At 41.1% G+C, this 288,358-nt stretch overlaps 6 protein-coding genes, 1 long non-coding RNA gene and 4 pseudogenes across 28 annotated transcripts in view; 6 read left to right on the forward strand and 5 right to left on the reverse strand.

Moving 5' to 3' along the window:
* Positions 1 to 10,694: 10,694 nt before the first annotated feature.
* LOC109439600 (programmed cell death protein 2) lies at positions 10,695 to 11,531 on the reverse strand (annotated as a pseudogene).
* Positions 11,532 to 11,666: 135 nt separating this feature from the next.
* LOC141572163 (uncharacterized) lies at positions 11,667 to 29,987 on the forward strand. Its single transcript, XR_012497356.1, has 3 exons — positions 11,667 to 11,768; positions 23,263 to 23,371; positions 23,718 to 29,987. It is a non-coding gene; the product is annotated as an uncharacterized LOC141572163 (long non-coding RNA).
* On the forward strand, positions 20,203 to 23,247 carry LOC141572162 (large ribosomal subunit protein uL23 pseudogene; annotated as a pseudogene).
* Positions 29,988 to 34,577: 4,590 nt separating the features above from the next.
* LOC141572164 (tubulin beta-2B chain-like) lies at positions 34,578 to 38,549 on the forward strand. Its single transcript, XM_074335290.1, has 4 exons — positions 34,578 to 34,735; positions 36,012 to 36,120; positions 36,466 to 36,576; positions 37,290 to 38,549. The coding sequence occupies exons 1-4, from the start codon at positions 34,679 to 34,681 to the stop codon at positions 38,348 to 38,350; spliced, it is 1,338 nt and encodes a 445-aa protein (XP_074191391.1). The 5' UTR covers positions 34,578 to 34,678; the 3' UTR covers positions 38,351 to 38,549.
* Positions 38,550 to 38,947: 398 nt separating this feature from the next.
* Positions 38,948 to 76,952, reverse strand: BPHL (biphenyl hydrolase like). Of its 3 annotated transcripts, XM_019752369.2 has the most exons (9): positions 76,590 to 76,952; positions 74,824 to 74,941; positions 73,408 to 73,444; positions 68,960 to 69,063; positions 65,091 to 65,257; positions 63,677 to 63,830; positions 52,652 to 52,783; positions 49,135 to 49,258; positions 38,948 to 39,345 (listed from the first exon to the last, which is right to left on the reverse strand). In XM_019752369.2, the coding sequence occupies exons 1-9, from the start codon at positions 76,935 to 76,937 to the stop codon at positions 39,258 to 39,260; spliced, it is 1,272 nt and encodes a 423-aa protein (XP_019607928.2). In that variant the 5' UTR covers positions 76,938 to 76,952; the 3' UTR covers positions 38,948 to 39,257. The 3 variants fall into 3 exon arrangements, with proteins under 3 accessions (XP_019607928.2, XP_019607929.1, XP_074191392.1); XM_019752370.2 differs by lacking the exons at positions 73,408 to 73,444; positions 74,824 to 74,941 and having other exon boundaries at positions 76,590 to 76,843; XM_074335291.1 differs by lacking the exons at positions 73,408 to 73,444; positions 74,824 to 74,941; positions 76,590 to 76,952 and adding an exon at positions 72,480 to 72,565.
* Positions 76,953 to 78,269: 1,317 nt separating this feature from the next.
* RIPK1 (receptor interacting serine/threonine kinase 1) lies at positions 78,270 to 122,612 on the reverse strand. Of its 6 annotated transcripts, XM_074335288.1 has the most exons (12): positions 122,032 to 122,608; positions 112,819 to 112,938; positions 109,594 to 109,803; positions 108,625 to 108,781; positions 106,156 to 106,293; positions 104,606 to 104,834; positions 102,723 to 102,872; positions 90,991 to 91,067; positions 85,633 to 85,723; positions 84,190 to 84,759; positions 82,838 to 82,990; positions 78,270 to 81,775 (listed from the first exon to the last, which is right to left on the reverse strand). In XM_074335288.1, exons 3-12 carry the CDS (start codon positions 109,743 to 109,745, stop codon positions 81,489 to 81,491), a joined length of 2,004 nt encoding a protein of 667 aa, XP_074191389.1. In that variant the 5' UTR covers positions 109,746 to 109,803; positions 112,819 to 112,938; positions 122,032 to 122,608; the 3' UTR covers positions 78,270 to 81,488. The 6 variants fall into 6 exon arrangements, with proteins under 6 accessions (XP_074191389.1, XP_019607944.2, XP_019607943.2 ...); XM_019752385.2 differs by lacking the exon at positions 112,819 to 112,938 and having other exon boundaries at positions 122,245 to 122,608; XM_019752384.2 differs by lacking the exon at positions 112,819 to 112,938 and having other exon boundaries at positions 122,043 to 122,607.
* An 81,144-nt stretch (positions 122,613 to 203,756) lies between these two features.
* LOC141572414 (protein FAM162A pseudogene) lies at positions 203,757 to 207,142 on the reverse strand (annotated as a pseudogene).
* A 2,134-nt stretch (positions 207,143 to 209,276) lies between these two features.
* On the forward strand, positions 209,277 to 211,328 carry LOC109458575 (17S U2 SnRNP complex component HTATSF1; annotated as a pseudogene).
* A 10,666-nt stretch (positions 211,329 to 221,994) lies between these two features.
* NQO2 (N-ribosyldihydronicotinamide:quinone dehydrogenase 2) lies at positions 221,995 to 241,058 on the reverse strand. Of its 3 annotated transcripts, none has more exons than XM_019752379.2 (7): positions 240,916 to 241,056; positions 237,470 to 237,608; positions 235,599 to 235,763; positions 227,526 to 227,656; positions 224,901 to 225,014; positions 223,884 to 223,985; positions 221,995 to 222,246 (listed from the first exon to the last, which is right to left on the reverse strand). In XM_019752379.2, the coding sequence occupies exons 2-7, from the start codon at positions 237,474 to 237,476 to the stop codon at positions 222,070 to 222,072; spliced, it is 696 nt and encodes a 231-aa protein (XP_019607938.2). In that variant the 5' UTR covers positions 237,477 to 237,608; positions 240,916 to 241,056; the 3' UTR covers positions 221,995 to 222,069. The 3 variants fall into 3 exon arrangements, with proteins under 3 accessions (XP_019607938.2, XP_019607939.2, XP_019607941.2); XM_019752380.2 differs by having other exon boundaries at positions 240,895 to 241,009; XM_019752382.2 differs by lacking the exon at positions 223,884 to 223,985 and having other exon boundaries at positions 240,916 to 241,058.
* A 148-nt stretch (positions 241,059 to 241,206) lies between these two features.
* Positions 241,207 to 261,293, forward strand: LOC109458595 (serpin B9). Of its 12 annotated transcripts, none has more exons than XM_074335293.1 (8): positions 241,207 to 241,370; positions 247,857 to 247,977; positions 254,595 to 254,772; positions 255,603 to 255,740; positions 256,100 to 256,217; positions 257,715 to 257,857; positions 259,163 to 259,318; positions 260,480 to 261,293. In XM_074335293.1, exons 1-8 carry the CDS (start codon positions 241,340 to 241,342, stop codon positions 260,882 to 260,884), a joined length of 1,290 nt encoding a protein of 429 aa, XP_074191394.1. In that variant the 5' UTR covers positions 241,207 to 241,339; the 3' UTR covers positions 260,885 to 261,293. The 12 variants fall into 12 exon arrangements, with proteins under 12 accessions (XP_074191394.1, XP_074191396.1, XP_074191398.1 ...); XM_074335297.1 differs by lacking the exon at positions 247,857 to 247,977 and adding an exon at positions 252,074 to 253,013 and having other exon boundaries at positions 241,232 to 241,370; XM_074335296.1 differs by lacking the exon at positions 241,207 to 241,370 and adding an exon at positions 252,074 to 253,013 and having other exon boundaries at positions 247,852 to 247,977.
* Positions 261,294 to 282,741: 21,448 nt separating this feature from the next.
* The window catches only part of SERPINB6 (serpin family B member 6), a 23,822-nt gene continuing 18,205 nt past the window's right edge, over positions 282,742 to 288,358 (forward strand). The window contains exon 1 of one of the 2 annotated variants that reach the window (XM_019752389.2): positions 282,742 to 283,157. Coding sequence is in view for 1 of the 2 variants with exons in the window: in XM_019752388.2 (XP_019607947.2) it covers positions 283,415 to 283,467 (53 nt within the window). In the remaining variant the exon portion in view is untranslated. Of the gene's footprint in view, positions 283,158 to 283,233; positions 283,468 to 288,358 lie in introns of those variants that run through there. The other variant, XM_019752388.2, reaches the window with a different exon arrangement.

Below are 288,358 nucleotides of genomic sequence, written 5' to 3' on the forward strand. Positions count from 1 at the left end.
AGGAGAGAAGGGATTAGAGCCTTCCCAGCTGCCCCTAACCCCTGCCCTTCTCAGTGCCTCGTCATCCCTATTTCAGCTTCCTTCACTCACACTCAGGCTCTGAGGCAAGTCACTGCAGGAGGCCACTGCTTCTGGCCTCTAGGGGTTCACTGACATGCCCCCCACCAATTCTTCATCCAGGTGAGGAAATCCCTTTCGCAAGATAGTTCTGTAAGATGAGGTTAGAAACTCTCTTGAAGAAAATAGAAATTCTAAAGCTTGGAAGCAAAGGACATCCAACCTACAAGATTTTTGTCCTGACTCAAGTGTCTTACAGATTGGCTCTGCGGGCACAGCTCATAGGTCTCCCTCCCACTTCCTCTTCCTTAGATCACCTCTGAGTTGGGCACCAAACAGACAGACTCAGTCATTCAGACCACAGTGGACCTGGGACAGAGCCCTCAGTCCCCCTAGGCACCAGTTTTCTTTCTTTCACTCCTGGGCATTGCCCAAGTTTGGACCTCTGGCATCAGGCTGCCCCAAAGGTTCTGTTTTGTTCTCTCAGTTATCCCTGGACCACTGGTGATGAAGACACTGCCCCTTTGGACAGTCAGCACTAATCTTTGGGGCTTCAAGCCTTCTGGAACAAATCCTTCAGCTGCCTCTATCCAGGAGGTCCCTATGGCCATGGTCTGGCATTCCTACCTCACTTCTGTCCCGCTTCTCTTGGTCTTGTCCGGCCTTCTTCATAGGCAGCTAATTGTGATAGTGGCATCCTTCAGTGAGGTCCCTCTATTTGTCACAGTGGCACAGGCTAGAGTTTGGGCCTGATTATGCTAGAGGTTATGGGGACTCAGTAGGAGGAACTTGGTTCCTGGAAAGTCATCTGCCTTACAGTGGCATTGCCAGAATAAGATTCTTTTCACATTCTTGTTTTCTTAACTCATTTGAAAACCATTCACTATGTCTCTAGTTCCTTCTCAGTGGTTTCTCTGGCTCATCTGTCCAGCAATAAGTGATAAAAGCTCTTCTGCTAGAGGTTTGGTACAGTATTCAGAACATCAAGCAGCTCTGCCATTGCAGCACAAGTGATAAGCAGGCATCACTCCATTTACAAGCTGTTAGTCTGGGCTTTAGTTTCTGCATCTATAAAATAGGAATGATCATTATGCCTGCTCCATAAGGTTAAATACAAATGCAGCACCTGGTACATAGCAGTACTTGCTGATACATTAAAGGTGGTGCAGAATTGTCACCTCTGAAACAGAGTGCCCTTCTAGGCAAGCATCCTGCCCATCTTTCCTCAGGAGGCATGGCTGATACCCAGGCCAGAGAGCCGGAAGATGGTGACATTACATGGTAACTGAGTGAATGGGATAGGGGGTCCCTAGTTACAAGAGTCTCACTCTTGGCACTCCCGAAATATGAGTTTGAATCATAAAAAATTGTTGGAGTTTGGAGAGAAAACTATAGATTTCTGTTAGTGTATCCCTACTTTTAGTCAGGCAAAGGAGAACTGGGGAAACGTGGGTTTTTCAGGTCTCCTAGCTCTTATCACTTCTCCCAGGTACTCCTGATGACTCATCACATAGCCAGAGTGTCTGTGTCTAGGCCTGCTCCTTAAACTTTAAACCTCCTGCTCCTCACCTGAGGATCTTGTTAAATGGAGATTCTGAGTTGGGGGTACCAGCAGGAAGCTGGAAATTTTACTTTTCTAACAAGCTCCCAGCCGCCCTGCCAGACCATCCTGTGAGTAGCTGGGCTCTAGGAAGTTGTCAGTAGAGTCTTAGCTCTGGAGATCCCAGAATCAATCTTTCTCTTGCAATATTAGCATATTAAAAACAAAATAAAACAAAGCTGCATTGGGCCTGTGATATCTGTGTCACCCCCCCCCCCACACACACACACACACCTGTCTGGAGTTTCATTATCTCCATATTTTGCTGCAAGTCCACTAAACCTATTGTGGGGACAGAGTCCCAGAGAGCAGTTTCTAGGCTCTCAATCTCACGTGGAAAGGTGCTGGCTCAGGTAGTAGATGGCCATCAGCCGTAACTAGTTCACCATCAGCTGTAACTAGTTAGCCATTGGCCACTGATATAACGGCTGCTAGCAAGCTCAGATTGCGGCTAGCAAGTGTGGTTAGCAAGCAGATTGTGGATCGTGTTGATCCTACTTCCTGTGTCTTGCCCGGCCGCCAGCGAGACTGGGGTGCAGGAAGACCCCTCGTTGGGGTACTGATGAATGTTTGCTTTTTTTGTCTCGACCAACCACTATCAAGAATATAAAGGTATGACTCCCCTATCTATGGCTCCATTGTTGTTCCTTTTTGGCCTCACCCTATCCTGCATTCTTGTGCGGGGAGCGGGAGCTGAGTCCCTGCATTACACCTGTTTTTGTCTTTCCTTTCTTCACTGACCATTCATTCAACAGATATTGTGGGGACAGAGCCCCAGAAAGTAGTTTACAGGCTCTCGGCCTCACGTGGAGGAGTGCTGGCTCGGGTGGTGAATGGCCGTCGGCTGTGGCCGGTTGGCGGATTGGCAGCTGGTATAACTGCTGCGGCTACGAAGGAGAGCCGAGGAGCCGAGCAGAGCCGAGCAGAGCCGAAGAGAGGAACAGAGTCGAGAGAGTGGAGGAGAGTCGTCGGTCTGTCGGTTGGCGGAAAGGCGGACGGCAGGTCACGCGTCCAGTGGGCCCAGCCTTCAGTGAGACCGTGGTGGTATGGCTCCCCTACCTATGGCTCCGTGGGTGTTCCTTTTCGGCCTCACCATATCCTGCGTTCTTGTGTGGGGAGCGGGAGCAGAGACCCCGCAGGCCGCCCCGCCTGAAAGATGGTGCGGCGAGAAGGCCTCCGCGCACGACAGATATTTACTGAGCACCTACCATGTGAAAGACATGGTGTACGAAGACAAATGCCTTTGTATTGCAGCTGAAGTATCAGAAATGAAAACCTGATTCTTACAATTCTCCTGTTTCCCCATGATATGAAGTGCAAGTGCCCATAAATGGCATTTCTAATACCTGCTAAAAGTAGACTTATTCTCTCATCCACAGCTCACCAGACCTCAAGCCCTACCTGGTACTTGTAATTGCCTGCTGACCTGCCTAGGAGCTTGGCTCCTGCTCCCTCCTTCCTCTTCCTGTGAGCACTCTTCCCACCACTGTCATTGATCATGCATTGCTCACTCACCCCCTTCAAGATGTAGTTCACCACCACACCTTTCAGGGAGCCTTCTGAACTCTCAGGTGGAGTTCCTGTACCCGCTTCATTCTGACAATTTTACATTGAAACTCTGGTTCTCTCCATGCTTAATTTTTTAAGTTTCTCAAGTATAGAGAAATGTCTCAGTCATTTCCCCAACACCAAATTTCTGCTGAATTGCAGTTTGGTTTAATTACTACACCACCTGGCAGGAACTCCTGCCTGCAGGTTTTCCCATTTGTGATGCCCACAGGCTGTGACCTGTTTCCAAGTCATTAGTTTTCACCTCCCAGCAGCTGGCAAAAGGCTAGATTAGATACTGGTGGGGAGTGAGAAATGTTCCAGGGTGAATGTGCGTCATCCGTGGTATGTAATATTTTACAGCCCAGCTGTCGAGACAGAATCAATAAAAACTCTGTCAGGCTGGTCTACCACAACCATGTTACACTTAGAAATAGAGCAGGACAGGAATTTTAGATCTGCTCCCACCCTGGCAATCTCTCATCTTTTGATATAATGAGATGCTTCATCTAATATTTGGGATGGCTAATCTTTCCTAATTTGGCAGCTTTTGTAACCATTTCATTTTTATGTCATTGAATTTCTATAAATCCATTCTCCTTTTATGACAAGAGGGTTTTGCAAAATTTTTGATTTTCATTCTCTACTCTTGAAATCACAAGCCCCATTCAAAAATCACACATACCCACCACCACCACCATCACAAACCAGATTTTAAAAATTTAATTAAGCACATAACCCATTTTTATTGTAGGAAGAAATATACATGTAAGTAAAAAAATCATTTCACTTAGTCCCACCATACACATGTGGGACACCTGTACTGTGTATATTTCCAGATCTATTTCTGTGCACATACACATGTGTAAATGTTATTTGAAAAATATGATCACCCTAGGATTCCAGGAGAGGACGGGGAAGACCTGCCAGCCAGACTCAGGCCCACCCACACAGCTGAGACCCCTAGAGGTGTGCAGACACCAGGGACAACACAGTCACGGGCCCAACTTAAGAGGCACATGATTCAACACACCCAGAGGCCAACTCCAGACCAAACCAGAGTACTACCAGGTTTGACCTACAAGTGACACACCCAGAGGAAATTCTCTACAGGCTCAAGAGCCCATAGAGGCCAAACCACATTTAAGCAGTCAACTCTCACGCAGCAGAACACCCTGTAGTGGGCAGAGCCAAGTCTCACAACTAGTCAGCCTAGGAGTTAACCCCACCTACTCACAACTGAAAAGCAATGAAAGATCTTCTTTAACATGACAATATACACAACACAAGAGTCACCTTTGGAGCACACGCAGAGAAGAACAAAGTAATTCAAGTCAAATATAAAGGACACATACTACATAAGATAACCCAGCAAGAACTAAGAACTCTAGGGAATCTACCTAACACATCGAAGCAAACACAGAGAGTCAGCCAGAATGGGGAAACAAAGAAACATATCCCAAATAAAAGAACAGAAGAAACCTCCAGAAATGGAACCAAATGAAACAGAGGTAACCAACCTTTCAGAGACAGAGTTCAGAACACTGATGATAAGAATGTTTAAGGAGCTTAGAGAGGATACAAAGAAGGATGTAGAAATCATAATGAACAACCAGTTAGAACTAAAGAACACAATTACCGAAATAAAGAACTCACTTGAAGGAATTAACAGCAGGCTAGATGAAGCAGAGGATCGAATCAGCGACTTAGAAGATAAGTTAGCAGAGATCACCCAAACAGAAAAACAGAAAGAAAAAAGAATAAAAAACAATGAAGATGGTTTAAGAGACCTATGGGATAACATCAAGTGCAACAACATGTGCATCATAGGAGTACCAGAAGGTGAAGAGAGGAAGCAAGGGATCGAAAACATATTTGAAGTAATAATGTCTGAAAACTTCCCTAACCTGATGAAGGAAACCAACATACAAGCCCAGGAAGTGCAGAGAGTTCCAAGCAGGATAAACCCAAACAGGCCAACACCAAGACACATTATAGTTAAAATGGCAAAGGTTAAAGACAAAGAGAGAATCCTAAAAGCAGCAAGAGAAAGACAGAGGGTTACACACAAGGGAACTCCCATAAGACTATCAAATGACTTTTCTACAGAAACATTGAAGGCCAGGAGGGAGTGGCAGGAGATACTCAAAGTGATGGAAAACAAAGGCCTACAACCTAGATTGCTTTATCCAGCAAGGCTGTCATTTAAGGTTGATGGAGAGATAAAGAGCTTCACAGAAAAGAATAAGTTAAAGGAATTTATTACCACCAAGCCAGCATTGCAAGAAATACTAAAAGGACTTCTGTAAATAGAAGAAAGATGAAAACAATCTAACTACAAATTTAAAGATGGCAATAATTATGTACCTATCAATAATCACTTTAAATGTAAATGGATTAAATGCTCCAATCAAGAGACATAGGGTGGCTGAGTGGATAAGAAAGCAAGACCCTTGTATATGCTGTATACAAGAGACTCACCTCAGATCAAAAGACACACACAGGCTGAAAGTGAAGGGTTGGAGTAAGATATTTCATGCAAATGGAAATGAGAAGAAAGCTGGAGTTGCAATACTTATATCTGACAAAATAGACTTTAAAATGAAGAACATATTAAAAGACAAAGATGGGCACTATATAATAATAAAGGGATCGATCCAACAAGAGGACATAACCCTAGTAAACATCTATGCACCCAACATAGGAGCACCTAAATATATAAAACAGATATTGACTGACATAAAGACAGAGATCAACAGTAACACTATCATAGTAGGGGACTTCAACACACCTCTGACAACAAGGGACAGGTCTTCCAGACAGAAAATCAATATGGAAACAACAGCCTTAAATGACACATTGGACCACTTGGAGGTAATCTATATTTTCAGAGCATTTCACCCCAATGCTGCAGAATACACGTTCTTCTCAAGCGCACATGGAACATTTTCCAAGATAGACCATATGTTAGGCCACAAAACAAGTCTTGATAAATTTAAGAAAATTGAAATCATATCAAGTGTCTTCTCTGACCACAGTGCTATGAAATTAGAAATGAAATACAGGAAAAAAACTGGAAGACACACCAATTCATGGAGGCTGAACAACATGTTACTAAATAATGAATGGGTCAACCTGGAGATCAAGGAAGAGATCAAAAGATATCTCGAGACAAACAAAAATGAAAACAGGACGACCCAAAATCTATGGGATGCCGCAAAAGCAGTCCTAAGAGGGAAATTTATAGCATTGCAGGCCTACCTAAAGAAACAAGAAACATCACTAATCAACAGTTTATCTTCACACTTAAGAGATCTGGAAAAAGAACAGCAAAATAAGCCCAAAGGGAGTACCAGGAAGGGGATAATAAAGATCAGAGTGGAAATAAATGAAATAGAAACCAGAAAAACAACAACAAAAGATCAATGAATCCAAGAGTTGGTTCTTAGAGAAGATAAACAAAATTGACAAACCTTTAGCCAGACTCATTAAAAACAAGAGAGAGAGGACCCAAATTAATAAAATCAGAAATGAAAGAGGAGAAGACAACAGATAACGCAGAAATACAAAAAAAATTAAGAAATTACTATGAGCAACTATATGCCAACAAATTTGACAATCTGGAAGAAATGGACAATTTTCTAGAGGCGTGCAACCTTCCAAGGCTAACTCAAGAAGAAACAGAAAACCTGAATAGACTGATTACCAACAGGAAAATTGAATCAGTAATCAACCATCTCCCAACAAACGAAAGCCCTGGACCAGATGGCTTTACAGGTGAATTTTACAAAACGTTAAAAAAAAAATTACCACCTATTCTCCTCAAGCTCTTCCAAAAAATCCAGAAGGAGGGAAGACTCCCAAACACTTTTTACAAAGCCACTATCACCCTGATCCCAAAATCAGACAAAGACACCACAAAAAAAGAAAACTACAGGCCGATATCTCTAATGAATATAAGATGCAAAAATCCTCAACAAAATATTAGCGAACAGAATTCAGCAATACATTAAAAAGATCATACACCATGATCAAGTGGGATTCATCCCTGGTATGCAACGGTAGTTCAACATCCACAAATCAATTAATGTAACACACCACATTAACAAAATGAAAAATAAAAATCACATGATCATATCAATAGATGTAGAAAAAGCATTTGATAAAATCCAGCAGCCATTTATGATAAAAACCCTTAAGAAAGTGGGAATAGAGGGATCATATCTCAACATAATAAAGGCCATATATGATAAACCCACAGCTAACATCATACTCAATGGGGAAAAGCTAAAACCATTCCCCTTAAGATCAGGAACAAGGCAAGGTTGCCCACTTTCTCCACTTCTATTCAACATAGTGCTGGAAGTTCTAGCCACAGCAATCAGACAAGAAAAAGAAATAAAAGGCATCCAAATCGGTAAGGAGGAAGTAAAATTGTCATTATATGCAGATGACATGATACTATATATAGAGAACCCTAAAGACTCCACCAAGAAACTATTAGAGCTGATAGATGAATTTAGTAAAGTAGCAGGATACAAAATTAATATTCAGAAATCAGTTGCATTTGTATATGTCAATAATAAAACATCAGAAGGAGAAATTAAAAAGCAATCCCATTTACAATTGCTCCAAAGACTATAAATACCTGGGAATAAATTTAACCAAAGAAGTAAAAGATCTGTACTCAGAAAATTATAAGACACTGAAGAAAGAAATGAAAGAAGATACAAATAGATGGAAACACATACCATGTTCATGGATAGGAAGAATTAATATAGTTAAAATGTCCATATTGCCTAAGGCAATATACATATTCAATGCAATTCCTATCAAACTACCAAAGACGTTTTTCACAGAAATAGAACATATAATCCTAAAATGTATATGGGACCATAAAAGACCCTGGATAGCCTCAGCAATCTTGAGAAATAAGAACAAAGTGGGAGGTATAAAGATACCTGACATCAAATTATACTACAAGGCTACAGTAATCAAAACAGTATGGCATAAAAACAGACACATAGATCAATGGAACAGAATAGAGAGTCCAGAAATAAATTCATGCCTATATGGCCATTTAATCTATGACAGTGGAAGCAAGAATGTACGGTGGGGTAAAGACAGTCTATTCAATAAATGGGGCTGGGAAACCTGGACAGACACATGCAAAAAAATGAAGCTGGACCACCTCCTTACACCATATACAAAAATAAATTCAAAATGGCTTAAAGACTTAAATGTAAGATCTGAAACCATAAAATTCCTAGAAGAAAATATAGGAAGAAACTTCACAGACATTACCCAGAGTAAGATTTTTACTGATGTATCCCCTTGCGTGAGGGAAGTAAGAGAAAAAATAAACATGTGGGATTACATCAAACTAAAAAGGTTTTTTCACAGCAAAGGAAACCATCAATAAAACAAAAAGGGATCCTACTGAATGGGAAACTATATTTGCCAATGATATATCTGATAAGGGGTTAATATCACAAGTTTATAAAAAACTCACTCAACTCAACTCCAAAAAAACAAACAACCCAATTAAAAAATGGGCAGAGGACATGAAGAGACATTTTTCTAAAAAGGACATACAGATGGCAAACAGACATATGAAGAAATGCTCAACGGCACTAATCATCAGAGAAATGCAAATAAAAACCACAATGAGATACCACCTCACCCATCAAAATGGCTATCATCAATAAATCAACAAACAACAAGTGCTGGCGCGGATGTGGAGAAAAGGGAACGCTTGTGCACTGTTGGTGGGATTGCAGATTGGTGCAGCCACTATGGAAAACAGTACGGAGGTATCTCAAAAATTTGAAAATGGAACTACCTTATGATCCAGCAATTCCACTCCTAGGTGTCTATCCAGAGAAATCCAAAACTCTAATTCAAAAAACTTCATGCACTCCTATGTTTATTGCAGCACTATACACAATAGCCAAGACATGGAAACAACCGAAATGCCCATCGGTAGATGACTGGATTAAGAAACTGTGGTACATTTATACAATGGAGTATTACGCAGCCATAAAGAAGAAATAAATCTTACCATTTGCAACAACATGGATGGACCTAGAGAACATTATGTTAAGTGAAATAAGTCAGACAGAGAAAGACAAATACCATATGATCTCATTTATATGTGGAATCTAAAGCAAAGAATAAGTGAATGAACTAATCAGAAACAGTTTTGGAGACCTAGAGGAAAAACTGAGGGTTGCTAGATGGACGGGGGGTGGGGGGGGTTGGATAAGGGGGAAGGTGAGGGGATTAGAAAACAGTCGGTAGGATGGGCCTGGTGGCTCAGGCAGTTGGAGCTCCATGCGCCTAACTCCGAAGGCTGCCGGTTCGATTCCCACATGGGCCAGTGGGCTCTTAACCACAAGGTTGCCAGTTCAACAACTTGAGTCCTGCAAGGGATGGTGGGCAGCGCCCCCTGCAACTAAGATTGAACACGGCACCTTGAGCAGAGCTGCCGCTGAGCTCCCAGATGGCTCAGTTGGTTGGAGCGCATCCTCTCAACCACAAGGTTGCTGGTTTCGACTCCCGCAAGGGATGGTGGGCTGTGCCCCCTGCAACTAGCCACGGCAACTGGACCTGGAGCTGAGCTGCACCCTCCACAACTAAGACTGAAAGGCCAACAACTTGAAGCTGAACAGAACCCTCCACAACTAAGATTGAAAGGACAACAACTTGACTTGGAAAAATGGCCTGGAAGTACACACTGTTCCCCAATAAAGTCTTGTTCCCCTTCCCCAATAAAATCTTAAAAAAAGAAAAAAAAGAAAAAAGAAAACAGTTGGTAACCACAAGATGGCCACGGGGTTTTGAAAATTAATTTGGGGAATGTAATCAATAATGTTGTAAAGATTTTGTAGGGTATCCGATTGACACTTGTCCTATTTGGGAGACAACCTCAGAGATGATGTAGATGCCTGATTACTGCACTGTACACCTGAAGCTGAACAATAATGAATGCCAACTATAATTATATATGTATGTATATATATGTATGTACTTACTTACAAGAAGTGGAGTACAGCATTAGGAATAGAGACAGTGGAAATGTAATGGCTCTGTGCGATGTCAGAGATAGTGGATGGGGGGGGGAGGTTCACACTGTATGAGGGATATAAATGATAAACGTCTAAGTATTACTTTGTCTTGTGCACCTGAAACTAATAAAAAAAGAAAAATATGATCACACTATGAATACCATCTATAACGGAATCTTGTTGTCAATTGAGATCTATATCTTATTGGGTGTCAATATAGATCTGTAACATTAAGACTGCATAACCTTCTGCTGTATAATGTACCAAAATGTATTTAATTCTATCAATTAAGACATTGTAAACAATGGCCAAACAACATCTTTGTACCTTTATCTCTGGTATAATTAATTCCTTAGGATAAAGTCCTAGATGTGAAATTCCATGATCTGAGAGATTATTAGCATTCTTAAGGCTTTATGTCTTTAAACTGTATGTGTTACATCTTGCTTCCATACAAATTCCTCTGTGTAGCCAGTGCCCAGACTACAGCATTCAGCACAGGTGAAGACGGCCAGGATGACCCAGACAACACTCCGGCCCACTCTGTCCACCTTTAGGTAGTTAAGCAGCTGAGAAATGACCTGGAATTTGAATATTCTCTAGGTACCACAGGAGCAATCTGGAATATCATTTTCCAGAAAAGGATATTTCACCAGAAATCCAGATGGGGACAAACCTTCTGCCATATGCGATAATCTGTTCTGGTTCAAGGACTATTTTAGTTTTAAACTTCCGGAAAATTTTATCTTCCCTGGTTTCATGTTTTGATGTGGAATTCAATTCTTCCTCTGCTGCTTCACCCATGCTCCCTATAACGTCTAACTCATTTTCCTTTTCCACAACTTCAGGTATTATTTCACCTTCTGTTTCTATTATCATTTCAAATTCTGGAAAAAGGAAGCTGTGGTGTGGAACTGTATTGTCCCAGTTATCTGATTATGTACAAGCCTGCTTCTGCCCCATCACCAACGTGGAGTCCGAGGTTCCTTGCTGCAGTAACGTGCCTGTGGCATCTGGAGAGTGGTAGGAGCCTAAGCAGCCACAAACCCTGCAGGACTGAGCACCAGACTTGAGCTGTAGGCACAGGGATTCTCCTGTCTGTGGGGGAGGAGACTCAGAAGGTTGCTCATATGAGTTAAAGTCATTTTTCCTGAGTAGCTGATTTCTAAAAAATCGCAGGCCAACGCAGGGCTGCGGCTGTGGCAGCGGCAGCAGAAGAGACCCGGTGATCCAGCATCGTGCAGCCAGGCAGCCGAATGTACAGCCGAAGTACCTACAGCGCGCAGGCTCAGCCTCTCAGACACAGACAGCACAGCCCAGCAGTGGGCGATGTCCAGCCACCCCGCCCCTGACCACGCCCACACGCCGGGGAACTGCTGTCTCCCCTGGGAAGGCTGGTTCCTGCTCTATGCAGCCCATCTCTGCGGACCTATGGGGAAGTCTCTGCTGTGGTCTTCTGTGGGTTCATCTTGTTTGGGACTCTGCTTCCTGAGCTTGTAAGTCTAGTGCCGTCACCACATTAGGGAAGTTTTTCCATCATTGTTTCTTCAATAGGTTCTCAATTCCTTGCTCCCTCTCTTTTCCTTCTGGTATGCCTATGATGCAAATGTTGGTATGCTTGATATTGTCCCGGAGGTCCCTTAAACTACCCTCATTTTTTAAGATTCTTTTTGCTGTTCTGTTTGGGTGTTCCCTGCTACCTTGTCTTCCAAATTGCTTATTTGAACCTCCGCTTCATGTAATCTACTGTTGATTCCCTCGAATGTATTCTTCATTTCAGTTATTATATTCTTTATCTCAGACTGGTTCTTTTTTATGCTTTCTATCTCTATTTTTATGTTTCCTGTCTCTTTCTTGAAGTTCTTACTGAGGTAAGTAAGCATCCTTATAACCAGTGTTTTGAACTCTGTATCTGGTAGATTGCTTGTTTCCATTTTGTTTATTTCTTTTTCTGGAGCTTTCTGCTGTTCTTTCATAGGACATATTTCTTTGTTTCCTCATTTAAGTTGCCTCCCTGTGTCTGTTTTTATGCATTAGGCATAGAGCTACTATGTTTCCCAGTCTTAGGAGAGTGGCCTTATGTAATAGATGTCCTGTGGGGCCCAGTGGGCCAGTAATGCTGGTCACCTGAGTCAAGTGCTCCAGGTGTGTCCCTTATGAGGGCTGTGTGTGCCCTCCTATTGTAGTTGAGCCTCGGTTGCTGTTTGCACATCAGTTTGACCCTCAGGCTGATTGGTTGTGAGGACCGCCCAGGACTATAGTGGAGGAGCTGTCATGCAGGGGCTGACGTGACAGAGCAGGATTTGCTTTAGCAGGGCTCTGGTACCTGCCCAGTCTGCCTTTTAGGTGTGTGGTCTGTGGAGTGGCCTGGTGGTGCTCTGGTGCAGTCCAAAGCTGGCCACAGGGCGTGCTGGCCCCTGGGGCCTTCTGGGAGGGGCTCTGCCACAAGCCAAGTTCACTGCATTCTGTACACTGCTGGGCCACCTGGCATGGGCCACAAAGCAATCCACAAATATCTTCCACCTTCCCCGGGTGTGAAGGTGCCTTGGAGAGGCTAAGCTACAAACCGAGGCCAGCTGCCACTAGTCCTGGGCCTGGGGCTGCTTAGCAAGAGGTACAGGGCACACTGAGGCCAGAGGCTGCTTGTTTATGGTTTGTGAAATTTTGAGAGATCTTAACAAAGTCCACAGATGAGCCAAGACAGGCTGTTTGTATGGAAAGGCCACTGGAAGCAGCTTGGGTGGGCCCACAAATTGGATGGGGCAGGGTCTCAGGGAATCACCAAGGCAGGGCAAACAGTGTTAACCAGGTTGCTGGAGACTCAGATATGGTGACTACCTGAGTCTGCATGCTGGGAGGGGAAAGGGCTCAACAAAGAAACAGTAGCTTCTTCTAGCACTTCTGTCTAGGAGAAAGCTGCCCTTCCAGTCCTCCCCCTGTAGCCAGACAATTCAGTTCCTCCCTGTATGTCCTTGGCATCTTTCAAGCTGCTGCCCCAAGCTGGAACTCAGAGAAAGTGAGTCCATCAGCAAATAAGTCATGCTTCGGCCCTTTAAGAGGAACGCCTGGGACTGCAGCAGCCCTCCATCTCACTTAGCCATAATCTCCACTGGTTTTCACAGCCAAAATTTAAAGGGACTTCTCTTCCTGGCATTGGAACACTGAGCTGGGGAGCCTGGTGTGGGGCTGGGACCCCTCATTCCTCAGGGGGGACCTATGTAGCCAAGATATGCCTCCCAATTTTTAACCACCACATATGAGTATGGGGACTAGCCCATTCCATGTCTCCATCCTTCCTACCAGTCTCAACGTGGCTTCTTCTCTATATCCTTAGTTATAAGACTTCGGTTCAGCTGACCTCAAGTGATTCTCAGTGATGCTTGTTTTGTAGTTTAGTTGTAATTTTGATGTGGTTGTGAGAGGATGTAAGCACAGCATTTACCTACTCTGCCATCTTGACCAGAAATATCCATGACAGCTCTTTTAAAATCATTGTCTGATACATTATTTTTATGTGTCATTTCTGGGTCTCTTTCTATTGCCTTAATTTTTATCCTGATTATGTGTCACATTTTCCTACTTCTTTGCATGTCTAGTATCTTTGAATGAAGGATATTGCAAATATGTCTAGTATCTTTGAATGAAGGATATTGCAAATATCAATTGAATGAAGGATATTGCAAATATTTCATTTTTTAAGCACTTGAATTTTGTTATTGTATTTTAAAAACAAGATATTTGAGCTGTGCTCTTACAGGTAGTTCATTTACTTGTAGATCAGCATGGTCCTTTCTGAGGCTTATTTTTAAGCTCTGTTGGGTGGATCTACAGTAGCTTTTACCCTGGTGCTACTTAAGTTCTGTTCCTAAGGTATGACTTTTCTAGGATTTCTACTGAATGTCCTGGGTGCTCACTGAAATATCTCCATGTGGCTAGTCAGAACTCAAATGTCTCCAGTCCTGTGCAACCTATAATTACCCAGTGAGTTACTCTTTTCCCTGGTAGTTGTTCTTTGTATGGACTTGTGGAATCTCACCTGAACATCACAACATAGCATTCAGCCGAAATCTCCCAGATACCATGCAGATTTATGATTTTTTTTCTTATCTTTGAAAATTCAACTTCCCTCAGCATTCCAAACATCTATCTCTGTCTTCTCACCTCTCAGCTTCTCAGCACAGCAAGACTGCTGCGCTCTGCTTGGATTCCTTCTCTTTGTACCATAGTTTAGAAAGTGCTTCAGGCAAAAAGCAGAGTATTGTGGGACTCATTTGTTTCCCTTCTTTCAGAAGTTATAGTCCTTGTGTGTCTATTTTCCAAAGACTGAAAAGAGTTGTTTCATTTATTTTGTCCAGTGCTCTGGTTGTTAATGGCAGAAGGGTTGATCTGGTATCAATTATGGGAATACACTCTTTTTAAATGAGGCTTTTTTGTTGTTGTTATGTGGTAATTAACCAATAGTACACCAGTTCTGGGGAAGGGCTTTTTTTTTATTCTTGTCTTAAACATTGTTGGGGAAAAAATAAATAGTGACTTTTTTGCTTCTGAAGACACATGATGCCAGGAACTGTTGCAGCAGCAACGATGAGGGAAGCCTATTTACGAAGACAGGCCAATGTGCTGAAAATGTCAGACTATAAAGAATGAAAACACCTGGGTCTGTGAAAACATCAGTGAGATGATATATCATAACCAACTCTGAAACTGTCTTAGCTCTAAACTAGCAGTTCTCAAAACTTTTGGTCTCAGGGCCCACTCTTAAAAATTATTGAGGACCCAACCAGATTTTGAATGTGCATAGTATAGATATCAGTATTTACCATATTATTAATTGAAATTGAGAACAAAATGGTACACAGAATAAAGAAGGCTACCTTAAATCCCACTGATCGAACACAAAAGGTAGCTTCATTTTTCGTATTACCATATAATCTTTGCTTAACTACACAGATAGTTTAGGTACTTATAATGATCTATCATTAACCAAGCACTTCCCCCGTGAGCATTAGACATCAGTCTGCTATATTTAGTCTGCAAACATATATCATAAAAACAATGGTATTATGGATCAGCATGACCCTTAGCTATTGTAGAATTCAAATATTGTCACATCTCTTTATTTCACTTTTTTCCATTCATTCATTCATTCACTCAACAAACATTTATGGTGCTAGGCAATGGGGGTACAAATATAAATAAGACAGACACTGTCCCTGCCTTAAAGGATCTTACCATCTAGGAGGGGAGATGGACATCATCATGTGATATCATGCATTTATCCATATGAGCTATGCATTCATGTTATGTTTGCACAAGTGTCAAAATATAGAATGTCTAATTTCTTAATGCTCTTGCGAATTATGTACAAGTGACCAGATGTGGCAGCTCTGTGTGTTTTGGTTGACCAAGTTAGTTCCTCAAGGCTATAAAAGCAGAACCATGAAGTGTCTTCCACTTTTGTGGTTTAATCTCCAGACAGCACTCCATTCTACTTCCTGCCACAGGATGGGTAGTCAGATAAAATGTTCTTTTGAATGAGGAGAACAATTAAGTATTCAAAATGTGAGAACAAGAAAACACAATATAAAAATAGAACTCACCAGCCTGCTTTATGAAACGTATTTGAAACTGGTGGATTTAATCGTAGCATTTTTACCATATTCCATCCTCTCTAGAGTAGACCACATTTATAAGGAGGAAGTCAGCAAAACATTAACCGTACCACTTACTCTATTTTTTAACTCTAGGCCAGTTATGAAGAAATCTGTTTTCTGTTTCAGTCATAGAACTAATCATAAATTATAAAAAAAATACCAAAAAACTTATTTAGAAAATAAAACTTCCAAGTTGATAGAATAGCACAATCAACCCTTGTGTACCCTTCCTCTAATTTCAACAGTTATTAATGTTTTGCCCATTTTTGCCACATTTGCTTGTATATGTATACTTTTTGGTCTGAATTATTTGAAAGTAGATTATAGACACCACAGCACCTCACCCCTAAAAGTTTCAGTACATACCTCATAAGGACAAAGACATTCTCATATAGAGCCACAATGTCATTACCACACCCAAGAAACGTTATCATTAATTTAATAGTAATAATTCAATAGTAGCCCTGGGATTGTATGTCAACTCAGCCCATCTTCCTGCTGGAACTAGCTGCCTGCCCCCCTACATGGGCACTGAGCCCTGTCCCAGCCCTGTCCACTGCCTGTCCAGAACTAAAAGCCCAACTTGGGATGCTGTTACTGTCCAGAGACTGCCAGGCACCTTCATTCACCAGTTCAGACCTTGGATGCTGATGCCTTCTACACCCCTAAACCAGTCCACCATTCTCCATCCCTGGGGGCCAGCCCCACAGTTAGGCTAATACCTCTTGACCTTTTGACCTTAATCTGTGGCCGTTTGTAGCTTCCCATTGATATTTAAAATGGCAAGATGTTAACTATACATAATAGGATCAGCCATAGACATTTCCAATGTGTTCCTTGTACATAATGCTGCCAAGAAAAATGCTTTTAGCAGCAACACCCATGAGCTTAAATGTCATTAATATTTGGGTTATAAAAGCGAAGTGCATTCCAGCTTTGTAGTAAGGGAAAATGCTTTGGAATGATGAAGATCAAATTGTTGAAGGTGGTGAGGGAGTGGACAGCTTTGACTCTTACTCTCCTCACTTATTTATTCTCTCAGCCTAAGCCTGTCTCTTGTAGCAGGGCAGGGAGAGCAAATTCTTTAGGTCCCAGTGGGCATCTGCAGTGACCATCACAGCACAGCATGCAATAAGCAAAGACTCAGTACCAAGATGAACAGGCATGTGACAGGCATTTGCCAGCCTTGGTCCCTGTGAGGTCATTTGCAGATCCAGGGAATGGCAAGGACTCTGCAGAGCACTTTGACCATGTTGACGTTCAAGGGCACAGGCTCATTTGAATAGGAGTACTCACTCCTATTGTCTGCCAGTAAAAGGAACTTGCTGCAGGAACAAAAAGCCTGAGAGAAAAGGAAAAAGCAGGGGAGTGAATCAAAATAGAAACAGGCTCAGTGCTCTGACAGGCAAGGTTCTCAATGAATCTGGTCCTTTAGTGAGTAGAAATATCTCATTTGAAATAGAGCCTCATCGGCAAGTTTTGGGCTTTCTATTTTGCCACGTTAATGCTCTGACAAAGGGCTGCAGCACTGCTGATGTAGGAAATGAGGGGGAAAAGTAGACATTAAATGGGTCTTCCATTCTTCCCTTTTATGCAGGAGGCTGTGTGCTGGTTACCTAGGAAACAGCTTGGATGTGAAACTCCAGAAAATGTGCTGTCAGGCAGCAGGAGATGCAATTGTTGATTTTTTTTGCTGGCATTGCGTGACACCAGGCCAGTTTCTTAACCCCTCAGAATCCGTTTCCTCCTGTGCAAGGAGAGAATATCTGCTTCGCAAGTGTGTGAGTGTATGTGAGTATGCATGTGTGTTTGTGTGTGTGAAGCACCTTAGCTGGTTGTAGAATACAGAAAGAGCTCAGTGTGGATTTCCTCCCTTCTTTCCTACTTGCCTCACAAGCATGCCACACTTAATGGGCGCCATTGATTAAATGGGATATAGATCTGATATAGAAACAATATGGGTAATGAATGAGAAGTTAATTCAAGTTTTTGTAACAGGAATGATATTTAGCACTTAATAGGAAAATTCATTATGTGGTATTAGATGATAAATCTTTTGTAAATCAAAAAATCATTTAAAATGCAAATACTTCTAATTTATCACCTTTGTGAATTTCAAATTTTTTAAATTTAATGTTGTAGATGTTCTCTGAATGAGTGCAGCTGCATAGCAGTGGTATGATGGGCCTCAGAAATCTCTTTTGTTCTGCTCGAGTTCAGACCAAATGAGATATGAGTGTGAGAGCTGGACATATCAATGGCAAAATGGCAGCATTATTACTGATAAAATATATGTTACTGGCCTGTGCAGCAACAATGGGCCTTTTAATGTTGCTCCCCAGAATTGGAAAGATTTCCCACTCCCCTCCCCATAGCACTGGACAGTTGTGGCCACTGCCTGCGGCAGCACCCCAGTGCAGCTTGCTGCTCAGCAGAGGCAGCCCACAGCACACTCTCAGTAAGCAGACCCCTAACTATCCCAGTAATGCCATAGAATTAGAGGTTGATGACCATGCATGCATTAAAGACTTCAAAGACGTTAAGGCTACAAGTTTCCAATTTCATTAAGGAAGTGAATTCCCCCTTCAGGACTATGAGGCTCTCATCTCCCCAGCTGCTGGAGTTTGGGCCACTGATGGCCCTCAGCTGAGCCCCTCTCTTAGCATTACCTTCAGCTAAAGAGAGCTGCCTCATCCAAAGTTGTGGTCCCTTCCTCGGGGACACCTTATATGCAAGAGCTTGTCCATGGCAGGAAGGTACAAAGGTTTACCCCCCTTGCTTCAATTTGGGACATCTCTGAAGGCTCATCTGAACTCCAGTGCATCCCATGGGATTGGCTGAGCCCTTTATGGGGACTGCACATTTCAACTCCTCACTTCTCCCAATCCTGCTTCCTTCATACTCCAATATGCTTCTTCTGCAAATCTCTCTCTGTTTCCCAAGAAACTGATCTGACATAATTATTTTCAAAGTACTTAAATCATGCATTTAGATTGTACGGAGGCGACGGACTTCACCAGACAGAATTACATCTGGAAACTCACATTCTTCTGTCATTTTCTTGATATATTTATGTGATCATATTTGTTGTGCGGTAGACCCTGCTCGCCGCGCCATGTGTCACGCGGGGTGGCCTGTGGGGTCTCTGCTCCCGCTCCCCACATAAGAACGCAGGATATGGTGAGGCCAAAAAGGAACACCCACGGAGCCATAAGTAGGGGAGTCATACCACTATATTCTCGCTGGCGGCATCCGCCTCTCTGCAATCCACTCTTGCTAGCTCAGCCGCCATCTTCTTGCTAGCCCCCATTTTTTTCTGCTAGCGTAGCCACAGCAGTTATATTAGTGGCCAGTGGCTCACTGGTTACAGCTGTCGGCCAACTAGCCACAGCTGATGGCCATGCAATCACAGTTGATGGCCATTTACTACCTGAGCCAGCACCTGTCTATGTGAGGCCGAGAGCCTGGAAACTGCTTTCTGGGGCTCTGTCCCACAATATTTCTTCTTTTTTTTTGTTTTTTTATTTCTAATTCTTTCTCTGTGGTTCCTAGTTATTGGATGTTGGACTTCTGGCTGGTCTTCTAATTTTCTTATCAAATTCTTTCCTATTTTCCATCCCCCTCTCTTACTGTACTTTCTAGATTTTCTTGACTTGATCTTCCAGTGGCATCAATTAAGTTTTCATTTTCGCTCTTGTATTTTTTAATTTCTAAGAACTTTGTCTTAATTCTTTAAATTTTATATTTTTATAGCATTCTATTCTTATTAATCTATCATCACTTATCAGAGGAGATTCATGAGATTTTTCAAAGACATTTTTCTCTCCCTACATAATTTCCTCCATATGTCTTTTTTCTTTTTTAATCTTTGTTTGCTTGTTTGAGCCTCTGTCTTTCACGATAGAGGTTTTCTTTAGGTATCTGGCAATCTTTTGTGTGCTCCTTTTAAAGAGAGACAGGAAGAAGCTAACTGGGATCTCTGAGCCCATGGGCAGAGCTTTTGGACTTGAGGATTCATTAGATAAATTATGGGTGATCTGTCCAGTTGTTTGCTTGGGGAACCATCAGAGACAGTGTACAGATTGAATGATAGCTGAATATTTGCTCTGTGATAGTGCAATTTTATGTCTCAACTTGGCTAAGCTATGGAGCCCAGCTGTTTGGTCAAACAGCAGCCTAGATGTTGCTGTGAAGGTACTTTGTAGACCTGATTCACATTTACAAGCAATTTACTTTAAATAAAACAGATGACCCTTCAAAACATGGATGAGTCTCATCCAATTGGGTGAAGGCCTTTAGAACAAAAACTGGTTTCCCAGAGAAGAATCCCTTCAAGACTACAGAAACCCTGTTTGAGTTTCCAGCCTGCTGGTTTACCCTGCAGATTTTAGGCTCTATTGGTCCTGTTTCTAGAGAACCCTGACTGATACACTCTTCTTTGCAATATCACTTTTCTCCTCTACCAATCAAGAGGTGGAGTCTATTTCTTTACCTCTTAAATCTGGGTTTAGCTATATGATTTGCTTTTGCCAATGAGACATTAGCAAATGTGATGCAAGCAAAGATAGGAAAAGTCCTTGTGAACTGGAGCTTGCCCTCTCCTGCCACTGGGGACCCTTTTGCCACCAAAGGAATAAGCATGATTAACCTGATGGACAATGAAAGACACAGGGCTGTGGTTCCAGCTGACATCACGCCAACTGCCAGACATAACATTGAGTCTCTCACTAGACCAACAAGCCTGTCAACCACCAGATGTGAATGAAGCCACCCTAGAATATTAAGCCCCAATGGAACTGGCCCATAAAAAGAAATTACTCAGCCAACTCTCAAACTTGTGATTTATAATAACTATTCTGGCTTTTCACGAAAATGGCGCCGAAAGCAAAGAAGGACGCTGCTGACCCTCCCGAAGCTGAAGCCAAAGCAAAGGCTTTAAAGAAAGCAGAGCTGAAAGGCATCCACAGCCACACAAAAAAGAAGATCCGGACATCACCCACCTTCCGAGGGCCCAAGACACTGCGGCCCCGAAAGCAGCCTAACTATCCTCAAAAGAGCCCCGGGGAGAAATAAACCTGACCACTACGCCATCAGCAAATTCCCCCTAACTACCGAGTCAGCCATGAAGAAGATAGAAGACAACAGTACACGTGTGTTCATTGTGGACGGCAAGGCCAACAAGCACCGGCTCAAACAGGCTGGGAAGACTGCTCTGTGACACTGACGTGGCCAAGGTCAATTCCCTGATCAGGCCTGATGGACAGAAGACCGTGTATACGCTCAGCTGGCTCCCCACTAGGATGTTGCCAACAAACTTGGGGTCATCCAACCTGAGTCCAGCTGGCTGATTCTAACTACACAATTTTTTCACTGTAAAAAAACAAAATAACTGTTTTGTCTTAATCCACAAAATTTTGGGTTAGTTTGTTACACAGCAAAAAATAGCAGATATGATCATTATTATTATTACATCTTTCTCCTTGAAATGATCATATCCCCCAGAACATCCCTGCCGATATCCCACGTCTTATGCCTGCTGCCAGCATTCTAAGAGCTGCGTAGAAGCCTGGAGGTTTCAGCATTTAGCGTGTAAATATTTACTTAATCCCCTGAATAAATTAGGGCCAACTACAAACTTCTAAAGGGCACAAAGTATCCACATAGAAGCCTACCCTCACTTCTGACAAGTGCAGATTTGAGAGGTTCCCAAAACTACCCTCAGTTTTCATAATTTGCGAGAGGACTCACAGAACAGAGTGAGTCACAGAACTCACTGACAGCTGTTTTGATTATGGTTTATTATGGGGAAAGGATACAGATTAAAATCAGCCAAGGGAGGAGACACAGGGCAGGAGTCCAGAGGGCTCCAAATGTAGAGGTTCCAGTCGTTCTCTACTCATGGAGTAATGGACAATGTGAACTCCCATAATCAATGTGTCACAACAAGCACTGAGGCCTGCCTACCACGGAAGTCCTCCTGAGCCTGTGCTGTCCAGAGTTTTATTGGGCTTTGGCCACATACTGCCCACACAGCCAATCTTTAGTCTCCAGCCCCTCCTGGAGGTTGGGCTGATACCTTTAGTCTCTAGTTCCTGGGAGATCTGAATTGGTACCATGTGGCCCACAGTCCCTGTCACAAATCACACTGATAGACTGTCAGGTGCACAAAGCCCCCAAGCAAACAAAGATCCTCCTATTAGGCAGGACATTTCAGGAGCTTAGAAATCACCTCCCAGGAGCCAAGGGCAAGGGCCAGATATGTCTTAGGGTAAGAAGAATTATTCACTACACATGCCATCCTCTGACCTTTGGCTGAGACAGGACCTTGTGGTTCGGCTCATGCCTCCCTAGAAAGAAAAGCCTATTCTGTGTGATTTTGGATGCTTGCAGATGTCTGAGATTAGCACATTCTTGTATTGCAATAGCCTTTTTGGTTAAAGTTGCTCCATATCTATGACTGGATATGTGTTTATTTGACAGTAGGGTCCCGGAGACGAAGATGTTAGATAAATTCCCTAAATGAGCACCATCTAGATATGGTGACATGTAATGCCACTCTGGCTTCCTGTCTGCCAGGCAGCAGGTGACAGCATTGGGGCTGCAGTTACCCACCACAGTGGGCAAAGCAGGAGCAGGCATGGTACATGGGTGTGGGCCGGCATCCGAACAAGGACATGGTCTCTGTCAGAACAGCCATATTGCCCACCCCAACCTCCCCACCCCCTTCTCTGCTGCAAATTCATAATAGAGTCTGCGCCCTCACCAAGGCTAGCTCCATTCACTGCCCCAGTCGTACTCCCAGGCTTCTGCCTGCCCTTATCCCTCGCCATCCCCTGCTGTGCTCAGTGGCCAGAGGCAAGTGTGGATGTCAGTGGTATAAAACTGCACTGTGTGGAGGGCTAGCTGGGGTTTGTGCCAGAAGACACTGATTCCTAAGGCAGCCACAGGGGGAGATCCACCTGGTCCTCAGTCCTGCCAGGACCCATCTGTCAGCTGGGATGCTGCAGCATCAGCCCTGCCTGGGGGTGACAGCCTCCCTGGCAACCATGGCTTCCCCAGAAGGAGATGTGCTGTGGCCACCCTTCTCCTCTGTCAGTGCCCCTCCCAGCTTTTCAATTGTTGCCATAATATGGCCGCTGCTCTGCGGATTTCCAAGCCCCTCAGCAGCAGCTGCTGGAGGAAGAGAGGCGCACAGCTATCTGGTCTGTCTAGCACTCTTTAACTGTCTGACCACGATGGCCACTCTTCCAAGGACACGAGAAGAAGTGGGCCATCCTTTCTGATATTTAGGATGCTAGGCCATCACGTGGTTTTGTTTCTTTTTTTCAATTTCCAGTTTTGGGAGGTCATCAGTGATGAGCATGGGATCGACCCCACTGGCAGTTACCATGGAGACAGTGATTTGCAGCTGGAGAGAATCAATGTGTACTACAATGAAGCTGCTGGTGATTATTTGCATATGGTTTGCTTTTCAATCAGTCTTGCTTTCCATACTGTGGCAGTTGCAATGTACTAGAGACATGCAAATGACAAATAAATGCTTCTTGCATACATTTTAAATGTCAACTGCTAAAAAATACACTCTATGGTTCCTTAGGACTGCTGCATGTTCGCCATGACTAAGCATGCCCATCAGTTCCTTTTTAAAGCAGAGAAGCTCCCCTATTCTCGTACTCTTGTCTCACGTGCTGGAACTTTCTCTAATGAATTCTGCTGTGAAAGGCGCATAGAGTACTATCTAGTCTGCTTCCTTTGCCAACCGCAGGTCTAAGTCCAGCTCTGTTCCCGCAGGAAACAAATACGTACCTCGGGCCATCCTTGTGGATCTGGAACCAGGCACGATGGACTCAGTCAGGTCTGGACCATTCGGCCAGATCTTCAGGCCCGACAACTTCGTGTTCGGTACGTAGTCATGGTCAGTGGCGACTGGCTCAAAGAGTCTTCCTCCTAAACACCGTGGAAACCAGAGTTCTTAGGGCCGAATGCCAAGGTGGACACTGCGTGACCACAGACAGCCCTGAGTCCTGACCTAACTCCACCTTGTCCACGGGCGGTAACTCTAGACAGCTCTAAGAACAGTGTCAGCCTGCAGAGGGCTGCTGTAGCCCTCCTACTACAGAGCCGTCTGTGAAGGGGAAAGAATAAAGAGAAGAAAAAAGCTTCAAATGAGTTCATAGGCAACTGGTAATTTGAGAGGACTGGTGACAACAGGTAACCACTTCAAGAAGCAAAGGCCAAAGGCACAGTTTATGACCAGAAGTGAGACAACTGCTTAGAGCCCGTGTTCTCTTCTGATCTCGCTGTGACTTTGCCCTTACCTGTCAGTTGGACCTGCTTTAAGTTTATAAATACTGAACGCAGACCTGTGCACACTGGCTGTGAGCATGATGCCCTTTTCCCAGTATAGGCCCTGACGGTGTCTGAGCTCACTCTGAAGATAAAGTGTCCTTGCCCACAATCCACATGCTAACAGCAGAGGGAAAGGATGGGTGAGATGGTTCTTAGCAGCTCCACAAAGAACCAGGACAGCTTTATAGGATTCACCAGTATGATGAGGCTGCCCAGAGCCTCAGAACTGCATTCATTATAGTTCTCAATTAAGAACAACCCTACTGTGAGTGAAAAGGGGAAGGGATTGAAATATGCAAATTGCCAGTTATACAGTCACACAGATGTGCAGTCAACGGGGAATATAGTCAATAATACTGTAATGATGATGTATGGCGTCAGATAGGTACTAGACTTATAGGGGTGCTCATTTCGTTAGTTTATAAGTTTCTAGTCACTATGACCACTATGTTGTACACTTGAAACTAATATAATATTGGATGTCAACTGTAACTGAAAAAAAGTTTCTTTAAAGAAAAAGGAAAAAAAAAGTATAACTTGATAAGTTCTGAATCCTGTGCTTCCCCAGATTACGAAGGACTCAAATCCTGTGTCACAGGGGGATGTGGGGGCCCAGGAAGGGACTGAAAATGTTTAGCTGGTATAGATATCTGAAAAGTGTGGAGAAGACAGTCATCAGCTAAGGGGCCAAACCAGGACCGATAGCTGAATGGCAGGTGTAAGGAGATGTGGAGAAACTTTCTAACAAACATGTTTGTGGCCCGCACTGTTGGTACCCGCCTATATTCCTTTGACCCTCATTCTTCCCAGACTCCCTACTGCATGTCCTACCTGTAACACCCCTTTGGAAGGAGAACCCATTCAAGGACAGTCTGGAGGTGGATAGTCCAGCTTCCTGACTTTCAGGGGGACTCTGAGTGATGGTCCACCTCGTCTCTTACAGACCCCCCAGTGTGAAGCCCTGTGCCCACAGCAGTAATCTGCTCACAGGTGCAGCCTGATGGCTTCCTTCCCTCTCTCAGCTCAGTTCCCCAACCCCCTCCTGCTGCTTCCTGCGATCAGCTCCCTAAAAAACTTCCACTCAATCCTTGTCTCAGATTTGCTTCTGGGGTCTGACCTAGACACTCACCAAAGAGGAGATGGTATAGTAGTTTTCTATTGTTGTGTAACAAGTTACCACAAACTCAGGGGCTTAAAACATCATAATCGTCTAACAGTTTCCATGGTCAAGAGTCTGGCATGGTGGGTCCTCTGCTCAGGGCCTCACAAGGCTGACCACCCTGAGCTGCTCCATCTGGAGTACAGGGCCGTCTTCCATGCCCCTCAGGCAGTTGGCAGAATCCAGCTCCCTGCAGACGCAGGTCTGCGGTCCGTTTGGTTGCTGGCTGTTGACCAGAGGCTGTCCTCTGCTCCTAGAGACTGCCTGCCATTACCTGCCACATGGCCCTCTCCACAAATGGCAGCTGCCCCTTCAAAGCCAGCAGGAGGGTATCTCTACTGCTTCAAAATGCTGACCTTCTCTTCTGCTACCAGCTGAAGAAAATTCTCTGCTTTAAAAGGGCTCATGTAATTTGGCAAAGTCCACCTGAATTATCTCCCTATTTTAAGGTCAACTGATTTGAGACCTTAGTTACATTGGTAAAATCCCTTCACAGCACCTCAATTAGTGTTTGATTGAACAACTGGGAAAAGGTGTGTGCACTCCAGAGCCGGATGACTCTTGGGGCTGTCTTAGAATTCTGACAACCACCAGTGGGCAGTTTGGAGAACAGAAGGATGTTCTTTGGAACATCTTGTTCATAGAGTAACTGACTTTTCTACTTCCTATCTGTGGGGACAGAATCCCAAAAAGCAGTTTCCAGGCTCTCGGCCTCACATAGACAGGTGCTGGCTCAGGTAGTAAATGGCCAACTGTGATTGCATGGCCATCAGCTGTGGCTAGTTGGCCGACAGCTGTAACCAGTGAGCCATTGGCCACTAATATAACTGCTGTGGCTGTGCTAGCGAAGAAAGAGGAAAGAGAAAATGGGGGCTAGCAAGAAGATGGCGGCTGGGCTGGAAAGCGTGGATGGTGGTTTGCGGACAGTGTGGACCCAGCCTCCAGTGAGAATATAGTGCCGCCAGAGAGAATATAGTGGTATGACTCCCCTACCTATGGCTCCGTGGGTGTTCCTTTTTGGCCTCACCATGTCCTGCGTTCTTGTATGGGGAGCGGGAGCAGAGACCCAGCAGGGTCTCCTGCACGACACTAGCAGTATGGCCTTGGGCAAGCATTTTAATCTCTCTGAGCCTTAGCTTCTTTTTCCAGAAAATGGTGGTCCTTGTACTTACTTCAGAAGGTTATTATGAGGATTAAATGGAATAATTTATGTAAACTACTTGTCACATGATGTAAACATTATGTAAACTACTTGGTGCTGCCATGAGCATTCTAGTAAGGAAGGTATTCAAAGAAGGGCTACATGACTTCTTGTCAGGAACTCTACAAGGGGAAATCAAGACAGATTAATTTAGGAGTATCTGTTAATTTTTAGAATATATGATTTTCAGGTCCCTTTTGATCACAGATGGCTGTATGTGAATATTCTTGGAAGAGTTAATATACTTACTTATCAGAATAAGGCCTTAATTGATTAGTATTAAATTATTTCCTTGGTACAGATTTTCATAAGGGATGGAATCTGTGTGCTCAAATTGGGGGAAGAGTAGCAAGAGGTGGGAAACAGAATCAAAAAGGAAACTTAACCACCCTTACAATTTCACTTAGGTTAAGTTCCAATTTAGTGAGTTCAATTTGCAACTGTAGCTACAATGAAAATTTCTGTCTTAGTCTGGCTCATAGTAGCAACCTAAGATTTCCTGAGGCAGTCCTGCAGGGCAGAGACTCTTCTAACTTACTGCTGACATGTGCTTCCTAGTTTTCTTGTCTTGCTCTTTCATCACTTCCTTTTAGCCCAGATCTAAGATTGGACAGCAGCTTCTGATCCTGGCATTAATTTCTGGTCAGACTTGATAGCTCATTTGCTGACTCAGCAGCTCCAGATCTTGTTGGGCCTCCGTCCTCCCTTACTCTTCCCGCACCCAACCTATTGACAGCCTCAGCCTCTGCATGATGTTCAGCTTCATTTCCCCAGTGTCAGTATTGGCATCTGTGGGGGCAGAGCCCCAGAAAGTAATTTCCAGACTCTCGGCCTCACGTGGAAGGGTGCTGGCTCAGGTAGTGGATGGCCGTCGGCTGTGGCTGATTGGCCGTCAGCTGTAGCCATTGAGCCATTGGCCACTAATATAACTGCTGCAGCTACGAAGGAGAGTGGAGGAGAGTGGAGGAGAGTGGAGGAGAGTGGTCGGTCAGTTGCAGAGAAAACGGACAGCAGGTCGCACGTCCAGTGAACCCAGCCTCCAGTGAGACCGTAGTGGTATGACTCCCCTACCTATGGCTCCGTGGGTGTTCCTTTTTGACCTCACCAAATCCTGAGTTCTTGTATGGGGAGCGGGAGCAGAGACCCCGGTGCAGGCCGCCCCGCACGACAGCATCTCATCCAGATCTATTTACCTCATTAATTACAAAATTATCCAACCTTAGAAGTCATCTGTGAATTAGCACAATATACAAGTATTCCATGAAAACAAAAATTTGACTTTGAAACACCCAGTACAAAGAAATGTCTGATTGAACATTGCTTCTCTATCCTATAATTTACCCAAAGGCCGACCTCCCCGCTCTTCCCCCAACAAACGAACAGCAACAAAGCTGCCCTTGGCCAGTGCGCCCCCTGCTGGCCAGTGAGGGGAGATGACTGACCCAAGACCTCACCACCTCCTTGATTTTCGTCAAGGTAACTGTCCACACACCTGTTCCTCCCTTTCCTTTTCAAACATTCACAGCTCTGTTAAACCTCTTTCAGATGATGCCTTTCTAACTTATTTGTCTCCATAGTCTTTAATCTCTTTCTTCTAGTCATCAAAAAATTCTAATTATTTCTTTATGTCCACAAAAATGATACTAATAGTGAGTGATGGATGAAGCAAGTTTAAGAGCTTTGTAGGTCCAAGGTACTCTTATTTTTGGAGGCACCATGCCACATCATATCAAAAATATTTTCATTTCTATTTTGTAAAATGTTTACATTAATTATAATTTATGTTATGATGTAAAAGTTAAGTTGCATTTGACTAGTTGATGTGAGGTGCTCTATAGATATGTAACCAAACATTTATTAATTTTACTATTGCAGTTTTCTTTTCATATTTTGGAATTGTCACCCCACCCCCCTACTCCAGCACCCCATCTAAATATCTTAGGTCTCGAAAACTAGATGCTTATTAGTGCCTAATGGTAAAATTGACCTTTCTGATAAGATTAAAACAGTGGAAGTAACAAGTATTCCTTCTAATTAAGAGAAACAAAAGACTACTGGCAGTGTGTTACACAAGTATCAGACATATGAGTGTTCAACAACATTTGGTATAACCATATAATAAATTTTACAAAATCAATCCGCCACATATTTGAAATGATGCCTATTACTATGTTTGTACTACAGGAAAATAAGGCATAAATAATAATTGATAACAAATAAGAGTATTTGTACACAAATTGAGTATTTCTGGGATTTAGTCAGAAACAAAAGAAAAAACCATGAATAAGAAACAATTTGGGGGTTTCTCTGAGGACTCCTGGCTGCACAACTGAGGAGGCCTTGGGAGATTGGATTTTTCCCGAGTTTAAAATAAAAGGCACTTCATATTTTGAGCACATTTTCCCCCTAGGTATTTTATGAGTTTGGTGGTGGTTGGTTGTTGCTCCCACTGCGAAGACTATTCTTGAGAAAGCTGTATAGACCATGTTGTTGGTGGGGTGGGGGAAGGGGGAGAGATTTCTATATTACAGGCTAAAACATTGGCAGTTTTGGAATGGGCACAGATTAAGGCATGGAACGCCTTCCAGGAGAGCAGAGCTGGGAGAGGGGCAGTGACAGAAGAGAGGAGGGCTGCAACAGCAGGACCAGGACACCCCGGGTGGCAGCTTCCCCTGACCCCCCAACCCCCACCGCACCAACTTGCTGTAAGCCCCTCCCAGCACATGATCAGCAGAAGACAGAATTATTAGGCTCTGCACAACCTAACTAGCTTTCTCACTATGGGGAGGAAAATGTTGACGTCAACCTTTCCGTAATTGCTCTTTGCCTTGAAACTGAAACAGAACAAAACTTGAGCTTTGGAGCTACTCAGAAAATGACAAGCATCTTTTCTGCACCAGGCTTGGCCCCATGAAAGTCAGCATGGTTAGCCCCACCAAAATTCTTTGGCAACTCAGATTTTGTCATGAAAAAGCCTGTTTTCAGAAAATAGGTGGCGAGGGAGTCAGAACATTGGAAAGTGACAGGAAAAGGTTCTCTTGGGTTCCAGTCCTCCTCCAGGAGCTGGTCCAGTCTTGGGGGTGCTCGGGCTCAGAATCATCCTCAAGGCATGGGGACTCCATTGACCCACAGACCCTAGAGGGTTTGGGTGAGACAAAGAGCATGGTGCCTCAGCCCACTGCTTGAGTTGTGCTGCTTGTTTGTTTCTACAATAGCACCTTTCCTTGCTGTGGACAACCTCAAGGACTAGGGGTCAGGATTATAATACAGAGGTGTGTACACAATGTTATGGGCACAAAGGAGGGAGCATCACAGAGAAAGTGACATTAGAGTTGAGCCTTGATTTATGGAGAAGATGTCCTGGGGGGAGGGAGGGAGGGAAGGAAGGGAGGAAGGAAGGGGGAAATTGTAATACCAATTATAATAACTAAAATTTATATCACACTTACTGTGAGTCAGGCGGTATTCTAAGTGCTTTCACATATTCATTTATTCAATTTTTGTAATAACCCTAGGAGGTAGGTACTATTATTATTCCCACTTTACACATGAGACAATTGAAGCACAGAGAGGTTAAGTAACTTGCCCTAAGTCACACAGCTAATAAGTGGCAGAGTCAGGATTTGCATCTATTCTGCACAGGGCCTGCGCTCTGAACCACTCAGGGAATGTGGGGGTGGGCTGAATCAGGGTGGTGGGGGGGAATTCATTCCAGTCATGTGAACAGCCTTGGCCATGTGAAGCAGAGAGTTTGCGCGGAATTCAGCATGGCCCAGACACTCTAGGTCAGGAGTGTCCAAACTGTGGTCTATGGGCCAACTGCGGCCTATGATCCGTTGTTAATTGTCCCGCAGCAAATTCCAAAAATATATTTAGTTTACTTAAATAAACCAGGTTAAGCAATACATACTTCACGTCAAGTTAGTGGCCCGGCTGTTTGTGTATTTTACCGCATATGGCCCTTGGTGAAAAACGTTGAAAAAAGTTTGGACACCCCTGCTCTAGATTATGGGGACAATGGTAGCAGTTCAGAAAAGTTTAAATATATTTGAAAATTTGTGAGATTATGTCTGATTTAAATCATGGCATAAGAAAATGTAGTATTTTTCCATTCTTAATATCAAAGACAAAAATAATTGAACTTATGTTAAAAAGAAACAAAAACACCTAAAAATAAAACCCATGAAAAGAAAACAAGGAAGATAGTGCATCAAACATGAATAGTGAAAAAAAATACATTTAGAGAAGAATGGAAAGATATATTTTTATGTTCTTTAGTATTTTCTAAATTTGTAATCAGAAAATATGTACATATAAAATAAATGTTCTTAGCACAATAAAATATACATGTATACAAGTGTATGTGTATATTATACTCACACACATATATTTTCAATTTTTCAAGGTCCAGATTGACAGTTCTAGTAAAAATAACACAAACTAGACATGAAACATTCCAGAAGGTGGCTGAAAAACATTACTATATATTTACTCCAAATTATTATTGTCTGGTGCAAAAATGTATAAACTTTGGTAGAGCTGACATTTTCAAAGTAAATTAAATTGGGGTTGAGACTGTTTATAGTTTAGGCAGCACTATAAACTGCCTAAAGGAAGTACCTTAAATGCTTTAGCAAAATTCCTCCATCTTCACAAAGTATTTTTATTAAAAGCCTGAAAATGTGTGCTCACAGTCAAAGGAGTGCAGGGCTGTTTTAGATGAGATTCATGTGAAAGAGAAACTGGGGTTCTTCATCCCCTCAGCCTTTTCTGAGAGCACAGTCATGTCGGATGTGAGACTATTCTAGAATAATTGAGACAATTTTATTGCTGGGATGGTTCTTGGGTTTTCATTATTCTGCAGGGGATCCTCAAAATTTCAGGACCCCCAACCAGATCTATTTCAACTAGCTCACATCTGTCATTTTAGAGATGGCATCAATTAACAGCGATTATCACCATAATGCCACATGCTCACAGGGCACTTTCACTAGAACCCTCTCACTGAAGGAAGGAGAGGAGGAAGGGCAGGCAGAGAAAAGGGTAAGATCCTGAGACCTTTTGTAAAAGGCACTGCTGAGACTCCTACGAGAGTCATACCTTCCCTCTCCAGTCTGAATTCTGTCATCATCACCCCAAAGTGCCTTCTGGGTAAGGGTGGCTCAACCATTGTTGGTGACATCAGTTCCAAATCAGGACATGACGTGGCAGGAGAATGTTGGCTCCCTTCCCCATCACTCTGCCCAACAGCGCCACAAGAGAAATGGAGAAAGGGAGAGTAGGGGGACCACCTTTCCCCCAAAGCTCATCAGAAGCCCATCCCAGGGAAGGAGAGATCAGCTGGCCCCATTTCCTCCTGCTATTAGCTGCCTGGATGCAGACAATAGCACTGCTGTGTGACAGCCTGGTGGCTGGAATGCCCACGTGGCGGAGGGAGCAGGAGCTCACAGTCTTGGATGAGTCACTCTAGGTTGGGCAGGCATTATTTAAAAATCTGCTTGTGTGCTTCTCTGATTATATACTAACAGACACCAGGGGCAGGTGTTGGGGGAGGAGCGGGCAAACAAGTAAACAGGCTGGGGTGTGTATTGGGTGGCAGGAGGAGGCAGGCTTGGGAAGAACATTGTTGCCAGTAGTCCACAGAGCAGGGAGTCCTCAGGTGGCTGGGCCGGCTGTAATAAATGCTGTCACTTATTGACGGCATGTACACTAAAGATCCAGTTCACAGACACTGCCTCTTCATGATGTAATAAAAACAGATTTCCATATTTCAGAGATGGTAATAGAAGCTCTGAGAAGTTAGTGACTTAGTTAACAACCCAACCAGGATGCAGCAGAGTGGGCATACTCCATGAGAGTATGTGTATATTATACTCTCGCCCTCCAAAGGTAGGGAAATGCCCACCTGTTAGAGTCCCCATGTCCCCAACAATCCCTTCCAGGTCTCATCCTCTGCTCCTCTTTGGCCCAAAACTCCCACCATGAATGAAACATCAAAGGCTAACAGGCAATTATCTCCAGAATATCTTTGTGGAACTGTGTAATCAGTGAACTTACTTGGAGCAGGGCCATTCTATGGAGAGGTTCCGAAAGAATCCAGCTGACTATGAAGAGCCCAAGATGTGGGAGTTGGTGATAAAGGTGAGGAGCAGGTGGAGGCCCAGGCCTAGGAACCTGGGAACAACACCAGTGGGATGGGCTGTACAGGGGGCCCCAGCTGTGTGGGGAGGTGAGAGAGGAGGAGAAAGTGTAGGAAAACTATCCCATCCTGAGAGGAGGCCCCAGGTGCCTGCTTGTGTGCTGGGGGATCCTAAAGGACCAGCTTCCTAAAGCAGGAGTGATAAAGCCATGATTTTGCCCTTCCACCTCTGATACATGCCCACTATTAACATGACAAATAGGCTTAGTATTTATGATAGCATCACCTTGGGTTTTATGGGGTCTTTTTGCTCCATAAACTTGACCCACTTTCATATAGAGCTTGTCATTTCCTACTCACAAAGCTGGCTGCGGGGTACCTATAATTATCATCATTTTATAGCTGGAGAAACTGGCCCCAGAGAGGAAAAGGAGGATGTGTTGGGAAACAGAGCAGTCCCAGGTGCCTGCTCACCGAGCCCACTGTTAAGATCATCTTGGAGAAGAATTAAGTTTGAGTCGTACCTCACCCCGACTAAGCCTTCAAAACTCACCTGGGCTTGCTCTTTGTACAAGATCTAGGTGCCCGCACTTATTAGCTTTGTGGCCAGTCAACTCTTTCCGCCTCCTTTCCCAGCTGTGAATTGGGACAGTAATAACGTTTGCTCTAGAACAGTGCTGTTCAATAGGTAATTAAAAATTTTGTAGCAGTCTAGAAGACATTAAAAAAGTTAAAACAAGTGAAATTAATTTCAAAAATATATCCAAGATATTATTCTGCTATGTAATCAATTTACAAAATCAGTAATGGAATAATTCACATTTCTTAGTCATCCATGGAATCCTCTGAGTATTTTACACTTAAAGCACATCTCAATTCAGACTACACACATTTCAACTGTTCCATAGTCACACGCGACTGACTGGTGCTGACAGACCTGCACTGCCCAGCTCTATAAGGATGCTGTGAGAATGAGTTGATATAATGTGTGTAAGGCACACTTATTTTGGCTGACGCGTGGCTGTTATATTCACATTCATCCCCCCTCCCTGACACACACGCACGCGGAATTTTCCACATTTAAGTGGCTTTTACGTGGACCCAAGACACAAAACAGATATGAGACAAATCCAGCGCCGAGTCCCTTTTCCTAGCCGCTCCCAAACCGACCATCTTCCTCACATATAGAAGCGAAAAGCCGCCCACCCTGCCATCCTAGCTTTCCCTGAAGACAGCTGCCTGCCCATCAGTTCTCACCGGGGAACCCCCACTCCTCCCCATCTGCCGCCCCACCCGGTGCTCGTACTCGTCTCGAATTCCCATCCGGAATAGAAGGAGAAGGAAGCTGGGAATCCAGGACCCTAACCAGGATGCAGGAAACCTTAGCGAACAGCTGTAGTAGACCCCACTGAAAATTCTGGGCTCCCTACTCCAAAAGGGTGCTCCATGTCTCTCGCCCTCCTCGGGGAGGCGAGGACCCTGTTTGGAAGCAGCGTCTCCCCTGGTCCCTGGACCCAGGTCTCCAGCCCCTTTAAAGGGATCCAGAGTGGACGCGGTAGGGTGGGATGCCACATTCCTGTGCATGGTCGGGCGGCTGGCTTGGGTCGGAGGCCGCGGGATGCCGGGGCTGGACGCCCTCCGCGGTCCCAGCGGGCGCGGCGACCGGCCGGAGCGCCCCCGCACCTCGCACCGCGCCCCGGCTCCCTCTCGCGGTGCCGCAGTCCCGGGCGCACCGCCCCCCTGAGCTCCGCCCACCATTACGTCACCGTGGGCCGGGAGGGTCAGTCAGTATAAAAAGAGGAGCTGATGGGCGGTGACAAGTCTCAGAGCTCCGAAGTGTGCCGGTCCGCGCCGCGCGCACAGTTCCGAGGGCCAGCGCCTCCACCCGCTCTGCAGCCGGCACCATGCGCGAGATCGTGCACATCCAGGCGGGGCAATGCGGCAACCAGATCGGCGCCAAGGTGGGCGCGCCTGGGAAAGGGGCCGGGAGGGGGCGGCGGGCCCCGAGATTGCGGGCCAGGACCGGGGGTAAGGGGTGGCGGCGGTGGCCAGCCCGCTTGGGTGGCGCATTCTTCGCGCGGCAGCCGGGCGGGGCCCAGAAACCCACACAACCTGCCACGATGAGCTCAGCGACGCAGCTGTATATGCCTTTAATCAAGGCCCTTTTAAAGTTCGTAGTGTACCAACCCTTCTGCAGTATGTAGTGGGCATATCTCTGGGTATATTAGCCCATGAAATTTGGATAGAGACTGCGGTCATATTAATACACTGGCCTCACGTGGAAATTAATTTGGATATTTTTGTCTATAGTTTGAATGAAAAAATGCAGTGTCACTGAGGTGACAGATGTTACAGAGACTACTCCTTCCTTGGACTACAAAACAAAGATGTTAGATAATTTCTCGAATAAGAGCACCACCCAGATGTGGTATATAATATAATGCCAGTCTGGCTTCCTGTCTGCCAGGCAGCAGGTGAAAGCTGCAATTGTAACTGGGGCTGCAATTACCGACAGCAGTATGCGAAGCAGGAGCAGGCATGGTACATGGGTGTGGGCCGGCATCCGAACAAGGACATGGTCTCTGTCAGAACAGCCATATTGCCCACCCCAACCTCCCCACCCCCTTCTCTGCTGCAAATTCATAATAGAGTCTGTGCCCTCACCAAGGCTAGCTCCATTCACTGCCCCAGTCGTACTCCCAGGCTTCTGCCTGCCCTTATCCCTCGCCATCCCCTGCTGTGCTCAGTGGCCAGAGGCAAGTGTGGATGTCAGTGGTATAAAACTGCACTGTGTGGAGGGCTAGCTGGGGTTTGTGCCAGAAGACACTGATTCCTAAGGCAGCCACAGGGGGAGATCCACCTGGTCCTCAGTCCCGCCAGGACTCATCCGTCAGCTGGGATGCTGCAGCATCAGCCCTGCCTGGGGGTGACAGCCTCCCTGGCAACCATGGCTTCCCCAGAAGGAGATGTGCTGTGGCCACCCTTCTCTGTCAGTGCCCCTCCCAGCTTTTCAATTGTTGCCATAATATGGCCGCTGCTCTGCAGATTTCCAAGCCCCTCAGCAGCAGCTGCTGGAGGAAGAGAGGCGCACAGCTATCTGGTCTGTCTAGCATTCTTTAACTGTCTGACCACGATGGCCACTCTTCCAAGGACACGAGAAGAAGAAGTGGGCCATCCTTTCTGATATTTAGGATGCTAGGCCATCACGTGGTTTTGTTTCTTTTTTTTAATTTCCAGTTTTGGGAGGTCATCAGTGATGAGCATGGGATCGACCCCACTGGCAGTTACCATGGAGACAGTGATTTGCAGCTGGAGAGAATCAATGTGTACTACAATGAAGCTGCTGGTGATTATTTGCATATGGTTTGCTTTTCAATCAGTCTTGCTTTCCATACTGTGGCAGTTGCAATGTACTAGAGACATGCAAATGACAAATAAATGCTTCTTGCATACATTTTAAATGTCAACTGCTAAAAAATACACTCTATGGTTCCTTAGGACTGCTGCATGTTCGCCATGACTAAGCATGCCCATCAGTTCCTTTTTAAAGCAGAGAAGCTCCCCTATTCTCGTACTCTTGTCTCACGTGCTGGAACTTTCTCTAAAAATTCTGCTGTGAAAGGCACATAGAGTACTATCTAGTCTGCTTCCTTTGCCAACCGCAGGTCTAAGTCCAGCTCTGTTCCCGCAGGAAACAAATACGTACCTCGGGCCATCCTTGTGGATCTGGAACCAGGCACGATGGACTCAGTCAGGTCTGGACCATTCGGCCAGATCTTCAGGCCCGACAACTTCGTGTTCGGTACGTAGTCATGGTCAGTGGCGACTGGCTCAAAGAGTCTTCCTCCTAAACACCGTGGAAACCAGAGTTCTTAGGGCCGAATGCCAAGGTGGACACTGCGTGACCACAGACAGCCCTGAGTCCTGACCTAACTCCACCTTGTCCACGGGCGGTAACTCTAGACAGCTCTAAGAACAGTGTCAGCCTGCAGAGGGCTGCTGTAGCCCTCCTACTACAGAGCCGTCTGTGAAGGGGAAAGAATAAAGAGAAGAAAAAAGCTTCAAATGAGTTCATAGGCAACTGGTAATTTGAGAGGACTGGTGACAACAGGTAACCACTTCAAGAAGCAAAGGCCAAAGGCACAGTTTATGACCAGAAGTGAGACAACTGCTTAGAGCCCGTGTTCTCTTCTGATCTCGCTGTGCCTTTGCCCTTGCCTGTCAGTTGGACCTAATTTAAGTATTTATAGAATGTCTTTGTTCTTAACTAAAAAGCAGTTGGGATTTGTTAAGCCATCTTCTTGTTCAATTAATAATTTCATTTGAACTCAACTTGCTTATTTTATCATGATCGCTTGTGTTTTTGAGGTCACTGATACAGAATATTTATCTGTAGGTGAAAAAAGGTATCTAAAAGAGTAGAAGCTCCAATTCCAAGATTGGTCCAGAGTGAAAATGGCAGAATTTGGAATTCCTTATGCTTTGGTGTATAATATTCTCCTTTCCCTCTGGCAGGCCAGAGCGGGGCGGGGAACAACTGGGCAAAGGGCCACTACACGGAGGGAGCTGAACTGGTAGACTCAGTCCTGGACGTGGTGAGGAAGGAGTCAGAGAGCTGTGACTGTCTGCAGGGCTTCCAGCTGACCCACTCGCTGGGGGGCGGCACGGGGTCAGGGATGGGCACGCTGCTCATCAGCAAGATCCGGGAAGAGTATCCCGACCGCATCATGAACACCTTCAGCGTGATGCCCTCGCCCAAGGTGTCCGACACGGTGGTGGAGCCCTACAACGCCACGCTCTCCGTCCACCAGCTGGTAGAAAACACAGATGAAACGTACTGCATTGACAACGAGGCGCTGTACGACATCTGCTTCCGCACCCTGAAACTGACCACCCCCACGTACGGAGACCTCAACCACCTGGTGTCGGCCACCATGAGCGGGGTCACCACCTGCCTGCGCTTCCCGGGCCAGCTGAACGCCGACCTGCGCAAGCTGGCCGTGAACATGGTGCCCTTCCCGCGCCTGCACTTCTTCATGCCCGGCTTCGCCCCGCTGACCAGCCGGGGCAGCCAGCAGTACCGCGCCCTGACGGTGCCCGAGCTCACCCAGCAGATGTTCGACTCCAAGAACATGATGGCCGCCTGCGACCCCCGCCACGGCCGCTACCTGACGGTGGCCGCCATCTTCCGGGGCCGCATGTCCATGAAGGAGGTGGACGAGCAGATGCTCAACGTGCAGAACAAGAACAGCAGCTACTTCGTGGAGTGGATCCCCAACAACGTGAAGACGGCCGTGTGCGACATCCCGCCGCGCGGCCTGAAGATGTCGGCCACCTTCATCGGCAACAGCACGGCCATCCAGGAGCTGTTCAAACGCATCTCGGAGCAGTTCACGGCCATGTTCCGGCGCAAGGCCTTCCTGCACTGGTACACGGGCGAGGGCATGGACGAGATGGAGTTCACCGAGGCCGAGAGCAACATGAACGACCTGGTGTCCGAGTACCAGCAGTACCAGGACGCCACTGCCGACGAACAGGGGGAGTTCGAGGAGGAGGAGGGCGAGGATGAGGCTTAAGGACTTTTCAAATACATCGTGCATCTGCAGTAAACTTCTGTTGTCCTGAGTCAAGCATGGTCTATTTGTACACTATGGTGCTCAGTGTTGGCCTCTGTCAGAAATTCACACCATTCATGTAATAGTGTGGAACTAACTCCTTTAAACATTACAGTATTGTCTAAGGTATCTATACTAATTAAAAAGCATGTGTTCAAAACCTCTTGTCTCTTTATTCTTCCACTAAATACTTATGGACTCTCTTTCTGGGTTTAGAAATTTTTAATAGAATTTCTAAATGTTTTAATTAATACGCTTTCTGCTGTTTTTGTAAAGAGAGATAAAAAGACATTTTTTTCATCTTCACTGCCCCAAAGTATTAAAGTAAAGGAATCCAGTAAACGTAAGGGAGTAGAGATTTAAGGATAAAGCAAACCTTCCTTTTGCTGTAGTTAGAGCAACCCTGTGAAAATGTAGAATTGAGGACCTTCTACATCTTTAGATCCCTTTAACCAATGTGATAAATACAAATAAAAAGAACAGTGAATGCCTGTGCCTCTCAGATAAAAGTTGTATTATCAATTCAAGGTACCCTGAAACAGTCATGAACACTACAAATGCTTCATCTAAGATTTATTTGCAAATAAAGGAAATCACGATAGGAATTTACTTTTTAAGATAATGGCAGAAATTCACAACTTAATGTTAAAAAATAAGATTTAATTTTCTTAGCTATTAAAGGTTGAGAATGTTTTTAGTATGTCATCGTTCATATTGGATTAGCAGCAGTTATAGGGAGGAGTGGAAAGCCTAGAAGGCAGGTGACCGGAGGTGACACGGGGGTGAATTTCAAAGGCAACAACAAGCCCTACGCTAAAGAATCGCCAGGTCATATAAATCACCAGGTCATATGTTCTCGGAGACATTTTCATTGTAAAAAATCTTCTGCTAATTTGTTGAATTCATTTGCAAAACGTAAATGCAGGTTGTGCTTGCCTTCTGGCATCAGATGCAACCTACAAAGAAAAAACTTATGATTAGCATGCCATTTAAAACCTCTTACCCGCCCTGACATTTCATGAAAATCTAAAGTGAAAACCTGCCACATTTCTTTTCCTGACTATAATTGGGGAGAAAATATAAGGTACATAGTATAGACTTTCCGTGAATATAGACTTGACCGAAAGCCTCCTGGAGTTTACTTGTATGAGTACCCTGGAGGTTGACTTGACAGTAACAGAACACACACACAAATGGTTGTTTAACTGTAAACCTGATTGACAGTGGGGGATATGATTTGATGGTTACCTAAAAAAAAAAAATCCATTTTAACAAGGTTAATTTTAAGAGGTTGGAAAGATGATAAAATACAAACAGTCCAGAATCCATTGATAGGAACAGGTGAGTTTCTTGGGTCATCTATGTCATGGGAAAACCCAAATCAGTTCAGCTACCATCAGCCTGTTCAAGTTGCTAAATCACGGTTATTTTTGGAGGATTGAATAACTAAATACAAGCCACTACACCAGGGCGAATAAGTGTTCCTTAGGACTGTGAGAATGGCAGAAGCCTGCATCAGCAACCCTTTGTTCTGTAGCGATCACTACGTCTTGTGTGGCAAACTTCAGTGTCCTCATAAGGCTTCTTCCTTTCAATAGGGTTTTGGTCAAACATGACTAGTTTGCAATTTCTTTAATAAAGGCAGCCTTCTCTGAATTCTGCATTTTATTTACTGGCTATAAAACTGCAGAAATAAAAGTTTTAAATAAAGCTTCTAGGACATAAGTGCAAGTTTGAGCTGTTTTGTCCACAATGACATTTGGACATTAAAAGGACTATATCGGGGCAAAATGCCAGTTACGGCATTGCCTAATTCTCTGATCTTTCACCACCTGGGGGCGGAGAGCTCTGAGGACCTCAGTGAGCAGTAAGGAGGACTTGTGGGGAAAGGGCACTGGGGGACAGAGCTGTCCTTGGATGGTGTCAGACCTCTTGCAACTCAAGCACATGGGGGTGGGTACTGAGGTAATCAAGATAATCTACTTGAAAGGAGGATATATTATTGGCATCTTTCTGAGGCTCTTGGGAAAGTTAATAATGCCATTTATAGTAACTAGAATATTCCAAATTCAATTTTAATGCTGTTCAGAAAAGAAGGGCATGCTGTACCATCCCCAAAGATGGGATCCCAGTTGCCCTACACAAGGAACAGGGCGGAACAGGGCTTGTGGGATGCTCAAGGCCTGTTTTTTTGTTTGTTTGTTTTTTTAAAGATTTTATTGGGGAAGGGGAACAGGACTTTACTGGGGAACAGTGTGTACTTCCAGGACTTTTTTCCAAGTCAAGTTGTCCTTTCAGTCTTAGTTGTGGAGGGCACAGCTCAGCTCCAGGTCCAGTTGCCTTGCTAGTTGCAGGGGGCACAGCCCACCGTCCCTTGCAGGAGTTGAACCGGCAACCTTGTGGTTGAAAGGACACGCTCCAACCAACTGTGCCATCTGGGAGCTCAGCGGCAGCTCAGCTCAAGGTGCCATATTCAATTTTAGCTGCAGGGGGCGCTGCCCACCATCCCTTGCAGGACTCAAGGAATTGAACTGGCAGCCTTGTGGTTGAGAGCCCACTGGCGCATATGGGAATGGAACCGGCAGCCTTCGGAGCTAGGAGCATGGAGCTCTAACCCCCTGAGCCACCAGGCTGGCCCCAAGGCCTGTTTTTAACACATTGCTTACGGATCACGAGAATCTTCGTTTTTTTCTGAGCCATGAGTTAAGGACGGATAACGAGAATTTCAAAAGATTGGGCAGAGAGCAGTGAGAGGCCAAGACAGGGAGGTGAGAGTGGCGATAGGGCACCAGCTGTGAAAGTGCCTACACAGCGGGCCCCCAAGGAAGACAATCCGGCCAGGCTCTCAGGAGATTTGGCTACACATTATCTGGAGCCCATAGTGGGAAGAGGAAAGAAAAAATATCACACACGGGTGTGTAAAGTGTGCGCATCAAAAAAAGTGAGAAGTGAAACTCGGTACATATGCAATTTTTGCCGTGTCCCACTGCACAAAGGAAGCTGTTTTCTGCAGTATCACACCAGGAGGGATTACTAACATCATAGGTGAGTAAATCCTAAAAAATTCCATAGAAAAATAATAAATGACATAGAAGCATTTACGCTTTAAAGAGAAGAGTGCATTTTAAAGCAGTTTCTTTTAAAAACCTGCCGGAACAGAGGGGTATGAGGGATTTAAACCCCGCTGTACGCAACGTGTTAAGAGACAGAAAGAACAAACTGCCAAGGATGCTGAAAGGTCACAGAAGGGCACATCTAGGCTAAACCGCATGCTCTAATATGCGCTAAGCTGGATTTGGAAGCAGGGACCCCAATCTGTCCATCTTGCAAGGCCTCCTTTGTGGATAGCCACGCTGGATATCACGTGCCCCACCCCATTTCTATGATTGGTTCAGATTCCCAATAAGGAGGGAGAAACACCAGCTGACAATCCCTCGTTTTTAGCCTCAGTGTTGACTGCACTCTTCCTATAGTAATCTCTAGGTCTGAAATAAAAACTAGGCCTCCTTCATTAAAAATATGGGAAACCTGTTCTGAGGCATCTACATTCAGAACTGCACTGAATTATGATGGATGGACAGAAGGATGAGGGTACGAAGAAAATTGCTCTTCTCCTTGATACCTTTTGGGGGTCATTTGAAGGTCACTATACTTAAAGCCTATTGTGTGTTCATCTTTTGGAACAGTACCACACTAGACTATATAGCTGTCAAAGTAATGTAGCAACTCCACAGCTGACCTAGACTCTCAGCCAAGTAACAAGGATCTAATCGCATGCCCCATGGAGAGTGGTTTTCAAACAATCACATTTCCCAGGAACATTAGTAGGAACCGCCCCCCAATGCCAAACACATGGTTCAACTGGAAGTGAAGGCGCCTCCGAGAGGGTAAACGAAAGTTCCTATTTGCCAGGGCAGGCTCCTCTTTGCATCTGGCACCTTTAGAAAAAGGGATGTGATTCTAGATCTTTTGAGAAATTAAAAAGTCTGACCTCACAGTATAAATTCAGTGGTCACTTAACTTGTGTTTGATAGAGTCCTTCTGGGATCTCACTGTCTATGGGCAAGGTAGCGAAGGAGAAATTATGTTATGTTCCTTTCCTCAGTCTAACCTCCAGCTTTTCAAATAAGCTCTGAGAGCCACAGAAAGGAGCAAGGCCCTAAGCAATGTGCTGTAGCATTTTTCCTCCTCTTTGGATGTGACAGAACTCTAAATTATTTTATTTACAAACCCATGAAGTTGCTGGTAAATCTGTGAGCATTTCTGTTTTAATTGAAAACCAAAGTAGGCTGCTGGTTCTTTGTACCAGCATCTCTTCCATTATGCAAAATGGACAGCAATGTGGCTAATAGGGACATTGTCACTTTCAGGCAGTCCTTTCAAGGCCATCCAAACCTGGTTGCCAATAATAGCCCCTTTTAATTTTTTTAATTCTTTATCCTCTGCGCCTTCTAGAAAGCCCCATCTAAGAGAAAGGTAATGATGGGTGGGTCACAATCTCCTTCCAGTAGTGGTGATGTTGGGGGGCGGGCAGGACACAATGGACAGGCTCCCGTCAATCAGCCCAAGAGCTGATGAGGCATTTGGAAACCAGGGCGGGGCAGACCTCTTATGGAGAAGTTCCTTTTCTCAAGTAGAAGCTTGTCTTAAGCATTAGGAAGAAACAAAACTGCCTCAGAGGCTGCTTTTTCCATAATGCTACAGCTTGGAGTGTACTCCTTGGCTGTCAGGATCTGCTGGATCCTTGCTTCCAAGTGGGGTGTGGAGAAGAGAATCTTGCCAAATCTGCTGGGACCTAGTGGAGGCCTTTGGACTGGACTGGAAGCTTTCTTCTGGTCACAGCAGAATATAATTGCAAGTGATATCACAGGGTTAAGGCATGGGCTTCACGGAATCAAGCATGTCCAATGTAACCAGTGTGGGATCTGTCTGTTATACCACCTCCCTAAGCTACAGTTGCTCATCTGGAAAATGGGGACAGTGATAGTATGTACCCCACAGGATGGTTCTGGAGATGAAATGAGATAATGCATGTTAAGGCACATAGCACAGGGTCACTGGGAACACAGTTAACAGTTAATAAACATTTGCTATTATTTTATTATTCTATTTATATTGCACTTTACAATGTACAAAGTCCTACGAAGGTTCTAATTATGTACAGCATATTAATGAAATTCTGATTGAGAGCACAATTTATTTACATTTAGTGGCTAACTCAATCAACTCCAATTGGAAGATTCTTACCTCAAGAGAGATTTTACAGAAGGTCATGGATAAGATTTGTCTAAAAAAGGATGCACCGCCACTCTCTCTGAAATACAAAGGACTCAGCTTTGTGAGGACTAGGTTAATCCTGTAACCCGGCCAGAGTGAGTCTTGAACTGACTGCTCTCCCTGTAGCTGCAGCAGCAAGCCGGTAGAGGGGAGGAATTAGCAGCAGTACCTGGGCAGACGAGGAGGTGGAGAGGCAGGGTATACCCCCAAGGCTGGAGGTGGTCTAGAAGTGGAAACTGAGGCAGCCATCCAATTTTCAGTGTCTACCTACCCCCAGAAACCTGGCTCACTTTACTACAGAGCTGGAAACGAACCTTTGCTCACAGCATGAAATCTATCTTACCTAGGCCACTTCACTTCAGTCCTGCTCGTGGTGTGGCTCCTGCTGGCCTGCCTTGGAGGCTGGGGCTCTTACCACAGGTGGCTAGACCCGAAGAGCCCAGAAGCTACAGAGACCTTTCCTCCCTTCTGTGATTCAGACAGAGGACCCATCTAGTCCACTACCTGGGTAGCCCAGGCCGCCTGCTGGCACACCTTCCCATGAGGCCACGACCTCTGTGCAGAGTAGCACATGCCTGTCACCCCCCATTATGACGGTTGGTTTAATGTGTCAACTTGACTAGGCCACAGGTGCCCAGATATTTGGTCAAACATTACTCTGGGTATTTCTGTGAGGGTGATTTGGGTTGAGATTGACATTTGAATCAGTAGGCTTGAGTAAAGCAGATTGCCCTCTCCAGTGTGGGTGGGCTGCATCCAATCAGTTGAGGGCCTGAACAGAACTAAAAAGCTGACCCTCCCCTGAGGGAATCAGTAAGACAGAACTCCTCCTGCCTGACTGCCTTTGAACTGGGATATCAGCTGTTTGATGCCCTCAGACTCAAACTGAAACATCAGCTCCTCCTGGTTCTCAGGAAGACGCAGGAACTACACTGTCATCTCTCCTGGTCCTCCAGCTTCCTGACTCGGCTCCAGCTTGCTGACTGAGAACTTGGACTTCTCAGCCTCTACAACCACACGAGCCAATTCCTTACTCCTTATAGAAAGCAACCCCTGCCCTCCCTCCACCACCAGCCGTGTGTGTGTGTGTGTGTGTGTGTGTCCTATTGGTTGCTCTTCTGGAGAACCCTGACTAATACACCCATACGCCTATACTAATATTGGTGCTGAACACTGGGACCCAGGGCAGCTTGCCTCCAATCTACTATAGCTGTACCCTGGCTATGTCCTGGGAGCCCTCATCACCTGCACCCAGTCTGGCATTCCATCCACAAAAGTGGCAGCTACTGTGTACTGAGCTCTTACTAAGTCTTAAATATACAAATACTCATTTCTCAAAAATTACTTTGAGATAATAACTATTATTACTCCCACTTTACACACAAGAAAGCAGAGGTACAGAAATATATGGACACTGCTGCAGGACATAGTGAGGGACAGAGCCAGCAGTCAAACTTCTGTCCAAGTCCCGCCGGTGCCCACCACATTACGAGTGCCGCCAGCATCCCAAAATACCAACTCTGCCCTCCAGACAAAAGTCCCCTGTAGTTGACACTGGTCCCAGGTGCCACTCTGCACCCATGGAATTTGCCCCTTGTTCTTTCCTGCCTGGTCTGGCTCTTTGGCCTCAGCCCCAGAACATGCACTTGGACTCCACACTGTACTTTCTGAGCCTGAGTCACCAGTCAGTGACCCCTGGCCACCCACAGATGCTACGCCCTGTGTGCTTCCCTTCCTCTCACATTCTGTCTTCTAACACATACTAGGCTGCATCTTGGGGTAGGTGTTGACATGATCGATGGAAGGAAAATTAATCACATTCTAACAGCTATAAAAAGGTATAAATAAGGAGCCATGTGGCCTCAGATAGATGAGTAACTGGAGGAGGAGAAGGCAGAGACATTTGACTTGCAACCTGGAGGATGAGTACACTTGGCCAGGCAATGAAGTGGGTGACCGGTAGAAAAGAATTCCAGGCAAGGTGCTGGTCATTTGCAGCTGGGTCTGAAATCCACATCTTGACCTCTGCTGGGCCTCTAATTCCTGAGATCTGAGCATCTCCTCAGAGACATACCATTATGGGCTGAACTGCACCCCCCAAAAAAAAAAAATTTATATGTTTAAGTCCTAACCCCCAGTACCTCAGAGGGTGACCTTATTTGTATATAAGTTTTCAAAGGGGTGATTAAGTTAAAATGAGGCCCTTAGGGTGGGCCCTAATGCAATATGACTGGTGTCCTTATGAGAAGAGGAGGTTAGGACACACACACACACTAAGAGGAAAGACCATGTGAGGACTCAGGGAGAAGGTGGCCCTCCACAAGCCAAGGAGAGAGGCCTCAGAAGAAACCAACCCTGCTGACACCTTGATCTCTGACTTCTAGCCTCCAGAACTGTGAGAAAATAAAGTTCTATTATTTAAGCCGCCCAGTCTGTGGTGTTTGTTATAGCAGCCCTAGCAGACTAACACACATAGTTAAGGACACATATGGCCCAACAAGCTGTGTCGTCATATCCTCTTCTGAGATGGCTGAGCCCCACTGCCTCCCAGGGCTCATCCACCCCAACCCCAAAAAGTCTGCTGGGTGCCAACCTCTGCTCAATGCAGATTCTCTGAAAATGAGCTGGAGATGGCCTCATGGGTGATGCATGTCTGGTAACAGGAGACACCCAACCAGAGGCTGGCTGGCTAGATAGGTGTTGAGTGACATCAGTGCTTTTCAGTCTAAGAGGGAGGGCTGGACCCGCAAGAGACGCACAGGGGCTGGGTCAGGACAAGGAGAAGCAAAGGGGCAGGATATGCTCCCCATCACTGTTATAATCAGAGCAGCTCTTATTTTGTTTTATAGATATGTTTTATAGACTTCTGCATAAGAGTTTGTTAGGAGGAAGGGTTCAACTGCTTAAAAACAAATTGTAAAACCAGTGAACTTGAATGATCTCTAAAGCCTCTTTGCTTCTAAGAGATTCTGTCATTCTTCTCCCACAAAGAAAGAAAAGAGAGAGACAAATTTGCAAGAGCAGGAAGCATGCCTGCTACACAACCCCACCTTTCAATAATCTCCTTCTGAGCAGAGAAAGGCATTGGTTTCATACACGAGATCTATTTGTTGGTAAAATCTTTGAAGGGATAGGCTATGTCTTTAGTTATAAATGTACTTGGCAAGGTAATGAAACACCAAGTTCATTGGCGCTTGCTTCCCTGTTGTCAAGTGGTGTGGTGTACAGAATCACAGTATGACTTTGATGCTCAAGGAATCCACCTTCCTTTTGTGGGGTCCAAAATAAACCATCCCATTCCAGGTAAGTTCATGCCCAACATAAAGGGCTGTTTTAGCAAAGGAACGTAGTAGGTGTAAAGTGCAAGCCACTTTAGACAATCATTGCTAGCAACACTTTACCTTCAACTGATTTGTTCCAAAGAATACTTCTCTAAGAAAATGACCTTCCGCAAAATATTCTACTGAAACAATTAACATCAGAACAGTAAGGGAATATTTTTCTCCCATATTGACGTATTCTGTTGCTAGGAGATGGGTTTGGAAAAGAAGTCCTACATTCAACTTTCTTGCAGACTGACTTTTATTGAACCTGGCTCTCCAAGCGAACCCATGCATTTACTACGAGAGTCAATGTGCAAACACCTGTCATTTCTGAAGCTAGGAAACAATTAACCAGATCAGCAAGTATATAATCCAGGTATCTTACCATCATGTTAAAATAAGAGTATGTTTGTCAGAGGCAGCTGTGCTGTGGGGGAAAGCATGCTATTAGGAGAAAAATAATCTAGAAAAAACAATCTAGGATTTGTCATTTATTAGCTACGCAACCTTGGATGATTACTTAGTGTCTTTCATCCTTGATTTTCTCATCTGTAAAATGAGGACAATATATTTTTCATAAGTTAGTTGTGAAGTATAATTAGATACTGTATGTAAAATGTATTTTAAAATATAAAATTCTATATGGATATAGAAATTATACAGGTTTACAGTAATTATAGTTCATTGTCGAATAAGAAGCAGGGCCCCTACATTTAAAACTTCTCTGAAAAATGTGTTTGTTAAAATATATTATGGAATAGTAATAGCATGATTAGAGAGTAGTGGAACTGTTTTGGAGTCTGCTGTTTTCACTGCTGCATGAGGGAGCCCTCAGGACAGGGACAAGCACTCGCCACCTGGGCAGTGCTGGCCCACAGCAAGCATCAGAAACTGAGTCATGGAGGGAAAGGAGGAAAGAATAAGGGTGGGAGGGAGCAAGGAAGAAGGGAGAGAGCAGGTGAAGGAGGAAGGGTTTTCTTAGGCCACTAATAAAGCCAATTTCAGAAGAATTCCACAGAATTTCTGAGATGCCCTGGGTAATGACAGTAGCTCTGGAATTAATATATAGTCTCTGAACATGTCAAGGCTCACTTGGATGTTTATTTTCCAGTATGTTCGTTTAAAAAAAATAAATTAGGTCACTATCTGCTGGTCACACCTCATTTTCTCCTTCAGGATATGCATCCATTAATGGCATATGAAAGAAATACTGAATTTATTTAACTTTGAATTTTCATTTTGATATATAGCTGGCTACATATTTTGGCTGGCAAAAGCTGGCTCCTGTGTTAGCCAAAGAATTTAAAATATCAATTTCTATTCACTCCATACAAAAATGCACGGGACTGAAGAACAACATTTCTGCTGACATGTCTTACAATGTTCTCTGACATCCAAAGCTGCTTAGCAGAAACAAAAACACAGAGAACAAGAAACATGTATCTATTTAATCAAGTGAGCCACCAACACGGCTTGATGCATGTTGGTATTTTGTGATTCTGAATAGCAGGTTTCTCATCTGGTGTGTACATATTTAAGGCTGAAATAACACAAAAAGTTTACAATGTAATTTTAAGTGGGAAAAAGGCAGGAGTCAGAGTTGAATATAGAACATGATTATTTCTACGTTTAAAAATACTGGAAAAAGAAACACAAAAATGCTAATAGCGAGAGAATTTAAATGGGTGGCAAGCAAAAGGCGATTTGTTTTCGTCTTTTGATTTTACAAATTTCCTTTATTGGTAGGTAGTGCTTTTATAATGATAAACTAATCAGAAAATTCCCAAATTACATAAAATTGTTTTAGTTAACAATTGTTTAAGTCCTATCAATAGATCTAAACTGGCAGGAATGTTACAGAACAGAGAACACTCGTATTACCACACTGCCTCCACAGCAACAAGTCACTTATCTGAGAATTCCTTTCCTTTTCATTACTGGTTACCCACAAATTAGGGCTACTTGTGCTCCGTATTGCCATGGCACCCTAAATACAGTGGTACTACTACTTATTGACATTGGCAAAAGGGAGGCGGGGGTATACCCTAAAAACCCCAACCTTCATGTTTCTTTTCCTTACTATAGCTTCTCCCATTTCCTTCCGAAGCCTCGGAAACATAGCACTGAGGCGGAGACTGGACTTACCGGGACCCTTTCACGTGCTTATGGATGAAGTCGGCATGAAAACGGGGGACCATAGGATCCTTTGCACCATGTACAATTAAGGTGGGGCACTGAACCAAGGGCAGCAAGTGCCGACAGATATTACCTGAAAGACAAGTGCAGGGAGAGTCGCCTTTAATGCCAGCATTCCACAAGGAAAGAGAGCTCAGGTAAGTTCTGCTTCTCTTTGGACTCAGTGTCCCCATCTGGAAAGTGGTTTGGATTAGATGGGGTCTGAGGTGCCTTCCCGCTCTAACATTCTTTGGGTTGCCTTTTCTGTGTCTTCCCTGTTTTGTTTTGTTTTGTTTTTGTTGTTGTTTGTTTGTTCTTTTAAAGATCTACTAGTGAACAAGCAATTTTGCCTGATTTAAATTCATAATTCGTGTAAAACATTAAGAAAAACACTGCCCCACCCCCAATTCTTTATAGTACATAGATGAAAAATGATGTTTGCAAAATGATGGTAGATGCTTGGCATCTGCCAAGTTTTTCCTGTGAAATAATGTCTTAAGCGGTCCTTGGGGTCCCAGCTAGCCCTCACAGCGCATATACCTCACAATGAAATTACAATTTACACGTGGTAAACAAGCTTCTCTTCGTCCCTCCTGCCTCCATGACACTCCTGACTGATACTTCTGAGAGATTCTAAGATCCTCACCCCCATCTGTAGCAACATTTCTAAGGCAAATAAGGTACAGCCTGGGTTCCAGTCCTGTCCTGCATCTCCTGCCTGTGAAGTCTTGGCGGTTCCTTAGGCATTTGGAGCTTCATTCAAACAGGGATTAACCATAGTCCACTGGGGTGGTCACAGGCTAAAAAGAGATGCCATAAGTCAGGTTCCTGGCACCCAGCAGGTTCTCCATAAAGCCAGCTCCTTCTTCCTCCTCCCTTCCTCTGCCTGTGTCAAGAAGAAAACCTGTAGTTCTGAGAAAGCTGGGAGCCACCAGGGGGTGGGTTTAGGCACCTGGCCTCTCCCCTCCTCTTCAGTTGCAGGCTAAATGAGAAGGTGACAGGCTGACCAGGGAAATACTTCTCTAGGTCTCTGGAACTTCCCTCTCCTACCCCGGGGATGAGCTGTACCTGCCAATTGTACACTCAGGTGATTGAAGCTAGTATTACTGAGCACTCACTGATGCAAACTGTTGAATACTCGTGGGACACTTATAGTAGTTACATGTTTTAAGTCATTTAGTATGCACCATTATTTGTAAATCAAGTACTTTTATGAAGCACTTACTCTGTTCTTGGTGTTGTAGAAAAGCTGGACATGTATAACCTCATTTAATTCTCATAACACCTTTATGAGGTACTTATTATATCTCCAGTTCTCAGACAGGAAATTGCACCTTAGAGAAGCTAAATCTGCCTGAATCCATTCTAACAACAAGCCAAGTAGCAAAGCCAGAACTGACACCCAGGCCTGTCTGACTAATTGCAAATCTGTGCAATTAATCCCTATGCTAATCTGAATATCCATAAGCTTGAGTGCACGACCATGGAAAGGGCTCCTGTCAACTCAATTAGCACAGAAGGGAGATTAGTAGGTTACTAACAATCGTGCTTTAAGATGATTCATACATTGTTAGATCCTCTATATTATGACTTTTTTTCACTCCCTTTCTTTTTTTAAAAAAATAGATTTTATTTTTTAGAGTTTTAGGTTTTCAGAAAAATTCAGTGGAAGGTACAGAGATTTCCCATATGTGGCCTCCCCCACTACCAATACCCCCCACCACAGTGGGACATTTTTACAATGGCTGAACCTCCACTGACACGTTATCATCCAAAGTCCACAATTTATCTGGAAGATGTTTAAACTGTTTCATGGTCTTGTACATTCTATGGGTTTGGACAAATGTATAACGGCATGTATCCAGCATGGTATCACACAGAACATTTTCACTGCCCTAAAATTCCTCGGTGTGGCTGTTCTGATATGGTGTTTCCCCGAAAATAAGACCCAGCCAGACCATCAACTCTAATGCATCTTTCGGAGCAAAAATTAATATAAAATATATTAAAATTAATAATTATATATAATATATAAATATATAATTATATAATATAAAAATATAAAAATTAATATAAAATATATTAAAATAAGACAGGGTCTATAATATAATATAATATAATATAATATAATATAATATAATATAATATAATATAATACCATGTCTTATATTAATTTTTGCTCCAAAAGATGCATTAGAGCTAATGGTCCAGCTAGGTCTTATTTTCGGGGAAACACGGTAGGTGAATAGTGGGATCTTGTTTGGCCCATTTTTCAATCCGGTTGTTTGTTTTCTTATTGTCAATATTAAGACTTCTTTGTATATTTGGATAACAGTCCTTTATAAAATAGGTCTTTTGCAAATATTTTCTCCCAGTCTATGGCTTGTCTTTTCATTCTCTCGTCAGTGTCTTTTGCAGAGCAGAAGTTTTAAATTTATCAAACACAGGACATCTTTTTGAACTGCTGATTCAATTCTGCTTCTACTTCTCACTCCTCTCTTCAAGAAAACAAAAGTTTACATTTGACAAAGTTGCCTTCTTTAATAGAGAACTGTCTCAGACATTGTTTTATAACATTTTGTTTTGGTTTAAGAGCTGAAAGAAACATTTCAAGGACCTGTTTCTATGAGTGGATACTGCATTTGAATAGGATATATTTGCTGTTTTACATTTAAACCAAGAAAGTAACATTTCCAAATGTCCTTTTCATTGTGAAAGTTTTGACAGATGACTCATGCTGGAAATAATTACTTAAGAGATCAGACTGGTCCTTCAATCACAATGGTTTTGTAACTGAATGTGCTCCAAGATTAGACTCTAGCTACTCTCTATTCTTTCAGCAATTAAAGAAAAATGAGAGCTTACAAATATAAATATCTATATAAAATAGACTTCAATTCAGAAGTTTTCTTACCAATGTCAACTATTACTCAAATTGGAAATCATGTTAATTTTTTTCAGATAAAGACAGAGAGCTATCTTTCAGGGCTAAAGTCATATAACTTAGTTCTAAAGATGGGAAAAGAACTGAACATTCTCTTCTTTATATTGATTCATGACAGAAAGCCCTTCCTTCTTTGTCGTAGGGTAACGCATCTAAACGTGCAAAAGGAAAAAATATGGTATATGTTGCAGCTTGTTTGCTTCCTTATTATTCATTCTGGGATTAGAAAATAAAGACTATTTGAGACTTATGGAGAATTATTTTGTCATCATACATAAAGGCTTAGAAGGAAAAAATAACAGTCTGCTATTAAAGACTCAACAATATAAACCTTTGTACATACAATCTGTCTCTATTTTAAGGCGGATTTAATATACAAGAGCTTGTATTGTATACATTCACTAGCATCCTCTGTTCATACATCAGTGTGTAAGGATAGTGGGCGAATACATTAATCCCTGAGGAATTCTGGAACATCAGAGGAGGAACTCAAGCAGCCTCTATAATCAGCAAAGGAACCATTAAGTAGTTCATGTAACCTACCATCTGGAAGATGTTTAAACTGTTTCATGCCATCCACCCATTTTTCACAGGTTTTTGCAAAGTAGTCATACCCGTATAGGGTTTCTAGAGGCTTTCTTATTTTCTCACTCCATTTAGAAACATCTCGGATACCTAGAAAATAGAAGTGTGGGCAAGTATAGGTTTAGTTTCATACTAAAGTTTATCTTTAAATATTCCAAGCACAGTCCAGCTCAGAGCCACTGTGTTTGCTATTCAATCTACCTAGAATGCATCCCCAGGTTTCCATGTGGCTCAGTCCTCCCTCACTTTATCCAGGTCAGTGAGGCCTTCCCTTCCTGACCACCCTCCCTATACCTACTCTGCTCAGCACTCTGCAGTGTTTTCTGTATCCATGGCTGAGTATCTGTCTCCCCACTAGGATGTAAGCCCCAGTGTAAGAGACTTTGCTTTGTTTTGTTCCCGATTGCACCCCCAGGGCCTAGATCAGTGCCTGGTACAACATAGGCACACAATAAATTCTTACCAAGTGAAGAAAATTATGTCTGCCTTTAATGCTTTCTGTTAAAGGTATAAGATAAAAGAAGATATTCCTCTAATTAGGGTCATCTGAATGAGAGTGACATTATTTACAAAAGAGTTTTTTCTGAATTGCATTTATGTACATTGAGAAAGACACAAATTATTTACTCTAATTTCTGCTACTGAAGAAATATGAGTGTAAAAGGCTAACTACTAACTTCAAAATATACTACAGATGATTCACTATTAGGAAAGGAAGTAATAGCTAAAAACTGTCTTTAAAATAAATAAACACATTCAATTAGCCTTCTTTAAACACACTGCGATAAAGATTCTAATCTTCCTGAGCATATTAAATATTGCTTATCTAGAGCTTTTAATACAATGCTCCTGCTACATGATGCTCCTTAAAGAAAACATGACACTAATGATATGAATTTACATCAAACACTAAGCTATACAGAGCTCCAGACAGTACCAGGCACCCATATATACTTAGTGAATGGAGATAATGAAATGGAAAAAAGCTGCTATTTACAACTACAACTGCCTTCTACAGAGGGCAGATCCTGTCAGAGTGCTAGCCTTTCTTCTGCTGATTGGTTTACATCTGCAAAGGAATGCCCAGAGTGGCCTACAGAGACTGAGGAGAGCTGAACAGCTCTGCACAAAAGTGAAAAGACTTTAGAGAGGGGTGTAGAGAGGAACTTGAAAATTAAGAGGTGGGAGGAGACTTGGGAAGAATAAAAAGGAGAGCTGGAAAAGGGGAAGTGGAGAGGGTGCTAGTAAGATGGTGTGAAGCTGGCCAGTAAAAAATTCCCTATAGATATTTCTACTTTTGGCTGTGTAGCAGACTAAACGCTCAGAAGGGGCCTCTTACAGTGGAACAACTAGGTCTTTCATAATATATAATTTTTGTTGCATTGTTTAATTGTACTAATTAATAGACTGCATGAATGTGTATGAGTGTGTGTGTGTGTGTGTGTGTGTGTGTGTGTGTAAGAGAAAGAGAACCCTGAAAACAGAACAAAGAGTGAATGGTAAGACTACTAAAAGACAGGGTTGTTTTTGAGGAAACTATAACTGCTAGCTGGGGGTGGATGGTTAGAGGTAAACTTGAAATTCCTGGATTAAGCTGAGATAAAAATGGCCCTAACCTTGTCAACTGTAATTGAAAAATAAAAAATTACAATGTCCAAATATGACTTATAAGTAATCCTCTTAGAAACTAGGAATTTGAGACAACTTTCTTAAACTAATAAAGATTTTCCGCAAAAACAAAACTATCAGAAACGTGTGTACTTAATAGCAAAATGTTGAAAGCTTTCCTCTGTGACAAAGAAGAAAAGGATGTATTCTACAATCACTACTATTCATCACTGACTGTGAGGCCCCAATAACACAAAAGTGCACGAAAAATGAATAAAAGAATATGGATCCTTAAGCAAGAAATAAAACTGTCATTCTTATGTGAAAACAAAAAAGGTCCCAAAATCCTATGATCCTGCAGTTCCCAAGAGTAGCAAATGCAAATTCTCTGAGAAGGAAAGCATTCTCAGTTTATGCTCACTGGGACTTTGTTATTTGTTGCCAGATTAAAAGTAAGCAAATATTCCCACCTAATCGAAGGCCACAAAACAATCAGAATCTTTACAAAGCTAATTGAAAACTAGAAAAGTTGACAAGAAAGCTTAAGAAATTATGCAGAACACCACATCAAGAGATAAGATGAACAAGAGATAGGGAAGATGGAAAGACAAGGTCTACAAAGTCCAATAAATCCCAGAAGTGGGAAAGAAGGAAAATGGAGGAGATCCAATATTTGAAAGCAACAGGTGAAACCGTTTTTCAGAAATAATAAAAGATAAGAATCCACAAAAATCAAATGTAATTCAAATAGGAGAAATAAAAAGAACCTACACTTAGACACAGCTTAGTAAAACAGCACTATATCAAAGAAAAAGAAAATCTGAAAAACAAGCAGAGATAAGACATCACTCCAAAGGAAGGAAAATTAGACAAAACATCTCAGCAGCAATTAAGGAAAGCAGAAGACAGTGAAATATGTGAGAAAATAATTTTCCATTTATAGTTCTGTTCTCAGTCAAACAATCTTTCAAGAATAAGGGTGAAATAGTGACATTCTTAAGTAAAAACTGAGTTCATTATTAATAGACCTGCCCTTTAAAAACTTCTAAAGAATAATTTCAGGAAAGAGAGAAAAGATCTTAGAAGGAATGTCTGAGATGAAAGAAGGGGAGTAAATTGACAAATATGTTGATAACTGTAAAGACTCACCAAGCTAATGAGAAAATAAAACATTGTAACATTTCCTTACATTAAATAGTGCTGTTCATAAAGAAAGCAAAAGACAAGCCACAAGCTGTGCAGCAGAATTACTAATACAATTCCTAACCGGCAAGAGGTTAGTAGTTACGTTACCAAGGAACAAAAAATAACACCCACCCTCTCCCCGACCCCCCACAAACCAATAACATTGAAATAATATTGGAAGTGTTCTAGTCTTGAGTTGGGTAGAGTCCTTGGGGGTTTGTTCTGTCGTTATGTTGCGGAAAAGCGGGGAGGACCGAGAAACTCAAGCGGCTCCCAGAGGTCAGGGAGAACACAGCTTTACACTAGTGGGCCCCGTGGGATTGTTCCCAAAGAACTGGGCACTGACTGGGGTCAGGCGCTTTGTTCTATATGTTTAGGCCCCCGGGTTGGGGCGGAAATCTGGCCGGGGTGCCAGGGAGATCCATCCCTGCAGCTGTGATCCCTCAACTTTGTTTTAACAGGGAGGCCTCTAATTATGGTGCCTGCAGGGGTCATCTCTGATAAGGTATGGGAGGAGGAGGGGGACAGAGCTCTTAGGGGGAGCTTGCCGAAACAGCTCCAATAAGGGGGAGCTTGAGCTCTTAGGGGGGCCTGCAGGAAAAACCGTCCCAACAGTTACACCTATTGTATTACATGTATCAACTATTACATAATAAAAATTTTAAAATGAATGAAAAGACATGAATAGCACAGAAGAAACCCCAATGGTACATAAACACTTAAAAAGTTCTCAACCTTGTTAGTAACAGAAAAATGCAAATTTAGACTCCCAATAAGATATTTTACATGTACTTCACTGGCTAGAATTAAGAAGTCTGATGCTTCCAAGTTTTTGTTGAGAATGTAAGTTAAGGAACCTCATATGTTGCTGGTCAAAGTGTAAATTTATTTAATTGCAAAACAATTTGTCACTTATAACAGAGTATATTTACATTCCACAATACTCAGCAATTTCATAGAGCCTTGAGAGACAGTGCCATTCATATGCCCCACAGGACATGTACAAGCATGTTCATAAGGCCACTGGAAATAGATCAACTGTCCATTGACAAAAGAAAGGGAAAATAAAATGCAATGTTTGCCCAATGGAATAGGATACTGAAACATCCTGAATCTTACACACATAATGTTTGTGAAAAGTGAGTCACAGAAGATGATCTATAGTATGAAATCACTTTGTATAGCTCAAAAACAAATTATATAATAAAATATGTAACAATATATAATAAAAATATAAATATATGTTGATTTATAAGATTTATAGGTCTAATATATCATGTAACATTAATATATAGTATTTTATATATTTTAAATTTATATATTTTATAAATTTATATGCATTTGTACAAAACAAAGAAAGTCCCTTGTGATGGGAAGGCCAAGACCTTTTAAGAGTCAAATTGGCTAATGGTCAATATGAAGATATTTTTCTTGCTAACATGTAAAGTCCTCCTATTGCAAGATAGCAAGATATCATTAAAATGAATTAACTTGGTCAAAGCAGGGATTTGGAACAAGAGATATCTATGGGAATGTAAAATTGGGGGCAAGACCTTAGACTCCCACAGCAAATATTATCTAAACCTCAAAAGGCAGAGAAATCCAGCTGTAGCTGGGGCAAATCAGATGTTCATGTCAAACACCATGGTTAAGAACACAGGCTTGGAAGTCATACTACCTACATTTGAATCCCAGCTCTTGCACTTACTAGCTCTGTGACCCCGAACAAGTTCCTTAACCTCTCTGTGCTAGTTTCCTCATGTGAAAAATGAGAATTAAAATAACACTCTGGGATACAAAATAAACAAGTTAGAAATGAAATGTGCTAACAACAGTGCCTAGCATATAGCAAGCACTCAAAAATATTCTGTGCATTTATATATTTACTTCTGTCATTTTTTTCAAGAGTAAGTCAGTTTTACTCCAAAGCATAATTTCCACCAAAAAAATGAAAAATAATTATGATTCATAGTTAAGTCCCTAAAATAACCATTTCAATCAAAGTGTTTGCTGATCCAAAACACCTCATTTCTATCTGAAAAGAAACTGAAATATATCTTTTATTGAGCGCATAATTTGTGCTAAGCACTGGAATCATAATAAAGAAAGCATTTGTTCATCATTAATGAGTGAGTTAATCCAGTAAGCATTATTTGAAGCCTGCTATGTGTTAGTCACAGAACATACAAACTGAAATGGGATATGGTCTTTGTCCTTAAGGGCCATATCGTCTAATCAAGAACTTGTACACAAGCATGGCAGAATATGCTAAGTGTGGGAGAGGCTGGGGAGGACAGAGGAGGGTCAGTGAGCTCAAATGGGCAATGGGGGAAGTGGGAGTGGTGGGGGCTTCCTAGAGGATACACAGCTGCTCTAAGTCTGTGAGAACAGAAGCCAGCAAGCAAATACAGGAGCAGGAACAGAATGTGCAGTGCCACAGAGGCAGAGTCATGCCGCCAATGACAGAACTTCAGGGGTTTCCAGGTTGCTGAAGAAAAGGAGGGGAGTGTGGGGGTGGGGGAGACAAAAGTGCTGGGAAATGGACCTAGAAAGACAGAGTGTCCTGGGTCACTCAAACTCCGTGAGCAAAGCTGAGAAGTTCGAACTTTACTTACCCAGAAAGCCATGGGGTACCTTAAGGATTTTTAAGTAATGAGATTTACACCTTACCAAACTCCTCTCAGAGCAGTGTGGAAAGTAGATTAAAAGGAGGTGAAGGTAGGGGACTGGTTAGAAAGGTGCTGAATCAATCTAAGTGGAGACTGCTGAGTGTCTGGACTTGGAGCCTTGCAGGAGGAGTGGGAGGGGTAGGATGGATCCCAGACAGAGCAAAGGAAGAATGCAGAGGGCGGATGACCACACTGTAGAGATTAAACATTTGGCTTTCAGTGTCAGACATGAATCGCTCCGCCCAGTGGGCCATCATGGCTGGTTTCTTTCCTCCTTTGTGCCCGGATTTCCTCATCTAAAGAACAGGCTGATTAATAGATAATTTACAGGTACGTTGTGTGGGTAAAAATGTTAGCTCATAGCAGGCATTCAATAAATAGTAATTTAAAATATTATTTTGTGGGGGAAATAGTATATTACGTTAGGTATCATTTACCAAAATAAGAAATTTAGCAGGAAGAACAGGTCTGAGGGAAAGATTATGAGTTCAGTTTTAGACAACCGAATGTAAGGTTCATGTGGGGCAATCAGATAAGAAAATTGAATAAAAAGTTGACTACCAGGATTTGGGAGTTTGGTGAAGCCAAGGGATGAGTGAAGCTACTTGGGTATAAAAATGAGAAGAGGGGCAGAGTGCCAAAGATGGTGTTTGGGGACCCCAATGGGACAGGGCCAGCAGAAAAGAGTGGGCACTGTTGAAGCCAGAGAAAACCCAAGCTAGGAGGGGGAAGTTGAGAGAACATGGTGGCAGGAACTTCAACACACAAAGCTTTAAGAAGAGGGGTGTGATCAATATTATACACATCACATGTGTGTTCTCAAATGCTGCAGAATGACCAAGGAACCAGAGGGCAGGACGTGTCTGCTGGGCTAGCTAGCAGAGGCACTGTTTTCTCTGGACTGCAGTGGGCAGCCATCTTAGACCAATTGAAAAGAAACAGGGGCTTGAGGAAGGTGATGAGGGCTGGGAAGGGAAAGAGAGGTATATCAGACAGAAACTAAAGCAGGGTGTGAGGTTGAGAAAGAGTTTTTTGTTTGTTTGCATAAAGAACGGAAATCAGGTCTGCACATGGTACGTTCACAATTTAGTGTGAACTTTACTGACGTGGAGGCATGAAAGGATGGCACTGCCAGGGACGAAGGGCTGCAGTGAAAGGGTGTGCAGAGAGTTACAAAGCCCCAGAGGGAGAAGCACCCTCCAGGTCATGGGTTCAGGGACACCCCTACGAAGGTGGTGCTACAGGAGCTGGGAATGGGATGAAAGCATGTTTGCTGAGGAGAATGGCGCTGGAGGGGAAGACAAGGCAAGCTAGTACATCAGCAGATGCCACGGCAAAGAAACAAGGAAAAACAAAGCTGTTTTCAGAAATGAGGGAGATGCACAGGAAGGCTGAGAGGAAAGGAGATGAGGCCACATGGGCTGGCGCGGGCCAGGGGCTTGAATGTTACTGAAGTTACTGAAGGACTGACAATAGTAGAATTAAATGATCAGATTTTTGCCTCAGTGAGGAAAGTCTCCTATGGAAAACAAACTACCACAGCAGGCCAAGGGACTGCATCAGGAAAATGGTGAGTAGGAAGCAAGGAGCGGGTCCCTTTGGAGGTCCTGTGTCTGTGGTCTCATTAGAAGCCACTTGTAGCTAGATGAAGAGGACAGAGTCTCACAGTGACGAGCCAGGGCTTCTAGCTGAGATCCTAGGGAGACTGTGGGCCACTGACCGAGACAGAGATTATGGGCTATGTGTGGAATGGGTCAGGAAGTAACGAGTTCAGTTTTAGACATGATTGGTTTTCACAAATTTACAGACTATCCAGAGGAAGGTGCTCAGCAGGTCGACAGAAACATGGCTGTGGGGCTCAGGAGAGGGGTCTGGCTGAACACAGTAGTTTGGAAATCATTCACCCCCAAGTCATAGCACCAGCTGTGAGAATTAATGATTTCCTTCTGAGAACAGAGCTTGAGAGGTGAGCCAATACCCCAAAAGAGGAAGAGAAAAGAATCAGAGAGCCACGCTAGAGGCCCTAAAGGACAGAATTTAAAGAAGAGAGTGGTCAACAGAACAAAATCTATAAAAGATGTCTGCTCAAGTGAGCACTTAGTATCTCTTGGGTTTCTGGTGCTGGCTAAGGTGGAGTGAGTCCACTCCAGCCTGTCTCTCTCCAATTACAATAAAACTCCAGACAGGATACAAGAAGCAACTACCTGAAGACTCTGCAAAGTTATAAGCGCACGAGATGAAACAGAGTCAGAACTTGAATAATGACCCAGAATGGGGATGAGTTTCTTATTTTAACTCCGAAAGCTGAAACATTGGGAGAAGCCCCTACAGTGAGTCAGAGAACCAGGACCAGGTGCCCCTGGGTAAGGGAGCTTCTTTCATTTTGTTCCTCTCTCTTTCTGCTCCAGCCCTGCCCAAGTTTTGAAACTGCACTGCGATGGGGCTACATAGCACAGAGGCAGGTCAGGCACCTAAAACCCAAGAGAAGACCAGCTCTCTGACCAAAAGGCACCAGGAAAAGGGGCCCCTGGTATCTGAAGATTGTAGGCAAAATGTCTGTTATTTTTTTTCTCGCCACTTTGTTCTAGTTGCAAAAAACTGTACAACACCAAGGTGAGGGGGAGCACAGAGGATCCCCAAATTCTGTGTATGAACTGATACAAGTCCTGGGATCACCCACTAGCTCTGCCTGCATGGGCAAGACACAAAGAGGCATACAGCATAAGCTTTAAGAACTAAATCACAATATAAACCATCATCCAGGTCCCAAAATAGCTCCTGAATAGGGCATGAGTAGGGCAGACACAAAGAAGCTTTGATAACTGACCTGATACTGGAACTACTGCTCACAGAAGGCTAAACAAAATTTGCAATCTGAACCTAACCAGACTGACTGCATGCCAAGGAAAAAAAAATCAATATTCTTTACAGTACTTTAATAGGATACAGTTTTAATCATAATTAAAATAAAAACACTCTAAAATTAACCAATATACAAAACACACAAACAAATAAAGGAAAAAACCCAATAACCAAAACCCAGGAATATCTGAGCAATTCTCAAGAGAAAAGACAATTAACAAGTCCCAGAAGAGAAAGATATTGACAAAGAAAACATATCTGATGGAATAATAACTATAAACTCACCAAATTTGGTGCTCCAAAATACACAAAGCAAAAACTGAAAGGAGAGGGGTGGCTGGATGGTTCAGCTGTTTAGAGCACAAGCTCTTAACAACAAGGTTGCCCGTTCAATTTCTGCATGGGATGGTGGGCTGCGCCCCCTGTAACTAAAGATTGAAAACAGCGACTGGACTTGGAGCTGAGCTGTGCCCTCCACAACCAGATTGAAGGACAACCATTTGGAGCTGATGTGCCCTGGAGAAACACACTGTTCCCCAATATTCCCCAATAAAAATTTAAAATAAATAAATAAATAAACTGAAAAGAGAAAGAGACAATAACAGAAAGGCACCTGAGAAACCCCTAATATTTGTAAATTAAATAATATTTCTAAATAATAATGGGTCAAAAAGGAAGTCTAAAGGGATATTAGAAAATATTTTAAACTGAATGAAAATACAACAGATCAAAATTTGTAGGATGCATCCAAAGCAATACTTAGAAGGATATTTATAGCATTAAATGTTTATATTAAAAAGGAGCAAGTTCAACATCAATAATCTAAGCTTCTACTTTAAGAGATTGGGGAAAAAAGCAAATTAAAATGCAAGCAGAAGAAAATAAAAGCAAAAGCAATGAAATTGAAAACAATAGAAATCAATAAAACCAAAAGCTAGTTCTTTGAAAAAAAAATCAACGAAATTGATATTCCTCTAGTGAAGCTGGTGTGGATAAAAAGAGAGATGACACAAATGACCAGTTTCAGGGAAAAATGAGGGGATATCACTATAACTCTTACAAACTTTTAAAGAGTAATAAGGGGATACTACAGACAACTCAAAAAGAATCCACTGGCTTTGACAACAAGGAGATTATACTTACCTCAGTGAGAATAGTTTTAGTAGAGCAGACCAGAATGGGAGATGGGCCAGCATGAACTGAACAAGGAATGAAAGGAGACTGTGTAGAAGCAGAGAGTGCAGACAACTCTTTCAATAAGTTTGTGGGAAAGCACAAAAAATGGTAAGGTAGTAACTATAGGTAAGAAGGGCAACCTTTCAGAGAAGGAACAATGCTCACCTTTATAGGCTGAGAGGAAAGATCCAAGGAGAGAAGTCAATGATACAGGAGAGGGAGAAAGGACCAAAGGCACGTCCTAGAGGCAACAGGAGGTAATGGACCAGCAACAAGGAGGAATGGCCTACGTTGCACATGAGTGGGGATCCAATAAGGACAGGCAGGCATACTGACCAGAACTGGTAACTAAATCAGATTTATCCTTTAAGACTTTCATAGTTCTTTACCAAACAGAAAGACTGTCAAGAACTAAGATTCTACAGCAGAACACTGCTATTAAATAGCTCACCTAAGTCATGCGAAATTTCAGAATAGCTGAAAAAGACTAGTCTTGTGATATTCTAGTGCATGAGTCTGCAAACTTTCTGTAAAGGACCAGAGAGTAAATATTTTAGGCTCTGCAGGCCAAGAGGCAAAATCAAAGGTATTCTGTAGATAAAGGAGAGAAACTTCTGATCTGCCTAGCCCTAATTGTCTGGGGTGGGCCAGGCCAGCATGGGGTGATGGTGGGGTATCCCAGGGAAATTTTGCTTTTTGTTCCAGGGAACCCCCGACCCTAATGTGTCTTCCTCTTCTCCCAAGGGTCCAGTGGTCTCAATCTGGGCAGCTTGCTGGAGGCTAAGCAACTCCTGAACGGCCAACTGAAATTCCATGACTGAGTGCCTGGTAATGGCCAGCAGTCACCAACGTGGAGGTGGCCACCAGAACAGGCCCTGGGCAGCAACACTGGGAGTGGAGGAGGAAACAGGGATGGTAAGGGACACCCCATCTTAGCCTCCAAGACTCAAGGGGCGAGCCTCCTTGATTGGTACCTTACAAAAACAGGTGGCAAGCTGGGTTTGGCCCATAGGCTGCAGTTTGCTGGCTCCTGTTCTCCTATCTCTAAAAACCTCAAAGATACGCCTGAAAAGATAACCTCAAAAAATGTGAATAGCACAGAAATTCTTTATCAAAATACAAGTTTTCATATTTGAATACAATGTTCCCTTTTGCGCTCACATTATTTTAAATACAAAGGTTATGAGTAACACTTCATACCAAGCCTCTCCTTCCTCGAAGTTCACTATCAGTAGAAAATGTAAATACTGACTTCGCCTTTTCCTGAGTCATTAAAGCATCACTTCTTGAAAGAGAAAGCTTTAAAACACAGGCTGATTAAATTGCATTACTTTTCTGAGAACACACTTTTCTTCCTACCTTAGAACTGAGAACTAGAAGCAGATGCGATACGACTTGTCAGCACATAGCAACATAAGACATGACAGGGGAGAGGGAAGCGGAGGGTGCTACTGTCATGACATCTCCAGTTCATGGAACCTACCTTGATAAATCATTTCATCCTCCTCAGACACATAGGCGTTGGCTCCCCAAATCACCATCCTGTGGATGTAAGATGGATACTTTGCAGCTGCAATGAGTGCTGTTATACCACCATCACTCCACCCCAGCAAAGAGACCTTTTTAAACTTCAGTGTCTGTGATAAATACAACAAAAAGCAAAGCATGGCTTACTGTTCCTCTCTGTTAAAAGAATGTGATAATCAATAATTAACAGAATCAATACAATTGTGGGGGTTTGGAGTATCAATTGGTAATTAAAGAAAAATCCTAGAGTTCACCATTTAATGACACATTTTCTCTCAATTAGTTTGGTGTAAACACAATTATCGTAAAAACTTAAGTACGTAGTATTGTTTCCAATTATGAAGGAGCCACATCTTCTGGTTGGGTAAAATCTCAACAAACTGGAAACAATGGCAATCAACTGTACCTGGACAAGACAAGTAACGTGTGCACACACATACCTGAGTAAAGACTTTGAGAACAGTTAGAGAGGGAAACTGGATGAAATGAAGTCATTGCATCTGGTAAAGCCACTGATTGAAACCTTGTAAAGAACTGGCTAGAGGAAGATTGGAAGAGAATGGTGTCATGGGGAGGTTATGTTAGTTCTAGGGTGAATCAATCAGGCACTGAAAATGTGTTTCACAGGTTCACAAAGATTAAGCCTGAGAGATGCTGTCTAGAAGTAAAAATTGAAAAACTGGAAAAATTAAGTTAAAGAATTAACAAATATCAGTCCAAGATATTTCCCGATAAACTGGAATAACTACTATGGGTAACAATTTGGCACCTTCTTGTAAAAACTCTGGCACATGGGCACAAGGAGGTAGGGCCAGGGTGTCCACACCAGTGTTGTGGATAATAGCAAAAAAAATGAGAACTAAAATGTCCATGGACAACAGATGTTCACTGCACTTCTGTTTTTAATCACAAAAAAGGCAACTTAAAAATTAAGTTATTTATCCACCATTAGAAGAGAAGTGAAATAAGACATCCCTACAACGGAATACTATGTGTCTATTATAATACTGATGGAAACTTTTATTTATTGACATGGAAGTATCTCCTTGACAAATTGTTCAATGAAATAATAAGTTGGAGACACATTAGGAACAGTATGATGACATCAATATAAAACTGTGTATTTATATATGTAATAAGATTGGCCAGAAGGGCAGAGCCTCAAAGTCTTAGTAGCGGTATCTCTAAATATTAACAGTTGGATTATGGGATATCTCTACTTTCTTCTTTACGCCTACTTGAACTCTTTAAGTTTTCTATAGAAATCACATGGTATTACCCTTGTAGAAATAAAAAACAAAAACAAAATAAATGAAGTCAGGCCCAGCCATTCTCCCTTGCTTGGGCTCTTTTTTCCCTAAGAGACCCACCTTCATCAAATCAACAGCATCTTTTGCATCCCTTTCAAAAAAATCCACGGGGTAATCTCGATCTGGGGGTCTGGAATGTCCATATCCTCGAGGATCCCAGGCAACCACTGTGAAGAGCTGCTTATTCAGGTTCTTAATCTGAGGTCCAAAATCAGTCTCTCCACATCCTAAAAACAGCCACTTGGTTAATTCAGGTGAATGCGTTCATTATTTCAAACATATTATTGTAAAAGCAGAAATAATTACAAAATTAAAACAAAGTAACTAGTTTACTCCAAGTTAGACATCAGAATGTAATCAGCAAAGGGGCCTTGCAAAGAAAGACTTCGTTTCCTGGAGTTCAGAGCTGCCTCTTATCTCCCCCTGGTGGCTACTTTGAAAAGACGGACGCCCTCATTCTTCATTTGGTCCTTTATTATTATTAGAATCCTGAACTTTTGGTACCTTTTCAGCTTAATCTTCCTTAAATAAAAAAAAAATTAAAAAGAATTCATTATACTTCACAAGAATAGATATGTTTCTGGTTCGTTTTTTCTTTCTTTTTTTTAAAAAATGACTGTTATAAGCGAGAGATCCCAATATCTGAACAAATTTATGGTATTTGGTCCAAGTTATTCAAAGCAGGATTCTAAAATGCCAGATTTTTTTTTTACTAAGTTAATGTGAATAGCCCTTTAGATTTTGGGGGGTGGGGGTTATAACTAGAAATCATAAAACTAAACACAGAAATGAGGGGGGAGGGCAGGGTGTAGAAAAAGAAATCCAATTAGTTTATTTCAGTAAAACATTACAAAACGGCGTATATTAAGAAGCCGGGAGTGGACTCGACTGGCAGTGCCCAGCCTGCCCACGGGCTCACATCCACTGCACGCAGTGTGCAAGGCCAGACTCTCAAGGAATCCAGTCCAGGGGCAAGTCAGCACTTTATTTTCAAGGTCTCCTTGGTTTCTGAACACTCCTAGCTCAGGCCACACATGGGTACTAAACATCTTGCTTAATAAGCTAGCTATTATTAGAAAATGTCTCTCAAAATGGTGTACCATCTTTAACCATTATCAAGGACCATCACTGTTCCTGACAAGATATACCTATCTCAACATCAGGTAAATAATTCAGAAAACCCAAACCAAAAACATAAATGGATTTCAAACTCATGTCTACTGCTCTGACATTTGAAGGTTCTCTTATGGTCCCTGAACTGGAGGGGCAGGTAAGAAGGCAGGAAAAGGGAACAGTCTATCTCAAGACCAACTTCAGAAATAATAACACTTGCTTTCTGGTACACACATATACATTTGAAGACCAGTGCAAAGAATACTGGAACCTTAAAAAATTATTTTCACTAATCACCAGAGAAATGTAAATAAAAACCACAATGAGATATCACCTCACCCCAGTCAGAATGGCTATCATCAACAAGACAAATAGTAACAAGTGTTGGGAGAGGCTGTGGAGAAAAAGGAACCCTCATACACTGTTGGTGGGAATGCAGACTGGTACAGCCGTTATGGAAGGCAGTGTGGAGGTTCCTCAAAAAATTCAGAATAGAATTACCATATGACCCAGCAATCCCTCTCCTGGGTATCTACCCAAAAAATCTGAAAACATTTATCCATAAAGACATGTGTGTTCCAATGTTCACTGCAGCTTTATTTATGGTGGCCAAGACATGGAAACAATCAAAATGTCCTTCGATAGATGAATGGATAAAGAAGTTGTGGTATATATACACAATGGAATACTATTCGATGGTAAGAAAAGATGAAATAGGACCATTTGTGACAACATGGATGGATCTTGAGATTATAATGCTAAACGAAAGTCAGATAGAAAACATAGAGAGCCATATGATTTCACTGACATGTGGTATACAAAACTGAAAACAAAAGAACAAGACAAACAAATGAAGGAACAAAAATTCATAGACATAGACAATAGTTTAGGGGTTACCAGAGGGTAAAGGGGGATGGGGGCTCTAGAAGAGGGTAAACAGGGTCTAATATATGGTGATGGAAAGAGAACCGACTCTGGGTAGTGAACACACAATGTGAGATATAGATGATGTATTACAGAATTGTACACCTGAAATCTATGTAATTTTACTAACAATTGTCACCCCAATAAACTTTAATTTAAAAAAAAGAAAATCAAAATTAAATTGGTATGAGTGGAGCATCATAAAGCTAGCTGGATCTCGATCTCATTTTACAGATAAGTAGTGTAGATGCAGAAAGCCCAGGGGAAATTTTTCCAGTGATCCCAGGACTTCTCAAATTCAGTGTTAAGGGTTTTAGTATTGTTTTGTTTAAATAACCCCAATATGTACTTATTTCCTTATGATTTGCTTCTTTCTCCTGAAATTTTTCAATTACTTGATGTTCCACTTGACTGAGCCTCCGCTGATTGGTACCATCATAGCTATTGAGGTATCCTTGTGCAGATAGTAATTAGTACCTTTTTACCTTTAAGCTATTGTGATGGAGGACATTTACCCCCATGGCTGATGTACAGCCAGTTATCTATAAAAGCAATGAACAGTTTACCAGCTTGGATTTCCATTATTTCAGCATTGCAATCATTATCCAGGTATAAAAAAATTTTTTTGACACTTTTTTTGTTGATGTAAAACCTTATTCAAAAATCAAGAAGTCAAACAGTGAGATTCTCTCTCCCAAACCCTTGTCCCCAGCACCCAGTCCCCCTCTCCACAGGCAACCAGTGTTGATGTGTTTCTGTCTCAAGTATCATACACTCGTAACTGTTCCTTAAAGTAATTCTTTTTAATTAAAGTTTATTGGGGTGACAATTGTTAGTAAAGTTACATAGATTTCAGGTGTACAATTCTGTAATACAATATCTCACATTGTGTGTTCACCACCCATTGTGTGTCCATCACCATATATTAGACCCATTTTACCCTCTTCTAGAGACCCCTGCCCCCTCTGGTAATCCCTATTGTCTATGTGTATGAGTTTTTGTTCCTTCATTTGTTTGTCTTGTTCTTTTGTTTTCAGTTTTATATACCACATATCAATGAAATCATATGGTTCTCTACTTTTTCTGACTTATTTTGCTTAGCATTATAATCTCAAGATCCATCCATGTTGTCACAAATGGTCCTATATCATCTTTTCTTACAGCCCAATAGTATTCCATTGTGTATATATACCACAACTTCCTTATCCATTCATCTATCGAAGGACATTTTGGTTGTTTCCTTGTCCTGGACACTGTAAATAAAGCTGCAATGAACATTGGAGCACACATGTCTTTATGGATAAATGTTTTCAGATTTTTTGGGTAGATACCCAGGAGAGGGATTGCTGGGTCATATGGTAATTCTATGCTTCATTTTTTGAGGAACCTCCACACTGCCTTCCATAGCGGCTGTACCAGTCTGCAGTCCCACTTCAAAAAGCCTTTAAACTCATCAGTTTTGTTCTTAGCTCTTGTTTTTATTGGACACACAGTCAACCACAACAGGGCGATCAATCCGTCTTTCAGCACTGAGCTCGCATCCTGGTACCCCTTGATTGCAGGCAAACTGGAATGGATGGTCACCCACTCATCTTCTTCCTTCACCCATCCCTTCTACCCACACCGCTTTCCTTGACCCCTGTCATCTTCCCAAAGTACAGACTACTAACTACCCAGTGTACTTGCATGAGAAAATCAAGGTATTTAAAGGAATACAAAAATACATATAGCAGAAAGTTATCTATCTATATCACCTAAAGTGGACTGTAGCAAATATTACTTAAAGCATTTCAGCAAAGCACTACAATTAACAATCGGTATTTAGCAACTACTATGTGAAAGCATCGTGGGCTACACAGTAGGCAAGAGCATTCCATTAAAATCTTCCAGACCCAACATTCCAGGAAGCAGCAGGACTGCGTGGTCGCCCTCTCCCGTCTGCTGATAATGTAAGTGGATGCCATTCACAGCAACTTTGGCAGAGGTTACCGAGGTGCTAGAAGAGAAACACCAAAGGAAAATTATTGTTTAGGTCTGCCAATGTAATACGACCAAACTGCCCTTTTATACACGAGTCAGCTCCAGTACCCTTCTCAGGTTTCTTGGATTATTTTGATTTATGCATCAGTTTTCCAAACCTAAAAAGGACATGGGTTTGTATGTTCCTTACTAGCCTGCAGATGTGGATTGCCTTCATGTTTGAATATCCTACAGCACCAGCTCAGGGCTTACCCTGCAGAAGTACTGAGAGGCTTCCGCAAATCCATGGCCATTCAGGCCCATGGGCACATGGCTGGGGAGCGGGAAGCCAATGGCGCCAAAGCGCAGGCCGACACAGGAGCTCCATACAATGGAATGTGAGGGTGAGCATCAGCATCACAGACCCTGGGACGTCACCTGGACCTTAGTAGGTCTAGAGGAGCCACCTTACCTTGACCTGCACCTGCCTTAGCAGCATTCCCAAGGATGAGCCTGGTCTCAGGGGTCCACAGGGAAGGCCTTGATCTCCAGGCTGTCTAGGCATATGGCTTCTCACATTCTCTAGCCACCTACAGAGGGGCTCTACTTAGGAATGTCTGTCCACACGGATATGGTCAGACTGGTTTTTAGGAAGTTGAAATATTTGTGTTGATTGCTAAACACTGTGTTTCCCCGAAAATAAGACCTAGCCAGACCATCAGCTCTAATGCATGTTTTGGAGCAAAAATTAATATAAGACCCAGTCTTCTATTATATTATATAAGATCTGGTATTGTATTATATTATAATCTAAGACCTGGTCTTATATTAAAATAAGACTGGGTCTTCTATTATATCATCTAAGACCCAGTCTTATATTACATTAAAACCAGGTTTTATATTAATTTTTGTTCCAAAAGATGCATTAGAGCTGATTGTCTGGCTAGGTCTTATTTTGGGGGAAACATGGTATAGCCAGGTCAATAAGCTCTCTCATCTCATGAGCCTTCTCCCTGCTACCGACCCTCCTTGGCCCAAGACCTCCCATGATGCAGCATCTAACTGCACATGTTTGGCACAAAAAGGGACTCAGGCCAAGATTACTGTCAGGGTCTGTTCTGACAGACTGACACGTGTACTATTCCAGGTGTTCTGTTCTGATGAACCTACTCAGCTGCTGTCCCAGAAGCTCTGGGATAACTATGCCAGGATATACAGCAAAAGAGCATACACAAGGCCCTGCATCAAGCTCTAACGGCATCCCCACCAATTTCCCAGATGGCTGGGTGACAGGAGGGAGACATTATGGCATGCCAGGACAGATGCTGGAACAAATGTGTTGAACACAGGTACATCAAGTCTTAAACAACACACAATTTCTAGGAATATATGACAGAATTGGGCAGTAATAAGGCTTGACATAACTATAAGCTCATTATCTGCAGAAATATTATGGGAGGAGCAATAAAGCCACTGAGCAATGCTAATGTCATAATGACACTGCCAAGTTACTTATTACTGTTCTATTCCTCTGAGTAATTCATTTTTATTGTTAAGATGGCTCTAGGAACAAGATAACAGCGAATAATACTCTAATAATAACAGTTCATTTCAGCAAACATTTGTTTAGTGACATGTTTGGTTTGCTCAAAGTAAAAGAAAAGATGAAGACAGAGATTCACCTGCAAAGCCTCAGGGAGGGGTAGGTTAACTGAAGAAGGAAGAGCTTGAGGCGCAGGGTTGGAGCAAGTTACCAGTATGTCCTGTTCACCAGGAAGGACGCAGCTCCCCAGTAGACTAGTGTTTGCACAGCTCATGTCAGAGATGATGCGTACCCTTAGTACTCCTCGGGCCCTAAAGGTTTCTGAGGGGCTCCCCTTCTGGCAGCATCAAGGGCATGTTCATAGAAATCATTTTGTACAGTGAGAATATTATGTACAGTAAGAGGAACCTCACCGCCACCCTACCCACTTTCTCAAGGTCCAAGCCAGTGGGTTTTCATGACTGACTGGGTGTTGCCGTCCGCATCTCTCCAGGGGCCCAGGAGCCAGCCTAGGGCACTGGTTTACACAGGCTTCCTTTCCTTCAGCTTTCATGATAATTCTCCAGTCTCTTCCACAAAAAAATTTAATTTCCCTCTGCACTTTCCTGTATCTGTGTTTTGATTTCCCATTTCAAATTTCTTTTTTATTATCCCCAACCCATATTCTTTTGGTTGCCTGATAAGAACGTAGAAATAAAACCAGATGGTCTAGAAGTGGGCATAATGGCAACCTTCTAAGGCAGAAGGTTCTGAAGGTGGCTTTAGAGAGACAGAGAGATCACATCAGGGTTGGAGAAGAGTGAGAAAGTAACATTTGAGGTGAACTTCCAAGATTGTAGGAAGGGTGCTTCTAGAAGAAATAGTGTGATCAGAGGCCCAGGAGCAAGGGACAAGGCCTGGAAGGAGCGTGGGGGCAAAGAGGGAGCATATTTTTTTGAGCCTAAATAGTGAAGGGGTTTGCAGGTAGGCTAAAGGGAATGAAAATGTCCCTAGTGCTTTGTCATCAACATCCTGCATGTCATCACAGCAGAAGCACCTGCCATTATCACATCAGCCAATCCCTTAGGGTTTCTGGAGGCTGCCCAAACCTTTCATCAGTCTCCAGTTTGGGAAAACAGAAAAGAAGACTGTGTATGAACAAAAGTAAATCAAGTGTGGTTCGGGCAGCCAGATGGGTAGAGCGTGAGCTCTGAACAACAGTGTTGTCGGTTAGATTTCTACATGGGCCAGTGAGCTGCGCCCTCCACAACTAGACTGAAGACAACGAGCTGCTGCTGAGCTTCCAGACAGGCAGCCAGATGGCTCGGTTGGTTAGAGTGTGAGGTCTCAACAAAAAGGTTGCCGGGATGGTGAGCTGCACCCCCTGCAACTAGATTGAAAACGGCGACTGGACTTGGAGCTGATGGGCCCTGAAAAAGCACACTGTTCCCCAATATTCCCCAATTAAAAAAAAAAAAAAAAGCAAACTAAGTGCAAATCAATTTCAAACATAAGAAAAAAAGTTTTATTTTAAAAAGTTACTAAATGATTTATTTTCACATAAATATAATGGAAATGGGTATAGCATTTTTTTCTCCAGGTAATGAAGGGGCCCCTCAGACAGCAGGCAGGCCTCAGATAAACTGCTATATGCACGGGGAAAGAAAATCACCTGCAGAGACCAGGACTTGAACGGCCCTGACGTACTTATTACCTGGACTACGTTCAAGGTACCAAAATTTCCCAACTCTCATGTAGGAAGAAAGATAGAAAACTTCAGAACATTTAAAGAAGAAAATGAATCCCTTTCCCTTGGGCTGTCAATTTGTCTTTTCCACCTTCTCCCTCCTAATAATGCCTTCTCTAACCCAGGTGTTCTTAAGCAGGTGTGTTCATTAGAATTACCCTTCGAGAGTTAAAAATGTACCTGCCTAGGACAATCCTGGCAGGCCATCATTCAGTAACGGGTGGAGCCCTGGCATGTACTTTCCAAAATGCCAAGACCCTACTGTTTGTCTGGGTGTTCCATGTTGCTTGGAGGCTGGCAGGGAAGACAGATAATTAAACCTGCAACCAGCAGGTACGATGCAGCTTGTCAAGTACTATGACAGAGAAGCACGGGGTAAGGAGACCCTGGGGGTGTAGGCAGCAAACCCCAAGTTCACCATGTGTCATGCAGGGTGTCATGCGGGGTCTCTGGTCCCGCTCCCCACATAAGAACGTGGGACATGGTGAGGCCAAAAAGGAACACCCACGGAGCCATAGACAGGGGAGTCATACCACTACATTTTCGCTGGCGGCTGGGTTGGAGACACAGGAAGCAGGAGCCACATGATCTGCAACCTGCCGTCCACTTCTCTGCCAACCAACCAATCCTGCGCAGCCACGGCAGGTATATCAGGGGCTAATGGCTAACCGGTTACAGCTGATGGCCATCTACTACTCGAGCCAGCACCTTTCCACATAAGACTGGCTCAGGACTCTGTCCCCACAGCTGCCCACTGACCTCCTTTTCACGAGAGCATTTCCTGCCCCTCACTGTATCAGTGGGGTTCAAACTTAGATTTGAATCATCTGGCAAACTTTTTATTTAAGTGCCTAATAAATTTTAATTATTATTATAATTAATTTGTTTCTTCTTCTCTGGCAAACTTAAACTTCTGGATATCCAGGCTATACTAAATCAACATTTCTGGGATGGGATCCAGGTATCTGTATTTTTTAAAATCCTCGAGATTCCAATAGGTAACCCAGGTTAAGAATGACTGTACTGAATTAATTTCTTAGAGAAAAAATTCCGTATCCCTTTAGAAAACAGCCTATAGGAAGGCACGCTCAGTAGAAGAGCCTATGTCTCACCTCATATTTTTCCTTGACTCCATTTTTTTCTGGGAGACTAGACAGGCAATTTTGAGAAAGGGAAGGAGTTCATTGAGAGGGATAAACTGCTCCCCTCAAAGGAGAGTTTACTGTAGGGGAAGGCATGACTGTAACAGTTTGGGACAAATAGTTAAACTAAAACTAACATTTAGTTTAATTATTAAACTAAATAATGCACTCTGCTAAGAGTTTATCTCATCTCACTCAGTTTGCTATGTGATGCACATTATACTTAATCTCATTTTACCACTGAGGAACCTGAGAATTGGAGAGTTTAGGTAATCTGCCCCGTCACTCTACTACCGTGTTTCCCCGAAAATAAGACCTAACCAGATAATCAGCTCTAATGCGTCTTTTGGAGCAAAAATTAATATAAGACCTAGTCTTACTTTATTATCATACAAGACCGGGTCTTACATAATATAAGACTGGGTCTTTGTCATGCAGGGTGTCATGCCGGGTCTCAGCTCCCGCTCCCCACATAAGAACACAGGACATGGTGAGGCCAAAAAGGAACACCCACGGAGCCATAGATAGGGTGTTCATACCACTATATTCTCGCTGGAGGCTGGGTGAGACACATGACATAGGATCCACACGATCCACACGATCCACAATCTGCCATCCACTTTTCTGCCTGCCAACCAGCCAACCAACCAACGCAGTCACGGCAGTTACATCAGCAGCCAATTGGCCAACCGGCTACAGCCAACGGCCAATCACCACCAGAGCCAGCACCCCCACACGCAAGGCTAATAGCCTGGAAACTGCTCTCTGGGACTCTGTCCCCACAGTCTTATATTAATTTTTTTTCCAAAAGACACATTAGAGCTGATTGTCCGGCTAGGTCTTATTTTCGGGCAAACACAGTAGGAAGTGCAAAATCAAGATGAGCATCTGACTTTGCAGCAGAACTTTTGGCACTTTCACACATTACTTGAAAATAAAAATGGGGGCTATTAATAAGATACATCTTCACTTTGAAAGTCCTACACAGTCGCTTTACCTTATGTTTAACTATTTCTTTTGTATATGTTTTCCAAAGTAACCACTAGCTACAATAAATCTATCCCCAACTTACGTGAATTTTGATGACATATTTTTACAACTTTTCTACATTGTATTATTATTTATTCATATTTGTGTCACTACTAATTTTACCTACTAATTACTTAATTCTTATTATGTCCCAGGCCTATTACATTCATTGTCTCAAATTCTCAGAACAATTCTGCAAGGCATGCGGCGTGGAGAACAATTCTGCAAGGCACGTTCATACTCATGCAGCTAGGAAGTAGCAATGTGGTCATCTGAATGCCAGAGGCCACGCTTAGTCTGTAACCTCATAGCTGAAGAGAGTCCCCTACAGGGCTCCTGCACTGGGGCCACACTCACCCTGACTGCCAGACAGAAGTGGAGATGGGCGCCAGGGGGAGGAGAGTCTGGATTCACTGGCAGAGCATCCCAAGATTGAACTTGGAAAATATTTTTCTTTTAGGCAGGTTGTTAGGCTCTGTAAATTAATATAGAAACTGTACGTAACATACAATTCCAGGTAGAAAAGGCTTTTTTGACCTCGCCCTGGAACAAACCATTTTACAGACAATGAAATAAGAAGAGTTAGTGTTCCAAACAAGATTCACAAACAAATTTTTGGAATACAACTTCAGGGTAGGTTGGGCACTGGCTGTTCTGAAGCAAAGGTTTTACAGGAGTGCCTGTACCTACTTCATTGGACTGCAGCCTTCTTTAAGGATTAACCAATACTACTGTTTGTTTTCCGAGTACATGTCCTACCTATTTGCAACTGCGTTTATAAAATGGCAGTTCAAAATCTAGACAAACCTGTTTTCCAAAGATATTTTAGGAAGAAGGATTTGCACTGCTAATGATGGGGACTTCCTGCAATCATTAAATAATCTATTGTAATTTTGATATTGGTACAATCACAGTAACTATTTCAAACCCTTTCTACGAATAGGAAACTGGAAAAATTGCAATTTTTCAGTGTTGATTTACATTGCTACAGACATTGACATATTTTTCCATCTGTATCAAAATAGTCCTGAAAATCTGAAAAGATCTAATAAAAAAAGAACCTAAATCAAATATAAAACTTAAGAACTAGCCAATCACAATATAAAAATGTCAGACTTTTCCTCCTTTCTCCTTCTAAATTAAGTTTTCAAATGGGAAGTTTCCACATTAGATAAAGTGAAGCTATAAATGCCAGGTACCAATCTAGCATTTGACTTTTCTTCCCAGTCATGAATGGAATTTACCAATCAACGGTTAATTGCATACATGCTTTGAGTATGTCTGTGTGTATGTAGGTGTGCAGGGAATAAGGCAGAACAAGCTTCATGATGCTCTATCCACATTTTCTGCCTACTATCTCTTGGAACCAAGGGCCCCATTTTTAAGACAGTGGGTCTAAGATTAGTGTTTGTTGTTGTTGGTTTATCTCAAAGTGTGTGTGCGCCAGGGGATGTCAGAAGAGGAAAAGGCAGATTTTTGGGCATCTCCACAGACCTACTACATCAGAACCTCTGGGAATCAGGCCCAGGAATTTGAATTTTGCCAGTTCCCAAGATGATCTTCTACACATTAAAGTTCGAGATCAGCAAAGAGAAGACTCCGGGGCTTGGGAACCGTGGCTATAAGAGCTAATACGTCACAGACATTCTCAGGCTGGTTTTTTATAGGACACACAAGAGATTATTGCCCTGAAGGTATGAGGAGACGGGGCAGGGCAACGGACTAACAGTAAGGGGTTTGAGGTTTTAGTCTGTCATGAGTGTGTCTGTGACAAAGCAAATTACATTTCCTCCCTGGGTTTCTTTCGTCTGCATGATGAAGGGATTGGATTCCACGGCCCAAATCCTTCAAGGCTCCAGCGTCACAGAACCGAAGTCCATGATGGCTGAATTGCTAAGCATCAGAGCAGCAGAGGCAGAGGTCAGCGCCACCGCCGCCCGCGCAACCACCTCGCGGGGTTCGAGGTCTCGACTTAAACGGCCAGAGGTGGGCGAGGCTGCGCCCACGGCTCCTCTCCAGGCCGCCCCGCCAGCGCCCGCCTCTCCCGGGATTTCCTCTCCCCTCCCAAGTGAGCGCGCGTATGTGGACGCGGGGGCTCCCGGAGGGGAGCGGGGAGCCATTACCCGAAAGTGGCCGCGGGTCGGGCGAAGGGACCGTAGATCTCCGACTTCAGCGCGGAAAGGAGAAACCGAAGCCGCAGCGCGCCGCGGTTGCCCAGCGCCCCCATCGTAGACCCAGGCGGCGCCAGCGCGCAGCACGCAGGCAGTGAGCCCTCCAGGTCGCGCTGGGCCCTCGCGGCCCTCGCCGCGTGGGAGCGCGCATGCGCCGGTTGTCCCGCGGAAGCTCGCGGTTCTGGCAGCCGTTCGCTCGCCGCCCTCCGCCGGAGTACTTGGCCCAGTGGCCCGCCGGGTTCTTGCTGATCCCTGACGAAGGCTCGACTCGTGATCCCACGGACCCCGGGCACAGCTCATCTTCTCTTGGGGTTCCAGGTCTAGCTCCGGAGGAGCACCTCCCCGTTGGCTCTGCCTCGCCTCCACCCATGCGGGGTAACCTGGTGGTTCAGGGAGGCGAGGACACCTCCCCGCCCCCAACACACACACACACACACACACACACACACACACACACACACACACCTTATCGCCCTGGAGTGGGGGGCAGGCGGGGCTCAAGTGGGGTAGGTGGAAAAGGGGGCTTTCTTGTCTGGCTCTAAGGTGGGACGTGCATTTGTTTCAACAGATGGGATTTAATTTTTTTTTCTTCCTACTACCTGACACCCATTGGAATGGCTATTATAAAAAAATTTTTTTTAATGTGTTGGTTAGGATGTGGAGAAATTGCAGTTAATAGGAATATAAAGTGGTGTAGTGGCTGTGGAAGATAGTATAGCAGTTACTAAAAAAATTAAACAGAAGTACCTTATGATTCAGCAATACCACTTCTGGGTATATACCCAAAAGAATTGAAAACGGTTTCAAACTAATATTTATACACACTCATGTTCATAGAAGCATTAATTCCTAATAGCCAAAACGTGGAAGCAACCCAACAGTCTACCAATGGATTCAAGTATAAATAAAATGTGTCTGCATGTAATGGAATATCACTGTGTGTTAAAAAAGGAAATTGACATGCTACAATACGGGTGAACGTTGAGGATATTCTCAGTGGAATAAGCCTGTCACAAAAGGACAAATACTGGATGATTCCGCTTATACGAATATGAGGTACCTAGAGTAGTGAAATTCATAGAGATAGAAAGTAGAATGGTGGTTGTCAGGGACTGTGGTTAGTGTTTAATGGGTACAGTTTCAGTTTTGCAAAATGAGAAAGTCTGAAGAAGGATGATGTGATGGTAGCACCGCAGTGGGAATGTACTTACTGCTACTGACCTGTACACTTAAAAATGATTATGATGACAAATTATTATGTGTATTTTACAATTAAATTTTTTCTTCTTCAACCATATAATTCAAGCTTTAAAAAGGTTGTAAACATCTGCAATTGATTCAGTGCACACACAAAAAACTACCCCTTTAATTCTGACTACCATTCTGCTTTACCTTAACTGGAAATAATGAGCAGATTCATGGCTACTGTTTAGCCTTGACTTGAATTATTTGAGATGATAACAGTTTCCTTGCATATTTCATTATTTCTCCTTCAAGAGACTCTTCCATTGTAATAGTCCTGTATGCACAGTGCTTTTAAGTGTTACAGCCATAGGAAGTTCTGTTAACCTGCAGTGTCCTCAATGGCCCATTGGAGTTTCTTGAGTAGTAAAGGCAGGTTTGGCTTAAATATGGAATATGCAAAAATTATTTTTATTCTACTTTCAACATAAATCTATCACATCAAATTTCCTGCATAGAAGGAAAGAGAAATATATATTTCAGCTGACTACTATCATTTGACTTTCACAAATCTTAGGTGGAGTCAAGATTTCCTTATTTTTCTCTGAAATATTGAGTGGGATTTCTTGTCAGAGATGATGAGGGTTAAAAATAATTGTCTGTACAATTTTAACATTAGTTATCCTACTGGTAAGCAAAATGGTAGCACGGTGAGGTTTTAGGTTACCTATGTCAATCACAATTTATTTTTAAGTACACACTTAAGAACTAGTTCTTTATGTGTAACACAAATGTGCAGTTTAAAAAATAACTACTGGAGTGGATTCCTCATACACTGTCTGTAGAAAAGAAATTACTGTTCTTGTTTCAGAAGATAATCTGGCAGGTTCTTTCAAATTTAAAGTATATATCCTGTGCCCCTCCCCCGCCATTCCTACTCCTGGGAATTGATGCCATAGAAATAAAAGTACCAGTGAGTGGTGTGTAAGGATATTTACAAGTAAAAATAACTACTACTTTTATGCCAGCACCTTATGATGCATTATCTTACTTAAATCCTCACACCAATCTTAGGTACTACTGCCCTCTCTACAGATGAGGAAGTGGAGGCTGAGGCGGTTAGGAAGCAGGCCCCAGATGTACAGGTGAAGGGCGGTAGAGGAGAATTGAAGCCTGCTTCATTGCAAAGCCCTGTACGTGGATTACTACACGTTACAGAATTCACCGTTGGAGCACTAGCCCTGCAGTGCTTTCTTTGTGATCAGAGGCCTCTGAAATCTTGATCATATGAACACCTATTTTATTTACATTATTATAATTAGGAAAACTGTTCTCTATAAATAACACACATTAAAATGTTCAGTAAAATACTATTTAAAACATTTTGTGAGAAAGAACTCCTTTTCTTGTTCCTGAAGTCCTAACTTCATATTATGAAGCAAATTATTACGACCCAAAGATGATGACCATAGCAACAAGGGAGAAACCTGCCAAGCAAGACAGAGCAGGAAGTGGGTCTTACCAGTAGTAAGCTGAGGGTCTGAGTATCTTTTTTGGAACCAAGTATGGACACTTTTCTTTCTCATTTTGTAGTCTGTGTCATCTCACTTAATTAGTTTCTGCCCAAGATTAGTTTCTGTGGTGCTTGGGCCTTGTACTGAAACTCCTCAGATATAAATTTAGCTCTTTTCAGCCATGTTTTTAGAGTGGAGTCTAAAGGCAAGGCCTCTGAGCCATGTTTAAAGGACAGCAGTGCTACAGGTTCAGGACAGTGAGCTTTTGCCCTGAGAGACAAAATTGCTCCCCAAACTTCTCTTTTTACCATCAGCTTCCTCTCTCCTGCCAGTAATAGCAGGTGGGTGGGAGGGGAGTATGTACAGGAACTGCCAACCTAAGTGGTCAAGTCGCAGTAGAGAATCCCAAACTGTCTCATTTATACAAACACCCATCATTTCAATGGCTTATATTTAAAGTACAAAATTTTACTTTCAAAAAGTCGATTAAAATACTTTCCATTTTTGCCTCTTAAAATTGATCATTCAATATCTTCAGAATTTAGATATTTTAGAACACTGTTAGGACAGAGGTACAGGGATACATTTAAGAAAGAAATCATCCAACCCCTGGCTAGCAAAGCCTGGGACCTTTCCCCCTCCAGTTTTCCTTTTTGTATATTCATATGTGGTGCAATGCTATGTGGCAGCTAAGTATTGAGCCTGAATATGCGTGGGTAAGAGAACTGAGATTCTTACTTTATAGTAGTGCCCTTCTCAACTGGGGCAATCTTCCCCTTCCAGGAAACATCTAGCAATATCTAGAGACATTTTTGTTTGTCCCACTGGGAATGGGAGGAGGGGGAGAAGAGCGCTACTGGCATCTAGCGGGTAGAGGCCAGGATTGCTTCCAAACATCCTACAATGCACAGGACAGTCCCCACAACAAAGAATTATCCAGCCCAAGATGTTAATAGTGCTGAGGCTGAGAAATTCTGCCTTACAGTCCCACTACAGGGCTGTATGTGTGTATCTGCTGGGGCCGGAGGACATTTAGAATCAGAACCAACAATACTGTTATCAACACCCCAGACACTAGAATCTTTTCTGACCGCCAGATTGACCACACTGCACCCTTCTTTCCTTCCCTCTGGGGAGGGCTAAGCACCATGACATGCCCTCTCTGTTAAGTGCCGGCAGTGATGCTGGGTGACTCGGTTAGCTTTAGTCTTCCAGTTTCTTCAGTCATTCCTGAGTTTCACATGGGCTTTGAAAGGTTGAGTGCACAATTACCAGATTCCGAAGCTGTCCTTTTTTTATATCACAGCTCGCAGAAAACAAATGAAAATATTTCTGCAGCACCCTGGGAAGTTGTTCAGCAGTGATCAGTCCTGAGGCTCCCATCATAGGGGTGGGGGTCGTACTCCCTGCATACCTGCTCTCTGTTCAAGGCACACAGGTCGGGAAAGTGCATAAAGTATCAGAATGCTAGGGAAGAACCTATAATTTCATCAAGAATTTTTGTAGTTGTCACAGTTAGTAGCAATTTCTTGCAACAACTGCTTGGAAAATTCTGATATTTTTGTTATCTATTTTTGTTTTCCCTTTCTTAATATTCCTTAAAATCCCTTCAGTTAATTTATGGAGTAGAGAGTGCATGCAATTCTTGAAGCCCATAGTGATTGACACAGCATTTTGATGCTGAAGTTAACGGACCCTATAATGAACTGTGCTTGTGATACAAAAAAACATATTTAAACAGAACTTGGAATTTTTATGTACTTCGGTTATAACAGGAGCTTATGTGGAGAAGAGAGCACCAGATAAGAAAGTTGATTTAGTTTATATTCTCTGAGTTGTTGTTTTTTTTCCACCACTCAAATAAAATTCCAGGAAACTGAATGAACAGCGTAATTGAAGGTTATGGGATGAACAAAAAGAAAATGATCTTCCTTAAATATCTCTTCTTTCCCTTTCAAAACCCAATTAGGCTTCTTTTTTGATTGGGGCTGGCCATTAATAAATCTTCCTGTTTAGTCGGTTGTCTGCCGTAGATTTCTTTCCCATTCCCCATATCAGTGAGGAAAGAATTCTGGATAATCTGAGGCAGCATACTTCCAGTGGATGACTCACCAAGTGAGGACTTCACTTTATGCTGCCAAAGCCCCTTCCAGACTTAGTTTTGGCTCACATGTATCAAAGAGTTCAGAAGGTCTATTCTTGAACATTGGTAGAGAGAATAGGCCAGCTTTCCCACTGTGGCCCCCTTACTGCCTTCCCTCATCAGCCACTTTTGGAGCATCTGGTAAACCTTTTCTTTTAATCCATCTCGCTCATAGTCATGGTCAATTTCATCAATCTGAGATTCAGTGAAGCCCAGTTTACGGGCGCATCTTTTCCAGCTCTTTCCCAGATTGTCCCTGACTGGGTCCAGGTGTTTATCAGTCAGACTAGTGGTGTTATCTGCCAGAAAGAGAAGAAAAGGAGACATCATGCTGTAACCCATTTGAATATTCTAGCTTCAAAAACCTGTATACAGTGAATAACCTTGAGTACAGTGAAAAAGATAACTTCTTATATAGTTGTTGATTCATTGGATGACACTTTACATGCCTACTAGCCCACTGGAGTCTTTGTGAAATTGGGAACCTCTTCCTCCTAGCAGATACATCTCTGAGCCACAGCTGATGGCTTCGGGAACAAAACCCCTGCCTGACTACTAGGCTATTTTATACAACCTTAGCCAGCAGCCCTGTTCACATTAGATCTTTCTGATGTAAAGAGGGAAAACACCATTTTTGTTCCTTTTGTGCATTTTCCACTTATATCTGTCCAGAGTTAAGGTCACTCAACTCCTGGTCCCCATTCACCCAACAGTTCACTTTCCTCTTATAAGGAAACTTATAAGACCATCAGGTATGAACCTATCAATTACAATGCCTTCCCTCATCTTTTAAGGGACGAGGCATCTATATATGCTTCAAGGTCTATTTTCAGACTCATCCCTTCCCTGCCCCAACTGCTGTCCTCTCTTCTCCAAAACCTCTTTTTTCCTACTGCTTTCTTCCACTTCGGCCTTTGTAAAAATAGTAAAAGGAAACAAAAGTATAAACTAACCACCAGAAACAAACCATATTCTTTGATCCTCACCCTACCTCAATAAGCTGAATATAAGGAAAAAGATCCCTCATTTTTGCCCCCTCAACTCGCCTTCTTTCCTCAGCTCCCTACAATGCAGCTTTTATCATCACCATTAGACGTTAGCAATCCAAAAACCTCCCAAGATTATTTGCCAAATTTCATACCTCTCTGGGAGAATTATCTATGAATTAGATATTGTAATTATCCCCATATTAAACATAAATTACAAGGGAATTATATGGAAGTTACAGACATATTTTACAGAGGAACCATGAGACTTTCAGGGAGAATAATCAGAGGGATTTTAGGATTCCACTACATCCCTCTCAACAAATAAGAAAAGTTCAAGGTTGCTAGACAATGGGTCCTTAAAGGGCATATTACCAAAAATATCTAGATACTTAGAAGCTGGCTCTTCTTTCAAGTTCATGTATGTGCTGTCCAGTAATGGCAAACTCATTCCACCAACATCCATAAAATTATTGTCTCCAATCTGAACGCCGGTACTGTTGTATATGGAACATTTTACAGACTCATCTGAGTAGAGAGAAATACACAAGTAAGTACATCTAAAATGAAAGCAAGATAAAAAATACAACATGGTAATGGGCAAGGGCTTTAATCCAAATGTTTAAGTTAAATTATTTATCCTACGCCACCCTGTAAAATTTTATTTTTTAAAATATGGCTGAACAACCTCACATTCATTAGGATGACTACTATCAAAAAAACAGAAAATAATAAATGTTGACAAGGATGTAGAGAAATTGGAACCCTTGTGCGCTATTGGTTGGAATACAAAGTGGTATAGCCACTGTGGAAAACAGTATGGTGCTCCTCCAAAAATTAAAAATAGAATTACCATATGATCCAGTAATTCCACATCTGAGTATATACCCCAAAGTAGTGAAAGCAGGGTCTCAGACAGGTATTTATATAGCCATGCTCATAGCAGCATTATTCACAATAGCCAAAAAGTAGAAGCCACTCAAATGTCCATCAACAGATGAATGGATAAACAAAATATGACATATACATATAATGGAATATTATTCAGCCTTAAGAAGGAAGGAAATTCTGACACATGCTGCAACATGGATGAACCTTTAGGACATTGTGCTAAGAGAAGTAAGCCAGACACAAAAGGACAAAAATACTATGTGATTCCACTTATATGAAGTACCTATAGTAATTAAATTCATGGTCACAGAAAGTAGAACATCAATTGCCAGGGGCTGGGAAGAGAAAGGAGAATGGGGAGTTATTGTCTAATGAGTACAGTTTCATTTTGGGAAGATAAAAAGAGTTCTAGAGATGGATGATGGTGGACAATGTGGTTTTCATCACAAATGGTAGTCTTTGGCCTATATAATAAAAATATTCAGGTCATTTCTTACCATCAGAAAACTGCAAGCAAGTAAAAGAATACAAGTAAATACTTTCACTTGCCTCAGAGATTGGGTATAATGGGATGTTGTGATCCAACTAGAGTGGAAGATGCCTACCAGTTACAAGAACCTGTAAACCAACATTTTCGGCAACAGCAAATACCCAAACTGAAATATGCCCAGGCCAAGTGGTCTGATGGACTATTCCATGGTGGCAAGTTGCATCTGGCCGCTGAAGACTCTGAACAACTTACCCTTTGTTACCTATAGACAACAAAAGAGCTAATGGCTGTTTTATTTTCAGAAAAAATAAAAAAAGATAAGATTGTGACTGAAAGGCCTGTTTACCTCTTGATGGAAAGGAGACGAATGGAATGGTGGGTGTGTTTCCTAGTACGGTGGTCTCAGGCACTGGAGCTTTATGCAGGCTTGGCATTTGGCTTGGATTTGGCCCACACCAAACTCTGGAACCTACTGTTTGTACATCTAATGGTCTTGTTCCAAAACCATGTGTACCAAATGATGCATTGTTCCAGTACAGTACATGGGGTTGGCTGGTCAGCCCCGTTGGTTGGTGTACTGCATTACTTTGACTGGTTGTACTGGTAGGAGCATGGCCTTTTATTCCTGGCTTCTGAACATTCTCATAAGGTCTCGGCTGTGCAAAAGGGTCATGGGAGACCCTTCGTCTCCTTTCCTCATCTCTATTGTAAGCCACATTCTGTCTGGGTTGCTCTTTTGTCTGCCTGTCCATGCGGCTGCCAAAAAGATGGTAGTTGGCTTCTTCCTGGAGTTTATTCTGCAGGCTGAGCTCATTTTCCTCCTGCTGGTGCTCTGGGAAAGAAGCAAACCAGGACTCCTCCACAGGACCCATCCTGAGTCCCTGTGAACTGTGTAGAGAACTGGGCTGTTCGGTGGCTGAGAAGAAATGATTGACATTGGAGAAAGCTTCATAAAATATTAAAAAGTAAAATGAAACCTGAGCCCCATAATGAATCTGTATCTCAGAGTAACATACTGAAAACTTTGAAAACAAGTAAAAAGTATTTACTAGATGGCCCTTTTCTTTAATATGTAGTAAGTAGGAGCCCCTGACTGGCAGTGAGAGAGCACTAGGGAAATTATAATAAGCAACGGAAAAGTGGTGTCGTAGGAATGACCATGGAAGAAAGGGACTTATGTTGCAGCAGAGAAGGTGGCTGTCTCCTTGGTGTGATGCAGGGTTGGAAAATAAGAGCAGTAGGTTTGTGCTAATCACATTTCATGGGTTTTCTTTCATTCTTTAGAAGCCCTATAAGAATAGGAGTAATTATGATTTGATGGATGAGGTTTAAGAGGTTAAGTGATTTGCCCCAGAACAGATAGCTAATAAGTGGCTTCCACATCCTACGTTCTGCCTTCCCTTTTGTTCTAAGGAGAAAAAGTATCCCTGCTTGAATCTGAGACCAACCTCTCTACTTGTATTCTGGATCTAGTCATTCCTGACCTTGTCAAGGACTCTGCTCCCTTGTATGCCCTCTTCTTTTTCCTGAACCATCACTTTCTCCCTATTAGATATATGAGCACTCTTATATTCAGGATACTGTATGATTTTGGTGAACTCAATGTTACTTAATACTTCAAATATATGAATCTTGACTCCAAAATATATCATAAATTCCTTTAAGGTAGGTGTTAAATTTTATAGTTTCTTGTTTCTCATATGGTTGTGAATAGTATTTTAGAATAGAGTGAATGAATAAGCAAACAAATAAGTGAACAAATATATTTTTCGATCACAGTAGAAGCTACCTGAATTTGACCTGCTTGGAGGTATTGCTACACAATCCATTTGGAGAGACTGCATTCTCTTCACCATTTCCTTTTGGTCAGGATTCTCTTTCTATAATAAAGAGCATAGATACACACTTTAGTAAACAGCAGAAACAGCTCCAGAAAATTATTACAAGAAGAATGAATCTTTTCAGAAGGTAGACATTTCATATAGCTCTTACAAGCCCTAACTATTTTGTTAAAGTAAAACATTTTTCCCAAATAGCCAAACAATCTTTAAAAAGAAGAACAAGTTGGAGGGCCCACACTTCTGATTTCAAAACTCACTACAAAGCTACAGTAATCAAAACAGTATGGTGTGGCCTAAGGATACACATATAGACCAATGAAACATAACAGAGAACCTAGAAATGAACCTTTGCATAAATGGTCAATTGTTTTTCGACAAGAGTGCCAAGACCATTCAATGGTGGTACACTGAATTTCCACATGTAAAAGAATGAAGTTAGAGCCATACCTTTCAACATATACAAAAATTAACTCAAAGCAGATCAAAGACTTAAACTTAAGAGGTAAAACTATATAACTATTAGAAGAAAACATTGGGGGAAGCTTCAAGACATTGGATTTGGACATTGGCACCAAAAGCATAGGCAACAAAATAAAAGTAAACTGGCCTACATCAAAATTAAAACCTTCGGTGCATCAAAGGACACTATCAAGAGAGTGAAAAGACAACCCATTGACAAAAGGGAAAAAAATATTAACAAATCATATATATCTAATAAGGGATGAATACCCTGATTATATAAAGAATTTTTACAATTCAACAACAAAAACAACCCAATTCAAAAATGGGCAAAGGACTTAAACAGACACTTCTCCAAAGAAGATATACAAATGGCCAATAAATACATGAAAAGATGCTTAACTTCATTAGCCATTAGGAAATGCAAATCAAACCCACCATAAGATATATATACCACTTCACACTCATTAGAATGGCTATTATTAGAAAAAAAAAAAAAAAACAGAAAATGAAGTGTTGGTGAGAACAGAAAAACTGGAACCCTTGAGCATTGATGGTGGGAATATAAAATGGTGTAGCCATTATGGAAAACAGTTTGATGGTTCCTCAAAAAGTTAAACATAGAATTATCATACAATCCAACAATCCCACTGCTGGGTATATACCTAAAAGAACTGAAAACAGGGACTCAAAAAGGTAACTTCTATACCAATGTTCATTGGTATACAGAATTATTAGTTATAGATAAAAGGTGGAAGCAAGCCAAGTATCCACCAACAGCTGAATGAATAATCAAAGTGTGATATATACATACAATGGAATATTATTTATCCTTAAAGAGGGATAAAGTTCTGATACATGCTACAAAATGGATGAACCTTGAAAACATGCTAAATGAAATATGCTAAATGCAAAATGACAAATGATGTACGATCCCACGTCTATGATGTACCTAGAATAGGCAAATTCATAGAGACAGAAAGTAGAATAGAGGTTGCCATGGGCTGGGGAGAGAAAGGAAAGGATAGTTGTTGTTTAATGGGTACAAAGTTTCTGTTTTGGATTAAAAAAGATGGAAATAGATACTGGCAATGGTTGCACAAAAATGTAAATGTACTTAATGCCACTGAATTTTACACTTAAAAATGGTTGAGATGGTAAATTTTATATTATGTATCTTTTACCACAATAATAATAATAAAAAGTTTTTCACCTATAAAAGTAATACTACTCATTATAAAAAATATAGAAAATGTAGGGAATTTATTTTAAAAGAAACATACACATAGTGCCTTTATTCAAAGGAAAAAAATTAACATTTTGGTATTTTCTTTAAGTTTTTTTTCCTAGTCATATTTGCATTTTGCTCCCAACAGATTGCCTGCTACATAGGTGGTCAAAAATATTCACTGAATGAACATATGAGTGATTTGGGGGAGAGTGACAGGGTATTAATTATGTACATAGTTTGTAGCATTTTGTATATTGCTTTTTATTTAACATGATAAGCATTTTTAAGCTATTTTAATTTTATAAAAGCAATTGTTTTCTTTTCATAGTTATTTTTTATTACACAAAATATATAAGTACAAATTCCTTTTAAAAGACTCAAACTGTGCAGAATCATACAGGGGAATACTGTAAAGTTGTTCCTTCCAACTCGCACTCTTTCATTCCTTAGAGGTAATCTTTATCCAGAGGATGTTGTGCATCCTTTTAGTCTCTCTAGGTATTTGCATATATATTCTGGAAGTATACAAATGTGCATATATTTTAAGATCAAAAGGATCACAGTCTAAGTATTGTTTTGACTTAATTTCTCACTAATAGGTTTTGAAAATCTTTCCATATCATTGTATGTTAGTTTCTACCTCTTTTAAATGGCTATACAGCATTCTGTAGTTTCGATGATTCATTGTTTAGTGTATCTAAATAATGGGTCATAAATAAATTGGGTCATTTCCAATCTTTTATACTCAAAAACTAAGATGCAAAGAACTTCTGAAGCTAAATCTTTGAGGATATATGTGAGTAGGATCGATTACTAAAGAGTAGAATTGCTGCAAACGTTACGCTTCTAAAACTTTGATAGATGCATCATCTTTCAATAAACTTCAAAAATTCACACTCTTAACCAATACTGCATTAGACTCCCTGTTACTCTGCATTTTCACCAAAACTTGATATTACCAATCTTTCAAAACATTGTGAATCTAACAGATGAAAAATTATAATCAATTCACTTTGCTTTTCTGTGTTAATGCGGCCAAATATCTTTTCCAACCTTCACTGTCTACTGATTGATTCATTGTGTTTATATTTTATTCAGTATTTTCAAACCTATATTAAGTGAGACTGGTCTATAATTTTCCTTTCTTTTATCTTCTTTTTCAGGTTTGGGAATCGAGGTTATGCTAGTTTCATAAAATGACTGGGAGAGTTACCTATTCTCCATTATCTGGACAAATTTTTATAAGATTGGGATAATTTATTCCCTGAATATTTAGTAGAAATAACTGATGAAGCTATCTGTGAAATTTTCTTTGTGGGAAGAATTTTCATCGCTAATCCAATCTCTTTTAATGGTTATAGGAATATTCAGGTTTTTAAACTCTGAGTCAGTTTTGCTAAGTTATATTTTCTAGAAATTTGCCATTTTATCCAAATTTTAAAAATTAGCAAATACTTGTTCACAATATCCTCTTAATACCATTTTGATGTCTATAGGAGCTGTAGTGATGCCTCTTAATTATTTCAGTCTCTGTTTTTCTTGATCAGTCTTAGTTGATTTTATTAGCCTTTCCAAAGAACCAACATTTAACTTTTTGATCCTCTATTAACTGTTTTCTATGTCACTAATTTATGCTCTTCTCTTATTATTTACTGCTTTCTATTTGCTCTAGATTTATTTTGCTATCTTCTCCAGATGAATGCTTGGCTAATTCATTTTCAGCTTTGTGTGTGTGTGTGTGTGTGTGTGTGTGTGTGTGTGTGTGTGTGTAGGTACCTACACACACACACACACACACACACACACACGAATGACTATACTTTACTAGTATTTCTTTGCAAAGGGCATTCTATACATTTTAATATGTGGTGTTTTTGTTAGCCTTCAGTTCCAAATATTTTCTAAATTCCATTATTATTAGTTTTTTTACCTAAAGGATATTGAAAAGTATATTTCTTAACTTCTAACCACATGGGATTTTCTAATTATCTGTTAAGATTAATTTCTAGCATAACTGAAATGTAGTCAGGGAACGTTCTTTATATGATTATAATCCTTCAAATTGATTGAGACTTGTTTTATTTCCCAGTACATCGTCAACTTTTGAAAATGTTCTATATGTTCTTGAAAAGCCTTTAAAGGTAAGTATTCTGCAGTTATTAGGTGCAGTGTTTTATATATTTCCATTAGGTCAAATGTGTTAATTATGTTCTTGAAATTTTCTATATCCTTACTGGTTTTATCAATTAAAAACAAATTTGTATTAAAATCTCCAACTATGATTGTGGATTTGTCTGTATTTTTTCTTTGAGTTCTGTCAATTTTTGCTTTGTACATTCTGAGGCCATGTTGTTATCGGCATATACATATTTAAAGCTATTATTATCATCCTTATGAATTGAACCTTTTGTCATTATGAAATATTACTGATTATTATGGTAATGCTTTTTTGTCTTAGTGACTATCTTTAATGATGTCCTTTTGATTGCTTTCTTCGTTTGTATTAGAGATCTTTTTTTTTAAGATTTTATTGGGGAAGGGGAACAGGACTTTATTGGGGAACAGTGTGTACTCCCAGTGCTTTTTCCAAGTCAAGTTGTTGTCCTTTCAATCTTAGTTGTGGAAGGCGCAGCTCAGCTCCAGGTCTAGTTGCCACTGTTAGTTGCAGGGGGCGCAGCCCACCATCCCTTGTAGGAGTCGAGGAATCGAACTGGCAACTTTGTGATTGAGAGCCCACTGACCCATGTGGGAATCAAACCAGCATTAGGAGCACAGAGCTCCAACTGCCTGAGCCACCGGGCCGGATTGATATCTTTTATAGTGTAAAAGTCTGGCAATTCTTGACTGTCTAATTTCTTTTCCTTTTTTTTGTACTTTAAAATTTCTGTTTGCCTGATTGTTTTATTTACTATAGTTTCACTTTCATAATTCTAGCAGTATGTTGCTGTAAGACTTATGACAGTAGCTTGTTTCCTGAGTGTATATGTAGGGAAAGTCTGTTTCTCTTTCTTGGTTAGTAACAGTCTTTGACATAACTCTCTGACCCCAAATAGCACTCACTGCTTCAGCCCATGGCATATGCTGCTCCCATTTGTTGCTTAGGGAATTAGGGGGAGGAGCTAACTTTTATAACTGGCACAACTGTGGATTCCAAATGACTCTCCCTGTCAATATCCTACGTGACCATGCTGTTTCTTTTGTACATTGAGTCAAAACTTGCTTCTCCAGTACTCCTTCTTCAGCATTATGTTTTGGGTTAGCTTTTCTTTTTCTGTTATATGGCTCAGAAAATATAATTCTGTCGGCTTTCTATCTTTTAAGAATTCCTCAAAATGACTGATTCACCTAGAATACTTTCCATTCTATTCCAGAAAAGTTGTGCTTTTGTTTTCATATTGCTATGTATATTTTCTCTCATTTCATTAGTTTTGAAGGAGGAATAGGTCCAGTATGGCAAGTTGATGATATCTGCATAAACTTGCTAATTTTGTTTTATGTGATTACCAAGGTCGCTTACCTCAAATCTCCGTAACAAATTATATTGCTATGGTTTTCATAATTGAAATTATATATGCTTTGATATGTTAACACTTTTAGCATCTGCTATATTACTTACCTTTAAACTCTTCACATCCTCTTCTACATTTGCTTCTAAATGACTTAAATAAAAAGGCCTAAATTTGTCTTCAATACCTATATAAGAAAAATAGTGCTTTAAATTTCTTAGATATTTTCTAAAATAACATTAAAATATGAATACTCTATTACCTTTAAATTACTTACCTTTATCTGTGGACAAAGCAGTAAAATAAAAATTTGATTGCTAATTCATTGACTTTCATGAAAAAACTAACAAGATTATTAACTAGGTAGCCAGAACATGGAAGAGGACAACACTGTAAACTACGGGCTCCTGCCTAATAGCATGTAGTTTTCCTGGCTGCATCACAAAGCCTTTCTAATGTGAGTTAATCTCCAAGTGAACAAGAATGGCTGGACTCTTTGTTTCTCTCCCTCTGACATCAGGTTTATTATAGGATGGAATACTTAGAATAAGGATTTGGTATACAGAGTTAGAACTGCTGGCCTTAAAAGGACAAGGCAACTTCCACTTTCGGGAAGATAGAATAGATGTATTTTTCTGTATTTCTCTCACTATGTACAACAAGAACCCCTAGATATTACATATAAAATAAATATAATGAGACTCTGAAAGGAGGCAAGACAAAGGCAGACCAGCTCGGGACGTTGGGATCTGAGGAAAGACATGGCAGTGAGTTCACTGGGTTTTCTTTTTGTCTCATAGATCCCAGACTTAGACCCAAAGAAGCTGGCAACCCAACAACAACAACAACAACAACAACAAAAAACTACAACCTGCTCTTTCTAGCCAAAGAACTAAGCAAGGAGCAGGCTAGCACAACAAAAACCCTTTAGTCAATAACCACTCTCCAGCCAAATGACAGAAAAAACTGTTGCTCCACCCCCAGCACTACCAAAAGGCTGAGTATAAGCATAGACTTCCAATCTCACCAGACAGTAACAGGGTGCCCCACACCCCACAGGGTAATGTCAGAGAGGGCCAGATAGGAAGCCAGGACTTCCCTTCCTCCCAGATGGCAATGAGTACATCCACTCCTGTGGTGTCAGTGGACTACAAGGGCAGACTGGACTTGCAACCTCACTTTGCAGTAACAAAATGTCCCTTTGTCATCCCAATGGGGATGTGTCAGAAGAGGCCTACCTAGTGCAGTGTCAGGATTTTCACCTCCAATGCAGTGTCCATGGAGACCATATGGACTCCACTGGAACTTCTCCTTCCGAGCAGTAGTAACAAGGAACCCCCTGCACCTCAGGCATCAACAGGGACAAGAGGGAAACCTGGACTTCCTTCAACCTGGCACTAACAAGGTGTCAAAACCATTCCACTGCCAAAACCATATCAGATAGAGCCACCTATAAGAGGAGGTTTAAAGAAGATCTAGAATCTCATAACTTGGTTAAAAAAGGTACAAGTTTCAATAGAAAAATCACTCATCATACTAAGAACCAGGAAGATCTCAAACAATGAAGAAATGACAATCAATACATGCCAACACTGAGATGACAGAGATGTTAGAATTACCTGACAAAGATATTTAAACAACCATGATAAAAATGCTTCAATAATCAATTATGAATAAGGTTGAAACAAATGGGGAAAAAATAGAAAGACTCAACAAAGAAACAGAAGATATAAAAGAGATTTCAATGAAATTTTAAAACTGAAAAATACAATAAACTAAAATAAAAAGTTGAGTGGATGAGCTCAACAGTAGAATGGAGGGGACAGAGGAATGTTGGTGAACTATAGAAATTACCTATTCTGATCCAGAGACAGAAATAAATTGAGAAAAAAATGACATGTGAGACTATAACAAAATATCTAGCATTTCTGTCATCAGAATTTCAGAAGGAAAGGAAAAAGAGAGTAAGGCTGAAAAAGTACTCTAAGAAATAATGGCTGAAAGCTTCCCAAATTTGACAAGGGACACAAACTTACAGATTCAAAAAGCTGAGCAAAACTCAAACAGAACAAACCCAAAGAAATCCATAACAAGGCAAATAATAATTAAACCTCTGAAAAATAAAGACAAAGAAAAAAACCTTGAAAGCAGCCAGGGAAAACTAATGCCTATCAGGAAAAAAAAAAAAAATTAGAATGACAGAGGATTTCTCACCTGAAACGACAGATGTCAAAGGAAGTGGCATAATATTTTTTTAAGAGCTGAAAGAAAAGAATATCAACTCAGAATCCTACACCCAGCAAAATTATACTTCAGGAATGAAGGGGAGATCAAGAGATTCTCAAATGAAGACATACTTAGAGAATTTGTCCCCAGCAGACATATAATAAGAGAACAGCTAAAGGAAGTTCTCTAAACAACAACAAAAAAATGATCATAGAAGACACCTTTGAATGTCTGGGAGAAAGAAAGAAAACGTGGTATGATAAAAAAATAAATGTTTGGTCTTTTCCCCAGGTTTGGATGGCTCTGGGCAGAGAGCTCCCCAAATCCCTGGAATCTCCTAAATGATAAGAATGTCTTTTGTATGCTAATGATATGGCTTCTGGCTGGAGGAGTTGGAGGTGAGGGAGGCTAGATAGCTTCAAACTGGAAGCTAGTTACTAGAATGCTTAGCCAGGATTACAGGGTTGGATCTTTCAGTAACACCCCTAACTGCCAGGGAGGGGAAAGGGACTGGGGAGGGCTCTGTGGCATCCCCCTCCACCAATACATTGCTTTATGCATCTCTTCCATTTGACTGTGCCTGCGTTGTATCCTTTATAATACACCAGTAAATGCAAGTAAAATGTTTTCCTCAGTTCTGTGAGATGTTCCGGTGAATTATCAAAACTAAAGTGGTGTTGTGAGATTCCCTGAATTTGTGTTCAGCTGTGCAGAAGTGTGGGTTGCCAGGGGACCATATTTGCATCTGATGTCTGAAATGGGGATAATCTTGCAGCAGGACTAAGCCCTTAAACCTGTGGAGTCTGACAATAACTCTGGGTAGTTAGTGTCAAAATTCAACTGAATTCTAGGACACCCAGTTAGTTAAACATTTAGTATCAGAAGTAGTATTAGAAAAAAGACACCACAATACAGCAATCAAAAATATAGGTAAATACAATAGGCTTTCTTAAGCAAAAGTGTAACATTGTCTGACGTATTCTAAGTGTACGTAGAGGAAATATTTAAGGCAATTATATAAAAAAGAAGTTAAAGAGAAGTAATGAGAGTAGACTTTTTATACTTCACTCAAACTGGTAAAATAATGACATCAGTAGACTGTGATTAATTATATATAGATTATGTAACACCTACAGCATCCATTAGAAACACTATATTTAAAAATACTATAGATAAGTCAAAATGTAATTTTAAAAAGTATCCAAGAACCCACAGGAAGGCAGGAAAAAGAAAACAGAAACGAAAAACAGAAAGAACAAACAAAAAAATTAAATGGCAGACATGAGCCCTAACATATCAATAATTGCATTAAATATAAATGATCTAAAAACACTAATCTAAAGACAGAGATTGGAAGAATAGATTTAAAAAAAAAAATGACCCAACAATATGCTGTTAAAAGAAACTCACATCACATATGATTATAGGCAGCTTAATATAAAAAGATGAGAATAGATGTATCACATAAACATTAATAAAAGGAAAGCAGGGTGGCTCTATTAACATCCAATAAATAGACTTCAGAGCAAAAAAGATTACTAGAGACAGAAAAGGATATTTATGTATGATAAAAGGATCAATCCATCAAGACATAGCAATCCAAATGTATATGTACCCAACAACAGAGATACAAAATATATAAAACTAAAGATGATAGATTTAAAAGCAGAAACAGATAAATTCACAATTAGAGTTGGATATTTGATCACCCCTCTCAAACAATTGAAAAAACACAGAAAATCAGTGAAGATATAGAAGAACTCAACAACACTATCAACTAACAGGAGCTAATTGAGATGTATAAAATATTCTACAAACAACAGCTGAATACCCATTCTTTTCAAGTGCCCACAGAGCATATACCGAGATACACCATATCCAAGGCCATAAAATAAACCTCAACAACTTTTTTATTAGTTTCAGGTGTACAGACCAATGTAATAGTTAGACATTTACACCCCTCACACAGTGATAACCGCCCCCAATCTCTATTACCCTCTAACAGTGTATATAGCTGTTACTATATCACTGACTATAACCTCAACAATTTTTAAAGAACTGAAACATACAGAATGTGTTTTCTAACTACAATGAAATCAATAATGGAAAGATAACAGGAAAATCTCCAAATTCTTGGAAACTAAACAACACACTTTAAAATAATGTATAGATCAAAGAGAAAGTCTCAAGGAAAATTAAAAAATTGCATTGAAGTGATTGAAAAGACAATATATCAAAATTAATGGGACACAACTAAAGCAGGGCTGAGAAGGGAATTGATGGCATCAAACCCACCATTAGAAAAGAGAAAAGGTCTCAAATCAAAATCAGTAATCTAAGTTCCCACTTCAAGAACCTAGAAAAACACAAACAAAAATCAAGTAGAAGAAAGGAAATAAAACAGGAATCAATGAAATAAAAAACATTTTTAAAAAACCCAGAAAATTAAAGCTGGTTCTCTGAAAAGATCAATAAAATTGATAAAGCTCTAAGAGGACTGACAAAGAAAAACAGAAGACACAGATTACTAGTATCAGAAATGAAACAGGGGCTATCACTACAGACACTGCAGATATCTAAAGCATAATAAAGGACACTACAAACAACTTTACACACATAAATTTGATAACTTAGATGAAATACACCATTTCCTCAAAAACTACATACTACCACAACTTCTCTGATATAAAAAAAATCATCTGAATGGACTTATAATCATTAAGGAAATTGACTTCATAATTTAAAAACACCTCCCAAAAAATTTCCAGGCCCATATGATTTCATGGTAGAATTCTACCAAACTTATAAAGAATAAATATCAGTTATATACATTTTTTCCAGAAACAGAAAAAACACTTCTCGATTTATTTTATGAAGCCAATATTGACCCTGACATCAAAACCAAACAAAGATAATTCAAAAAACAGAAAGCTATGGACCAATACCCTCATGATTATACATGCAAAAAGTCTTAAAAATATTACCAAATGCAATTCAGCAATAAATAAAAAGGATTATACACCATGACCAAATAAGTTTTCTTTCTGGGGTTTGGAATTCAAAAATCAGCTTCTGGTCAAGATGGCAGAGTAGACAAATGCTGTGCTTGCCTCCTCTTCTAACCACATCAAAATTACAACTAACCTATGTAACAACCACCATTGAGAACAGCCTGAAGTCTAGCAGAACAGAAGTCCTATATCTAAGGATATACAGAAGAGCCACATCGAGACTGGCAAGAGGGCAGACTCGGACTGGGCTGGTCCCACATCCACATGTAGCAGTTAAAAATTGGGAAGGCTATCTTAGCTGTGGAGGTTCCCCCCAGAGCAGTGAGAGGTCCCAGCCCTATACCAGGTTCCCCAGCCTAGGGTTCCAGTGCTGGGACAAGAAGTCCCCATAACTTCTGGCCATGAGAACCAGTGGAGGTTGTGCCTGAGTGACACAGAGGGCTGCTGGTGTTCTAGGCATTCGCCTTAAAGGGCCCAAGTATGGACTTACTCACTGATGGACTCCCTTGCTCTGAGCTCCAGCACGGGGGCAGTAGCTCAAAAGGTATCAGGGACATATGGGGAGGAATTGAATTGTCTGGCTTCAGAAAGAGGGCTGGAGGGGCAGCTTTCTCCCAGACAGTGTTGGCAAAAGCTACTGCCCCTTTGTTGAGCCCTCCCACTACCCACCCTGCATGCATAGGTGGCTGCCATACCTGAGTCTCCATCAACCTGGCTAACACCATTTTCCCTGCCCTGGTGATTTCCTGACATTTCACCCTACCCAACTTGCGGGCCCACCCAAGACGCTTCCAGTAGCTTTTCCATACAAATGGCCTGCCTTGGCTCATGCTGTAGACTTTTCCTAAAATCTCTCAAACATTCACAATTCCTAAACAAGCAGCATCTGGCCCCATACCTCTTGCTAAGCACAGCACAAGCAGTAGCCGGCCTTGGTTCACAGCTTAGCCTCTCCCAGGTACCTCCAAGCCCAGTATAGGTGGCAACCATCTGCAGGCCGCTTTGTAGCTCATACTAAGTGGCCCCTGGCAGGATACAGGCAGCAACTGAACATGGCCTGCAATAGAGCCCATCCCAAGAGGCCCCAGAACCAACATGTCTGGTGGCCAGCTTCAGACTACACCAGAGCACCACCCAACCAACTCCACAAACAACATACCCAAAGGGCAGACTGAGTACCACCAGAGACCTGCTAAAGTGAGTCCTGCTCCGAGGGCCAGCCCCTGTACAACACCTCCTCCACTGTAGTCACGGCCAGTCCTTACAACCAATTAGCCCAAGGGTCAGTCCCTCCTACTGACGTGCAAACAGCAACCAAGGCTCAACTACAACAGGAAGGCACATACAACCCACACAATGGACATACTGGAGCACCCTGCTCAGGTGACCAGAGAGACTGTGCCACTGGGCTCCACAGCACATCTTGTACATAAGTCCACTCTACTAAGATCAGGAGACACAGTAGCTCTACTTAATATATCGAAACAAACACAGGAAGGCAGCTAAAATGAGGAGGCAAAGAAATATGTCCCAAATAAAAGAATAGAACAAAGCTCTAGAAAAAGAACTAAACAAAATAGAGACAAACAATCAACCAGACACAGAGTTCAACACACTGCTTATAAGGATGCTCAATGATCTCAGGGAGAACTTCAACAAAGAGATAGGAAACATAAAAATGAAGAGAGAAAACATTAAAAAGAACCAGTCAGAAATAAAGAATACAATAACTGAAATGAAGAATGCATTAGAGGGAATCAACAGATTAGATAAAGCAGAGGATCGAATCAGCGATTTAGAAGATAAGGTAACAGAAAACATCCAAACAAAGGAGCAAAAACTAAACAGAATCCAAAAAAGTGAGGATAGTTTAAGAGGCCTCTGGGACAACATCAAGCATAACAACATTTGCAGCATAGGGGTACCAGAAGGAGAAGAGAGAGAGAAAGGAATTGAAAACCTAGTTGAAGAAATAACGACTGAAAACTTCCCTAACTTGATAAAGGAAATAAGACATACAAGCACAGAAAGTGCAGAGATTCCCAAACAAGATGAACCCAAAAAGGCCCACACCAAGATACTTCATAATAAAAACGCCAAAGTTTAAAGCCAAAGAGAGAATCTTAAACACAGCAAGATAAATTCAGCTGATTTCTCAACAGAAACTTTGCAGGCCAGAAGGGACTGGCAGGAAATAGTCAAAGTGATAAAAAGCCAGGACCTACGACCAAGATTACTCAACCCAGCAAAGATCATTTGATTCTAAATGATAGAATCAAAGGACAGATAAAGAGATGCCCAGACAAGAATAAAACCAAAGGAGTCCATAAATACCAAACCAGAATTACAAGGACTCTCAGAGGGACTTCTTTAAGATGGAAAAAAAAAAAAAAAAGATAAAAAAATATGAATAATAAAATATCAGTTTTATATATATATATATCAACAATTACTTTAAATGTAAATGGATTAAATGCTCCAATCAAAAGACAGGGTGGCTGAATGGATAAGAAAACAAGACCTTTAAATATACTGCCTACAAGAAACTCACTTCAGATCGAAAGACACACATAAAACTGCAAGCAAAGGGACGGGAAAAAGATATCTCATGATAATGGAAATGAGGAAAAAACAAATCTGGAATAGCAATACTTATGCCAGATAAAACAGACTTTAAAACAAAGGCTATAACAAGAGACAAAGAAGGACCCAGTAATCCCACTTCAGGATATTTATCCAAAGAAACCCAAAATGCTACTTCAAGGGGACGTGTGCATCCATATATTCGTTGCAGCATTATTTACAGTAGCCAAGATGTGGAGGCAGCCTGGGTGTCCACTGAGGGATGAATAGATAAAGAGGAGGTGGTATATCTATACAATGGAATATTACTCAGCCATGGATGGAAATGGGTTCTTGCCATCTGTGGCAGCATAAATAGACCTGGAGGATATTGTGTTGAGTGGAGTATGTCAGACTAAGAAAGACAGATGCAATGTGATTTCACTTATGTGTGGAATCTAAAGAACAAAATAAACAAACAAACAAAACAAAAACAAACTCATAGATTCAGAGAACATTTTGATGGTTGCCAGAGGGGATGGGAGTTGTGAGTATAGGTGAAAAAAGGGGAAGGAATTAAGAAGTACAAATTGGTTATTACACAGTAGTCGTGGGGATGTAGGGTATAGCATAAGGAATATAATCAATAATATTGGAGCAACTATGATTGGTGTCAGATGGGTATGAGATTTATTGGGGTGATCACTTAGTAAGTTACATAAATGTGTAATCATTATGTTACACACCTGAAACTAATATAATATTGTATGTCAATTATAATTGAAAAATAAAAAATATTAAAAAAAGAATTCAAAAATCAATTGATATAATCCACCATATTAACAGGTTAAAGAATGAAAATCAGATGACCATATCAATCAACGCTGAAAATGCATTTGACAAAATTCAAAACCCACTTATGATAACTCAGAAAAACAGGAATAGATATGGTGAACCTGCTCAAGTGATAAATATCTACAAAATACCTACAGCTAACATCAAACTTCATGGTGAAAGTCTGAATGCTTCCCCCTAAGATTAACAGCAAGGTAAGTATGTCTGCTCTTCTTGCTCTTATTCAAGATAGTGCTGGAAACTCTAGGCAGTACAATAAAGCAAGAAAAGGAAATAAAAGTCATTCAGATCAGAAAGGAACAAATAAAACTGTCCCTATTTGGAGAGGATGTGAAAATCTAAAAAAATCTCCAAAGAAGATTCGAGAAATCTCCAAGAACTTATATATGAGCTCAACAAGGTCACAGGATACAAGACTAACATACAAAAAAAAAATCAACTATATTTCTATATTCTAGATATTAACAAATAGACCTCTAAATTAAAAATACAAACTACTTAGAATTGCTTAAAAAAAGAAATAAATATATAGGACTACTATGATGAAAACTACACAACACTGATAAAAAAAATCAAAGATCAAATAAATGGACAGACATACCGTGTTCATGGATTCAACAAAGTAATAGTGTCAGTTCTCTCCAAACGGGTATACAGATTCAACACAATTCCTATCAAAATCCTTTAAGATTTTTTTTGTAGAATAGATAAGATTTTTCTAAATTTTATATAGAAAGACAAAGGAACTAGAGTAGCTAACAGAATTTTTTAAATGAAGCAAAAAGTGGGAGGAATCAGTTGACTTAATTTTAAGATTTATTGTATCACTACAGTTATTAAGACTGAATATTGGTAGTAGGATATCTGAATACATAGATCAATGGACCAAAACAGAGAACCCAGAAATAGACTCACACAAATATTCCAACTGATTTCTGACAAAGGAGAAAAACCAATTCAATTGAACTAGACTTTATCAAAATAAAAAACTTTTACTTTGTGAAAGACCCTATTAAAAGAATGAAAAAAACGAAAAACAAAAAACTACAGATTGGGAGAAAATACTAGCAAACCACAAATCGAAAAAATAATGATATATAGAACATATAAAGACCACTCACAATTCAATAGTAAAAAAACAAGCAATCCAATTAGAAAATGGGCAAAAGACATAAAGCAACATTTCACCCAAGAAGATATACAGATGGCAAATAAGCACATGAAAAGATATTCAACATCAATAGTGATTAGAGAAATGCAAATTAAAACCACAATGAGCAATCACTACATGCCTATCAAAATAGCTAAAATAAAAATATGATAACACCAAATGTTAACAAGAATGCAGAGAAACAGGCACTCCTACATTGCTGATGGGAATATATAAAATGATAGAGCCACTCTGGAAAACAGTTTGGCAATTTCTAAAAATAAAAACGAAAATAACCTAAACATGAAACTACCATACCATCTAGCTATTTCACTCCTGGGTCTTTATTCCAGAGAAATCAAGACTTCTATTCACACACACTAAAAAAACAGTAACATGAATATTTACAGCAGCTTTTCCTAATAATAGCCAAAAACTTAGAACAAACCAGATGTCTTTCAAGGAGTGAGTAAACGAACTGTGGTACATCCACACCATAAAGTGCTTCTCAACAATAAAAAGGAACAAGCCACTGATAGACACAACAACCTGGATGAATCTCCAGAGAATTAGCTGAGTAGGAAAAAGCCAATGCCAAAAGTTTCCCAAAAGGTATTTTATGATTCCATTTATGCAACATTCATGAAATGACAGAATGATAGAAATGAAGAACAGATTAGTGGTATCCAGAGGTGAGGGAGGGGTGAGGTTAGGGAGGCAGGTGGGTGTGGCTATAATAGGGCAACATGAGAGACTCTTGTGGTGACAGAAATGTTCTGTGTTCAAAGGTCTCAATGTCAATATTCTGGTTGTTAGCACTGTACTGTAGTTTGGCCAGATGTATCATTGGGGGAAAAACTAGGTAAAGGGTACCTCTTGTCTCTGGGTTATTTCTCACAGCTGCATGTAAACCCACAATTATCCCAAAATAAGAACTTCAAAAAAAAGTGAAAAAGGCATGAGAAAAGAAGAAACCAAGCCAGAAGATTCAGACTGACTGAGAGAATAAGGAAACAGGCAACGACCTCTAAGTACCCTTCTAAACCTTTGGTTGTAGTGGTAGGTGGGGCTTCATTTGTTTTCTCATAGCAGGATGCCCCAAAGTGCTTTCCTACTGTTTATTTTTTCCTCACCCGATTGTCTTCTTTCCTCTGCCCCTTTCCTCTGATTTTCTTCTTTCCTCTGCCTAGGATCTTAGCAAGATCCTTGGTAACATAGAGGAATGGGAAGAGGTGCAAGCATGTAAATCCATATCCCTTTCCTTCTTCCTCTACTACAAGCCCAATCTGACAAAAATACATTTCCAAAGATGCCAGCTACACAAAGGGAGAGAAAAGAGATAAAAGAAGCTAAGAATCAAGGTCAGTGGAAGCAACCCAAGTTGTATCCATCAACAGATGAGTGGATAAACAAAATGTGGCGTATACATACAGTGAAATACCAGTCAGCAATAAAAAGGAAGGAAATTCTGATACCTGCTACAACATGGATGAACCTTGAGGACATTACACTCAATGAAATAAGCCACGAACAAAAAGACAAATACTGTATGATTCCTCTTATAATGAGGTACCAGAGTAGTCAAATTCAGAGAGACAGAAAGTAGAAAGGAGGTCACCAAGGGCTGGGGGAGAGAAACATGGGGGTGGTGTTGTTTAATGGTAGAGTTTCAGCTGGGAAAGATAAAAATGTTTTGGAGATGGATTGTAGTGCTGGATGCACAACACTATGAATGTACGTAATGCCACTGAATTATACACTAAAAAATGGTTCAAATGGTAACCTATGTGTTATGTATATTTTAACACAATTTTTAAAAAGTTAATTATGAAAAAAGCACACAGAAGAGGGCCTTCAGTGCCTTCATGCTTTGAGGAGGGATGGCATCTTTCATTGAACTAAACATTTAAAGGCTAAAACATGAGTTTGAACTCACAAGTGGAACTCAGTTTTCTTAAGATTCAAAGCCACTTCCTGACATCTTACTAGGAAAATCACCACACAAGTGATTGTACACAGTCACAAAAAACACCCTTACCAGTGAATGTCGGCCGGACTTCTGGATTCGCCTCCCAGCATTCCTTCATGATGCTGATAATCTCCTTAGGGCAGAACTCAATGATGTCCTCCACGTTTGGCCTATTCCCTGATTTAATGCACACTATCAACTGCTGCTCACAGATAGCATCTATAAAGCAAGGGAGCTTAAGTTGAGATTTTCTTTCAGGTCCTGCTCCTCCCAGTGCTCCTCCCTCCTTGGGCAATACCACCAATCTGTCTTTGCCTAGGGTATGCTTTTAGTGTAGCCGCCTCATCCAGCAGGGGCAGAATGGCCCTGTGGCAAGGAGCTGACATCTTCCATTGTAGTAATAATGAAACAAAATTTTAATTTCGGTAGATGAAAAACAGCATTCACAAGAAAGCTGCCTCCTGGTAGAACAAACGGAGTATTAATGAGAGTGACTTAAAATATAGCATAATTGCCACTCACGAAGTAAGTTCGAGGGGTTCTGGTAACACAGCCTTTACTAGAAGGCCAGAGAATGCTTTGTTGGGTCCAGAAAAATAAGCAGGAGTTACCTAGGTAAAAAATGGGGAAGGAGGACTCAGACAGGATGATTCTGGGCTAGGGAAGCAGAATATAAATAGACTGGAAGTTTCAGAAATCATGACGTATCCCAGAAATTAGTAGTTCAATATAACTGGGCACATTAACTAAGGAAAGAGAGGCAAGGAATAAGGCTAGAGAAAGAAGCAACAGTCATCAGAAAGGGCCTTGTATGCTGAGGAATCTGAACTTTATCCTTAGGCCACAGGGAGCCTTGGAAGGATTTTAAACAGATGAGTGAGATGGTCCTACTACCTTTTGGGATTACCATCTGGGCGGCAGCGTGAATGGTAGATGTGCATGAAGAGCTTGCAACAGAAATACGAAGTGTTTGAACTAAACAGAGTCTGGGGGTGCCAAACAGAAGTGGGTGGATTCAGGATGTACCCTGAATCATATATATACCTTAAATCCATAGGTTTTAATGACTGATTGGAAGTAGGAGAAGAGGGACAAGGTTGAGTCTGAGATGACTAAGGTTTCTGGTCAGGCAACTCAGTAGGTGGATGGTGATGCCATCTGCTGTCAGGAGCAAAGCTGAGTGGATGACGGGGAGAGCAACTGGAAGATGAATTTGTTTGGGGGGATATTGCTTTGGGGTTCCTCTGGTACATGTAATGGATCTGACTAACAGAGAAGTGGGTGTCCAGGCCAGGACTACAGATAAGACATTTGAGAGGCATGGGCAAAGAAGTGACCACTAAACCACGGGAGCTAATAATCACCTGATGAAGAACAGATAGGAAAATGGCCATTAACTTAAGCACTTAACAAACTGAGGAATGACTACTTATGTATCTGTTCCCCTGCATGAACTATGTCTTTCTCATCTCTGTATTTCCAATTCTAATTAATGTGCCCACATAAATTCTGAAATAAGTCCTCAATGAAGGAGTAAGTGAATGGATGAAAGTGTGAAGTGTATGACTTGTAATATGAAAGGTTAGTCCTGAGACGCAAGCCTTCATGTCCCAGAAGAAGCTGGGAATTTTACAGTACCTCCCAAACTTAGATGTATTATCAAGGCTCCTACTTGTTCCATGATTCCTGATTCCTAAACTGAGATTACTCATTCAGTCAACAAAAATGTATTGAGTACCTACTACGTCCTAGGCACTATGTGTATAGATACTCAGGGAATAGCACTGAATAAATCAGATATGGTCCCAGCCTTTGTGGAGCTTACAGTCTAGTGGGATCAGACAGACACTAAATGAACAACAATTATAAATCTTAACTGACCACTGAAAGCCATTATTTCATTTCACAATTTTGATTAATACCCAAATCCCACTCCTTTATAAATGTCTTACTTTCATACGGCTCCTTATTTGCAAATATTGCCCAAAGCACTATGGCAAAGCTGTACACATCTGACTTCTCCGAGGGCCTTGCATTAATGTCGTTCAGGTGCTCAGGGGCCATGTAGCAGAGGGTGCCACCATTTTTCTTAGAAGGACTATTCACTTTCCTCTGCTCATTATGTTCTTCTTTAGTTAGTTTACTCCACGTCTTAAATGAAGCGGCGCCAAGATCAGCTATCTGCAAGAGATCAAACCAACGGGATTGTTCTGTGAAGGCTACAAGCACATCCGATTTGTCTTTAAATTGGGGGCTTACATGAGTTACAGGGAATTTTCCAGAAATGGTGGCACTGGATAGGTTTAAAACAGCTACTTCTGAACAGACTAATAGAAACTTTGTTTCCTCAGCCTTTTGGAAAATCTCCCGTAAGAAATGTCCACATGAAGTTTTAGTTATCTCAATTCTTATGCAATTAAAAACACAGGAAATTTGCTGGCAGAGTTGAGGGGAGAAAGGAGGAGGTAAAACAAGACATTTCTGACATGAACAACAACAAAATATATTTGTTCTAATCCCTCATTAACTCTACAGATGCTTTTCAACTATTTCTGGTGCTAGGGGAAAAAAAGTATTTTCTTTTCAGCAGACTCATATAGCAGACAGTGACTACATACTGCACCTTCTATTTTCCCAAATGGTGTCCAGAAGCCCATGGATGCAAGTTTCTAGGGATTCGAGACACTCGGAGCCTAAGGACTGTGTTGCTGCTTGTTTTCAGTCGGTAGCCTGAACCTAAGAGGAGATGGGATGGGAAGGAGGAGAAAAACAGACATAAAAGCAGAGAGAAAAATACCAAGGTCAGACACAAAACAAAGAGGGAAGTGGCAGGGCAAAATGACAGGACAATACAGTTAAGAAGAAATCAGAGGTGACAGTTTCAGTTTTGTCTCTAGGAATCCAAGCACTTGGGGACGAATTTTGGTATGTGATTACATAAAATCCATAGATTCTAACCCAGAACGTAAGAGATAACGTTATTAATGTAAAGAAGGAAACTTCCTTTACAGACAGGAATAAAATCCATCCAAGACTAGGACGAAGTACTAGCAGCAGAATGTTCTAGCAGAGAGTGACGCCCGTGAAAGCAGTTCCTCAGTCCTCCCCCAAGGCCGCTTCCCCTTTCAGATTCTTACACTTTTGAGTCCTGCCGCCAGAGCCAATTAACTATGATGACCTGCCTAGTTAAATCTTGCTCTTGAGCTAACAACAACAGCAAAATCCCTCTCTATTGTTTCCTTCCATGTGATGTAACAGTTGGAGGTTGCAAAAGGAAACAGATGAAAAATACAGATGAAAGTAAATGAATACGTACAAAATATAAACTCCATCAAGTCTGTATCTTTCTTTTCAATCCTTGGTAGAGCCTTTAGGCACCACCATCACCAATTAAAATAAGCGAGGTCTTCCTTAGAGTCTACCATGCACAGAAATGTATTTACAGTGAAGAATTAAAAGTAAATTACCCCAATCTTCTGGAAGCCTTTAGATTATGGTTTACCTTAATGTGAAAGTCATCATCAACGAGGATATTTTCAGGCTTTAGGTCCTTGTGTATTACACCTTCTGCATGTAAATACCGCATTCCTTCAATGGTCTCCATAATTATCCTTCCTTTTACAGAAAGGGGGATACTGATCTGAAACAAATAATATTAAGTCATGAAATGGAAAGGTAATCAAACAGGCCAAAGCAACTATTTCACTCAAGAGTAGTGGGGTCTGCACCTGAGGATCCAGTTACCAGGCTGCCTTCGCTCATGCTCTGCAGTACTACTGACATTGTAAAACAAGCCCCCTTTTGAAGAAAGATCTCATCCTGGTGGTAAGGTATCAGTGGTGTGTTTTGTCAGTGTAAGAATAAAACTTCCATGACAATACAGCAATATATAAAAATGCTATATAACTAAACTTCTGGAAGACAAAATATTATTATTATAACTATAATAATAATAATAATTATTATATTACTTAGGATGTATGCTTACTACCTAGCATGGTACATGGAATGTTTGGTGAATGAATGGATAAATACATATACAAAAAAAAAACACAAACAAATATTCTGTATGGTATACTAATATGACGTTCTATTATATTTTAAATATGTGAAAAATGTCATGGAAATGCATGTATGAATAACGTTAACAGAAAAAAGAATACAAGAGAACGTGTTCACACTGATTACAAACACGTAAAGATTAATCTATTAGATAACACAATCTTAATCCTTAAATGAATGTAGTATCTATTTTGTGACTTATTATTACGTACTTTCAGGTCTTTGTAGAACCTCAGGTAACTCTCACAATTGTATTCTAGTTATATGAATATCTATGTTAATATAGACAATTCCAGTTTCTATTTATAGAAATTAGATTCACTTAACACTGAAAAACACAAACTCACTCTGTGTGTGTGCACACATGCACCTGCAGTCACTAGTTTACAAATAGTCTGTTTCCTAAAAGTTCACGTGTATGTTGGTTGTTGGTAAACAGGAGAAAATTTTAAATGATGGAAGTTGGATTCCCAAGTCAACCCCCAAAAAAACCATATTTAACTCATAATGTAGCTGAACTACAGTATTCATAATCTGATCAGTACCCTACAAAAAACTGCCAGTTTCCCTTCTTCCACGGTACACCTTTGGATTTAGGGGAAAATTCTGAGCAAGCAAAGTAGATCCCCTTCTCATCCCTCTGCCTGCTTCTCTACCTATGTCCTCCTTATCTTCTTCTTGAGCCCCAATTAGTGTATGTCATCATTGCCCGACCCCCCAGAATGCTTCTTGTCCCAAATGATTTCTCTCCCAATCAAAATGCCTACTTACTTCATACAACTGATCTTACCCAGTTTGGGGTAGAAGAGCAATTGGATCAAATTATAATGCAACGTGCATAAGTGATTGTCTTTTATCTTTTCCACAGGTATTTGTGAGAGATGTCTGTGACTTAAAAGAATTGGCATAGCTTCGGCAGTTGTGGAGACAGGGGAGAAGACGGGAAAAGGGGGAATATGTGTCATAAAGACAGTCATATCCCACCACTCCCCAGGCAATCTATGCTCTGGCAAAACCCAGTTTTTTGCAGTTTCCAAATCTGGATGACTCTCATTCCGTTGCACATGTCATTCTCTCTGCCTGGAACACTTAGTCCCTAATTCTCTGCTCCAAAACCTCTATTTGTCCTTGACTCAAGCATCCTCCTTCTGGAATCCCTCCTTATCCATTTCATGCTGGAGTGTTCGCCTCTCCTCGTGTTCCCACAGCACACAATGAGGTTATCTAACAAAACACCATACACTATACCGTTCCCTTACCTATCTGTCCCCTTTTACTTGTCTGTGTCATATTTGCTACTGGTTCATATTTGCTACTGGCTCCTGAGCAACTAGCACAAGGCCTTGCTCTTAATAAGTACATAAACTCTTAAAAATGCTTTAGAGTTATTTGATTTTGGTACACAATTTTTATTTTCCTGTTTTAAGTCTTACTTATCCATTATCATTGCCTCTGATGTTCTATATCTGAGCTGTAAGTTTTTAAAATAGTATCCAAGCACAATTCCATGTATTCCGTCTTCTCATACAGTCCTTTACAGAGTACATCCTTTAATGAATCAATCAATATTTGTTATCCGTTATGCATATTGCTCACATCGGACCGTGTGCTCCTTGGAGACAGGGCCCGTCTCTGAATTGTAGACCTTACAGTAGCTGACAAAAGGGACATGGACAACTAAACTATCTGCAGGGACTGAGAGGAGGGCAAGACCACCCTCTGGGCAGGGAAAGTCAAGGAAGATTTAATGAGGGATTGACTTCAGAAAATCCAAAATATCCCACAAAACAAAAGGATTGTTTTACACCAACAAGCTAAAAACACCACCAAGCGATAACCGCAACAGACAAGCAGCACCCAAGTCGCTGCGCCTGCACGGAGCGCCACAGAGCCTCCCTGCACACAGTACCTCAGCTGTCAGCACGCGCATTAGGTTGCCCCTTTCCATGTACTCCATCACCAGAGAGTAGTTTCCCTCTTCTATGATGACGCCTAGGAGCTTCACCACCCGCTGATGCCTCAGCCTGTGCATCATCTTGCCCTCCTCAAGGAGGGATTCATTGTACCTGTAGGAGGGAAAAGTGCTGTTAGGATGGGCAGAGTTCACCCCTTCTCCCTTTGTGCCCCAAGAAACGCAGTATCCACTTTCAATGCATCCCATTGCACATGCTCTTGTCATGAGCTGTTCATGTGCTGATCTCTGCCAGGCACAGACTATTACTAGCTTCAGAAGGCAGAGCAGCTTCTCATTCATCGTTATATTCCTCCTTCCGAGTGACCGGCAGTGAGCGCTCAAGGAATGTAAATGAACAGCAGCAATGAAGCCGCCTGAAAAAAGGACGGTGCTGGACAGTATAATAAAAAATGCAGCCTCTCTCATAATCACTCTGGCAAGAAGAGAAGAAAAACTACTTCATCAATTGCTTTAAAGAGAGGGTTTCTGGAACAGCTAATTAATGAACCAATGTTTTTTTTCTTTTCCATACTTAGTCCTCATAAAAATGTAAAGCAAGTAAATAAGTCTGTCTTCACTGATCCCTCCCATTTCCTTTCCATTCCTTTCCTCACCACCCTTGATCTCCTCCCCTTTCTCTATTCCCTACCCTTCATTTCTCTTCCATTATTTACTAGCTGTAAACTTTTCATTAAACAGCCTCAGAATCCTTATCAGCAGCAACACAGGAATAATAACCACCTTACAGGGTTGAGGGTTGACTTGACGCCCGTGTGCTGACACACTACGGTCTGTCCCATTCTAAAGCCTGTACCGCATTTATCCACTGCTGGCTCTTGCATCTGCACAATGACTGCTTCCTGCCGTCAGCCTGCAATAGGATTACCCCCTTCCCGCACCCCCGCACCCCTGCTCCCCACTCACTCGGTGCACTTGGGCCCCGTGTACACCTTTTTCAGGATTACGAGTCCATGCGATCTGTGTAAACACAAAGACACCTTTCCGAAGCCTCCACTGTCTAGATGCTTGTGCTCCAGGAAGTCACTAGACTTCATCATAATGTCATCCAATGACATGTCTGGTTTCCTTCCAAATGCTCAAAAATACACCTTTTTCCCCCCTCAGAGCTGTGCCCTGTAAAGGAAACAAGAGGACATCTCAGTACAAAAAAGTCATTATTTAAAAAACTTACGTAAAGTTCCACCATATGCTTGGTGTGCCTTTATTTTTTAACAGACTTATAGTCTCTATGATGAACTTTTTTTTTTCACATTTCTAAGAATCACGGAAAACTACAATTTTTATTCCTTAGACTTTCATTCCTGGCAACATGGAGGACTAGAAAATTTAAAAGCCCTCCTGCTACAAAGGACCTAGTATATATGTTGGGTAACATAATACAAGCATCCACTCCTGTGTACAGCTAAGCTCAGTGGAAAGGAAAGACGTTCAGGGACTGAAAACAGACAGGGCGCTGGTCATGAGTCTGTGGCCCATTCGGTAGCTGCTGTGGCATTAATTGTTTGTGTCCACTCCCAAATTCATATGTTGAAGTCTTAACCCCAATGTGGCAGTATTAGGAGGAGGGGCCTTTGGAGGGTGATTAGGTCATGAGGGTAGAGACCTCTTGAATGAGATCAATGTCCTTATAAAAGACATGAGAGTTTTCTCTCTCCCTCCACCTTGTGAGGATATAATGAGAGGACCGCCATCTGCACAACAGGAAGTGAGCTCTCACCACACCTTGACTGTGGACTTCTTAGCCTCTAGCACTGTAAGAAATAAATGTTGATTGTTTAAGATACCCCGTCTGTGGGAATTTGTTACAGTAGCTGAACTGACTAAGACAGTGGCCCTCTGGGGCACTACTAACCTCGACATCCAGAGGTCAGGGACTAAAGCCCAGACAGGGACAGGAGCTGAGGTCAGAGAATGCAAGAAAAGAGGGTTGAAACAAAGACCCCCACCCCCCTTAACATGGCACTCCTCAATGTGCTACCCTACCCCTCAGTGAAAGGATGGACTAGAAAAAAAGCAGCCCACTAGCAAAGGAACTTGTTTGTCTTAGACTGGGCATGAGGTATAAAAAATGTCTCTGTGTGAATTCATAACCTTGGGTTTGTTCTCAAATAGATTTAAGCTTTTAATTTATATTCCTCTTATAGCCAGGATCCCCCAAACTAAGAACTTTTATATAGAAAGTGGTCACAGACTGATTGCTTTCCTGCATTATAAGGCTAAAGCAAACAAAACACCCTCAAGCCAGGCCAGACAGGATTCCCAGAAATAAAGCCTAAATTAACGTGAGCTCCCTTTCCAAAATTATAAAACACAAAAATTCATCATGAGCCAGACCAGTAGATAAAACAAACAGCAGTATTAGGCACCAAAGAACTTCAGGTAATTAAACTACTGAATAGCCTTAGAAAATAAAAAGGTTTAAAGCGATTATGTACAAAGGAAGGAATCTGAAGACTATAGAAAGAACAATGCATTCTCTGAAAAGACTAGGAAGATGTGAAAAGGATGATGCTGTGGAGAATTCGCACATCAGTGCTATGAAGTATCCAATCTCTAAACACACTGTTTGCTTCATCCTTCTCCTTTGCTTCCATTCATTCATATTCATTAATTTCCTCCAAACTGAAATGAAAAATAAAAATCCATGGGGGACCATAACAGGATACTACACACCTACTAGACTATCCAAAATTAAAAGGCTAATATCACCAAATACTGGCAAAGATATGAAGCAACCAGAATTCTCATACATTGTTGGTGGAAATATAAAATTGTACAACCACTTTAGGAAAAAGTCTGACAGTTTCTTATAAAACTACACACACACCTACACTATGACACATCAATTCCAATCCCAAGAGATATTAAAACATATGTCCCAAAAGACTTGTACAATGTTCATTGCAGCTTTATTCATAATATCCCCAAACTGGAAACAGTTATTCATCAATAGAATGGGTAAAAAAACAAACAAAAACCGTGGTATACCTACCAATAAAAAGGAATGAACTACTCATACACACAACAATGTGAGTGAGTCACAAAAACATTATGCTGAGTAAAAGAAACCTTATACAAAAGCATACTATATAACTCCATTTATATGAAGTTCTAGAACAAACTAATCTGTGTTGGGAGAAGAAACACAGGTTTCCTGAGGGAAAGGTGTGGACTGAGTAAGATAAGGCATGAGGGAGCTCTCTGGGGTGAGGCAAATGTTCTAGCCTCTCAGTGGGGGTTAGGGTTATACCGGCATAAGCACTTGTTAATACTCAACAAATGTACTCTTGAGAATTTTACACCAGAAGAAAATTCTGTAAACATACTGAACTCTAGTTAGTGCTAAGCATGCTGAAACATTCAGGCAGAGGCGTACTGTTATCCTCAATTTAATTTGCAGATAGACTGGTGGATAGAGAGGGATAAGTGATGGACAGTTATATGATAAAGTAAATACAGTGAAATGATATAGATGGTGGGTATATGAGAGTTCACTGTAAAAACTTTTTAACTTTGCACTTTGAAATTTTTCATAATAAAATACTGAGGGGCAGGGAGTTTAAAAAAATAAAAGTCCCCGGAGGGGTTTCTGAAAACGCCTAGGCTGGCGGCAGTCTTGTACAGTGAGTGGCCTGCTGTAGCCGGGTGAAGGTAGCCAAACTTCTATACTTTGTACAAAGGCTGGGGGTGGGTCCAGCCACCCCAATCACGTGTACATATCAAAACAGTGGAGCACAATAGGGTCCATCTTTCTGTAACATGAGGTATTGCCAAGCAAGAGTTAGTACCCTCAGGAAAGTAGCACATCTGTGGTGCAGAGGGGGCAGGGGCTGCCCAGATAAAGGACATGAAGACTGAGGGGCCACAAGCATGGGGCAGGAATTGAAGGTCAAGTAGTGGAAGCCATAATGATGGCGGAAGGAGCACAGGCCTTTCTCTTGTATGAAATCTAGCTTTGTAATTTATTAGCCCTATGACTTGGGTAACTTACATAAACCTCAATTTTCTCATTTGCAAAAGGAAATAATGACTGTCTCTCAGGACTGGTAAGTTATATGAGAACTAATACGTGAAAACACATCTGTTGCCTGCTTTATGGCTCTGGCTGTGGTTGACCGAGGCACTCACATTCATCCACATTTATCCCGTTTTACTCAGTTTGGAGAATGCCAAGTGCAGCTGGAATCACTCTGCTCAGCAGCTCTCTACTGACCAATCCTTGCGAGAAGGGGCAGGGAGATGGAGGGCCTAAGAGGTAAAACATGTTTTAGCATTTGAGTTAGGCCTCCTTTTCCATTTCCTACAGATCCTCTGGAGCATACAGAATCCATCTTATGAGGGTAATTTATCCCATCTCCCCCTGCAACCCCTGTAGGGCGCATTCTTCTCCTGGCTAGATGCTGCTCATCCTTCAGGTCTCAGCCAAAAGTCATATCCTCAGGGAAGCCTCCCTAAGTCTTCCCATTAGAAACTTTCACAGCACGCTGTATTTCTCCCTTTAAACAGTAAAGCAGCAATAATTTGATAATTATTTCTAATTAAGCTCACAGAAGGCAGGAAATTGTCTTGCAAACGGTCTTCAGTGCCTAGCAAAAAATCTGACACACGGCAGTGGATCATTAAAAAAAAGAACGATCTGAAACAGAGGGAGGAGGAAAAATGGTGGCGTGAGGTGAGCCTCTGTAAAGCTCCCCTGGAATTTACAATGAATTGAACAACAAAAACTCCACAAAGGACTCCCTGCACAGCAGACAGGCAAGACGAAGAGGCCCACTACCGAAATCAACTACAGGTGTGAGATTCGCTTGAGCGCGAGGGGCGGGGGGAGGAGGGAAGGGAGAAGTGCGCGGAGACGGAGCCCCGGGGGCGCAGGACGCAGACCCAGCTCAGTGCGCCGAGCTCGCTGCTTCCCAGAACTACTGCAGCCCAGGGAGAGGGAAGAACTCGGACTGCTAGGGCTCCGCTTATGGCCCACAGGGCTGAGGGGGCAGCATATAACACGGCTGAACCCAACGCGCACGGCAGAGACCTTGGAGAAAAGACTGAGGGAAGAAGGCTGAAAACAGTGGTTTAAGCCTTCACAGCCGAGCAGAGAACGGAGCCTTAGGCTCTGAGATTAGCCGCCCCCTCCGTACCCTCCCAGAGCTCGCCCCGCCCCCACCTGCCCCGTGCTAGAAGTGGAACAGTAGCAGTGTCAGACGAAAAGAACAGAATATTTGCTGTTCTGAGAACTGTGGACCGCAGATACAGATTCGCAGCCCAACTAGTTCCAGCAAAGAGGAGGGAGCTGTGGAAGCAGGACCGGCTGTGGTGGTGGTCGCCGCCATTGCTCTGGGCCACCTCTCACAACTCACCCCGCCCCTGACCCCACCTATCTGGGCGGATCACTGCAGGAGTAAACAGAACTGCTGAAACACACAGACTCTGAATCAGGAGCTGGAAGAGCTTTGGAACATCAAAAGCTCTCCGCATACCCACCGGGACACTGCGCCCTGTGACCTAGACAAACTATTAACAGAGGAGAAGCCCGTCTCCCAGGGAATCCCCCCATTGTGTGAGAAGCTGGAATAGTGCAGAGAAAACATAGCACTACCGTGTGGGAAAAGAAAAATAAGCTGCAGTTGAAGAAAAAATAAAACATCCTACCAACAAGTACTGGAAAACAAAAGAAAGACCGCTTCATATCAACCTGTTGCAGAAGCCACTCCTGTAGATGTCTAGGAAGAGAAATAGTAAATCAGTAATTGCCAAGAATAACCAAGGCAACAAGATAGCTCAGAAAGAAAGTGAAAAATCTCCAGAAAAGGCACTTAAAGATACAGAAATATGTGACTTAAATGACAAGATTGCAGTTCTGAAAAAACTCAACGAGATGCAAAAAAACACAGACAGGCAGTTAAATGAACTCAGAAACACAATCAAAGAACACCATGAGCATTTTACGAAAGAGACTGAAATTTTAAAAAAGAACCAAATAGAATTTCTGGAGATTAAGAACTCAATAGAAGAAATTAAGAACGAAACATTTTGCTTTGTCTTGTGCACCTGAAACTAATTAAAAAAAAAAAAAAAAGAATGAAATAACCAGCTTAGGTAGTAGAGTTGACCAGATGGAGGAAAGAATCAGTGACATCGAAGATAGAAACCTGGAAATTACACAGGTGGAAGAAGAAAGAGACATGAGACTTCAAAGAAATGAAAGAACTCTACAAGAACTTTCTGACTCCATCAGAAAGAGCAATATAAGAATAATGGGCATACCAGAAGGAGAAGAAAGAGGGAAGGGAACAGAGAATATATTCTAACAAATCGTCGATGAGAACTTCCCAAACTTGTGGACAGAACTGGACCCTCAAATCCAAGAAGCAAATAGAACACCTAACTACCTCAATCCCAACAGGCCTTCTCCAAGGCACATTGTATTGAAGCTGTCTAAAATCAACAACAAAGAAAGAATCCTCAAGGCAGCCAGGAAAAGAAGACGGTAACTTACAAAGGAAAGCCCATTAGATTATCATCAGATTTTTCAGCAGAAACTCTACAAGCCAGGAGGAGTGGAACCAAATATTCAAACTATTGAAAGAGAGAAATTATGAGCCAAGAATAATATATCCAGGAAAGATATCCTTTAGATATGAAGGAGGAATAAAGACCTTTCCAGACATACAGAAACTGAGGGAATTTTCCTAATACACAACCTGCACTGCAAGAAATACTTAAAGAGCCTATTTGACCACCATCAACAGGGAAAATTTGTGGCAACCAAAACATAAAAAGGGGGAAAGTAAAGGCCTGAACCGGAATATGGGAATGGAGAAAGTAAGCGTGCTGAAGAAAATGGAATACTCTAAATATCAAACTTTCTTTTACATAAACTTAAAGGTAACCACTCAAAAAAATCCAGAACTGAAATATATACTGAAATAAAAGAAGAAACAGAGGGAAACATCATAGAATACCACCACACAGAAATAATAGACAACAACAAAAAGGCAAAGAAACAATGGAGACACAGCCTTACCAGAAAACTAAAGATAGAATGACAGGAAATCCTCACATATCAATAATCACCCTAAATGTAAATGGACTGAACTCACCAATAAAAAGGCACAGAGTAGCAGATTGGATCAAAAAACTAAACCCAACCATATGCTGTCTCCAAGAGACACATCTCAGCTACAAGGACAAGCATAGACTCAAAGTGAAAGGGTGGAAATTGACACTCCAAGCAAATGGTACCCAGAGAAAATCAGGTGTAGCCATAATGATATCAGATGAAACAGACTTCAGGGTGAAAAAGGTAACAAGAGACAAAGATGGACATTTCATAATGGTGAAGGGGACTGTACAACAAGAAGACATAACAGTCATCAATATTTATGCCCCCAATCAGGGAGCACCGAAATATGCCAAGCAACTACTAACAGAACTAAAGGGACAAATTGACCAAAACACAATTATACTAGGGAACCTAAATACATCATTGACAGCTATGGATAGATCATCCAAACAGAAAATAAATAAAGAAATGACACATTAGATGAAATGGACATAATTGACATTTATAGAGCACTTCATCCTAAAACATCAGACTATACATTCTTTTCTAGTGTACACGGAACATTCTCAAGGATAGACCATATATTGGGACATAAAATCAGTCTCAACAAATTTAAGAAGATTGAAATCATACCAAGCATATTCTCTGATCACAAGGCTTTGAAATTGGATATCAACTGCAAAAAGAAAGCGGGAAAAAAACACAAATACATGGAGATTAAACAACATACTTTTAAAGAACGACTGGGTCAAAGAAGAAATTAGAGGAGAGATCAAAAGATACATAGAAACAAATGACAATGAAAATACATCCTACCAAAATTTTTGGGATGCAGCGAAAGCAGTTTTAAGAGGGAAATTTATCTCATTACAGGCCTATCTCAAGAAACAAGAAAACTCCCAAATAAATAACCTCATGTTACACCTTAAAGAACTAGAAAAAGAAGAACAAGTAAAACCCAAGGTCAGCAGAAGAAAGGAAATAACAAAAATTAGAGCAGAACTAAATGAAATAGAGAACAAAAAGACAATAGAAAAAATTAATGTGACAAAAAGCTGGTTCTTTGAAAAGATTAACAAAATTGACAAACCCTTGGCTAGACTCAGATAAAAAGAAAGAAGACACTAATTAACAAAATCAGAAACGAAAAAGGGGAAGTTATCACGGACACCACAGAAATACAAAGGATCATCCAAGAATACTATGAAGGACTATATGCCACCAAATTCAATGGACAAGTTCTTAGAAACATATAGCCTTCCAAGGCTGAACCATGAAGAACTGGAAAATCTAAACAGACCGATCACCAGTAACGAAATTGAATCAGTCATCCAAAACCTTCCCAAAAGCAAAAGTCCGGGACCAGATGGCTTCACTAGTGAATTCTACCAAACCTTCCAAGAGGATCTAATACCAATCCTGCTCAAACTTTTCCAAAAAACTGAAGAGACAGTACTCCCTAACTCATTTTATGAGGCCAACATTACCCTGATACCAAAACCCGGTAAGGACAGCACAAAAAAAGAAAACTACAGACCAATATCTCTGATGAATACAGATGCAAAAATCCTAAATAAAATTCTAGCAAATCGAATACAACAATGCATTGAAAAGATTATTCATCACGACCAAGTGGGGTTCATCCCTGGGGCACAAGGATGGTTCAACATCCGCAAATCCATCAATGTGATACATCACATAAACAAAATAAAGGACAAAAATCATATGATTATATCAATTGATGCAGTAAAAGCATTTGACAACATACAACATCCATTTATGATTAAAACACTTAATAAAATAGGTATAGAAGGAAAATACCTTAACATAATAAAGGCCATATATGACAAGCCCTCTGCTAATCTCATAATTAATGGTGAAAAACTGAAGCCCTTTGCTCTCCGTTCAGGAACACGACAGGGCTGTCCCCTATCACCTCTGCTTTTCAACATAGTGTTGGAAGTCCTTGCCAGAGCAATCAGGCAAGAGAAAGAAATAAAAGGCATCCAAATTGGGAATGAAGAAGTTAAATTATCACTCTTTGCAGATGACATGATGCTATATATAGAAAACCCTAAAGACTCCACCAAAAAGCTATTAGAAACAATCAACGAATACAGTAAAGTTGCTGGCTACAAAATCAACATACAAAAGTCCATTGCCTTCCTATATACTAGCAATGAAATCTCAGAAAAAGAAATACAAATAACAATTCCTTTTGCAATTGCAGCAAAAAGAATAAAATACCTAGGAATAAACTTAACCAAGGATGTGAAAGACCTATATGTTGAAAACTACAAGACATTTTTGAAAGAAATTGAAGAAGACACAAAGAAATGGAAAGACATTCCGTGCTCATGGATTGGAAGAATCAACATAGTTAAAATGGCCATATTACCCAAAGCAATATACAGATTCAATGCAATCCCCATCAAAATCCCAATGGCATATTTTAAAGAAATAGAACAGAAAATCATCAGATTTGTTTGGAATCACAAAAGACCCCGAATAGCCAAAGCAATCTTAAGAAAAAAGAACAATAATGGAGGTATCACACTTCCTGACTTTGGCTTGTACTACAGGGCTACAATCATCAAAACAGCATGGTATTGGCAGAAAAACAGACACATAGACCAATGGAATAGAATTGAGAACCCAGAAATAAAACCACATAAATATGGACAGCTAATTTTTGACAAAGAAGCTAAAAACATACAATGGAGCAAAGACAGCCTCTTCAATAAATGGTGCTGGGAGAATTGGATAACCATGTGCGAAAGAATTAAATTGGACTGCTATTTGTCACCATGTACCAAAATTAATTCAAAATGGATCAAAGACTTAAGCATAAGACCTGACACAATAAACTGCATAGAAGAAAACATAGGTACTAAACTTATGGATCTTGGGTTCAAAGAGCATTTTATGAATTTGACTCCAAAGGCAATGGAAGTAAAAGCTAAAATAAACAAATGGGACTATATGAAACTTACAAGCTTTTGCACAGCCAAAGAAACCATGGACAAAATAAAGAGGCCACCAACTGAATGGGAGAAGATTTTTGCAAACAGTGCCTCCGATAAGGGGCTAATATCCAGAATATACAAGGAACTCATGCAACTCAACAACAAAAAAACAAACAACCCAATTGAAAAATGAGCAGAGGACCTGAACAGACATTTCTCCAAAGAGGACATAGAAATGATCAATAGACACATGAAAAAATGCTCAACATCACTAATCATCAGAGAAACGCAAATAAAAACCACAATGAGATATCACCTCACATCTGTTAGAATGGCTATCATCAACAAGACAAACAATAATAACAAGAGTTGGCAACGCTGCGGAGAAAAAAGGAACCCTCGTACACTTTCGGTGGGAATGCAGACTGGTTCAGCAGTTATGGGAAGCAGTGTGGAGGTTCCTCAAAAAATTAAAAATAGAATTACCATATGACCCAGCAATCCCTCTCCTGGGTATCTACCAAAAAACTTCTGAAAACATTTATCTGTAAAGATATATGTGCTCCTGTGTTCACTGCAGCTTTATTTAGTGGCCAAGACATGGAAACAACCGAAGTATCCTTCTATAGATGATTGGATAAAGAAGATGTGGTATATATACACAGTGGAATACTATTCGGCGGTAAGAAAAGATAAAATACTGCCATTTGTGACAACATGGATGGATCTTGAGATTATCATGCTAAGCAAAATAAGTCAGAAAGAAAAAGTCAAGAACCATATGACTTCACTCATATATGGGATATAAAACTATAAGCAACAAAGGAACAAGACAAACGAAGAAAGAAAGAAAAACTCATAGACACAGACAGTAGTTTAGTGATTACCAGAGAGTAGGGGGTGATGGGGGTGGTAGATGAGGGTAAAAGGGATCAAATATATGGAGATGGAAAGAGAACTGACTCTTGGTGGTGAACATACAATGTGATATATAGATGATGTATTGCAGAATTGTATACCTGAAACCTATGTAACTTTACTAACAATTGTCACCCCAATAAACTTTAATTAAAAAAAATAATAAAAGCATATCCAAACTTAAAAAAAAACACACCAAATAAGTCTACCATTTTGGAAGTTGGTACTTTAGAAATTTTTATTAATTCTCATTAATATTCACAATCTTGAAAGCAGAATGTATCTCTAGTGCTCAATATAGTACAGATAGAGGAAAATGAAAATTAAAGGAATTGTTACTGCTGTTTTATCAATAATAAGTTCTAAATTTTATTTGAAGCAAGTTTAGTCTTCATTTTCTGTTAGGAAAAGGCAGTTTTCTACATTTCTTTTTTTTAACATCTTTTTTATTAGTTTCAGGTGCCCAAAACAATGTAATAGTTAGACATTTATCATTTATACCCCTCACACAGTGACAACCACTCTCCCCCCATCCACTACCCCTCTGACATCGCACACAGCCATTACATTTCCACCGTCTCTATTCCTAATGCTGTACTCCGCTTCTTGTAACTATACACACACACACACACACACATATGTATACACATACATATATATACAAAATTGTAGTCGACATTCATTATTGTTCAGCTTCAGCTTCAGGTGTACATTTCTAATTGACCATAATATCTTCGTTACTACTGTACCAACTTGGTGGTTACAAGATGCAAATCAAGTACTAAGTCATTCTACATTCCAAAGTTCACTCTGAGCTTTGATTTCTTCAAGTGTAAATTAGGGAAGAATTAATAGTAGTGGTTTAAAGACCAAAAGAACTTCTGCAAAGTTGGTTGACTTTAACAGCCTCAGGCTTTGTCCAAGATAAACAAGAGTTCTGAGCAAGGAAGAGACAAACCTCAGCAAGACACAAAGAAATGAACACACACCCACTCCTGTGGGCTTTTGTCAAGTGCTTAAGAGAGAAGGATGTAGCTAATCCTCTTCAAAACCCTGAAAAGATTCTGCAGCATTTCAAAAAAGCAAACGCCACTGACCACCGAAGAGGCCTCCACGTGTTATGACATTTGTCCCTTTTGTCAATGTGGCTGTAGACCCTTCTTTCCCATTTGCCAGTACACGTCTAAGATTACACAGAAATGCTTTTTACGGGTTTGCAACCCGCTACGGCCCCAAATGCAACAACAGTAAAATGTTCTTTCAAAAGGTTGGTAAGAAGTCCCAACTAAAGACATCTACTTACCCTATTATGGCAAGGGCATACATGATAGTACCGTAATGATACTGCAGTGAAAACCCATCACCCCTACCAAAACAACAAGGGTAATAACGAAAGGTGTGTTCCTACGTCACACTGTTATAGTGACCTGAGGTCAGGTCTCTCCACTCTAGTACGGATTTACACCAAAACCTCCCGCAAGCCTGAGAGCGACAGAGACTTGGACAGTTAACGATTCTGCACCTGACTTCTTGGAACTCTGGTGGAGGCTTCTAGGAATGGGTAACATTTCCCCTTTTCTTTTGTCCTCCTAAATCGCTTTAAAACAAAATAAAGACGGGCTCCTTTGGCTGACAGATATCTGGGATTTTAAAACTGAGTACAAGACCCCGATTGCTGCGAGGCATCCGCTCACCTCGTCCTCCTGAGCAGGTGCAGGGGAAATTGGATCCACCACCTGATTTCCAGGAATACAACAGGTATAATGCAGGGACTCTGGTCCCGCTCCCCGCACAAGAACACAGGATACGGTGAGGCCAAAATGGAACACCCACGGAGCCATAGGTAGGGGAGTCATACCACTATATTCTCGCTGGCAGCTGACGGAGACACAAAAGCAAACATCCACCAGTACCCCAATGAGGGGTCTGCCTGCAATCCCGTATCCCTGGCAGCCAGGGTAGACACAGGAAGTAGCATCAACACGATCCACAATGCACAATCCGCTTGCTAACCACACTTGCTAGCTGCAATCTGCCATCCACTTCTCTGCCAACCAACCTCCTTGCCAGCATAGCCACAGCAGTTATATTAGTGGCTAACCAGTAACAGCTAATGGACACCTAGCCACAGCAGATGGCCATCTGATTACAGCTGATGGCCATCTAATAACCCATGCAACACCTTTCCACGTGAGGCCCAGAGCCTGGAAGCTGCTCTCTGGGGTCAATCCCCACAACAGGTTTACTCACAGACCCACTTCCGGGAATGCCAAAGGCGCCCCCCACCCACCCAACTCTCCGCCCACAGCCCGCCACGTCAGGAAGCCCCGCCCCCGCCTAGAAGCAGACGTAGCCCCGAAGCTGGCGGGCGCTGCCACTGCCACCGCGCAGACGCACCCGTTATTTACTTTCGTTTCCGCGGCAAACTTCCCCAGGCCTGAGTGAGGAAAGAAGCAGCGATGGGAATTTCAGGAATTACTCCGACTTCGCCGCCGCCTCGCTGGGGCGCGCCGGGGGAGGACGCCCCAGTCCTGCGGGGCAGGTCACCGGGTACAGAGCTCAGCGGGCTTGGGGAGACCGGGACGCAGTGGCCGCCCCACCCGCGCTCACCGCGCCCGGCTCTGTGGGCCCCGCCGTGCCGCGCGCGTCCAGCTGAGCGGTTCGCACTCCCTCGCCTCGCTGGGACAGCGCGGTTGGCCCTTGGAGGTGAGGGCCAGCCAGGACCCCTGCGCCCAGGGAGGCCTGTCCGGTGTCCGCGCCGTCAGAGCGACGAATGAGTAAGCGCCGGCAGGCGGAGGGGCGTGGACTGCTCGCTCCGCCTCCTGCGGGACGGAGCGTGGGGGAGGACGCCCGCCCTGCGGCCGGCGGGGTGTCGTTCCCCAAGATCTGTCAGCCAAAGTATCCCTGCTGTATTTATTTGACAGAGTTGGAGGGCCAAAGGAAAGTTAATGATACCTAGTCCTAGAAACCTCCGCCTTGAGGGAGAGGCCGCTTAGCTGAGTAAACAGCACTGGGCAGGTCTCCCAGGGAGTTCTGGGCTCTGCATGTTAAGCAGCGCTTGGACCTCAGGCAAATTACCATTCTCTTACCTCTCTTCACCTGTAAAGGGGGGGTAATATCTGCTCTGTGGGGCTGTGCAGGGAGAAATGTGATATTATTTTACAGCCCTTTAAAATGGTGATTGGGAAATCTTCAAGAAAAATGGGAAAAGCTTGATATAGTTCTGTATTAAAAAGCAAATAATACACAGCGTCATTATATATTATATAGTCAAGAGAATGAGAAACCACAAACAGAGAACATATTTGCAAAATACATATCTGATAAAGGAAAAGACATATCTGATAAAGGACTATTATTCAAAATACATTTGACCCTTAAAAAGCGGTTTTGTACTGTGCGGGTCCACATACAGGGGTATTTTAAAAATCTGTGTTTAAGTGGACCCACGCCGTTCAAACCTGCCTTGTTCGAGATTCAACTGTATTTTCATGTTTGGAAGGCAGACTTAAGTTATACCCAGATTTTGGACTGCATAGGTTGTGGGCGCCCCACACCCCCACCTCTTGTTCAAAGGTCAACTGTATATTGAAAACTACTCAACAATTAAGAAAAGAAACAACCCAAGTAGAAAATGGGCAAAAGATCTAATAGACATGTGACAATACAGATGGCAAGTAAGCATATGAAAATATGCTCACCATTATAGGTCATTATTGAATTGCAAATTTGAAAAAATAATAGGTACCACGTTACACACCTGTTAGAATGACTAAAATCCAAAATATTGACAACACCAAATGTTGGTGAGGATGTGGAACAATAGGAATTCTCATTCATTGTTGGTGTGAATGCAAATTGGTTCAGCCAGTTTGGAAGAAAGTTTGACAGTTTTATTTTTTAAGCTAAAAACAGTCTACCATATGATCCAGCAACCATATGTCTTGATATTCACCAAATGAGTTGAAAGCTTACATCTACACAAAAGCCTGCATGCAAATGTTTATAGCACTTTTATTTCTTATTGGCAAAACTTGAATACAACCAATATTGTCCTTCATTGGATGAATGGGCAAAAAACTTGTGGTCCACCCATACAATGGAATATTATTCAGTACTAAAAAGAAATGTGCTGTCAAACCACAAAAAGACATGAAGGAATCTTAAATGCTTATTTCTAAGTGAAGGAAGGCAATCTGAAAAAAGGTACATAATATATGATTCCAACTGACATTCTAGAGAAGGCAAAATTATGGAACCAGTGAAAAAAAATCTGGTTCTCAGGTTTTTGTGGTGGCATGGATGAACAGGTAGAGCACTGGATTTTTCAGGGCAGTGAAATTATTCTGTGTGATACTATAATGGTGAATACAGTACACATTTGTTAAACCCATGAATGTACAAAAAAGTGAAACCAAATGTAAACTATAGACTTTGCTTGATAATGATGTGTCAGTTGATTAATTTGTAACAAAGGTACCACACTGGTGCAAAATGGTGGAAGAAGCTGTGTTTTTTGTTTTGTTTTGGGGAGAGGGTAGAATATGTGGGAACACTCTGCTCTTTCCACTCAGTTTTGCTGTGAAACTAAAACTGCTGTAAACAATAAAATTACATATATACAATGAAAGGGGCCTATTCATTTAGCAGACATTTCTGACTACCATATGCCAAGCAGGTACTAGATACAAGAGTATCTGATGGTAGATACAAATGATACAAAAAGGCATTCATTCATTCAATAAATATTTATAGTGCATCTGTTCTCGGCACTAAAAACTCAGTTGTGAATAAATAAAAAATCTCTACCCCTGTGGAGTTTACATTCTAATGGGGAAGATGAATGAATGAATGAGTAAACTATGTAGTATGTTGGTGGTGAGTGCTAAAAGAGAGCACCGAAGTCGGATAGGAGATGTGCGTGTAGTGTGGTTAATGTATCACAATTTTATATGGAGTTGCCAGGAAAGATCTCACTGTAAAGGTGATATTTGAGTAAACAACTAAAGGAAGTAAGGGAGGAAGCCATGAGGATATCTTGGAGACAAGCATACTGAGCACAGACAGGGAAGAGCAACGACAAAGGCTCAGAGATGGGAGCAAAGGAAGGAGGTACCTGTGGGAAAAACAAGACAAAAGATAGTAATAGAGGGTAAAGTCAGAAAGGCAAGGCAGGGAGTAGGGGAGATTAGGTAAGGATTTACAGGTGATTTTAAGAAGCTTGTTTTTATTCTGAATGAATTGAGTCATTGGAGGGTTTTGTGCAGAAGTAAAGCATGCTGTAAGTTATAATAGGATTGCTTTGGCTACTGAGTTGGAAATATACTGCAAAGGAAGAAGAGCAAGGCATGAAGACAAGTTTGGAGATTATTACAGTAATACAAACAGGATGAGGAATGCTGGGATGAGAGTGAGCAATAGAGGTAATGAGAAATTGTGAGATTCTGGATAAAATATGGAGGTGGATTAGCTTAGAGATCAGAAACAGGGTGTGGAAAATAAAATAATTGGAAGGTTTTTGTCTTGAGCATAACTTGAAGGCTAACGTTGGTGTATACCGAATAGGAAATAATAGTGTGAAAAACAGGTTTGTGAAAATATCAGGAGCTCTGATTAAACATGTTAATTTGAGGTGCCATTAAACATCCAGCTTGAGATGTCAAGTAGGCAAGTGGATATATGAGTATGGAGTTTTAGGAAGGGATCCAGGTTGAAAATATAAGTTAGAATGTAATCAATACATAGATGATACTATGGATGGTATCTAAAGCTATGAGGCAAGGTTATCAAGGGAGTAAATGTAGATAAAAAAGAAGTCTGAGGAATGAGCCCTGGGGTCCTACAATGTTTAGAAGTTGATGAGATGAAGAGCAGCCACCAGGAAAATAGGGGGAAACCAGGTCAAGGGGGGTCCTTAAGAGAGTGTTTAGTTGTGCCAAATGCTGCTAATGTGTCAAGAAAGTTGTGGACTAAGAATTCACCATTGAATTTGATACCACGGAAACTGTCAAAGACCACAATAATGTAAGTTTAGTGGTATGGTAGTAGCAAAAGCATGTTTGGAGTAGGTACAAGAAAAAGTTGGATGAGTGAGGCAGGGAGAAAACAGACTGTGAGTATAGTTAGGTCTTTAAAGGAATTTTTCAGAAAAGGAAATGAGATAAATATGGCAATAGCTGGAGGGGGAAGTGGAGAAAAGAAATTATTAAGATCCCATATTTACTCTAAGACTCTACAGTTCATTGGAGAGGCAATTGGATGGGTTTAAAGCAGAGAAAAACAAAGGATTAGTGAACTGGAAGATAGGTCAGTAAAAAATATCCAGAGTGAAGAACAGAAAAAATATATGGAAATAGAAAGAAAGAAAAAAGGTCAGATATTTGTGCTATTGAAATACCAGAGGGAGAGAATGGAATAGGAGAAATATGTGAAAAATTACTGGCCAAAGATTTTTAAAATTTAATGGGAAGTTTTAAACAACACATTCAAGAAACGTTACAAAACCGTACTGAATAAATACAAAGAAAATCACACCAAGACAGAATAGTCAGCTGAAAATAAAGGCAAACAAAATCTTAAAAGCAGCTGGACAGAAAAGACATGTTACCTTCAAGATGGTAACAGCAATAAAGATGGCTGATATGAAAAAAGATATATTCCAACCTAAAATTTTATAGCTAGCTAAATTATCCTTCAAAAATTAAAGCAAAATAAACAAATAAGCTTTTTTTTCAAACCAAAGCTTAGAGGATTTATTGCCAGAAGAGCTGCATTTCAAAAAATACTAAAGAGAGTTCTATATGCTGAAGGAAAAGGATCTCAGAGAGAACACAGAATGAAAGGAAGAAAGCATATTAGAAAGGGTAAAAACATGGCTAAATATAAATAAATTTTGAATGTATAAAATAATAATAATGGTGATACCTTATGGGCTTTAAAGTATGTAGGAGAAGGTCCAAGATGGAAGAACAGGTAAACACTATGTCTGCTGCTTCCCATGATCACATTAAAATTATAACTAAATAATACAACAGTCAACCTCGAGAATCATCTAAAGACTAGTTGAACAGAACCCCTATAATTAAAGATATAAAGAAGAGGCCACACTGAGCCTAGTAGGAGGGGCAAAGATGCAAGACCAGCTGACCTCAAACCCACAGGTGGTAGTGGAGCACCAGGATAGATACTTAAGAGGTAGAGGTCCCCCGGAAGAGTGAGGGGTCCCAGAACCACACTGGGCTCCCCAGCACAGTGGTCCTGTGCCAGGAATGGAGTCCCCACAGCATCTGGAAATGAAAATCAGCGAGGATACCAGCCAGCCATCCCAGTGACGTGGAAGGCAACTGGAAGACCAGATATCCTCTTAAAGGGCCCGTACACAGACTCACTCAATTGAAAGCACTCACCCCGGGCTACGGCAGAGTGGTGGCAATTTGAGAGGTGCCAGAGACAAACAAGGAAGGACTGAGTTGTGTGGCCTCAGGATAAGGGCTAAAGGGAGAGCCGCCATTATCCTTGTGTGGAACCCACTACACATGTAGCCTATAGAAGGGCACCATATTTCCTGTGTTGAACTCACCCCCACAGGGCTAAGTCTGAGACCACATTGGTCTGGTAAAATCTGTGTGTATGCACCAGCTTCATGACTCCCTGAATCCCCATCCTGTCCAGCTAATGCAGTATCACCCAGAGCACTCTCAGCTCCTGTGCAGCTCGGAAAGCTGCAGGAGGCTTCTACAGCAGCAGTAGGCCTACAGTGGCCTGGAAAACTTTTGGTGGTGGGTTGTCAGCCCAAGCTTGTGCTTTCTTGGATGGTTCTTGGGCTTCTGTGGGCCTAAAGTGAATGACAGCTGGTTTCTCAGGGCATTTTGTGGAGTGGCCACAGGCTCAGCACAGGCATAAGAACGGAATCTGCATTAACTTTGCGAAAACCAGCAGTCACATCCCGTGATTCTCTGGGACCCTGCGCCACCCAACTCAAGCAGCATTGCTGGGGGCACTGTCAGCACCAGGTAAACCAACCCAGCACATGCATCTAAGGAGGCTCTTTCAGAGGATGAGCCTTACAAATAGCTGGCAGGTGACAACAGGACTAGGAGGGCCCTGGGCCTTTTGCTAAGTTTCCCCAGGCTCAACACTGGTGGCAGCTGGCCTCGGTTCACAGCAAGGCCACCCCTGCATGCCTCTAGGTCTAACACAGGCAGGAACCAATTGCACATAGCTTTGTAGCTCCTACAATGTAGCCCTGGGAAGGTTACAGGCAAGGATGAACTTGGACTGCAAGGGAGCCCCTCCAAAGAGGCACTAGAAAAAACACACCTGAAGACTGACCTGAGACACATCAAAGCACTATCCTATTAGCCCCACAAATGGGACAAACAAAGGGTGGTCTTGACAGGCACAAGAGATCACTCAGGCAAATCACCCTCTGAGGGGTCAGCCTCTACACATCAGCCCATACTCTGAGGGCATAGCCAATCCTCACAGCCAGTCAGTCTGAGAGTCAATCCCACCTACTAACATGCCAGAAGCAATTAAGACTCAATTACACCAGGAGAATGCACACAAGGGACACTCCTGGAACACACACACAGGTGATCAGGGAGACTGCACTACTAGACCACACAGGACATCTACTACATAAAGCCACCTGAAAAAGACTGAGAGACATAGGAGATGTACCTAATATACAGAAGCAAACACAGAGAGGCCGCCAGAATGAGTAAACAAAGAAACATGTCCAAATAATTGAACAGGAAAAAACTCCAGAAAAAAACTAAATGAAATGGAGGCAATCTTACAATGCTGGCTTGGTGGTAATAAATTCCTTTAGCTTATTCTTTTCTGGGAAGCTCTTTATCTCTCTGTCAATTTTAAATGATAGCCTTGCTGGATAAAGCAACCTAGGTTGTAGGCCTTTGTTTTCCATCACTTTGAGTATCTCCTGCCACTCCCTCCTGGCCTTCAATGTTTCTGCAGAAAAGTCATTTGATAGTCTTATGGGAGTTCCCTTGTATGTAACCCTCTGTCTTTCTCTTGCTGCTTTTAGGATTCTCTCTTTGTCTTTAATCTTTGCCATTTTAACTATAATGTGTCTTGGAGTGGACCTGTTTGGGTTTATCCTGGTTGGAACTCTCTGCACTTCCTGGACTTGTATGTTGGTTTCCTTCATCAGGTTAGGGAAATTTTCAGACATTATTACTTCAAATATGTTCTCAATCCCTTGTTTCTTCTCTTCACCTTCTGGTATTCCTATGATGCGCATGTTGTTGCGCTTGATGTTATCCCATAGGTCTCTTAAACCATCTTCATTGTTTTTTATTCTTTTTTCTTTCTGTTGTTCTGTTTGGGTGATCTCTGCTAACTTGTCTTCTAAGTCGCTGATTCGATCCTCTGCTTCATCTAACCTGCTGTTAATTCCTTCAAGTGAGTTCTTTATTTCGGTAACTGTGTTCTTTAGTTCTAACTGGTTGTTCGTTATGATTTCTACATCCTTCTTGATGTCCTCTCTAAGCTCCTTAAACATTCTTATCATCAGTATTCTGAACTCTGTCTCTGATAGTTTGGTTACCTCTGCTTCATTTAGTTCCATTTCTGGAGGTTTCTTCTGTTCTTTTATTTGGGATATGTTTCTTTGTTTCCTCATTCTGGCTGACTCTCTGTGTTTGCTTCGATGTATTAGGTAGATGCCCTGGAGTTCTTAGTTCTTGCTGGATTAGTATGTAATAAATGTCCTTTATATTTCACTTGCACTACTTCGTTCTTCTCCCCCGCGTGTGCTCCAAAAGTGACTCCTGTGTTGTGTATATTGTCCTGCAAGTAATCCCTGCGCAAGTCTCTTCGCTGTTCTGCGTGATGAGCAGAGAGTCCTTTGATGGGTTATAAGCTTCCCGTTTCTGATAAGATCTGATGGAGAACTCAAAAAGTGCACCCCGCTGCCGCCATTCCTATGACGTCACTCCTATCCAAATTTTAACATTTCGTGTTAAAGTTTCTTTGGCAATTTTTTGCAGTTTGAAACAAAATTTCATGTTAATGTGTTGTTCATGATCCATGATTTACAGCACCCTTTAAAACACACCTTTTCTCAATTATAGCTAACACCTGACTGACTGCACCTAACAAGTTGAAACTTGGCACACACTGTTACTAAGTTTCAACACGCTGCATTCCATGTTGAAGATCCCTGCCTTTCTGTTGGATGGCACTCGTCAGCAGCATTCACCATATTTATTTATCACACCTTGTACATTCCTTGAAATTGCACATGGAACATTTTCCAAGGTGGACCACGTTAGGCCACAAAACAAGTCTCAATAAATTCAAGATGATTGAAATCATATCAAGCATCTTCTCTGACCACAATGGCATGAAAACCAGAAATCAATAAAAAAAAAACAAAAAAACTCAAACACATGCTAAATAATATGCCACTAAACAATGAATGGGTTAACAATGAGATCAAGAAGGAAATCAAAAGATACTTTGAGACAAGTGAAAATCAAAATACAACAACCCCAAATCTATGGGACTGCAAAAGCAGTCCTAAGAGGGAAATTTATAGCTATGCAGGCCTACCTCAAGAAACAAGAAAAATCTCATAAACAATCTAACATTACACTTAAGGAACTGGGAGGGAAGGGGGAAGCAGCAAACAAAGCCCAAAGTGAGCAGAGAAAGGAAGCAATAAAGATCAGAGCAGAAATAAACAAAATAAAGGCTAAAAAAATACAAAAGATCAATAAAACAAAGACCTGGTTCTTTGAAAAGAGAAATAAAATTAATAAACCTTTAGCCAGTCTCATTAAGACAAAAAAAAAAAAGAGAGAGAGCAAACCCAAATAAATTAAAGCAGTAATGAAAGAGGAAAAGTGACAATGGATACCAGAGAAATACAAAAAAGTTAAGAAAATACTATGAGCAATTGTATGTCCCAACAAACTGGACAATCTGGAAGAAATGGATAAATTCCTAGAGGCATACAACCTTCCAAGGCTGAATCAAGAAGAAACACAAAATCTGAACCGACTGATTACTACTAATGAAATTGAATCAGTAATCAACAAGCTCTGAACAAACAAAAATCCTGGACCAGATAGCATCACAGGTGAATTTTACCAAGCATTCAAAAATAAATTAACATCTATTCTTCTCAGACTACTCCAAAAAATCCAAGAAGAGAGGATGCTCCCAAGCTCATCCTATGAGTCACCATAACTCTGATTCTAAGACAAAGACATTACTAAAAAAGAAGTTATAGGCTGATACCCTAATGAATATAGATGCAAAATTCTTAAACAAAATATTAGCAAACCAAATTCAGTAATACATTAAAAAGACCATACACCATAATCAAGTGGGATTTATTCCTGGTATGCAAGGTTGGCTCAATATCCCCAAATCAATTAACATGATGCATCACATAAACAAAATGAAAAATAAAAATCATATGAGATCATATCAATAGATGCAGAAAATGCATTTGACAAAATCCAGCCTCCATTTATGATAAAAACTCTCAGCCAAGTGGGAATAGAGGGAATATATTGCAACATATGACAAACCCACAGCTAACATCATACTCAATGGGGAAAAGCTTAAAGCATTCTCCCAAAGATCAGAAACAAAACAAGGATATCCACTTTCACCACTTTTTTCAACATAGTATTGGAAGTCCTAACCACAACGTTCAGACAAGAAAAAGAAATAAAAGGCATCTAAATTGGAAAGAAGGTAGTACAACTGTCATTATTTGCAGATGACATGATACTATACATAGAGAACCCTAAAGATTCCACCAAAAAGCTATTAGAACTGATAACTGAATTTAGTAAAGTAGCAAGACACAAAATCAATATTCAGAAATCAGTTTCATTTTATACACCAATAACAAACTATCAGAAAGAGAAATTAAAAAAACAATCCCATTACCAATTGCATCAAAAAAAAAAAAAAAAAGAAAAAGAAAAACAAACAACAAAAAAAACAAACCTAGGAATAAATTTAACCAAGGAAGTAAAAGATCTGTTGTCAGAAAATTATAACACATTAAAGAGAGAAATTAAAGAAGATACAAATAAATGGAAGCATATACCATGTTCATGGATAGGAAGAATTAATATATTTAAAATGTCCATACTCCCCAAAGCAAACTATAAATTTAATTCAATTCCTATCAAAATACTAATGGCATTTTTCACAGAACTAGAACAAATAATCCTAAAATTTATATTGAGCAATAAAAGACACAGCAATCTTGAGAAGGAAGAACAAAGCTAGAGGTATTACACTGTCTGATATAAAACTATACTGCAAGGCCATAGTAATCAAAACAGCATAATATCGGCATAAAAACAGACATGTAGATCAATGGAAGAGAATAGAGAGCCCAGAAATAAGTCCATGCCTATATGGTCATTTAATCTATGGCAAAGGAAGCAAGAATATACACTGGGATAAAGACAGTTTATTCAATAAATGGTGCTAGGAAAACTGGACAGATACATGCAAAAAAAAATAAAACCAGACCACCTTCTTACTCCATAAGAATAAACTCAAAATGGATTAAAGACTTAAATATAAAACCTGAAACCATAAAACTTTTAGAAGAAAACATAGGCAGTAAACTCTCTGACACTGCTCTTAGTAATATTTTTTCTGCTATAGCTCCTCAGGCAAGGGAAACAAAAGAAAAATAAACAAGTGAGACTACATCAAAGTAAAATTTTTTGCACAGCAAAGGAAACCATCAACAAAATAAAAAGACATCCTATTGAATGGGAGAAGATATTCACCAATGATACATCTGGTATTGAATATATGTATATATATATTGCAACTCAACACCATAAAACCAAACAATCCAATTAACAAATACGCAGAGGACCTGAATAGACATTTCTCCAAAGAGGACATACACATGACCAATAGACATATGAAAACATGGTCAACATCACTAATCATCAGAGAAATATAAAAACCAAATGAGATATCAACTTACACCTGTCAGAATAGCCACCGTCAATAAATCAACCAAAAACAAATGTTGGCAAGGATGTAGAGAAAAGAGAACTCTTGTGCACTCTTAGTGAGATTGCAAATTGGCGCAGCCACTATGGAAAACAGTATGGAGAAAAACAGAACTACCTTATGACCCAGCAATTTCACTCCTGGGTATTTATCCAAAGAAATCCAAAACACTAATTCAAAAAGATATGCACCTTTATGTTCACTGCAGCACTATTTCTAATAGCCAAGATATGGAAACAACCGAAATGCTCATCAATAGATGATTGAATAAAGAAATTGTGCTATATATATGCAATGGAATATTACTCTGACATAAAAAAGAATGAAATCTTACCATTTGTGACAACATGGATGGACCTAGAGGTATTATGCTAAGTGAAATAAGTCAGACCAAGAAAGACAAATACCATATGACTTCACTTACCTGTGGAACTGAAAAACAAAATAAATGAACAAACAAAACAGAAACAGACTCATAGATACAGAGAACAAACTGATGGTTACTATATGGGAGGGGGGTTGGAGGTGAGAAAGGTGAAGGGATTAAGAAGTACAAATTGATAGTTACAAACAAGTCATGGGGATGTATAATACAGTATGGGAAATATAATCAATGATATTGTAAAAACTATGTCTAGTGTCAGATGGGTACTAGACTTATTGGGGAGATCACTTCATAATTTATTAAATGTCTAACCACTATGCTGAACACCTGAAACTAATATAAAATAATTTTGAATGTCAACTATAATTTAAAAAATTGTCACAGGGATATATATATATATATATATATATATATATATATATATATATTACAGTGTAGGGAATATAGTCCATAATATTATAATAACCTATGTACAGTGTCAGATGGGTAATAGACTTATTGGGGTTATCACTTTGTGGGATATATAAATGTCTAATCACTATGTTGTTTTGTATCCCTGAAACTAATTTTTAAAAGCATCAGAAAGAAAAAACATAGGTAGAAATAAAATATATGATAATAGTAGAAAAGGACAAAGAGGTGAGCAAATGAAACTAAACTGTCCTTAGTTTCTAGCATTGTTTGTGAAGTGGTAAAAATACTAATTTGTAGACTACATACCTACAAAATAAACAGTATAATTTCTACAAGATTAACATGAAAATGTACAAGTAAAAAGCTAATATAGGGGGAAATTGAATAATCTAAAACATTTGAATAATCCTTAGTGAGGCAAGGAAGAAAAATAAAAGAACAAGGACAGGGGTGGCCGGTTTGCTCAGTGATTGGAGCGCAGTGCTCATAACACCAAGGTCACTGTTTCAATTCCCACATGGGCCAGTGAGCTGCACCCTCCACAATTAGATTGAAAACAACGACTTGACCTGGAGCTGATGGGCCCAGAAAAACACACTGTTCCCCAATATTCCCCAATGAAAATTAAAAGAAAAACAAAAGAACAAAGACAGATGAGATAAATAAAAGGCAAATAGCAATGTGGTAAACTTAAATTCAATTTTATCAGTAATAACATTATATGTGCAGTTTAAAGATCCAATTAAAAAACAAAGAATGCCATGCTGAAGAAAAATAAAGAACCCAACTATACACTGTTAAAAAGAGCCACATCTTAAATATAAGGACAGAAACTTTGAAAATAAAATAATGGAAAATATGTATAGCATAAGAACCAACCAGAAAAAAATTGGTGTAACTATTCAAATACCAGACAAAGTAGAGATTGAAACAAGAGATATTGTGTAACAATAAAAGGTTCAATTCAGGATTTTATTACAATTCTAAATCTAACTAATAACATAAAAAGATGTTGACAGAAAAAATAAGAAATATATCTACAGTAATAGTTTGGGATTTTTAACAAACTTCTGTCAGCAATGGATGGAAAAAGCAGACCAAAAAATCAATAAAGATTTGTAAATATCTGAAAACCCAAATAACAAAACTGACCCAAATGACATATACAGAAAACCAAATTCAAGAACTGCAGAATGTCCATTAGGTATACATGAAATATTTATCAAAGTAGAAAATATCCTGTGCAATAAAACAGGTCTTGTCAAATATCTAATGATTGAAATCATACAGGATATGTTCTCTGGCCGTGGTGAAATTAAACTAGATATCAATAACAGATAACTAGAAATCCACATAAAATTAATTAATTAATTAATTAATTCATAAATTATCAGAATTCTAAATAACTGAAAGACCAAGAAAATATCAATTATAAAAAAATATGTATATTTTAAAGATTTTATTGGGGAAGGGGAACAGGACTTTATTGGGGAACAGTGTGTACTTCCAGGACTTTTTCCAAGTCAAGTCATTGTCCTTTCAATCTTAGTTGTGGAGGGTGCAGTTCAGCTCCAGGTCCAGTTGCTATTTTTAGTTGCAGGGGGCGCAGCCCACCATCTCTTGCGGGAGTCGAACCCAGCAACCTTGTAGTTGAGAGGACGTGCTCCAACCAACTAAACTATTCGGGAGCTCAGCGGCAACTCAGCTCAAGGTGCTGTGTTGCAGGGGAGGACAGAGCCCACCATCCCTTGCAGGAGTAGAGGAATCCAACCTGTAACCTTGTGATTGAGAGCCCACTGGCCCATGTGGGAATTGAACCAGCAGCCTTCAGCGTTAGGAGCACGGAGCTCCAACTGCCTGAGCCACCAGGCCAGCCCCAAGAAAATATGTTTAACTAAATGATAATAAATATGTGTATGACTTTTTTTGAGATAAAGCCAACTTCATTCTTAGAGTGATATTTCTGGCTTGTAATGCATATGTTATAAAATAAGAAAAGTTGAAAATCAATTATTTGCATGCTCATCTCAAGTTGCAAAAACAGGAAATTAAACTCAACAAAAATATCGTAAGGTTCTAATAAATCTAAGAAAATAAATCATTGAAATAGAAATCATACAACAGAGGAATTCAACAAGAACAAAAGTTGGCCATTTGTAAAGATTAAAAGTGATAACCCCCCAGCAAGATTGACCCTGTTGACAAAGATAGAGACCAATATTATCAAGAATGGAAAAAACACATCTATACAAAATTTAAAAGGATTAAAAAATAAGGGATAATTATTAACAATTTTATGTCATTAATGTTATAATGACAACAATGAGACATAATGAAATTTTATATCACTGTAGAGGGAATAGAGAAATTTCTTGAAAACTACTTGTCAAAAATGATTGAAGAAGAAATAGAACACTGAAATAGTCCTGTATTGAATGCATCAGTAAAAATCAAAGAAAACTCCACACCCAAATGACTTCCTTGGTAATAAATCCTACATAAACTATTCTTAAAGATGAAATAATGCAAATCCTACATAAACTATTCTAGAGAAGAGAAAAAGAGAAAACTTCCTAAAAGCTTTTAATGTGATCACCTTAACTTTGGTAGCCAAATTTGACAAGGACAGCACCAGAAAAGATAATTATAGTTTAATATATCCCATTAACATGGAGGCAAACAATTCTAAATTAGATATTATCAAGTTGAATCTAGTGACACACTAACAGGATAATACATCATGACCAACTAGGGTTTATTCCATGCATGCAATGCTAGTTTATCATTTAAAAATCAAAGTAATTCACCACATTACAGAAGAAAAAAATCATATAACCTACTTGAGAAAAAGCATGGATAAAAATTCAAGACTTGTTCATGATAAAAACTCTCAGACAACTAAGAATAAAATTTTCTTAATTAAACAAAGAATATTTACACTAACCTATAGATAACATTATATTTAACCATGAAATACTAAGCACTTACCTTTGCAATTAGGAGCAAGACAAGAAAGTCCACTATCATTACTTCTCTTCAAAATTGTACCAGGAGCTCTGGCCATTGAAACAAGAAAAGAAAATCAAAACATAAATATATTGAAACGGAAAAAATAAAATTGTCATTATTTTCAGAGGACATAATTATGTGTGTAGACTATTCAAAGGAATTTAAAACAAACTTAAAATTAATATGTGACTTTAGTAAGGTCATTGGATTCAAGATAGATATTAAAAATCATTTGTATTTCTGTATTTAGCGAGAAGCAATACAAGATAAAGTTAGAAGAGCATCAGCATTTACAATAGCATTAACATTGCAACTAATACAGTAAAAAATATGTAGGACCTCTAAAAAATAGAACAAAATATTGCCAAGAGACATGAAAAAAGACCTAAATAAATAAACGGATTTTCCCTCTTTCTGGACTGGAAGACTCAATGTTAAGATGTTAATGCTCCTCAAATCAATTTATTTTCTTTTATAGATTTTTTTTTTTATGTCATGTCTAAAAACTCTTTATCTCAGCCCAGGTCATAAAGTTTATTCCTATATTTTCTTCTAGAAATTTTATAGCTTTATTTTTTTACATTTAGAGCTATGACTTATTTTGAGGCAATTTTTGTATAAAGCATGATGTTTAATTTAGATCGTTTTTTTTTATTAATACAGATAATCCAATTGTTCTAACAGTTTCATGTAAAGATTATCCTTTGAATTGCCTTTTCACCTCTGCTAAAACTTGATTGGCACATCCAGTTTCAATTCCATATGTAAACAAAATGGAAGTTATTGCTCCTATAATTACAAGAAAAAAGGTAAACAAACTGAAAATCAACCAATTCTTTAGACTCAACAGAGAATTGAAGTCAAAGTGCAAACCTCTACCTTGAAATCTGTGGACAGATCAATATGGGCAATCACAACTAATATCACCATATCTGGAGCAGAAACTGCTGGAACAATGAACTGGTAAAACAATTAAATGGTAATTTTGGTAAATTTCTGGGGAATGAGTTGATTAGCTTGAGAGTGAGAAACTTAAGGACTCAGTCTTGGGGGCAGGGATGGGTATACTTTCATGGGTTTTACCATCAGAAATCCCACCAAATTCTCAAGGTAAAGAACCAATGAAAATCTTCTCATGTTTTTGGAAGTGGGAGGGGGGAAGAAACAATTTTGAAATACATCCCAAGAGTTCAACATATCAAAGACTTGCTCTCCCAGGGAAACAACTTTACCAGAGTGTTATCTATCTGGGAGAAGGAAAATCAGTCCACTTAAAATGGAAAGGCTGAGATTTAATCATAAGATTATAAAATGCTTTCCCTCCTTCACAAATTTCCACTATATCAAAGGGGTTCCAGAATAATAACAGTGGATTAAATGGAAAGACCTACAAGATACCAACTCTATATGAAAGAGCTCTTAGAAAAAACAAAAAATAGCAGAGGAGAGAGTAAAAAGGAAACTAGAAAAAACCTAAAACGTCTGGCATGCACAACTTCAGCAGTCATTAAACAGCCCAACTCCTAGGTAGATGTAATGACGAGTGGGGGAAAAGAAGGCAGAGGAGCATACTAGAGTGGGACTAATTGATTTATTTATTTAACAATATCTAATCAATTTATTTAGCAATATGTAATAGGAAAGACAAAGGCACTTAAAAGAATGTGCTAATGACAGAAAGTAAAGGTGGTTAAGACTATATAATATTGATAACAATATGTCAAAGGAGTACACATACATGTAAGTTTAAGAAATCTCAACATATGTTTACCAGTGATCAAAAATCACTCAGCTAAATACACAAGTAACATCTGTAAGGAGTATCCAAAAGCAGTAATAAACTCTATAGGAGAGCAAATATTACAGTAGATGCCAAAATTTCACCAAACCATAGGAACAACACTGGAACAGTCAGGAATCAAAACCTTGCCAGGTGTGCAGCTGAGAGAAACTCAGCCATCTCCCACTGCTGCATGTTAGTTCCCAAGAATGCTGCTGCTGTTGCCGTTGATGTTGCTGTTGCTGTTCCTAGAAGTTAGGGCATCTTCTGATACTGCAAGCTGCAAGCTGCATACAAATTCCCAAAGATGCTAGAATGATGATGATTCACCAACAAAAGAAGTCTCTACTGTCCATTGAGGCAAGTTCCGATCTCGTACTCTGAAACAATCCAACCCTGAAAAGCAGTCCTGAAACAGCAAATCTTCTGAACAGAACTCTCTTGAAACAGCAATCCATCAATTATCCATATGCCACCTGAGGTCTGTCTTATATACCTCTTTAGATACACACCCCAGAGCCAAGTTTTGTGTTCCTGCCTCCCATCTCAAGGAATAGACCATTCCGGGAGGGTTCTGCAGTTAATAATAAGAACATTGTACATCAGCCTGATGAAAATATTACCTACTGTTTTCGCCTGGGACCATGGGCCCAAAGCCTTCCAAAGCTTGGCAATGTGCCTATAACGTCATCCTGATGTAACTTAAGTACTTCTTCACTTCATCTGTTGATGCAGGTGAAACAGACAGAAAGTAATATCATCTCATATCTCCCCTGCCAGGAATGAGACAGAAGGGGGAATTCTCTCAACACCAAACCAAGAGTTCTCTTAACCCTAAGTTGACCATCACCTCACATGCAGTAACAGACAGAAGCTAATAGACAGAAGTTAACACCAGCCAATGAAGGCAAATTTTCCTCAACATCTTCCCTACAGCAGATTAACGTAAAACATCACTAAAAACATATTTACATAATTTACTATTACCTTGTCCACCATGTCCACTGTCAACAAAAAATTAGAAAGCTAAAAGTCAAGAATAAAGACAGTCCAATGAGATAAAGCAAGCATCAGGACCATATAAAAATGGTTTTGGAATCATTAGATAGGGAATTTAAAATAACTATATTTAATATGAAACAGGCTCTAATAAGAAAAGTAGACAACTTGCAAGAACAGATGTTACTTTAAGTAGAAAGATGGAGACTCTATCAAAGAGAAATGCTAGAAATTAAAAACACTAACAGAAGTAAAGACTGCTTTTGATGGGCTCATCAGTACACTGAACATGACCAGGGAAAGTGAGTTTGCAGATATGTCAATAGAAACTTCCAAACTGAAATGCAGAGAGAAAAATGAATGGAAAAAAATGAAGGGAAAAAAATCTAAGAACCATGGAGCAATTATAAAAACTATGTAATCAAAAAATACAGTGAAAATTTAAATTTAAAAAATGTATTACAGTAAAAGACACATTGCCATTAATCCCTCTCAAAATAATTTCCCTTGCTTCAAACACACTTAGCCAATTGTTCTGAAGCAGTCCTGGAAGTTCTCTTTTGTATGTCTTTAGCTGTGGCTGCCTCGATGTCCTGAATCATTTTCACTTTGAGGAAGAGCCAGAAGTCACACAGTGCCAAATCTGGTGAGTAAGGTGGATGAGGACACACCATAATGTTTTTATCTGACAGAAATTGCAGTATACCAGAAGTGATGTGTGACACAGAGCATTGTCATGATAGAGGATTAAGTAAAGACACTCACAAAAGAGGACTTCCATAACTGCTTCAGAAAGTGGCAAGAATGATGGAATAAGTGTGTTCCAAAGTGAGGGGGAGTATTTTTAGGGGGACTAATGGCAATGTGTCTTTTACTGTAATAAATTTTTTATGTAAACATTCACCGTATTTTTCGATCACATCTCATACATGTAGTTGTAACATCAGAAGGAGAAAAGAGAAAAGATCAGTAAAAGTATTTGATGTAATAATGGCAGATTTTTTTTCCAAAATTAAAGACATACACCAAACCACATGTCCAGGAAGCACAGAGAATTCTAAGCAGGATAAATACCAAAACATATATACAGATAGACATATTATATCCAAATACAAAAAAAATCAAAGACAAAAATAATATCTTACAAAAGGCTTAAGTTAAAATAAATAAATAACTTTACCTACAGAGAAACAACCATAAAAATTCTATCTGGAGTTATGTCAGGAAAATGGAAGACTAGGGCTCTTGTCCTCCCTCAAAAAACATTTTTTAAAAAAACAGGCAGAAACTGTCAGAATCAATTTTGTGAAAGCTATCAAAGATTTACAGCATCCAAGTGAACACAGAATGAAGAAGGGAGGACTTCAATTTCTGGTCAAGATGGTGGAGTAGGTAAAACTGTGCTCACCCCCTCTCACAACAATATCAAAATTACAATGAAACTGCAGAACACCCATCTTTGAGAACTGCCTGAAGTCTAGCTGGACCAAAGCCCTACAACTAAAGATATACAGAAGAAGCTACCTCAAGACTGGTAGGAGGGGTAGGGATGCAGAATGGGCTGGTCCCATACCCGCATGTGACCATGAAAAATCAGGAAGGATATCTCACCTGTGGAGGTCCACTCTGGAGGAGCAAGAGCTCCCAGCTGCACACCAGGCTCCCCAGCCTGGGGTTCCAGTGCCAGGAAGAAAATTTCCCATAATTTCTGGCTGTGAAAACAAGCAGAAATTGTGGCTGGGTGAGATGAGAGTGGCTGGAGTCCCAGGTACTCATCATAAAGGGACCCTGCAAGGACTCACTTGCTGAAAGACACCCTGAACTCCAGCACTGTTGCAGCAGCTTGAAAGAGGCCAGGGACATACAGAGAGGAACTGAGTTGTCTGGCTTCAGAACAAGGGCTGGGGGTAGCCACTTCATCTCGAATGGAGAAGCCATTGCTTCTTTGTTAAGCTACGTCCATCACAGTGCCCCAATGAAAGCTGATTGAGCTACTGAATGCAGGCATCACTCCCTCTTGTAATGTCAGTCAGAGATCTACAAGGGCAATTTTTTTGGGGGTCATTTTTGTATCTCCAGTGTCTGGGCCAAGGTCAACATTCGTATGCGTTTGTTAAACTAAAATGAACTGGAGGAAACTGCCTCAAATACCAGGTGATCCTTTGGCTGCTCTGAGCATATTACTGAGCTCGTATGCTCAGGAGGCATATTACCAATCCATTGATAAGTGAAGAGATAACTAAAGGAAAATTCATCTGCTGATGATTATTGTTACAAAGCTTTATTTAAATCTCCCAGAATAATTAAGAATAGAGCATTTTTCCTTATGTAATAATCTTACCAATTTATATGTGGCAGAAATATTCATGGAAATCCTACTGACAACATAAAAATTAAAGCTCTCACATAAATGCCACCCAGGCATTCATGTGTTGCATGGACACATCTGCAGCCTCAGCAAAGGACAGCCCTTCTGGCTTGGCCTGATAAAATTTCTGGCAAGATTCTTTACAGTCCAGGGGGGAAAGACCAGTATTAAAACAATCCTTCTGGTTCCTAAATAGTCGATAACTATTCTGAGAAATAAAAATTCTGAAAATAGTGCTGACAACACAATCAGCTTCCTACCAACAATTCCAGATTGTCTTACATACAGGACTACATGGTAAAGAGGGTAGAGTGGTCACTGACCAGCCACACACAAATGGAGAAAATGGCAGCCTGTTGTGGTGAGTATCAATCATAAAACTCTGTGTACCTCTCCCCATACCTTGCCCTATGTAGTTACATCTTTTGTAATAAATCAGTAACTGTAAGTAAAGTGCCTTTATGAATTTTGTGACACATTCTAGCAAATTATTGACTATAGGGGAAAGTCATGGGAACTCCAAATCTGTAGTAATTGGGACAGAAATATAGGTGTCCTGGGCACCCCATTAGTGGCTGCCATCCCCACTTCAGGGGACAGTGTTGTAGGACTACGCCCTTAAACTTGTCAGATCTGTGATAACTCTGGGTAGTTACTTCAAAATTCAATTGAATTTTTGGACATCTGGTTGGCATTGAAGAATTGGTTGGTGTGAGAGAAAACCTCTCAAGCATCTTTACTCTGACTTCCTGATAGCATTGCTAAGTTCACAATTATTTTTTCTTATCAGTCATGATCTCATTAGACATGATTACCAAGAGGAAATCATGTGTTCTCCCCAAAGTGTCTGTTGGACTTTGGAAGCAAGTACTCACTCAGTTCCTGGATGGTTAATGTCAATGACAAGTGACTGGTACCCTTCATGAGTGTCTTTACCTCTATTGACAGAAAGTCCTTTTTGAGAAAAGAAAAATAGAGTACCTTAAGTGTTGCCCTTCAGTTTCCCAGAGAATAATGTGTGTTCATTCAGGAAATCTCTGTACTTAGCTCCACAGGGTCTTTTCCTGTCTTAAAAGAGAAATGGATTGCCCTTGTTGGGAGGTTCAGACATTTGGGGGAAGATCATGTGATAAAATTAGAACGAACCCAAGCAGGAGTGTTAATATTTGATAGACTAAAACTTACTCTGCTCATAAGTAATCAACAATGAAGAGAAATGACAAACAGCACATCTGATCTGAATGCGAACAGAAGTGCTCTGAGCACTATTAAACCTGTTATGTACACATACTTGTGTTCATCATTTGTGGTTAATTAATCAAAGCGCATTTGGAACACTTTGTGCTCTCCCTGCTCTAGTCATGCAAGTTGACTTATTCCTCAAGACAGAGCTACATATGCAGGGTATTTGGGGGGAAATCTGCCATGTCTTTGTCCGATAAAACTGAATTAATTAATATAGCATCTTCACTATTTTTAATAAACACAAAAAACTTGTTACCTTAAAGACTTGGTTTCTCAAATGTTAGTCTGAAATAAATTCCAAAGTAGATTAATACAAAAAAATAGCATTATAAAAACTCTAAAGAAAAATATAGGTAATTATTTATATAACCTTAGTGTGACGGGCCAGCCGTCACGAGTCGATGGGTTCCCGAATGGGGGAGTGGGAATGAATAAAAGACACTCTCACATATGATGGCGATCGCGGGACTTCAGTGATCCTGAAGACACTAAGTTTATTTTACTGCACCCATATAAGCAGTTTGAGCACGTGCAAGTATGTATTAACATAACAAATGTAAATTCTTTAGCTTTCACATAGAGGATACAAAATTCACCGAAACTCACAAGTAATTATCTTATCAATTGCCCTGATAGGCATCAGCCTTCTGTGTCCGGGAACTGGCCGCTCCCACCAAATTCCTCAGCAGCTTACAAGCTCAAGCTCCCCTCAGGTGCAGGCAGAGACAATTGCCTCAGGGGGAGGAAACAGGTAGCATAAACCGAGCCATTCTGCAAAGCTCAGAGTTTCCTGTAACCATGGCTCCCCACATCTCCCCCTTTTTTATTTTATATGAACAAAATCCATCCAGTCAGGATGGTGAGGTGACGGCGCCTGTCTTAGGCATCCCAGGACGCCTGCCTCAACTTACCCGTCATTGGTACTCATATTTTATCATACAAGCCCTGTCTTAGGTGTTGAAGCGGCTCCCAAGTATTTGCCCGTCGTTGACTAACCCGTCCCTCATAAATGCACAGGGGTGAGAGTCTTAAGACTTGCCTTAAGCTCAAGCTGATGGATGTCAGCTCGTAAGTCTAACATCCTGCTGATGAAACATCTAATGAGGATGGGGAGTAGGCACAGAACCAAACAGACACAGAAGCCCAATAAACCGCTTTGGCCTACTCAAAGCATACTCAATTTCTTTAAAAACCTGCAAACTTCTTTCAGCATACCAATGTCCAGAAATATGAACAGGATGCTCAGATGCCGTCCTGATAACAGAGTTTTAAGAGACATAACAATGAAATACTATGCATAACTCTTGAATGGGTTTTCATTTGAAGAAACGAGCTGTAAACAGTATTTACAGGACGTCATCAAAATGGCGGCGTGAGGTGAGCCTCTGGAAATCTGCCCTGGAATTTACAACAAATCAAACAACTATAACTCCACAAAGGACTCCCTGCACAACAGACAGGCAAGATGAAGAGGCCCACTACTGAATTCAACAGTATATACAGGACCACAGGGAGTGGTCCTGAATATGGACTGAGTTTGAGGAAATAATTGTTCCTCTATTCGGTCAGTGTGAAGATGGTATTATGGTTAGGTAGGAAAATGTTCTCTTTAAGAATAACAAATGCATACTGAAATATTTAGGGGTAAAAGTCATGATGTATATAATTCACTGATTTTTTTTATTGCAATGTCCAATCTGTTAAGCCCATCTACCAAATTTTTCATTTCAAAATTTTCAGTTCTAGAATTCCTTTCTTAAATAGTTTCTGTTTCTCTATTGTGTTTCCCCATCTGTTCACTCACTATGCCACATATTTCTAAATCCTTTAACATATTGATAACAGCTGTATTGCAATCTTTGCTAATTCCACCAACTGTGTCATTTTTGTGTCTGTTTCTATTAACTGCTTTTTTTTTCCTGGTTATTGGTCATATTTACTTACACTTTTGTATATTTAATAATTTTGTAGTCTATGCTAGACATTATTGATTTTGTTGCTTTCCTTTCAACAGAGTTGAGTTTTGTTCTTACTTGATGGCTCAGCTTGATGCTTCAAGGGTTAGGTTTTGGGGAGGCTCTATAATAACCATGTTTAGGGGGCTATATTAACCCTAGTTCTAAGTCAGAGTCTTTCTGGACTCTCAGCTAAATGCTTGTGGTGTTCAGCAGAGGTTACTTAACTCTAGTGGGTCGGAAATTTAACACTGTCCACTGCCATGCATCTGGAATCTCGGTTCAGCCCACTTGACCCAGTCTGTACTCTGCCAAATGTCACAGAATCTCATCCTGTGCTTGCACCTTAGTATTCAGTCAAAGACTAAAGGAACCTCCTATGCATATTTTGAGGGCTCCTTTTCTGTGTTTCTCCCTCTTCGCTGGTGCCATGTCCTGCAAATGTACGTTGCCCCAAGCAGATCTCTGTTTGCTCTGCCCAGTGAGACTGCTCCTTTCTGTTTGGGCTCCTCTTCCCCGTGCTGTCCCCAGACACAATGTGGACCACATCTCATGTGCTGCACTATCTCAAAGATCACAGCCTTGCACTGTCTGCCCAGTACCTGAAAGCAGTTGGTTCACATCTTGCCCAGCCTTATGGTCAATCATAATGGGAGTGTAAATCTAATGCTTGTGACTCCACAGTGGCTAGAACTAGAAGTGACATCAACTTGCTTATTAACCTCTGAGCCTCTGAGCCAGATCAGTGGTTCTCAAACTTCAGCATGCCTCAGAACCTGCTCCTGGAGGCTCTCTTTCTCAGAGTTGCTCAAGTTGGGAAGGGATGCTCAAGTATTCGCATTCCTAATGAATTCCCAGGTGATTCCAATGTTGTTCATACAAAGACCACATTTTGAAGAACTGCTGGGCTAGATCCCTGTTTTCAACCCTGGTTGGTGGTACATAGAAATCACCTGGAGAGGTTTTAAAAAGTACCCACATATGCACCAACCAAAGTTAAGTTAATTAAAATCCTAGTGGAAGCTAAATAGGAGATGTTTGTTTGTTGTAATAGTAGGCTACCTTTTAAAACTGTTCTGTCCCTCCTTACTCCTTTTGCAGGAGAACTAATCTATGTGCAAACTTCAATATACACATCATTATTTGCTTTGTATTGAATTATACTGATAGTTAAAACTACATGTGTAGTAAGCAAAAGTTAAAACATTGCAAGCAAGTACAATGAAAAAAATGAAAAATCACCAAGAGATTTCCTATGTGGCCAAAAGGACAACTCCAAAGCCCGTGTTTCTAGTGTCCATTCCAGATGCAAGTTTCTAGAATTCCATGACATACAGAGGGGAACTTGCAGAGAGGGAGGGAGGGACAGGAAATTATTTACTCTGGGAAGACAAAGCAAGATGGTAGGACAAGGAAGTCTCACCCAGTAGAATCCTCACTGCAAAAGATGGGACACATGAGCACCCCAGGACAGATGGCATCCAACAGAGAACCCTCAAAACTGCATCAATTTGCATTAGGCAGAAGTTCCTCACACTCCTGCAGCTGTATGTCTGGTGTGGATTCTGCCCACATTCAGAACTAATTCTAGGCCAGGCAACACTTGCTCCATCTACAATATGAGTTTCAGTGTAAAAGTTGGATTTGTTTACTTCAGCAATTATACAGCCAATATTTTTATAGCTACTATATGTAGCCACACAACAGCTTAACCTTTTGTTTCCTTCTGCCTGCCCCCATAGAAAGGAAAGTCTGCAAGATGATCTTTTCAGGGACTTTGCTAAACCTTTGTGTTTGCATCCTATGCCTCCCTGTTTGGTCCCAGAAAGATGACTGGACAGTCAATGACGAGTAAGATTCCTCACAGAAGGAACAACTCAAGCCAGATGCAGTCATGTGGGGACCAACAGAAGAACGCCCGGGGTTCACAGAGGTCGGCACATCCCCCACCTTCCTCAGGCTAAGGAAAGCCGCAGCCTCTGTGGCTCCTGTTCCTTCCCAAAACCTGCAAGGGAAGTGATTCAGTGGGGTGCTCTCCATCTATTCATATGCATATAGGTTTTGTCCCTTGGGGATGTTGAGACTTACTGTTCAGCTGTCTGCAGGCAAGGGTGATTGACTCCAATAGGTTTTCTATTAAGATGTATGAGATTCACAGACCGTGGAATAAATAATGCTAATACCTTATGTAAATATCAATAAAAGCCACTAGTCAGCTTGATTCTGGGCTCCAGTCTTTCATGACTGTGAGGCCCCGGCCTTCTGAGATTTAACTGCATTAAGTCTGTTTCTTTCTTTTTTAAAACTTAACCCGAAGCCGCCTCTTTTCGTCCCTCATTGCCCGTGTTGCGCTGGACATGACAAATATACACAATATTTTATAGTTTATAAAGCACTTTTACTTACACATTTCACTGGATTACAAATATCTCATTTGTAGTGGGCTAAACTGAGATTATCTTTTTTTTTTTTAAAGACTCCATTGGGGAAGGGGAACAAGACTTTATTGGGGAACAGTGTGCACTTCCAGGACTCTTTTCCAAGTCAAGTTGTTGTCCTTTCAATCCTAGCTGTGGAGGGTGCCGTTTAGCCTCAAGTTGTTGTCCTTTCAGTCTTACTTGTGGAGGGCGCAGCTCAGCTCCAGGTCCAGTTCCCATTGCTAGTTGCAGGGGGCACAGCCCACCATCCCTTGCAGGTGTCAAACCGGCAACCTTGTGGTTGAGAGGACACGCTCCCACCAACTGAGCCATCCAGGAGCTCAGCGGCAGCTCAGCTCAAGGTGCCGGGCTCAATCCCAGTTGCACGGGGTGCTGCCCACCATCCCCTGCGGGAGTCGAGGAATTGAACAGACAACCCTGTGGTTGAGAGCCCACTGGCCCATGCGGAAATCGAACTGGCAGCCCTCGGAGTCAGGAGCACGGAGCTCCAACCGCCTGAGCCACCGGGCGGGCCCTGATAGTATTTTTTAGAAGGCTCTGAGAAGTTATGAGATTTGGAAAGTTTCATAGTGAATCAGAGGCAAGACCTGGACTTTAACGCGGATCAACTCACTCCAAGCCTAGTGCCTTCCCACAAGACAACAAAATCTCTGAGATTTTATAAAAAGTGAGCCCTGGAGGAAATTATCACAGACCTACAAGGTCCTACCACATTTTTTCAGTTCCTGTGCCTTTCCAGTAGCATTGGCTGAAGTCCCCATGAGCAGCTCTATGAAGGTGTGGAAAAAATAAGGTATGATTGTATCAGTCAGGATAAGGTTGGTTACACTGCGGTAACAAATAACCCCCAAATCTCTGTGGCTTAAAACAACAAAGAGTCATTCATTCTTCAGGCTATATGTCCGTCAGTCATAGACAGGGGTGCTGGGGGACCTAGGCCAATGAAGTAGCCATCGCCTCAAATGTTGCTGATGCCGTGCTAGAGGGACAAAAAGAATTCTAGAGGATCTCAAACAGTCAATTAAATAATTCTGTGTATGTTCTCTTACAGGCAACTCGATAGCCAGAACCGGTCATGTGGTCCCACAAGGGAGCCTAACAGAACAATTACGCCATGGGCTAGAAGGGAGCAAAACCAAAAACTTTTGGCAAACAGCTCCAATGACTACACCCAATTCTTCCTCCTTTTGCGGTGGAGGCCTCTGGGCATTTGGGCTGTGGTGTTTTCTTTTTGCCTAGAAAGAGCCTGGCCAAAGCAGAGGAGACATTTGGGAGTAAAAACACATTGTGTGAAAGGTTTTCTTCACCTAGTTTCTCAAAACGATGGATGGCAAGGGTGCCATTTGCCTCAGAGCAGCCTCCATGGTGAGCATAGTGAGAAATGGATCATTCCTTATGTGTCTGAAAGTGTGTTATGCTCAAGGGCAGGCCCCTCTATGAAGCAGCAGGATGTTCAAGGATGTCTGGCTGGGAACGGTGCTGCCCCAGGCTCTGGCCTGAGAGAGGCAGGGCTCTTCCCTTGGGTCCCAGCCTGGGGCTGCCGTCTGCAGCTCACCTCTGGGACCCTCCACTGCCCCAGAGAAGAGGCCTCCCAGGAGGTGGGAGGGGGCATAGAGCTCATCTGCCAGAACGCCAGGCCAGGGACTAATTCCAGGTCCCAGGTAGTCAGTGTCTAAAATCAGTGCTCATATAAGAACATAACCTCTTGGTTCTCAGTGCCTTCCCTCCCTGACCCTTCCCAGCTTCTACTCTACTGTGTGGTTCTCGGAATAGGGATCAAGAGCCATGCCCTTGAGAAAACGGACATCGAGGTGTTGTCCCTACAAGTGCGATTGCAGTTAAACAACCCAGCCCTCTCTATCTTTGTTTCCTAATTCCAGACACACACCAGATCCCTGGATCCCGTTAGTCTTTCCTTGCCTTCCCCCAAAGCCAAAAGGAACACTGGGCCCCAGGGTTCCCTTGGGAGACACTTGGCAACAGCTGGCTGAGAACCAAAACCATAGACCAGGTTCCCATCCCCTCTCCTAAAGCTCCCAGGGATCCTCTCTCCTCTTCTGGGCTGGGCCACAGGGCCTCAGGGGCAGGGTTGAGGAATGATCTGGGCAGCCCAGGATTCTCCCAAACCTGGGAGAATGCTCTTCTTATCCCCCATCCCATCACCCTGAGGTCTGGGAATTAATCTCTGGGCCAGCTTACTTCACACCAGGCATTTTACTATACCGAATACTGCCTCATCCTGTCCACCCAGGCCCAAGGTCCCAGATGGTGGTACAGGCCCTTGGGCACCAAGAGCCATCCTCCTTGGAGAGATCCATCTTCGGATCCTGGCTATCCTCACCCTCCCCATGCCCACCTGTCCTGAAACTTCCAGCGGTAGAGACTCCTTAACATGTAAGGAAAACAAGGACAAAACACTGGTAGAACATCATTTCATTATGGAACAGGTTAAGTTGCGGGAGGACTCTGGGCTAGGCCCTGTGCATGCTGGGTAATGCCAGGGGTGGGGCGAGGGCTAGGGAGTGGGCAGACCAGGCCACTGATCGCCCACCTGGAGTAGGGGGACAACACCCATCCAGGCTAACAGATGAGGAAGGACAAAGGATGGGTTTGTGGGAAAGCATTGACTGTAGTCTGACAGCCCTAGCTTCCTTTCCCCTGTCTGCCTCCTACCCGTTCCCCTCCTACCAGGGCTTGTCATGGTGATGTGATTTTGGCTATTGTATGCCGGAGCAGTGATCAGATTAAGTGGTACTCGTGCAAAAAACAAAGGGGGGGGTTTAGCATGGAGAGGATATAGATCCGAGGACTCAGTATTACGACTATAGAAATTTGTTTTGGGTTCCATTGACCTTATCTGGAGTACAGGATTCTCTCTGGCATTGAATTGATGGAAGAAATAAAACTTACCTATGCTTTATGTCATTACAACCTGAAAATATTTTGAAGTACAGGCTGGCTCCACACCACCAGAAAGCTTTCACTAAAGCGTCAGTGACACTTAATACTTGTTAAGATGGCTCCTGTGGACCTGTGTCCTTGTACAGGGTCTTAGGTCCTCAGCAAAGAATGTATAGCACTGTGCTCTGAGACCATCAGGCTAGCTCTGGGAGGGCTTCTGTGCAGGCTTCTCTGTGCTGCAATGGTTCCGTGGCTGCCTGACTGGGGTGGAATCTGTGCACTCAAAATTAAGGTGCTGGGAGAGAAAAGGTGTCTATTGCCAAACTCCACAGATATCGGTCCCATCAGAGAGAAAAAAATTCCTCCTGAAGCACATGTCCTTCCATTCATGACAGAAAATTCAGCTTCATTATAATCTTATGGGACCACAATTACATATGCAGTGAGTCATTGACCAACACATCATAAAGCAGCACATGATCGTACAGTCACATACTGAGGTACTAAATTTGAATACGAATTTTGGATGGAACAAAACTCAGTTCATAACACACCGTGTTAGCTCTATGAAGGAATTTAATCTTTGTCCTAAAAGCAATGAGAGACTACCAAAGCTGATCTCAAGACTCAGGTCCTCCTCTATCTGGGTACAAAGCTAGACCTTATGTTCTAGGCTCCTTGCAATCAGGCATGGACGTGAGACTGAGTTCTTGCCAGCAGAATGCAGACAGAAGTGGTGTGTGCCATTTCCATGCACTGCCCACCATGCTCTTTCTTCTTCCGAAGTATCCTGAGAAGGTGGGTGTTGAATGTGCCAAGACCCTAGTTCTCTGAGTCACCGCTTGGAACACCCATTTCTGACTTTATGTGAGCTAGACATAGGTTCTTACTGAGATGTTTATGGCCTTGCTGCTAGCATTACCTAGTTGGTAAGGGAGTAGAGAGAGGCTGTGTAGAAAAGTGCTTTATGAATCTTTCCTCTTACTGGTTTACGTTTAGGAAAGACCTCCCTGCCAGTAATGTGGAGAATGGGTTGGAGGCATGAAGAAACGGCAGGAAGACACGTGAGGATGCTGTTGCAGCAATCAGCTGAGCAATCATGGTCGCCCACAAGTAGCATCTAAGTTTGTATTCCAGAGTGACAGAGGGAAGAGTGTATCATGCTGTCTCGTGTGGATAACTGGGTGGATTGTCTTGCTTTCACTTCGCTCTGATTAGTGTCTAATCTGGACCAGACACTGGTCTATGTGGCAAGTGTGCAGAGATGATCAAATGAACCTGATTGCTGCTCTCGTGGATCTTAAAGGCCCAGAGCTGAAAACTAAAGAAGGGGAGTTAAAGTGTGGGGAGGTGGGCAATGATCTCAGCTTTGCATGAATTGAGATCAAGGTACTGGTTGGGTGTCCAAATGGAAGGAGGAAATGGGAAACTGGACATGGGGTCTGGAACTCAGGAGAGAGATTCGAGCCAAACATTCAGATCTGGAATGCATCGGCTCTGGGCTGGCAGTGAGACCATTGATGTGAACCACATCAGCTTGCAAGAGAGAGGCTGAAAAGGGGACCAGGCCAGCCCTGGAAGCAGTAGCAGCATTTAAAGAATGGACAGAGGAAAGCACTACACAAGGAGACTACGCAAGAGATGTCAGGAAGCTACAAGGAAGATCAGGACCCAAGGCAAAAAGTACTTTGAGGGGATGTCACCAACAATGTCAGCTATTTCTAGAAATCAGGTATCTATTGAATTTAAGAAAAAGGATGGTGCTGGTGACCATTTAGTGCAATGGTGGAATATAACCCAGTTTAGAGCCTGCTGAGCAGGGAGTAGTTGGTAAGGGGGTAGAGAGAGGCTGTGTAGAAAAGTGCTTTATGAATCTTTTCTATTAATGGTTAGGCATCTGGGGGAAAGGTAAGTACACCTGAGAGACATTGGAGCATCTGAAGGTGGGCAAAACAGGGCGAGCAGGGGAGGATGGAAGAGGCAAGTGCAGAGATGTGGGCCACAGCTGGGAACTCACTGAAGTTCTGGGAGAGGGGAGAATTGAGACTGTAGGCTCACTCTCTGGAGCCCCCAGCATTCCTTCCTGAGGGATCAGAGGGATCAGTTGTGGGGACAGAGCCAGGAGTGCAGTTTCCAGGCTCTCGGCCTCATATAGAAAGGTGCTGGCTCAGGTAGTAAATGGCCATCAACTGTGATTATATGGCCATCAGCTGTGGCCAGTTGGCCGTCAGCTGTAACCAGTGAGCCATTGGGCAATAATATAACTGCTGTGGCTATGCTAGCAGAAAATGGGGGCTAGCAAGAAGATGGTGGCTGAGCTAGCAAGTGGCGGAGTGTGGATTGCAGATTGCAGAGAAGCGGATTACTAGCAAGTGAAATTGTTTGGCAGAGACAAGTGGATGGCGGGTTGCTGATAGTGTGGCTCCTGCCTCCTGTGTCTCCAACCCAGCTGCCAGCGAGACTGTAGTGATGTGACTCCCCTATCTATGGCTCCGTGGGTGTTCCTTTTTGGCCTCACCATGTCCTGCATTTTATGTGGGGAGTGGGACCAGAGACCCCACATGCCACCCTGCATGACATCAGTATATATGTGGGGACAGAGCCCCAGAAAGCAGTTTCCAGGCTCTCGGCCTCACATAGACAGGTGCTGGCTCAGGTAGTAAATGGCCATCAATGTGATTGGACGGCCATCAGCTGTGGCTAGTTGGCTGTCAGCTGTAACCAGCGAGCCATTGGCCACTAATATAACTGCTGTGGCTACACTAGCAAAAAGAGAAAAAAATGGGGCCTAGCAAGAAGATGGTGGCTGAGCTAGCAAGAACAGATTGCAGAGAGGCGGATGCCGCCAGCGAGAATATAGTGGTATGACTCCCCCATCTATGGCTCCGTGGGTGTTCCTTTTTGGCCTCACCATATCCTGCGTTCTTGTGTGGGGAGCAGGAGCAGAGACCCAGCTGGACTCCCTGCATGACAAATGGCGCAGCGAGCAGGGTCTCCCGCACGACAATATAATACGCTGAACCCGGTGATTTGGGCAGAGACCTTGGGGCAAAGACCAAACAGAGAAGGGTGAGAACTGTGGTTCAAGCCCTCACTGCCCTGCAGAAAACAAAAACACTGAGCCTGGTCACCTCCCTCCAACGTCCCAGAGCTGTCTCCCCATCACACTCCCAGTGTTAGTAGTGGGCCCTAGAAGAAACTGTAGCAGTTTCAGATTCAAGAGTAGAGTACCTACAGCCCTAAGAACTGGAAAGACAGTTCTGGACTGGCAGACGCACAAGTGCGGATAATTCCAGTGACAGGGAAGTTACTATAGGGGCAAGACAGCTGTGGGCTGGAAGTCACCATTTTTCAGAGTCACAAACACACATGCCAGTCTCTCCCAGCTCACCCCGCCCCCACCTTTCCTGGATGATCCCCGCAGGGGCACCCAGGGCTGCTGAAACACCCAAACTCTGCATCCGGATGCAGGAGCAGCATTGAGGTTTCAGAGGCTCAGAACCCCATCACCTACCACATCCTCTGTGGGGACAGAACCCCAAAAAGCAGTTTCCAGGCTCTCAGCCTCACATAGACAGGTGCTGGCTCAGGTAGTAAATGGCCAACTGTGATTGCATGGCCATCAGCTGTGGCTAGTTGGCCGTCAGCTGTAACCAGTGAGCCATTGGCCACTAATATAACTGCTGTGGCTACGCTAGGAGAAGGAAAAAAGAGGAAGAGAAAAAGAATAGGGGCTAGCAAGAAGATGGCGGCTGGGCTGGCAAGTGTGGATGGCGGTTTGCGGACAGTGTGGATCCAGCCTCCAGTGAGAGTATAGTGCCGCCAGAGAGAATATAGTGGTATGACTCCCCTACCTATGGCTCCGTGGGTGTTCCTTTTCGGCCTCACCATATCCTGCGTTCTTGTATGGGGAGCGGGAGCAGAGACCCCGCAGGCCTCCCTGCATGACAAATGGCGCAGCGAGCAGGGTATGGTGCCGGCCAAAGCTCTCCGAAGGGCGGTGGAGCAGTTTGTGTGTATGAACACCCAGTCTCAGGAAGACCAGGAGGAGCAGTTGCCGGAGAGCTGGACCCCCGTGGAGGGGTGGGAGGACGTGGACGGTTCTCCCACCAGCACAGGAAAAGCCATGCAGCTGCCGGAGAGATGGAGCCCCGTGGAGAGGTGGAAAGATGTGGACGGTTCCCCAACCAGCACAGGCCGGAGAAAGCGAAGGTCATTGCAGCCCTGTGGGCCGGGGAAGTTCCTACTCAGGCAGCCCGGATGCAGGACTTATAGTCCCAGGAGGTAACGCTTGCTGAGTCCTCCATGGGAGATGAGGGTGAGGTCAAGGTCGTCCCTCACCCCCAGGACAGCCCTGGTGAATGACTATGGACTATGGGGAATTGCCTTCCATCCCTAATTTAATGGACCGCTTGACTGTTTGCTTGGGAACTGTTGTTAGTGGAACTGGGGGATATTTGCTTTTGTCTCTTGACTGGCCGCCATTGAGAATATGTAAGCACCTTGATTGTGAGTCGCTGTTGTTCCAGCAGGGTACCCTGAGAGGCCCAGAGAGAGTGGCAGTGCCCTGAGAGACCTGGCTGAGTCCAGGAAGTCTGGCTGAGCCCTGAAGATGCCCTGGCTGTGCCCAGGAAGTCGGGCTGTTCCCAGAGAGAGTGGCAGTGCCCTGAGAGCCCTGGCTGAGTCCAGGAAGTCTGGCTGTGCCCTGAAGATGCCCTGGCTGTGTCCAGGAAGTCGGGCTGTATCCCAGAGAGAGTGGCAGTGCCCTGAGAAATCCTAGCTGTGCCCGGGGAAACTAGTGGTACCCTAAGAAGTCCAGGAAGTCTGGCCGTGCCCAGAAGTACTGGTGGTGCCCTGAGAAACCCTGGCTGTGTCCGGGAAGACAGGTGGTACCCTAAGAAGTCCAGGAAGTCTGGCCGTGCCTAGAAGCACTGGTGGTGCCCTGAGAAACCCTGGCTGTGTCCGGGAAGACAGGTGGTACCCTAAGAAGTCCAGGAAGTCTGGCCGTGCCCAGAAGTACTGGTGGTGCCCTGAGAAACCCTGGCTGTGTCCGGGAAGACAGGTGGTACCCTAAGAAGTCCAGGAAGTCTGGCCGTGCCCAGAAGTACTGGTGGTGCCCTGAGAAACCCTGGCTGTGCCCAGAGAGCCTGGCTGTGTCCAGGATATTGCATTCACCCCCAGGCTCCTCGCACAGGGCCCCTCGCGGAAGATGCTTGTCGCGTAGATTGTGAGGCGAGAGCCTGTAGGGGTGGAGTGTGGGGACAGAACCCCAAAAAGCAGTTTCCAGGCTCTCGGCCTCACATAGACAGGTGCCTGGCTCAGGTAGTAAATGGCCAACTGTGATTGCATGGCCATCAGCTGTGGCTAGTTGGCCGTCAGCTGTAACCAGTGAGCCATTGGCCACTAATATAACTGCTGTGGCTACGCTAGGAAAAGGAAAAAAGAGGAAGAGAAAAAGAATGGGGGCTAGCAAGAAGATGGCGGCTGGGCTGGCAAGTGTGGATGGCGGTTTGCGGACAGTGTGGATCCAGCCTCCAGTGAGAGTATAGTGCCGCCAGAGAGAATATAGTGGTATGACTCCCCTACCTATGGCTCCGTGGGTGTTCCTTTTCGGCCTCACCATATCCTGCGTTCTTGTATGGGGAGCGGGAGCAGAGACCCCGCAGGCCTCCCTGCATGACATCCTCCCACAGGGGCAGTGCCCTGAGACTTAGGCAGCCTGATCACAGAGGAGAAGCCCACCTCTCAGGAAACTTCCCATTGTGGGAGAAGCTGAGAAGCCAGAACACTGCAAGAGAAAACAAAATGCTCCAACGCCACCTACTGGAATGCAAAAGAAATACCTCTTCATATCAACCTGAGGCAGAATCCACTCCTGTAGATGCCCAGGAAGAGGAATCCATCAATTGCCATGAATAACCAAGGTAACAAGGCAGCTTGGAAAGAAAATGAAAAATATCCAGAAAATGAACTTGAAGACATGGAAATATGTGACTTAAATGACAAAGAATTAAAGATTGCAGTTCTGAAAAAAATTCAACAAGATGCAGGAAAATTCAGATAGGCAGTTTAATGAACTCAGAAATAAAATCAACAAACAAAATGAATATTTTACCAAAGAGATTGAAAATTTTTAAAAGAACCAAATAAGAATTCTGGAGCTGAAGAGCTCAGTAAAAGAGATGACGAATGAAATAGCCCGCTTAGCTAATAGAGCTGACAAGATGGAGGAAAGAATCAGTGATATCAAAGACAGAAATCTGAAAATGACACAAATGAAAGAAGAGGGAGACCTGAGAGTTAAAGAAAATGAAAGAACTCTACAAGAACTATCTGACTCCATCAGAAAGAGCAACATAAGAATAATGGGCATACCAGAAGGAGAAGACAGGGAGAAGGGAACAGAGAGTATATTCAAACAAATAGTCAACAAGAACTTCCCATACCTATGAAAAGAACCGGACCCTCAAATCCAAGAAGCAAGCAGAACAACTAATTACCTCAATCCCAACAGGCCTTTTTAAAGGTACATTTATTGAAGCTGTCAAAAATTAATGACAGAAAGAATCCTCAAGGCAGCCAGGGAAAAGAAGACAGTAACCTACAAAGGAAAGCCCATCATATTATCATCAGATTTTTCAGCAGAAACTCTAACAAGCCAGGAGGGAGTGGAATCAAATATTCAAACTATTGAAAGAAAGAACTTACCAGCCAAGAATAATATATTCAGCAAAGTTATCTTTTAGATATGAAGGAGGAACAGAGACCTTTCCAGACATACAGAAGCTGAGGAAATTTTCTAACACATGACCTGCATTACAGGAAATACTGAAGAAAGCTATTTGACCTGAAACAAAAAAATCAAAAAGATACAAAATCATGAGCAAGACTACTAACAGACAGACAGAAGCAGGAAATGGCAACCCCTACACAGAATAGGGCATTATACACTTAAACATAATATAAAGGGTAAGGAAGATAAAAACATAAAAAAAGAAAAAGAGATGAAGAAGACTACTTCTACTGCAACTCAGAAATCAACTCACAGCATAAATAGGGATAATTTGTGACAACAAAAACATAAAAGAGGAGAGAGTAAAGGTCTGAATTTGCAAAGGGAATGGAGATAAGAAGCATGCTGAAGAAAAAGGACTATTGCATATATGAAACTTTCTTTTACATAAACTTAATGATAACCACTCGAAAAAAAATTCAGAACTGAGACACATAACATAAAAGAGATACTGGGAAAATTTATAGACTACCACCAAGCTAAAATAACAGACAGAAACAAAAAGCAAAAAAACAATGGAGACACCAAGTTATCACAAAACAAAAGATAAAATGGCTATAAGAAATCCTCATATAGCAATAACCACCCTAAATGTAAATGGACTGAACTCACCAATATAAAGTCAGAGAGTAGCAGATTATATCAAAAAACAAAACCCAACCATACGTTGCCTCCAAGAGACACATCATAGCTCGAAGGACAAATACAGACTCAAAGTGAAAGAGTGGAAAAAATACTCCAAGCAAATGGTATCCAGAGAAAATCAGGTTTATCCGTACTTATATCTGATGAAACAGACTTGAGGATAAAAAAGGTAACAAAAGAGAAAGACGGACATTTCATAATGATAAAGGGACAATACAACAAGAAGACATAAAACATCGATATATATGTACCCAATCAGGGAGCACTAAAATATACAAAGCAACTACTAACAGAACTAAAGAGAGAAACAGACAAAACACAATTATAGTAGGGGACCAGAATATGCCATTGACTGCTATGGATAGGTCATCTAAACAGAAAATCAGTAAGGAAATTTCAGCTTTAAGTGACATATTATACCAAATGGACATAATAGACATTTACAGAGCACTTAATCCTTGAACACCAGTCTATATATTCTTTTCTAGTGTACATGGAACATTCTCAAGGATAGACCATATATTGGGACATAAAATCAGTCTCAACAAATTTAAGAAGATTGAAATCATACCAAGCATATTCTCTAACCACAAGTTTTTGAAACTGAAGATCAATTGCACAAAGAAAGTGGGGAAACCCACAAATATGTGGAGATTAAACAATATGCTATTATGTTAAAGATTGACTGGATCAAAGAAGAAATAAGAGGAGAGATCAAAAGATACACAGAAACAAGTGAGAATGAAAATACATCATATCAAAATTATTGGGATGCAGCAAAAGGAATAATTTATGTAAAAGAGAAGTGTATATAATTATAGACCTATCCCAAGAAACAAGAAAAATCCAACTAAACAACCTAACATTACATCTTAAAGAACTAGAAAAAGAACAAATGAAACCAAAACTCAGCAGAAGGAAGGAAATAATACAAATTAGAGCAGAACTAAATGAAATCGAGAAGCAAAAGACGATAGAAAAAAATAACGCAACAAAGAGCTGATTCTTTGAAAATATTAATAAAATTGATAAACTCTTGGCTAGACACACGAAGATAAAAAGAGAAATGAAAGAGAAGTTACCATGAATACCATGCTAATCTTCTCTGTAGCATTCCAATTTTAGTATATGTGCTGCCAAAGTATATGAGCACAATCCTGACTTTTAATCAGTCTTGCAGTGTGCTTAGGTATCAGTCCTAGGTATCAGGATGAAAGCTTAGTGTCTTCTCAGGTCTTTACTCAGTATGCATTTTGTTCCAGATGTGTGTGTGTGGTTTTCTAAATTCCTCACTATACATGATTGCTTTTGAATATTCTAATTTCTTTACTTTTTATTTATTAAATTTTTGGTTTACAATCCCATATTTTATTTCTTATGGTATTGAAAATATGAATGCATAAAAATTAATTAAAAATCTATTATTGGGCATACAAAGATGTAACTTGTGACAACATAAATGAGGGAGAATGGAGATACATAGGAGCAGGATTTTTGTATGCTTTTGAAGTTAAGTTTGCATCAATCCAAAATAGAGTGATTTAAATTTAAGAGGTTAAATGTAATCCCCATGGTAATCACAAAGAAAATACCTACAGACCACACACACACACACACGCACACACACACACACACACACACACACACACACAAAAGGAAATGAGAAGGGAATTAAAATGATTCACTACAAAAAAAATTGACTAAATTTAAAAGAACCAGCAATGGAGAAAATAAGGAACATAAAATCTATAAAACATACAGAAAACAAATAGCTAGATAGCAGAAATAGTTCTTTCCTTTTCAGTAATTACTTTAAACGTAAGTAGATCAAATTCTTTAATAGAAAAACAAAGGTTGGCTGAATGGATTAAAATTATGATCCAACTATAAGCTATCTAAAAGAGACTTACTTTAGATTCAAAGAAACTAATAGATTTCAAGTAAAATGATAGAAAAAGATTCTCATTCAAATAGTAACCAAAATAAAGATAGAGTGGCTATACTAATATCAGACATAATAGACTATAAACCAAAAATAGTTAAAGGAGACAAAGGAGATTATATGTTGAAAAATGGGTCAATTCATTAAGAAGTTTTAATTATAAACATATATGCCCCAAACAACAAATCCCCACACTACATAAAGCAAATTTTGACACAATTGAAAGGAAAAATCGTGAGTTCTATATTAATAGTTGGACACTTTAATACTCCACTTTCAATAATGGATTTAAATAGGCAGAAGATCAGTAATAAAATAGAGGATTGAACAAAACTAGAAATCAACTGTGCCTGACAGATATATAAAGAACACTCAACTCAACAACAGCAGAATACACACTTCTCTAGTGCACGTGGAGCCTTCTTCGGAATAGACCATATTTTAGGCCATCAAACATATCTCAATAAATTAAAAATGATTGAAGTCATGCAGGATCTTTTCTGATCACAATGGAATAAAGCTACTAGTCAATGACAATTGATGTACTCAATAATAGAAGTAAAACTGGAAACCTCACAAATAAATGGAAATTAAACAATACACTATTGCCCCCAATATACCCCATCTGCGGGGTATCAAGGAGCTGCGCTATGAACCTCTGCACTCCTGCAAACAGGGTGCTGCAAACGGTGCGCAGCATGCAGGTGGTGGCCAGCAGCCTGCTCTTCCAGCCCTGCCCACCACAGCTCTGGGGTCTCAATGGGGTGCCATCTGGTCACTGCGCATGGGCCCCAATCTGTTCTGGGTGCATAAATTCACACAGAAACATGAATGAATAACAACAGAAAATGGTATTGGAACAGTAGGAATCAGCAACTTTGCACAAGAAGCTTTGGGAGATGTTGTTTACTGTAGTCTGCCTGGAGTTGGGACAAAATTTAACAAACAAGATGCGTTTGGTGCCTGTGAAAGCTGTGAGTGAACTCTATTTTCCTTTGTCAGGAGAAGGAACTGAAATTAATGAAGCTCTTTGAGAAAACCCAGGACTTATCAACAAATCTTGTTATGAACATGGTTGGCTGTTCAAGATGACGCTGAGTAACCCTTCAGATCTAGAGGAACTAATGAGTGAAGAAGCATATGAGAAATACATAAAATCCATTGATAACTTTACTAACAGTCGTCACCCCAATAAACTTTAATTAAAAAAAACCTATTGAGTAATGAATAAAGTAGTATGAAACAACTTAATCTACCATAGTTGTCTTAAATTAGTGGATACAAGATTTAATATAGCAACTTTTATTAATACCAATGGAAAAAGAAACTATAACAATGCTACTGGAAGAAAATACCCCTTAATTTTCTGATGATTGCAGATAAACACAATATGCATCTTTTCCACAACACCCTATGATTATTTTATGCTACACTATAGTTATAATATTCACAATTCCAAAATTATTTGTAGTAAAACGTAGTTATAAAAATTATGTAATTCAATGATAACATTATTGCCTTAAGCCCTATATAATATTGCAACTTGCTTACATCCATCTCTGGATTTGGGTCAAAATACTTAATGATATTTCCATTGGAAATAACTGAAAGTGGAGAAAACTTTTTGTTAGTTGTTGCAGTGTCAGATAATGAGCAATACTGCCTTAATTTTGCAGTATACTGTGTTTACTGGTGCTATTTTTATACAGTGAAGCAACAGCTTTGCAGGAGAACAAAGTTTAATAATAAAACATTCAACTTCTTCATTTAAAAAACAATACAGTATTAAACAATAAGTGGGCCAAAGAAGAAATAAGATAAATTAGAAAATACTTGGAAATGGATAAAAATTAAAATAAAACTTACCAAAACTTATGGGATTCAGTGAAGGCAATGCTCAAAGGGAAATTTAGAGCTGTAAATGCCTACATTAAATAAGAAGTAAGATCTCAAATTAATAATATAACTGTACTTTTAGGAACTTAAAAAAAAAAAAGAGTAAACTAAGCCCAAAACTAGCCCAGAAAAGTAAGGAAATAATAAAGGTTAGAGCCAAGATAAATAAAATGGAGAATAGAAAACAATAGAATCAATGAAATCAAAAGTTGGTTTTTTTGAAAAGATCAACAAAATTGGAAACCATTAGCTAGACTAAGACAGAAAAAAAGAGAAGACAAATAATTAAAAGAAAAGAAAATAAAAGTAGGGATATTACTGCCAACCACACAGAAATAAAAAGGATTATAAAATGATATCATTAATAATTTTATGACAACAAATTGGATAACCTAGATGAAATGGACAAATTTCTGGAATCACACAAATAACCTAAACTGACTTGATAAAGTCAGTTTAAAATAGACCCATAACAAGTAAAGAGATTGAATCAGTAATTAGAAAACTCCCCAAAAAAGAAAAGTCTAGGACCGATTGTCCTTCAAGGGTGGATTCTACCAAACACTTAAAGAATTAACACCAATTCTTCTCAAACTCTCCAGAAAATAGGAGAGGAAGCAATATTTTCTAACTTATTCTATGAGGCTATTATTACCCTGATACCAAAGCCAGATGAAGACATCACAAGAAAAGAAAACTGCATACCCATACAATTGTGCATATTGATGCAAAAGTCCTTAACAAAATATTTGCAAACCTAATCAGACAGGATAGTAAAAGAATCATACATCATGAGCAAGTGGTATTTCACCCAGAAATAAAGGATATTTCAATGAAAAAAAAAAAAAAAAAAGGAACACAGCACATTAATAGAATGAAGGGAGAAAAAAAAACCATTTCAATAGATACAGAAAAGGTATTTGACAAAATCCAGTACCAATTCACGATGAAAACATTCAGAAACTAAGAATATCAAAAAGGTTCCCCAACACTTAAAACTAATATGAAATAATATTGATTGTCAACTGTAACTTGAAAAAAAAATTAAAGAAAGAAACTTCCTCAAAATGATAAACTGCATTTATAAAAAATGCACATTCATTGTACTTAATGGTCAAAGACTGAAAATGTTCTTGCTAAGAACAGGACTCAGATGAGGATGCGCACTGTCACCGTGCTATTTAATGTTGTACTGGAGGTTCTATCCACAGCAATTGGCATAAAGAAGAAATAAAAGTCATCCAAATTTGACAAAAATGAGTAGACACATCTCTAATTCACAGATGATATCATTCTATATACAGAAAATCTCCAAGAATCCACAAGAAAGCTACCAAAGCTAATAAACAAATTCAGCAAAGTTGCAGGATAGCAAATTAACACACAAAATCAACTGTGTTTCTATATACATGCAATGAACAATCAAAAAAAATTTAAAGAATAATTCTATTTACAGTAGCTTCTAAACGGTAAAATACCTAAGAATGGATTTTACCAAAGAGGTAGAATACTTATACACTTAAAACTATAAAGCATAGCTGAAAGGAATTAAAGAAGACTTAAACAAATGAAAAAAATCCCACGTTTATGGGTCTAGAAAGACTTAATAGTGTTAAGATGTCGATACTACCCAAAGTGATATATAGGTTCGATAAAATCCCTACCAAATTCCAACAGACTTTTTTGTAGAAGTGGAAAACAAATTCTTAAATTCATATGCAATTGCAAGGAGTTCTTCACAGCCAAAAGAACCTTGAAAAAGAACAGAGTCAGACTCACAATTCTTGATTAAAAAAACACTCCATCAAAACACTACGGTACTACCAGTAAGGGTAGACATATAGGTCAAGAGAATAGAATAGAGAAATCAGAAACAAACCCATATATCTATGGCCAATTGGTTTTCCACAACAGTTCCAAGTCCATTCAATGGAGGAAGAATAGTATCTTCGACAGATGGTACTGGGACAATTGGATTCCCACATGCAAAAGAATAAAGTTGACTCCTACCTCACAATGTATACAAATTAATTCAGAAAGGATCAGCAATCTAAACATAAAAGCTAACACCATAATCTTATAAGAAAATATAAAAATAAATTTTCATGACCTTGAGTTTGGCAATGGATTCTTAGATATGACACCAAAAACATGAGCAACAACAACTAAATAGGTTGCTTAGATTTAATCAAAATAAAAAACTTGTGCATCAAAGGACATTATTAAGGAAGTGAAAAGACAGACTACAGAGTGGGAGAAAATATTTGTAAATCATGTATCTGATAAAGGTTTAATATCCAGAATTTATTAAGTTCTCTTACCATGCAATAACAAATGGTAAACCTAATTTAAAGATGATATATAAATGGCAAAAAAAGCATATAAAAAGATGTTCAACATTCTTAGTCACTAGGGAAATGCAAATCAAAATCACGAGATACCACTTTACACTACTAGGATGGCTATAATTAAATAAATGAAAATAGCAAGTGTTGGTGAGGATATGGAGAAATTGGAATCCTTGTGCATTGCTGGTGGAAATGTGAAATGGTGCAGCTGCTGTGAAAAACAGTTTGGCATTTCCTCAAAAAGCTAAACATAGAATTACCATATGGCTCAGCAATTTCACTCCTAGATTTATACCTAAAAGAATTGAAAACACCCACTCAAATAGATATTTGTATGCAAATATTCAATGCAACTTTATTCACAATAGCTAAAACAACTCATGTCTATCAACATATTAATGCACAAATAAAATGTGGTTTACACGGAAAATGGAATTTTATTCAGACATGAAAATGAATGAAGTTCCGATTCATGATACAACATGGATGAAAGTTGTAAACATAATGGGTTATTCTGGATTAGGCAATTTCAGAGACAGAGAGTAAATTAGAGGTTATGAGGGGCTGGAGAGAAGGAGAAATGCAGAGTTACTCCTTAATTGTTGCAGAGTTTCTGCTGGAGGGTAATGAAAAATTTGGAAGTAGATATTAGTAAGGATTGCACAGCATAGTAAATGTGATTAATGCTACTGGATTGTATACTTTAAAATGATTAAAATGTCATGTTTATATTTAATTTATATATTTTTACCATAATGAAATTATGGTGATGAATTACCATAATGAAATATTTTGCCATAATGAAAATAAAAACACTGAAGCCTGCTGGTGAAAATGTAAAATCATCAACCACTTTGGCAGTTTCGTAAACAGTTAAACATGCACATACTCTTTGATCTAATCATTCCACTCTATGAATTTATCGGAAAAAAAAAGAGCATATGTCCATTAAAAGGTATGCACAAAACTGTTCATAGGAACTTTATTTGTAATAGCCCAAAGCTGGAATCAAACCAAATGCCTATTAACATGTGAATGAACAAACAAATTGTGGTATAGCCAGTTCTACTCAATAACAAAAACAATGAACTATGAAGCAACATGGATGAATCTCAAAATAATTATGCCAAGTGAAAGAGGGGGCAGGGAGTACAAACTGAATGATTCCATTTATATAAAACTCTGGAAAATGCAAACTAATCCATAATGACAGAAAGCAGATTACTGGTTTCTTGGTGATAAGAAAAAGTTGGAGTGAAGGCCTATAAAGGGGCACAAAATTTTTTTTCAAAGGGTGAATATGTTCATTACCCTGATTTTGGTGATGGTTTTATGAGTATATACAAATGGTCAATTCTTATCAAATTGTACCCATAAAATATACACTACTTACTGTATATTAATTATACCTCAATAAAACTACTTTTTAACCCCCATGAATTACATCTGATACATTATAAGAAACTATACAATCAAGAAGAGAATGGAGTGAAATAAAATAGTGTTGAAAAAAACCCCACCAATTCATGATTCTATATCCATTGGTATTATCCTTCAAAAATGAAGAAGAAATAAAAATGTCCTGAGAAAATGAGAGAATTTGTCACTAGTAGATGCACCCTGCAAAAAATGTTAAAATAAGTTCTTCAGAGAGAAGGAAAATGAAGTGGATCAGAAACTCAGATCTACATAAATGAAAGAAGAGTGTTAGAAAATCAATAAGTGAAGGTAAAATAAAACCTTTTATTATTCTTAAATGATATAACAGGTAACTGTGTCAGGTAACAATAATAACAACATATTCAGTGATTATAGCATACGGATAAGTGAAAAGAATGATAGAAATATTATAAGGGATTGGAAGGAACGATTAGGAATACTCTAGTATAAGGTATCTGAAGCAGCATAGTGTTATTTAAAGTAGATTTAGATTAGTCATAAATGTAATGCAAACTCTAGAACAACCACTAAAATAATTTTTTAAGTAAGTATAATTAATATGTCAAGAGAGGAAAGAAAATGAAATCATAAAATGCTCAATTAAAACCACATAAAGGAGAAAAAGGGGAAGTTTTAAAATGAGGAACAGAAAACAAGTGCAACAAATACAAAACAGTTACAAACATGATAGATATTAATCTAATGCTATCAATAATCACTTTACATGTGAATAGTCTAAATATACTAGTTAAAAAACAAAAACTGTCAGATGTATAATAAAACAAGACCCAACTATATGTTGTCTACAAGAATCTCACTTTAAATATAAAGACACAGATAGATTAAAAGTAAAAGGATGGAGAAATTTATGTCATGCTAACACTAACCAAAAGAAAGTTGGAACAGCTGTATTAATTTCAGACAAAGCTGACTTTAGAGCCAGGAAAATTATCAGGAATAAACAGGGGCATTACGTAATAATAAAGAAGTCAATTCTGCAAGAAAACAAAACAATCTTTTATGTATTTGCAAATGACAACAGAGCATCAAAATATGTGACACAAAAACTGATAAAACTTCAAGTAGAAATATTGTAGTTTGATGTTTCAATATTCCTCTTTCAGTAATTGATAGATTCATCAAACAGAAAATCAGTAAGACTATATTTGAACTGAGCAGCACGATGATCAACAGAATCTCACTGACCAACAGAATCTCAATGATCAACAGAATTCTATTGTTAGAATACTTCACTCTCAGACAGTACAACACTCATCCTTTTCAAGCTCACATAAAACATTCACCAAAATAGACCTCATTCTGGGCAATAATAAATATTTTAACAAATTTAACAGAATAGAAATAATACAAAGTATGTTATTGGACCATAATAGAATTAAAATAGAAACAAATAACAGAAAGATAGTGGGAAATTCCCAGGATATTTGAAGATTAAACAACACACTTCTGAATAATACATGAGTCAAAAGAAGTCTCAGGAGAAATTTAAGAATATTTTGACTGAATAAAATAAAATAAAACAGCAAAATTTGTGAGATGCAGCAAAAGGGGTGCATAGAGGGAAATTTTTAGCATTAAATGCATATATTAGAAAAGAAGAAGTTTCTAAGATCAATAATGTAAGCTTCCACATTACAGAGCTAGAGATAGAAGAGCAATGTAAGCCTAAAGCTAGAAGAAAAAGAGAAATAACAAAAATTAGAGCAGAAATCAATAACATTGAAATCAGGAAATCAATAAAGAAAATCAATGAAACCAAAAGCTTGTTCTTTCAAATGACCATCAAATTGGTAAAACTCTAGCCAAGCTAAGGAAGAGAACAAGAGAGAAGGCACAAATTAATTTTAGAAATCAAAGGGAGGTCATCACTACCAATTTTGTGGACATTAAAAGGGTAATAAAGGAATATTATGAACACCCCTACGCCCAAAAATGTAGTAATTCAGATGAAGTGGACCAATTTCTTCAAAGACACAAACTACTGAAACTCACAGAAGGAGAAATAAATAATCTGAGTAGGCCTATAACTACTAAAGTATTTGAAAAAGTAATAATCTTTAAGAAGAGAAACCACCAGGTCCAGATGGTTTCACTGGTGAATTCCATTAAAAAAAAAAAAAGATATCAATTCTCCACACTCTTGGAAAACAGAAGCAGAGAGATTATTTCCTAACTCATTTAAGAGGCCAGCATTACCATAATCCCAAACTCAAACAAAGATTTCACAATAAAAGAAAACAACAATATTTCTTATAAACATAGATGCAAAAGTACTCAACAAAATATAACAAACCCCAAGCCAACAATGTATGCAAATAATTATGTCATGATCAATTGGGATTTATTCCAGGTATGCAAAGCTATTTTACATTAGAAAATCAATTAATATAATCTACCACATCAATAAGCTAAAGAAGAAAAATCATATATCAATTACACAGAAATAGCATTTGAGAAAATCCAACACCTATCCATGATAAACTCTCAGCAAACTAAGAATAGTGGGAAACTTACTCAATTTGATTAAGGACAGCTATAAAATCCTGTGGGTAACATCAAGCTAAATGGTGAAAAACTGGATGTTTTTCCCTAAGACCAGGAACAAGGCAAGTCTCCTCTCACCACTTCTATTTAACATTATACTGGAAGTTTAGCTAGTGCAATAAGACAAGAAAAGGAAATAAAAAGTGTACAGTTTGGGAAGGGACAAAGAAAACTGTCTTTGTTCGCGGATGACATGATTCTCTATGTAGACTATACTAACGAATTAGCAAAAAATAACAAAAACAAAAACCTCAAAATTATTATTGATTTTATAGCACAGTTCCAGGACACAAAGTTAATATACAAAAGTCAATCACTTTCTTTTATTCCTGCTATGAACTATTGAAATTTAAAACACAATACTGTTTCTATTTGCATCAAAAAATGAAATAGGTATATATCTAACAAAATATGCACAGGGTCTCTAGGTAGAAACCTACAAACTTATAATGAATGAAATCAAAGAAGATCTAAACAAATGAAAAGATATTCCAAAATCATGGATTGGAAAAATAAATATTGTTAAGCTGTCAGTTTTTCTTAACTTTATAGATTTAAGGTAATGCCAAATGAAAATCCCAGCAATCTATTTTGCAGATTTTGACAAAATGTTTCTAAAATTTATATAAAGGTAGAAAGCTCAGAATAATCAAAACAATACTGGAGAAGATGAACAAATGTGGAAGGCTAGAATTAGCTGACTTCAAAACTCTACAGAACTACAAAGATTGACAATATTGACAAAAGAAAAGACACATAGATCAATGGAATAGAATAAAGCACCCAGAAGTAGACCCACACTTATATAGTCTTCTGATCTTTGACAAAGGAGCAAAGGCAATTCAGTAGAAAAATAATAGTCTTTTCAGCTAATGGTACTGGAACAATTGAATATTCATATGCAAAAAAATAAAATAAAATAATCTAGACACAGACCTTATACTTTTTACCAAAAACTAGCTAAAAGTTAACCTTAGACATAAATGAAAGATACAAAAGTATAAGAGAAAACATAGGAGAAAAACTAAATGATGCTGTATTTGGCAATGTATTCTGTATCACACCAAAGGTATGATCCATGATAGAAAAATTGATGTTAGACTTTATTAAAATGAAAGCTTCTGCTCTGGCAAGAAACCATTAAGAGAATGCAAAGATATTTGACATACATGGAGAAAATACTTGCAAGCACGTATCTGATAAAGGATTTGTACTAAAAATATTTTTAAAAACTCTTAAAACTCAACGATGCAAGAACAAACAACTCAATTTAAAATGGGCAAAACATCTGGATAGCTCACTGAAGAAGAAACACAGATGGCAAATAAACATATGAAAAGGTGATTGACATCATTTGTTACTAGGGAATTGCAAATTAAAACAATAATGGGCTGTTTAAACACTTTAGCCATCAACACACCTATTAGAATGGCTAAAACAAAAACCCTGACAATGCCAATTGCTGGGGAGGATGTGGAAAATAAGTAACTCATTCATTGCTGGTGGGAATGTAAAATGGTACAACCACTGTGGATGAAAGTTTGGCAGTTTCTTAAAAAGCTAAACACAGTCTTACCTATGATCTATCAATTGTATTCCTACTTATTTACCCAAATGAACTAAAAATATATTTCTACACAAAAAATTATACATGAATGTCTGTAGCAGATTTATTCATAATTGCCCCAAACTGAAAACAACTAAGATGTCTCTCAATAAGTGAAAGCTAAACTATAGTGCATCCATGCGATTGAATATTATTCAGCAATAAGAAGAAATAAACTATCAACCCATGGAAAGACGTAGAGGAGCCTGAAATGCATGTTGCTAAGTGAAAGAAGCCAGTCCAGAAAGGCTGCCTATTGTTTGATTCCAATTATATGACATTTTGGAAAAGGCAAAACTAGAGAAAGAGTAACAAGATCAGCAGTTAAAAAACAAAAATCAGTGGTTGCCAGGGGGAGAAATGAATAGGTTAAAAGGGCATTTCAGTATAGTAAAACTATTCTATATGATACTGTAATGGTGGATACATGACATCAAATATTTGTCAAAACCTATAGAACTTTACCACACAAAGAGTAACCTTAATTTATGCAAATTTTAAAATAATAATTTTGGAGGTCTGGAATACCAGGAAAAATTATAGACTGTCAGAAGAGAATCTAACTGAACTACAAATGTATGAGAGAACCAAACTGAGGGGATGGGGAAAAGGTGCTGAGCTAAATTACTTTGGAAATGAATGAAGTCTAAGACTAATGAAAAAAGGAACTGCATATGAGTACTGTCCTTTAACTGATAAAGTTGATTCTGACAGACTATGAGTTAACAATTCTGATATTGCTATACATGTATACTGGAATTGAACAATTAAGTAAATGGATGGTGAATGGTAGGAGCTATAGTTCTTGTCATTAAAGTGGAAATTTACAGATAAGCCACTCCACATGGAAGAGGTGGAGTTGAAGATAGTAAGAACTTAATGTAGATACAGATGGCTACGTTTAGAATTATTAACAGATATGTGTACATACATGGGTTGGTATACACATATCTGTTTTTGCTTTCCCAGTTTAGAGAGCCTAGAAGAAATCACACTATACAGTAGCAATGAGCACACTTACTGCCCAGGTCTTGGTTTCTAAAAGGGTTCCCAGTGACCAAAGCTGGAATGCTTTGAGCAAGAAAATTAATAAAGTAGCACTATATTACAACTTAAAGTATAAAATAACATCCATGCGTGCATATTGATACAAATACATGATTAAATAAATAAGTAAATAAATATTGAATAAATAAGTAAACAAGTGGAGAAGAGACAAATCTATGCAGAATTCCAAATAAATTATATAGATATTCTACTCTACAGTAGGGGGAGCATAACTCCTACTTTTTTAAGTGTAGGCTCCACAAAGTGACTTCTTTCCAAATAATACAACATAAAAAGGTGGAAAATAGAATAACTTTATAACTGCTTCAGCCAGCTGACCAAGTTCAACATCACAGTCATAAATCATATTTATAGTATATATACTTAATATGATATGCTGTAAATGGCACTTTCTCTTTGTGATCTTCTTCCCCAAACCCATAGCTGCAGTCTAATAATTAGAAAAAATCAGGCACATCCCATTAAAGGGACATCTTATGATATACCTGACCAATATTGTTCAAAACCGTCAAGGGCATCAAAAACAAGAATCTTAGAAATTGTCACAGATAGGAAGGGCCTAAAAAGACATGAAAGCTAAACGTAACATGGTATCCTGGATGAGATCCTGGAACAGAAAAAAAGATAGGTAAAAAACCCAAGGTAATCTAAATAAACTACAGACTTTAGTTAACAATAATGTATCAATATTAATTCATTAATTATAACAAATGTACCATATTAATATGAGATAGTAATAAGGGAAACTGTGTGCAGGGAGTATATAGAAACTCTGTAGTATCTATCCAATTTTTCTATAAATCTAAACTGTTTTAAAAAATAAGTCTATTAATTATGAAAAGGCTAAAAAAAACCTCAGCTCTACTGTGTGGGTCTATTCCTCTTTCTTTTCTCTCATTGATTTTGTATCTATTCATTTGCTAATACAATGCTGTGTTCATTACTATAGCCTTAGAATAAGTCTTAAAATTGGGCAGTGTGCATCCAACTGTATGTGTTTTCAAATTTGTTTTAACTATTCTGGCTTCTTTGCTTTTCTCTATAATTAAATCAACTTGTCTATATTGACCAAAAATTCTCTGGGATTTTAACTAGACTTGTATTAAATGTATGTGTAAATTTGGGGAGAATCAACACCTTTACAATACAGATTCTTCTAAACCATGAATATGGTATATTTCCTCCATTTATTTAGATCTACTTTCTTTTATAAGCTGTTTGTTGTTTTCAGCATAGAGATTGTACACTTGTACACATTTTGTGAGATTATCTCATTATTGTGTCTACCATAAATTTTATTTTAATTTTGGTTTCCCATTGTACATTGCTAGTATATAAAAATACAATTTGTAAAAAAAAAAAAATACGTTTGTCTTACCTTGTTGACCTTGTTTCTTGTGACCTTGCTAAACTCTCTTATTAGTTCTAGGAGATATTTTTTGTTTGGTTGGTTTTTTTAGTTTGCTTTGCAGATTCTTTTAAAAGTCCTATTTAAATAATCATAATTTGCAAATAGGGACATTTTTATTTCTTCCTGTCCAGTGTGTATAGCTTTTCTTTTTTTTTTTTTCTGCCTTATTGCACTTACTAGATCTTCCAATATGATGTTGAAGAGGAGTGGTGAGAGTAGCCATCCTTGCTTTATTCCTAATTTTATGGGGAACATATAAAATTAACTTTAGGTTTTAGGTGCTCTTTATCAGGTAGAAATCTTTTGATTCCAAGCTTGCTGAGAGGTTTTTGTTTTTCATTAACGGACACTGAATTTTGTCAAATGCTTTTTTCTGCATTAATTAATATAATCATGTGCTTTTTCTTCCTGAATGTATTATGGGTTATATTGATTGATAGTCAAATACTGAACCTCACTTGCATGCCTGGGAAAAACCCCACTTGCCATGCTATTTATACATTACTGGATCCGATTTGATCATTTTTCATTGAGGATTTCTTTGAGGATTTCACTGAGGACCTACTCCTATGTTAAAAAATATAGTGGTCTAAAATTTTCTTTTCTTTCTGTCTTTGTTTTTGCTATCATGATAGTGCTAGCCTCATAAAATGAGCTGGAAAGGTACCTTCTTCTATTTTCTGGAAGAGATTGTATAGAATTGATGTTTATTGTCATTTAAATAGATGGTAGAACTCACCAGTATAACCATATGGGCCTAGAGATTTCTTGTTTGGAAGGCTTTTAACTATAAATTCAATTTCCTTAATAGTCATAGGGTTATTCAAGTTGTCTAGTTCAGCTTGAGCACATTTTAGCAGTTTGTAGTTTTCAAGGAATTGATGGATTTAATCTAAAGTTTGTGAAGAGATGTTTATAGTATTATTTTAATGTTTTATGAGTTTTCAAATGTCAGTGGATCTGTAATGATGTCCCCTCTTTAGTATTATAATTATATCAATAATTTGTGTCTTCTTTTTAGCTTTGTCAGTCTTTCTAGACGTTTATCAATTTTACTGATATTTTCAAAGAACCAGTTTTGAGTTTGATTTTCTCTATTGTTTTCTGTTTTCATTTCATTGATTTCTACTTCTATCTTTATGATTTCCTTCCTTCTGCTTCTGTTGGGTATATTTTGCTCTTCTTTTTCTTACTTCTTAATGTAGAAGCTTAGATTATTGATTCATCACCTTTCTTCTTTTTATTCCTTCTCTAATATGAAGCATTGAGTGCTATAAAATTTCTATAAGCACTTCTTTGGCTACAGCTCACAAATTTTCATATGTCATATTTTCATTTTTATTCCATTCAAAATAGGTTCTAATTTTTCTCAAAATTTCCTCTTTGACCCATGGATCATATATGTATATTGTTTAATTTCCAAGTGTGTAGTGATTTTTCTATTATGTTTCTTTTATTGATTTCTAGTTTAATTTCATCATGGTCAGAGAACACATTTCAATTATTTTAAAATTGTTAGAACTCAGGATATGGTCTACTTCAGTGAATACTCCATGTATAATTGAAAATAATTGAAAATAGCGTAGACGGAGTTCTATATAGGTGTCAATTACATGCAGATGGCTGATGATTTGTTTGGTTATTTCATCTCTGCTGAGTTTCTGTCTCTAGTTTTATCCATTTCTGAGATAAATGGTTTCTGATGAGAAATCTGTAGTCATTTAAAATGTTGTTCCCCTATAGGAAACACATTTTTTCCTTTGGCTGCTTTCAACAAGTTTTATTTGTCTTTAGTTTTCAATAATTTCACTAAGATAGATTCATTGTGATATATCCAGGTGTGAATTGCAGTTTATGCTGTTTGGGTTTGAATTTGTAGGTTTATCTCTTTAACCAAATTTGGGAAGTTTTTAGTCATTATTTCTCCAAATATTTTTCAGCAGTGCACTCAATTCTCTGCTGTGGTTTTTCTGCACTCTTCTTTCTTCCTCCCCATTATCGCCCCAGTACTTTCTGGTTCGATGGGACTTCTATTCCAGTCTGCAGACAGAAAGCTGGGACTTTAATTGCCCTACTCTCTCACATGCTTCTACAAGTGCACTTCTGTCTGGAGCCAAGAGATGGGAGGACAGACAGGGAAAGAAAGCAATAGGATTTGGTCCCAACCTCTTGGGACCACAGTGTCACTGACTGGAGAGGAAGGTTTTATTTCGTCATGGTTTTAACTGTTGCAGGTCCCATTTGTTGCCACTGTAGGATTGCTTGAATGCTGGTTTGCCAGAGAAAAGAAAGAATGGGGGATTTTGCACTCACCTTGAACATTAGGAATTCCCATTCTTGCCATTCAAACCAGTACTATAGGGCTCCTCTTAGAGATGTCTCTGAATTCAACCTATACCTACTTCAGGATTTGAGGTTGTGTTGAGTTCAGGCTGGGAGTGCTGGGAGGGAAAAGATGGTAAACTCATTGCCAGGTGGGTGGTATTTTGAATTCTGGTTTTCTTCCCCAATCCACCTGCTACTATATACTTTTTCAGGCTCCTATAAAAGCTGCTGTAAGCACTTTTCTGGGCTTTATAGCTGCATTCAGTGGGAGACACATGGTGAGTTGTGCTTATGAAGTACGATTGAAAAATATAGTGAATGTTTAAATTTAAAAAAAAATTATTACAGTAAAAGACACATTGCCATTAATCTCCCTCAAAACACTTACCCTTACTTCAAACACACTTATCCCATGGCTCTTGACACTTTCTGAAGCAGTTCTGGAAGTCCTCTTTCGTGAGTGTCCTTACTTCATCCTCCATCATGACAATGCTCCATGTCACGCATAGCTTCTGATATGGCAATTTCTGCCAAATAAAAACATTACTGTGTGTCCTCATCCACCTTATTCATTGGATCTGGCACCGTGCAACTTCTGACTCTCCCTCAAGGTCAAAATGGCCATGAAAGAAAAACATTTTCGGACCAGCCCGGTGGCTCAGGTGGTTAGAGCTTCGTGCTCCTAACTTCGAAGGCTGCCGGTTTGATTCCCACATGGGCCAGTGGGCTCTCAACCACAAGGTTGCCAGTTCGATTCCTTGAATCCCGCAAGGGATGGTGGGCAGTGCCCCCTGCAACTAGCAATGGCAACTGGACCTGGAGCTGGGCTGTGCCCTCCACAACTAAGACTGAAAGGACAACAACTTGAAGCTGAACTAAGATTGAAAGGGCAACAACTTGACTTGGAAAGAAAAGGTCCTGGAAGTACACACTGTTCCCCAATAAAGTCCTGTTCTCCTTCCTCAATAAAATGTTAAAAAAGAAAGAAAGAAAGAAAGAAAGAAAGAAAGAAAGAAAGAAAGAAAGAAAAAGAAAAACATTTTCAATCAATTCAGGACATTGAGGTAGCCATGACAGTGCAACTAAAGACACTCACGAAAGAGGACTTTCCGAACTCCTTCAGAAAGTGGCAAGAACGATGGTGTTTGAAGTGTGTTTGAAGCAAAGGGGATTAATGGCAATGTGTCTTACTGTAATAAGCTTTTTAAAATGTAAACATTTACCACATTCATCATAAAACCAAACAAAATTTAATGTCCAAATGGTTTTACTGGAGAGTTGTACCAAAAATTGAAGGAACAAATGATTTAATTCTTAATCAAGTTAATCTAGAATATAGAGAAAGAGGTTGCACTCCCCAGTCATTTTTTAGATTAAGTGTCATATTAAAATCTGACAAGGACAGAAGGAGAAAGAAAATTACAGGCTCATCTAACTCATCAACATAGATGTAAAACTTTAAAACTAGCTATTAGCAAACAGAATTCATCAGGATATGAAAAAGATCATACATAATGGCCAAAGCTGTTTTCCCAGTAATGCAAGGTTAGTTTAAAATCAGGAAAGCAATCACTAAAATATATCAAGAGATTAAAGTTAAAAACATGATTATCTCAATATATGCATACAAATATTTGATAAATTCAACAGGTATTCGTCATACTAATGATGAATCTTTAAAAGCTTTCACTTTAAGATTAATAGCACAATAAGTGTGCCCATCCATTATACAGGACATTTCCATAAAAATATAAAAAGACAAAAAATTACAAGAGTTGGAAAATAAAAAACAAAACTATCATTATTCACAGATGAAAGATGCCTAGTGGACATGAGACCCCTGAGAGCTCAGTGCTCACAGGGGGTCCCCTGGAGAGGTGCAGAGCTATAGCTGCCACCTGGAGCATTCAGAACAGACTACACACTCCCTGTGATATGTAGGAAGGACAAGGAAAATCAGGGAGGCTTCTGTGACAAAGGTAAGAAGCACCAGAAAGAGGGAAGAATTCCCTTCCTTAGTTTTCTGAAAATCAATATTGGACAGTATTTTCTGCCCATTGTCTATATATGAATGTATGTACATACATACATGACAAGAACAAAGAACAATGCTAAAGAAAATATTGCCACACTAACAAAATTATATTTCTTTTTTCATGCTTTATGCCTAGTTTTTACTTTGTTGATGGGAAAGGCACCGAGCACTGAGATGCCTGCAAGTTCTTGCTGAGTATGCCAACGATGTTTGCTCATTACCTGGGGCTATTTCTCAGGGTTGTTTGAAGTGGGAAACCTCAATAGAAGAATTAACATGTATTCCCAGTAGAGGGCAGACTTGCTTTTGCTGTCTATAAAAGCAGTGAATCTCCCAAGCTCAGTGTTCCTCTCTGGTAATGTAACCCTCCGGGTGTGAAGGCTTAAAATGATGGGCCTTTTGTGTTGCCTTCATGGGACTTGGGAGGAATGGGGAGCCAACATGAAATATATGATAAGCTCTAGTTACTGCATTTGCTGTGAGTAATAAAGTCTTTGGTCTCTGACCAGAAGTCTTCTGCTAGCATCCATGAAATAGGATATAACAGGCTAAGTTTTTAGCTTGTAAATAGGGTAAAATTCTAGAACCTGCACAGTTCTTGACAATTATGTAACGCTATTTCTTACAACACTTTTCATGACCAGGTCTTATATGTTGTGTGTAATACTATACTTATTTTTTCTATTAGATTTATACTGTTACATCAAAGTGAAACAACATAATTTGCTTAATCAACCCATATTTAGGATTCTTTTCTTCATTTAAAAACAATACATAACTTGATTTTAAAATAATTTTTATGATAAATTCGCAAGAATGTATTAAAAGTATTCAATGTGATATTTTCTTCATAAACTTTCATTACTTCCTGAAAGAAAAATATAGTAATAGTAGAAGGAAATCTAGCTCTATGATCATATTTAAGATTAAAAATAATCATAAATGGAGAATACATTCCCCAGATTGTGTCATGGGTATATGAATCCAGGTATCTTCAGAACAGCCTTTACAGACTTTGAAAGATTTGATTTTACTGTGTAAAATATTAAGCAACCTAATTCATGAAAGTTATTTACTATTTATGTTAATTGTTTATCATAAAGCCTTTATACACATCATTACATGAATTGGAGAGGTTTAATAGGAAGAATTATTAACTATGATAAAAAAGTGACTATAAGATATAAGGCATTTCTATAAGGTTCCCTTGGGTTGAGGGACAGTACCTATGAAAGGACAAACGGTGGAGGGTTCAGACCTGTTGGAGCAGGTGCAGCTCAGTCCACAGATGGCAGAGAAATTTGCTGGTTTGCTCGAGCTGGCGCTGGTCTGGAGTTGCTGGATGGGCAACAGAGCATCCCGGGGAGTGCAGGCAGAGGAGCAGCATCTGTGAAAAGAGTATCCGGCGGGCAAGGACCATGGAGGCTGTGCAGACCCTCCCTGTGGGCCACAGGTGTTGCATGCAGGCTGGGGTGCGGGGTTCTGGTTGCCCTGCAGACAGGACTACGCTCAGGTTCTGCCAGGCCGAGGCTGGGACTTGGTTGTGTGTTTGATTCATGGTTGAGCAGGCTTCACCAGGGGTTTTGACACCACACCCTGGAAGCCGGGCCTCCCCTGGAAAATGCCAGAGAGACTTTTCCTCTGGCCCTCGAGAGCCCCCTACTGATGAAGCTCAATTTCATGCTTGTTTTAAAGGAGAAATGCTTGAAGGAATTCTGTTCACCACATAGCAAATATTAAAAGTGGCATTCAGGGCCAAGAGGCAATAAATTGTAACTGACACATTAAGTGTACTCAACCAACTTTTCTGGCAGTTTTAATTAACTATAGTCCCATCTGACCACTCTTTGGTGGGCTGAGTGTGTTGAATGTCATTGCCCAAAGTACCAAGGAGGCATGCAGCAGGTGGGCTTTCCCTTCTAGAAGGTTGTCAGTCTCTGGGCCCACAGTGCCACCATCTCTATCCTGCCTTTGTCTGATGCATCCTCGGGAACAAAACTCATCTGAGGGGCAAGCACTACAGGTCCACAGAAGCACAGCACACAGTGCTAGCGTCACACAGTCAGAAAAGAACTAGTTAGAAACTGCCCCTTACACGTCCACTCAGAGATATGAACTCTCAAAGCCCTTTCTAGAAGGATTAAATGCCAGTTAACTAAAAGCAATCCCCAGTCCATGTAAGGTCAAAATGCACAAGATACACACGTTTTCCTGTAATTAAGATACCTACAACTTTTCGGATTTTTGCTTGTAGCAGGGTGTCAGTGTTAGTAAAGACAGAAGGCAGTTTCCTGTGGTGATAACCTAAAGCCCCTCATTGCTTCACAATTTTAGTTCTTAGAACCACTAACCGGTCTCCTTTCTAAGTAGACACATTTTTCTCCTAGAAAGAATGCCTGTCTTCTACCTTGTGTTCCTTTAAGACCAACCTCTTGTAGCAATCCTAGCATAATTGCACTTTGTTTCAGATGCCCTGAGACACTGGATTCTCCTGTGGCAACCTCAGCATAGGTGTACACAACTTTCCACACAGCAGAAAACACAGCGCAAAAGGTTAGCATTCAACTTCATCCAAAAGGATTCAATTAGTCAGCGCTCAGAGGGCCTTGTTAGAAGGCACTGTCAGCCTGCCATCGAGCTTTTTCATACAGTACTAGAGAGAGAATGACTAGGGCAAAATAGGTTAACATTCCCTAATCCTACTTTTATTTCTATATTTCTATCTAGAATCAACTCAATAACTAATAATTGATCATCAAGGACCCGGTGGCTGCTGCTTCACTCAGAGGTGGGGCAGGATGTGGAGAGAAGGTCGGATGCAATGACACATGGCTCTAAGAGCAGGTCTCCATTCTTCATCTGTCTATAGGAATACCATTAAGGATACCTACCTCATAGCTTTCTCATGAGGATGAAATGACACACTTCATGTAAAGTAAGTAGCTCAGTACACAGCACAGACTGAGCATTCGCTAAACTTCAGCCATTGTTATGATCCATGTTCAATGAAAAATTAGCTTACGTTCTGGACTAGGTGTCTAGGAACAGTCTGGGAGCGGACCTGGGAGGCAACTATTCCCTCAGAGTGAGAGGAGGACCCGGAGTACTTCAATGCACTGGCCTGAGCCCGAGGCTCACTCCAGGACCCGCCACCAGGGGGAAGCAAATGCACAGCCTGGGAGTGAGTCCCCGGGAGTGAGTCAAACTGTCAGGCCTCTTTCGCTTTTTTTAGAGGAGCTCCAGAGGCCGAGGAGGCCCGTCCTCTCTTCCAGGCACACGCACACAGTACCCAAGGATGAGCAGTGCATAGTAAGCAGCTTCACCTCACAACACACTAAGTCAGGTGTTCAGATGGATACCCTGGGAAGGTGTTGACTCAGGCCACTTATCAATTTGTGAACCAGGTAAAAAACAAAAACAACTGACATGTGACAATTATTAGGGTAAAGAAAGACAAGGAGGATTTTTCTTAAATTCTCCAGACTTGTCAGGTAGGTGGCTTGCTGTAAGCCAAAATGACCTTGATAACCTCATCTTGGCAATGACAAGTCCAAGCTGGCCTGCAGCTTGGCCACCAAAGGAGCAGGGTTGACATGTGGAGGGCATCCTTGAGTTAGCACAAGTGACAAAGGGCCCTCGAGCTATAGATAGAATTTAGAAATTTGCAGTCCTGGTGGTTCTGACTGACTAAGCAATTAGATTTGTGAGTACCATTTTTTGATGTACTTTACTAAGTATATATCTGGTACTTACACTACTCTGCAATCTGAAGATAACTGGCTTATCTTATGTTAAGAAACATTAAATATATTTAATAGGAGGAAAAACAAACCTGAAATATCAGATTAGCTTCTCGCATCTTCTTTTGCTCCTCAAGCATATCTCTGGTCACTATATCCTCTTACAGCCTCCATATGCTTCCAACTCATAACTGAAGAATCTGGGGCATCAGAGAGTTTGTGGGTAGAGAGATGTCATACATAGATACTCTTGCCCCCTAGCCCAGTGGACAGCTCAAGCAAGTCAGAGATCATCCCCATTAGACAATGCTAGGATAATCCTGTCTCTTCAATTCCACATGTGTTCATTGGAGTTCTAGTATGTGCTGGGCACCATTAGGTTTCCAATGCTTGTTCCTATTTTCATCATGTGCACAGTATATTAGGGGGGAACAGATGGGTAAAAAGGAATAAAATATATGTAGCAATGTAGGAAGAAGGAGCTACCTGCTCAGCCAGCTATATATGTCCAATCAACCCTGGAAAAGGGAGATTTCAGTGACATTCATTCATAATCAAAATCCAAGGCAATAATGTGTGCATTCAATGAGTACAGCAAGTGGAGGAGGGTGGGGAGATGAGCTCCATTTAGGGGAGGTCAGGAACACTTCTCAGGACATTCTTATAGGAATTTTGAAGGATGTGTAGGATTTTCCAGAGAGAAAAGTCTGAGGAGTGGCAGGAACAAGGTCATTGAGGGTTGACTGCATTGAGGGTTCTCTACCAAAGCATGAGATCTGTGTGTACCAAGGCTGGACTGTGCCAGAGTTTGTGACATAGCTAAGGGAGGGTTAGGGAGCCTTAACAAGAAAGCAGACTAGGGCCATATCATGGAAGATCTTGAACTTTATTCTGAAAGCAGTGGGCAACAATGGAAGGTGTTTAAGCTAGAAGTTTAACTTACAGCATGATCAGATTTATGCTTTAGAGAGACCCTTTGGTAGAAAAGGGCAAGGTTGGAGATTAGGCAACCAGGTAGGAGATGACTATATAATAATAAAGATTTTCAGAGCCCCATGTGGCCTAGCATCATCAGGGTTTCACACTGTGGGAAAAAAATGCAACAGCTAAAAGTTTTTTTTTTAAGTTATTAAAAAGCAATTCCAGTCTTTCCTCATTTCCTCATGCCTCCCCCCCCCCCAAAAAAAAGGAAAAGAAATGATAAAGGGACTACAATTCAAAACACATAGCAGTTTTTCCTCTTCAGCAATCCACACTCCCTAAATGCGAGCAATGGAGAAATTCTGCCTGTCTTGTTTTTTCTTGTATCCATAGCTCTTATAAAAGCATTTGGAGCTTAATAGGTGCTATGTATTTTTTGACTCCACTGTGGAGCCTCTCACATTGCTAACCCAGTTCTCCCCACCTTCAGTCTACCTCCTTTTCCCCATCTTTGCACCACAGAAACCTGGGAACTCACCTGGAAAAGTCTGTGCTCTGCTTGGAGGCTGGTGGAAAGCTCTGAGGATAAAGAAGAAATCCCTTTGTGGAAGAGAGGCTGAGGACATTTAGATATTAATGACTTTTGCCTCTATCTCAGTTGGGATACTTCAGGTGAGAAATGATGAAGACCTAAACTCCAGCACTGGTGATGGGGCAGAATGCAAGGATGGCTAGGACAGATGAGGGAAACATTAATGGAACTGCCTCCCTCTAGACTAGAAAGCTCGAGTTTTACCCAGACTAAAAGGAAGACTACTGTGATTTATTCCTTGAACACACATGTGTTCTTGAAAGCTAAATGCAAGAGTTAATGTTTATTGAGCATATACTGCATGGCAGGCAGTATACTACACTAATTTGGCATAAAAACATTTATAAAGTAATATACATAACACTGATTGAGTTACTGTCATTGCCATCTTACAAATGAAGAAACTAAGGCACTGAGAAGATAGGTGATTTGCTTAATGTCACAGAATCAGTAAGTAGCAGAACTTGGACTCAAACCAAAATCTGCACAGCTTCAGAGATCAAAATAATTAAGGTAGTGTTTATTTGTATAAGAGTTTACAAATACTGGTTTGTCTTCGTAGAGAATTAGAATCCGTCCTGGTGTCATTTTTTTCTTTTTTTAATTTTGCTGTGCTGTCTTCTTCTTTTTTTTTAAACCTACTATTGTGTGGGTAGAAAAGAGAGAACAATGGTGTACAAGATATTGTATTTATGAGAAAATCTATCAATGTGATTGCTTTAAGTAGACGTTTGTGATTTATTAGCTAATGATATTACATCATGCTGTACTAGTCAAGCAACAAATTTTGGGGGCACTTTATTGAGATATGTACACTAAACACTGAGAGAAACTTTGAGAAAGGCAAACAGGACCCATACAAATTGTTGGGTCAAGCGGGATTGGTATAGTCTAGTTATATTGAAAATCCATCTCAGGCCCTTAAACTTGGCTAATAAACTTTTGGGCAGTGGCTCAAATGGCTAATTGTATACACTTCTATGATGGGTGTACATTTATAACTTTGAAATGTTAAGGGGAAAGGGGGACTCCTGGTCAAGATAGCAGAATAGGGAAATACTGTGCTTACCTCCTCCCATGAGCACATCAAAATTACAACTAAACTACAGAACAACCACCACAGAACTGCCTAAAGACTAGCTGAGCAGAAGTCCTACAAGTAAGGATATACAGCGGAAGTCATGTCGAGACTGGTAGGAGGGGTGGAGATGTGGAATGGTCTGATCTCCCACCTATGTATGGCAGTTAAAAATCAAGAGGGATATCTCAGCTGTGAGGGTCCCCTCTGAGGAGGAAGGAGTCATAATTAAAACGTTAAAGGTTAAAGACAAAGGTTAGAAGCAGCAAGAGAGAAGCAGTTAGTTACCTACAAGGGAGTTCCCATAAGACAGTGAACTCATTTCTCAGTAGAATCCTTGCAGGTCAAAAGGGATTGGCATGAAATATTCAAAGTGATGAAAAGCAAGGAACTATAACCAAGACTACTCTAACCAGCAAAGCTATCATTGAAAATTGAAGGATATATAAAGAGCTTCACAAACAAGAAAAAACTAAAGTTTATCACCACCAAATCAGTATTGCAAGAAATAGTAAAGGGACTTCTTTAAGAAGAATTTTTTAAAAAGATAAAAAATATAAATAACAAAATGGCAATAATTACATGTCTATCAACAATTACTTTACATGTAAATGGATTAAATTCTCAAATCAAAAGACATAAGGTGGCTGAATGGATAAAAAAACAAAACTCATATATATGCTGCCTACAAGAGACCCTCTTCAGATTGAAAGACACACATGAAAGTAAAGAGATAGAAAAAGATGTTCCATGCAAATGTAAATGCAAAGAAATCTGGAGTAGCAATACTTATACCAGATAAAATAGACTTTAAAACAAAGGCTCTAACAAGAGATATAGAAGGATCCAACAATTCCACATCTGAAAATTTATCCAAAGACACCCAAAACACTAATTCAAACAGACACATGCATCCCTGTATTCACTGCAGCACTATTTACAATAGCCAAGAAATGAAAAACAACCTGTGTCCATCAACAGATGAATGGATAAAGAAAAGGTAATACACACACACACACACACACACACACACACACACACACACATATATATATATATATATATATATATATATATATATATATATTGCTCAGCCATATGAAAGAATAAAATCTTGCCATTTGTGACAACATGGATGGGCCTAGAGAGTATTATGTTAAGTGAAATAAATTTGACAGAGAAAGATAAATACCATATGATTTCACTTATATGTGGAATCTAAAAAAAAAAAACACAAAATAAATGAACAAACAAAACAGAAACAAACTCATAGATACAGAGAACATTTTGATGGTTTCCAGAAGGGACATGGGTTGGGATGTGGGTGATAAGAGAAAGGGATTAAGATGTGGAAATTGCTGGTTACAAAAATAGTTATGGAGCTGTAAAGTACAACTTAAGGAATATAGTGAATAATATTGTAATAACTATGTATAGTGTCAGAAGGTACTAGTCTTATCAGGGTGATCACTTCATAAGTTATATAAATGTCTAATCACTATGTTGTACACATGAAACTAATATATAATATTGTATGCCACCTGTAACTGAAAAATTAAAAATTATTTTAAAGAAGTTTAAACCCCTATTCCTGGTCCTTGTTTTCCCATTCAATATGTGATCATAGGGGAACAATTGCTTATGAAGAAATAAAGGAAAACTTTAAAGAAGGGATTAAAGAGATCCAGAAATTCACATCTTTCCTGTGGCTCTTGGCTCAATGCCCATGGTGTTAGATCAGAAATGGTGTCGGTGCAGCCCTGCTTGCTCAGTTCATCCACAACCACTTTCTTCAAAGATCCATTGAAAGACCTGGGTTCTTGATGTGCATAGAAAACTAGCACTTTCTTACCTAAATCAGGAAAAGAAAAAAATCTTTCTGGGAAAATAAAAATTCCTCTTGGTCATAATTCAAGAAAGAAGAAAACCATTAGCAAATATTTAAGTGCATCACCACATTAAAAGCTGAGAAATAAGATTTTTAGTGCATATTCTTTTAAAGTAGTAACCATTTTAACTGTTTTAAAGGGTGCACTTTTATTCTATTTTACAATTGGAAAATACAATAGAATGAATTATGTCCTCTCAGGATGAAACAAGCAAACTTTATTAAAAGTCTCATATAATTTAGTTATTCTAGGTGAGAGGTTTTAACCTTGTTCTTGTGAAAGTAAAAATAGTTCACACTGTAAGCTGAATGACAGGGGCACTTACTTTTGCCTTTAATCATGGCTACACCCTGACAAATATCAATCTGATTACAAGAATGGAGCTATCTTTCCTTCTCCTCCAACCTAATATTCAACCCACAGTGGAAAGAACTGGCCTAAGATCCCACAAACCTGAGATCCATTCCATTTTGGGTGGTGACGTAGGTAACAGACAGGAATCCAGGACCGGTGATGGCTCACAGGCTTCACTTACATCCTGCACCTCAACCATCCCTGATATGGAGCTCTATCATTTCAGAAGTCCCTGTAAGATTTTTCATCTTTCTTCTGGACAGCAAAATGGCAAACACCCTCTGTGCCAGAGGGTTGTAATAAATGTCAAGTACTCAAGTGTGAGCCAGACCAACTACAATTAAATTGACGAATTCTTGATTTTGAATGATCTTTTCAGGCCCCAAGGAAAAATATGTACATAAAGGCCAAAGAATCTGTTTCAGGCAATTATACCAAGATAGGAATTTGAGAATCAAGCAATGTTATTTTTGAGGTTTTAATCCTTATCTCTCAAAATCATGTTTCTTACCAGCCATGCCTTGAAAATTCTTTTTTTTTTTCCTGAAGAAAATTTTATTTATGGCTAAATCTGGATTTTGCAAAACATAGAATCTCCTGATAGGTCTGGATTATCTGCCAACCTCAACTTTATCCTGAGGTGGCTTCAGCTGGGAAGAGGGCCATTCTCCATGGAGGAGGAGTTGTGAGAAAGGTCTTGAGGTTATGGCAGGGCTGTGCACCACCTGCTGCTTGAGCTTGAGTGGGCTGGGAGGGGGGGAAGGCAATGTTAGCTAGCCAGCCCTACCAGAAGTACACCTAGAGCCATCTGCCTCAGCAGTTTGCAGACACAAAGCCTTAATTTTCTTCCAGTTAATCCCATGGGTCCCTAAATGCACTTATTAACTGGGCTCTGCCTTTCTATCTTAAACTGTGCAAAAACCCTGGGGGTTTTCTTAGGGTTTGTGCTTCCAAATCTCAGGAGGTGAGATTTGGAACATCTAATCTGTCCATCAGCACTGGTGCTCTTGACCTGACAGTTTGGGGTCACTGTTGAGTTTATATCTTGCACAGCTTTATGAACATTTGTCCACTGGGGTAGTCATGCCCTAGATTTTTCAGAGCCCTCACAGCCCTCAGGTAACCCCAGAGTGGGCTCCAAAAGGGCAAACTTTTCAGCTCACATTCACTCAGCCATTTTCCCCAAAGCAGAGCATCCAGCCTGCACAGTTGGCATAAAAGGTCTTTAAAACAGTAAGTATCTAGATTTACCTTATTATTATTACATTCTTGAAACAATTTCAGAGGTGAATCAAAGATGGCAGCATAAGAGGATTTGGAGCTTGCTGTCTCCCATGAACACACCAAATGCATACCTGTATTCACAGCAATTCACCCTGAGGGCCAACTGAACAATTTCTGCACTATAAAGGGGGGGGGGAGAGAGAGAGAGAGAGAGAGAGAGAGAGAGAGAGAGAGAGAGAGAGAGAGACTGCTTAGAAAAGATTGGGGAACCATGAGGATTGTATGGAATCTGAGGAAACCCACCAGGAGGAGCCAGTGAATGCCATTGTTTGCATTCCCCCTGCACTTGGATAGCACAGGTGGTTGCTCTATCCAGGTGTCCTGGTTGACCTGCAAGGTTGCAGTAGTGTGTCCCCAGTCATCCCCCACAGTGCTAGCTCCAGCAGGGACAAGAGAGCACCATAGTAGACACACACAGGACCCTCCCCCCTCACCTGAAGCTAGAGCCAGTGGGCCCAACAGGGTGCTGAGGGTCACCCACATTAGACCACAGCTGTATGCACCCACTGGACTGACCCTCCCAAACAAAAAGTAGAACCAGCAGGGAGCCAAAGTGTGCACACTGCTGGGTAGCCCTGCTGGCCCAGAGTGAGAGTGAATTGGCAGGGCACAGAGGTGATCATGCCCATGGGATATCCAGCTTGGAAGGGCTCCCAAAGCAGCAAATCAAAGCAATGGGGTGTAGCAGCAGGAAGCCCCATCCAGAGTAAGAAGGAACTAGCAGAGTGCTGCAGAGCATGTGCTCACAGGGCTCCCCAGCCCAAACTAGCAGCAATCAATCAAAACAACAGGATGTGCCTCATGCACAAACACCAGGCAGCCCTGCCTGGATCAGGAGAGGAATCAGCAGAGCTTTGTACATGCCCCTACAGGTCTGCCCCATGCAGAAGCAGGGCATAGAAGTACACACAGCAGGCTGCTCTGCCCTAACTTTGGTCTGGCATGGATAGTTGGAACAACAGGAATCTACCACATGCATTTGCACACCAGACTAGTCTACCCTGACCACACTCCTGGCCACACTGCACCCTAGGCACTGCATGCACCCACCCAGACTCCAATTGTCCTGCCAAAACCACCTGGCACACAGACTACACAGAGGCCACTTCTACTCAAGATCACTTTCTCAAGATTGGGAGATATAGCTATTTTATATAGCTCATATGAACAAACACAGAAAGTCAAACAAAATGGAGAGACAGAAGAAAATGCCCCAACTGAAAGAACACACACACACACACACATATACACACACACACACACACACACACACACACACACACACACACACACACACACACACACACACACACACAAAGGGAAAAAACAAAACAAAACCCAAAACTCTAATGAAATGGTGATAAGTAATTTGCCTGATAAAAATTCAAAGAAATAGTCATAAGGATGTTTAACACACTTGAGAGTAGAATAGAAGAACTTAGACAGAACTTCAACAAAGAGTTAGAAAATATAATAAAGAATCAATCAGAGATGAAAAATACCTTAACTCCAATAAAAAACACACTAGACGAAACTGAGCAGATTGGTAAATAATGACCTGGAAGACAGAATAGTGGAAATCACTCAATCAGAAGAGCAAAAATAAATAAATAAATAAATAAATAAAAACAAAAAACCCATGAGGATAGTATAAGGGACCTATGAGACAACATCAGGCACACTAACATTTGCAGTATATGGATCCCAGAAGGAGAAGAGAGAGAGAAAAGGGGCAGAAAGTATATTTGAAGAAATAATGGCTGAAAAGTTTCCTAATCTGGGGAAGAAAACAGACATCCAGGAAGCACAGAAAGTTTCAAACAGGACAAACTCAAAGAGGCCCACACCAAGATATATTGTAATTAAAATGGCAAAAGTTCAGGATAAAGAGAGAATACTGAAGTCAGCAAAAGGAAAACAACCAGTCACATACAAGGAAAATTCCATAAAGCTGATTTCTCAGCAGAAACTTTAAAGCTAGAAGGGAGTGACAAGAAATGTTTAAAATGCTGAAAGAAAGAAACCTACAACCTAGAATACTATACCCAGTTAGTTATGATTCAGAATTTAAGGAGAGATAAAGAGTTTCTCAGACAAGCAAAAACTAAAGGAGTTCATCACCACTAAATCTGATTTACAAGAAATGTGAAAAGGTCTTTCTTATGCAGAAAAAAAGAAAGAAAGAAAGAAAGAAAGAAGAAAATACAGGAAAGAAAACAATTTACAGGCAAAGGAAAATTAACACAGTGAATCAACCACTTAAAAGCTAATATGAAAGTTAAAAGACAAAGGTAGGAAAATTAACTATGACTATAATAAATAATCAGGAGATACACAAAACAAAAAGATATAAAATATGATGTCAAAAACACAAAGTGTGGAGGAGAAGTGAAAATGTAGTGCTTTTACAATGTATCTGAACTTAAATGCCTACCACCTTAAAATACACTGTTATACATATGCATAGATATATATGAACTTCATGGTAACCATAAACCAAAACAATTACAAAACAAACAAACAAACAGAAAAGACACTAAAGAAAACCAGCAAATGCAAAGAAAGGAGATCAAAAGAAGAAGAAAGGAACAAAGAAGAACTACAAAAACAACAAAAACCCCCCAACAATTAACAAAATGGCAATAAGTACATAACTATTGATAATTACATAAATGTAAATGAACTAAATGCTCCAATAAAAAACATATAGTGGTTGAATGGGAAAAAAGAAAAAGAAATAAAATGAGACCCATTTATATGCTGCCTACAAGAGACTCACATCAGATTGAAAAACACACAGAGACTGAAAGTAAAGGGAAGGAAAAAGATATTCCATGCAAATGGAAATGAAAAGAAAGCTGGGGTAGCAATATTTATATCAGACAAAACAGACTTTAAAGACTGTAAAAAGAGACAAAGAAGGTCATAACATAATGATAAAAGGGGTCAATCCAAGAAGACAATAAGTATCATAATATCAAAAATCATAAATATCTATGCACCTAACATAGGAACACCTAAATATAGAAAGCAAATATTAATGCACAGAAAAGGAGAAATTAACACCAATACAGTCATACTACAGGACTTTAATACCCCTCTAACATCAATGGACAGATCATCCAGACTGAAAATTAATAAGGAATCAATGTCCTTATATATCACATTAGACCAGATCAACTTAATAGGCATTTATAGAACATTTCATCCAAAAACGCAGAATACATATTTTTTTCAAGTGTACATGGAACATTCTCCAAGTTGATCACTTATTAGGCTGCCAAACAAGTCTCAATAAATTCAAGAAGATTGAAATCATATGAAGCATTTTTCTGAACACAACAACATGAAACTAGATATCAACTACAAGAAAAAAAACTGGAAAAAAAAATATGGAGACTAAACAATATGCTACTAAACAACCAATGGATTAAAGAGAAAATGAAACAGAAAACAAAAAATACCTTGAGACAAATGAAAATGAAAACACAACTCCCTAAAATTTATGGCATGCAGCAAAAATAGTTCTAAGAGGAAAGTTCATAGCTATACAGGCCTACCTCAAGAAACAAGAGAAATTCCAAATTAAAAAAATTAACTTTACACTCAAAGAAATGAGAAAAAGAAAAAAACAAAACCAAGAGTAAGTAGAAGGAAAGAAATAATAAAGATCAAAGAAGAAATAAATGAAATAGAGACAAAAACAACAACAAAAACACAGGAAATACCAATGACACTAAGAGCTGGTTTTTGAAAAGACAAACAAAATCAACAAAATTTTAAGGAGATTCATCAAGGAAAACAAAGAAGGAGCCTAAATAAATAAAGTCAGAAATGAAAGAAGAGGGGTTTCTGACACCACAGAAATACAAAGGATCATAAAGAATACTATGAACAACTATATGCCAACAAATTGAACAACCTAGGAGAAATGGATACATTTCTAGAAATATACAACCTTCCAAGAGTGAACCAGGAAGAAACAGAGAATCTGAACAGACCAATTACTAGCAATGAAATTGAAGCAGTAATCAAAAAAATAAAACTCTCAGCAAACAAAAGTCCAGGACCAGATGGCTTCACAGGTGCATTCCATCATACATTTAAAGAGTTAATACTTATCTTTCTCAAACTATTCCAAAAACTTGAAGAGGAAGAAACTCTTACAAATGCATTCTACCTGATACCAAAACCAGACAAAAATACTACAGAGAGAGAGAGAGAGAGATTACTGGCCAATATCCATGATGAACATAGATGCAAAACTTTTCAAAAAATACTAACAAACTGAATTCAACAATACATTAAAAAGATTATAGACCATGATCAAATGGGATTAATCTGAGATGAAAGGATGGTTTAATATCCTCAAATCAATGAACATGATAAACCATAGCAACAAAACCAAAGATAAAATATCATTGCAATAGTACAGAAAAAGCACTTGAGAAAATTCAACATCCATTTATGATAAAATCTCTCAACAAAATGGGTATTGGGGGAATTTATGTCAACATAATAAAGGCTATATATATGACAAACCCACAGATAACATCATATCAACAGTAAAAAGCTGAAAGCCTTTCCTCTAAGATCAGGAACAAGACAAGACTCCCATTCTTACCATTATTATTCAATATAGTATTGGAAGCCCTAGCCACAGGAGCCAGATGAGCAAAAAACATAAAAGGCATCCAAATTGGAAAAGAAGTAAAATTGAAGGATGACATGATACTATATATAGAAGACCCAGAAGACTCCACCAGAAAATTATTAGAATTAACAAATGAATTCAGTAAACAGCAGGATAAAGAGTAAATATACAAAATTCCATCATGTTTCTATACACTAATAATGAACAATCCAAAATAAAAATAAAGAAAACAATCCCATTTACAATGGCATCAAAAAGAATTAAATACCTAGGAATGAATTTAACCAAGGAGGCGAAAGACCTATACTCTAAAAACTGTAAGACACTGAAGAAAGAAATTGAAGAGGACACAAATAAATCAAAGGATATATCATGTTCATGGATTGGAAGGATTAATATGGTTAAAATGTCCATATTACTCAAAGAAATCTACACATTCATTGCAGTACCTATCAAAATGCCAATGACATTCTTCTCAAAACTAGAAAAAATAATGCTAAAATTTATATGGAACCACAAAAGACCATAAACAGCCAAAGCAATCTTGAGAAGAAAGAACAATGTTGGAGAAATAATTCTCCTGTATTTCAAACTATATTACAAAGCTATAATAATCAAAACAGCATGGTACTGGAAAAAAAAAACAACAGACACATAGATCAATGGAATACAAAAGAAAGCCCAGAAATTAACCCTCACTTACTCGTAGAACTACCATATGTCCCAGTAATAACACTTCTGGATATTTATCAAAAGAAACCCAAAATACTAATCTGAAAAGATGTATGCACCTCTATGTTTACCACAGTATTGTTTACAATAGCCAAGATGAATTGTTAAAGAAGATACGGAAATTATTCACCAATAAAAAAAGAATGAATCTTGCCATTTGCAACAACATGGCTGGACCTGGAGGGAATTATGCAAAGTGAAATAAGTCAGACAGAGAAAGACAAATACCTTTTGATTTCACTTACGTGTGGAATCTAAAAAACAAACAAACAACACAAAACAAAAGCAGACTCATTGAAACAGAGATTAAACTGATGGTTGCCAGAGGGCAGGAGGATGGGTGAAAAAGGTGAAGGTGAACATACTCAATGATATTGTGATTACTTTGCATGGTGACAGATAATTACTAGACTTAGTGTGGTGATCACATCATGAGGTATATAAATGCCTAACCACTATGTTGTACGTCTGAAACTAGTATCAATTGTATATCTACTCTACTTAAATAACAAAAACAATTTCACATATATAAAAGTAAATGTGGCATAAATATGACTTAAAGGACAATAAAATGAACACTCAAATACCCACCATTTAATTTAGGAAACAGAACAATAGTATACCTTTAGAAACCTGTACGCCCCTCCCATCATATTACTAGTCTGAATATTTTATTATGATTCTACATGTTCAGTATGTATCACCAAATTATTTTTTTTTGGCATGCTTTTATACTTAGTCTAAGTGATATTCTGTAACCTGTTTTCTTTTTCCACTTAACTTTACGATTATGAAACGTATATACTTTGATGTGTGCCTGTAGTTAATTTTTTGTTGGGTAGTAAAATGCGTAAACGCTCAGTTTTACACAGTAAATTTCCTGAAGTTGCACTGATGTACCCACCAGCAGTGTATACGTTTTCCTGTCGACCCCCACTCTCACTAGCATATGCTACTATCTAAACTTTTAGAATTCTGTGTCTGGTGCTTGTAAAATGTATAACATTGTGCATTTAATATGTATTTCTCTTTAAAAATTAAGCTGGCATTTTTTTAAATGTTAATTGGCCAGTTATGTATCCTCTTCTGTGAAATGCTCTGCATTTGTGTGCATGCACAGGTTCGTTATCTCTTATATTTGGTATATAAATTATTAATTTTCAGTCTATTCTTTGCTAATGAGCATTCAATTATATAAATATCCTTCAAAATACTATGAATATTTGAGCTGTAGCCCACAAATTTTGATAATACAGTATTTTAATTATTATTCAGTTCCAAATACTTTTTAAACTTTTCATTCTAATTTCAACATTGATCCATGAGTTATTGAACAGAGTGTTGTCAAATTTCAAATGATATGGGTTTTTTTTGTTTTTTAAATGAAAGTTTATTGGGGTGACAATTGTTAGCAAAGTTACATAGATTTCAGGTGTACAATTCTATAATACATCATCTACATATCACATTGTGTGTTCACCACCCAGAATCAGTTCTCCTTCTATCACCATATATTGGATCCCCTTTACCCTCATCTCCCACCTCCCACCCCCCTTATCCTCTGGTAACCACTACTATTGTCTGTGTCTATGAGTTTGGGTTTCTTCATTTGTTTGTCTTGTTCTTTTGTTACTTTCAGTTTTATATCCCACATATCAGTGACATCATATAGTTCTTGACTTTTTCTGTCTAACTTATTTCACTCAACATAATAATCTCAAGATCCATCCAGGTTGCAAACGGTACTATTTCATCTTTTCTTATGGCAGAAGAGTATTCCATCGTGTATATATACCACAACTTCTTTATACAGTCATCTATCGAGGACACCTTGGTTGTCTCCATTTCTTGGCTGATGTAAATAAAGCTGCAATGAACATTGGAGCACACGTTTATTTATGGATAAATGTTTTCAGATTTTTTGGGTAGATACCCAGGAGAGGGATTGCTGGGTCATACAGTAATTCTATTCTTAATTTTTTGAGGAACCTCCACACTGCCTTCCATAACGGCTGCACCAGTCTGCATTCCCACCAACAGTGTACAACGGTTCCTTTTTCTCCACAGCCTCTCCAACACTTGTTATTATTTGTCTTGTTGATGATAGCTATTCTAAGTGGGGTGAGATATCTCAGTGTGGTTTTTATTTACATTTCTTTGATGATTAGTGATGTTGAATATTTTTTTTCATATGTCTATTTGCCATTTGTATGTCTTCTTTGGAGAAATGTCTCTTCAGGTCCTCTGCCCATTTTTTAATTGTAGTTTTTGTTGTTGTTGTTGAGTTGTATGAATTCCTTATATATTTTGGATATTAGCCCCTTATCGGAGGCATTGTTTGCAAAAATCTTCTCCCATTAGTTGTCTCTTTATTTTGTTGATGGTTTCTTTTACTGTGCAGAAGCTTTTTAGTTTAACATAGTCCCATTGATTTATTTTACCTTTCACTTCCCTTGCCTTTGGAGTCAAATTCATAAAATGCTCTTTGAACCCAAGGTCCATAAGTTTAGTACCTATGTTTTCTTCTATGCAGTTTATTGTTTCGGGTCTTTTGTTTAGGTCTTTGATCCATTTTGAGTTAATTTTGGTACATGGTGACAGATAACAGTCTAGTTTCATTCTTTTGCACGTGGCTTTCCAATGCTCCCAGCACCATTTATTGAAGAGACTGTCTTTTCTCCATTGTATGTTTTTGGCTTCTTTGTCAAAAATTATCTGTCCATATATGTGTGGGTTTATTTCTGGGTTCTCAATTCTATTCCATTGGTCTGTGTGTCTGTTTTTTCTGCCAATACCATGCTGTATTGATTATTGTAGCCCTGTAGTACAAGGTGAAGTCAGGGAGTGTGATACCTCCGGCACTGTTCTTTTTTCGTAAGATTGCTTTGGCTGTTCGGGATCTTTTTTGGTTCCATACAAATCTGATGATTTTTTGTTCTATTTCTTTTTAAAAAGCCATTGGGATTTTGATGGGAATGGCATTAAATCTGTATATTGCTTTGGGTAATATGGCCATTTTAACTATGTTGATTCTTCCAATCCATGAACATGGAATGTCTTTCCATTTCTTTGTGTCTTCTTCAATTTCTTTAAAAAATGTCTTATAGTTTTCAGTATATAGGTCTCTCTCATCCTTGGTTAAGTTTATTTCTAGGTATTTTATTCTTTTTGTTGCAATTGCACAAGGAACTGGTTTTTTTATTTCTTTTTCTGAGATTTCATTGTTAGTATATAGGAATGCAATGGACTTTTGTACATTGATTTTGTAGCCGGCAACTTGACTGTATTCGTTTATTGTTTCTAACAGCTTTTTGGTGGAGCCTTTAGGGTTTTCTATATATAGCATCATGTGATCTGCAAAAAGTGACAATTTAACTTCTTCATTCCCAATTTGGATGCCTTTTATTTCTTTCTCTTGCCTGATTGCTCTGGCTAGGACTTCCAACACTATAGTGAAAAGCAGAGGTGATATGGGACAGCCCTGTCGTGTTCCTGAACGTAGAACAAAGGGCTTCAGTTTTTCACCATTAATTATGATATTAGCTGAGGGTTTGTTATATATGGCCTTTAATATGTTGAGGTATTTTCCTTCTATACCCATTTTATTAAGTGTTTTAATCATGAATGGATGCTGTATCTTATGAAATGCTTTTTCTGCATTTATTGATATAATCATATAATTTTTGTCCTTCATTTTGTTTTATGTGGTGTATCACATTGATCGAGTTGCGTATCTTGAACCATCTTTGTGCTTCTAGGATGAACCCCACTTGGTCATGATGTATAATCTTTTTAATGCATTGTTGCATCGGTTTGCTAGAATTTTGTTTAGGATTTTTGCCTCTGTATTCATCAGAGATATTGGTCTGTAATTTTCTTTTTTTCGTGTTATCCTTACCAGGTTTTGGTATCAGGGTAATGTTTGCCTCATAAAATTAGTTAGAGAGTATTGTCTCTTCTTCAATTATTTTGGAAAAGTTTGAGTAGGACAGGTATTTGATCCCCTTTGAATGTTTGGTAGAATTCACTAGTAAAGCCATCTGGTTCTGGACTTTTGCTTTTGGGAAGGTTTCAGATGACTGATTCAATTTTCTTACTGGTGGTCGGTCTACTTAGGCTGTCCAATTCTTCATGATTCAGCTTATGAAGGCTATATGTTTCTAAGAACTTGTCCATTTCTTCTAGGTTATTGAAGTTGGTGGCATATAGTCCTTCATAGTATTGTTGGATGATCCTTTGTATTTCAGTGGCGTCCGTGATAACTTCTCCTTTTTCATTTCTGATTTTGTTAATTAGTGTCGTCTCTCTTTTTATCTTAGTGAATCTAGCCAAGGGTTTGTCAATTTTATTAATCTTTTCAAAGAATCATCCCTTTGTTGCATTAATTTTTTCTATTGTCTTTTTGTTCTGTATTTCATTTAGTTCTGCTCTGATTTTTATTATTTCCTTCCTTCTGCTAACTTTGGGTTTCATTTGTTCCTCTTTTTCTAGTTCTTTAAGATGTAACATGAAGTGATTTATCTGGGATTTTTCTTGTTTCTTGAGATAGGCCTGTAATCATATAAATTTCCCTCTTAAAACTGCTTTCGCTGCATCCGAAAATTTTTGGTAGGATGTATTTTCATTTTCATTTGTTTCTATGTATCTTTTGATCTCTCCTCTTAGTTCTTCTTTGACCCAGTCATTCTTTAAAAGTGTGTTGTTTAATCACCACATATTTGTGGTTTTTTCATGCTTTCTTTTTGCAGTTGATATTCAATTTCAAAGCCTTGTGATCAGACAATATGCTTGGGATGATTTCAATCTTCTTAAATTTGCTGACACTAGTTTTATGTCCCAATATATGGTCTATCCTTGAGACTGTTTCATGTAAACTAGAAAATAATGTATAGTCTGATGTTCTAGGATGAAGTGCTCTAGAAATGTGAATTATGTCCATTTCATCTAATGTGTCATTTAGGCTTGCTATTTTATTATTTACTTTCTGTTTAGATAATCTATCCATAACTGTCAATGATGTATTTAGGCCCTCTCCTATAATTGTGTTTTGGTCAATTTCTCCCTTTAGTTCTGTTAGTAGTTGCTTGATATATTTAGGTGCTCCCTGATTGGGGCCACAGTATTGATGATTGTTATGTCTTCTTGTGGTATAGTCTCCTTTATCGTTATGAAATGTCCCTCTTTGTCTCTTGTTACGTTTTTTATCCTGAAGTCTGTTTCATCTGATATCAGTATGGATACACTTGCTTTTCTCTGGCTACCATTTGCTTGGAGTGTCAGTTTCCACCCTTTCACTTTGAATCTATATTTGTCCTTGTAGCTGAGATGTGTCCCTTGGAGGCAGTATATAGTTGGGTTTAGTTTGTTGATCCAATCTGCTACTCTGTGCCATTTTGTTGGTAAGTACAGTCCATTTACATTTAGGGTGATTATTGATGCATGAGAATTTCTTATCATTCTATCTTTGGTTTCCATCCTGTCTTTGCCTTTTTGTTGCTGTCTATTATTTCAGTGTGTTTGTATCCTATGATTTATCCCTATATTTCTTCTTTTTTTAACGTTATATATTTCAGTTCTGGATTTTTTTTGGATGGTTACCATTAAGTTTATGTAAAAGAAAGTTTCGTATTTAGAGTATTCCGTTTTCTTCAGTATGCTTACTTTCTACATTTCCTTATGCCAGTGCAGGCCTTTACTCTCTCCCCTTTTACGTTTTTGTTGTCACAAATTATTCCTATTTATGCTGTGAATTGATTCCTGCACTGCAGTAACAAGTTATCTTTTTCCTCTTTTTTTAGTTTTTTTTTCCCTTCTTTATTCTGTATGTTACGTTTAAGTGTATAGTGCCCTATTTGATATAGGGGTTGCCATTTCTTGCTTCCGTCTGTTTGTAATAGTTTTGTATTCTTTTGCTTCTTTGTTTCAAGTCAAATAGCCTCCTTCAGTATTTCTTGTAGTGCAGGTCATGTGTTAGACAATACCCTCAGCTTCTGTATGTCTGGAAAAGTCTTTATTCCTCCTTCATATCTAAAGGATATCTTTGCTGGATATATTATTCTTAGCTCATAATTTCTCTCTTTCAATAGTTTGAATATTTGATTCCACACCCTCCAAGCTTGTAGAGTTTCTGCTGAAAAGTTTGATGATAACCTAATGGGCTTTCCTTTGTAGGTTACCATCTTCTTTTCCTTGTTGCCTTGAGGATTCTTTGTCATTAATTTTTGACAGCTTCAATACAGTGTGCCTTGGAGAAGGCATGTTCAGATTGAGGTAATTAGGTGTTCTATTTGCCTCCTGGATTTGAGGACCCCGTTCTTACCACAAGTTTGGGAGGTTCTCGTCGACTTTTGTTTGAATATACTCTCTTTTCCCTTCTCTCTTTCTTCTCCTTCTGGTATGCCCATTATTCTTATATTGCTCTTTCTGATGGAGTCAGAAAATTCTTGTAGAATTCTTTCATTTCTTTTAACTCTCATCTCTCTCTTTTTCGGTCTGTGCCATTTCCAGATTTCTATCTTTGATGTCACTGATTATTTCCTCCATCTCATCAGCTCTATTACCTAAGCTGGTTATTTCATTCTTCATTTCTTTTATTGAGTTCTTAATCTCCAGAAATTCTATTTGGTTCTTTTTAAAAAATTTCAATCTCTTTGGTAAAATGTTCATTTTGTTCTTTGATTGTGTTTCTGAGTTTATTAAACTGCCTGTCTGTGTTTTCTTGCATCTTGTTGATTTTTTTTAGAACTGCAATCTTGAAATCTCTGTCATTTAAGTCACATATTTCCATGCCTTTAAGTTCATTTTCTGGAGACTTTTCATTTTCTTTCTGAGCTGTCTTGTTACCTTGGTTAGTAGTGGCAATTAATGAATTATTGTTTCTCTTCCTAGACATCTACAAGAGTGGATTCAGCAATAGGTTGATAGAAATAAGTCTTTCTTTTGTTTTCCAGGAAGTGTTGGCTGAATGTTTTATTTTCTATTTGACTGCAGCCTTTTAATGTCTCTCACGCTGTAGTGTTATATTTTCTCTGCACTGTTCCAGCTTCTCACACAATGGGGGGATTCCCTGGAAGGCGGGTTTCTCCTCTGTCAACAGGTCACCTGGGTCACAGGACACTGTCTTCGTGGGAGGATGTGGAGAGCTTCTGAAGTTCCAAAGCTCTTCCTGCACCAGTTTCAAAGCATGTGTTTTTCAATGGCTCTGTTTTATGGACTGGCAAAAATAACTCTCCAGAAAATCCACTGAAAGAGTGGTTCATTTGGGAAAAGAAAAAAAAGGAACAAAAACCACCACCGTAGTGTGGCAACACACACCTCCAACCTGGGGCTCCAACTGGATGTCCATGTGAAGAACAATCCTGGTTCCAAGATTGCTATTCTATATGTCCACATCCCTTCCCCAGTAATTACCAAAAAGTCCAACAGGAAGTCAGGACCAGAGAGCCAACAAGAGGCCCAACTCCACCCATATACCTCCAAGCTCTATGGTTAAGCATCTTAAGATGCTAATCCACTTTTATCAGTTTACTCCTTCAGGGATCCACCCAGATAGGTGGGGACAGGGGTGGGGTGGGTTGTGAGATGTGGCTGTGAGCAATGGCTATGACCACCAGCACAGCCTGTCCTGCACTCAGGGTTCCCTGCTCTTTGCCAGAACTAGTTGGGCTGCAAGTCCATAGTGTGGGCTGCAGTTCTCTGATCTGCAAACATTCTGTTCTTTTGATCTGGCACTGTTACCATTCCACTTCTAGCACTAGGCTGGTGGGGGTGTGGCGAGCTCTGGGTGGGTAGGAGGGGTTGGCTATGCTCAGTGCCTAAGCCTTCTGTCCTGTACTTGGCAGTGAGGGCTTAACCCTCTGTTTTCACCCTTCTTCCCTCAGTCTTTGCTCCAAGGTCTCTGCTGTGAGCATTGGGTTCAGCTGTGTTATATGCTGATCCCTCAGGCGGGACTGTGGGCCATAAGCGGAGCACTAGAAGTCTGAATTCTTCCCTCTCCCACTGCTGTGGTAGTTCCAGAATGCAGGGAGCTCGGAGTTCTGAGCTCCGGTCTGCTCCTAAGCCCTCATGTCCTGCGTCTCCGCAATTCCCGCTTCCCTCCTCCCCTGCTCACCCAATTTGCCCACCTTTAGATGATTTCAGTTGCGTGCCTTTTATTCTTGCCTGTCTGCTATGCAGGGAGTTCTTTGTGGAATTACAGTTGTTCAACTTGTTGTAAATTCCAGGGGAGATTTCAAGAGGCTCACCTCACACCACAATTTTTTGATATAGGTTTTTAAAATTATCTTTATTTTATGATTTCTGAATTAATCATAGCTTGGTCAGAGAATGTCTTCTGTATGTTACACATTCTTTGGAATTTGTTGAGATCAGAATTTTTATGATTTTTCATGAATGTTTGAAAAAATATGGATTCTCCTATTGTTGGGTACAGTGATTTTTGTATAAGTATTAAATTAATTTTGTTCAAATCTTTTAATTTGGCTTATTTGACCTACTCTTTGCTAGGAGATATGTGCTGAAATCTCCTACTCTAAGTTGATTTGTCAATTTCTTTTTATAATTCAATGTTTGCTTTCTGTAAGAGTCCAGTGCTGTTTTACTAAATACATATAAGTTTGGAATCAGAATAATTTCATATTGAATTGGAACTTTTATCATTACACTGAAATTTTCTTTATCCCTAATAGTGATTTTTATCCTACTATCTATTTTTGTTTGATATTAATACAGCTATTGGGTTAGCTGTATTATACATCTTTGGGTTAGTATTTGCATGATATATCTTTTTTCCATCCTTTTATCCTTAACTTTTCTGTATTTTTGATTTAGGTATATGTCTTATACACTGCAGATAGTTAATTTAATTTTTTATCCAGTTTGACTGCCTTTTAACTGACATTTTTTTCCATTTACATTTTTTTGTTTTTAATAAAATATTTTTATTATAATAAATGTCCAAGTTACAACACTTTGAAATGTTTCTTTGGAAGTTAAGAATGTTATTATTCTATGAAGAAATATTACTCCTTTTTCTTTTTTTAAATTAAAATTTATTGGGGTGACAATTGTTAGTAAAATTACATTGGTTTCAAGTGTACAATTCTGTAATACATCATCTATATATAACATTGTGTGTTCACCACCCAGAGTCAATTCTCCTTCCATTACCATATATTTGACCCACTTTACCCTCTTCTAGTATTTCCCCTCCCCCCTTACTCTCTGGTAAACACTGAACTATTGTTTGTGTCTATGAGTTTTTGTTTCTTTGTTTGCCTTATTCCTTTGTTGCTTTCAGTTTTCTATCTCACATATCAGTGAAGTCATATGGTTCTCTACTTTTTCTGTCTCACTGATTTTGCTTAGCATAATAATCTCAAGATCCATCCATGCTGTCACAAACATACAGATGGCCAACAGACATATGAAAAGATGCTCAACATCACTAATCATCAGAGAAATGCAAATAAAAAACACACTGAGATATCACTTCACACCAGTTAGAATGGCTATCATCAACAAGACTAATAATAACAAGTGTCGGAGAGGCTGTGGAGCAAAAGGAACCCTCATACAGTGTTGGTGGGAATGCAGACTGGTGCAGCCACTATAGAAGGCAGTGTGGAGGGTCCTCAAAAAATTAAGCGTGTAATTACCATATGACCTAGCAATCCCTCTTCTAGGTATCTGCCAAAAAAACCCTGAAAACATTTATCCATAAAGATATATGTGCTCCGATGTTCATTGCTGCTTTATTTACATTGGCAAAGACATGGAAACAACCAAAATGTCCTTCGATAGATGAATGGATAAAGAAGATAAAGATAGGGCTGGCCTGGTGGCTCATGCAGTTGGAGCTCCGTGGTCCTCACCCCGAAGGCTGCCGATTCATTTCCCACATGGGTCAGAGGGTTTTCAAACACAAGGATGCCAGTTCAACTCCTCGACTCCCACAAGGGATGGTGGGCTGTGCTCCCTGCAACTACAACGGCAAGTGGACCTGGAGCTGAACTGCGCCCTCCACAACTAAGATTGAAAGTACAATAACTTGACTTGGAAAAAATCCTGGAAGTACACACTGTTCCCCAACAAAGTCCTGTTCCCCTTTCCCAATAAAAAATCTTAAAAAAAAAAAAAAAAGATAAAGATATATACACAATGGAATACTATTCTTCCATAAGAAAATATGAAATAGTGCCATTTGCAACAAGATTACTTATTTTTAAAAGAAGTACATTAATATTTACTCATATTTTAAACATTGGTTTAGGTAAGATGTAACGTAAGTGTTCCAAAATAATCAAAAAAGCTAATCTGCTAAAATGTATAAGAAACTGTTTTTTGATAATAAATTTGCAAGTGATAAAAATCAAAGAATTTCGTATCTAAAAAGAAGCTATATTCAAATTAAAGTATATAGACAGACATTATTAACATCATCAGATAGATTATGAAGCTATAGGTAGATTGGTATATTACATTTTACTGAGCTTTTTATTAAATCAAATTCCCAAACAGCTGCATATAATACTTTTTCATCTGTTATAACCCTCTGAGGAGAATAGCAGATTGGGATGGCCTGAGGACTTGTCATCCATTATTATTCATGAAGCATGTGAGAATAAATGAAATACTTAAAATAGAAACCAGCAGGCATTCCTAAATAAGAAACAACTTGGTATCCCGCTCAAAGTGAGATACATACAAGGTGCAAATGCTTACCTTTGAACACTGATAAGAAAATGCATTGGATGGTGTCATGCAGGGTGTCATGCCGGGTCTCTGGTCCCGCTCTCCACATAAGAATGCAGGACATGGTGAGGCCAAAAAGGAACACCCACAGAGCCATAGATAGGGGAGTCATACCATTATATTCTCACTGCGGCTGGGTTGGTGTCGTGCGGGGGACCCTGCTCACTGCGCCATTTGTTGTGCAGGGCGGCCTGCAGGGTCTCAGCTCCCACTCCCCACACAAGAACATAGGATATGGTGAGACCAAAACAGAACACCCATGGAGCCATAGGTAGGGGAGTCATACCACTATATTCTCGCTGGCGGCTGAGTTGGAGTCACAGGAAGTAGGAGCCACACTGTTTGCAACCCTCACTGCACCGCTTGCAGGCTCAGCCACCATCTTCTTGCTAGCCCCCATTTTCTGCTAGCGTAGCCACAGCAGTTATATTAGTGGCCAATGGCTCACTGGTTACAGCTGACGGCCAACTAGCCACAGCTGATGGCCATCCAATCACAGTTGATGGCCATTTACTACCTGAGCCAGCACCTTTTCATGTGAGGCCGAGAGCCTGGAAACTGCAATCCTGGCTCTGTCCCCACAGTCGGAGACACAGGAAGCAGGAGCCACATGATCCGCAACCTGCCATCTGCTTCTCTGCCAACCAACCCCACTTGCTAGCTGCAACCCGCCATGCTAACTGCAATCTGCTCTTGCTAGCTCAGCCACCATCTTCTTGCTAGCCCCCATTTGCTGCTAGCGTAGCCATAGCAGTTATATTAGTGGCCAATGGCTCACTGGTGACAGCTGATGGCCAATTAGCCACAGCTGATGGCCATCTAATCACAGTTGATAGCCATTTACTACCTGAGCCAGCACTGAGCACCTTTCCACGTGAGGCCGAGAGCCTGGAAACTGCACTCCTGACTCTGTCCCCACAGATAGATTTTCATAATTGATAAGTTTGGTGTAAAGGCAGCAGGAAAAGGACCATTTGGGAATTCTAAGCCATGGAGAAGGGTTGACTGTGCTGGCTCGAAGCAACTCCATGATGCTGGGATTTCCAAGTCCTCAGAAACTCAAGGCTAGACCACTGTCATCACCTTGTCAGAACATTTTCAAAGACTGCTCCCCTAAAAGCCTGTCTGCTAGTACACCCAAAGATGGCAAATTGTGGCCTGGCTGCTCTCCAGGGCTCTGAGAAGAACGGTGTCCTTTGGGGAGGTTAGCTCTCCAAGATGCACGTGGCAGTGTACTCAGATGGTCTTCCTGACCTCTCCAGAAATGAACACAAAGAATAGAGAGAGAAATGCAGAACTAGAAGCCATTTTGGCTTCTGGGGAGAAGTTACTTTGGTAATGGGAATTAAAGTAAGATACGGTAACTGACTCTAAAGAAGACTTAATATTAAAGTTGAAATAAATTGTCTCATTTTGCATTCTTTCATTTTATCAAAAAAGCTGAGAAGCTGAATTTAACCTGGATCAAAGCCATAAAATATAGACGAGTCATTTCTCTAAGAAAATTTATTTGTATCTCTAGAGCAGAAATAGGGAAATGCTGGAAGTTTGTACAAACCATACTTTCATGAAATAGATCCTCATACCACATTCTTTTTAATACAGGCTTGTTGCGGCAACATTATTCCTGGATTTGCAAAATCCAGCCAACATGAATACCACTGCGACTCTGTTTTGGCCTTCATAGGTGCTGCCTCTCTCAGACAGGCTTTCTTTTCTAAGTTCAGGCTTGTTAAAGACGCGTCTCTTGGCAGCCTTCTTGCCCTCAGTCAGCATCAGGATGCATCCTGCCACTGTCAGGGCGATCACCACATAGCTGAGCTTCATGCACATCTCGGCAGCATCGAGCTCTCAAAGGACAGTCTCCCGGATTTCATCTTCCTTTTTGAAGCAACCTGACCATATCAGGATCTTCCTCTCCCAATCTGTAGGTTTGTGTAATGGTACTCTGTGGCTGTAGTCTGAGATGGCGCTTTTGAACTTTACTGTGGTTTGGTGCAAAATCAATTTATCCTCTTCAAATCAGAATTTCTGGTAAGCCTTAGAGATGAGGAGCATCTCTTTTGCATAACCTAAACCAATTTCCTGTCACCAGGCGCAGGCCGCAGAGGCTTCTCGTGGCTGCCTCAGGGGCGGCAGTGGCGCAGGGGCACTCAATGTCACCCAATGCCTTGTCCATTTACATTTTCTGTGATTACAGCTATATTAGGATTTTTTTTCCACCGCCATATTTTGTGCCCTCAATTTATTCTGCTTTTATTATTTATTGTTTTCCATTCAATCTTATTTTGTTTAGGATGGTTGCATTTTTCTCACTTCATTCTACTAATTTGACCTTTAATTTCCATTAGTTTAATACTTACCTTAGAAACATGAATAGACATATTTCATTTAAAAAGCTAATGTCGATTATTAACTTCATCGTCTTCTTTGAAAAGAAATAAAAATTGGCTGTTTTAATTTAGATTATACTCTCTATTTCATATGCTATTTTTGTCCAGCATTTTAGTTTAACTGCTTTCTAACCCTATGAATCAGATTGTATTGTTATTGTTTTATATGGTCATGCTTTGTTCAGCTTCATCCATGTTTACCATTTTCCTTCCTCCCCACTTCCTAATGTATTTCAGATCTTTCTTCCTTCTGGAATCATTGCCCTTCTAAAACAAATACAACTTCTAGAAATCCCTTTAATCATGTCTGTTCATAGCAAACTGTATTTTTTGATTTTATGAACTGTCTTTATTTAACTTTAATAATTAAAAGAAAGGTCTTGATTTAGGGTTATCTTTTTGCAACACATTGATGGTACTATTCCACTGTTTTCTGATTTTCATTGTTGCTATTGAGAAATCAGTTGTCAGTGAAGTTGTTGTTTCTTTATGGGTGATGTCTCTATTCTTTCCATTTCTCTTTTGTGTCAAGCAGTTTCACTGTGCTATGTGGGGGTGTAGGTTTTCTTTCATTTATCCTGCTTGAGATATGTCGTTTTTATTAAATCTGAGTACTAATATCTTTCATAAATTCTGAGAAATTCCCAGCTATTGTATTTTTTGTGATATGTCACTCACTGCTTCATTTTCTCATTCTAGAAACCCAATTAAAAATGTATTAGGTCATTTTACTTAATTCTTTATGCCTCTTAGTCTATCTTCTATCCTTGCCATTTCATTCCTTATTTGTTCAGATCTATCTTTGAGTTCACTAATCCTCTCTTTATCTGTGTCTAATATACTGTTTAACCTATTCACTGAGTTATTTTTCAAATCCATCTGGTTCCTTTTGAATGTCTCTTGTATGTTGCTCAATGTTTGATTCAATTTTCATTTCTTTAAACATTTTATACATCATTATATTGTGTTATGTATCTCATAATGACAATATTTGAAGCTCATGAGGGTAAAATATATTGCTTGGTATTTCTGCTTATGAAGATCTGACAATTAAGTTTGCAAACGTGTTGCAATGATGTTGCTAACCTTTTTATGACATTAGAGGGATTATTCATTATGAATTTGTACCAACTGGACAGTTAACCAAGTTTACTGTTTGGAAGTGCTGAAAAGGCTGCATGAAAAAGTTAGACGAAAACGACCTAAACTTTTCACCAGCAATTCATGGCTCTTGCATCACGACAATGCACCAGCTCACACGGCACTGTCTGTGAGGGAGTTTTAGCCAGTAAACGTATAACTGCATTGGACCACCCTCCCTACTCACCTGATCTGGCCCCCAGTGACTTCTTTCTTTACCCAAATAATAAAGAGATATTGAAAGGAAGGCATTTTGATGACATTCAGGACATCAAGGGTAATATAACAGCTTTGATGGCCATTCCAGAAAAAGAGTTCCAAAATTGCTTTGAAGGGTGGACTAGGCACTGGCTTTGGTGCATAGTTTCCCAAGGTAGGAGTACTTCGAAGGTGACCGTAGTGATATTCAGCAATGAGGTATATAACACGTCTTCTAGGATGAGTTTGCGAACTTAATTGTCAAACCTCGTAGTCTCAATCATGGTGTTTCCTCATGTGTTTGGTAATTTGGGGGGCTTATATTAGGCTGATATTAATCAAGGGGAATCCTCACAGCCATGAGATGAGGTTTTTCTCCAGAGCAAATTTATGTTTGCTTTTTCCTATATTAAGGGTTGTGTTCATTTGGGACCATTTAATCTCTTTATATTTCCTCTTACTCTGTAGATGTGGATAGAATAAATTCCCTTCTAAGATCCTATGATACAGGAGAGATATGGTTTTTACCCAGAATTGAGATGCAGATAGACAGGTTAGCTTCCTGTCTCTAAGGACAGATGTAGTTTTCTATCCATCTTCTCACAGAGATGGCCCCTTTATACAAGGTCTCAATTCGGTTGCCTACATTGCACAGACCCAACATCTGCTCTCTTGCTTCTTTCTGCTAGAGAATTGGTATCAGCATTTGACCCTGAGGCAGCCTACGTTTCCACATTTGCTTAGTATTCTGCTTAGTTAGTTTTTTGTTGTTGTGGGGCAAGATTGGTGGGTGGGTTGGGGAGAGAAAGTTTGGGATATACTTGGACATTTTCCTTAGTTTCTTATAATCTCAGCAATGCATTTATAACTGTTTGTTGCAATTTACCGTATTTTGCCCATGTATAATGCACACCCATGTTTTTGGCTCAAATTTTCAGGGAAAAAATCTTTTGTTTTAATTTTTTAATTCAAATTTTTAAGGAATTTTAGCATTTCTTTTTTAACATATTATAGTCCAAGAAATTTTATGTACCAGTAACAAATTTACAATATTTACACATCATAGAAGGCCAAGAACTCTTTGTCGTTGAAAGTTCATTGTAAGTTCAACAAAACTGATTATCGTATTTCAGGGTATTATTTTGCATATTTTGGATATTGTTATTGATTTCTAGAGTTACACTTTTAACTCATAAGCATAAATAAAAGAATTTTAAAATTTTACATAGATATGGAATTAGTACTAGCCATGTATAATGTGCATCCATACTTTTCGCTCACAAATTTCGGCAGAAAAATGAGGATTACACATGGCAAAATACGGTATCTTGCCTCTAGAAATTTTGCTGCAGGAGGGCTTTTCAGAAATATCATCTACCACAGAGCAGGGAATGAAAATTTCAGTGGGGTTTTCAACCTCAACCAGACACTTTACAAAAGAGTCCTTGACCCTCAAAATGTTAGGCCCTTGTTGAGTAGGGGGCAACTCCGATTTAATTAAGAAAAGTACTTTTCCTTTTTATGTATTTCCTTTGAATACATCCTGGTAAGCGGTGTTGTCTGGTGAGAGGTCTAGCTGTTTTTATAGCTCTTGTTATCTGTTGCTAGAAAGCTCTCAGCAGTCTGAGTCAGTTAATAGTGTCACAGGCAAAAAGCTCTTGTGCTGGTCCAATACAAGCGATCTTGGGCCCTCTAGTCTTGTCTGCAGTAATGCTTTCCTATAAGGGCAAAACAAAATAACTGAGCACACATCTGACAGACAGAGGTCTGCCTGGGATTGTCCAGGCTATCCCACGGTTCCTACCTCATCCCCACCAGTGAACTGCTCATGTGCCGTCTCTGTCCTACACCCCCATCTTGCCACTGTTTTCTGGGGCTCATGTCCCCCCTCTTGAGAACTGTGCCTATTTCACTTTCTCACACTCTTGAGCTGCCAAAAATGACTCCAAAATTCCTGACATCTTTCTTACATTGAGCAACATAAGTCTCTTTTCTCTCTTTTATTTTTCCTACCAACCTTCACCCCAACTAGCCTGGGGGACCTAACCGCATAACCAGAGAGAATTTTCTGAACCAAAAAGGACCTGTGCTTTTAAGAAAATTGGTGCCAATGACTTAAAACAGATGTGGCTGCTGTCATTTCTTTTCTTTTCTGTTTTTTCCTTTTATAGCAATCCCCACTGCCCTGCTGATGCTGAATATATTTTCATTTTAAGTTTTTCAGCAATGAGATTTTTAAAGTCAGCAGTCAATGTAATAGGGTGCTAAGTGCTATGGGAGCTAATGCAATATAATACGGTCCCAGCATTCGAAGTGCTAACAATTTTGCTTAGAAGGCACAATTAACATCTTTGACATATTCAAGGCTAAGTTTTCTCAGGGAAATCGGACTTCAGAAACCTGGGAGGGCAGCAACGAGTCTTTCCTTGAATGTGCCAGTCCTCTCAGCTCCACTCAGGAAGGGGTGGCATCCCCTGGCTGGCTAGAGAATCCACCTCTCTGACATTTAGAGTTGGTGGCTTCAGAGACAATGCAGTGTAGCCTATGTTTCCTTCCTCAATGGGTTCTAAGGTCCAGCAACCCCACAAGGATACAGCATGAGGCTCTAAATGCTGGGGCTGCTCCCTCTCCACCTGTCACACTCATTGGGGCTGCAGGCTGCTGAGCACAAGGGAAGACAGTGAGTTCATGTTGCCTAAAGACATCCCTGGTTATCAGAAAAAGAAGAAGATGGCTGTCCAGGGAATTTCTCCTGCATTTCCTGTCCCTGGCTGTCCTCCCCAAACAACAATCCCTCATCAAGAGCCAGGGTCCGGTTTCTGAAAGCACAGGAGCAGAGGACAAACCAGGGAGCGGCAATAAGGTCTAGTCTTTCAGATGTCCACATCTTCCTTTTTCCTGGTGCTCACAGGGATGCTGAAGTCTTGCTGAGAGCCCAACTACTGCCCGAGATCCAGGCCTGGGCCGGGGCTGCGTGCAAGAAGGGTACAGAACTCACTTCTCCAAAAAATACTAAGGGAGCCCTTCCTGAAATGGGCACTACCCCACACTGACACAACTTGGACAAGATCGGTCTTTCCCTCCGTTTACAGAGCCAACAGTCTAATGAGGGAGACAGACTTTAATCAGATAGTCATAGTGCTTGAAATGTATACAAGAATATCTTCATGTGTTTCTTGTATAAATAAAATGCCACAGAGATGTTTTTAAAGCCAGGAGAAATACAGAGCACAGGACAAGGCATCTAACTCCATCTGAGAAGCTGTGGATGGCTGCTTTCATCTTGAGTCAGGGAGGTGACATGTAAAGGGTGATGAAATGGGGTGAGTGTTCCTGCTGGAGGGAGCAGCCTAGAGGAGGCATTGCACCAGGACAGATGTGGGTCCTTGGCAGGAATGGGAAGAAGTCAGATATGGCTGGGATGGAGACACACAGCAGCCAGAGCCTGGATAGGAGGCAGGGTCACATGCTGCACCTCAGACCTCCTCAAGGATTCTGGACGTGTCCTGATAGCACGAGAAGGCTTTAAAGAATCAATAAGCCTCAAGACTGCAATGAGATTGTGTGTGTGTGGGGGGGGGGGGACGAGGGGGTGCATGCGTGTGTGTGTGCTTAAAGATTGCTCTAAGCATTTTGCAGAAAATGGGTTGTGAGGGGTGAAAGTGCATGAGGGAAAATTATTTAGGACGTTGCTGCAATAATCCAGGCAAGAAAAGGTGGTCTCTTGGACTAGCATGGTAGAATTGTAGATGGAAATAGTGGGTGAGTTAAACATAGGTAGGAGGTATTAGACTGAGCAAGATGTGAAGCTTGGTTAGATGTGAGTCACGGTGAGTCCCAGGTTTTGGGCCTGAGCATTGGATGAATGTTCCTGCCACTTACTGACATTAGGAATGTTGATGGAGGTGTGGGAAAGAGAAGGGTGCACTCAATTGATCCCTTGTTGATTTTGAGGTGCCTGGAAGACAGTTGAATAAAATTCTCCTGGGATCATAAATTTTGAGGGATTCCAGAGTCGGAATATGATTGAGAAACAGCAACCCAGGGCACATCCAGGAAATACTGCCACAAAAGAAAGCAGGCAAAGTGACACTACAAAAGAGATGGCAGGCCTGGGACCCATATTGGTAACACTGAGGCCGGACAGAGTGAGCCAGCACCTCCTTGCTTGCCTGGGCCCTGCTCCTGGGTGAGGTGGGAAACATGGCAACTACGCAGATGGAACGAAGAGTTTGATGAGCAGTCATGAATGCAAGAACTGTATGGAGGCACCGAGGATGGCGACATCCAGGAGAAGCCCAGCAGAGAAACCAGTCTTTGGGCAGCAGCCGGCTGACACCCTGGACAAGAAGGCTTGGCTCCCAAGGTCACTGAGGATTTCTTCACTAAATATCAGGCTAATTATTATGGCTTCTCAATGATGGCACGTCTGACTCTACTGCAAACATACAAGATGGTACTAGCAATGTTGAGAAACCTCTACAAAGAAAAAAAGAAAAAGCCCAAACCCTCAGGTCTCAAGAAGAGGGGGGAAAAAAAGAAAGGCTTCATGTTGAAGACAGAAATACAAATGCCTATGTCACTGGTTTGCCTCCAGACATAGTGGAGGCATTTATACACACTCTATCTAATTTGGAGTGATTATGAGAGATCTTCAGACAGAATTTAAGATGAAGCTTTAAAAGATAACCAAGGAAATCTTAAAGGAGATGGGCTTTGCAGTTATTTGAAGAGGGAATCTGGGTTTCACATTAATACTTTTGGATGAAGATGAAATTAGAAGCTAGAAGTTAAATGTTGAAGTAGCCAAGTTTCCCCTGAAGGGGAATCTGAGGCTTCAGAAAAGTAGTGCAAGCATCACAGGAGGTAGCTTTCTCTGCAAAACAAGCAGCTGGACTAGTGGATCGTCCAGAGTGCACCATGAACGAGTTGTCATCATCAAGATGCTTTATCCTACAGATTTGGAGGATGGCCCATTAGTGCTGAATAAGGTCAGAGACAACCTTTAAGGAGAATTTTCAACATTTAGGCAAAAGAGGAAGCCACTTCTCTTTGACAGACACCCAGATGGTGTAACGTCTGTGTCTTTGAGGAATGCAGAGGAAGTTGATCATTATATTCAAATCCTCAATGAAAGTGGTTTGGTGGCCATCAAATCTCTGTGTAAGCATGGGGTGGGATTATAGATGACTAGACTGAGGAGACCCCATGAGAAAGGGAGGAAAGGCTGGGAGAACAGGAGGCTTTTTTCAATATCCCGAGGCCAACAGAGGTGATATGGGTTCAAATTTTGTGTTTGCTTTAAAGAGCAGGGTCTTCTCAAGTAAGGCATTTCCAGAGCACCCTTGCATATCCAGAATGAATGTTTGAGAAGATGCAACTAGTATGGCATTTAAAGAAACTATACCTGAAGCAGAAGCAAAGAACGTTCCCACAAATGAGATCAGTGTTAGTAAGGAACAGTCTGACAAACATGATCGTCGAAGAAGCCAAAGTATAGAACCAGATAGCCAAGAAAGACAACATGAAAACAGATGAAATTGTGAAAATTTTTTGTGAAAGTGGATCACACTGAATCCTATAAATGTTTGATTAAATCTTTTTTTGCCTCCCAAGTTGAGATTGTTGCAGTAATTACACACTCTTCAAGCACCCTTAGGCTGCAGTTTTATTTCTTCTTTTGTGTAGGGAAGTGCCTTTTAATCCTATTTATTGCACTCTTTTCACCCAATAGTTGAGTTAGATATGCAATGCATAAATTCCTCCTGAATTTTTTTTTTTTTTTTACAGGACTTTATTGGTGAACATTGTGTACTTCCAGGCCTTTTTTCCAAGTCAAGTTGTTGTCCTTTCAATCTCAGTTGTGGAGGGTGCTGTTCAGCTTCAAGTTGTTGTTCTTTCAGTCTTAGTTGTGGAGGGCGCAGCTCAGCTCCAGGTCCAGTTGCCATTGCTAGTTGCAGGGGGCACAGCCCACCATCCCTTGCGGGAGTCGAACCAGCAACCTTGTGGTTGAGAGGATGCACTCCAACCAACTGAGCCATCCGGGAGCTCAGCGGCAGCTCAGCTCATGGTGCTGTGTTCAATTTTAGTTGCAGGGGGCGCAGCCCACCATCCCTTGCGGGAGTCGAGGAATTGAACTGGCAACCTTGTGGTTGAGAGCCCCTGCTCCAACCAACTGAGCCATCCGGGAGGCAGCTCAGCTTCAGATGCCATGTTCAACCTTAGTCGCAGGGGGCAGAGCCCACTATCCCTTGCGGGACTCGAGGAGTTGAACTGGCAACCTTGTGGTTGAGAGCCCACTGGCCCATGCGGGAATCGAACCGGCAGCCTTCGGAGTTAGGAACATGGAGCTCTAACCGCCTGAGCCACTGGGCCGGGCCCCTGAATTTTTATTAATTGTTTTTGAGATGTATGGCCTGTACACATGTCCTGAAAATGTTTTAATTCCTTTGACATGGTTGCCATGTTCGTTAAATTTGTATAAGACAATAAACTACTACTAATTCTATTTTTATTTTGTAGGTGTGAGATCATGGTTTGTGTACTGAAGTTAGCATGGCTATGCTTTTCATGATAAAATGCTAAAGACTTTGAGAATGGATCTTGGATGTCTGTTTTAAGAGAATTATTTGCTCTCAATGTACATGAAAGCAGCAGCTGTAGTATTAACATTCTTGTCCACTGTATATTATCTTGGAAGGCTCTTGTTAATGTTACACTTAATGTTCTCCACAGTTAACTTTAGAGAGAATTTATGAGAAGTTAGTTTCTGATGCAGAGGTTTAAACTAGGCTGTGATTTGATCAAATGTCTTTTTAGCATTCTACCTCAAAGGGACACTATTAGAGTGCCTAAATTTATTCACTTAGTTTTCCTTGAAAAAAATACATGACATGCAATCTTTTTTCTTGAATTTCTCAGAAAGGAAATTTAAGGAAAGGAAATTAAAGGAAAAAATTAATGTCTTCACTAGCATTCTTGCAGCAACCCTATACTAACGTGAAATTGGGAGAGGGTGGGGCAGATGAGTAGAGAAATATATTCAAGCCTCAAACTTCCAAAGTACTTTTATAAATGGAAAATACTTACATTATGAAATAGCTTGATATAGTGTCTTTTTAAACATTTAAAACACTTTCGTTGATCGTGAATATCGCTGTTTGAGTTTTAAAACTTAATCTAGAATAGAGTGTATTAAAAGTAATGCTATGCTGCATTATTTAAGATTATTGGCAAATTATTTGATAGCTTGTTCTTATGACTTGTATTCTGATTACAGAGAACAATCATGAGTGTGGAATAAAGACTGGATTAAATCCTTAAAAAGAAAGAAAGAAGAAAAGATATTTGAAAAAACAGAAGGTAGGGGAGATTTTGAAGAAATGCTTCTGAGAAAGATGCTAAAGGACATGGCTCCAGAAGTCTGAAAAAACTGGTCTTAAAAGAAGAACCTCAAAAAAGATTATGATGGGAGTTCCAGTCAAGATGGGGCAGTAGGTAAATGCTGTGCTTTTCTTCTCTCACCTCAAAATCACAATGAAACTACAAAACAACCATCATTGAGAATCACCTAAAAATCTTGCTGAACCAAAGCCCTACAACTAAGGACATGCAAAAGAAGCCACCTCGAGACCTATAGGAAAGACAGAGATGCATAACAGGCTGGTCCTACACCCGCGTGTGACCGTTAAAAATCTGGAGGGATAGTTCAGTAGTGGAGGTCCTCCCCTGAAGGAACAATGGGTTCCAGCTCTTCCCCAGCCCAGGGTCCCAGTGCTGGGGAGAGAAGTCACCATAATTTCTGGTTGTGAAAACCAGCAGACATTGTGACTGAGTGAGACCAAGGGCAGTTGGAGTCTCAGGTGCTCCTTTTAAAGGGACCACTCATGGACTTACTCACTGAAAGAATCATTGGCTCTGAGCTCCAGGACTGGGGCAGCAGCTGGAGAGGAAGCAGGGATACACGGTAAGGAACTGAGTTGTCAGGCTTCTGGACAGGGGCTGGAGCGGCAGCTTTCTCCTGGATGTTGGAGTTGGCAGAAGCCATTATTTCATTGTTGACCCCTCTCCCTTCCCGGTGTGCAGACGCCAGTGGCTGCCATATCTGAATTTCCATCAAGTTGGCTAACGCAGTTCATTCGCCATGCCCTGGTGATTTGAGACCCTGCCCACCCAACTTTGGGGCACACCCAATCTGCTTCCAGTGGCTTTTTCATACAAACCGCCTGCCTTGGCTCATGCTGCAGACTTTCCTAGGGTCTCTCAAAGGTTTGTGGAATCCAGGCAAGAAGCACCTGGCTTGAGTGTGTCCTGTACCTCTGGCTGAGCAGCCCTAAGCCCAGCGCTAGGGCAGCCAGCCTTGGTTCGCAGCTTGGCCTCTCAAGGCACTTCTTAGCACAGCGTGGGCAGTGGTCATCTGCAGATTGATTTGTGGATCCTGATGGGTGGCCCTGGGTGGGGCATGGGCTGCAGCTGAACTTGACCTACAGAGAGTCAAGGTGGTCCTCGTGCTGGTGCCCTAGTGGCCAGCTTTGAAACAAGTTTGAGCATCACTTAGCCGCCTCCATGGATGACACACCCAAGGGGCGGATTGGGCAGGCACCAGAGTCCTGCTGAGGCAGATCCTGTTCTGTAGGGTCAGACTTTGCACCACAACTCCTCCAACTCCTTACAGCTAGTCCTCACAACCAATAAGCCCAAGAGTCAATCCCTCCCACTGATGTGCAGATAGCAACCAAAGCTCACCTACAAGAGGAGGGCACACACAACCGTCACATGGGATATATCTGGATTGTGCATCTCAAGTGACCAGGAAGACAGCGCCACTGAGCCTCACAGCACACCTATACATAAGGCCACTCTACTAAGACCAGGAAACATAGCAGCCCTACCTAATACTTAGAAACAAACACAGAGAGACAGCCAAAATGGGGAGACAAAGAAACATGTCCCAAATAAAAGAACAGAACAAAGGTCCAGAAAAAGAAGTAAATAAAATGGAGAAAAGCAATCTATCAGATGCAGAGTTCCAAACACTGGATATAAGGATGGTCAGTGATCTCAGGGAGAACTTCCACAGAGATAGGAAACATAAAAATGGAGATAGAAAACATAAAAAAGAATTAGTCAGAAATAAAGAATAACAGAAGTGACGGATATATTAGAGGAAATCAACAGTGGATTAGATGAAGTAGAGAATTGAATCAGCAATTTAGAAGATAAGGTAGCAGAAAACACCCAATCAGAACAGCAAACACTAAAAAGAACCCAAAAACTTGAGGATAGTTTAAGGGGCCTCTGGGACAACATCAAGTGTACCAATATTCATATTATAAGGGTACCAGAAGGAAAAGAGAGAGAGCAAGGAATTGAAAACCTATTTGAAGAACTAATGACAGAAAACTTCCCTACCCTGGAGAAGGGAATAGATATATAAGCCCAGGAAGCTCAGAGAATCCCAAGCAAGATGAACCCAAACAAGCCCACACCAAGACAGGTCATAATTAAAATGCCAAAAGTTAAAGACAAGAGAGAATCTTAAAAGCAGCAAGAGAAAATCAGTTAGTTACCTACAAGGGAGCTCCCATAAGATTCGCCGCTGATTTCTCAACAGAAACTTGGCAGGCCAGAAGGGATTCGCAGGAAATATTCCAAGTGATGAAAACCAAGGACCTATACCCAAGACTATTCTACCCAGCAAGGGCATCATTTAGAATTGAAGGACAGATAAAGAGCTTCCCAGACAAGACAAAGCTGAAGGAGTTCATCACCATCAAACCAGTGTTAAAAGGAATCTTAGAGGGACTTCTTTAAGATAAAAAGATAAAATAAAAAATAAAAAATATGAATAAAATAGCAATAACTACATATTTACCAACATAAATGGATTAAATGCTCCAATCAAAAGATGGGGGGGGCTTAATGGATAAGAAAACAAAACCTTTACATATGCTGCCTACAAGAGACTCACTTCATTTCAAAAGACACACACAGACTGAAAGTAAAGGGGTGAAGAAAGATATTTCATGAAAAGAGAAACAAAAACACAAACAAAAGCTGAAGTGGCAATACTTATACCAGATAAAATAGACTTTAAAACAAAGACTATAACAAAAAACAAAGAAGATCCTAGTAATCTCACTTCTCAGTATTTATCCAAATAAACCGAAAATCTTACTTCAAGGGGACATGCTCATTCATATGTTCATTGCAGCATTATTTACATAAGCCAAGGTACAAAGGCAACCTGGGTGTCCCCAAATGGATGAATGGATAAATAAGATGTGGTACATATATACAATGGAATATTACTCAGCCGTTAAAAAGAACAAAATCTTGCCATCTGCAACAACATGAATGGACCTAGAGGGTACTGTGCTGAGTGTTGTAAGTCAGATAATGAAAGACAAATGTCATAGGATTTCACTTATAAGTGAAATCTAAAGAACAAAATAAACAAATGAAACAGGAAGAAACTCATAGATACAGGGAACATTTTGATGGTTGTCAGATGGAAGGGGAGTTGAGGGGTGGATGAAAGGAGGAAGGGATTAAGAAGTACAAATTTATAGTCATGGGGATGTAAAGCTTAGGGAATATAATCAATAATATGGTAATAACTATGTATAGTGCCAGGTGGGTACCAGTCAGGGGGATCACTTCCTAAATTATAGAAATGTCTAAGCACTATGCTGTACACCTGCAACTAATATAATATTGAATGTCAACTCTAATTGAAAAATTAAAAATGGATATAATAGATAAAAAAGAATAAGAGGTTCAACGTTCCATATATAAAACAATAACTCATGGGGATGTAATGTACAGCATGGGGAATATAGTCAATAATATTGTGATAGCGTGGTGCAATGTCAAATGGTTGCTTGACTTACCATGGTGATCACTTCTTTAACATAGGGAATATAATCAATGTGGTAATAACGCTATATAGTGCCAGGTGGGTACTAATGAATAACTGTGATGTACACCTGAAACTAATATAATATTGTATGTTAGCTATATACAACAAAACTCTTTTTTTAAAAAAAATTTATGATGATAATGGCTTTGCAAAAGTTCTGAAGGTGGCCCTGAAAAGGAATCTGAAGAGGCCGATGGCCCCAAAAAGGGTCTGAGGAAGATGTCTTGGAAAGAGAATCTGAAGATTGCTCTGAGAAAGTTTGAAGATGGCTCCAAAAAATAATTAGAAGAAAATGGTGTTGAAGAAGAGTTAGGAGACAATGACCTTGAAAATTAGAATTTGAAGATGATGGCTCTGAGAGTGATGAGGAAGGCTCTGAGTGTGTGAAGATTCAGATGAGAAAGAAGATGCATATGGAGAAGAACCGATGGAAAAGAGCAAGAAAATGCACATGGAGAAGGGTGTGCCAATGCTGAGGAAGGAGGAAGACGTTGCAGGTGAAAATCTGTTTGAAGATAAGATTCCAACAAGACGGTGTTTGATGAGGAAGATCCAGTGAGAAGTGTGTGCCACAGGCGTGACGGGGTCTGTGGGGGTGCTGGGAACAGGGAGGAAGGGCCCCTGCCCACAGGCAGTGGCTCTGTCCTCAGCAGTGAGGATGAGGAGATTTAATCTCTTAAACTTGCGTGAGGGAGATACCTCTGTCTACACGTGCCTATGCTGGGGGGGATTAATTATTAGTAGTGCTACATGAACATATGCATAGTGATAGGACGCCTTCAGACTGTCTGGAAATTTTCATTGTAATATTTAATTTAAATATAGTGTAAATGGCTGTTCAATTAAAACTTCATAGTCATAATGCAAGTTAAAAAAATTGGAAGAAATAAGTCCAAATATAGCAGTAAAACACTAGCTATGAACAGATTAAACTTTCCTATGAAGAAACACCAACTCTCAAGTTATGAATTACAACAAAACACAAAACTAACAAATGCAGCTTCATGTGAAGAGAACTATCTGAAAGCAACCAATGAAGACTCAACATAAGGAGATGGAAAGATATTAGAAAAGAAAGCCTGAGTGAATAATATTAGTCAGAACAGAATTCAGTACAACCAGCTTGCCCCGACCAGCGGGGCATTCAACAGGGACCGAAGGGAGACACCCTGAAAAGAGAAAATAGGAGGCGCGAAGAAATGGAGGCAAGACAAAGTTCTGATCAAGCCTCAAATTTTTTATTGCAGCTACAAGATTATATGGGTTAGGGTAAACTGGGCGGGGAGTGAATGAGGAAGGAGAGAGCGGAATGAGGAAGGGGCTTTACTTATCAGAGACGTGACCTTCTAAGGGCAAACTGACGGTTCCAGGAATTAGGTCATGTGCTGCCGGATAGCATAGTTTCTCTGAGTCAGGCTCCTACATCTCCTCTCTCTTTATCTTTTTAAGAGAGTGAGCCTTAACCAAGACGGGAACTCAGAGGCCCAGACGGTCCCAATAGCGCATAGCCCCCGGTGCCTTTTGTGGACCAGGGGTGGGGCAGTTATTTTGACTTAGGCACCAACCCCTATGTAGTCTGGACATGAGTTCAGGGAGAGCTGAAATTGGGTCAATCGGGACCCTCCCTTGCAGTACCCAGTCGCTGCAGCCGTCTGGTGCTCAGGCCTCTTGTTATAGGCCGACATGTCCTCAGCCACCATGTCAGTTATATGTCTATATAGCTGGAGCCTGTTTGTAACTGAGTATAGTCACCCTCTGGGTGATCCATTGTCGCCAGCCGTTGATAATGAATATGGATAGGTTTGGCCAGAATGTTATCTATTTGTTGTTTGATGAATCCTGTCAGTTTATTAAATGCCCAAGGTCCGAGGGAGACAAGTAGGAGTAATCCTAGAATGGGGCCAAGGATGGGGAGGAGGACAGGCAAGAGACCATGAAAACTGGTTAGAAAGGGGTTGTCAAGAAGTTGTTTTTGCGTTGAAGAAGATCTTCTTGGAGTCTCTTGACCTTGTCTCGCACTATGCCGGATTTGTTGGCATAGAAGCAGCATCGTTCCTGTAAAGCTAAACAGATCCCCCCTTGTTCCGCTGTTAGAAGATCAAGCCCTCGTCTGTTTTGGAGTACTACTTCTGCTAAGGAATCGACCTGGTCTTGAAGGTCATTAATAGTATCTGATAGTGTGGTAACATCATCAATAAGTTGGAGAGAGAGCCGTTGATAAGTGTCTACGGACACTCCTACCCCGGCAGCACCTGTGGCCATAGCGGCGGTTATACCTAGTCCTGCCATAAGGGGAATGAACGCGAGGGCCCGTTTTTGTCGCCCAGAGAAAAGATCAAGGGCTGGTATAGGAAGTGACTGATCTCCGGGTAGAATATCTATATCTGGTAAGAGAAAAGCCAGCGCACAGAGGCCAGTCCAATTGGTGGGGAGGGCCGTGAAGGCCAGGCCGTTGCCCCAGATGAAAACATGATTAAGAGCGGGGCAGGCAGGAGCAGTGGAATTAACAATAGCGGTGCAGTTTACCAGGCTGTTTACAATTGTAACAGGATTTTTGATTGTCCTGTGTGAAGCTTTTTAGTGCGGCTCCAATGGCTAGACCGATGGCGTGAGACGCCCCGACACCAGAACAAAGTTTAATATAGTCTGAGAGGGAGCCATTGCGATGGGGGCGGATGGCGTTTTGGCATGTGGCATTGGCATTTTCAAATGCAAGATGTTTAATAAAGGCGCTATCTGACTCTTTTTTTCCAATTAAGCGCTCGGCAGCCTCAGTTAGGCGGCTGATGAAATCGCAATAGGATTCGTCAGGCCCTTGATGGATTTTGGCCAAGGAGGTGCTGGCGGGCCCTTTGGGTGGGAGTTTACGCCAGGCCTTGAGGCCGGCATTTTGGACTTAAGCTAATAAGCCTGGGGGGAAGGCGGCCTGAGTCTCATTGGTGTTATAGGGCGGTCGGCCGAGAAGGCGATCTCTAGTCCAGGAGCGGGAGGACTGGCTCTGAGTATTTCGTTCAGCCATTTTTAGTGCGTTTTCCGCATACTCTGTGCGCCATAAAACAAAATCACCGCCAGACAGGGAGGCGTGAGCTAAAGTGAACCAATCATTTGGCGTTAGCCAACGGTCAGTGAGGCTTTCCAGCAAGGCTACCGTGAAGGGAGCCACAGGGCCATGTGTGGACCGCAGCCTTTAAGTCTTTTAAATATTTAATGTTTAAAGGGCGGTAGCGCTGTCTGTCTCTTGGGGGTTCCGTTTCTTCCTCTGAGGGGGGGTTATCTTGTTCCTCAGCCTCATTATCGGACCCCTCTGCGGTATCCTCCTCTTGGGGGTCCTCAGGGGTCTGAGTATCGGGACCTACCTCTGCAGCCTGTCTGCGAGTGACCGGAAAAGCGAGGACAGGTTTTTGTTTGGGAGCTCGTTTTAGGGGTAGACGGGGGGAAAAGGGCAGCCCAGAGAGTGCAGCGAGTTCAGCCTCAAGGGCACGGAGTTCTTTGAGAAGACTAATGTGTTGGCGTTTTTCCTGGAGGGCCTCTCGAAGAGAGGCAATCTGTTGTGTTAGGGAAGCGGCTGTTTGAGTAGGGGGATTGGAGTGAGGAATAGTAGTAAGGGGACCGTGGACGATGGGAGCGAGGAATGGAGGGTGTTGAGGGATGATATAAGGAGGTGGCCGGAAGGGTGGAGGAGACGATACAGAGGGGTCCTTCTGATGGTAATGAGCGGCCGCATCCTCAAGGGTAGCCTGGTCCTCGGGAGGGAGGGTTGTGTCTGAATCTTGGGGAAGGTTTTTAAGGCAGGGATAAAGTCTTAATGAGGGATGACTAGGGGGTTCAGCCGAATTTTGGGTAGGGCCTTCCTCGAGACAGGGCTTGGGCTTAGGGTCAGTAATAGGGATATCTATAGACACGGAGTCATTTTCTGACGGGGGACGGGACGATTCCTTTAAGAGGCTCTCCCCCTTTTTTATAACTTCTCTAACATCCGGGTCATGGGAGTGAACCCTGAGGACGTCATTTATGAGATTCCAGTAAGTAAAAGTAGAAACGGGGACCTTTTCAGGCCCAAAGGCTTTATAAAAATCTTGGAACGCATCGCCGACGCGCTTCCAAATCCTAATATCAATCGTTCCTTCTTGGGGGAACCAGGGACAAATATCTGTCAGAAACTCGAAAAATTCACGGAGATCCTTTTTTCTAGCCTTAATTCCACGCACCTTGAGGGAACTCTTTAACCCAGAAATGAACAGTTCATGAGAACTTAATGTCTGACCCATGGTCCCCTTCTCGCCCTTCAATCAACAAGCGAAACAATCAGATGCCCATCTGGCCGTGACCCTCAAGGGACTAAATCTGTCTTAGCTAAGGCGCTTCGGTATAAACCCCCGAACTGGTGGACCGGAGTCCAGTCGCCGTTATGCCGTATGACAGAACCGGAACCTCAGATTAGGGCCCAAGCAAGCTCCGTGACGAGAAGTCGTGGAACTATCACTCATTCACACATTCATTCGACCGAGGGGTAATATTACATCTAAAATCATCCCAAAACATCTATTTTCGTCTGTCTGCTTACCTCTATCAGATCAGGCTCACGGATCGGCTTTTATCCGTGGAGATCAGGAAACGAGTCAGGCTCGCGCGGTAAAATCGCGCGGAGACTCAGCAACGCGTCCGGCCGGACTTAAGGCAGACAGTTTTTCAAGGGGTCTGGGATCTTTGGGCCCCACGTTGGGCGCCAGAAATGCCCCGACCAGCGGGGCATTCAACAGGGACCGAAGGGAGACACCCTGAAAAGAGAAAATAGGAGGCGCGAAGAAATGGAGGCAAGACAAAGTTCTGATCAAGCCTCAAATTTTTTATTGCAGCTACAAGATTATATGGGTTAGGGTAAACTGGGCGGGGAGTGAATGAGGAAGGAGAGAGCGGAATGAGGAAGGGGCTTTACTTATCAGAGACGTGACCTTCTAAGGGCAAACTGACGGTTCCAGGAATTAGGTCATGTGCTGCCGGATAGCATAGTTTCTCTGAGTCAGGCTCCTACACCAGCTGGTTACTGAAATATTGGATCTGGCTGTATAAAACCCTGAAGACATTCATGCACATCATTAAATAAATCCAGTTAACTCTGTTGTGTTTCCATTTTATTACAGCTTCATCTCTTAGTGTATTGCTCATGTGATGTGCACATGGAAAAAAGTGTTACTGTCCGAAGTACCAAGGAGGTGTGCAGTGGATGGGCTCTTCTGTCCAGATGGTTTTCAGCCTCTGCGCCCAGGATGCCACCATCCCTTTTCTTTCTTCTTCTGATGCCAACTCAGGAGCAAAACTGATCTGAGGGGCGAGGACTTTAAACCCACAGAAGTGCAATGCACCATGCTACAGCCACAAAGAAAGAAAAGAACTGGTTAGAAGCCACACCCTTTACATGTCATTCAGTTAAAGAATGAAAGGGGGAAATGGTATGAAACAAACCGTCAAAAAATAACTGAACAACTTTACTGCTACTGGGTAACTGAAAACAGCTGAAGGCCCCTGGGGTAACCTTAAAATGCTGGCTTTCCCAAGTGAGTGAAGAACGCTGAGCAGCTGTAAATTCCAAACTATTCTGATAACACATTAATCTGGAATCTCTGCTACTGATTCACATGCTAAACTTTATGGTTTCTATTGATTTGGCACATTATGGTACATTCACATGATGGATTAGTTTAGAATGAGATTATTATAGCTACAATGTGCCACCATGGAAGGTTGTTCAACATATATGTTAAATGAAAATAACAACAAGAAATTTGAAGCAATATTTATGGTTATACTATTATGCAAAAAAACATAATAAACCTAATAATAAACAATATATATGCAAGAATATATGTGGGCCATAAGGAAATACATCAAATTACTAAAAGTGATTATTTTTAAGGTGGGATTAAGAGGACTATTTTTATATTCTACAGTCTCACTTTTTTCTACAATATGTACTTCTGCAAACTGAAAAAATATAAAGATTTTTAAAAAACAACAAGAATTTAAGCTTGGTTAATGGCATATGAGAGACCAGTTGGCCTTTGGAAAAAAATGTTCAGGCTTGTAAATGATCATTTCCTTCAGTAGAGCATCACTAAATGGAATCATTGTCTCAGTAGTCTCTTTTCAAAGACTAGTTTTGTATCACTCTCCACCCTCTGCATTCCTTCCCTTAAAGCCCACACCCTTGTCCAGACCTGTCCTATCAGGGGTTGGTTGGAGGGCAAGAGGCCCACACATCACTGTCTACATTTTGAAAGCCAGTTCACAAACTGTTAAATAAGTGATCTCCTCCTCCCTGGACAAACATCCCTTCATAACAACTTAGAAGAAAGTTCCCATCACGGTTTCGGGATCTCCCAGGAGTTCTGTACCAGGGTGTGGCGACCTGACCTCCAGCCCCTTTCCTCCCTCCCCCAGCCTGCTGGAACACGCTTTGCCCACTGCTTTCCCCCTTGGGCCCAGGGGTGTGCACACAGGCAGCATGGCATCTGCCTAGGAGAGTGGACCCTGAGCTCTGAGTCCTGGGGAACCTGGAGTAGGGCCCTCTGAGGAGGTGCCGCCTGGGCTCCATGGCCTCACCTATGGGTGGCAGGAGGCTGTAGGGAATGCCTGTCCTGGGGCATCTCTCACCAGGGTTCTAGGGTGAGGCTGCCTTCAAGAAACACGGCCTGTGGAGGACTCTACACTTCTGCCAGTGCTCAGTACCCACACAGGGCCTCTGGGGCGATTCTCTGACCACAGAGCAGACTTCAGCTAACCAGGTTTGGCTTAGCATCTGCCCACACAATATCAAAGCCTGTCATTATAATACGTGTTGTCCCTGTTGGACAACCTTTGCAGTGCTAAGTAAAAAATTAAAAAGGTTAAAATAAAATGTTTTATAATTTCCTGTATCCAGGTGGAGTCAAAATGGTCTGGGTTGAGGCTTCTGTTGCATCTCATTTTACACCTGGGGAGCTGTGGGGGAGGGAGGCAATGGGTACCTGGAGGGGCCACAGGAAGTATCTAAAATCTCCACTGATTCCAGTTTTCGAGTACATTTCAGCCGTGCCCCCTGTGGTTATCGAAAGGAGGGCCAATTTATCCTGCAGAGAAAGCAAATGCATTTGTGTGGACTCCAGAGGAGGAGACAAATAAATGCTATTGTGATTCCAAACACAAAACCTTACAATGACCAGGAGGGAAATGTGAGGTCAGTTCCCTCCAGAGAGGAAAAAATATAACATTCAGATCTCTAGCAAGCCCAGCTACAGGTGACAACTACATCTAACGGGAGGAAGGGAAGGAACGATCAGAGGAAATACACTGACTTCTGGTAGGTGCGGGCTTCAGGGCTGCGGCTTGAGCTGTGGGTAAGGCAGAGGCACTGACCAGAGGAGGCTGTGAGGCTGGATGAGGTGGTGGGCGGTGCCTGACACATGGCACCGCCCAGTAAATGTTAGTGTTACTTATGGTTCAAGTGGATCTTTGTGACCCAGTGTTTTCCTTATTTGCACTATTTTATGAGGCTTTTAGAATTTAAAAAATCATGTATTTTTGTAAGAAATTCATAGCTATCATGTATTGGGTACCAGTTTCCATGCAATCCTCACCGTGCTACGTAGGTATAATCTTATTTTCTGAACGTAGAAGGGGAAGCTCTGAGAAGTGAACTGGAGTAAGGCTAGGGCTCCACTCTGCCTCTCAGAGCAGAGCAGATGCCCTCTCGGAGCCAGGACTGGCCACCGTGTGGCTCACGCCACCCTCCCCGACACTAGCCCCAGGTCCTCTTGGCCAGGCCCTGGTAGGTTGTGGATGTGTCTGTATCCCTCACTACAAAAAGCTCTGTGACTCCAGAAACAATGCTTTTCACACTCCTGCACAACACACAAGCCTTTCTTTGCACACAGTTGGTGCTCAATCAACATTTGCTTTTTAAAAGGCAAACTAAAATATAAGGTAGTGAGGTGCCTCCCCCCCACTCCCTGCTGTCCACAGTGAGACTCCCCCAGAGCACATACCTTGAGAAAACCGGAATCATAGAATCCTGGGAGGTCGAAGGCAAAGCCCTGGCACAGCACCCTGTCCATCCAGCCCTTCAGGATGGCTGGCATGCTGAACCAGTAGAGCGGGAACTGGGGACAACACCAAGGACAAATAAATACTGCATTGTCTCAGATTTCTATTTTAGTCTATCTGGGGACTGAGAAGGAACCCTGCTGTCCTCTTCTCCGGTGACTGGGCAGGCGAGTGTAATCCATGGGGCAGCACAAGTAAAGACATTTCTTCCCTTTTACTCTGAAGCATGCAGTGGGCAGTGCAGTGACGGTGGGGAGGGGTGGGGCAGAGCTGACAGCGGTCCTCGTAGCTGTTACAGGAGGCTCTGTGTCCCCCACGCACAGTCCCCTTGTGCTGGCTCCCAAGCAGGCAGGAAGGCACTAGGAAGCTCTGCTGGACACCGGCTCTGTGGCAGCAGTCTCTGTGACCAACCTGATCAAGGGGACAAGAGGAAGGGATGGAAAAGTGTCTGCCCCTTTGCGTGCCTGGGGGTGAGTTGCTGGCATCTGGCAGTCAGACTGAGTTGGGTTTTGAGAAGCTTCAGATTTTGACACACACGAAAGCCTTATCCTCAGATTCCTCACAGCAGCAGTAAGATGTCCCCGAAGTGCCCTCGGTGACATAGAAGTCCTAAGACTATATCCAACAAAGTCATTAAGGAAAAGAGACAGACACAGACAGCAGTCTGTTACCAAGGGTAGAAGGAAGCCCATGTCGCATGTGCTCTCACTATAAATCTAACTCAGGACTTGGCATTGAAATCCAAGCTCCGAACTCCACAACCTACTGCTGTGTGATACTGGCAGGTTACTTAACCTCCATATGCCTCCTTTCCTGATTTGCAAACGGTGTTACTACCAGTTCCAAAATCACAGAATTGTGGTGAGGATTCATTACTGTGCCCACATTACTGTGGTAATTGCTCAGTGAATAGTGAGCTATAACAGTAGTACCGTGTTTCCCCGAAAATCACACCTAGCTGGACCATCAGCTCTAAAGCGTCTTTTGGAGCGAAAATTAATGTAAGACCAGGTCTTATATTATAGTAAAGTAAGACTGGGTTTCATATTAATTTTTGCTCCAAAAGACGCATTAGAGCTGATGGTCCAGCAAGGTCTTATTTTCGGGGAAACAGGGTAATGCTCAATGAAAAAAATAAACTAACAGTGCAGACCCTCTGGGCAAAGTATCAGGAAGAAGGGTGAAGGCAAGAGATGTGAAATGGGGTAGTAAAAAAGAAAAGCCAGGGGCTGGCCCGTGGCTCAGGAGGTTAGAGCTCCATGCTCCTAACTCTGAAGGCTGCTGGTTCGATTTCCACATGGGCCAATGGGCTCTTAAACACAAGGTTGCAGGTTCAATTCCTCGACTCCCGCAAGGGATGGTGGGCTGTGCCCCCTGCAACTAGCAACGGCAACTGGACCTGGAGCTGAGCTGCGCCCTCCACAACTAAGATCGAAAGGACAACAACTTGACTTGGAAAAAAGTCCTGGAAGTACACACTGTTCCCCCAATAAAGTCCTGTTCCCCTTCCCCAATAAAATCTTTAAAAAAGAAAAAAAGCCATTATAAAAAGAACAGGCTTAGCCACCCCGGTACATGAGTGGTCAGCTGATCCTAGGGAGACAAGAGTGAGAGAGCTGAGCGTGGTTCTGAGGCCAGTCACGACAGTCGTGGTGCCAGGAAGGGGTGGTCTTGTTCTCCTGCCCACTCCCGGCCCTCAGGCAGGGCTGGGAAACAGGCAATCTGAACCAATCAGATGCATCTTGGAGATGCTGGATCTAGAGACTCCAGTCCTTGGTGTGCAGTGACAGAGAACAGAGCCAGAATGTGGAGAAAAGCAGATGAGACCCAGAGGAAGCAAGAGCAGAGGTGTCTAAGCCTCTGTTCCCACTGTCCCTTGCCATAGTCTGTCCTTGGGTGCCAGGAGACCCAAGTGGCCAGGGCCCTTAGAATAAATTCCCATTTTTTTCTAGTTTGACTTGGATTTCCATCAACCTAGCAACTCCCAAAAAACACGTGTATGTTTTGCTGCCAGGCTTTTGGTCACATCCACAACTGCAAGCCTCTCTAGGAGTGGCGGGGAGTTAGAGCCCTTAGAAGCAGTGTTCTTTCTGCAGTGATCACTGGCCTCGGGCACTTTGTGAATGAATACAGGGATGGTGGCCAGGTAAGGCAATCAGTGAGTGGCAGGAAACAAAAGGTTTTCCTCTTAATGATCAGGATATTTAAACAGGAGCTGCAATTGACCCAAATAACCTAGATAAACACTAGTGTAGACACATCTGGTTTTCCCGCAGCCCCTGCTGGACTGGGGGTGGGAATCGGAGGGGAATGAAAGCAACACACTGTGCATGATTCCGATGTTTCTTGGACCACTGGGCTAAAGGGGAAATCATTCTTACTTGGGGTCGGGATTTTGAATGAGTGATATTGGCTACCTGGATCGCCTTAGCCAACAAAACATAAGTAATTGTGCAAATGTGCTAAAAACATCAATACCACTTCTAGGAGCATGAAGCTCAGTATTTGGAAAGAGTTTGTATATAGAATGAATCTAATTGATTATAATAATTAGAGGAAAAACAAACCTGAAATATCACTAGATCAGCTTCCTGAACCTTTTTCTGCTCGTCAATTATGTCACTGGTCAGAGCTCCCTTCTTGCAGGCTTCATACGCTTCCACCCCGTAACTGAAGAACTCAGGATTGGAGAGAGCACCTGGAATGAGGAGGCCAAATGTTCTCACTCTTAGGGGAGCACCCACAGCTCATCCGGCCAATTCCACCAGCGTCATTATTATGTGGACTCCCCAAAGCAAGTCACCAGACATTCACCTGACCAGGTGATGGGCCCTGGGGTCAGGCTAGGGAAATAAAAAGAGAGGAAGCTTACTGTCCTTACCTTCAAGGGACTCAAAGTCCAGTAGAAAAAGATAAATGACAGATGACTAATATACAAAACAAGACTAGTCAGCTGGCTCAGTCTAATGTTCAGGCCAGATCAGCCTCATGCCCCACAATCAAGATGCATATGGTCTAACTCTGGGGTGTGTATTAAGTACAGACGTGGCCCAAACAGGCAATGACCAGCTCTGTTTGGGTTGGTAAGCAAATGCATCCCAGGGGATGAGTTTTGTGACCTGGGTTTTGAAGACGGAGCAGGAGTTCACCAGGCAGCCAGGAACACTGGAGGGGAAAGGAAGGACGTTCTGGGAAAGACAGGGTAGTGTGTCCGACAACATGGCCAGTCCCGAAAAGGGCCACCAGGAGCACATCTGAGGAGTTGGGGTGAAAAGTTTGGAGGGACGCAGGTGATGTGGCTGCAGAGATTGACCATGTCTGGCAAGCCTTGCTAGGGAGTTTGAACTTCTCACTTGGGGAGCCATATGATTTCAGAAGGAAAAAGAAATAAATTCTCTGATTTGGGTTGGGAAAAGCTCACTGTTGCAGCAGTGATTCAAGAGCAAACCTGGTGGGGGGAGGGTGAGCCCAGGTGATAGCCGTGGGTGGGAGGAGGTGTTTCAGGGTTAGAACTTACAGTACTACCCATAGCAACTAAAATGAAAGATAAGTTATCTTGATCTATGCCTTTAATCAGGTTCTTGTCAACCAAAATGATTCATCAGAAGGCATTACTCAGTATTAACAACAGGTTACCATTCACTGAGAACTTCCTACTTATCAGGTACTACGCTCTACTCACATTACCTTCTCTATCTTCACAACAATCAATGAGATGGATGTAATTCCCAATTGTAGGGACAAAGGAGTTAGGCTCCCTCCCCGGGCCAGCTGCTGACCCTGACTGGCCTGCCCGTCCGATAAGATAAAATGTCACGCCGTCCATCTTAAAGATGTTGTTTGTGAATACACTTATGTAAGCACCTTGGCTATGTGCCTCCTTTATCTCTGTATGATATAACGGGGTCTGGCCATTTCAGGAACTGGCTGAGGCAGAGACATGGCTGAGGCAGAGACACGGCTGAGGCAGCGACATGGCTAGGGCGGAGACAGTGGAGACAGTGGGCTGTATTGTACAGAGCTGCTGAGAAATGGGCCTATGGGGGCCCTACCCCAGGGCAGCTGCTATGTGCTGCTGAGAAACAGGCTGCTGTGAGTTATGGGGCTGCTGCTGGCTGCAGGTTATAACCTGAGAATGTCCAGCAGTGTGAAGCAGTGAGGAACTCTGGCCGTGTCCCAGGAAGCCTATGAATAAAGCACGTCTGCTCTGCCTTTGGCTCCACGTAACTTCTTCCAGCTCCCTGAGTCGCAGACACCTTACTCCCGGGACACCACCTTCTCGGACATGGACATGACACCAACCTACCAAAGAGGAAACTGAGACTTAAGAGACTGAGTGACTAGTTCAATGTCACGGGGTCCTAAGTGGCAGCAAAGGCGGGAGGATCGAGGCCCAGGTGCGAACCACTCGTCTCAGGGTTTGGGGAGGAGCAGGGAAACCCCAGGCTGCACGGAGAAGAGCAGAAGGAGAACTGGACACGCAGCGCTCCGATTGTCATAATTTGGAAACATTTCGGTGTTCTTTGCTTCTTCTTTTAACATAGCTATATTTCATTTTCATTCAAAAAGCACACATTGAGTGCCTTCTATATGTAAGGTTCAGTATTGACAGGAAACCCTAAGAGGTTGTGTTTTCACAGGGAGGTCACCAGGTAAGATTTTGGCCACCCACAGTATGTGGGACCTATAGCAGACACTGGGGGTGGTTTAATAATCAAATAGACATGAGACAGATTAGCAAGAGAAAATAATCAAGTTTAATTCAAAAATACACATGCAAGCCATTCGTACATGAGAGAGTGAGAGACCTGACATGCATGAGAGTTCAGAGTCAGAAAGGGAAGGTGGGTATGTAAGACATTCTGAGCTAGGGATGAAATAAGGTGCCTTGGGGGTTTCAAAGGGTCATTGCAGGATGGTAAGAAAAGATGTTTAATAAACGGAAGTTTGCCCCACCTTATAGATAGGTCAAAAGAGGTTATCTCTAATCTTTTATTATGGGCAAGCTCCTACTTCAAGTTCTTCTAGGTAGTTAAGGGAGGGGCAGAAGTTTTTCTTGAGCCCATGGCCTTTAGCTCAAAACAATCTTCATACCACAGAGACACAACTTGGGGTGACTTATTCTGAACCCCCACAATGGTAAACAGAGATAATAAAATGTGCATGAGCCAAATATATTCTAGATGAATTAAAAAACATTCAAGGGGAGCAGAGTTTGCCACCCCAAAATTTGCATCTTTGGGGATATTGATTATTTTAGGCTGGTTAATTTTAAGAAACAGCAAACAGGGCAGAAGCTCTGAAAACCAAGTATACGGTACCCTTTGTAATGCAGATAAAAAAGGGGGGCACTGTAATAAATCTAACTGAAAATAACCTCACAGGCTAATCTGATCATAAATTCCTAGCTGGGTAGTCACGCCTCAGGCCTATAAACTTCACTGGTAAAAGGTTATCTTTGCCTCAAGCAAGCCCTGCCTATTGTTCTTGGCATCTAGGTTCACACAGCTTTGAAATGCCGGGGTAATCCTCTTTTCCAGACCCCTGGAAGATGGAACCACACTTCAGGGAGCACATAATCTTGTTAAGTATCCTCTACCTTACTTTCTCTCACCTTCATGTAATCTTCCTTATATTCCCTCCTTAATTCCAAATGCATAAAAGAAACTGCAAAACCATCATTCTCTGGAGCATTTGAGATCTTGCTTTCCAGCAATGTCATCAGTTTGGGCTCAGATAAACTCATAAAGATTCTTCCATTGACAGTATATAAGACATTCTGAGCTAGGGATGAAGTAAGGTGCCTTGGGGGCTTCAAATGGTCATTGCAGGATGATAAGAAAAGATGTTTAATAGACAAAGTTTGCCCTACCTTACATTTGTAAGGGAAATCTCCCTTTGGAAGGGTGTTTCCCTCATTGCAGCAAGAAGAGGAAGATCTCTAAATCTCTAAAAACTGTCATCAATGGAGAAGGCTTGAACTGAAGTCTGCACAATCCTACCCTTGTTTCCTGTGCTTTTCCTGGTCACCTCCCATAACTGACTCCCCACCCCCAACATCACCTTTTCTCTTTAGCTGAAGGTGGTATTTGAGGTGATGACTTCTGCCATTTTGGAGAGTTACTCAGTTTTCCTGAGTATATCTCATGTATATAGGAGGTATACAGGTTACTGAAGTTTAATTGGTGTTTCTCCTGATAATTTGGCTCATGTCAATTTGATTATTAGACCAGCCAGAAGAACCTAGAAGGGTAAAGGAAAAATTTTCCTCCCTGACAATATCGAACCAAAGTTTTCCAAGTATCACAGGAAAATAAGTATATTTTTATAAGTGTGTGTGTGGAGAGGCCTTTCTAAGCAAGATAGGAAATCCAGTGCCATAAAAGAAAGACTGACACATGGCTTGAAATAAAAGTTGGAAACAACATAAATATAAATCAATGGGGGAACTGGTAAGTTATAATATATACCATGGAGTGCTACATACATAATATTTAAAAAGACTTCTGAAAGCTCTAAGTGAATAAAGCAAATACCATGACAACGGCCCCATTGACCTACACATGGATATGAACTTTTGTTGATCTTTCGAGTGAGATCTATAATGATCCACATCAGAATACCAAGCTTATTTGCCTCTGGGTGCAGTGTAGGGCTACGGCGTGTATGTGAAAGGGGCTTGTACTTTTTATCTTATGTTCACCTGGTTCACCTGTATTTTAAAATATTTTTTACAATAAGCTGTTAATTTATTCACTTCAAAAACAGTGGCTCCTTAACATAATATTCTCTATTTTTCCAGTCCTTGCTCTGTTGTTCATTAAGTGAAAATAACTGATTTATTAAAAGTGAAAAAAGACAAGAAGAGACAAGGATGTCAGCTATTACCATCAGTACTAAATATTAAATCTGGGGATCTCATTAACACAATTATGAACAGAAGGAAATTAAAGGTATTAAATATTGGAAAAGTACAAGTGAAATTATCATTATGTGCAAATGATTTAACTGTATATTGGAAAAGCCCCGGGGAATCAACTGAACTCACAAACACTGAACTCACAAACCTTGCCCTTAGGACACAGGGAGTCCTTGCCCTTAGGACACAAATCTGAAATGGTGTTTAGATGTGAAGTGAAATTTTAGTTGACGTAGAAAGCATACGATAAGGAAAGTTGAACCAATAATGACGTGTAGGCCGTGAAATCTGGTGGCTATGAAGAATGTTGAGCCGTACACTCCGTCTGCGATTGTAAAGAAGGTTTCGTGATACTCTGAAGCTTGTAGCAGGGTGAAGTACAGTCCGAGGAAAATGGTAATAAATAGGGCTTGAAGTATATGGTTGCAGTTACCTTCTATTAAGCTGTGGTGGGCTCAGGTGATGGATACTCCTGAGGCTAATAGCACTGATGTATTGAGGAGGGGGACTTGTAGGGAGAAAAAGTATCAACAACCGATTGATCCGGATTTGGTAAGGAGAGCACAATGTGAAATTTTATTTCCCTCTCTCACTGGGCTCAGGAGGTAATGAATGATACAGGTTAGTTAGTATAATTGCTAGGTAGACAGGTAGGTCCCTGGTGGAATAAAGAAAAGACAGCCACATCCTAAAACTTCAGGTTTTAAAATCATTCCTTCACTCCAGCACATAATATAAAAAACAAGGCCTTGAGGTTAATCATAAAATTCCTTTTGGCCTGACAAACGGAGCTGATCTGATAGATAAGAGAGGGTTACTTTGCTAATTCCTCCAGGATGGGCAAGCAGAACAAACCTGGTAGACGAATTTCATTAGAAGGCACGAGTTCCCTTCTTTAAACAAGTTCCCTTCTTCAAATAGCTCCCCTTCCCCAAGCAGGCAAGGGAAGGTATAAAAGTAAGAGCTTTTGCCTCAGTCATGGGGCACCCCCCCATTCGGGAACCCCTCCCACTTGGGAGCTGCAACCTCTTCTCCTGCCTCTAATAAACTATCCTCTTTTTAAAACTTTTTGCCTCTCCCTGGTCCGTGTTTCCATTCTTCGGCTTCACAAGACAAGATCCCGGCCCACACTCAGAAACTGCCAGCAGATCCAACATCACTTACATCAATATTAAAGCTGGTTTGAGTTTGGTTTGGTTAAACAGACATGTCTTTAGAGTTATTAGCATTAAACATGATACTTTTATTCTACTTGGCTTTATTAGTCAATAAGTTACGTTATCTCTGATTGCCTGGATCATCGCCCTAACTTTGGGATCCCATATGCATCACTGAGTACAGAAATGAGACACAACTGTTTAACTGAACTGAACTTTTCTCAACTCTTGAGACTGGTTTACTGAGACCTGGAACAATCTATCAACCTAATGTCTGGAATATGAACCTTCTTGGGAAGTTTCAAAAGCAAACTTGAAGGGGTTCAGGACAGGTCTCTCTAAGATGTGCCACTTTGGCACGTGAATTATTTTGAGCTGAAAGCAATTGAGACCCTGCGGCCTCACGGGAAACTTTCACCTCTCCTGTAAAGAATTTACATTAAGAGCCCTGCCCATAATAAGTGTTACCAGCAGAAATAACCTTTGATGACCCATCTATAGGGCAGGCGAACTTCTAATTACTGAACATCAGCTCTTCTTACCTTCCTGCCAACGACCTTCCTGCCCTCTGAAGCCCCAAGGCACCTCACCTCATCCTTACTCAGGTGCCATATACCCCTCATTTCCCCTTTCTCTTAACTTCTCATGTATGTGGGGCTCCTATATATATATGTATGTAATTAAATTTGGTTACTTTCTCTTGTTGATCTGTCTCATGTCTATTTGATTATTAGACCAGCTGGAAGAACCTAGAGGTAGAAGAACCTAGAGGAGTTTCTTCCTCCCCCACAATAATAAAGCTCACTTATAATAAGAGAAATGCAAATTAGAACTATACCAGGAGACCATTTTTTCACCTGACAGATTGGTAATTATCAAAAAATTGGTAACACTGTCAGTAACAGTGAGGAAATGAGCACTTGCAAACATTGCTGGTAGGAATGTAAATTGGTACAACATTTATGTAAAGCATTTTGATATTATCTATGAAAATTAAAACTGCACGTTCCAGCACACCAGTGATTCCACTTCTAGATACACTAGTATATGTAGGAAAACACGTATGACCATGATTATTCACTGCAGCACTGTTTATAATAGCAAAAGATGAAAAAGACCTAAAATGCCCTTAGGAAGCTACTTAAACTATGATCTCTATACAATGGAATCATTTGCAGCAGTAAAAAAGAAAGCAATATGCAAAACAATGTGTATAATATGCAACCTTTTTTTAAAAAGTGGAGGGAAAATGGAGATACACCTGTAAATGCTTTATGTATATAGCACAGACTATCTCTGGAAGGATAGGAAAACAGGTAACACTGGTTACTTCGGGGGCAGAGAACAGGGTGTCTGGGGGATGGGAAACAAACTTGCACTGTGGCAATTTCGACTCGACTGAGAATTGTACATTATGTGCAATGATTAGCTTTTTTTCTCAAAACTTTTTTTAATTAAAAAAATACAAACAAAGCAAGAAAACAAACAATCTGATTTAAAAATGGGCAGAGAACCTGAATAGACATTTATCCAAAGAAGACATACAAATGGCCAACAGGTACATGAAAAGATGTTCAACATCACTAATTATCAGGGAAATGCAAATCAAAACCATAATGAGATACCACCTCACACCTGTTAGAATGGCTATTATAAAAAAGACAAGAAATAACAAGTGTTGGCAAGGATGTGGAGAAAAGGGAACCCTGGTGCACTGTTGCTGGGAATGTAAATTGGTAGAACCACTATGGAAAACAGTATAGAGGTTCCTCAAAAACTTAAAAATAGAACTACCATATGATCTAGCAATTCTATTTCTGGTTATTTCTCTGAATATGAAAACATGAATTTGAAAAAAAAAAGACATGGAAACAACCTAAATATCCATCAGTGGATGAATGGATAAAGAAAATATGACAAACACACACACACACACACACACACACACACACACACACGCTGGATTATCCAACCATAAAAAGAGAATGAAACCTTGCTATAGGCAACAACATGGATAGATATTAAGGGCATTATGCTAAGTAAAATAAGTCAAACAGAAAAGAATAAATACTGTATGCTTGTATTTATATGTATAATCTAAAAAACAAAACGAAAACAAGAACAAACAAACATAACCCCAAAACAAAATAAAAAACAACTGAATTCATGAATATAGAGAACAGATTGGTGGTTGTCTAAGGCGGGGCGGGGGGGCAATACAGGTGAACACGGTCAAAAGGTACAAATTTCTAGTTATAAAATGATTTAGTCATGGGGATGTAATGTACAGTATGGTGACTACAGTAAATAATCCTGTATTGCATATTTGAAAGTAGCTAGAAGAGTGGATCTTGAAAGTTATTAGGGAAAAAAAATGTGTAACTATGTGAGGTGGTTAAATGTTAACTGGACTTACTGTAGTCACCATTTTGTAATACATACAAATATTGAATGAGTACATTGTAAACCTGAAACTAATATGTCAATTATACCTCAATTTAAAAAATGCACACACACAAAGAAGGAAGTTTTTAAAAACCCAGAGCTCACGTCCCATGACTCACCAGTGATATCTTTCCTTGTGGCTCTCGGCTCAAAGTCCATGGCGTATAGATCAGAGACGATGACAGTGCAGCCCTGCTCTCTCAGTTCATCCACAGCCACTTTCTTTAAGGATCCATTGAAAGATCTGGGTTCTTGGTGCGCATAGACGATTAGCACTTTCTTACCTAAATCCAGAGAAGAAATGATTTCTCTTAAAGATCAATTCCTCTGTCAAAACTCAATGAGGATTAAGATGAAAATGAAATGTGTAGGCGCATCATAGCAGTTGAAGCTAAGAAATACCAAACTTTTTAGTGGGTAACAGTTTTGAATACAGTTATATCACAGTTCATTATTACTTGAGTTTACTAATACACAAATATACAATGGGTCAAATTATGATTCCTCAAAAATAACACATCCAAGTTCTTTAAAAGCCCAATCTATTTTGGTTATCCTCTATGAGAAGTTGTAGCCCTGTTCCTGAAAATCAAAATAAAAAAGTACTGTAACTAATTTTTTGTGCTAAGCCTACATTGGCAGGCGTCAGCTACTCACCTACCGTTCTGCTTTCTCTCCTCCAGCCCCATCAAAATTTCAAACTTAAACAAGATGTGAAAAATCAGACCCCTAGTCCCTCAGGGGAGGCAAGGCCACAAGGAATCCTGCTTTTGGTGGTGAGGATGACAAGAAGCCTAAGAAAAGTCAGGTCTTATGGGTCCTGGCTGTGTCATTTTACCAATAGGTTCTGAAGCAGTATTTTCCTTGTTCAGAAGATTCTGTGAGATTATGTACTGATTTCTTCTGGGAGGCAGCTATGGTTATCTGGTTAAATTTTCCCAGGTAATGTCTAAGACCAAAATGTTTAAACTCTTGATTTAAAATTTTCAGTTTAGGCCCGTACAGAGAAAATACAAAGCTTATATGAAGCAAACAATTTGGGGGCATTCAACTGAGTATAAAGGTTGGATTCCATGAGTTACATTAATGATTAACATTTTTAATTTTAACTTCTCAGATTTATTTGTTATAAATGAACTCTACTTGGGAGCTTAATAGGAAAATAGATACAAATAAAATATCCACACCAATAGTTCTCAACTAGGGGCAGTCTTGCCTACCAGGAGATATTTCACAATATCTGGAGACATTTTTGGTTGTCACAACTGGGGATGGGGGGCCCTTCTGGCATCTGGTGGATAGAGCCTTAAGGATGCTGCTAAACATCCTACAAAGCACAGGACAGCCCCCAAAATGTCAGTAGTGCTAAGGCAGAGAAACCCTAATATACAATACAATGTGTAAAATAAGGTGGGTTTTTATGTTCTGAAATGAAAGGATTTTCACGTTATATTGCTGAGAGAGAAAAAGATGTTGCAGAATTGGGTGTGTGTCATGAGCAGAGATACAAGTAAAGATGGAGTCATACTGAATTTTTAACCATGGTTTCTCCTGGGTCTCAATCACTCAACAACTATTTATTGAGCACCTACTATGTCCTGGGGGGTCATTCCAGAGACTGTATAAGCATGACCCTTACTTTCGAGGAACTTATATTTTGGTAGAGTTGAAATAGACAATAAAAGAAGTAAAAAAAAAACAAAAAAAAAAAACAAGGTAACTAATTCCAGGTAGTAATCCACATTATAAACAAAACAAATTTTATATACTTCAGTGTTATTTGGATTTTTTTCATAACAAATTTTAATTTGGTAGAGTTGAAATAGACAATAAAAGAAGTAAAAAAAAAAAAAAAACCCAAGGTAAGTAATTCCAGGTAGTAATCCACATTATAAACAAAACAAATTTTATACACTTCAGTGTTATTTGGATTTTTTTCATAACAAATTTTAATTTAAAAAAATTTAACTTCCCCATAGTTAATAGTTACCTGCCATGTTTTTGGAAGGTGATTTTTTTTTTTCTGAATCCTGTCAAGAGGAAGGTCTGCTGTTAATCCTGGGCAAAGAAGTATTTGGTGTGGCGAGCCCCAGGCTTTCAGATGTGGTCACTCTCCTCAGTTACCCCAACTATAAGAGAAAAACAAACACTTGAGGGAGATGAGGAGACAAGGTGGTGAGGTCGATGTATGGCCTCTAGGCCTCACCACCACTTCGTAAAGGGCATGCAAACTTATCAGAAAAAAAACGCTTTTCAAGCGCGGCAAGAAGTCCTCTGGAGATTTAGGCATTAGAGGACAAATCACACAGGATGTCAAAATCAATATTTTTTTTTTTTGAGAGGACTCAGAACCTTCTGTGAGGGCAGCCATAGAGAAAAGATCCTGGGAAATGGATAAGAAGCAGGAGTCGTGCCTGTCTTTCCTTCCCCTCCCAAGTTTTCTCTCCACATAATCAATGTAGCGGAACAGACAGAGGGCCAGGATACTGGTAAGAAATTCATAGCTACCATGTCTACCGTCGTCTACAAAGTACCAGAATGACTGAGAAGAGCAAGAGAGATAGTACATACACATAGTGGCTGGCACATAATAAGGCTCTGGAAAAATGTTAGCTCTTTCTAGACAGCCTCACAGACATGAGGGAGGCCTGAATCCTCACTAACTGGCTTCATTCTGGGAGAGACAAATGCCTCCAACAAACCTGTTCCCTCTGTCAGAAAAAACAGCTCAGAGCCTGTGACTCAGGGCCAGTGTGGAGATGCTGCCCAAATGACAATTTTAATGTGAGTGCATCTTTACAGGACAACAAAAAGAACAGAGAGACAGAAATCAGGCTTATCCATGGCCACCACTGGAATCTGGAGCAGAGCCCGACATCCAGGGTGCTCCATAACTCCAGCTGTCCAAGAGGTAAAGGGCTAAGATATGAAGAATACTGCCAAGAAGTGAAGGTGGGATGCAGGGGAATGGGCTCTATCCCAAGCTGGGTGTCCTGGAGAGAGAAAGGAAAAGAGGCTTAAATAATTATGGCTGCAGCTGAGTTTGGGGAAGGCAGGACACTTAAGTTGGAGAGAGAGCAAACAGTTCTGATCAGTCAGAGGATAGAAACTTCAAATGACCTCATATCCCAAAGGTGATTTAAAGTCCTTTCCCATTCCCTTAAATTGACTATTGATTGAACAGTTAGGAACCTGCCTCTTTGGCTATCCAATATCCCCTCTCTTATTCTTTAACAGTCCCTGAATTTATTCAGGTGTCAACGTGCCCAACTAAAGACTACATTTCACAGCCTCCCTTATACTTAGGGGTGGCCAATGAGGTGTAAGCAGAAGATATTGGGTGGGGCTCCTAAGAAATATCCTTAAAGGAGTTGACTCATGTGTTGGAGGGATGGGGGAAGCAGGTGAGGAAGGGAGGTACCATTTTGACCCTTGCCACTTGCCTTTTTCCGAGCTGGACTGAGGAATGATGGCTAGGGCTCAGTGAGTCATCTTGTTATCCTGAGGTTGGAGGCTACAAACTAAGGGTGGTAGGACAGAAATATTAAAGGAACCTGGATTCCTGATGCTTTCTTGGAACTGTGAGATGGTTCTGGATTGCCAACCTCCAAACTTATTTACATGAGCGATCAAACTCTAAATTGTGTTTAATCTGTTTAAGTTGAGTTGGCGTTGTCTAATATCAGCAGTGAGTGGGACACAATTCTTAAACCATCTACTCATTCAGTTCGGTCTGTGGCTTGTAGGAGGACTCCCCCTCTGGCCAGGTACTGCACTAGGTGTTGAGGCTACAGTGGTGAACAAGACAGGTGAGAATGGAACTTTATACTGGGAGGTGAGGCAGATAAAACAAGCAGGCAAACAAAGCAACCATAGAATTCTAGTGACAATTACTAATAACAATGCTAATAGTGATAGTGATAAGAAAATAAGTGCTTTAACAGATAAAATGGCAGGAGTGTGTTTGCTGTTTTAGGATAGAATGGTCCAAGAAGGTACCTGTGAACAGGGATGAATGATGATATGTACCTAGTCATGCAAATATCTAAGGGGATAGCAAGTGTTAGCGTGATGTGGGAACTGGCTTGGATCGTTCAAGAAAACCTGTTGACTGGCCTATGGTTAAAAAAAAGACTTGGGTGGTGGGTGATGCAGTCAGAGGTGGGTGGTGTCTGTAGGAGAGAGACAAGATTTTAGGAATGTGAAATGTTTTAAAAGGTTATCAGTGTCACTGTAGACTCACATAACATCTTATCTTGAGATTCTTAGGGTGAGGGCCCAAAGAAATTTTGGTTTGGAGGAGACACTTTAATTTTAATGCCTATAATAGGGCATGAATCCTTCTGTATCCCCAGGCCTTACCATTCCCTATTGTTCTGCTTGGCCCAGTTAACACAGGCCTGGCACTTGAGGCATTTGAGTTTGTGACTCCCCATCTCATACAATTCTCCTAGTTGTACAGAATAGGAAACTGAGGCTTAGTAAGTACGCTACTTGTGCAAAATAAGAGGAAATATTCAAAACAAGCTCTTGACTTGCTATTCGGTGCTCTTCACTTTCCCCCATTCATCTTCCTTAGCACCCCACTCCACAGCAGTGATCTTTTCTCCTTTGTTAGAAATTATGCACTTACCCTGGTCAGTAGTAGAAAAGAACCAGGTGGTTATTAAACTACATATCAAATGGGCTCTGATATTTTTGGTGTACATTATTTCATTTTAATCAGCATCCAGAAGCTATGTTTTCACTTTGCCTCTTTTCCATACTTATGACAGGCTCTGTGCCTGTCATTCTAACTAGATAACATTTCACGATGTAGCTACACCACTGTCTGTGTGCCCATTTGTGACCATTTCTCTATTCCTGGGCAACTAGGTTATTTCCATTTTTTTCCAGAACTATAAATAGGACTGTTAGAAGCATGTATTATTTAATACACATTCCTTTTAATGTATTTTCGGCTGCTATTTTCAGAGAGATTGAAGGTTAAAGAAGCTGATTTTTTAAGGTTCTGTTACAGACTGCCACAATGTACGTGACAAAGGCCAATCGTGTGGTGTGCTCCCTTTATCACTCCCTTTACACACTGATCTTGGGCTGCCCTGTTTCCTTATTTGTAAATTTCCTGATTTGTCTCATTTGTAATACGGTTGAGGGCAGATTAAATGGGACGATTCTGTTAAACACTAATAACCGGGGCTAGCATGCAGTAGGGTTTAGGAAGAAGTATTAATAAATACAACCGTAGTTTCGAAATGGTCAGTGGTCCACCACAGGAAGAATAACAGGGACCACGTGTCTCTATTCTGGTTGGGACATGAAAATCAGCAGAGACTTCTCCCACCCTGCAGTCCCTGCCGAGAGAAAGACAGAGAGCAGCACTCCAGGAGCTGTGCTTCCCAAACCCCCGGCTACCTGGCGAGTGGAGGCACTCACCCCCGGCCAGCGCTCGCCCGAGGTATGGACCTGCAGGGCTCGGACCGGCGCCTCGGGATCGGAAGCTTTGGACGCCTGCGCAGGTCCCGACCGCGGGAGACGCGCACGCGCAGACGCCAGGCAGCAGCAGGACCGTCGCACTCTGTGTGCGTCCCAGGGCCGCCCGGGATTCGCGATGCCAGGGGCCTGGTCCGGGAGGGGGAGCCGCTGCGCGCGGAGCGCCTCCCAGGAGCGCGGCCTCACCCGCTGCCGGCTGCAGGGCAGCGCTCTGCCCGCCTCAAAGGCGCCCGCTGGCCCCGCCGCTGGCCCCGCCGCTGGCCCCGCCGCTGGCCCCGCCGCTGGCTCCGCCCTGTGCCGCTCCCCATCTCCCTTGGGTTGAAGCCGGGCCTGGGTTCACTGCATTGTGGCGACTGGCGGGACCACCATGCTTAGAAGAGCGGGCACCCTCCAGGCAGGTGGGGTATCCAGGTGAACAGATGAAGGTCCATATCTTGGCTATTGTAAATAATGTTGCAATGAACATATGGCTACCTATATATTTTTGAAGTGTTTTTGATTTCTTCTGATAAATACCCAGAAGAATGGGTCATATGGTAGTTCTATTTTTAATTTTTTTGAGGAACTTTCATGTTGGTTTTCACAGTGGTTCCACCAATTTGTACTCCCACCAACAGTGCATGAGGGTTCCTTTACTCCATATTGTTGCCAACACTTGTTTGTTGACTTTTTGATAAGTCATTCAGTCTGACAGGTGTGAGATGATATTGTCTTTTTGATTTGCATTTCCTTGATGATTAGTGACGCTGAGCATCTTTCATGTTGATCATCTGTATGTCCTCTTGGGAGAAATGGCTATTCAGGTCCTCTGGCCATTTTTTAATGGGATTGTCTGTCATTTTGATGTTCACCTGTATTAAAAAGTACAAGATGGCAGTTATAAAAGTAGTCACAGGGCCGTAAAATACAGCATAGGGCTTATAGTCACTATTGTAATAATGATGTGTGGTGCCAGGTAGTTACTGGACTTACCGTGGTGATCACTTTGTGAGGTATAGAAAATGTCTAAGCGCCATGCTGTACACCTGAAACTAATATGATATTATATGTCAACTGTAATTGAAAAATAAAATTTTCTCTCTCTGGCTCCATTTTCTCCCCCTCAGGAGGCTGGGGTCTCCTCTGGGGATGGGGAGGTTCCAGCTGGTGCCCCGGGTCTCCCTTCAGGGCCAGGTGAACCCCAGGGGGAGCTGGGAAGAGGGGAGACAGGAGGGCTTTGGGATGTAGGGAGCAGCAGTCTCAGCATAGGGGGGAAGTAACCAAGTGGGGTGAGAGATGGAGAAGGGAGGGGGCCTCAGGACCCCCCTAACTATGGACCAGTGGCTGCTGGGGCCATCCCCTCCAGGTGGGGACTTGGGGGACTGGGAGAGCTTTAGGACAATTGACTCAGAAGGTGGGGAACATTCCAGGGCCAATTGCCTCTTTCTCAAAATGATTAGATCAGGTAACTTTCAGTTGGCTCAGCTGCTTATGAGTCATAGCAGCCACCACCCTCTTGGTAGAAGTTTCCAAACTCACTTTAGGACAGCATCTTGGGGTACTGATGCCCCCACCAAGTACAAAGTGTGTTAGAAACAAAGGGACATCAGTGGTTAACGGGAGGACGTTTATGAAAGTGTTAGGCCCTCTTGTCAGGTGCTACTAAAATTATTCTCAAGGTCTGTCAAACATTAAATCCTGCCACTTTAATGTCTTGCTTATACCTCATCTAGAAACACCCCTCCACTATTGTGTTGAGTCTATAGAACAAGTCTATTCAAGTAGGGTTGACCTAAAGGATGAGCCCTTACCTAATCCTGATGCTGAATGGTTTTGCAAGCAATTTTATGGATAAGGGTCTCAGGAAGGCTAGATATGCTACTGTGAGCTTATCAGATACCACTGAGGCTAATGCTTTACCAGCTAATACTTCTGCTCAAAAAGCAGAACTTATTGCCCTCATTAGAGCACTACAATTGGGCAAAGGACTCAGGCTAAATATTTACACTGATTCAAAATAGAGATAGAGCTCATTCATTGCCAGGGAGATTCAGATATAATCAAAGGAAACAATCAAGCAGATAAAGCAGCCAAAATTGCACAAAAGCCAACCCCTTATCCAGGCAGCCCTCATACCAAATGTCCAGCTTCCCAATTACACACTCAATTTCACCTTAGATTACAAGGGCAAAACAGATCTCACTCCACCCGCCCCTCCCACAGACACACCCCCCCACCCCCAGGATGGTTCACAGATAAGGAATGATTGTTCCTCCCAAAGTCTGAACAGTGGAAGGTTATCAAATATTTACATGACTTCCCAGTTAGGTGAAGATTCCTTATACAAGTTGATCTCCCATATCTTCATAAGAAAGGGATTATCTCAAACCACTAAAGAAGTAACCAGAGCGTGTGAACTTTGTGTTCCCAATGACCAAGGGAGCCACCCAATCCCACATCCTTTGTTAAAGCCAGTACAACACAAGGGATCATTTCCTGGGGGAGATCCGGCAAGTGGATTCCACCCAAATGCCATCATGCAAAGAATTTAAGTACTTATTAGTTTATTGATACTTTTACTGAGTGGATAGAAGCCTTCCCCACCCGGACTGAAAAAGCCTTAGAAGTTTCTAAGTTTTTACTTAAGGAAATTATGTCTAGATTTGGATTGCCAAGGAGCTTACAGAGTGACAACGGGCCCTCTTTCACTGCTAAAGTAACCCAACAAGTAGCCTTTGCTTTAGGAATTAAGTATCATCTTTACCCTTCCTAGAGGCCCCACTCTTCAGGGAAGGTAGAGAAAGCTAACCATGTCCTTAAGAAAACACTAGCTAAATTCTGCCAAGAAACTTCTGAAACATGGGTAACTCTCTTACCTATCACACTGTTAGTCCAGGTAGCCCCCAAGGACACCTTGAATTGAATCCCTTTTGAAATGACTTATGGAAACCCTTTTGAAATGACTTATGGAAGCCCTTCTTAACTTCAGATTTGTATTTTAATAAAGAAATTCAACAGATACTATCTCATATCATTAAGCCAAGTACAAAGGGTACTCCAAAAGTACGACAATAGCATTCTGTCTAGTCCCCTAAGACTCCGTTAGACCTTCTACTACAACCAGGAGACCATGTCTCATTAAAAACTTGGAAGGAAGGGTCCCCAGAGAGTCAACTTCAAACCAAATGGAAGGGGCCTTACCAAGTTCTGTTAGGTACCCCCAAATGCTTTCAAATTACAAAGAATCAACAATTGGGTACATCTGTCTCGAATTGAACCTGTATCTTATGAGTCCCTGCAGGTCTCTCTAGAAAGCCAGACAAAAAGTGCGACCAATTCTTGTAAATCCATAGAAGACTACAAGCTTCTGTTCCAAAAGGAAAACAGATAAGTTAGACTTGTCGAGGGGCCTTCCCCAGGAGTCCATCCCCGCTCATCATGAAAGTTTTACTTAGCATTATATCCTTTTACTCTATATTAATGGACTGCCTAAGCCTACCATAGTAAAATAACTTTATTGTCAATTCTTCTTCGATTATCACTAAGGGAGAAAATATATCTAACTGCTGGGTCTGCCATTTGAGGCCTGAGAGTCTGGGAAATGCCCAAACTAACTTAAGAGCATGTCCCATAAATAATGGCACAATAAACCAATCTTATAATGGGCTTCTCCTCCCCTCTCTTTGTTTTCACATAATCAACTTCTCTACTCACAAATTTAATTATACTACCATCTCTTTACATTGTAAAATTAATATAGGGTACATACCCTTACAATGATACCCATACTAGTGACATAGACATCTACAAAGTTATAACTAATGTAAGTCAGAGGGTAACCCTCCCTCTAGAGGGACCTATATTTAAACCTCTAAACTGGTCTAACATTGTAACACAGCACAATTTTAAATTGGATTGAATCCCCATCCGTGTACTGATTTAAATCATGCTCCTGGGTCTAGCGGGGTTGGTTGTGCCTCACGGAAATTAGATTACATTCTTCAAGGAATATTACCTTCCATTAATAGGCTTCTGGCAACAAAGGATCCTCATATCCAGTCCTCTCTCGGGCCTTTATGCAATTTCCTAACTCTGCCCAGGACATTCCCATACCAATTTAATCAAATAAATCAAACTTCCTTCCCTGCTCCTTTGGGACTTTACTGGCTTTGCAGCACCCCTAACAATTTTCTTAAGGGACCTAGAGAGCCCCTTGAGGCATGAGCCACTCTCAACTAGACAATTCCGAACATAGGTCGGATTGCACCCTACGAACCATAGCCCCAGGAGGCATTACCATTCTTTTTTTTCTAAGTTTTAGGTGTACAAAGCAACATAATAGTTAGACATTTAAACCCCTCATAAAAGTGATAACCCACCCCCAAAGCTACTACCCTTCTGACAACTTATATAACTGGTATAATACCATTGACTATCTTCCTTATATTGAACTCCACATCCCATGCCTATATATATATCTATATATTTAGTTATAGTTGACATTCAATATTATTCTACTTCAGCTTCAGGTGTACAGCACATTGCACAGTCTCTGAAGTGATCTCCCTGGTAAGTCCAGTGCCCATCTGGCACCTCACATGATCTTTACAACATTGGTGGTTATATACCCATACTGTATTAACTATCAATTTGTAGTTCTTAATACCTTCACCCTTTTCACCTGCCCCCAACCCCATTCCCTTCTATCACCCTGATAGATCTAGTACCTATCTGGCACCATACCTAGTTATTACAGTATTGTTGACTATATTCCTTATGCTATACCCTACATCCCCATGACTACAGTGTAACAACCAATTCATACTTCTTAATCCCTTCCCCTTTCATCCATCCTTAATCCCCCTCCCATCTTAAAGAAGTCCCTCTAAGATTCCTTGTAATAGTGGTTTGGTGGTGATGAACTCCTTCAGCTTTTTCTTCTCTGGGAAGCTCTTTATCTGCCCTTCAATTCTAAATGACAGCCTTGCTGGGTGGAGCAAACTTGGTTGTTTATTGTTGCTTTTTATCAGTTGGAATATTTCCTGCCACTCCCTTCTTGCCTGCAAAGTTTCTGTTGAAAAATCAGCTGCCAGTCTTATGGGGGCTCCCTTGTAGGAAACTAACTGCTTTTCTCTTGCTTTTTTTAAAAAAAAAAAAATGTTTTATTGGGGAATGTTGGGGAACAGTGTGTTTTTCCAGGGACCAGCAGCTCCAAGTCAAGTTGTTGTCCTTCAATCTAGTAGTGGAGGGCGCAGCTCAGCTCCAAGTCCAGTCACCATTTTCAGACTTCAGTTGCAGGGGGTGCAGCCCACCATCCCATGTGGGAATTGAACTTGCAAACTTGTTGTTAACAGCTCGTGTTCTAAACAACTGAGCCACCAAGCTACCCCTCTCTTGCTGCTTTTATGATTCTCTCTTTGTCTTTAACCTTTGACGTTTTAATTATGATGTGTGTTGGTGTTGGTCTCTTTGGGTTTATCTTGTTTGGGACTCTCTGTGCTTTCTGGGCTTGTATGTCTATTTCCTTCACCAGGTTAGGGAAGTTTTCTGTCATTATTTCTTCAAATAGGTTTTCAATTCCTTGTTCTCTCTCTCTCTTCTTCTGGTATGCCTATAATACAAACGTTAGTAAGTTAGATATTGTCTCAGAGGCCTCTTAAACTCTCCTCCATTTTTTGTACTCTTTTTTCTTTTTGCTGTTCTGGTTGGGTGTTTTCTGCTACCTTATCTTCTACATCGCTGGTTGGATCCTCTACTTCATCTAATCTACTGTTGATTCCCTGTAATATATTCTTCATTTCCATTATTGTATCGTTTATTTCTCACTGCTTCTTTTTCATGGTTTTAATCTCCATTTTTATGCTTCCTATTTCTCTGTTAAAGTTCTCCCTGAGATCACTGAACATTCTTATAATCAGTGTTTGGAACTTAGCACCTGATAGATTGTTTATTTCCATTTCACTTAGTTCTTTGTTTGGAATTTTGTTCTGTTCTTTTATTTGGGATGTGTTTCTTTGTCTCCCCATTTTGGCTGCCTCCCTGTGTTTGTTTCTATGTATTAGGTAGAGCTGCTATGTCTTCCATTCTTAGTAGAGTGGCCTTATGTAGTAGGTGTGCTGTGGGGCTCAGTGGCGCAGTCTTTCTGGTCACCTGAGCCACGTGCTCCAGGTGTGTCTCTTGTGTGGGTTGTGTGTACCCTCCTCTTGTAGTTGAGCCTTGGTTGATAATTGCACATCAATGTGAAGGACTGACCCTTGGGCTCACTAGTTGTGAGGACTGGCCTTGACTATAGTGGAAGAGTTGTTGTGCAGGGGCTGATCCTACAGAGCAGGATCTGCCTCAACAGGGCTCTGGTGCTGCCCAATCTGCCCCTTGGGTGTGTTGTACTTGGAGACAGCTGGGTGATGCTCCAGCTCATTTTGAAGCTGGCCGCTGGGGGCACCAGCCGGACCACCTTGGAGGGGACCCACTGTAGGTCAAGTTCAGCCACAGCCCGTGCCCCACACAGGGCCACCCAGTGGGACCCAGAAAGAAATCCGTAGGTGGTTGCTGTCTGTGCTGTGCTTGGAAGCACCTTGAGAGTCCAAACCAAAGCCGGCTGCCACTAGTGATGGTTTAGGGCAGCTCAGCCAGAGTTACAGGACACATTCAAGCCAGATGCTGCTTGTCTGGGTTCTGGAACATTTGAGCAACCCTAAGAAAGTCTGCAGCTTGAGCCAAGCCTGGCGATCTGCACACACAAAAACCACTGCAAGCGGCCTGGGTTGTGCCCATATGTTGGGTGGGGCCAGGTCTCAAATCACCATGATATGGCAAACTAATGGGGGAGACTCAGATATGGCGGCTGCCTGCATCTGCAAGTGGAGAAGGGAAGAGCTCAGCAAAGAAACAATGGCTTCCACCAGCTCCCCTATCCAGGAGAAAGCCACCTCTCCAGCCCCCCATCCCAAGCTGGACAACTCAGTTCCCCACCATATGTTCCTGCTGCCTTTCTAGCTGCTGCCGCAGTGCTGGAGCTCAGAGCAAGTGAGTCTGTTGGTGGGTAAGTCTGTGTGCAGTCTCTTTAAGAGGAGCACCTGTGAGTGCAGCTGTACTCAGTCTCATTCAGTCACAATCTCTGCTGGTTTTCACAACCAGAAATTATGGGGACTTCTCTCCCTGGCACTGGGCAGGAGTGGGGCTGGGACCTCTCACTCCTCTGGGGGAGGGGGATCTCCACAGCTGAAATATGTCTCCCAATCTTTAGTGGTCACACAGGGGTATGGAACCAGCCCCACCCACGTCTCTGCCCTCCCTACCATTTGGCTTCTTCTGTGCATCCTTAGTTGAAAGGCTTCAGTTCAGCTTGATTTTAGGCAATTCTCATAATTGTTGTTTTGTAGATTAGTTGTAATTTTGATGTGGTCAGCATTACCATTCTTAATATAACAAAGACACACAGCTTAATTCTTACAGAGGCTATTGGAGCCTTTTGGGCCTTGAGCCTTGGTCCCATGCAGGATTTACCTATCATGAAATCACCCTTAGAGAAATAATTACATGAAGAGGGCTTTACGGACACTGCCCACACATTAGGGGCATTACAAATGTGATGCAGAGTCTCTGGTCCCGCTCTCAGCAGGTGGACACAGAATAAGGTGAGGCCAAAAAGGAACAACAATGGAGCCATCGATAGGGGAGTCATACCACTATATTCTCGATGGCAGCTGGTTGAGACACAAAAGCAAACATCTGCGAGTACCCCAACAAGGGGTCTTTCTGCACCCCAATCTCACTGGTGGCAGGGCAAGACACAGTAAATGGTATCAACATGATCTGCAATCCATAATCCGCTTGGTAACTGCACTTGCTCGCTGCAATCTGCGCTTGCTAGTGTAGCCACGGCAGTTATATTAGTGGTTAGTGGCTAACTGGTTAGAGCTGATGGCCAACTAGTCACAGCTGAGGGCCATCTACTACCTGAGCCAGCACCTTTTCTCATGAGGTCAAGAGCCTGGAAACTGCTCTCTGGGACTCCATCCCTACAACAAACCTCTTGTCATGCGGGAGACCCTGCTCGCTGCGCCATTTGTCGTGTGCAGAGGCCTGCTCGCCGCGCCATTTGTCATGCGGGGTGGCCTGCGGGGTCTCTGGTCCTGCTCCCCACATAAGAACGCAGGATATGGTGAGGCCAAAAAGGATCACCCACGGAGCCATAGGTAGGGGAGTCATACCACTATGGTCTCACTGGAGGCTGGGCCCACTGGACGCGCGACCTGCCGTCAGCCTTTCCGCAACCGACCGACGACTCTCCTCCACTCTCTCGACTCTGTTCCTCTCCTCTCTTCCGCTCTCCTCGGCTCTCCTCTTCCACTCTCCTCGGCTCTGCTTGGCTCCTCGGCAATCCTCGGCAGTCCTCAGCTCTCCTCCGTAGCAGTTATACCAGCGGCCAATCAGCTAACCGGCCACAGCTGACGGTCAATCAGCCACAGCCAACAGCCATCCACCACCCGAGCCAGCACCCTTCTACGTGAGGCCGAGAGCCTGTAAACTACTCTCTGGGGCTCTGTCCCCACACCTCTCTAAGTTGATGAGCAAATGTTGTTGATGACAACCGACTAGCCAAACAAGGGGGGTGTAGATGCTGTTATCAATAAAACCTGCTGCACTTATGTTACCGAAGAGTGGGCTCTTCTTGGCACGGTGTCCAGGTTCTTGGCGCCTCAAGCAAAGAACTGAATGAGACACAGAAATAAAGTGGTAAAGAATACTTTATTAGTGTCATGCGGGGTCTCTGGTCCTGCTCCCCACACAAGAACGTAGGATATGGTGAGGCCAAAAAGGAACACCCACGGAGCCATGGATGGGGTTTCATAGCACTACAGTCTTGCTGGCAGCTGGGTTGGAGACACAGGAAGCATGCTTCACATGATCTGCAATCCACCATCCGCTTCTCTGCCAACAATCAACCCCCTAGCGCAGCCACGGCAGTTATATTAGTGGCTAATGGCTAACCGGTAACAGCTGATGACCACCCAGCCACAGTGGATGGCCATCTGATTACAGCTGATGGCCATCTAATAACCGAGACAGCACCTTTCCACGTGAGGCCGAGAGCCTGGAAACTGCCTCTGAGACTCTGTCCCCACAATTAGAAGAGACAGTACACTCCAAAAAAATAGGAGTGGACCCAAGCAGCAGAGAACGGCTCAAGGGCTCATTATTAAAAGAAAAAGAACACTCCAAAGGGTTTGGAGCGGGTCCTGAGGAAAGGCAAGGCTCAAGAGACTCAAAGAGCTCAGATTGGTGAGGACTTGGAGTTTTCATCCTTTCCTCTCTAGAATGGGCTGTTCCTTTCCAGACATGGGACCACTTGATTGACACCTGTGATTGACAAGAGGCTATTACCTCATCTTTTCAGATGCCTATGTTCTTTCCCAGAATTCAGTCTGTTATAATGAACTTCCAGGCATATGTATGATACTCTAATGATGGTATAATGAGGCCCAGGTGAAATGAAGGTTGTTATGGTCTTTACTGAGAAGGTGTGAGTGGCTGGTTTAATCTAGTTGGGTATTTTGTACCCATTTGTTCCTCATAGGAGTAGATAATTACAATGAAAAGGGGAAGTTTTGGGCGGAGAGGGGTGGTCTTTTGGGTAGTCACATTCTATGGGTTGTGCAGGAATGCAGAGACCCGATACCTAGCTCTAACTGCCTGCCTTGTTTTCCCCTTGAGAGACATGATCCCCATAAAATCTTTATGGGAAGTTGAAGGACAGAAGGTCTTTTTTTCCGTATCTGCTTCCTGGTGGACAGGGGCTATGGGGACGGAGCCAGGAGAGCAGTTTCCAGGCTTTTGGCTTCATGTGGAAAGGTGCTGACTTGAGTAGTAGATGGCCATCAGCTGTGACTAGTTGGTCATCAGCTGTAACCAGTTAGCCATTAGCCACTAATATAACTGCCGTGGCTATGCTAGGGGGTTGGATGGTTGGCAGAGAAGCAAACCTCAGACTGCGGATCACGTGACCCCTGTTTCCTGTGTCTCCAACCCAGCCGCCAGCGAGGATATAGTGGTGTGAACCCCCTATCCATGGCTCCATTGGTGTTACTTTTTGGCCTCACCATATCCTGCATTCTTGTGTGGGGAGCGGGACCAGAGACCCCGCATGACAGGGGCGCAGAGCTCTCCCTACCTATTAGGGAATTCATTAGCCACTAATATAACTGCCGTGGCTATGCTAGGGGGTTGGATGGTTGGCAGAGAAGCAAACCTCAGACTGCGGATCACGTGACCCCTGCTTCCTGTGTCTCCAACCCAGCCGCCAGCGAGGATATAGTGGTGTGAACCCCCTATCCATGGCTCCATTGGTGTTACTTTTTGGCCTCACCATATCCTGCATTCTTGTGTGGGGAGCGGGACCAGAGACCCCGCATGACAGGGGCGCAGAGCTCTCCCTACCTATTAGGGAATTCATGGAACTCTCTCCCTATCTGATCTTAGATGAGAGGAAGGGGTCTTGAGATTCACCTGGAAGACCGTGGTGGCTTCTTTGGTTGCTACTGGCAATTTTGCTGGGGTATCCTCTGTATCCCCAAGGCTCCTGAATCAGGAGAAATAGATTTTAATTAATAAATCTGTTAGCTCTGTAGAGCCTGTGGCCATTCAACAAGTCATTCAGGTGTTGTTAATTGTCCAGGAGTTAGGCCCGGAATGGCTAGGAGAGAACATTAGGCTTCAATGATTACAATCAACAAGTATAAATCACAAGTTTTAGGGTAATTATCTAAAGCAGGGGTAGGAGCTAAAAAACTTGAGAAAAGGAAACTTGAGAGGGAAACTTAAAATTTCTATAGGAAAGAAAACTTAAAAGTTTTTCAATGGGGACGAGCTACTCAGTGGCCCGTATCACTTACATAAACAGTTCTGGAACTGTAGAAACCAACATGAAAAAAATATATAATCAAGCTTAATGCTTGCATTGCTATAACAAAGAAAACAAAGATTTACAAAACACACTTAAGGGATGGTTTCCTGGTTTTACCTGGCTATTGCCCTTTTTAGGACCACTAGTATCCTTAGTTTTACTGTTAATCTTTGGACTTTGTATTTTTATTCTTCTTATCAAATTCATATCTTCCAGGCTACAATTTCATGTGAAGATGATGGTCACACAGGACTTCTAATCGGTTCCAGTAACAAACCAGAATTCATGTTCTGAGCCCCTGGTTTCCCTAGAAGACTCTTCCAAAGATTTTTATTCCCAACAGAGAGGACTACCGCCCTTTCTCAGCCTAACAGAAGTAACAAAAGACAGATTTTTTCATCCTTCAACAACCGTTTAAGATTAAGGGAATAAAATCGCTGAGGGGGGAAATAATAGAGGGAAGGGGCAGAGGGACTATTTTGACAGAAGAAGAAGTAGGAGGTTGTATTCCAAGCCTGCTACCTGCCTGCTACCAGACACAGATCTCAGGCACACAGTAATCAATCACACAGAACAGACCATCTGTAGCCTATGGAGCAAAGACATTCCATTCTAATGGCCATTCCCGAAATTACACCTACTACACACTAGCCACAGGCTGTACCTTACAAAAACTAAGGATAAGCCTGCCCCTATTCTTTTTGTCTCTTGCTTCTTTCCTCCTTTCCCCCACACCAGGAACTTTTCCATGGGAACAAGAAACACCTATAAACCCTACACAAATGGGCAGAGGAGTCTCTCTTCCACTAGGGGTTAGAGACCACCACTCCATCTGTGGAGTAGCTGTGGGGACAGAGCCCCAGAAAGTAGTTTACAGGCTCTCAGCCTCACGTGGAGGGATGCTGGCTCGGGTGGTGGATGGCCATGGGCTGTGGCTGATTGGCCATCGGCTGTGGCCGGTTAGCTGACTGGCTGCTGGTATAAATGCTGCGGCTACAGAGGAGAGCCGAGGACTGCCGAGGAGAGCCGAGGACTGCCGAGGAGAGCCGAGGACTGCCGAGGAGTCGAGGAGAGTGGAAGAGAGTCGGTCGGTCAGCAGAAAAACGGACAGCAGGTCACGCGTCCAGTGGGCCCAGCCTCCAGTGAGACTATAGTGGTATGACTCCCCTACCTACGGCTCCGTGGGTGTTCCTTTTTGGCCTCACCATATCCTGAGTTCTTGTGTGGGGAGCGGGAGCAGAGACCCCGCAGGCCGCCCCGCCCGAAAAATGGGGCAGGGAGCAGGGTCTCCCACATGACAGTAGCCTTTTCTTGCTTACACTCTGCGAAACAAACTTACTTTCACTTTAAACTCTACCCTGACATTTGAGGGCGTTTTTTCCAACCCAGGCCTGCAGGGAGGGGCTTTGGTGACCCTGCCGCTAACCACCAAGGGCTCCGCCCCGGTACCCCACCCACGCGCTGAGGTTCGGCATGTGCGCAATTCTCCCCAGGGCCAGCGGGCCTGGGTTTAAGATCGGTGGGAGGCGAAGACCAGGGCAAACCGGAGGCGCAGGACGGCAGAGGGCCAGGTCTGCGGTTCCGGTGGTGAGGGTCTAGGCTCCGAGGGCCACGACAAGCAGGAGTGCGGAGGTGCTGAAGGTGGGGGCGTCTCGGGGCAGGTCGGGGTCCGAGGGACGAGAAGAACTCCCAGGCTACCATTTAGAGACCCAGCGCGAGGACGCAGGGGCTGTCTCTGTGGAAAGCGAACCCCAGAGGGCGGGCCTTCTTCTTGTTTACAGAAATCCGGCTCTTTGGATCGCAGCTCGTCTGTAGCACAGTTGGGGTTTGGCTGAGTGTGGTCCCAGGGCCTGTGCCTGGTGGTTTCCAGTAAGCCTCAGATACTGCCCACCCTCAGTGTCTTCTCTCTGCCCTCTGATGCCTCTTCCGGAGCTGCAGCGTCGCCCCCTTCCCCTCTGCAGGTCCTCACCCGGGAGCCCCGTTCCCACCGGCCTGCCCTAATTTCTCACTCTTCTCTGTTTCGGATGCACAGGACCTCTGCCCTCCCTCTTCTCTGTCCTGCTAAAATCACCAGTCCCCAGTTGCAAACCCAAACACTTCTGATCCATCCTAATTCTTTCATTAATTCAGTAAAATTTATTGAGTCCTTCTTGTTTCCTGCGCGCTCAGACCCGCCAGACAGCCCTTGCCTTCAGAGCGTCCATGTAGTGGGACCAGGACCAACTGAAGAAGGAATTACAATAGAGACTGGGGCTTGATGCTGGGGAGAGAGCGGGTGGAAGGAGTGCAGGGAACTGTGTCTAGAGGACGAATCAGAAGCCTCCTGAGGATGTGATGTTGGGGCCATTACGCTGCTGAAAGGGATGGGAGTCAGCTGACGTGTTTTCAAAGGCTCAGAGGTGGCTCTGGGGATTGGAAAGGTTTCTGGGTGGCTAGAGGTGGAAGCTGAATGGGGGGGGGGGTGCCAGGTGGTGGAGGATGTGCCATTTAAATCAAGGGGCTTTGAGCTTGTGAGTTTGATCTACTGCCACTACCACACTTACTTAATTACCGAAAATGTGGACTTGAATTATTTTCTACACGGAGAGCAACAGTAAATGGATTTTCCTCACTGAAAATATTTATGAGTTTTAAAATTAAAAAACAGTACAGTTTCAAACTTATCATGTATTAGGTCAATAACATCCAGAGATGTATCGAGCAGCCTTTCTCTTTATTCTCTTTATTCTGCTTCCAGCTCCTGCATCATGGATGCTCTTTCTGAAGCAAATGGCTTCTTTGCCCTCCACCTTCTAAAGGTACTATGTCAAGACGATCCTTCTCACAATGTGTTTTATTCTCCTGTGAGCATCTCCTCTGCCCTGGCCATGGTCTTCCTGGGGGCAAGAGGAAACACCGCTGCTGAGATGGCCCAGGTAAACCTGCCTCTGTGTCCCCTGGGAGAAAGAGGGGACTGCCTTTTTCGTTATTCTGTTCTTTGTAACTATAAATATTCACTGGTCCTCTGTGTGTGTGTGTGTGTGTGTGTGGGGGGGGGTTCTTCATACTTGATGAAGTTTCCTCTGTTTTAGGCTAGCCAGCTTGTGAACCCTTAAAGGAGTGATTTCTGAGAGCCCCCAAATTGTGTGGTGACTTTAGGAGGTGTGACATTGAGAGTTCCTTATACCCTATTGTTAGACTAGACAATAACGGGCACTCCAGGACTAGCTCTTGGTTTCTAAGTTGTCAGAGATTCAAAGCGATGTGTTTCCCACTATTTCTGTATTTCTGCCCATTTTGTTTGAATTTTTAATGCATTTAACTACATTTTTTGGGGTAACTTTCCTCTAGTTAGTACATACTCAAGCTTTCATTGGGATGCAAGATTTTTAAATAACTTCTTTTCTGACGCCCTCTTGTCTTGTCATTTTTCCCTGTTACTCATCTTTATATGAAAAAGATCTATTTAGGCAGAAAGCCAACTCTTTTGCTCCTCTTCATTCCTTATTCTCCTTCCTTCATTCTCTTCCTGCCTCCCTCCTTCCCTCCCCCCTCCTTCCCTCTTTCTCTGTTATTTTCCCTCTGCATCTTCCCTCTACCCCCTCAAGGTGTTGCTTCTCTAGTACATCCTAAATACCCACTTTAAATAAAAAACAATGTCCTTTTAAAGGAAAATTGGGAGGAGAATTTAAGAAAAAATTTGCTTACAATTTTTTTTTGAGATCCAAGAACAATGTTGACAATTTTAAATTATTTTTCTCAACAGGTGCTTTTTTTAAACACAGAGAAGGATATTCATGGGGGTTTCCAGTCACTTCTTGCTGAAGTGAACAAACCTGGCACTAAATACTTGCTCAGAGTGGCCAACAGGCTCTTTGGAGAAAAGACGTATGAATTCCTCTCAGTAAGTTGAATCAACAGAACAATAAAAGTTGTATTTAAAGTATAGAGTCAAAGCGAAAGACACTAGAGATCTGAAGCTTATGGTAAACATTGTTTTAAAAAATCATACTTCTATAACTATAACTTGAATATTTAAAATGTGACTACTTCCAATATTCATTTATCCCTTTCTGGTATTCATGGCTTAGTACTTGCTTATTTATAAACTCGGATAGTTTAAGATCTTGTTGACTAAAATATGGTCACTTTGAAGAGATGTATGCTCCTTTTTATAAAAACCATGTAATTTGCAGGATTTTTGGCAACTTGCTGATACTTTATTTCGGACTGTAGCCTCATTGAACACTTTTCTCTCCAAAGACCTTTAAGGAATCCTGTCTTCGGTTCTACGATGCTGAGCTGGAGCAGCTTTCCTTTGCCAAAGCTGCAGAGCCGTCCAGGAAACATATCAACACTTGGGTCTCAAAAAAGACTGAAGGTCAGAATCGCATGGTATTCCCCCTTCGTCACCCCCCTCTCCCTTCTCCTCTCCCTCCCCCTCCTCCCTTTCCTTCTCTCTCTCATCTTCCCACTCCTGCTCTGCTCCCTGCTCCTCTCCCTTCTCCTGCCCCTCCTCTTCCTGCTTCTCTGGTTTCACTAGTGTTTCAGAGGGTCAGAGTAAGGTGATAGGCTGGCCCTCATGGAAGAGTTGAACCTTAATCTACTCACAGATGCTCAGCAGGTCAACAACAGAGACTTAATGTTGTCCATTCTCCCAGGACCAGAGTGACTGATACAGATGTCGAAAGAAACTCACAGGCCACATTTCCAGTTTAATAACTGCAAGTGGACATGCTTTTACTTGGGCTGTAAGGCTCACATGCTGGGTGAATCCGTCATCTCTGTAGGAAGGAGACTCGTGGTCAAATCTTCCCTGAGTCATACACTTGGGCCTCCTCTTTCCAGATTCTCTGTGTCCCTCCATCACCACCGTCTTCACTCTACACGTTAAGCTTACTTATTCTACTGCTTCTTTCATGTCTTGCACTTGCACTCCCTGAGTTAGACTTGATAGACCTTGTTGTGACAGGCCCACTGCAAACCCTGGATGAGGACTGTTCGGTTCTTCAGACTGAAATCACCCTTTGTGTAGGGTTGAGCCTTATGTGTTTTCATTTCAGAGAGTGGCATGTTCGGATCTTGGACCCCTCGATCCATGGTAGTGTGATGTTTTAACCATTCAGGCCCCTCTGTACCAACCATACTTAGTACCACTGGGAACGTTCCTATTGCTGTTAATAAACAAGACAGTAATGTCTTGTCCTGTTACCACTTGAAATATTTACCGCTTATGCCATCTGGAGGCAGTGAATTAGCAGAGATGTTCTTACTACATTGAAAAGGTACACCTTGATATCCAGGGGAAGAGGGATTATCCTTCTCTTTTCCACCTTAGCTTTTCCAGGAATGTCTTGTGTTGTGTTTGGAGGATCAAATAGTGAAATCTCTTCTAGAGGCTTCCAGAAGCTTCTCAATACACCTGCTGCCCATTGCCAGCTATTTCCCCTTTGAGCCATTCATTCTGGCTTCCTGAGGCGTGTCCACACGTGGTTGTGGAATGTTATCAGTGCATGTAGCTTTGGAGCATTAGGTACAACCCTCCACTTAACCACATGAAATAACAAGGCCCCTCCAGCCCATCTCTCATTTCCTGCTTGTTTTGTTCTCCAACCTGGTGTAGTGTTTTCCCTACGTGATTTAGAAGTGTTTCAACACCACTAACTTTGTAGATGCTCCTGAAGTATTGGTGATCACGAATGCCACTTGTATGTGTTGTTTTCGACCTCTGTATGTCGCAAATCAAACTTAGCAAATTTGAAAAACGTATGTTCGGTTCTTGACTAACAATCAAGGAGCTGCCGATAAACCTTACCATGGTTTACTAATCATGCTTTTATAACAATCGACTGAATATCTTCTCTCCTTTTCCCAAAAGGTAAAATTCGGGACTTGTTGCCAGGTAACTCTATTGACGAACAGACCAAGTTGGTTCTTGTCAACGCCATCTACTTCAAAGGAAGATGGACTGAAGAGTTTGACAAAACATGCACAATGGAAATGCCTTTTAAAATAAACCAGGTGGGGGAAGCTTTCAAAAGTCCAGCTAGTTTGATGAAAGAATTGAATGGAAAAATTTGACTTTGTAGAAGCATAAATGATTGTTTAAAAATAATTGAAACAACACATTTCTGAATGAGAATTTAAACTCAGTAGAAAAGAACTAAAGGAATAAAAATATTTGTTGCCTGTAATTGTTTGCATTTTATCACTGCCCTTGTTGCCTCTGATAATTTCTCATACATTAATTGCTGACACCTAGTTCTGCCAACTTTAAGCCCAAGTTGTTCAGATGGAAAGCAAAAAAAATTAGGTGTTAAGGAAATGTGACATATGTGTGTGTTAGGGAGATAGAGACAGAGAATGTGAAAACATAATTTTTAATCAGGTATTCTAAATATTAAAATAAATATAGGTTGAATTTCTGTTAATTCATGTATCATCATTCACAAATTATTTATAAATTTCTAACATGAAAACTAAGACCTTAGTCTTGACGTTGAAGTATAACTTCAATTCAGGCAGTCATTAAAATAGCCAAATCCCCCAGGCCCTAAAATATACCATTTTAATAAAATTAGGAAACTTACACAGGTAGCACCTGACTCCCTTTTTCTTGGTATAAGGTGTACTTTATATAATCCGCTCTCTTGTTGCAAAATGGGGAGGGGGAGAACTGTTCCAGCATTAATTTTAGAAACTATTCTAAATTTTATAGTCGGTAGTGCATATCAACTTTTAAAAGTTAATGTAATAAGTACAATAGTTCAAGTAACTTCTGCATGCATATACCTTTTAATAATTTGCAAACTATTGCCTTGGGTTAGAGTATCAGAATTCGGACAATGGAATTGAAATGCATGAAGGTATGTGTGGTTCTGTATACTTGCTGCCACACCGCTTTCTGAGAAGGCATCTCCATCCACACGCCAATCACAGTGCTGTGAAACTATAAGTTTCATCCCACTTTACCATAAAACCTTTTCCTAATTAAATAGAAATCATTTGATTATATTATTTGCTAAGTTTATTTGTGGGGCATGTTTTAAATGAGGAAAGTCCGTCTTCCCCCTCTGGAAAATTCGGAGTAGCACATTCATTCAGCTGAATAAATCATCTTCTTAAGGTGCCATGGCAAGCACCAGGTCCACTCACAACCGATACCTTGTAATGATGATGGAGGAGTGGGTGTCAGCTGGAGTACAAGTATTGTTTCCATCGCGGGTGCTAAAAACGCTCCAGGAGTCAACTGCGCTCTTTGGAAATGCTCACTGCCCTTTCCAGGGTCTGTTTTGATGTCGGTGCTCATGTGTGTATCCCTGTCAGAAGGAGCAAAGGCCGGTGCAGATGATGATGCAGGAAGCAGAGTTCAACCTCGCCTACATCAAAGAGGTGCAGGCCCAGGTCCTGGAGCTGCCCTACGAGGGCAAGGAGCTGAGCATGCTCATCGTGCTCCCGGATGACGACGTGGACCTGAGCTCGGTGAGCTGGGCCGGGTGACCCCTTTGTGTCCTTCCTTAGCGGATAGACTGCAGCACTGCTTTCACCTGTTGTGTTTGCCTTTCCAGTTAGGGTTTAGGGATGCGGGCGGCCGGGCTGTGGAGCGCCGTACTCAGAAGGTGGGCACTGGCTCAAACTGTCACTCAGGACCCCCTTCTCCCATTAGTAACTATGTGACCTCACCAAGTTCTTTACCATACCTCGGCCTCTGTTTTCTCATCTCTAAACTGGGGATAATGATGCTATCTCCCTGGTAGGGTTTTAAGGAAGACAAAATGGAAGTGATTCAGGGAACAAGCTTAGCACATTGTCTGGTACATAGAAGCCCTGTGTAAATGGGATCCACTATTCTTTTCATAGTCATTGTTATTAGCATTCTATTTTAAAAACTGAGAAGCGTTGTCTCGATCCAGAACCTGAAACAGTGAATGAGAAAATCTTACACATTGACTTAACAAGGGGGAAGGGGATGAGGGTGGCGGCCAGCACTCAGGGCACAGAGCCAGGAACAGCCCAAAATGGCACTTGCCACCCACCTTGTTTTCTTTCCACATGGGTTCTTAGGGTGAGGGGATCAAGCATTGCCTAGGAGGTTCTAGGCCCCACACTAGCGTTGGGGTGCAGGCAGTGCACCCATGTCCCAAGGGGCCTGTGTGAGTGAAGCTACAGCGTTTGCTCTCCCTCGGTCCATCTCCCTGTGACATCTCTTGTCCAGAAAGCATGCTGGATGCCCCTCTGGGCAGCTTTCCCTTCATGGGGGTCTATGCTGGGCACCATATCTTTTCCAATCTTTTTTCTTAGCAGCAGTGTCTTGTTGTCTTCAAACCAAAAATAGTTAAAAGGAAAAAAGCACGCACAGCTGGGCATTGACAATTGTCAGGGTAAGAGAACTTCTCTCAGAAGTTGCTGGGTCAGGAGAGGAGCCGCCAAGGCCTTTGTACCTCTAGGCGGTCTGAGGTCTCCCCTCTTGGCTAGGAAGCCGTGTGTGTAACAGCACAAGTGCAAGGTCTCACAGTTGCCGCTGGTCCTGTGTGACCATCAACACCCATCATCTGTAGGAGAGGAAAGCATACTTGCGTATGTCTGTGTGCATATTTATATGGGCTGAAGGATGAATCCTGAAGTCTACCTCTGGTCTTTCAGGTGGAAAAAAATCTCACTTTTGAGAAATTCATAGCGTGGACCAAGCCAGACTGTATGAAGTGTACAGAAGTTGAAGTTCTCCTCCCAAGATTTAAACTGGAAGAGGATTATGACATGGAATCTGTGCTCCAACGTTTGGGATTAATTGATGCCTTTCAAGAGGGCAAGGCTGACTTTTCCGCAATGGCAGCCAAGAGAGACCTGTGTCTGTCCAAGTTTGTGCACAAGGCTTTTGTGGAGGTGAACGAGGAGGGCACGGAGGCCGCGGCTGCTTCGGCCAGTGTGGTTGTGGAATGTTGCTTGGAAGATGGGCCCAGGTTCTGTGCGGACCACCCCTTCCTTTTCTTCATCAGGCACAACAAAGCCGACTGCATTCTGTTCTGTGGCAGATTTTGCTCCCCATAAGGGGGTGCACTTACTGTGCCTGTGAGCCGTTCCCTCTTTCTGTGTCCCCAAATCTCACTCGACAGCTTGATCACAGCCAAGTGCAAAGGTGAGGGCAGATTCCTCATCTGCTGAACGATTTGCCGTGTTCTCCTCACTCAGCTGCCCCCATACTGACCGCTCATTTACACCACTTAACCAAGATCGTGGGACACATACCTCAATGAGTCCCTGTTGTATCTAAGATACAGTCCAAATCCCGTAGGCGGGCATGCGAAGTTTTCCTATATGGCCCTAGATATTCCCCACGTATTCCTCATGCAATTCATTCTAGTTACACTGTGCTCTGCCCTGTACCTCAAGTCTTATCACATACTTGCCTTAGCCTGACTGTTTCAATTGTAATAAAGCTGCTAGCTATTGGACTGTTTTATTGTTTTTCTGGTGCTTGGAGTTCCTAGGAAGTTTCTTAGTGCACATTTTTATTTTATCATTTTTGCAACATTCACGCATCACCAAGTATATGCTAAACACTGTATCAGGCTCTGGGGATCTTTTGACACCTGGTCTTTAATACCCGTGCTTGAATGATGTCACTTTTACCTCAACCATGTTGTGTAACTTATCACGTGATGCCTTTGTATGTGTACACCTTTCTTTACATTTTTGTATTTGTCCACTGCCATCTCTAACAGTAAAAATTCCATTCAAGCCTTAAGGCTCATTTACAATATCATCGCTGATAAATTTTTCCTTTTCTGCCTCACCACATAGGCATTTTGGAACTCTCATTGACACTGACAGAGGGCATTTCTCTTGTGGTAGTTGCTCTATTTACTGATTATCTGTTCTCTAACTAGACCTTGAGTTCATCAGGTTTGGAACTATATTTTACATATCTATGTACTACTGATAGTGTAGTGATAAGTAATCTGATCATAGATGAGCTCTGCAAATTTTTAAATGATTAGATATCAGTTACTTTAATTTTTAAAAAAATTTCGTATTGAGGTGAAATTCAGATAGCATAAAACTAACCATTTTATTTATGTTTTTATTCTTTTTAATTTTAAGGAGGGCGCAGCTCACAGTGGCCCATATGGGGATCAAAGTGACAACCTTGGTGTTATTAGCACCATGCTCTAACCAACTGAGCTAACTGGCCACGCCTAAAACTAACCATTTTAAAGTGAACAATTCACTGGCCCTTACTAGTATATTCATATTGTGCAACTACCACCTTTATTTAGTTCCAGAAAAATTTTCATCACCCCAGATGAAGCCCTGTACCCACTAAGCAGTTACTTTCCATTCCTTCTTCCCTCCACCCCTTGCCAAACTAGTTTCTATTTCTATGGATTTAAGTATTCTGGATATTTCATATAAATTGAATCATATATGACCTTTTGTGTCTGGCTTCTTTTGCTTAGCATAATGTGTTGAAGATTCATTCATGTTATAGCGTGTGTCTGTACTTCTTCCTTTTTATGACTGAAAAATATTCCACTGTGTAGATATAGCCCAACTTGTTTATCCACTCACCCATTGATGGACATTCAGTTCATTCTTACATTTTGTCTACTTGTGCGTAATCCTGATGTGAACAGGCATATATATATATACATATATTTTTTTAAATACCTGTTTTCCATTTTTTTGGTATATACCTAGGAGAGAATTGCTGGGTCATACAGTAATTCTACATTTAACTTTTTGAGGAACCAAACTTATTTCTACGGTGGCTGACCCATTTTACATCCCCCTGGCAATGTATGAGGGTTCCAATATCTCCACAACATTGCCAGTACTTGTTGTTTAGTTTTTTTACTTTATGGCCATCCTAGTGGATGGGAAGTGATATCTCACTATATTTTTTTGTTTGCATTTCCCTAATGACTAATAATGTTGAACATCATTTATTTTCATGTGCGTATTGGCCATTTGTATAGCTTCTTTGGAGAAAAGTCTTTTCAAATTATTTGTCCATTTTTTCATTGGGTTCTTTTTTTTTTTGGTGTCAAGTTGTAAGAGGTCTTTATGTATTCTGGATACTAAACTCTCATCAGAGATATGATTTGCAGGTATTCTCTCTCATTCTTTAAGTTGCCTTTTCACTTTCTTGGTGATGCCTTTGATCTAAAAATATTTTTCATGTCAACGAAGCCCAGTTTATCTAATTTTTTTGTTGTTGTTCATATTTTTGGTGTCATATCTAAGAATCCATTGCCAAATCCAAAGTTATGAAGATTTACAGCTGGTTTTTTAATTAGACTTTTATGGTTATAGCTCTTATATTTAGAATGTTAATCCATTTCTATGCATGCAATATAAAGTAGGGGGTCCATATTAATTTTTTTGTATATGAGATATCCAGTTGTCCCAGCACCTGTGCTGTTTTTGAATTGAAAAATATGTTGATAGTAGACAATAAGGAAAGATGATATCTAAACAAGTGATGAGATGAAAAATTAATCTGCTTATATAAAATCCATTCCATGCAGAATACCATGACCATACTGAAAAAAAATATTATGAGACACCACCACCAACAACAAAAGAGATAGAAAGAGGAATATAGTCCAATATCTTTTATGCACATTAAAATCAACTGCAACATTATATATTATACAAGGATACATATCTATTGCATTTCCTTTATTATCAGTGAGAACTTTTCCATAAATTTTTGTGATATTTTATTAATGAGGGTTTTCCCCCCAGACTCAAATTTAGTTATTTTCTTAATGATTTCTAACACTGCTTTTATTTTTAAAAGTAGTTTTCCATTGAGAAATCCATTAGTCACCTATTTTTTTTCTTCTAAGATTTTATTTTTTAATCAACTGTTTAATTCAACTGAAATTTTTTTGTTTTGTTTTGTTGACATTCAGGAGAAATTATAATTTGATTTATTTACAAATAGCCAATTTCTCCTCATTGTTTGTAGAATAATCTGTGTTTCCCTAGTGTTCAGACCAATTTTCTCATTTTTGTTCTTGCAGGTGAACTTTAGAATAATTTTTCAACATGTAAAATAATTTATAAAAATTTTTTATTTATTTAAGTGTGCTTTTCCAGGACCCATCAGCTCCAAGTCAAGTAGTTGTTTCAATCTAGTTGTGGCCGGTGCAGCTCACAGTGGCCCATGTGGGGATCGAACCAGCAACCTTGTTGTTCAGAGCACCGTGTTCTAACCAACTGAGCTAACCGGTTGCCCCTGTAAAATAATTTTTTTAAGTTTGAGATTTGGGGAGGAGGAATTAATTGAACATCAAGCATATAAATTATTTGAATCATTTAATCTACTTACAACGTTTAATTGCCTGGAGTTAGCTCAGACCCCACAAGTTAAGGATTCAGTCCCATGACACTGCTCACTCTTCAGAGGCCAATTGCAAGGTCCAGGTTGTCACACGTGCTTCTGACTGACCAGCTGTAAATGGGATTCCCACACCCCTCTGAAGGGTCAATAATTTGCTTGAATGACTCACAGAACTCAGGAAAGTACTTTCTGTTATTGGTTTACCATAAAGGATAAACTCAGAAACAGCCAGATGAAAGACACACAGAGCAAAGGGGAAGGTTGCACAGAGCTTCCACCCCCTCCGGGTGATCCACGCTCCCAACACCTCGCTGTGGCCCCAATCTGGAAGCTGTCCGAACTCCATCACGGAGGAGTTTTTATGGAGGCTTCATCATGTAGGCACGATTGGTTATTACCTCAATCACTAGCTCCTCTCCCCTTCCTGGAGGATGGGCTGGGACTGAAAGGTCCAAGCTCCTAATCATGGTTGGGCCTTTCTGGTGACCAGCCCCCATCCTGAAGCTATCTAGAAGCCTAGCAACAGGGCCTCATTAGGACAAAAGACGCTCTTGCAAATCACTCAGGAAATTACCAGGTTTTTAGGAGCTCTGTGTCAGGCAGTGGGGCAGAGACCAAATGTAGATACACTCTTTATGTCACCACATTTATCATGTATATGGCCAATTTGGTGAACTCTTAGTAATTTAAGAGTTTTCAATACATTCTCTTGGATTTTCTGCTATATGATTATACAATAGGCATATCATCTTAAGAGGGAACACATCTTTTTAACTGTTACATCCCCTGTATGTGTTTTTTAATTTGTTTCTTTTGTCTTTGTCTTTTTTGCATTATCCCATTGTCAAGAGAATCTCTGTGCTGATCTTTGTTTAATACCCAGTATTGGTGAGAATATGAGAAAATGAGCACTCCTACACATTGTGTGTGCGAGTTAAGGGTTTTTGCAGGGAATTTAACAAACTCTTTTAATTTTAAATAAATATTGTCTTTCGAACTGCATATTCACTTTAGGTGCCTGTTCAACAGAAATATTTATATACATGCTCAGATGTGTTCCAGGTTTTTCTTTTCAGCATTATTTAAAAAATAATAATAATTCAGATATCCAGGGGTTTTAATTATTATTTATAATTGTGGTAAACAGCACACATAACATAAAGTATATCATCTTAATTGCTAAGTATGCAGTTAGCATTATTTTTTTGATAGCAAAAAAGGAAAGAGAAAGAAAGAATAAAAGAAAACGAGAAGAAGGGGGAAGGAGGATGAGAGAACAAGAGAGGACACAAAGGTAATGAATGAAGTGGAAGCAATCCAGTTTTCATTTTCCCCTCAGTTTGGACAAGAATGTAATTCGTTTATATGATGGAATACTGTGTAGAAAATAATTTAAATTGTGGGTCTATATATAAACTTCCTGAAAAAGATCATGGAAACAAATTAAGTGAAAAAGGTAATTTGCAATACATTGTGATAGTATGATGTCTATCCAACAAAACTCTACATGTGCATATGTAAAGATATGTATGTGAATCCATGGGAAAAGCTTTAAAATGATGTACCTTCACTGCTAACAAGGTCACCCCTGGGATAGGTTTGAGTAAGGGGGTACAGGAGGAGAACTACCATATTTTTCTCTTTGTTTCCCCATTATTTACAATTTTAAGTAGGAAAATCTAATCCTGTAATCTGCACATAATTTAAGGAAAGAAGGACTCCTGGACACAGCCATGTGTGTAATACTGAGGGACATGATATGAAATGACGATGAAATCCACATCAAGAGTTTTAATTATTGATTTTTGTAAGCTTTTTTTAAAATTAATTTCAGGTGAACATAACAATGTGATAGTTGGACATTTCACCCCTCACAAAGTGATAACTCCCCTCCCCCGATCTATTGTCCCTTTGACATTGTATATTGTAAATGTTTTTAATGAGAATGACTTTGAAGATTTACCTTTGTCTCTTCATGACTTTGGTTTATTTCCATCTTTTCTTATGTTTAAGAACCATTTTTATTTCCTCTTCTGTGAACGGACTTCATATGCTTTGTCCATGTTTTCCCTATGGTTGTGTGGATGAGTATAAGTTTTATATATTAAAAAAATTACCCAATTAAAAATATTTTTATTAAAATATAACTAACATACAACATTATGTCATTTTCAGGTTTACATCATATTTATTCAACAGTTATATACATAAAGAGTTATTTGGGCTGGCCCCGTGACTCAGGTGGTTGGAGCGCCGGTTCCGTTTCCACATGGGCTAGTGAACTGAGCCCACTACAGCTGCCATGGGCTGCCATGATCTGCCGTGGGCTCCTGCGGGCTACCATGTGCCACCATGAGCAGCTGGTGGCCAGCGTGAGTGGCCAGCAGCTGGCAAGAGCTGCCTTGAGCTGCTGTGAGCAGCTGACCATCAACTGGCGACCAACTGCCTCAGGGGTGGGGGAGCGGGGAGCCCAAGGCTCATAACATCAGCATGGGCCAGGGATCTGTGTCCTACACAACTAGACTGAGAAACAACAGCTTGAACCGGAGTGTGGGGGGGGAGGCGGAAAAAAGGGGGGGAAAATGATACGTTTAAAAAGAAAAAAGAAAAAAAAGAAGTGTTCACCACGATAAGTCCAGCAACCATCTGATTCAGTACCACGCTATCACAATATTATTGACTATGTTCTCCATGCTGTACGTTACATCCCCATGACTTACTTGTTTCATACCTGGAAATTTGAACCTTTAATTCCCGTTCACTTCCTGCCCCTTTAAAAATTTTCAATTACAGTTAACATTCAATATTATTTTATATTAATTTCAGGTGTACAGCATAGTGGTTAGACATTTATATAATTTAAGAAGTGATCCCCGTGACTAGTCTAGTACCCACTTGGCACTATACATAGTTATTACCATATTATTGACTGTATTCTCTATGCTTTACTTTACATCCCCATGACTATTTTGTAACTACCAATTTGTACTTCTTAATCCTTCCCCTTTTTCACCATGCCCCCAAACACTCTCCCATCTGTCACCCCAAGAAATCTAGTACCAATCTGACACCATATATAGTTATTACAATATTATTGACTATATTCCTTATGCTGTACCTTACATCCCCATGACTACTTTGTAACAACCAATTTGTACTTCTTAATCCCTTCTCCTTTTTCACCCACTCCCAAATCCCCTCCCATCTGGCAACCATCAAAATGTTCTCTGTATCTATTAATTTGTTTCTGTTTTGTCTGTTTATTTTGGTCTTTGAATTCCACATATAAGCGAAACCACATTGCATCTGTCTTTCTCGGTCTGACATACTCCACTCAGCACAATACAATCCACGTCCATCCATGCTGTTGGAAATGGCAAGAAAGCCTTCCCTTCCATGGCTGAGCAATATTCCGTTGGATATATGTACCACCCCCTTTTTATCCATTCATCCAGCAGTGGACACCCAGGTTGCCTACACATCTTGGCTGTTGTAAACAATGCTGCAATGAACACATGAATGCACATGTCCCCTCAAAATAGCATTTTGGGTTTCTTCAGATAAATACCCAGAAGTTGGATTAGTGAGTCCGTCTTTGTCTCATAGTCTTTGTTTTAAAGTCTATTTTGTCTGGTATAAGTATTGTTACACCAGATTTTTTATTGTTTCTTTCTATTTTCATGAAATATTTTTTCCGATCCCTTTACTTTCAGTTTGTGTGTGTCTTTTGATCTGAACTGAGTCTCCTATAGACAGCATAAGTGAAGGTTTTGTTTTGTTATCCATTGAGCCAACCTATCTATTGATTGGAACATTTAATCCATTTACATTTAGAGTAATTGTTGATAGATATGTAGCTATTGCCATTTTGTTATTAATAATTCTGATTTTTTTCCATTGTAAAGAAGTCCCTCTAAGATTCCTTGTTTAGTGGTGATGAACTCCTTTAGCGTTTTCTTGTCTGGGGGAAGTTTTTGTCTGTCCTATGAGTCTAAGTGATAGCCTTGCTGGGTAGAGTACTCTTGGTTGTAGATCCATGTTTATCATCACATTGACTATTTTGTGCCAATCCCTCTGGCCTGCAAAGTTTCTGTTGAAAAATCAGTTAATTGTCTTATGGGAGCTCCCTTGTAAGTAACTTCTTGAGTCTTTCTCTTATTGCTTTTAGGATTATCTCTTTATCTTTAATCTTTGCCATTTTAATGATGATGTGTCTTGGTGTGGGCCTGTGTTGGTTTATCTTGTTTGTGACTCTCTGTGCTTCCTGGACTTGTATGTCTATTTCCTTTACCAGAGTAGGAAAGTTTTTGATCATTATTTCTTCAAATAGGTTCTCAGTCCTTTGATTTCTCACTTCCCTTTCTGATATCCCTAAGGTGCGAATGTTGGTATGCTTGGTGTTGTCCCAGAGGTCACTTAAGACTCATTTTTTTGGATTCTTTTTTCTTTTTGCTGTTCTGATTTGGTGTTTTCTGTCACTTTGTCTTCCATATAGCTGATTCGGTCCTTTGCTTCATCTGATCTGCTGGTGATTCCTTCTAGTGCATTCTTAATTTTAGTTATTATAATCTTCACTTCTGACTGATTTTTTTTATAGTTTCTATGTCCCTTTTTATGCTTGTTATTTTTTTATTGAAGTTCCCACTAAGTTCCTTGAGCATTCTCATAACCATTGTTTTGAACTCTGTATATGATATGTTGCTTGTCTCCATTTCATTTAGTTCTTTTTCTGGAGTTTTCTCCTGTTCTTTCATTTAGGATATATTTCTTCATTTCCTGATTTAAGCTTCCTCTCTGTGTTTGTTTTCATGTGTTAGGCAGATGTGCTATGTCACCCAGTCTTGGCCAGGTGGTCTTATGTAGTAGATGCCATGTGGGGCCCTGGCACAGTCTCTGTGGCCACCTGCTCCTGGTGCTCCAGGAGTGTCCCTTGTGTGAGGTGTGTGTGCCATCTTGTTATAGTTGAGCCTCTGTTGCTATTGGCACATCAGTGGGTGGGATTGGCCTTTACAGTGATTTGTTGTGGGGTCTGGACACATCCACAGCTTATGGGCTGCTGTGTGGGTGGCTTACCCCACTGAGTAGGATTCATCCCAGTGGGTTCTGGTGCCTGTTGAGACTGCCCTTTGTGTGTGCACATTGTGAAGCGAATTGGATGGTGCTCTGCTATGGTGTGAAGCCAGTCTCCAAGTGTTTGGTTCTGGGTACTCTTGGAAGTGGCTTCAGTGCAAGTCCAGGTCACCCACTGCCTGTGACCAGCCAGGGACTGCCTGGTAGGAGCTACAAAGTGATTTTCAGTTGTTTGCTGCCTGTCCTAAACCAGGAGGCATGTGAGAGAAGTCACATTTCGAACTGAGGACTGCTTCCACCAGTACTGGGCCTGGGGTAGCTCTGCAAAAATCCAGGACACCCTGAGGCCTGCTGTCACCTGCCAGCTCCCTTAAGATTCAGCTACTGATAAAACCTTGTGCAGTGTGCAGGTTGGGTGAGGAAGGATCTCAGGGAGTCACTAGAGTGGGAAGAGTTGTGGTCACCAGGTTAATGTAGATTTTAGTTTGATGCAGTGCTGAGCCTAAAGCTACTCAGCAAAAGTCTCAGAGCACACTGACGCCAGTTACCACCTACCTGGGCCCGCAGACTCTGATAGTTTTCCAAGAAAGTGTGCAATGTGGATGGGGCTGGCTGCTTGCGGAAAAAGGACCTCCAGCGTTAGGCATGTTTGGTGGGGTGGTGTCCTAGGGGAGCTCAACAGACCAATTCAGATTAGGATTTGGTCATAGGGATGGGTGGCTGGTTATCTCAGTGGTTAGAGCGCAGTGCTCATAACAATAAGGTCACCCGTTCAATTCACACATGGGCCAGTGAGAAACAATGGCTTGAACTTGGAGCTGAGCTACAGGTGGGCAGCCAGTTGGCTCAGTGGTCATAACACCAAGGTCACCTGTGGTCACACAGCAGCCTAGCCATTTGTCCCCTCCAATCTTTCCTTAGGGAAAGAAGACTGCGGGACTGTCCCTCTTTGGGGTTGAGTTCATTTATCCTAAGTCTCTCTATTTGGTCCCTGTAAGCAGGGTCTGCAGTCAAAGACGAGTAATGATTCCTCGTGGGAGGAACGACTTAAGCCAGACGGGACCCCATTGGGACCCCCATGAGTTAACACAATAAAAGTCAGGAGGTAGCCATACCCCTCCTCCTCACCATTATGGGAAGCTGCTAATGCACGCCCCAGTTGTCCTGCACTCTGCTATGCAAAGGACTTCTTGGAGCGATAAGATATCGCTCTTCCTGCTTAGCTCATGGGATGGTTTTACCTTGTGAGACTTGCTCCCCCAGGGGGTTGAACACACCTACCTTAGTCGCCTGGGGACAATGAGCATTGGTTGCTTTGGGACAGATATCTGGGAATTGGAAGAATTTTTATGGTGTGGTGTGAGAATTTCGTGGACCCTGCCTTTAATCTTGTGATGCTTATTGTAAGAAATCAATAAATACCCATGACACCAGATTCGGGGCTCCAGTCCCTGGAGGCTGTGAGTCCCTCGGTCCTCTGTGATTTAACTGTATTTGAGTCTCTGTCTCTTTATGATAGTTTAACCTTCGCTGCCTCCCTCGCCTTCCCACGGCTTGTGTTGTGCAGGTCGCAACAGTCACCAGTTTGATTCCCACATGGGTCAGTGAGCTGTGCCCTCCGGAACTAGATTGAAAACAATGCCTTGACCTGTGCCCTCCACAACTAGATTTAAAACAACAACTGATGGGTCCTGGAAAAACACACTGTTCCCTAATATTCCCCAATTTATAAAAAAAAAAAAAAGGATTTGGTCATAAGGAGGGCTCAACACAGGAAAGGTGATGTCCACATCTCAGCTGCATAGGAGCAGGACACCACACAGGGAAAAATGGTGACTGTCTTCCAGCCCTTGCCTCAAGCCACACATCTCAGTCTGACCCATGTATGCCTCTGATGCCCCTTGAGTCACTGTCCCTAAGCCAGAACGCAGGTGCATTGCCTGCAAGTAAGGGAGTCTGTGAGCAGGCCCGTTAATAGGATGTCTGGGTTTCACACAGACTTCCATCCCACCCACATGGTCAGAATCCCCACTCTTTTTCACAGCCAGATGTTATAGGAGCTCCTCTTCCTAGCATCAGTACTCTGGGCTGGGGACTCTGGTGTGGAGCTGGGGTCCCACACTCCTCCTGGGAGAACCTCTATGGCTGAGATATCCTTCCTGATTCTAAACCACCACACGGAGGTTTTGCGCATCTGCCCCTCCTATAAGTCTCAATGTGGCTTCTTCTTTATATTCTTGGTTAAAAAACTGTCCAGCTAGACTTCAGATGGTTCTCCAGGTTGACTTTTCTATAATTTAGTTGTAATTTTAATGTGTTCATGGAAGGACACAGTACATTGTTTATCTACTCCACCATCTTGATTCTCTTCTACCATTGTTTTCCATTTCTTATTTTTAAAAAGAACATTTTCCCACATAAAAAAAATACCATCTTCACACTTACCAAGTAAAAAAACATTTATTTCCTCATACTCAATCCATATTCAAAGATTCCAGTAGTCCTGTAAATACTGTTAATAGCTTGTTTCTTCAAATGAGAATCCATTCAAGGGTTATGCATCGTATTTCATTGTCATGTCTATTAAAACTCTTTTACCAGGACAGTGTTTCTGAGCATGCAGTTCTCTTCATTTTCTGAGACACTGACACAGCAGAGATCATTGTTGTACAATGTCCATTAAGCAAAATTGCTGTAGGTACTCATTTTAGTTGATTTCAGCTAAAACTGGGCTGGGAGAAGAAAAGATGCACAAAATCAACTATTTCTGAATCTTTATTATTTTAGCTACTAAATAAGCTAAAGATGTCCTACCTACAAATTATTCACTTCACAAAACATCACATGGACATTGTCAATATCCATAATTACATTTCTATGCCACCTTTTTATTTATTTATTTTTAATTGAAGTTTATTGGGGTGACATTTTTTAGTACAGTTACATAGATTTCAGGTGTACAATTCTGTAATACATCATCTATATATCACATTGTGTGTTCACCACCCAGAGTTAGTTCTCTTTCCATCACCATGTATTGGATCCCATTTACCCTCATCTACCACCTCCCTCCCCTCTCCCCTCCTGGTAACCACTAAACTATTGTCTGTGCCTATGAGTTTTTGTTTCTTCATTTGTTTGTCTTGTTCTTTTGTTGTTTTCAGTTTTACATACCACGTATCAGTGAAATCATATGGTTCTCGACTTTTTCTGTCTGACTTATTTCGCTCAGCTTAATAATCTCAAGATCCATCCATGTTGTCGCAGATGGTACTATTTCATCTTTTCTTATGGCAGAATAGTATTCCATTGTGTATATATACCAAAACTTCTTTATCCATTCATCTATTGGAGAACACTTTGGTTGTTTCCATGTCTTGGCCACCGTAAATAACACTGCAATGAACATTGGAGCACATATGTCTTTATGAATAAATGTTTTCAGATTTATGGGGTAGATACCCAGGAGAGGGATTGCTGGGTCATATGGTAATTCTATTCTTAATCTTTTGAGGAAGCTCCACACTACCTTCCATAGTGGCTATGTCATCTTTTTATTTTAATAGTCAATTTTATCATCTTTTTTATGTCATTTTGCTGTTGAGTCATATATAGAAAGTCCTCTTGGCATTAAGGTTATATAAATATATTTTTCTTTAGAGTTTCTAGAATTCTTTTTTTGTGTTAATCTATTCTGGAATTTATTTCAGACTGACATGAAAAACCAAGTCTTTAAGGTAATAAGTTTTTGTGTTTATTAAAAATAGAGACGATTTAGTTAATTCAGTTTTATTAGACAGACATGGTAGGTTTCCCACCAAAACTCTGCATATGTAACTCTGTCTTGAGGAACAAGTCAACTTGCATGACTAGAGCAGGGAGAGCACAAAATGTTCCAAATGCCCTTTGATTAACTAACTACAAATGATCAACACAAATTTGTGAACATAACAGCTTTAACTGTGCTAGTGGCACTTCTGTACGCATTTAGATCAGACGAGCTAATTATGGTTTTGCTCTACTGTTGATTCCTTATGAACAGGGTAAGTTTTAATCTATCAAAAATTAACACTACTGCTTGGTCTGTTTTTAATTTTATCATGTGATCTTTCCCCAAATGTGTGATCCTCCCAAACACAATGGGCTGCTTTTTTCTCCATTTGCATGTGCATAGTCAGTGACTGCTGTCAATCGCCACCCTCTTTACCATGTTGTCCTGTATGCAAGACAACCTGCGATTATTGGTAGAAAGCTAACTGTCACGTCAGCACTATTTTTAGAATGTTTATTTCTCAGAAAAGTTATTGACTATTTAGGAATCAGAAGGATTGTTTTAATACTGGTCTTTCCCCCCTGGACTGTAAAGAATCTTGCCAGAAATTTTATCAGGCCAAGCCAGAAGGGCTGTCCTTTGCTGAGGCTGCAGATGTGTCCATGCAACACATGAATGCCTGGGTGGCATTTATGTGAGAGCTTTAATTTTTATGTTGTCAGTAGGATTTCCATGAATATTTCTGCCACATATAAATTGGTAAGATTATTACATAAGGAAAAATGCTCTATTCTTAATTATTTTGAGAGATTTAAATAAAACTTTGCAATAATGGTCATCAGCAAATGAATTTTCCTTTCATTAGCTCTGTACTTGTCAATGGATCAGTAATATGCCTCACAGCTCAGGAATATGTTCTGAGAAGCCAAAGGATCTCCTGGTATTTGAGGCGGTTTCCTCTAGTTCATCTGAGTTTAACAAACACATATGAATGCTGACCTTGGCCCAGACACTGGAGATACAAAAATGAAAAGAAAAAAAAGTTACCCTTATAGATCTCTGACTGACATTGCAGGTGGGAGTGATTCCTGCATTCAGTGGCTCAAGCCAGCCTTCCATTGGGCCACTGTGAGAAGCCTCATTACTCCCAGCATCCTGTGGGGATCCTGTGGGGACCTTCCTCCTAGGGAATGTGTTGTGAGGATTAATGACATTAATTTATCTCAAGTCCTTGGGGACAATGCCTGGGACATGGTAGGTCCCCATGAGGTCATCGGTGTCTAACCCTAGACACCCTGCCTTCCAAACTGTTCACACTGCCATTCCACTCAGACACATGTTCTTGGGCATTAGAGATGGTTTAAAAATTAAATACAACTACAGCTGTGGCAGAGCAAGGCTGACTCATTTTCTGGGATGTTAGGATCCTGTCCTGGGGGAGGGGAGGGCCTCTTTTGCCTGCACAGCTCCCAGGGCTGCCATTCATATTGAGTGTGTGATGGGCCTGTCATCCCTGGAGGAGGGTACCCTGCTCATCCTCTGGCTGAGGCCCACAGCATTGTTGAAATCTGCTAGGAACACTGAGAAACATGAAGATAGTTCAGATGTGCTCCTGTTTTTCAAGGAGTTTACAACGTATGAAAGAAAAACAAATCCACATTTAATGTGAGATAGAACATAATAAAATGTATGTGTAGAATACTTTTGCAATTAGAAAGCATTTTTAATCCATTTGTATATTTGATTTTTATAACAACTCTAGGCCACAGGCAACACAAGAAAATTATCTTCATTTTACAAATGAGGAATTGAGGACAAAAAGATTTAGTAACTTCCCTAAGATCATTCAGATAGCAAGTGGCAGGACTCAGGACTAAAATTCAATTGTTTGATTGCACAGAGAGTGTCGTGCGCGGAGGCCTGCTCGCTGCACCATTTTTCAGGCGGGGCGGCCTGCGGGGTCTCTGCTCCCACACCCCACACAAGAATGCAGGATATGGCAAGGCCAAAAAGGAACACCCACGGAGCCATAGGTAGGGGAGTCATACCACTATGGTCTCACTGGAGGCTGGGTTCACCGGACGCGCAAACTGCCGTCCGCCTTTCTGCCAACCGACCGACTGACGACTCTTCTCCACTCTCTCGACCCTGTTCCTCTCCTCTCTTCCGCTCTCCTGGGCTCTGCTCGGCTCCTCAGCAATCCTCGGCAGTCCTCCATAGCCGCAGCAGTTATACCAGCGGCCAATCGGCTAACCAGTCACAGCTGACGGCCAATCAGCCACAGCCGAGCCAGCACCTTTCCACGTGAGGACGAGAGCCTGTAAACTACTCTCTGGGGCTCTGTCCCCACAGAGAGATGAACAACAGAGGAGGATGGAGGTTAAGCTGAAAAACTCAAGAAAAAGGGCTGATGAGCTGAACGTCTGATACATAGGACATTCTAAGACAAAGGGTCAGTATGGACAATGGTGTGGACAGTGAAACCGAGGGTCCTTATGATTTCGATTAAATTTTGTTTTAAATCCTAGTTCTAAAACTTGTCTCTTTCTCTCTGCTCTTAGAGACCTAGCCTTCACCCCACCCCACCCCCCACCCCCCGATAATCAGTAACGCCTGAGGCAGCTGAAGACAGTTGCAGTGACTAATGGTCACACTGTCCAGACCTCTGCCAGGCTAAAGATAACATCTTGCCTCAGTTATCTTTCAGCTCTGGAGCGCTAAGTTTCAACAACCCCCTGGGTTCTTTCCCATGAGATCACGCAGAGAGACTGGGGGTGGTGGGGGAACCTTAGAACTTCCTCAAGACCTAAAGAAATGATTCATTACCCTTCCCTCACCTCGGATCAATCATCTCCCAACAGGACCCAGAACCCCTAACCCACAATGTCTTGTGACATTACCTATATAATCTGTAACCTACCGTGTTTCCCAGAAAATAAGTCCAAGTCTTATATTAATTTTTGTTCCAAAAGACGCATTAAGGCATATGTTCAGGGGATGTCATCCTGCAAAATCATGCTAGGGCTTATTTTCTGGTTAGGTCTTATTTTCGGGGAAGCACAGTATTCACGTGTGGAGCCAGGTGTTTGAGCAGTAGCTCACCTGTGTCTCTAGGTTTGACGCCATTTCCTCAAAAAAAAAACCCTTTCCTTTCTTTGCTGCAAAGCCCGCTCCTGTGTCGTTTGGTGTTGATGCACGTAGGGAAATGAACCCCTTTATTTCGGTAACAAGAGAAAACGGTCCCAGAAGGGACAGACAGAAAAGCGATGGGGACCAGAGATGCAAGGACTGGAGCCATATTTCCTTTGTAGTACTTAACTCCAGGCCATTGTTTATGATCAGTGGGGTAACATAATCTTGAAGGCTGGAACACTGTTAATTCTTTTTCATTCCAGAACCTACCAGATTCCTGGCACTTTAATCAAAAGTGCACCATGAATGTTTATTGTAAAAACAATGGAAGCCCTGGGTCAGAGGACGACATGGCAACTGGACAGAGGCTGGTTTGGGTGTGGGGGAAGAAGTAAGAAGGGTCTGCGCCAAGGCAGGGGTGGGGGGCTCCTTCCAGAGAACTTGATAGTGCTCTGTTTGCTCAAGAAGACAGAGTGTTTTGGCCAGGAAGCTGCCTGCGGTTAATTGGAATAAACAAAATAAAACCGAATTACTTTTTGGAGACTTTGACTCAGATCTGTCTCTTTTCCTTGTTGCCTGATAAAAGAAAGGAAGGTGGGGGAGGAGGGAGGGAAGTAAAAGAATGAAAGAATGAAGGACAGAGGAAAGAAAGAAGAGACAGAGAGAGGGAAGGTGTGATGGAGAGAAGACAGGCAGAGTTCTGAAGGCCTATGATCTAGCTCCCTTGGCATAAACGCAGCTGAGCCCTGATTCAGGGGAATTATTCATGTTCCTTTCTCCCCTCTCAGCAGTAATCTTTCCTCCCTTGTCAAGAATTTAATTCTGGGCTATTTTCACTCTCCCTCTCATACAAACAAGAAAATAGTATATAGTCACTTGTTTATATTGGTTGTTCTGTGTCTCAACTTATACACCCTTTCTTCAGGAATGCCCACAGTCTTCCTGTGTGGATTGCGCCCCTGACCATGTGTTCCTATAACCCCCAGCCATCCTGCTCAGTACTCATAGTGCTCTGTGCCACTGAGGGATTCATTTAAATTCCCATCCACCCATGAATTATTTTAATTGTGGTAGTGGAAAATGTAACTCCATGTTGGATTTTCTCTAGAATTTCATAAGGAGAGAGAAAAATCAAGGTTAGTTCTGGATCGGAGGGCCTTGTATTTATCTGAGTTGCAGGTCTATGATCACATTTCAGGGAAGGAAAGCCAATGGGATAAGGAATCTTCTGTAGCACGTTGTTCCTGTGAGTCTGGAAGGAACGTTGGGAGGTGATCACCTGGACAAACATATTCCAGTGTTTGCATCTGAACCTCCACTAACATATTTGAGGAAAAAAGGCAGGTTCTGTGTCCCAGTCCCACAAAGCACTGGAAGAACGCCAAGTTTTTTGCAATAAATGCAGGCACAGGGAATGTGGTGGGAGCACGGCTGTCCTGCCCGCACAAATTGGGGTGGTGTAAAGATCGGAGCCTAAGGTCCTCCCCTAACTGTCCTTAAAGAGGAAACTTGGAGAAGCCGGGGTCTATCTCCAAGCTGAGCACACCTCCCAGAAGAAGGGAGTGTGTGTCATTTATTCATCCAATGCCTGAAGTCTCAGGAGATCTATGCTTCTTACATTTTGCCCACTTTGGGCAATGTCTTATTTTAAATTGACTTCTTTGATGATCGTCACTGGCAGAAGGTAATACTTACATTTGGTCCTTAGCAGGGGTCAATTCTCCAGCAACACTGTTTGGTTCACGCCCTCATGGCATGTTCTCTGCTGCCTGCCTGGTCTTTGTCTTTTAGAAGTGACCCAGGACCAGAACAGGTTTCTCAAGTGGGAGTGGCTGCTACCATTTCTTTCAAAGAATTGTTAGGATATTAGATATCAAGAGCTATTAAGTATTGTAATGTTGCTAACTGAGTATTGTTACATATCATTTGAATAACTTTTCTGTTGGTTGCAGAAAACACTCCAACATTTACTCTTGTGGGGGACCGGAGTTTGCCACCCCAAAATATACCTTTTAGGATATTGATTATTTTAAGCTAGTTATTGTAAGAAACAAACAACTCAGAAAGAACCATTGACCCTCCCTCCTTACCTACCTAAAGGAATTCAGAGACAAGAACCTGCTTAAAGTAAGGGAGCATGCCCCTAGCATCATAATATGAACTAAGTGTGGCAGACAAGGGGAAATCTAGCAAAGCCTGTTTGTTAGACTGCCCTCCATGTCCAATTGTTTCTGGGTGGCCTGGTAAGAATTTGTTTACCACAGGTTTGCTCTTTCACATCTCCCTGTGGATTGTCTGCTTTCCCTTTGAAATCTTAAACCCCTGCCTCTCTCTTCTTTCAAGTTGAGGCATATAAGCCTCAATTACCAAATATGTCTTTAGGTGTCATATTCTTATGGAATCCCCGTATGTACATAATAAATCTAGAATTTTCTCCTGTTAATCTGACTCCTGTTAATTTGATTATTAGTCCAGCAAGAAGAATTTAGAAAGGTAGGAGGAAAATTATTTTTTCTGCCCCTGCGTTATCTATAAGGAAAACCAAATAGCTGTAGGTAGTTGACTGGGAACTTATTTACATCCCTTTTTGAAGGGCAGAGGTACTAGCTCTGAACCAATCTCAATGATTTGCACTATAGATGTGTGATAAATGTTCATTTAATTAGACTGGGTTAGCTAAGCAATTGACTTAATCAAGGATAGTTTAACCCATTAGGGTAAATTTTTTCTTTTTACTCATGGAAGGTCCTAGTTGACTATTTAGACACTTAGCCTTTCCTTGGCTCATTTACTCTGATCTGATTTTTAAAAGGTATGGCTAAATCAATGCAAGTCCATTTCTACCACTGACATCAAGGTAGAATTGCTCTTCAAGTTTTATGAGTCAGTACTCTGTTTACTTTTATTTTTACATGCGTACTGAAGTCCTGTTAACTTACACATAAAAGGCCAAAGTGAGAGGAAACAAGTGTTTATTTGAGATCCAAAAGAATAGCTACTCCGGAAGCCTTGATTCAGGCAGAACCTGAAATGGCATTCTGATTAGGGGGTGAAGGCAAGGGGTATTTATGAGAAATGGAAGGGGAACAATTACATGAATAGAAGGAAGGCATTTCTATAAGTGCAGATAAGCTAACATAGTGATGCTATAAAAAAATGTTTTTAATTTTCAGTTCGTTAGCATAACAAACAGTTGTTTGGGATACAGTGCTTGCCTTAGGCCCAGTCCAAAGGTTATTTCGTCCCATTTTAATATTTCAAAGATTTGAGGATTAAGATGTGCAAGGTAGTTCTTCTGGAATGGCAGCTGTGACTGTATTTTAAAGTTGCTCTGTGTTATATTATTTTTCACAGTCTTTTGAAACCAAAAATGAACAAGCTCCCCATCCAGGGAAGTTTGGGAAAAGAATATACCATGTTATTGCTGAGCAAGAGCCATATATTTTCAGTTAGGGTCAGTAGCAGGGATCAATTAAACTGAGATCAGAAAGAAAAAGACATTCTCTGGAGTCAGATCGTTTTGTTGACATTATTGTTATTTTTGAAGTGAATTTTCTATACCATTAGACACCAGTGAATCACCAAGCACTACTAAGAAACAACTGTGTGTGTGGCCTTCTTCAAATGGACTGGGGGTACTCTTGTCTTCCCCTTTTTACTGGTCTCTGGCGGGGCCACTACCCTCTCCTCTTCCAACCATCAGCTGTGACTGAAATAGCTTAGAGGCCCCCCAAACTCAGCTTTCCAAGACAACTTCGTTGGGAGATTCTGTGAATGAATTTCCAAACACTGAGAAGCCTTGAGGGAAACTGAGTGCAGATGAGATGCAGCATACCTTTGATTCATCCCTGCTTGCCTTTCCACCCTCTTTCTTGCCCTTGTGTCCAGAGACAGTGGCATTCTCCATCAAGGAATCAGCACTAAAGATATATTTAATGACTAAGCAATAAGAATGAGGAAGAGAAGATGAAAAACACAGAAGAGGTCTCAGTGATGATAAAACAATAACCTTTAGGTCTTTATCCATTCAGCTCTAGAGGCTGGTTTGCCAGGGGTCCTTATTAAAGAATTCTAGTGAGACAGCATAGGGACTTGGGCCCTGAGGCCAAAGGAATGTCAATGGCCAGGAGGAGGCTGCATAAGCTCACCACAGGAGTGCCACCACCCCATCACCCCTATTCAAAAAATGCAAAAGTAGTTGATTATCATCTCTCTTCTAAACCACTATTCCGCAAGAGCAGTTGATCAAGGTTTGATGCTACACCACCTTCCTACATGTAGTGGCCATACTGAGCAGTCCGCCATCTTGCCCCACAGTGCAGTAGTGAAAGGCTCTAACATGGTTTCCAGATAAGGTAACCTGCAAAGAAAGCCCGCCACTTTCAAAAAGCCCACATTTACGTGCAAGCCCACTTTGTCCTCAGCTTATAAAAGCAGCCAAACAAAGTCACCTCTTGAGTCATCTCAGAGGACCTTCCATTCCTCTGTGCTGCCTCCCTTGTGCTCGATCCTATGGAAATTTTTCTGTGGTTTCCTCTCGATTTTTATCTTGGGGAACCCAAGAACTTAACTCTGGTAACACTAGCAACCTCTTCTATTCTATAAATCCGTGGCTAAAAGGAAAGGGGGAAAAGTCCTGGAAGCATTTCCAGTGATGCCACATCAAACTGGAGTTTTGCGTTTGGTTATAGACAATTGAAACCCCAGGCCTTTGTCACAAGAACTGTGATTAGAGTAGTTCTTCAATGTGTACTCATATCACTTATTTTAAAATATCTGACTACTTTTAGTTTTGATTTTGTTTTTCCATTATAAGCCTGTTAGGATACTAAGTTACGAAAATGTGAAAACATACATTCAACACCTTTATACTCTTTCTAGGAAGATGCTGGGCCTAGAATTAGTAATTTACATAATTTGGGAACAGTTCAACTTAATTTAAATCCAGGCAGGATGGTGGAGAATACTGGTCTACAGATTCCTGCTTAGGTCTCCCTGCCAAGTAAACATACTTTTAGAAAAAGTAAATGAGGTTAAGAATGACTTGCTCTTTTGTGAAGCCATGCTGGCTTTTTATGCTCACCTTTTTATTTTGTAAGTATTAACAACACTTGGAGGTGTTAGCCAATGCAATAAAAAAAGACAAAAGAGAGGCATGAAAATTGGAGGAAGAAGTACAACCATTTCTATTCGTCATGATATAATATAGCTGTAGGACTCAAAAGAATCAATGGAAAATAAAACTAAAACAAACAGTGAGAAAATTCAGTAAGGCACCAGGCTATAAAGGTGACACATAAAAACAATTTTCTCACACACAAACAAAAGTTAGAAAATATAATGGAAGAAAAGGGTTTACCTATCATATTAACAGAAAGATAAAATAACTAGGAATAAACTAAACATGAAATGTGTAAATCTTATATGAAGAAAATTTTAATAAAACATTTCTGAAAAAGAAAAAAAATATTTGAGCAAATAGAAAGATCCAGCATGTTCTTGGATAGGACAACTACATCAGTATACAAATGTTAATTCACTAAAAGATAAATTCAATGTGATCTGAAGAGGAGCAGAATACACCACCCCAAAATGTGCAACTTTGGCATGTGGATTATTTTGAGCTGAAGGCAATGGAGACCTAGAAAATTCCGGGAAAACTTTACCTCTCCCTTAAGGGCCTAAAAAAATTTAAATAAAAGGCCTGGCCTACAAGTTACCAGAGGTAACTTTTTAATTTAATTTAATTTAATTATTAATTTCAGGTGTAGAAAACAACATAATGATTAGCCATTTATACGTCTCACAAAGTGATAACCCCCCAAGTCTACTACCCCTCTGACACTATACATAGCTATTAAAATACCACTGACTATATTCCCTATGCTGTACTTTACATCCTGTGACTATATATTGCTAGATGGGAGGGGGGATGAGAGATGGGTGAGAAGGTGAAGGGATTGGGAAGTACAAATGGGTAGTCAGTTACAAAATAGTCACGGGGATGTGAAATACAGTATGGGGAATATAATCAGTAATGTTGTAAAGACTATGTAGGGTGTCAGATAGGTACTGAACTTATGGGGGGAATCACTTCATATATTATATAAATGCCTAACCACTGTGCTGTAACCAGGTGTGTTGTACTCCTGAAACTAATATAAAATATTGACTGTCAGAAGTAACTTTTTCATCCAAAGACTTACTTGCTTGGCATGGTCAACATCGGATCACACACATCTACTCTTTTCTGCCCTCCCCCAGGCGTCTATAATTCACTTAGCTAGGGATGGCAATAAGCCTTAATTGCCTGAGGGCCTATGGGCAGGTCCTTTGGTTTAACAGGAGAAAACCAAATTTAATTTCGAACTACAGGAGCTCTAAAGATAAGAGACTCAAAGGCAAGTCAAGATTTCTTATGTGTTTGTGTAATTCGTTAGTACCCTGGAGTCTAATTCACACGGTCCAGAAGAGCACTGGAGTCTTTGAACACACAAGAGAATCGCGTATGCTTTGTTCATTTTAAATTTCTGTTCTGCACTGTCCAACTTAAGCCCATGTGCCAGGAGCCCGCAATTTTCTGGCCACTGAGGGCATAGTTAACAGTTTGCACAAAGCCACAGTAACACACTGGTGAGGCTGAGCACTCTCGCCTCCTGATGGAAAACCTCAGGCGGGCCAGGCCCTGGTTTGATTCGCCTCCCCGGTGGCCCAGTGGACGAAGTGACCTCAACTAGGACCAGAAAGGACTCACGCCCCTCCGTCATCGGGAGCCGGTCCGGATCCGACGGATCGGCCTGGGTCCTGGGCTGCGGTTGAAGTGTACCGGGCCACCTCCCCAACCCGCCCTCCTCCCTGTGCCTCCGCAGTGGGCGGAGCGCCGGCTCGCTTCCTGGGATTCGGCCCGCCTCCCGGCACCGCCTGTATTTGAGGCTGGGATCTGCTCCGGTTTCCTGACGCAGCTCTGCTCGTTCCAGCAGCATCGCCGATAGTCTGCGGTAAGTGTGGGATCCTCCGAGGCCAGACAAGCGCCGGAGGCGGGGAGGAGCGGCCGGGCCGCGCGGGGCCGTCCTGGGATGGGGGATTCGGGGGGAGCCTTACGGCTCGGGTTACCTTTACGAGCCCAGCGGCAGCAGCGGACGGTGACGCCGCTAGTGAGCTGTCCCTGGCAGCCGCTGGCCCGGCCCGTGACGCCGAGGATCGTTTGGACCCGAGACGCACAGCCCTGAGCCCGCAGGGGAGGCGGCGAGCGGGCATGGGGGCGGCGCCGAGCATCCCTGGCTGCTGCGCAGGACCCCTGGGCCCCAGGTGACTCCTGCTTACCCCTGGGTCACTGGTGACGCCCGCCGGTCCCTCGACCACAGGTGACCCCGGCCGCCCCGCGGCCACCAAGCTGCGGGCGCGCGCAGCTACGAGCAGGTCGTTAAACGGGGTAGTGGCGGCGGAGGGGGAGAGGAGGGGAACTGGAGGCCTGAGAGAAGCCGAAGGGTCAGTGCCAAAGGCTGCCGGTTCCAGGCTCGCTGGAGCCTGGTTTTCCTGCCCACAGAGTGTGGCTTGAGCTCAGGAGCTTGGCAAGTTCTGCAGCACTTTCGAGGTCGCTCAGGCCTGTGAAGATAAAAGTGAGGACCATTCCACATCTTGTTACTTCGCTGTTCTGTTTTGTTTTTAAATTAAACTCATTGCAGGCAAAATATTACAAGACTTGGTGTCCTCAGGGCTAAGAGGACGTGGAGAAAAAAAAATTTTAATCATACCTGGGGTTGTGGTGGTAGAAGAAATTGACATTTAAGTTACTCACTTTCCTTCTCCCCCCGCCCCCAAGGCTCAGTTTTGGAAATGAGAAGTATCAAAAATTAATAATTCAAATGCCACCAGGAACACTCAGCTTCTCTGGGGAAGCTGGGTCACTGCTGGGACTTTTGCTTCCTGGGCCTTGTTGTAACTGATGACTGGAAAGGACACAAGGTTTCCTGCTTCCTTCACGGTGTGGTTCAGGATTGATGTGGTGAGATAAGGATGTGAAAAGTAACCCTTGGCTTAAGGTCCTGCAGGGTTATATTCCTGGGGCTAAGTAATGTGCACTGTGAGTAACATGAATGACTGCTGTTATCAGTATTACGATGGGGTGTGTTCCAGTATTTCACGACTATTGAGTAATTATGCCAACACAAAGAGTGCAATTTTAGTCCTACTTGGGGCCATGTAAACTAAGTATTTAAAATTATATGAGGCCAATTCCAATCCAAGGCATTTTACTACAATTCAATTTCTTAGAGTTAACTCCAACCAGTAACAGTAGAGAGAAATTAGAATGAATGAATCACTGTTCTTTTTATGTTTGTACTAAAAACTCTGTATCACACCAACCATATTCTGTAGGACCCCGAGAACACCACACATCTTGTATTTCCAAGTTTGCTGAACATGAGATTAGGCCTAGACATCAGAAGAAAGGAAATAATGTATAAGTCTACGCACCATTTATTGAATACCTACTGTGTGCTAGGCATTGGTTTATTTAATGCTCACAGTAAATCTATGAAGTGGGAGGAATCATCCTCTGTTTACATATTAGATAACTAATGTTCAGAGAAGTACACATACACACACACACAGCCCCAGAAAACAAACTAGGAGCCCAACTCTCCATTAAACCAATCTTTAAACAGCGAAATTTTGTGGGAAATTAAGGCATCTTTAATCCAAGAAGGCCAGAGGCACAATTAAATAGTGACACCTTAAAAAAGATGATTAAGACTTAATCAGTCGAATAAAATCAATTATGAACATTAACTGTTCAAAGTTACTGGTGGTGCTATAGGGAAAAAAGTGCTATACAGAGAAAATGGTGCTAGGATAGATTTGTTAGACTTGAGATTATATATATATATAATATATAATTATATATATAATATATATATATATAATTGGTCATTAATAAAACCTTAATACCCAGTTTTTATGCTTGTGAATAAATATATATATTTTTAATGGTTCTTTGTGTGAGACCCAAGACTCATCATCGGGCAGTTGAGGTTTATATGCCATTCGGGACAAAGGAGAGGGAGGCAGAGGTCTGGAATTTCAAAGGGAAAGCAGGCCATTTAAAAGTAGGTGAAAAAGAGCAGATTTGTGGAAAGCAAGTGTCTGGGTCACCCAGAAGCAGTGGGGCACAGAGGGGAGTCCAACAAACAGGCTTTGCTAGATTTCTTCCTTCTGCCACTTTTAGTTCATATTATGATGCTGAGGTGATGCTCCCTTCCTGTAAGCAGGTTTTTATGTCTGAATTCTTGTAGGCAGGTAAAGGGGGAGGGTCAGTGGTTCTTTCTGAGTCTTTTGTTTCTTAATAACCCGCTTAAAATCAATATCCCCAAAGGTATATTTTGGGGTGGCAAAACTTGTGTCCCCTTCAACAGCATGGTATATTAGGGGCTTGAAAGGAAACCTCAGTCCAGCTTTGTCACTGGAGTGGCCCAACAACAACACCCAAACCCATATGCTTATGAAGGGTTCAGATCTTGATGATTCATCTATGATTGCTATGTAAAAGTTTGGTTGTTCCTGTTTCCTGGGCTAACATGCATAGTAGTTATACAAACTATCCTAAAAGCCTAAAAATTAAACTAAAAGACTTATTTGATAGAACTCTGGGTTATAAAACCTAAAAGAAAACTCAAACACTTCATTTTAAGGAAAGACACCAAGTTACAAGAAACTGGAATTTGGTGTTTGGCTGAGGCCTTAGTAAAATCCCTGTGAAGGGGGAATTGAAGCTCAAAACACCCCTAACTTACTCTAAATGTGCTTGGCTGTCAAAGAATTGGTTCTGGGCTCCAGAAGCAGCTGGGGTAGCACAGTGACCAGGAACCTGGCAGCCTGTGTGGAGAGGAAGATCGTCCCTTAAGATTATTTTAACCTAGAGAACCACTAGAATAGCATTGCTATCACCTTAGAGAAGGTATAAAAAGACATAGCAAAGATAAAATGAGTCAGACCCAAGGTATTAATACCTTCATACTAGATTTAAGTAGAAATAAGTTCTGTAACCATTGTACCGTTTGTGTATTTTTAAACATGTTTGAAAGTCTTAGGTGATTCTAGATTACTAGATTTCTAAGTCTTGATTTATTAGGTTTATAGATGTTTAAATGTTTACTAAGGTTTGGTTGTGAAATTCGTAAGTTTGCTTTAAAAGGTGTTTAAAGCATTAAACAATCTGAGCTATTAAAATATGTAACCAATGCTTAAATATTTAAGAAAAAATTATTTGTTGTGTAAGCAGTATGCTTGTTTGAGAAAATGTGTGTTTTTTTTCACCCGACTGACAATTAATTGACCATTAACTGAAGTATTTTAGTAGGGAATGTTGTTTATTGTCCATGAAAATTCTTTAGGAATGAAAACCGCTGTGTTCACTAGCAGGGTGAGAGGCTAGGGAGGAAAAGGGAGCTAGCTGGTAGATTATTCCTTGTATCTGAACATGTGAAAAAAATTACTTAAAGGGTTTGACTGACATGTAGAACATTTGGGGAAAAGTTGCCACAGGGACATAGAAAAGTAGAGAAATGAGAGGGGGAGGCAATATTAACATAAGGAAAATCGGTGTTAAGTGAAAGAAAGGAAATGCTTTCTGAGCTGTAAAGAAAACTATGGATCTGGGAAGGGCAGTACCAGTGCATAAGAGAAAGTGTTGTCATTTGTAGTATCTCTTTTAGCACGATTTTTAAACTAAGTGCATATATATTAATTTCATGAAAAGAAAAATTAACCACACCCCCAAAATAATTAGGTATGTTGTAGAAAATGTGAAAATGCAGAAAAAGATTAAAAACATGAAAATTACCCATAGCCCAGAAACATTTAGTGTACAGTATTTCCTTCTATTCTGTCTATAAATTATGCTTACATGTACTTTTCTTCCTAATTTATACAGATAATATTTTAAAATTGTAATTATAGTTTTATATTTCCTTTTTTCACTTAATTTTATATAGTCCCATGATATTAATATGATATTAGAAAATTAGTATCTCCATTAGTATCCCATGATAGAATCTAAGTGGTTCTCTGTTGTTGGACATATACAATTTGTTTTTTCTGTAGAATATGAATTACTTAATAATTGTTTTTGTGCTTAATCCTTTTTATCAGTATCTGAGTCTTACCTTTAGTGAAATTCCCAGCAGTGAAGTTTTGATTCAAACGGTATGAATGTTTTCTGGCATTTCCTTTTCTTCCTTTGCTTTTATTTTTATTTAGATAATTCTAAATTGTAATTGGGAAATATTGGTGTGCCAATTTACAGCATCATTTGCACAATATAAGAAGGGATGACTGTCTTAACTTTGTCAGTACTGGAAATTAATGGTTTTTGGACTTTCAAAGTTCACGTTTTAAAAACGTAAATTTAATTTGCTCTCCACCTGTCCTTTTTTTTAGAAGACTGTGTGCCATAGTGATTAAGAGAGTGAACTCCATAGCCACACAGGTCTGGTTCCAACCCTCCCTCTGTAGCTTGTGGCCCTGTGAGTGCAGGAGCAAGATACTTAAAGAACTGAGGCTTGATTTCTTTGCTTGTTAAATGCTGACATTCTCAACCTGCCTCACAGGGTTGGTTATAAGGATCTTTTAGAAAAAGTCTAACATAGGGCTTAGCGCATGGTATATATTCAAAAAAGGATATTTATTATTTTTTCTGAAGTGAAACTTTTTAATATAATTATTAGCTATTGTTTTTCTTTATCTTTAAATCTCCTAATATCCTCTTACGTGTTTCTACTGGGATCTATTTTTCTTATCAACTCTTTGGATCCCAGTTTACTCTACTCTCATCAGTTTTAAGAGTATTTCCTTGATTCTGGCTGCTTTTCAGGTAGACCATCACATAGTTTGCTAATTATGCTTATTTTGTGTTATTTCTGATAAATTTCCTTCTCTTTATATTTCATGAGTTGTATTTGCCTTGGCCAGAAGTATCAAAACAAAGTCACATACGCATCGGATTACAGATGTCTGTCTGATGATCCTGTTCTAGGAACAAGGGAACTGTTTGTAATATTTTATCAGTGATGGTGATGGCTGCTAAAGTAGATAATCCTTGTCACGCTAAGGAAGTTCAGGAATTATCATTTCCTATTTGATTTGATGACCTTATCATGAGAGGGTCTTTTGGACTTTCAAAGTTATTTCATGATTAACA

Source organism: Rhinolophus sinicus, linkage group LG06 (assembly GCF_036562045.2).
Source record: "Rhinolophus sinicus isolate RSC01 linkage group LG06, ASM3656204v1, whole genome shotgun sequence".
NCBI lineage: Eukaryota > Metazoa > Chordata > Mammalia > Chiroptera > Rhinolophidae > Rhinolophus > Rhinolophus sinicus.

Excerpts from the sequence above, each read along its gene's own strand:
- LOC141572164 (XM_074335290.1), top strand. The coding sequence starts at position 34,679 with ATGCGCGAGATCGTGCACATCCAGGCGGGGCAATGCGGCAACCAGATC. Across the intron at positions 36,121-36,465 it reads GTACTACAATGAAGCTGCTG|GAAACAAATACGTACCTCGG; the intron begins GTGATTATTTGC and ends CTGTTCCCGCAG. Across the intron at positions 36,577-37,289 it reads GCCCGACAACTTCGTGTTCG|GCCAGAGCGGGGCGGGGAAC; the intron begins GTACGTAGTCAT and ends TCCCTCTGGCAG.
- BPHL (XM_019752369.2), bottom strand. The coding sequence starts at position 76,937 with ATGAGCTGTGCCCGGGGTCCGTGGGATCACGAGTCGAGCCTTCGTCAG. Across the intron at positions 65,258-68,959 it reads GCTGCTTCCTGGAATGTTGG|GATGTGGAGAGACTGATTTT; the intron begins GTCTGGAAGATT and ends GGCTGTTTTTAG. Across the intron at positions 49,259-52,651 it reads GTTTAAACATCTTCCAGATG|GTAATATCTGTCGGCACTTG; the intron begins GTAGGTTACATG and ends CTTGTCTTTCAG.
- RIPK1 (XM_019752385.2), bottom strand. The coding sequence starts at position 109,745 with ATGTCATTGGATGACATTATGATGAAGTCTAGTGACTTCCTGGAGCAC. Across the intron at positions 106,294-108,624 it reads TGCGCGTGCTGACAGCTGAG|ATCAGTATCCCCCTTTCTGT; the intron begins GTACTGTGTGCA and ends TATTTGTTTCAG. Across the intron at positions 84,760-85,632 it reads TCCAAGCAGGTCAAATTCAG|CCACCGAACAGCCCAGTTCT; the intron begins GTAGCTTCTACT and ends ATTTCTTCTCAG.
- NQO2 (XM_019752379.2), bottom strand. Across the intron at positions 225,015-227,525 it reads CTGATCTAGTGATATTTCAG|TTCCCGCTCTACTGGTTCAG; the intron begins GTTTGTTTTTCC and ends TGTTGTCCCCAG. Across the intron at positions 222,247-223,883 it reads ACTTCCTGTGGCCCCTCCAG|CATGGTGCATTGCACTTCTG; the intron begins GTACCCATTGCC and ends TTGTGGCTGTAG.
- LOC109458595 (XM_074335292.1), top strand. The coding sequence starts at position 247,772 with ATGGGGGAGACTCAGATATGGCGGCTGCCTGCATCTGCAAGTGGAGAA. Across the intron at positions 254,773-255,602 it reads CCGCTGCTGAGATGGCCCAG|GTGCTTTTTTTAAACACAGA; the intron begins GTAAACCTGCCT and ends TTTTCTCAACAG. Across the intron at positions 255,741-256,099 it reads AGACGTATGAATTCCTCTCA|ACCTTTAAGGAATCCTGTCT; the intron begins GTAAGTTGAATC and ends TTCTCTCCAAAG.